The sequence below is a fragment of the Agelaius tricolor genome, unplaced genomic scaffold (assembly GCF_023055355.1).
Source record: "Agelaius tricolor isolate 1412-34295 unplaced genomic scaffold, bAgeTri1.0.p SCAF_18, whole genome shotgun sequence".
NCBI classification, from domain to species: domain Eukaryota; kingdom Metazoa; phylum Chordata; class Aves; order Passeriformes; family Icteridae; genus Agelaius; species Agelaius tricolor.
In genome coordinates this window covers 7,355,201-7,643,558 of record NW_027269278.1, presented here as the reverse complement: position 1 = coordinate 7,643,558, position 288,358 = coordinate 7,355,201, and the positions used below count along the sequence as shown (strand labels likewise).

At 38.2% G+C, this 288,358-nt stretch overlaps 2 protein-coding genes and 1 long non-coding RNA gene across 5 annotated transcripts; 1 reads left to right on the top strand and 2 right to left on the bottom strand.

Annotated features, from left to right (window-relative positions):
• Positions 1–53,370: 53,370 nt before the first annotated feature.
• On the bottom strand, positions 53,371–190,981 carry GABRB2 (gamma-aminobutyric acid type A receptor subunit beta2). Of its 3 annotated transcripts, XM_071443142.1 has the most exons (12): positions 190,838–190,981; positions 190,564–190,681; positions 189,564–189,796; positions 189,347–189,438; positions 188,458–188,525; positions 143,859–144,079; positions 118,029–118,111; positions 79,921–80,058; positions 78,593–78,745; positions 75,057–75,301; positions 63,098–63,148; positions 53,371–59,490 (listed from the first exon to the last, which is right to left on the bottom strand). In XM_071443142.1, the coding sequence occupies exons 3-12, from the start codon at positions 189,638–189,640 to the stop codon at positions 59,143–59,145; spliced, it is 1,476 nt and encodes a 491-aa protein (XP_071299243.1). In that variant the 5' UTR covers positions 189,641–189,796; positions 190,564–190,681; positions 190,838–190,981; the 3' UTR covers positions 53,371–59,142. The 3 variants fall into 3 exon arrangements, with proteins under 3 accessions (XP_071299243.1, XP_071299246.1, XP_071299244.1); XM_071443145.1 differs by lacking the exon at positions 63,098–63,148 and having other exon boundaries at positions 190,838–190,979; XM_071443143.1 differs by lacking the exon at positions 190,838–190,981 and having other exon boundaries at positions 190,564–190,826.
• Positions 107,810–118,018, bottom strand: LOC139597634 (uncharacterized). Its single transcript, XR_011681662.1, has 2 exons — positions 108,736–118,018; positions 107,810–108,318 (listed from the first exon to the last, which is right to left on the bottom strand). It is a non-coding gene; the product is annotated as an uncharacterized lncRNA (long non-coding RNA).
• Positions 190,982–232,159: 41,178 nt separating the features above from the next.
• Positions 232,160–253,953, top strand: GABRA6 (gamma-aminobutyric acid type A receptor subunit alpha6). Its single transcript, XM_071443141.1, has 10 exons — positions 232,160–232,870; positions 232,981–233,099; positions 233,342–233,409; positions 234,764–234,984; positions 235,084–235,166; positions 235,763–235,906; positions 236,326–236,478; positions 239,636–239,895; positions 248,528–248,788; positions 253,733–253,953. Exons 1-10 carry the CDS (start codon positions 232,833–232,835, stop codon positions 253,781–253,783), a joined length of 1,398 nt encoding a protein of 465 aa, XP_071299242.1. The 5' UTR covers positions 232,160–232,832; the 3' UTR covers positions 253,784–253,953.
• Positions 253,954–288,358: the final 34,405 nt, after the last annotated feature.

The following is a 288,358-nucleotide window of genomic DNA, read 5'->3' as shown; positions in this document are numbered from 1 at the left end:
AATAAACAGAATAAATATGAATTAAACATAGGCTTTTCTTGTGTTGGACCAAATAGGCTGTATCTGGTGAATGGGGTAGCAGACCTGTCCGCTGGACATTCCAGCACAACACTGTTGTTATGTCCTCATAAAATCATGTTTATAGTAAATGAACTTGTTAGAGATACAGTCAGTGATATTTTCTCAGTTTATTTCATTTCTTATTTATACTAATTTATAACATATATAACCCATTCATAACATACTTCCTTTTAATATTGTTTATAAAAAAAATAAGGAGATAAAATGCATTCTCTACATTATTCCCATCTATCAGCATGCCCCCAATTCCCTTCATCTCAACTGTGAACACTGTTGTAATGATAAAACAATAAGGGAGCATCTGGCTGGGTTTTTTGAAGCAAATAGCAAACTAGGTTTAGCTGAGGACTTCTAAGGTGCTATCAGAAGGTGGAGGGTGCACTGCTGTCCTCATGTATGAGTGCACTGAATTCTCACTGTAGGAGAAATTTCCAATCACAGAAATCCCAAGCAGCTCAGGCTGATTACAATTTGTTTGTTGTGCTTGACACCACAGGATAAATGAAAAGCTTTTTGGAAGGATACCCATTCCCCCTGGCACAGCATTCATTTAATGATGCTCCCAGTTATCTTTACAGCAAAGATCCTGGCTTATTATGAGCTATCACCGAGCTTGTGGTGCCATGGCTCTCACAAGAAATGGACAAAATTGATACAGACTGCATCAAAACCATGCTGTGTAAATTAGCTGTGTGGGGAGTTGCACAAAAGTGCATGTTAGGGATGGAGCTGGGGACACTCAGCCTGTTCTGTAGAGCACACATCAGTATGCAGGCACACGGTGAAAGAGGAATGTGGGCTTCACACAGATGTGTCCATGGCAACTGACAGGCTATTCCACTTGTCTCCAAAGATGTTTCCAGCTCAAAGGACTCCATTGAAACTCACAGATAAATCCACACTCAGAAAGGATACCAGCCAAAAGTCTTTGTTAAACTTATATTCTGTTTTGACAGGGGCATGGGACTTCTTTGTTTCACAAGCCAATTACCAGTCCATTTTTATGGCAGAAAAAAAAAACAGTGGCAAGGTTTTCTATGAACAACATATAAAAATTCAAAAATTTAAGACTATTGTAAAATGATATTAAATTTAGATCATTCTGTACCCATACACACACTGAGTTATGACAGAAGGTTAAATGTCATCTCTGAACACCAAGAATCAAAGTAATAAACAAGGAAATGTTGGAACCCTTGACCGGGGCACAGAAACAAAAAGACCTCAGAGCATTGCTGGTCTTTCCCTGCCTGAAATAGCTGCAAAGTTACAATGCCCTTGAAACAGGTTTCCCAGAAGTGATGAGAAAAGCTGAAAGAACACTGAGGAATAGCATGCTATGAAAAACCTGTGATCATTAGATGACAAGGAAATTAAGCAGTTCAAGACAGCATGAGGGATAAATCACACTTTGATTTTTTGATTAATATATTGCACAGATCCATTGCATGGATCACAATATTAAAGGAAGCACAACATCCACTTCTAAAGCAGAACATCTATTTCAAATTTCTACCAAGCATGTGCCACATCATGCAGTATTTAGTCTTTAAAAAAAGGCCTTTTAATTTTTGCCCCAGCATAGCAAATTTTCAGGGCTCTTCTGATTATTTGTGCCATGGAATGACCTGTCTCCTTTCCCAGTTCAACATTGCCTTCATTGAAAAACAAGCAACATATTTCCCATTGAAGGTAGAAATTATTTTTTACTGCCTGGATCTTTCATTATTTGTTTTTATTTTATCAGATTTAATTGTTTTAATTTTAACAGCATAGTTTTTTTTTTTGCCAGTTCTTACCTTTTTAATAAGCTTTCTGACTTCTGAATCACATTTGTTTGCTGATCAATCCCTCCATTCCCTACAGGCTCTCTGCATAATTGTGTTAGGATTTGTTATAAATAGCTGTGGGGGTTTAGGTAATTCTCTGCCTTTTGCCCAGGTCTCTGGCAGAGGGCAGGAGCTTTACTGGGGTGGCCAGCACCCCAAACCCCACTGTCATTTGCAAGTTCTTTATTAATGGCTGATTTGGTCTATTGTAGAATGAATTATTTATGTAATGGACACAAAACTAACAGACATAAGACATAAAGCAAACTAATACTACACAGGAATAAAGAGAGAAGGAAACCACTAGTAGGTAAATGTCTTTGCCCCACTGCTGGCAACACCCAACACATTAACTGGAACAAATCCAAACCATAAATAACAACACGTAGAACCAACAACTTTCATTATTTTACCTAATAACCTTTTGGCTGCAGCAAAATATTACCTCATCTCTCACACCTGTGATCTTCTTCTCTTGAGCAGTCATTCACCCAGCAGGTTTGAAATTATTTCCTGCAAGAAATTCAAAAGTTTGTAAAGACAACTCTGGGAAGCTGTGCAATATTGATTAATAACAACAACCTCAAAAACATCAAGCCTCATTGACACTGAAGAGTTTGAGCTCTTCAGCACAGCTGAATTCTCTGATGAGCTCCTTTAATTTCTCAAAGCTCGCCCTTTTGAAATAAATAAAAAACTGTAATTAGTAATCCACTTGGTTTATTTCTCTATTAATTTGAAATGGACTTAACTCAGGGTCACTCAATCTTGAATAATTTCCTGGGAGCAGCTCTTTCAGTAAGTTATCTCCCACCATTCAGGCTGCAGAATTACACAGCCTGTTCTTGGTTCAGTGCTTAGTAACAAGTCTGTCATCTGGCACAGTCAGAAACTCATGGGACCCAATACTGTCAGTATTTTGTCTCCAAGCTATACAGAGAAAAATTAAGTGCCCCACAGTGAAACAGTTGCATTCAGAATAATCATTTGTTTGTACAAATATTAAATCAGTCCTGAAGTTTTTTAATAACACTATAACAGAGATATGCCTGTGGCATATTTCAGAATTGTATTTTAAAGTAAACCTAAGCTTGAGGGTTCAGTCTTTCAGGCTCAGTCTAAAACTCTGTGCATTTAGTGTCCAAATGGTCATGAATATTCCTCATCACAAAAGACACCAAGCAAAATGTACCTGCAGGATTTCTTTTCTGCTCATTGTTTCTCTAGCTCACTTATGGTTAAATGTTGTGGTCTGGTGTGTACCAGTTGAGGCTTCTGAGTCATAAACTCGAGGCAAAATATTCAGCAGTAATTAGTAATAGACTGTCACTGAAGCAAACCCATGGAATCTCCCATTCACATCAATGATATCTGTTCACTGTCATTTAAAGTCACAGGTCCCCATAATTTACCATAAACTTGTGGGTATACAGCAAAGAAATTGAGAAAACTACATGTCTCTGAACTAATTTCACTATATTTCATCTAGAAAATTACTCTTTTAATGGATAAGAGTCACACAGACTCAAACATACTAACTGTCTGTATTTGATTCCTCTGCAGCAAAATGGTCTCCTAATATTCAGAAAAGGCCCTCATCAGCTTTGGAGGCCTTTTCTGTCATGCACATTCAGCCAGGAATCAGATGTGATGGAATTAATGGATTTCCAAAATTCCTATGGAACTTTTGAAAATTCCATTGAAAAACCCTGATTTAGGCCTCAGCCCTAGTAGTCTGATTTATCTTGATGAGAATACACAGATGATAAGGGTACCAAGCTGAAAAGGGATACAAAATTGTACTGAAAACCTTGATGTTCCCTTAGAGTAACTTCTTAGATAACACTTCTCCATGTGATAGAATTGCTAATGAAAGGATTTCACATTATTAATTTAATGAATATTAAAACTGAGATTTATTTTCATCTAGTTCTCATTACTTTCATGATGAGATATTTGCATGCATATGCATTTGTGTGTAGGATAATGTGCTACACATCATGACTTAAGGACAGATAAAATGGTAGCATGTGTGTTTTCATGCTGCTTGGGGTCAGGTCAAATATGATGGTCTGGATCTATGAGCAGGTTCAACAAGCAATGGAAAATAAACCAAGAATTGCTTAAGAAAAAATGAACTATCAGAAATGTACAGCATATCAGGGTCAGTGAAAGCACTAAGAAAAAGACCTGTGGCAATATGAACAGTTATCCAGTCAAATGACAAGGAGGATAGCTGATTAAGACAGAAAACTTTTTAGTATCTATTATTTTGAATGAGATTTAAAATTATTTCTTACCCACCACTTCAGTCCCTGCAAATCAATACAAAACAGCCTATTGTGTGGCTTGGTGCCTCTGCTTTACTTAGGAGTTAAGCTGCTTTTTAATACCTTTTTTTTTATTATTGGATTGTCAGTGTTATTCAGCTTTGCATAGCCAAGAAGGTTCATTTAAACCTATTTGCATTTAATTGTAAGAACACAAGTAAGTAGAGCTTAACTTTTTCTTAATTAAACTCCAAACAACAAATCACCATTACTATGATACCCTGCAGGGACAGAGATTAGAGATACATACCCAGACCTTAAAATCTGGTTTTGTGCCTGCAATGCAATATTTACAAAACTATCAGAACAGTTTGTGTGTTTGTTAAAAAGGCAAGAATATGTTAACAAACTATGTAAGAGCAAGTACTTTATGCAGTTCCATGTTCTCCTCCCCAGGGAAAAAATCACCTGTCAGGAAGCAGCAGACACGGCCAACAGTTACATTGCCTACATTGCTAATGACACCTGACCTTGAGTTTGTCCTTCCCTGCTCAGGGACCGTCAGCACAGTCTGCCACTCGAGGCTGGGGGTCCTGGTTCCAACCATCCTCTCAGGTCTGCCCAGCTCTGAGGTGTGTGCAGAACAAACTGCCAGCACCAGGTCCTGTCTTGCTGATAGGCAACTCTGGCCATCTGTGATTAGAAACAAATTCAGGACAGGAGCAAAAGGGTTTCAGGTTTATTTCTGCATTGCCTTAGCTTGGAGCGGCTCAAAGGGATGTGTTCTACTTTTCATTATCAGAGGATGGATGGGAATCATAGTCTGAGCATTTCAGTGTGGGTCAATAAAATGAAGAACTATAATTTATATGGGTCCTGCTAAGAGTGGCTGCCAGGCAGTGCAGAGGACCACTGGCTTCCTCATTACACTGCATCTGTTTGGCCATGGACATTCAGGTGCCCAGCCTGAGGTGCCCTGGTTGGTTTCTGGGAATGAAAATAAAATAAATACTAATGAATTGATATAGTTGTATCATCAATATTCCACTGAATAATCATGAGGTGCAACCTAAAGATTTCTGAGCATTTATTAAAGACTGCAGTTCCTTTCTTTTTAATTTTCTTTTAAACCCTGCATCATAGAGGTTCAGGTCACATTTTCAAAGGTTCATAAGCACTGAGATGTCAATGACCTTACTTATTTTTCATTTTTATTTATTTTTGGAAAGTTGATACTTTTAAATAGCTAATAACTTGAGTTTTAAGGCAAAAAAAGACACGTTATGAGTGTCTGATTCAGAATTCACAGGATCATAATTAATCACATTCACTAAAGTGAAGGACTTGACCTGCAAATAATATCTCTGCATGATGGTGTTTGAGAGAGGAAGATGAGGAGAGACAGATAGGTGGACACAGATTCTCTAGCTTGAGCCAATTGCAGAAAGTCAGGAAGCAGAGATGCATGTTTGAGGATTTTCCTGTGAATGTTTCAGTTGTGAACTGTTAACTATTGGAGTCTGCCCCCTCAAATTAGTCTTAATGTTCACTTGAGATTAACAATTCACAAAATAGCAATTCCTGCTAGTGACAATCACACATGAACTTTAAAGCAGATTTTCCCTTTCACTTTTATCTTCTGCACCTCTAGAAATGCTTCTGTGTATTGAATTCAATGCTAATTAAAGAACGTGGAGACCATGATGGTACCTGGGGATAAACTTTTCCTTTGGGAGATCTTTTGCCATTATTTGTGAAGAGTTGAGTTGATTGAAGTCAGCTATCCAAGGTTTTAGTTTATTTTGTTTTCCCTGCATTGTACCTCCCGCATTCAAGAGCTGAGAAGTTTTATCTCTTTAATTGCTGCCTTATTCAGTACAGCTAGCTGTAATCTAAGCTTTTGCTACAACTGCCTTTGGTTTATTACTCCAGCTGATTTGTACGATTCATCATGTTCTTGTTTGCTCTTTCCTCCATTCTAACATTTTCTTTTCCTTTTGCTGGCTTTAGCCCCTCTTACCAGCTGCTTACTTGAACAGTGACCTGCAGTAAACCATTCTGTATTTCTTCTCCCAGTGTAGGTTTTGACTGAAGGCCTGTGTCTACCACATTTGAATTTCAAGTGTGTTATCTTAAGGCATGCTGGGCTATCCAGAAGAGCAAATGGAGTCTCTGTTTAGGAAGATCAGACATTGAGTCACACCTTGTTCAACTTGTGTTACTTGTACTTAAGGGATATTGGCAAACCTGCAAGCCATTTATCATCCATTTATTTAAAACATTTCTGTTTATGAGTTAAGGAGATACTTTTAAGGAACCTTTGATACTTTGCTCCTATGTATAAGATGGTTACAGATGAATGATCTGCTGCAGTACTGACTGTGAACAGAACCTGAATATTGCCCGTGATAATGCTCAAGCCTAAGTCAATGTTGTTATTGCTGAACTAATATTAAATTCTGTTTTGGGTGTGTTTCATATGACTCTTACAAACTTATGTAAATGGTAAAGTTGTTAAGTATGTTAAAAATGTATCACTAATAAAAAAGTTATTATTGCTATTCTATCATTTGCCCTTATGAATCTTATCCTACAGGTCAAGCATTGTTATTAAATTCTATTAATGATTTTGATGTTTGTTGCACTTAGGCATTTTCAAAATTGGACTACTTACCTTGCAAAGGTGGGCAGACTGGGCCAGAGGTATTTTCCTCATGCCATCTTAAAATACGATGAAAACATGAGCGATGAATGCATATATTTATGAAGCTCCAAAACAACACCACTCTTTGAAGTCTGGAAAACATCAGAAGACAGGATTAGAACAAATTATTAGATTATTGAAGCAATCTTTTATTTATAAATGCAGGCTCTCTATTTGTCAATAGGCAATTGCTTCAAAAGAGGTGTTTGATCTCAACTAGGGAAAAATCAAGAATATTGCACTTCTGGAAGAAAAGCAAACATTGTGGGACATAGGAAAACCAAAGTAATCAATTCACTGCATGTGGTACTTGTATCTCAGCTGCAGACTGTGTCTAACTTAACCAATAGGTAGAATGACTGCAGAAAAATCCAGGGAATGCAAGAATAATAAGCAACCTGGAAACATAAGATATAAGTATTGTTTGAAGGAATAGAGTTTGTTTAATATAGGGAGAAGAGGTGAAGAATAAAAATTCATATACACAGCAAGTGCCTGAAAAGAATAAGAAAATAATCTGTTCTTCCTGTCAACACAGATAAGATTAAAAATACCCCAAAGGTCTTTAGCTGGACAGGGAAGACAGCAGGGATTGCTAAGCACTGAAACAGATGGCCCACATGGGCTATGAAATCATCCCCCAGCTAGCCTGTTTGGACTTTTAAAGTACAACTAATGAACAAAAGGACAGTTTTTCTTGGTATTAGGGGAAGCAAAAATAACCCTAAAAGTGACGCTGCTGTAGTATGCTCTGGCAGTAGGACATGAGAGCTCTGTGTGTGTATGGGGGTGTTGTAGCACTCAGAAATATAGGACAGCAGCTTCACACATTTTCCATTGTGACTCTGGAGCTATGTAGTCTCCACCTGGTAGCTCTGAAAAGATCACATAAATTTGTGACCAGAAAGCAAAATACAGATGATTTTTGTTGGTATTTATTTTGAATGGATTAATATTAACAGAAGAGGGCAGCTGGACTGCAGTGACTAAATTGCTATGTTTATGTGTTTTTCTATTTTGCTATCTTTTTTTATTGCCTTAATCCTGTGTGGGGTCATTCAAGATAAATTGATGTAATTCCTCTTTTTTTTTTTTTTAATCGATTCTCTGTTATGATACAGCTAGACAACATAAAAAACCCCAACCCAAAAAAACAAACAAACTCCCCCTCCCCTCCCCGATTGCACTTAAAAAAAACCATTTTCAACAATTTGAACCTGTCAAATACCTGATTAACTTCAGTTTTTAGGGATCAATTCTGCAATGGAACCTTAATGATTACCTTAATGATACATTGATGAGCTACATCATCAATGGAGAACTCAAACATCTCTCTGCAAGAGTGAATTTCCTGGTGCAACTCTCACCCTGATGATTCAGGAAGGACAGACTGCATTTCCATGCCAAAGGTGCAATGGTAATGGTGCCTTAGGTAATACAGGACATTGATGGACATCCTCAGAATAGGCTCATTCATTCTCCTAGGCCTTGTTTTCCAGACATTTCAGGTCTTTTTCATTCAACAAGGATCCTTTATTTCTGCTTTAAATCCCCAACTGCTGCCTTAATGTGAGGTAGTGGGAAATAAAGGCAGAGGGGAAAATGTGGGCAGCTCTCAGGTCCAGTCTCCAAAGGGGTAGGACACAGAAAGGGTAAGGATAGAATGCTTTCTATTTCACATACTCTCACCAGTGGGACAACTTGTTTTCCAGCATCAGATGAAATGTTAAACAGCCTCAAATAATCTGCTTTTCAGACAGGAAAAGAAATGAGACAAAGAGATGTACTTTCTTTCCAGACCTGTAATTCAGGTTGGAGTAAAAGTTGAAAATTCAGCCCCCTCTATTCCCAGGCACTTGCTCACACAGGACTGGACATCCTGACTGGACAGAGGATGTAAAGCTATGTTTCCATAGACTGAGGTGATGTTTGCAATTTTATGTGTCCACAGAAGCAAGAAAGAAGAAGAAATAAGGAGTAGGAAATTCAAGGCCTCAGCAAAGTTCTAGCTTTTTACCTCCTGCATGTTTATTACTTTCAAACCTGATTAAAATGATGTATTATCCAATCTCCATATTTTATTATTTTACCCTACTTACCTTTCACTCAAGTTACTGACCATAATTCCCTGCAGTCATTCTGATAATAAAAGAAGTCTCTTGATATGATTTCCTCCATAGATAATATAATATTCATCAGACCTAGATAACATAAATGATTTATATTGTGAAAGTGAAAGGAAGAAGCCTTCAGTTCTGTTTAAAACTGAAATTTTCAGGTATTTTTAACAGCATCTTATTATATCTTTAATATGCCAACTGACCCATTTTGACTTCAGATCAACAGGCAGAAAATGAGCTTTTGGTGTAACTAAGAAAGAGGTGAAACCAAATTAAAAGTATTATGTAATAATATTGTCTGGTCATAATGCACTTTCTTCATGTAGGTCTGATTTCATGAGGGCAATTTGATTGATATATGAATGGGGAAAAAAGGGTTTCCATAGAGTTGAAACTGCAGAATTAAATCCTGCTTCTGTGGAATTTAATGAGGACAGAATTTAATCTCTCTCCTCACATTTTCAAAATTAACCTCCTAAAAATATTTAAAATATTTAGGCCTGTTTAAATGCTGGATCTAAGTTCACAAAAATCTCCTCACTACCTTGAAAAATGCAACTATTTTAAATTCATGCTATGAATCCATTTTAGAGGGAAAAAAGCATTTACTGGTAGGAAAAGTTTTGGACTTAATATTCTTCCTTAGATTTAACAACATATAGCAAGGTGATAAAACTTATGGAAATAAAGGAGAAAGCAGTGGAGATGTGTGCAGGAAGCGATAATGGAACTCTAACTCTGGAAGGCTTCCTGAAAGTAAATTTAGGGAAAAAAAATCTAGATTGGACTATTTCATCAGATAGTAAGGAAGAATAGGAATAATCTTGGCAGTTCTCTCTTCTGAGCTCTACTTCAAGTGGAAAATTTTCATTTCACGTAAGCCAGAAATGCATGTGGCATCTCATGTTCTTATCTTTCATTGAATGCTTGAAATATTTGAAACTCTGGAAAAGAGAAAAGGGGAGCTTTTTGATCAAGTACCCTGAACAATACCAACATTTCTTAGAAAAAAAAAACAGCCAATGCCAAGAACTGAACAAATTTACAATCTGTGGGCTACATTCTGTGAAAACCCACTGCAATTATTAAAGAAGAAAAATTAAAGATAAATATATGATGTATTAAACATTCACAACTAAATAGGAATTATGATTTAAGTACCTGGAAATCCAGGAAATCAAGACTTATTTGCAGCTACTTTAAGACTTTTTACTAGACTATAAAAGAATACATCCCTTTGATAAATTTCAAATTGTATTTGATAATTTGATACTATTAAACATCTAATCCAGTCAGTACAATAACCAAGGTTTTACCACACATAAAGGAAAGAGAGGGTGGCAAACCTCTTGCTAAGGATCCTAAGGCAGAGAGATTGTATTTTGTAATGAAGATTGTTCACTTGATCTCTAGAGCAAATTTACAAGCAATTTTTTATTGTGCTTCCCATTAGGTGACATTATATCTTGGTCCCTAGACCCCATTGTCTTTAGATATTCTTTTTTATTAAGTGTAGATAGCTAAATTCAGCTTTCTAGTAGACTGGCAAAATAATTAATTTTAATTTTTTGAGCACATGTTAAAGGAGATTTCTTTTTAAATAGACAATTTTGCTATTTTTTAGTTGATTGTCAGAAACATTTTGGAGGCAACAACTTATTTTTTCCAGTTTTGAATAAGTGAAAAAATTGATTCAGGGAAATACTCACTGACTCTTAAATGTTCTTCATAACATGTGAGGGAAGAAAACCTTCAAGTCTGAGTCTGTGCAAGGCTCTGTCCTTTATCAAAGTATCCTTTATCAAAGAACAGCGACTTCTGATGTCCTTAACACAACATTGGGCTACATAATGAGCAGAATGCATGCAAGGATTTTCATTTTAAGAGTAAAGCCTGGCCTGAGATCCTACAACTCCCAAGATCACTCTCTGTTGTTCTCATCACCTCAGAACTCATTCATTGACCAGGCTGAATGAAAAGACTCAATCTATGCATTCAGTTTAAAGAGTGCTGGTTCAGACTCCTAACTCATTCACCATCCAAGGTTACAGACATGGATTCCTGGATTTGCTGTTTTATATATGCAACTCTAATAATTAAAACATTCTTCTTTAAGAAATCACTCACATCACTGGGGGTTTATTATCTTTAACTGTTCACCAAAATGTATAGGAAGAAACATCACATAAAAGGCTGTTGGAGGAACATTCCATTTTCCATGTCAAATAGGTGCAGCAAGGTACTGAGCATGGTGTTTTGTATGAAATGTCTTACAGCATCTTTCCCAACCTCCTCGAGCAACTGCACTTACCACTGGTGTAGTAAAACCTGTAAAACAAAGTGGAAGGAACTGTTATTTTGTACCCATTGGTAAATTACACGACATTTCTGCCAAAAAAGCCTCACAAACTGCCACACCAGCTGGAAATCCTTCAGTTTAGTATAACAAGTGCAACCCTGAAGAGCTTTTATAGATATGACTAATTCAGTTTAGCTTCATTCTAAATTAATGCATTGGGACAGCCAATAGTAAAGCTATTAAAAGAGTGAAATGCTGGTGTAATTGTCAGAATTTCTCCCTTAGCCTGCATTTAGGAAAACAGTTTTAGCTACATGGGTCTCCAGTCAGTAGCAGAGACAGGCATACATTACATTCAAAGTTACATGAGATTTTTGGGGACAGGACTTGAGGAAAACAGTGCTGCCCACTGAACAGCACTATATGCATGCATATGAAATTTATTTTAGTTAACATGACAAAAGGGATGACACTGAAATTAGACAAAGGTGGCCCCCTGTCAGGCAAAAGCCTGTCCAAGCAGATGGGCTCTCCAATACACTTGAAGGTCAAGAGATTCTAAATCACCAAGTGTGTCAGTAACTGTGGTAGTTTATAAATCTCTCTCTGCTGTAGCTACTGGATCTAATCTGTTCATGTCTCAGCAGTTAAAAGATAAGGTCCTGAAAGCAGCTATCCAAGCAAACTGAAAAAGAAACCAGATCCTCTTTTCTGAGGAGAAAAGAAATCTTGTTGGTTCTGTTTGGATCATGATAAATAGGGAAGTTTATTGCCACTGTGGGCTTTCATATAAGCAATCCTGTGAGAATGAATTCTCAAAGACACAGCAGGCTGTGTTGGTTTGCAAGGCCATGTCTGCCAGGGAAGGTGGGAACCTCTCTTAGGGCCCTGGGTTCTCCTCTGGGGCACCCCAGGGGATGGTGAGGGCCCTTTCCAGTGAGGTCAGGGCTTGATAAGGTCCAACATCTGCTCTTAAAAGCAAAGGCTCACCCACAGCAGGAGAAGCATCAGGAGGACAGAAGCTCTGCAGTGGCAGCAAATCCTCTGGGCAGCATCAGGCACCAATCCCACCAATCCCACTCCAGTCCCAAGAGAGAGCGAGGAGCTGAGCCAATCCCTCACCCCCAGCCCAAATCTCTCTGCCCTTTCTAAGAGAAAACTCCTAAGCTAAGAGTAGCCAGCTGCATTCTTCCTCCCATCTTTTGGTCTCTTAAGTACCCATTGTTATCATCTCTTAAGAAACAAATATGAGAAAATTCCCTGAGAGAAAGAAAAGGAAAAATCCTGACCTCCAGCACATGCAGTGGATATTTAATCCCAAATAATGATGTCTTAATATTATAGTACAAATAAACAAACAAAAATGCTATGTTTTGTTGTGCTGATACAAATCTTGCATAACAGTATTAAAATAAGTGACATTAAGTCTATGTAAAAGCCATAAATAAAAACATAATTTAAGGTTTTCATGGAAAAGTTCTCCAGGACTGAGTAGTCAAAGGATATCATAAAAGTCAACTACTTTAAATTGTAGTGGCTGATAAACCCACATTATTCATATACACTTTTAAAAATCCATATCTTCAACTCAATTTCCTTTCTGCATTTACTTATTTTTTATCTCTGTCCCTTGTGTCTTAAAAGACTGCATTTGAGCAAAAGCACCTACAGCCACTAATACTTAAGTCTGTTGCTTTCAGTGAGGTTCTCTTGCCTCAGTCTTTCCTCTTGATTAATCTCTGTTTACTTTCTCTTTACCCACTCTTTCTCTCCTCTGCTTCTTCAAATGTTCTTCCTTTGTTTTGGAAGAAAAAAAAAAGTTCTTAGAATAACTGAAAACAAGCCTGAATTCTCTGATAAATTACCATCATCTAAAATTCAATGAAGAAAATTTTAATCACCTGGAAACACTCTTTCTTACCCTATTAATCAAACCCATTCTTACTCTTGTGTGGTGCAAGAACATAGCAGGAAATGATTTCTGTTTCTTCACTGTCTGAAAGGATGTTCCCCACCATTTCTTCTCTCAACATGCTTCTCTTTTTGTCACAGGGAATCTTTGAATCTACCAAGCTTAACTTGGGCGTGTTAAAGAATGCACACACACTCCCACCCCTTCATCCCCCCAACATGCCAGATGGAAAATAAGGGAGTTGTATTTAATTAAACACTGGAGACAATATGACTCACTCAATCTTCCTAGATGTATACTGACCCTACCAGACCTTATTCCTGATTTCTTTCCTAAATCTAAAGCTACAGTTTGTTTGAGAACCTGCATGTCTGTCACCAGTGTTCTTAATAGCACCCTATTTTGGGATTCCATTTCCTAGCCCTTAGTACTAGCTCTGCTCTCTATTTCTTTGTCAAGAAATACTGGAGGGATTTATGTTTTAGAATAATGAAAGATGCCTCTCTGCATACCCAATATCACTACAAGTCAGAGTAAGGACTGATATTCTTTAAAAGACTCATCCCTGCTGTCAAGTCAGCACAAGTGTGCAGTACAGTGAAGGGTTTCAGCCAATAAAATGTCAGTTTTCTTCAATTTAACAAAATGAAAAGTTATGAGCATTAAATAAATAAATAAAAGAGCTGATGGCAAAACAATATGCATGTTTAGCACTTCTAAGACATGTTTATAAATTCCAGTCACCCAAATGAAAAATATTTTACAGAAAAAACAGAAGTGCGAGGACCAGGCTGACAAGGAGACTATACAGGAGACTATACAGCTGAACAGTAAATGAATTGGAAACTACTGTGGTTTGGACCAAATCTGGTTAAAAACAATAGTAATTCATTAGATCAGCACCACCATCAGATGCACCATATGGTCATGCAGGCACTTGTGCCAGAACAAGTGAGAAAGAAGCATGGGGACAGGGATTAAATGAATGGAAGGATACTGGGATTAACCTTTCAGGGACAATGCTGGCTTTAAATGTTTGCAAAACAGCAGAGTGACTAGATCATGACATTTCAACTCAGAAAAAAAACCAAACAGCTGAGGAGAAATATAAAGAATGACAATACAAAAATTTCATAACTGAGCTCCTACATAAAATTCCTCAAAAATCATGAAGGTGACAAATTCTTACTTCACTTCATTCTTCAGAATGGGTGTGTACCAATTTAAAATTATCTGGCAATCCTATTTGTACAACACAGCAAAATTATTCAGACATTATCTTATGTTCGTTAAAATGTATTAATCCAGCTACTTCGAGTACCAGAAGTTTTTATAGACAATTGCTTTCAGAGCTACTTCAATTGTGTTTCAGAGCTACTTTAAAGGACTTGAAATTTTTTCATTAATTTGGTCACCTCTGTGACTAAAAAGGAAAAAGTAGTTCCAGTTTTTTTCTATAAAATTGACTATTTAAAAAATACTTGCATTTTTTGATCTATGTCTTGTACTTCTATTTTCTCCCTTGTTAGATCATAGTGAATGAAATAACAAATTGGAATGGATAACCAGAAACCCATAACAGATATTATCTGCAAATTTCTTTCAAGTTCAAATACTGACAACTTTCTTTTATCCTTCCTCTACAAGGGGTAGTTTACATTTAAAGTTCCATCCGTGACAAATTCCATGAAACACACAAAGGTGTTTAAGCTTGAACATATTTGTGATGTCTATTAAAATTTGAAACTTGTTCTTTCTTTCATTTATTACAGTGCTTTGTTTAGTCACAGGTCATATTAGCAACACTTTTTGATATCATCCTCATCCTAGAACAGGGCAAAGACAATGTTCCAGTTTTGCCAAGATCATTATGTCTCCAAAAGCTTAAATGAGAAGAACATTTTCAAAATGGAAAGATAGTTTAGAAAGCAGTTCATATGAGCAACCATTATAAAACACTGATTCTCACAGAAGCTGACAATTAATCACAGTTCTAAATTTAGTTCTGAGTCTTGAAATCCATTTTCCTTATAGTGTTCCAGGGACATTTTTGTTCTTGAGGGAAAATAAACTCACAGCCCATTTACAAGCTAGCACATAATCCTGTGGCTCTCAAAGAATATAAAATAAACAGCACTAACTCTCCTTCAGCTCTTTATCTTTCCCACTTCATTAAAAAAAAATTTGCTTCAAGTGAAAATTGTTAATAACTGAGGTTCTTCAGCCTATGAGAAGTTACATAACAACTCGGGGAAATCCATATGGCAAAAGTTTCAAAGTTGAACCACAATTGAATTTGAATCACCAGAGATATCTTTAAATAAAATTAGTGTAGTGAGAGAAAGATTAAGTATTCCAGAGGGCTATTTCTGCTTGGTATGATTCATGCTGGAAAACAGCTCTCTTTGAAACTAATGAGGCCCAGCACAAAGCCAGAGGAATTAGGCACCATCCTGCTGAAGGAAGGCTCTCACTGGCTGATCCTGGTGCACCTGCATGTTTCTGTTACTATACCAACAAAAAAGGAAGTTGAGCCTTATATATAAGGCTCTATTAGCAGGAAGGAGTTTTCATATTATTGCAGAGTGTCTTAGTAAAAAAAAGGTTGTTTTTTTTGATTTGCCTGATAAGTCATTAAAACCTGTGTAGGGATCCAGGGGCAAGTGTTGCATAATACAGAAAAAATGCAAAAGTCAGCATTCAGAAGATCCAGTCGCAGACTGAAGTGTGCAAAGCTATAACAAGAGAATTGGTTGACAGTGAGAACATTCACTTAGGGCAGTGCCACACCTTCACCAGTGTCAGAGCCACTCTCATGCTCTGTGCATCTTAGTCCTAAGCAAGATGCAGACCTGAGCTGCATAAATAAAATCCAGAAAGCAAAAGAGTGAAATGTTGTAAGGTAACTTTTAGTTTCTTGTAAAATACTAAACAGCAGGTTTCAAGCTTGTCTGTGTACAGAGAAAACAACTAACTGAAGTAAGTCAAGGTGTATTTTGTTTCTAAAAAAAAAAGGACAAATTCCAGGGTCACTTACAAAAAGCAAAAAGAAGAATAGGAAAAAAAAAGAGTAGGACTGTTACAAAGAATTAAGTGATAGGATCATATTCTCTTGTCATTTTATGTGAACAATTTTCAGCCTCTCTGAGTTTTTATAAATGAACTATTTTTACTCTCCCTTGAATTGATGTTACACTCTGTTGAAAGGATAATTTGTATTAAAACATACAATCATTTTGTACAGCACTAAGGCCTCCCCACCTCTTAGTTCATGTTTCATATACTTTTACTGGCCCTTCCTCACAAACCTCTTCTTCTGAATTAAACACCCAGATCTTAAAATCTCTCTCAGAAATGCATGAGCATATTCCCTGGCAGCATGACTCACTCCAGTGTCTTAGCCTCATTAGTAAGCAAGGCAGATGTCCAGATTCCAATGCTGTCTGTAGCACATATGTTTTATATAACATCTCATTATTTATATATAAATGTACGGTGCCTTATCCTGGGAATACAGCATCAGTTTTTGGTTGAACATTACTAAGGTTCACACACAAGTGTCTTGTTTATTTTAGTCCACTTCATGTTTTTCTTCTTTAAATTTTGCCATGAATTATGCTTATTTAGGAGAAAGCAACCCTCTTTTGGGATATTTTCCCCTGAATGCATTGCATATTATAAAATGTCAGTGGCAGAATCTCTTATGGTGTAGCAGTTGACAGTCTGCATACTTTAATCAAGATTTAAAGTTTTAATTATACTGCTAGAGGCACTGCATTTACATTTATTTTCTTTAATAAAGACTCTGTGAGAAATTAAAAAAAATAAAAGAGTAAAGGTAGAGTTTCTTGGGAAAAAAGAGGATGTCACTCCTCTGTTTCTTAAACACAGACAAATCTGAAGAGTCTCTATTAAAGAGTCATTGAGTGTTTTAGGTTGGAAAAGACATTCAAGGTCATCAAGCCCAACCTTTAACCCAGCACTAAACCATGTCCCTCAGCTCCACATCTCCAGGCCTTTTAAACACCTCCAGGGATGGGGACTCAGTGACTTCTCTGGCTCCTGTTCCAGTGCTGGACAGCCCTGAGGGTGAAAAAAGATTTCCTCATAGTAGAGAATCATAGAACATCCTGAGCTGAGAGGGATGCACAAGGATCATCAAATACATCTCCTGGTCCTGCACAGGACACCCCAAGAACCCCACCATGTACCTGAGAGGGGTCTCCAAAGGCTCTGTGACCTCTGGCAGACTGGTGCTGTCACCACTGCCCTTGGGAGCCTGCTCCAGTTTCCAGTGAACCACCTACAGTATCCCACTAGGAAACTTCCTCTGGCACCACTTCAGGCCATTTCCTCTTTACCTCTTGTACTATCACTTGTTACCTGGGAGAAGACACCAACAACCACTTTTTTCCCACCATCTTTCAGGGAGCTGTAAGGAACAATAAACCCTCCTGTGATATTCCTTTCTGCCCATGCTGAACACCACCAGTCCCCTCAGCTGTTCCTTGCAGGGCTCTCTAGGCCTTCCCAGATCTGCTGCCCTTCCCTGGACCTGCTCCAGCAGCTCAGGCTCCTTCCTGAATGCAGGCCCAGACCTGGACACAGCACTCGAGGTCCCTCACAGTGCCCAGTGCAGGGGACAGTCCCTGCCCTGGTCCTGCTGCCCTCTATTGCCATTGTCCCTCACAGTGCCCAGTGCAGGGGACAGTCCCTGCCCTGGTCCTGCTGCCCTCTATTGCCATTGTCCCTCACAGTGCCCAGTGCAGGGGACAGTGCCTGCCCCGGTCCTGCTGCCCCTCTATTGCCATTGTCCCTCACAGTGCCCAGTGCAGGGGACAGTCCCTGCCCTGGTCCTGCTGCCCTCTGTTGCCATTGTCCCTCACAGTGCCCAGTGCAGGGGACAGTCCCTGCCCTGGTCCTGCTGCCACTCTATTGCCATTGTCCCTCACAGTGCCCAGTGCAGGAGACAGTCCCTGCCCCGGTCCTGCTGCCCCTCTATTGCCATTGTCCCTCACAGTGCCCAGTGCAGGGGACAGTGCCTGTCCTGGTCCTGCTGCCCCTCTATTGCCATTGTCCCTCACAGTGCCCAGTGCAGGGGACAGTCCCTGGCCTGGTCCTACCCTCTATTGCCATTGTCCCTCACAGTGCCCAGTGCAGGGGACAGTCCCTGGCCTGGTCCTGCTGCCCTCTGTTGCCATTGTCCCTCACAGTGCCCAGTGCAGGGGACAGTCCCTGGCCTGGTCCTGCTGTCCCTCTATTGCCATTGTCCCTCACAGTCCCTGCCCTGGTCCTGCTGCCCCTCTATTGCCATTGTCCCTCACAGTGCCCAGTGCAGGGGACAGTCCCTGCCCTGGTCCTGCCCTCTATTGCCTGTGCAAGGGTGGGCTCCAGCCTGGAGCACTGCAGGGGCTGCTGTGACCCCAGAGCTGTCACTGGGGCTTGTGGAACCTCAGACCACTGCCCTGAGCCCATCCCTCTGTCCTGTCCAGGGCCTTGTGCAGAGCTCTCCTGCCCTTCAGAACATCTACACACCCAGCTCGGGGTCCCCTGCAAACTCTCTGAGGCTGCACTCAAACTTCTACTCTGGACCATTGATAAAGATGTTAAAATGGATCATTGATAACGACGTTTACAGCCCCAATGCTGAGCCACAAGGGACATAATTGTCACCTGCCACCACTCTATGGGTCTGGCCAGCTTGTTTTTTACTTACTGAACAGTGCACCCAACCAAGCCATGAGCAGCCAATGATATAATTTGGGCTTTTTTACACCAGGGAAGAGAAAATGGTATGTTTGGTACTATTATAATGCTTTTGGATACTATAATTGTTCTAACAATAGCAGGTCCTTTAAATAAAATTCTCCTCCCTCCCCATTTCCCTTTTTTCTGTCTTCTGGCATTCAGTACAGGAGTGGGCAGCCCCATGCAGTTGGGAACTGTGCACCTGAACAAATACAGCTGTAAGAACAGCATGTGCCTTGCCCTATTTAAGCTCACCTTGAACAATTGTTAAGGCAGGGGATTTTAGCTTGGGAAATAGAATGTCTTACCAGATACCTGCTTTAGGAAAGAAAGGCACCATTATGAAATATCTGTTGGCCTTTGAAATTGATTAAAGAAAAAAAAGCAGAAGGACCCTGCTGTCATCTATTGAAACAGAATTTCTTCTCAGAAGGACAGCAAAATTTCTCATCAAAATTTGTTTTAGATTTAAATGTTACGCTATCATCACTGAAGTCACTATGTCAGATCTTGTGGAATTGTATTTTTAATATATATATGTATTTCATTAAATAAATTTAATTAATGATCTATTTTTCACAGCCTGTATGTTTGGGGCTGAGTTCATAATTTACCTTATGGTGTTTTTTTTCCCCAAGGATGAGCTCATTAGCCGTGGGGTTCCTGACTTCATTCCAAATCAGGTAGTTCTTTCTCTTCAAATTCTCTTTAATCTTCATTTGGATGCACTGTATTTCTCTCCCTAGTCTCAAAGTACTATTTGTGTAGCTTTGCTGTTAGAAGCTTTTCCTCATTATTTCCACACCACAGGTATCAAAACTGTAACAGTGAGATAAACAATCTATATGGGATGAATAATGGCTGGAAGTTACAAAGAGAAGATAAATTATATCTATAGGACTATTAATGTATGTCACAGTATCAAGATAAGAGATATTTTGATTAAAACTGCATTTAAATACCAGATCAGGTTTCTGCACAGTTGTCTTGTTTGACTGAGCAAATAAATACAGCACATGTAAAATGTTTTAATCACCCCAAACCAGATATTCCAGCTCAGAAAAGGATTTAAATGTCTAATACATAAATTACATGGAATTTGAACTCCCAGATGCAAAGACACAACCTTGAAACTATGGATTACACAGATTCTAGGTAGCATAAAATCAAGAGGGAGTTCAATATAAAAGTTCTTCAGATAAAAAAATCTCTAACTTCTCTAAATGATGACAAATAACTAATTCCTGAAAGAGTTAAGTGTCATGTACCTCACTGCAGATGACTAACCTGCATTTCTCTGCCTCCCCTTCTAAAGAACTTGTGCCAGAAGGTTTTAAAGCACACTGCAGACTCATTTCCTCTTAGAAAAAATTCCCAGAAAGAGTTTTTCTTTTCAAAACGACCAGAAAAGGAGTGAGATTTTCCTTTCCCTTGCTTTTAGACTAAAGCTCACTCTTTGGAACAGTGACCCAGGGTTCATTCTCTTCCTGCCTTTAAAATGCTGTTCAAGCCTATGTAATTGCCAGATAAGAAATTGCACAGAGGTAAAGACAGAGGTGCTTTCAAGCTTCCTATGGAGGCTGTGGCATTTTCCATATAAGAATCAGGCACTGCTTGTTGGGTATTTATGGGAAGGAGAAAGGCTGGGTAGTATTCCCTGACCTGGGAATAACAGAGGGCAACTGGGGAGGTGGATTTCTAGGCTGACCTACAGAATAAAAAGATAAATGTAATTCAAAACATTAAGGAAGACAATTGAAGGAAAAGGGATCTTATTTGATTGTTATCCATCTCTCTTCTTTTACTTTTGGTTCAAATAGAACAAGAAGAATTCCCCATTCCTCATGCTGTGCTGATTCCAGCAGCAAGCGCAGTTTGTGACAGTGCAGTGACAGCTTGTGCAACACCAGATCTACAACTGCTCCTCTCTGGAACACAGGTGTCCTCTTGTGAGATTTTTTTGGCTAGACAGACAGCATGATAATTTTTTGGAGATCATCCACAGCCATTTCATAAAGACAATTGTACATCTTCTCTGCCACTAATTATAGTAATCATCTTACTTAATAACAAGCCAGGAGCTTGCGCCAGAGCAACTAATTTTGCTTTTACTCCCAATTCCCAATTCATGCTACATTGTTCAACCTTGTCTCAATTAAAAATTGTCTGAATGTTTGGTTGGACGTAAAACAGAGGAAGGAACAATATTTCCTTCAAGATGTAGATTGGCTGCCTGACATAGATTGTTAGGCAGTACTGTATTAAAGTGTGCAGCAGAACAAACCACATTTTGAAGTGTTTCTCAGGGAAGTGGAGAACAGTTATTTTACAATACCATGTTTACAAAAAAAATACTCTTTTGGGTTAAAAAGTACCGTTAAAAGCACTGCCTATGTCAGTGACAACATTTAAAGCAGCCCTTAATATTATTTCAGTTTTGAGATGAGAAGGAATAAATAAGTCAGTTGTGCCAGCAATGTAATTCAAGAAAGTGTCAAAAGTTTTATGAATCTCTTTGAAATTAATGCTCAGCATTCTGAGAGCCAAAGAAATGAAACAATGGGATTAAATTGATGATGGATATACTTGGTAAAATCCCTGAAATAATGACATTTTAAAATCAATAGCATTCAGATAATTCTCACACAAATGCCATGACTGATCTGAAATTTAGCTGTGACATTGTAAACTAAAATATATGCAGGAATATGTCAAAAGTTGGAAATTATTTAGAAAAATTTAAATACTGATAATATAAAATATTACATAATTATTGTCTCCTGTTACTTCCTTATGTGATTTTCTGTATTTTTAAGGATAAACATATTTAGTCTGACCTGTAGGCATCATATCCAAAGTCTCCTTATCTTAGTTCTGTTCCGTACTGAATCAATTATAAATATTTTGTAGGTTTAAAATTATTTATACCTATGCAAAAGACACATTTTCAAGTAGTATTGATCATTTTGCCTCTGCATAGACTATGAGAAAAGGCTGAATTCTCTGTAGCCTGCTGGAGCTACATTTCTCTGTTTACTTGGTTAGGAGCTTAAGTTTTGAGCTCAGAAATTATTAGTTAGACATACAGTGAGGGACTGATGTGGCTTAACTCAGCCATCTGAATGCCAGATTAATAAATCTGAACCAGTCACACCCAATCCCTTTCCTAACTGAAGAACAGGCATCTTTAAATGTTTATAATTTGGTCAGATAAATTGCATATCTATCTTTCTCTCTCCCCCAGCCCAACAATTTTCAAATGAAATAATTATTCTTGAAAACTACACATGTGATTACCTTGAAATGATTAAAATTTTCTGTGTCACCATTATGCAGTGCTTTGTTCACAGCTGGGAGGGCAGTGAGAGCAAGAGTTTCTTCAATGATGGTTCAGTATCTCCATATCTTTTCTGTACTCTTCAGGGTTAAAATCATGAACTTACTAGGTTGCAATGGAACTTCAGTTGTCATTCTCTGTTTCTTCAGAGCCTTACTGTCCTTAAGTGTTCTTGAGAGATTAGGACAACCTTGAGAACAAAAGAAAAAGCAGAAGTAATTTATTGCAAGCAGTACAACTGCAGAGGGGTTTATGTTGATAAGGGAATAGCCCTGGAACATGACAAATGCAAATGAGGCAGGCAGTAATGTACTGCATGTTTAAGAACCACTTATATAATAGGTAAATACTGAGGAAACTATTTCATATTGAGCATGGCAGCTTTTGATATATTTAGTGAACACCAAAATGCCATTCTTAGAGATGAATCACTGCTTATCATTCCTCTGTCCCTCAACACATAAATACATTCATACATGTGCATTTGGAAAAATTATTAATAAAACCAAGCAAAATCAATTGAAAAAAACTATATTTTGAGTGTGTCCTTATGAGTTTTAAGTCAGACAACCAGCTCAAATATGCTACAAATTAGTGTAACCACAAGAGGTAATCACAACAGTATAAGTACAGGTATGTAACTTCAAAAACATTCAGAAAAAAAATCCCCATAAATTTTATGAAGTCATAAAATTAAAATGGGAAAACATGAATGTTTAGTAGCATAGGGTTTTGCTTAAGGGAATACAACCTTTTCTTGCTTATGTTCCACTGAAAACATTTCAGAGCTTTCAAGAGTAGCAAGACATTTCATGGAGCTAATGAGCAAAGGGGTTCCATTCCATCCTAACTGGTGCTAAGCAAGCAGGAATTAACACAAAATAATGAATTCAACATTAATTTTTAACCTTTTTACTCAACAATCAGATCTCCTTTTGCCTCCAGCTGACTGTTTCATTGTAGTATGCTGGTCTCTGCCATGTACAATATTTTGATATGCAAGGAAGCAATATTCTCTAAAAAGACTTGAAGCTTCCATTGGTTTGCCTGTTACAAAAATCTGCAGGCTGGAAAATGACTCCCATGGGACACTTTCTTCTTTAAAACTTTTAAATCTAAAATGTTATCCTTTTCCCCTTGTTTATCTGGAGAGCAGAACTGCAGAACATGCTAAGGTACACATTAGTCACTTCTTCAAGTGAGCTAGCTAACAGAATAGGAGACATTCAAATTGTACAAAATGCACAAAAATGCCTTTCAGACATGTTATGAACAAAGATTGATTGTCATCAAAGCCAAATATTCAAAGAAATTTGATCCAAAGTGAAATGTTTTGCTTGACAAAACTGCCACAGAAGAAACATTTGAATTTCTGTGTCTGTCAGTGATAAGTTCACAGTGACACTGAACATCTCATCCACATCAGTTGGCTGGAACTTGTGACACTTTCCCTGAAAAATCAGGAAGGAATTCAACATGAACATTTAGTAGATTTGGAAACAAAGAAATTTTGTATCTGGTCTTCCAACTAAAGATGAATTGCTCCAGATTCTTGTTTGAACTGATGACAGAAGTATTTGTCAAAACAAGAAACAGTTTCCTCCATCTTGCACAGAAAAAAGTTGCACTTCTGTAGCTATTCCACATATTTCTATTTGGAAGTCAGCCTGGTTTATCCTATTTTATCCAAAGAACTGGTATGCTCAAATCCATGGTTAAGTTACTAGCATTTGTCACAAAGTAAGAATGAAATCCTTGATCTTTATAATAGAAAAATCTTTGTTCTACTGGCCAAAGATTTTATTTCTGCTTCCTTACAAGTAAAAAATTTAAAACATTTTCATATTCCTGTCTCTATTATCAAATAATACCAGATCATCTGAATATTTTTTAATTAAAACTGCTTTTTGAAACTGACTTCAGCTTTTCAATCAGAATGAAATCACATATTCTTTAGCTTTCCACTTTGTATTTAACAGAGACTTTTCTTACTTTAGATATTCTAATTATTTTTGCTTAGTGAAGCTAAAGCAGATTTGTACAGTATATAAAGATATTGCTCTCTGCTCTACAGACTTGTACCTCAACAATGAAGATATTTTCTAACAAGGCATCCATCAGAAGTTTAGAGACTTTGCCAAAGAGTTTCTACAAGGTGCTAGTACACAAAGAATTCCAATGCATAAGCTATAAAACTGGGAAGAATTTATTGTTTTCCTCTCCTATTCCCTGGTATAATTCATCTTTACCATACTTATTTCCATATACTAGAATAAAAAATCTTTTCTTTCTCCTTTTCTTAAAATAAGAATATTTTTGTCCACTTTCTGACAGTTTTTGGCTACAATCCACTCACTAACTTGGAAGTAATGACACCCTGGAAACATTTTATGCACTCTCTACTTTTGGTTTTTCCCTGTTTTGATATTTTTTGGATTTTAGCTATGCCACTGCTTGTTTCCTTACCTTGTTTACAGTGCAGTTGAATGTGTGTGGGCTGGATCTGAGGCTTGGGGTACTGGGGGATGTGAAGCCCTCAAAATGACTGCTGAAAATGCAGAAAACTAACTTGGGTATTTAATCCCTCATGTTTCCATACTCTAATTTCTGTGTAAGAAAGTTTATGTTGAACAAACTGTGGCTATTGATATTTGTATTCCCCACACTGTCAGAGCACCCTCACTATCGAGCTCATTACAGAAACTGCCTTAGAATGCCTTCAGTGTGAAAGGTGTTATTATAGTATCAGATTCTACTCTAGTCTGAATTTCAAATTCTTGATTAAAAAAGCATTTTGGGCTAACAGGTTCTCTATTAACATCTCACCTATATACTTTACACTGAATAATTCTAAATGATTTGTTACAACTAGGAAGATTAAGGCTGTTTAAAATAATAGTCTGCTATTACTGCTTCAAATGAGATCTTTATTGCAACAGTGGATTCAATATTATAAAGTACTATAATCTATCAGCTACTGCCAGTGAAAGAAGCTCCTAAACATCTGTGGGGAGTGGGAGCTATAAGGCTGAGATTAGCATCATACACTGGTATCATTAGTTTGCTGAATATACAAGTGAAGAGTAGATCAAGAATTAATTTTGCCATTCATAGCAGAAATAAAACTGGTTACACAAAACTAAACATGCACAGACTGTCTGAGAAGTAAGTATCATGTACAGGTACAAATTCAAGAGATCCTGGTCCTGGCCATATTTTACTTATGGGAACCTAATCAGATGCACTGCCTTAACATATATATGCCCATTAAGGAAACCACAGAGATGGGTTTAAAAGAATTTAATATAAATTCTGGGCATAGAAAGGCATGGCCTTTTTGTGCACTTATGTCCATGATTTAGCACCTCTTGCTGAGGCTAGAAACAGCTCAGAACTGAGGGAAAGGACTCCAGGGCTGGGTGGGACAGCCTCAGGGCTGGGTGGGACAGTGCCAGGGCTGGGTGGGACAGCCTCAGGGCTGCCTTGTGGCCATGTCCTGCCACAGATTGCATCCCACTCATAAAGTGTGGCCCAAGAGACAATCATGGGATCTCAGAAGAGTTTGGGTTGAAGAGCCCTTCAAGGTCATCTAGTTCCAAGTCCCCTACCATGGTCTACAGAAGTTCTCCCTTACTGAGAGCACAAAGTCTTTTATTTCCAGGTAAAGCCAGATTTGCAGTATCTCCCAGGCAGGGTGAGGGTGATGCACCTCACAGAGTCACTTTGTGTAGGTGTAGCTGCCAGAAAATGCCTTGGTTACATTTCTGATCCTCTCTGTAAACAGGAAGGCCCACACCCCCCTGGAGTACAGAAGTAGGAAATCACTGAACCTGCCTCAGGAGGGTTTGCTGCTCAAGCCAGTGAGTAGGCTGAGAGAAAGACAGCTTCAGAAGGGATCTCAGAAATTAGGTCAGACCTAGTTACTACCAGGGTATGCCAATTCCTCCAGTGACTCAACCACTCCTGTAAAATACTTCATCAAAATACATTTTTGACATGCTTACGTACAGGAAAAATTCTTTCTACTATTCATACAGTTGATTTCCAAGTCAAATCAAATCAAAGGGCAATATTTTAAAACAGATACGTGAGTTTTAAAGGAGATTACTTGCCTTCTTAATTAACAGGTGACAGAACCTCAAAGGAAAGAGTTACCAGAGCTGCAGGCTCATGTGTAGGGGTGGCTGGTAGGCAGGAAAGGGCAGCCCTGGGGGTGGCCCGTGGTGGAAAGGCTGTGGAATTGCACCTACACAGCAAAGTGCCAGACACCATAGGAGCAGATCTAGAGAAAGAAAAATCAGACACGGATTTAGCCTTGTAACACAACCTAGTTCAGTAATCTTAGAAAATACTGCAGTTAGCAGGAATGCATCAGAGAGGTTTTCCTCAGGATCTGAAGGAAAACAGCACTGACACCTGAAAATCTGTAACAATTAATGGCAGTTCATAATATTCCAAAATCAACTCTAGCATACCTTGAATTATATTTATAGTTTCAGAAGACTTTTTAAATTAACCCTTTTAAACATTTTACATTATATTTCTCTGGAGAACTGGGAAGATGATTTTTCACTATGCATCTATGGCAAGGAGAACAATTTGCTGCAGGGTTAGCTGAGTAGTGGGAGAAAGAAACTGAGGACAACTTTTTAATAAAAATTATCAAGGAAAGCAATAGCCTTCATTCAAGTAATCATAAAATAATCAATCAGAATTCAGTCAGAAATCAAGTTCTAGTGTTAGAAAGGCTTAAGCTAACTATTCTGTCACGTACATTTCCTCCATGATAAATCTGAAGTTTGAAATCATGGTTTCCCCCTAGTGATACCCAAGTAATCAGAGTATAATGCTTCTTTAAGAAAAGTATAGAGCAAAAAATTTTCAGCATTAAAGAAAGTTAAAAAAAAGAACAACATTTTTTTACAATCTCAGCCTCAGCTCTGATGAACTTGCTCTAAGCACCTCACAGACTTTGAAACAGAGAACACAGCTTAAAAAGAATGACAAATAAGTTGAGTCCTGTTGAGGTTCAAAGTTTTAAAATTAATATCTTTCAATACAAAATGAAACTTTGAAATGTACTTGGGTTTGCCATTCATTCATTGTAATTCTCTCAGCATTATGTTCACTATTCATATTTTCTGTCAGAGATCTTCAATATGATGAATTTATCTATGAATTTGAATCACAAGCAAGGAAACTATGTTCAAACAATAATTCAACCCAATCAGATCTAGTTCATCTCTCATTTTTAAGGGGTAAGGAATTTTTCTCCTCTCCCTGACTCCCCAGGTGCTGCCCACAGTTAAAGTCTCAGTGATTCATGCTCCCCAGGCAGGCACCTTCTCCCCGAGTGCCAAGTGCTGACTGACTCCTGTGCCCTCCCTTGCTCTGAGTTTGCACTGAGTCTTGTTTCTATTTTGGTCTGAAATTCCACTGCAGCCATGTCCTGAAGGAAAAAAGGCCAGATGCTTATTGTGCAGCCCATGCACAAAACACAGCCCAAGACAGGCCCAAAGGAATCAAAGCTGCTGCTCTGAGAAAACAGGGAAGGAACCAGCAGTGAAATGTGGTGATGGAGAGGGAAGGGCTGTGATCTGGAAAGGAGGGAAGACACAAAATGCATAAGCCACCAAAGAGAATATAAAATACTGTGAAGAAAAGAAAACTGGTGGGCTCAGCACACCATAACCTGAAGAGTGATTCTACAAAGGAATCAATAAGCCTGAGAAAGAGAGCCCATGAGTAAATAGTAAAGAAAACAGAGAAAGACAAGCTGAGGTAGAGAAGATATTCCAGAACCAGAATAAGTTGGACAAAACTCATGCAAGGGAAAGCAGGAAAGCCTTTGGCTGTGAGACAAAACTCTTTGGAGTCCACATGGAAGCCAAGATTCCTGACACTTTTGGTTCTGAGCTCTAGCACAGCCATTAGCTGTGCTGCTCCTTCATCACATTTAGTGCTAATGAGCACCTATCAGAGCCATTATTGCTGTCAGTAATTTCAGTTTATTGGTCAAACATCTACTGGGTAAATATAATGGGTTCCATACATCCAATTCTTGTAATATAAAATTAATATATTTTTGTAGTTTTAGTGCAGGTTGTGTGTGTACAATTTGTTATGTTATTTTAGTAAATGTTTTGCTTATGTCCTCAGTGATATAATGGCTAGAAATAAGGGAAAGGCAGCACGTCTGACTACATGCTTTTGAATTGTTGTGTAGGATTGACCAAATCCCTGTTGCTTCATGTTGAAACCTGTTGGAAGGTCTGTGTAAAACTGCAGAAATTGAAGCACTGTATTTAATTCCTTAATAAAACATCATTTTAAAACCACAAGTGAAAAAGACACCTTTACAGCCAGTAGAAATCAATAGAACTCAATATTCTTTCTGATAACCATGGGAATGAGCTACAAAAAAATCTGTCAAAAATTTCCTGCATGTCCAGTGAGCCCTCTAAGCTAAGCCTACAGCAAATGAAATTACTTTGCTGTGGACCACAGCTCCTGCATAGAGCATGCAGAAGCACACATGGGTAACTTGGGAGAGACCCAAATTTTAGAATGCAATCAAGAGTCAAGGTTCCCATGACTGGCCTTGCAGTCTTTGCCATTCTTACTTGCTTTTGTGATACCATTTTACATTTCATGTCAGAGAGACAAGGCTGAAATCCCCCTGTACTGACAGGCAGCCCAGTACCACATTTCCCAAAGGTAAATGAGATGGGTAAATGCCTGCACTGGAACTAAACTCAGAGGTTGATGGTGAAACAATATGAATGCAAGAAATTGGATATGATCTATTTCAGGTAATCAGTCCTTCAAATCCAGATCATGCTGATTTTTATCAGTTCTATCACTTTGAGTAATTTCTAATGTGTTAAAACTTCAAAACCATCCTACTCTGTGTTTCATCCTAATCTGTTTTAGTCCTGTGGCCCACATATGTGATGAAGGCCTTTGTTGTATTTTCCCTTTGCTGTGCAGCTGTGGAGGGCAGTGGCAGAGAGGCTTTGGTGGGTGTCTGGCATCCAGCCAGGGTCAATCCACTGCAGGAACAAAACTATTGCCAGTTATTGCCATTGATCTGATTGGAGAGAACTGGGGGAAGCCAAAGAGCTGAAGATTACACTGTGCAGAAGGAAGCAGGGCAGGAGTTGTATTGCCACAGACAGTGGAAATTTCAGAATATTCCCATTGTATATTATACAACAAACTATAGCACTCTCAAAGCTTTTCCTGACAAAGGGAAGAGGGCAGAAGAGGAAGAAAAGACCAAAACTACTTTTGTAGTTACTGTTTGGATGCTCACTTAGGCTGTAGGGAACCTGCATTGTGGTTTTCAATCTTCTGTATTGAGAGCAGGAACTTTGAAGATATTTTTCCTTTCACAGGCACACAAAGACTGCGGGTAAGAAAATTCTTTGTTTTACTCAGAATCAGTCTCTTGGCTGAACAGAAATTACCCTCAGGACATGAAAATGGCTCTTTGTAAAGATAAGAAAGAAGTGTACTCCAGTAGAATGTTTCAGTTTTCATAAACTTTTCCTTATTGAAAAAATGTATAATCAGAAAATTCCTACTTACCTCTAGGAAAAAATCTTTTTTGCAAGCTTTGTCACTATAATTAAATTATTTGTTTCCTGAGATAAATCTCTTCAAGAAACTAGCACTGTATTTGCATTTCCATTAAATACTCTGTTTTCATGTTATCTTGAAAACACACTGCTTATATTAACAGCATTTACTTTTTCTGCTGTTTGTTTTGAAGGCATAAGATTTTCTTGGTACAGATTGCTATGAAACTTTTAGTAAGTAATTCAAATGTTTGGTTATTAAATGAAACTGTTTCTCACTTCAATTTAGAATTCAATTAGAATTTGTTCATTTCTCTGGTTCAGTGTTTGGAATCAATTTGCTCTGTGCTGACACACTGTTTATTTTAATGCTCAACCCTAAAAAAAAAAGGTTTTTGCAACCATAAATCTATAAAATAAAATGTTTAGGAATATAACCTGTGTTTCAAAGTTTGCCTTCTTCCAAACATGAATGCAAAATTCACACTTCTCAGGATCAAACACAAGCAGTCCAGCTGACAAGGTGTGATATGAAAACTGGCTTACCTTACCACCCACCTCAAGCTAGGATACTTGAAACATTAGTGGAGTAAGAATGCCTAGACATAAAAGCAGAGGTGAAGTTATTCAGGTAAATTTCTACCTTAATTCTTCTACAATGTAAGCACAACACCAAATTGTCAAATTACTAATGAAGACAGCCACGTTCTTTTTCTAGGCATTTTTCTTTAGTCATTCAGCTATTTGCAAGATACTCTACACTTAACAAAATTTCGTTTTGTTGATTTTCAGGAATTGTAGTCTTTGAAAATTCTCAGTTATTTGCTAAATAATATATGTGGCAGAATTTTCTCTCCACTGTACTAATAAAGATTAGAGGGAAATAGAGCTCCTGTGATTAAATTTGCTTGTAAGAGGATAATATATTATAAATCAGCAGCAATCATGGCCTGTTACAATTAAAATACACGAATTAAATGACCACTTTATGACAAAACATTTCAAAACCATGAAAAGTAATCTCATTAAGAAGTATAGACTTAAAAAAAAGAGTAGAGCTGCATATGCCAAAGACTTCACATGATTTTGATTTTAAAGTCAATGTATAAAAGCAGTTACAAAAATGGAATTTTATACCAAGTAATTAAAAAATTTAAAGGGATATGTTGTCATGTATTAACATAATTTGTATTAATTCCTGTTGTCAAATATAAATAAATGTCAATAGTAATTTAAGTCTTTTGCTAATACTTTAACTCAATCCTTGTACCTTAAAAAACTCTTTATTGAAAAAACCCCAAGCCTTAATCAAGTCACACTGGCCTAATTTACAAATACTTAGAAGAAGAGCAGGGAAGGTGTTAATGACTGTAAACTGGTGTGAGCTGACTGCAGGATGTGAGATCACACTGTCACACATCTGAAGATGTGGCCTTTGCTTATTTTCCTTTAGGAACTGTGTGTGATTTACCTTTTTCTGATGAACAGCACACAGGTCTTGGGCTTTCTGCTTGCCAGATGCAATCTAGAATTCTAGAACTGAGTCAGAGACAGTTATTTGGGAGAAAGCCAAAAAGAACAAAGACAAAGCTTCACACAGAAAAGGACATTTCTGTGCATGCATGTGCAGTTAATCAGCTGTTATGGCCACCATGTCTGACAAAAATCTTAAAGCTAAAACATCCCAGGAGACTAAAACTGGATCTGTGGAAACCAGGCAGTGAGGAGAGAGAGGAGGAAGGTGGTGGGAAGTTCATAGGGCTCAGAGTAGAGACTCCCCTCCCCTCCAAAAATGCACTCTACTCCTATCCATAGAACTTTAGTCCTTTCACACCATCTTCATTTCTGTAGACTAAAAAATGCCATGATTTGAAAAGGTTTTGAATGTTTTTGATCAGGTATTTGCTTGTAAAGGAGGACATTCACAATTGCCATATGTACTTTGTACTCTCTTATCCAGACTTCTTAGTCTGGATGTAGAGGACAAGTTCCATACTGTATTTAAATGTAGGGTTACTCAGCTTCAGAAAATAAGTTATTTTTGTGTATTATCTATCATGATTTATAAATTATTTATCATGAGAATTGCTCTTCTTGGCAACAATATCCTTTTATTGGTGTAATAAAATAGCTCAGAGTAAAATAAATCTCTCAGTGCAAAGTACAATCATAAATAGGATAAATATTACTCCCTTTAAATAAACTAGTCCTATATTTCCCTCTCTCCAAATAAATTTTTTTCCTTTAGATTTAAATAAGATATAGTTTTTCTCTACAATATATTCTAACTCTGGGTTCACTTGAATAATTTTTTTCTTTTATGGTCAGTTTCAGTGAGATCTTAGTGCTCTGCAGATCCTCCTGATTTTTCAGGTGAATATTTTAGCAAATGCCAAAAACTCTTTCTGAGGTTTTAGTCACAGCAATAATATCAGCAGCAAATCAGAGATAATCCAGGAAATTCTTGTCAATGATCTGGTCTGCCTTGAAGGTTTGGACAAAGGTGAAATTGTGGTCGGGACAGTGTCATCCTGTCTAATATGTCCAATTAATTTTCTATCTGAATTCTCTTGTCAAGTGCAAAAGTTGTTAGACTGGTCAGACTCAGTTGAAGTCAGTTTAATTTACTTTAGCTTTATCTTGCATGTTTTACACACAGAATCTCAACTGGTGCCTGAATTTAAGAGTTACTTACAGCAACTTGGTGACTTTCTGTTAAAAAGAAATAAACCTCAATGTCAGCCAGTGAAAATTCATGGTATCTCAGTGGGTACTGAATATCTCCAAACCAGATTATGTGCTTTCTCTGAGGGAGAAAAGTGTTACCAATCCAAGATGAAAGAAATGGAAGTCTATGAAGAAAGTGTTCAGTTATTTGAAGACTAACTGCAAACAATAATTCCTGGAAATGGTGTACATTGCTTTATTTAAAGAAATGCCTCCTAATTAAGTATGTTTCCATATTTGTCACTTTTTGCCATTTTAAAACATGAATAATCATAAGTAATCATAAGGGCTTGTTCTGGAAGACACTATATCTTCATTATTGTGAGGAGGACTAAATAAACCTAAATATGCAAGGTAATGCAGACAGTTCCAAGTTAGCATAAATGATAAAATCAAGGCCAGTGTTCTAGAAAACATTCAATGAAAACCAAAACACATTAATGTGCTTGTCAATCAGTGTGAACTAACTAGATGGTCACTTTCTAGAAACTTTCCAGTAAGAATACTTGTGTAAAATTTTGATGCCACATGGCTAAGTCTAAAGCTAAATTTATCATTTAAACTTCAGGAATAATCTTTCTGAGAAATTATGCACAAATGCAGTTACTGATGCCAGAAGATATTGGTATTATTTCTTAAATCCTCAAGATAAAAGCTTCATTCATAAATTATTGTTTGAACAGTTCTTGAATGAATGTGCCTTAAAGTGAATTAATCTGTCACACAAAACCCCACGTGGAATGAACAAGTTAATACCATTTAAAGAACATAGCACTACTTGAAAGCAGAGCCATCCCTCCTAGGTACACATTCCCACTTTTATATTAAAGATTCCTTTTTAAGTGTAATAGAATCAAGAGAAGACTGGGAAGTGAAAGAAGGAAAATGGTTGTGATTCCAAGTGCTACTTGGATTTAGAAAGGAAATTATTTTAAAATTAGGCTGTGACTCTGTAGAAGAACATATGAGCTAAAGCACAGAGTGAAACAAAGGTTTTGCTGGGAAAATCTGTCAATTTGAATAATTAAGTGGTTCCACCTGTTGGAAGAAAAGGACCTGGGAACTGATTTGGCAAACAATAATTTACCCTTAGTGCCTGGGTAAAGAAGATCTGTAATTTCCCCCTAACCTTAACAATGAATGTGGCTCATATAAACAATGAGAAACATACAAAGGATTTTCCTGTTTTCACAGGTCAGTAGAAATTCTTCTTTTTCAATATCTCTTATGCATCATCACTATGGGCAAAATAGTTTTTTCAGACCTGCACTGTTTTCCATGAATTTCAAGGATACCAAGTACCCTGCAGATCTGAGTGAAGGATTTGTACTTTTGAAAGAGGAATACTCTTCATCTTCCTGGCTTATGCAAAACAACAGGGGAATAAGTAAACAAAAAGTATTTACATCTTATGAAAATGTTGTAGTGGTATGCTTCCCAAAACATCTGAGAAAAAGATGGGCATATTTTGGACAAGTCATCAGAGAAAACATGAAGAGATGTTAGCTGCTCAGATATTTGGGTTTGGAAGGTGGTAAGTCTGGTTACTGGTTAATGAAGGAATATAAATGTCATAGATTAGGTCTGAATCCTTAGAGCTTTAGTATTGCACCAGGGCTTCAACAAGCAGGGTTTTTAATGTGAAAAGACTTTATCAGCATCATCCTTTCAGAATCTCATAATTTAAAAGCAAATTTGGTTTCATGGGCTGGATGAAAGGTGATGTTTCCAACTACTGAGGAGGAAACATTGAAGAGTGGGCTTGTGGAAGTTAGGCTTTTCTGAAATAATGGCATTCAGTAAACAGTATTGCTGTTAGAATCCAATAGGGTGGAACAGGTGAATGGAGTGGAATGTTTTTCAAAAATAAGGAAATAGTTGATCCTATGAATATGCAGAACTCAGTCAAATAATTAACTTTTTTCCTGTCTCCCCAGAGACAATCTTCTGGTTAATGCCTGTCACTGCAAAACATTTCTGCAGGTATGTTAACCTGGAATGACAGGATTGCAAGTTACTGCCACTTTCTGAAAGAGGCTCCCTGGGAAGTGAATATCCAATTTCAAGAGGTATCAGCCAGCTGAAACATTTCAGGGTGCTTACAGAGCACTCAGATCTGTTTTGCATACTTACATGGAAAGATCTTCTGCCTGAATGTTGTTTCCACCGGCCTAAATTTTGGTGAGGATCCCCAAGCATCTGTGTAGCTGCCCTCTTCTGGAATTCTGCCTCATATTTTCAACCTGACCCCACAAGGAGGTGCTGAAATTCATTAACTTGAAAATTAACACAAAGTACATGTTGGAGCAGTGCAATGTGATTATTGTTTGCTTTGTTGCAACTGGCAATGTAACACATCATTTTGGAATGACCAGATATCCTGCAAACTGTATAAGAAAGGCCTCTTACCACTCAGATGTGAGTCCTGAACAAAATATACCAAGTACTTCAGGGTAGCTTTGTTTTGTTGCTGTGTTTTGCTTTGTTTTGCTTTTAATTTTTAATCAAAGCATCTTCTAGATAGAAATCAAGCAGTAATTATGGGCCAATTATATAAATAAAGTTCCATTAAATAACAAAAGCAAAAAAGAAAACATAAATTACTTTAAGGCAAATCTGTCAGTCTTTTACTGCAGGGTGCACACTTTAGCACCATGTTTGATTCTGCATTAATGCTTACAATTTTTGTTCCCAGGAGACAGAAGTTTCCCTACTCGAAGCAAAACAGTAACTAAATCAGTATTCTGTAACATATCAAACACAAAAGATACTAATGTTTAAGGGGAAAGGAAGACTTTGAAAAAGAGGGGGGTAAAAATCAATTCGACCCTTCTGGCTGGGTTTTTGTCCTCCAGCCAATGTCCATTTTTTAATACCCAGTTAAAGGCTTCCCACTGCTGTTCTTGCCTGGACCACCTGTTCCTATCATGCACTCAAATCAGCAGGGTTTGGCACTGCATTGGACAGTTCACAAAAATGCAGTTCAACAGCAGGCATTTAGGGTGACCAGCCTAGATCCCATGAGCTGAGTGCTGTTTCACTTCCATGAAAACCTAAAGGTTATAATTAGGAAGAATAAATTTGGTTGTAGGTCAAGCTGGTGTAAGTGAAGGAAAAGAGACTTTGAATAAAGGCCTCAAGGACATTTGTAGCAACAGTGCTACAGTGAAGGGAAAAAGGGACAATGAAGAGTAAGGAATGTAGGCCATAATTTCTGGGGTTAAAGGGATGCAAATGATGTTGAATAAAGAGAAGGGAGAGGAAACTTGTCTATTGATAGATTAGAATAGGAAGAGCAGGGGATAAATCATCTCACATAAAGAGGAAAATGAGTGGTGTATAGAGGAACAGAGATGAGAAGAGAAGGTGGAGTGGTAGATGGCTTGGAGATTCAACAGGCAGGTTAGTTAGGTAAATAATTGTTGGCTGCCAGTCTTAAAAGATCTCTGAAATTTAAATTTTAATTCAACCTTCATATCCAGACTCTCAAAAAACTTTTTATCCATAGTTATATATTCACATCTGGAAGAAAAAAGCCCTGAAACACAGTTATAAGTCTCTTCTTTTATCTCATAGGAAACTTTTCTAGCTGCAAAGCTGGAGCTTTCTGGTTCCTTTAACTTCCTCTCATTGCTACAGACTCTGCCTCACAGCTGACATGCCATGGAATTAAGGTACTATTGCCATTCCAGGAGGTGAGGAGGAAAAGGAACTCCTCCTCCTTCTGGAATGAAGAGCTTTTCATTCACTCCCATTACAGTAGCAGCCTCAGGCCTCAATCCTTGGACTTTTTGAGGAGAAAACACTTTATTCCAGCTCTTGGCACTGCGGTGTTCTTAGACACTCAGATAATCCATGGGGGTGTTATCCCACACACAACACCACACCGAGGGAGAATCCCAAACCTTTAAGTAAACAGCACTAGATCTCAAACATGTTATCCACTAAGTCTGAAATTATTTTTACATACTTCCACAAGTTGAAGCTGAATGACCCTGACCAGGTCTGTCCCCAGTGCATATTTCCTGGTAAAATGAGAGGCTTGCTTGGATAGAGGCTGCTTTCTCTGCAAAGAACATGATACTTTGCAAAGAGCTTGAAGAGGGGTTGAGAGACAGGTTAAAAAGTCAAAGTCAAAGGTTTCTTTGTATGAAGTTCAGGAAGGTAGAAAAAATATTAATGATGGACTAGAATAAAAGGTTTTATGAGCAATCTTGTACCTGGTGAGGCTGATGCAGATCCAGAGCCAACAGTCTAATAATCTCCTTGCTCATTCACTCCACTCTCTGCTTGGAGCCTTACAATTATGGGTAAATAGTAGGTTCATTACAGCTGGGTATACAAAGAACTGGCTCAGATCCACGGTCCTCAGTGTTTTCATAATGTACTTAATGTTTTCTCCATACACTTTAAAAGCTTTTGCAGCTCAAACATTTTCTTATCCATAGTTTTCTGCAATGCAGAAGATAAGAGTTAAAAATTTGATATTTTAAGACAGTTAAACCCAGTCTTTTTATCCTAAACAAAGCAGAAACTTGTCAGAAAACATTTAAGGAGACTAGTACAACATGAATGCAAAGTATTGCAGTAATATAATTCCTGCTTCAAATACACACCTTCCTCTGGGATTCTGCCCATGTCAATACCACCATATTTTCTTTTTTAAGATTTTGATATGCATGTGAAGTGGTGTTAAGACACACTGCTGAATTTAAGAAAAATTATTGAAAATCTTATTTGACTGAGGCCCAGCTGTCACACAGTTTTTTATTTTGCCCCACCACAGAGAAGTTGGGACTTCTGCCCCTGTCTTTCCCTTGGTTCACAGCTTTCCACTAATTCTGAACATGTGCAATTTCCTACCCTTTTTGACATCATCAAGCTGGCAAGTGTCTCATCCAATTTGCTGGCGCAAACCAAGGTGCTGGCATGGCTTTCTTGAATGGTAAATATCATCACTGAGTGTGTAACAGCTGAGAATTGTGCCTCTAGCATCTGCCCACATGCTGCAGGATTATCTGGCCTATCCACAATCTATCTGCTAGCAGGAGAATAAATTAAAACCAACAAACAAACCCCAAAGAAACAAAAAACCAATACAGATACAAACCCAAGTATTCAACTCTAACTGAAGCTGTCTCTCTTGAACAAATACAGAAATATGACATCTGCTTCAAAAAGTAAAGTTAACAATGAGATCACTTTAGCTGCCCACACAGTGCCTCCTGCAAAGCAGCAAACATGATACAGACACAGAGGAAGAAATTCTGTCAAATTCCATGTGGTTACTGTTGCTTGGGAAACCACTTCCTTGGTAACTACAATGCATTCTCAGCACGACTCAGTATCAATTTCTTTCTGGCTCTGAGACACAAACCTGCAGTATAGTGTGAAGTGAGGACCAGAAAAACAACAAGCCAATAACAAGAAAACCAACCTGAAGAAAAAAGGAAAGAACGAGCAGAAGATTTCTTGTTGTTGTTGTTTCAAATGTGCCTAAATGAAAAATAACATAATCAGAAATCTATCTGGAAGTTGGTTTTAATATTTTTTGGAGGAGAAATCATTGATATGTGTCAGAAAGTGTGTCTTGAATCATAAGTGTGAGGTTGGAGACAGGTTCTTGTGTGGGTCTGGAGAATTGGCACTGAGCCTGAAGGTTGGCTGTCACTGTGTTTTCTCTGCTCCAGCTTGTCAGGACATTTGTTGCTGAATCCACACTGTAGAATGCAGTTTAGGGAAAGATCTGTTAAGAATAACTCACTAGTATTTTAAACATAATTTCTGAAGAAAATTGTTGTAAAAAGAAGACATAAACCTTAGAATCCTATCCCATATTGCTCCAGGAGAGTGGCTCAGTGAAAGTGCTGCTAAGCCACTGACAGTTTCCTTCCTGCTGGAACACAGGGATCTTTCCTTTAGAAGTATTGATTTGAGCTCTCTGCATAGAATGCAAAATTTGGAGTTTTCAATGTTTCACACCAAAATCTTGTCTTCTGCTTACCTGGACCTCCAACTTCTCTTTGGCAACAGGCATGTAAGCAGCTAAGCACAGTTTTTGTTCATGGACTACATAAAGGAAATTTAGTTTTTATATGAAACAAATAGAAGAAATGCTGTAGTTATAGCACCAGAAATTTGGGGTTTCTTTTCAGTTTATCTTTTTCTGGGCTTTCTATCAGAATCATTATTTTGTTGTTCCAGTACAGAACATGTGTTCACTGGATGTTTCTTTTCACATAGCTGGAGATTATTAGGGTGGCAAAAAGGAGGCACCATGAGCTCTCTGCTTCTTCCATTTGTATTAAGTAACTTAGCACAGAGTGACTCTAAAAAAGCATGAAAAATAAATAAGGATACTAGAGAAATCATTTAAGTCACCCTCATTCTCAGTGCAATGAACTACTCCTTTTATGTATGTCTATTTAAATATATAGATTTCTATCTGTACATAGACATACACTTGCCTTTTCAAGGACAGTAATAAATAAGTTTTCTACTTTTTTTGCAGACAAAAAATTAACTGGTTGAAGCTATTTTGTTCTTACAGAGGGAGCATCAGCAAAAAACATTAATAGTGTCATTTTAACACCTTTAGCTCAAGCATGCCTTCCACCCACACTCCAAATGGCAGAGGATATACGTAAAACACATCTCTTCCAGGAATTCAGGAACTTCTTGAGTCAATGCAAACACTGGTGCTAAACTGCAATAATATATGTACTCAGCCCATTTCCTGGTGCAGTTGCCTGGATTAAATAGAGGGACAAATCAAGGAATCTGAAATTTAGAAGAGTTTATAATTTGTTCTCTGAAAATACAGGAATTTGTATATGTGCTCTGGAGTATGTGGCTGTGGGGAGAGGGCAGGAGGAGATCCCTGGAATACTAGAAAAGGTGTGATGGAGAGCTGGGATAGATCTGGGTAACAACAATGGAAAGGGCACTCTCTCTTTTGGTGCTGACTACCCAGGTCAGCACTAGTTTCTCTCCAAGAATAGTGTCTTATTTCAGAAAAACAAATTAGGGGGTTCAGAGGACTTGAATTGATATTATATTGTGTTACTATGCTCAGGTAGTTGAAATACTTCTTCAGCATATGTTTACAGTGCTTTGAGATGAAAAACAACAGTGGGAAATGCCAAGTCTTCCACATTGCTGAGATAGCACTTAAAATGTTTTGGCAGAACTCCTTCCCCTCCCTGTGAAATTTAATTACTCCATCCAAAAGCACCAAGTAGCCATTAGGATCAACATTATTTGGACACTGATGCCATGAAAGCTCTAAACTTGAATGTGAAGTTGTAGGTCTCATGGTGCACAATAACTGTCTCCAAACTATTCCTGGAAGAATAGCAGGAAGTTATATACATGTAAAAACAAGTCAGACAAAACAATTCCAACAAAACTCAAAGCCAAACGCACAAAGTGATTTGGGATAAGTCAGGTTTTCTGTTTGTTCTGGTGGTTTTAAAAGAAGTTTTCAACAGTTACATAATCCAGAAATGCATATGTAATACTTCATTCTTCTGCTGTCATAATTGCTGTACTATAAATTAAATACTGCAGTCATACTACTTCCTTAGTTTAGAGGAAAGAAAAATTCTTGAGTATATCATGTTTACATGTGAAAGTTTACCACTGTGATTTCATATCCAAATTTGTATCTTGTAGAACAATTACATATTATTCAGACCATAATGTATTATTAATGTATATGCTTTCCTAAGTAAAAACCTTGCTTCTGTGCCTAGAGTCTATTGAATATTTTACCATTGATGTCACAATCAAAAAAAATTAAGGCAAACATTAAACACATGTGAGAATGGGCATCCAGTGCATAGGATGTCAGGCTTGCACTTTGTGGCCTGTTTCAGTAAGCACCATGAAAAACCAATAAAACCCAGGGGGAGTCAGGCATTTCACATTATCAGTTCCTAACTCAATAAAGTGGGCTACTAGAAAATCAGGGTTCCAGGCTTTGCTGAGCCATTGTCCCTCAGGGTCAGTGTGTGGGATCCATGGGCTGTGAGATGTGGAACAAAATCTGATTCATGCCCTGTGCTGAGGTGATTGCATCTGTCAATTTGCAGTGATTTGGAAAACCACGTTTAGAGAAGTATTTTATCCTACCTTCTCTACGTAGCTTCTAATTCTAATTATAATTGTAGCTTCTTCCATTCTGCTGTTTGACCAAAAAAATAATGTTCTGCAGACTGCAAAAATTCATGTAAGATAAACCAAATCAAGACAGTGTCTTTGAAGTCTCTATGCATTGACATTTAAGTAATACTTTAGACAAAGAAAAGGTTGGGGGAAAAAAGAAGCCTGATTTCTAAAAAGACTTTTTTTATTATCTCATAGGATCAGAGTCTCTCTCTGTCACTATGCCTTTAATTAGATAAATACTGCTGCTTCTCACATATTGTTGGCTTGATTCAAGGAAAAGACATCTAGCTTTGTAAAAGTCAGAGTTTGTAGATTTGATTTCTCAGAGGATTCAGTTATGTCTACAGTCTATGGGATTGAACTGAGATAAATATTCTTGCCTTTCAGGCATTCATTTGCAGGCACATCAGGTTTTCAGTGAATTTTTAAAGTATGTTTGCCATACATCTGAAGGAGGAATTCTTTTTACATGGAATGAGTAACAAACTTCCTTTTATCTCTTGCCATGGTGCAGATCAAGGTACTAACTTGTTACCTCACTGTGTGAGAGATACTGGATCGTTTGTGATGCAGTACAGTGTGATTAAACCTATTTCAGGTATGGTTTCATTACACAATTTTGTCAGTTTTTGTCTGTGAAGTGTTCCAAAGCAGTCTCAGAAAGCTTTATGGTTCTTCAGTATTAGAATACATGGATAAATTTTCAGAAGAACTGTTTTCAATATATGAGGCTCCTGTAAACAATTTTTGCACAGACAAACAATTAAGAAGTGTTATTCAGAGAAAACCTGCTGGAATATCAGAGACTTGTACTCAAACCAAGGATTTACACAAAACAGGAACAAATATCCATCTTTCTTGTACCTTTGGTTGAAGTCCTAATCACTGGGATATTGGTATTCTGTGCCATTTCTCAGACTTCTTTAAATATGCATCAAACTAATGAAGGCTGATTTGGAACATCACCCATGACGTTAATGAATCAGGAAGAGCAACATCTCAAACCTTGGGCTCCCAGCAGCCAGTCCAGGGCTGCTCTCTGATGTCTTCACAAACTTAATTTGCATGGTCTTAATTTGTTTCAGTTCAGAATAAAGAATAATGTTAATGTAAATGTCAAACCCCTCTAATTTTAACAGAGCTTCCAATTCTCAGGCAGGCTTCCCTACCATTTCTGAAGGCTTTTCCTGACAAGGACTCACATTGTCATAGACGAAATCCAAACACAGTCCCATGAAATACAGCTCTCCTCCAGTATAAACCAGTACAAATGAGCAATTTGTCTGAACTCTGGTTAAACCTTTCCCTGGGGCTGCAGGGAGCCCAAGCACAAGCAGCTCCAGGCAAGGATTGATTTGCAGAGGAGCACACTGCCCCGTTTAGGCCAAACCAAGACCCTGTGTTTCCAAACATCCCTCTAAACCCCAGGCAAGCAGCACAGGTGGCACCTTAAGAAAAGTACCCGGGAAAGTTCAGAGAACACCGGTGGGAGCAGCTGTTACAGTGGTAAAGCAGGGAAGCTCCAAGGAAATGTTCAGACTCTTAACAAGACTCATTATTTCCAGTCCATGGCCTCAGCTCTTCTGACACTTCCCTTCACCCCCACACCACACCTCTTCTCTCATATCTCCCCAGTAAAATGGATTTTTGTATTTCAGCAACTGCCTCTTAATTCCCTTTGGGTTTCTTCCCACTTACAAGCGTATGTTTTATCTCCCTCATTGGATAAGTTTAAGGGGAGGAAAATGTAGTTGCTGTCATGTCCTCTTCCCTTGTGCTTCTCATCCACCACTCTATTCATTACCATAACCCCCATGACTGTTAGTAAGTAGAAGTATCCAGGGTTTCTGCTGCCACTCACTGAAGAGCAACTGAACTGGTGTCACTTTTAGCAGACAAGTTTCCAAAAAATAGTGGCAAGAGATTAGCTTAAAGCATTAAAAAAAAAAAAATAAGGTTTCTCCCTTAATGAATAAAAATTGACACCCCAGCTGGCAGAACACCCCCTGGACTGAGCCACCTGACCATTTCAGCCTCCTCTCTCCTAATCACCAGCATATTCATGTGACCACAGCCTCAAAGATCATTCCAGTGCATATTTGTGTCTCACAATTTCATATCCAGAGGGGTTCAGACCATCACAAATGATCAAATAATTTTCTAAAGCAAATACTTTAAAGCTATTGAAAATAAGGATGCAGCTAAAATGTTGTGTCTAGCATAAGCTTATTTGCTTTTTGTTCTCAGCTTGGTAAATAATAGTGCTCCTATAACTGACATTGTTTGATACTTCTGTTAACAATTCTAATACAACCAAATATGAATGTACAGCCAACAGTCAGAGATCTTCTCATTATTCAGGTAAAGAGAGAAAAGAAAGGGAGATACAACGGAGATCTATAAAATTGTGAGTATTATGAGAAAGCTTACCAGCAATATTTACTCTTTGTTGTAACAAAATGACTAGGATACAAATTCAAACCAAAATTAGAAGCAATTTCACACAAACTGAACTATGGAGATTATTACTGATACATGGCATTGACCCAGTTTATATGGATTCAAAAAGTACATTTATGAATTTATGGAATGAAAATTGGGAAAAGTACAGCTTTTCCTTTACTATCCTTAAAAAGTGGCAACTCTGTGGCAATATATTGACAGACAAGAGACCTGAGAGGTAGCCAAGACAGCAGTTATTAAGATGGAGGACAGCAGCTGCCTGAAAAATCAAGTAAAAATTGATTCTTTTATGCAGCTTCTGCCAAAACAAGAGCAAACCACAAAGCAATGTGTTGCTTGCATGAAAAAACTGTCTTGACATTTAAAGCCTAAATCCCCAGAAAATGCACAGTGCTTAAGGATCTGATTCACACTTCTACAGATAAGTAGGCTTTTGTTTCATGTAATGGAACTAAATTCTTGAACTCAAGAGTTTTTCCTTAAATGTAGCTTATTTCTTCAAATAATATAAATTGTTCCAGAGACTTCCTTTTCTTAACATTGGGATGACATTCAATTCAGATTTTCACAAAATTGAGTAAAGAGACAGTCTAGTCAAAAATAAGAATTTTTTCTCAGTTATTCCTCTTATGCCACAGTAATGTGACACTGTAAATACAAAACATACCCATAACTTTAGGAAGTACTTATATGAACAATGGGCTTAATTATGTTGCTTGTATTGAACTTGAAGTAATCCCAGTTGCACTGAATTTTCTATACCTTTATCAATGAAATGAAAAAGAGAAATGGAGCAAAATGAACAATTTGATTTTGGAGCAATAGTTCATGAGTAGACCACTCCTTTTTTTTTCCTTTTTTGTGTTTTGTTGTTCTCGTTTTTTGGGTTTTTTTTAAAGAGGACTTTTTAACCACTGTGTGTTGTTTAAAGACAGGCATCATTTGCCAAGAGAGACTTTCCCCTTTAGCTGTTGCCTCAAGCCTTGCTAGTCCTGCCCAACATACAAGTGGTGTCACAGCTGCAAGGTCACACCACAGACCTGCCCTCAGCTGATTGTCCCCAGGTCTCCCAGGCCACCTTCTGCAAAGCTGATGCTTTCCCGTGGTAGGAAATGAATACTCCCAGCAAAAGTGTGAATATGAACCCAAAATTAATATTCTCATTTGCTTTTACAGTACTGAAAAAGGGACTATTTTAAATACCTTCTGTGGAATCATCAGATTGAGTCAAGAAATTCTGGTGTTTCCAAGTCTGACAAGACTTCTAATTAGATTGTTGAACTATTTTCCTATCCAGGAGTAGCCCAAACAAGAACAAAAACCAGTAAGTAATTGCAGTCTACATTAACCTTTACCATTCAAAAGCTAACCCATGAACACTCTGGTTCTTCATTAAAATCAGTTTTAAAAACCTTTTTTTATTATTTACAAACCTCCAGGTTATGCATGAACTTTTGTGAGGTCCCACTGATCAAGTAGAGCTTATTAGCTTCCAGACTCCACACAGCCTACAAGGTTCAAATTTTAAAGCCTCAAAACCTTTTGCCCCAGACTCCTGACATTTTCACTAACTTCATTTGAAATGGTGATATGTATGCACATTTCTTTGACCCTCACTTGTGTACATCTTCTCCCCAAAATACTCTAAAGTCAAAAGAAAGTTGCAAACAGCACTGCATAAACAGTTTTTTAAAATGCAAGCACAGAAAGGGCAAGTTTAGCAAATTGTCTGAGCAAGAAAAGTATTTGTTAGGGAATATGCCTTAGTGTGTACTTTAGTACTACTTTAACTTCTCACATGAACAAACCTTATTTAGCCCTCACATTTTGAAAATGTGGTTTAATTTTAATTGAATGCAACTCTTCCTGTGCATTGCTGGTAACAAATGCAACTAATTTAAACCTATTTTAAAAATCAGGAGACAGGACACATGATGTAAAAAGATCAGGATAACCATTCTGAGTTTGAAATTTTAAATTAAAACATTGGGATATATGAGGTTCTCTCTTTTGAATAGTGAAACAGCAGGAGCATTCAGAAACAGTGAGGGGTCCTTCCCCTGGATTCCTTAAGTAACTCTACAATTCTCTTCTGTTTTAAAAAGAGAGATTATTACTTACTTAAGAAGGACTCCAAGAGAAGGAGAGGTAAGAGCAGGGACAGCTTGGTATTTAGTACTGCAAAAACTACCACTGTACCATAGCCCAAAATTCAACAAAATATAATACATGAAGCCAAGACACCTGGAGGAAGAGAACTTCCACCACCCATCTCTGCCTGTCCATACTAGTTTGAAAACAAACCACTGGAAGATTACTAGTCAGAACTACAGCTTAATAAGAAAAATGAAATAAAGGCTGAAAACACTGGCTTAAACTGACAGAGTCAGTATACAACCTGACGTTGTGGTGGCCAGGGTGGTGGTGACAGTCCAATTAAATGGTGGCTGCAGTCCTGTTGGAATGATGAGTGTGGTTCTGTTGAAGCTGTGAGCCTGTGGAAGGGCCTGGTGTCACATCCACATTCTCTGGAAAAATCTCTTAGCCCAGGATTTTTCTCCTGGGAAGCTGAGAAGCCTCAGAGAAAAGGGAAAAAGTACTATCTCATTGGCTTCTCCTGTGTTTTGCTCATCTGGAATGTGTTTGGAGATTGTTTACCCACAGGTGATTGTTTCATTGGTTTCTGGTGTGAATTGTTTTGACTCATTGGCCAATCAGGGCCAAGCTGTGTCAGGGCTCTGGAAAGAGTCAGGAGATTTCATTATTATCTTTTCAACATTCTGTAAGTATCCTTTCTGTATTCTTTAGTATGGTTTTAGTACAGTATTCTTTAATATAATATAGTATAATAAAATAATAAATTAGCCTTCGGAAAACATGGATTCATCATTCCTTCCTTCGTCTGGGGGCAATGCAAATACAATAGCCTGGTCTTCCTCTGAGGGTCCAGTGGTGGTTACTGAGCTCTTGTCCTCCGGGAACCCAGCAGGTAAAGGCTGCCTGTGGTGCTCCAAACCTCAGATTGTATCCAGGCAGGAATGCTTGGCTCCTCCCCCTGGGAGGAGCATCTCCCAGCGGGATGATGGAACTCTGTGAGAGATGCAGTGAGGCTTGATGGCCCATTGGTGCCCCTGGACCCCAGAGGGAGTTATCAGGCATGAGATAAGGAGCACTGCCCCGTCTGTTTTAACAACTTATGAAGATGGTGACAGAGCACATTCTTGTGGTTACATCTTACACTGTAACCTGAGACACTGTCCAAGAGTGGGAATGAAGTTCATGGCCCAGAAGAGTTCATTATCACAGCACATCAGTTCCATGCTTTTCAGGGCCAGTGGATGCCATGCCATTTTCTCAGGACAAAAATGAATTGAAGTGAATTGAACAGAAGAGAATCCTTCAGTTAGAAGGGACCTACAGCAATCATCTAGGCCAACTTCTTAGACTGTGTGCAACCACTCAGGGCCAAGGAGATATTTTTGCCCTAAAAGGAATAAAATTGTTAGTCATCATTTTTGACCATCGTAAGGTGATTTAGAAAACATCAAACCAAAAAATTTTCAAATTTTCTTGCCTCTTTTCTACCCTATGTTCATTTATAAATTTCTACGGAGTGGAATATATTATCAACTATTTAACTGGCAAGAAGCCATATCAATTAATACCATAAATGTCTTATTGTATATTTTTTTAATTATAAATAAATTTTATGGCAGAATTCCTGTGGACATCTTGTAGATAATGATTTATAGTACATAGTGTCCTGAAGGCATTTTAAGAGTTATTCTGCTCCCTTTCTCCCCTCTAAGAGGGTGAAAATTTAACATGGAATCAGAGAGTTATATTTGATTTTAAAAATGTTGTTAAAAACAGGGTGGAATTTGAAGGATTCTTATTCTCATAAAAAAAAGGCAAAAAAGCTTTTAAAATTGTCTCATAGGGCACATTTGAAAAGTATACAAGTAAACTGCCATTATCTATATGTTAGGATAACTTGTGCTTTAGTGTCTTTTCTGTCTATTTGCTGTGCAAACTGCTTAGGAGCAGAGGAAACCATAAGCTCCAGGAGCCAATCTGCCACTGTTGTCTGTTTATGTAGTCTGATAGAATTTACATGGGCTGGCAGAAAATTTGCCCTTTGCATGCTTTGTCTCTAGGGGAATTTGGAAGTATGTCCAAGTTTTATAAAATAATGATGATCACAAAATACACCAAGCACAAATAACAGATTTTCTAAGGCCTTTTCTAAGCAAATTAAGTCTGTGGACAAACAGAAAATAACAGATAATTCCTTAAAAGAAAAGGAAAACCAACCCATTTATGCATCAAAGTTAAAGTGGGTCACTCTGCAACATAAAGCACATTTTTAGTGGATATAAATTTAGCAGCTCTCTGCAGCATTATGCATGACAGCTGTCTTGTGATATTTCAAGTATAGAACAGGTCCCTGGAGACACCATGTAATTTATAATGGACTAACCATAATGAACCATAGCAGCCAGAAAGGAGCTGGTTCCAATGAAATAAGGAATGCTGGTTTACTTGTCTTACAGGAGCGTCATGTTGAAGATCTCACTTATCTGGGATCAGACAGGAGCAGTGGGGAGGTCAGTTTATTGGTCACTAGAAAGGAAAAAAACCAAAACAGAAAATCTCCTGTTTGTCTGGAGTAAGAACTTAAAATAAAGAAAACAAATACAAAGGATCACAATACACTTTTCCAGCAGACTAATAACTAGCAACCCTTTTCTCCAAGTGCACAGCAAATGCCTTTCTGCTGTTTGTGCTGGCAGAGCTTTATCATAATTGGTGCAGTAACAAAATCCAGGGATACCTGCAGGGCCAAGGGCTCTGCCTTCCTCAGCTGTGCTGCACATTAATTAGGCCCCAGCTGTCTACAAAGACACTCTTTATTTGTGATGTATCTGTTACTCCATTTTTTCACAGGGTCCTTGCAGGTAGGCTGAGGGTGTCTATTTGTTCTGTTCATGGCTACCAGGGACTGATACCCAACAACCTGCACAGAGTGTGGGACATGGTAAACAGATTAAAGGAGCTCTTTTCCAAAACATAAGGGGATATTTAGCGTGTCCATTCAGTGCAGTGATCTGTAGACCTTGTAATTAATGAAAATTTAGTTTTTCAAGGCCTGGAAATTTCATTTCTATATCCTAACTTCTTACAAGACTTTGATGACATGAGAAATTATTAAAGATATTATTAACGTGATGAGAGTTTCACTTAAAATTCTCCCATTCTGTCACTTTTTCCTTCAAAATAACAGTAACAAAGTGCTCTAGTTACATAACACTTTGCAATTATCAATTAATGATATAATTAAGGCACAGGTATAACAATACTACTGATGTGATAGTTAACATCTAATTCAACTGCAGTGGAGGTAAAGCAGAGAAGAAGGGGGATGCCACATGGGAGGCAAACCTGAGGCAAGTCCCAGTCTGACAGCAGGCTTGCTGCCTATCAAACAAATGTTTCTGGAAATCCCAGAAGTCCTTTCCAAATTCACATTATGCAAAAGCTTTGGTAATCCTAATTTAATTCCTCATAGCAAAGTGTCAATTCCTGCACACAATTGTCATCCTGTTCCAGAGCTGGGTCTCAAACATAGAATCCTGCAAGAGGCATTCAGTGTCTGCTAAAGAATGATGCAGGGGCATTACAGTTTGACTTCTTCTATTTTCCAATGTCCATATCATTCTGTTTCATTAGAATGAAAATAAGTCTCTTTAATTCTTGCAGAAATGAGCAAAGCCAACTCTCTTTTCAGCAGTGTACAGATTTTGCATAAATTGTTGTTTCTATTTCAACAATACGCGTGAGTGCTTGCAATATCTAGGCAAAGCATTTTCAATTACAGGGCAACAGATTTGACTGGTTATCTCAGTTCTTAAAGGAGAAAGTTCTTCCCTCCCCTCCTCCACTGATACAATGGCTAAAATATTTCTCAGAGTGTGCACAATCATGGAATGGGTGCTTAACACGTTTGGAAATCCTTTGGGCAGAGTAAAGGGAGCAGGATTTCGTATTTGCTCTCAAGTATTGTCAAATGCAAAATACACATCTAGGGAAAATGTAAGGACTTGGATGCTGGACATGCTTTCCTTTCATCAACACCAGGAGCGATTATCTCATATCACTTTCCTGGAAGCAGTCTTAAATGGGCAAACCCAGGTGATGGATGGCTGGGCTGCAGTTAGAAGACAGGGAACCACGTTCTGCCAGAGGAGCAGGCAGTATTTACTCTAAAATCTTACAGCACAAGTGAGGAAACAGCCTTTACTTTCCATCTGCCTTTCCTTCCCATTTTTATGTTTGTTCCTTTTGTCTGGACCCCATAGAAAAATTTGCCCCTGCCTCTTTTTCTCATCCTTAACTAGTTTGAATGTCAAACCTTCTCAGTAATCACATTGCTTTGGGTAGTAATGAAGGCAAATAAATAATGCTTAACCTTTCTTAAAGAGATCTAGAGACCCTTCCAAAACCAATTAAGGCTTATTTTTTTGCTGGAATTAGCCAAAGTCATCACACTAAATTTCCAAACTTGTCTAAGAAAAAAGCCATTAAAATTAAGGCTGGCAAAGGAGAGAGAAAAATTTTGTCCTTCCTACAGTCTTAAAACCTTCTAATTTTAAAGTGTGTTATGAGTGGGAGAAAAAAGAAGAACATAAATAAGGTGATGCATGTTGCACTTCATGGCTGCTTGAGAGAATGGGAGGGAATTTGCTGGTTTTCACCACACTGTTTTTTTTTTTGGTCTTTTTTCTGTTTGTTTGTTTGTTTGTTTTGGTGGTGTTTTTTTTTCTTTTCTTTTTGTTGTTGTTGATGTTGTTTTGGGGTTTTTCCCCCTTTTTTTCTGTCCAGCAATTTTTTTCTGTCTATTTGGCACATATTTCCAATTCAGATATCTTTTGAATGATGACTAACAGCAGCAATAAAAAAGCCTTGATTTTTCATAACCTAAAACACAGAAGCACATAAAAAGCAATCCAATTTGTCTGCGAATCTTGCAGATAAATCTTGCTGTCCTGACATGTAGGTTTTGATCTGTTTATTATCCACATTGCTTCTCCTGTCAATGTCTTCTCACCTGAAGAAACAATTTCTTGGCATGACATGGAAGTGGGAATATCACCCTCAGCAATGGAACTGCACTGGCCCTACCATGGCCACAGCAGCTTTTGTGCTGTGGGTTTATCACCCACCTCTTGCCCTTTTTGCTGCTGTCCAAGAGGGTATGACAGGACTTCATCCCCTGTCTCCTGCAGGACACTGCACTCCTGTGCTTCCTGGGATGTCTCTTCACAGCACCTTCTCAAGCATCAATGCCACGAAATTTCAACAAAGGGCTGAAGATTAAAGACTGCCATGATCAGTGAGACCCTTCAGAAAAGGGAACGTTTAACAAGGACATCTCAAAGGTCACAGTCCAGTTTCATGTGGGCTTAGAAAGCAGCAGATTTCAAATGTATCAACCAAGCTGAGAAATCTGAGTACATGTGACCATAAATACTCACAGTTACACAGAGCTCTACTCAAGTTCCATCTCAAAACAAAGCAGCACCAAAATCAAAAATGTGAAGTTTACATGATTTAGTTTTTAAAGCGTTTTAAAAGGAACTTAAGATAGCTGTATTTCCTTGGCTATATTTTTTTCCAAAAAAGAGAAAACTTAAAAAAAAGTGGTCTCAGCTGGAAGTTTGCCTCTAGCCATTAGAGTGCCAAAATGAATGCAGTGTGTCAGCTGTGACAATCTGTCAGAAAGAGAGAAAAAAAAATACTTTTGCTCCAAGAATAAGAGGTGTTCAAAAGTTTTGCCCTTACACTGAAACAAGCACTCCCCCTCTCCCCAAAAACCTGGCCCAGAGCCTCAGCCCAGGGAAGCACATCTCCTTTTATACAATCAATTTTCATCACCTGAACAGACAACCCACATTTCTTGACATAGCCATCATTTTTTTAAAAAACATATCCCTTGATTAGACTCATATGAACACCGTAATAAATGAGTCATTCCAGATATCCCTCAAGAACAACAAGCATTATGGATTAATAATGTCATACTGGTCATTAATTTTGATAACCACAGAATTTATGTCAGTGAACATACTTGCTATGTAGTTATAATGTTGCATTTATTTATATGCAGCAGTTACAATGTGTTAGATGCCAGTTCCCATTATTTCACTGTTTCACAGCCGTTCAGTATTTGACAGATGCATAATTTCATTCTTTAAAATACTCATTTTTCTTTTATAAGTTAAGAACTGTGATGTTAGATAATTTCTCTCATGTTTTGTTAATTTTAGATTATCAAGATATATTCAACAGTGCAATTTACCCATAAGAAGTCACTGTTAAGGTTTCTAATTTGCAATCCAATAAATTGAATGAAGGAGAGGCTATGTCATGAAGTGTTAAAACTCAGAGTAAAGGAAATAAATTATTCAAAAACCCTATAGTACTAGCCTTATTTTTGTGCCAGTTGATTTGATATAACTCCCGTTAGGATGGGATAACATCAAATGCATTTATAAACCCAGACAAGTGAAATAGACATTTTTGATTTGGAAATGATACTCACCAATTAATATAAATATTTATAGTCTCTGAAATCATGAACCAGTCTCAAAGTATAAATACTTGCTTCCTATCTTGTAATAATCCTGAAAATAAGGGGCAAGAGTATATCACAAGAGTTGTAATAAAACAAATGTGCTGACATTTCAGTCTTTTTTCAGAACTCATCTCTCCTTTTCAGAAGCTTCAGAGGAAGATGTGGTATTTTAAACAGTGAGAGAAGGAAGTCTTATTTGAGCTTTCCTTAACAGTCTGGAATACTTTACTTCTCATGTTCTGTGTCTCCTGACACAGAGTCAGCATCCTGCACCCAGCAGCTCCTCACCTCAGTACCATCTCTAAGGCTCAAGGCTTCCCATCTTCACTCTCTGCAGAGCTGAGCCTTTCATCCACAGAAAAGACAGAACAGATCAATCATTAAAGCAGTGCTGTTGTGGGGCTGGTACAGAGAATAGCCAGGTGGACAACTTCAAAAGGAATTACCAACTGCTGTCTGCAATTCCAGACAAAGATGAGAATTTGGCAGTTTTAGCCTTTGGCAGCCTTTTGTCTGATGGCCATTTGTTCCCTTTTCTGGTGCTCCATCTGCTCCCCCTGAAGAGAATCAACTGCAGGAATGTGCAGCTACAGCTACCAATGAACACCCTGTAGTATCCCCCTTGTAGTAATGCTTGGGGTTTGGAAACACAGCTATGGACTTCCTTTTATTAGAGCTGGGACAGCAGACAAGAAGAAAATCCAATAGCCACAAACTGCTCACCCAGCACAGCCACCAAACAGGTGTAAGTCTGCAGTATATCTAAGGCTCAAGATTCCACTAAGACAGAAAGAAGCAGCAAAACCAGACCTGGATTAGTGGACATTTTACTTCTTTGGAGCACAATGAGAGACCCAGATTCTAATCTCTGTCCTCTCATGAGCCTCTCATGACCATGCCTGGCTGCTCTCTCCTCTGCTCATCTTGAATTGTGCTTCAACTGAACCACTCAAACAGGAAAATCTAAATCCACCATCCTGAAAAGGACAAAAATTTGTCATCCAGAATCTCTCCTGTTAGACCCTAAGTAGGAAGAGGAAGGAATGAAACTTGGGACTGCCATATCTGAAGTCCACAAATTCAGAGTTAAGACCATTCACTGTAAAAGGAAATATCATCCTCCTGCAAACAAACCCTTGAATATTTCTGTAAGGGGGACACAGCAACTCACCATCAGCAACAGCTGCACAAGAGTTGAGGTGGTGCTGAACCTCTGGGATTTCTCAGCTGTTCCCCCTGCTCGGAGCCTTTCCTTCCTGACCAGCACCAGGCTTCTCACTGCACATTGCTTACACTCCCCAGTCCCCCAAGGGCTGCACAGGCAAATTAACACCATGATATGGTTCCCCCTTCCCATCCTACACCTACATTTCAGGTGCCTCAACACCCAACTTCTGAGTCCCTTTCTGGCCCAAACTCAGAGTTATTCACTTCAGATTAGAACTGAAATCTGCAGCTTTGAGAAAAGAGCCTGCTCAACATAACACAACTACATGTACATATTTTAGGTTTTCTTTATTTATATTTTTAAATTCAAGAATTACACACTAGCCAACATTATTATATATTTACATGCTGAAACTGGCTGCAATAATTTTAAATTCAAGAAAATATCTCTTATGTGCTACTCATTTACAATCATCATTTTACTACCTCATAAATCCCAGAGGTTAGCAGTCCTTTTGAGAAAGACATGAAGATCTGATGCAATGATATCCACTAGTATTTTGCATTTTCTAGCCATTGGAAAATGTGCATTATGTGCATATAAGAAAGGCTACAAGGTCATTAGTAAGGCTGATGATTACTACATTATGAAATAAATAGTACTAAGTAAAAGATAACTCAGAACTGTGCAAAGACAGTACTAACAGAACCATTTAAACACCCATGCCAATAAAAACGTGATAGAAGTCAAATCATAGGCAGTTTGTCAGAATTAATCATGTTTCAAATGTTCTTTTTGTCTTCAACTGAAAGTAACAGGACAGACCATGAACCATACAGCCTGGTGAGTATCTGCCAAATGACAGGAACAGTGAAAACATACAAAATGCTATCAAATTGGAATAGATGACCTCATGTCTGAAAAACATTAAAAAAATACAACCCTTAGTATGAAAGTAGAGGTGAGATTTTTCATCATTTAAGTTTCATTTTTTTGTCAAAGCACTTACAAAGAAAATAATTTTATATTTATGAAATGCTAGTGTTGCATATTCTTGTAGAGATTATCTATTTCAATTTTATATAATGGATATTTAAATTCTTAGTATTTTTACAAAGTAGAATAGGGCAGTCTTTTTGATCAACAACATTCCATTTGCTTCTTAAAAATTTAGACAAAGTTCCTAGTGCATTTTACTAAGCTTTACCTTTGGTGTTAAGCAGTGACTTTTTAGATTTCCCTTTTAAACAATTTCTGGAGTGAAGATTCTTTGGCTTTGGGGGACTATGCTATCTAACGACAGTCAAACATCCTGTGGTTTTTTGTTTTTTTCTTAAAGAAAAATATAAGCCTACTATTAAATACCATAAGAGACAGATTTCAGAATCAGACAGATGCAATATGCAGGCTTCTGTAATGAAATCGCCGACAGCTGAGTTCTCACTTACCTGGACACCTTCACCTCTCCACTCACTGGAGCAACATCAAGGTGCCTTTTGGTAGGTGAAAACCAGGCCCTGTTAGTTTTGGCTAGTCTGAGTACTGAGTGTGGCCTGAACCTTTTAACCACACAAAAGAATCAGCTGTGCCAGCAGGAACGTTGCCACGGTGGCTATTTTACACTACAGCACTTCCTGTACTATTTTATATCTGGAGTCCAAATCTGTTTATGCAAAAGGGTGTTTAAATTACTCTGCTAGAGCACTGCAATTATTGTACTTAGTAAAAAAAAGTCACTAAACAAATACTGTATCTATTGACTGCTCATTTACAGCTTATTTAATTATTTACATAATTTTAGGACACATTAACCTAAACCATAAGTAGAATTAGCTTTTTGCCTTACCATAAAGTACAAATTAGAAGTTAAAAATGTTTAAGAAATCTGATAATATTTACACACGTTCAGCTTAAGTTATGGTTGCTCACATCGTATGTTCTATGTACACATAGCAAAATGTTTTGATCACTACTGATATAGTATTGTACCCTGGCCATCCCACCCTAGATTATTTTCTAGAAATAGTTACTATTTTTGCCTTTTTTTTTTTTAATTGGTTCCCTAAGGAATTTGTTGGTTTTGAAAACTTACTAGTGGACAATGCTGTTATAAAAAGAGAGAGAAGAAATAGGCAAGCAATGTGAGGACTAGTCTAATTCCAGATGCAAGGAGGTACAGTACTATCATCATGTCAAACGGTGCAATACTCCATACGAATCATAAGCATTGATCTGCTGATATAGAAATGCCCAGTTACCCTGTAGAGTTAGTTGTTTGGTTTTTTTTTTCTAAATACATTACTCTTTTTTTTTTCTCAAAAATATATTCATACACTGGTTGATGATAGAAACAAAACTATTATTAGCTTATTCCTTTAACACACCAACATGTGAATGTGTGTGCATATATATATATATATACTCAGCACGTGTATATATACACACATATGTCCATACAGACATTTGGGGGTACGTCCATATGCACATACAGTTGGAAAATGTTTCACATCTGTTCACTTATGTTTAGCACTGTGTTATAGGATTGGAACACAGTCTAATATTTATAGTGAAAATATATTGAGGCTCAATTTTAATGCACGTTTTTCTGAAATAAATAGGATATTTTCCCCAGGTATAAGACCACCACTTATTTTCTCAATGCATTGTGCTTTTGTACCTTACAGATTTTATGTCTTTTTTTTTTTTTATTTGAATGTAAGAACTCTCTGAAGACCTCTGCCACATGCTGTTATCTAGGACTCTTGTTTTCCTCCTGGGAATGAGAAAAGAAATGGTCACAATGTCATTGCTTGAGTCTTTCTTCCCAGTCATTGAACTGCGATAGGATAGAAACATAACATTCCTTATGCAAACACAGAAATATGTTGCATGAATTTTCAGTTCTGAAAATGTGTATCATACTTACTAGCAGTCATGTACAGTATATATTTACAGATTGATCTCAAAGATTTCATTAAAACTGTGCCATGTTATAGTCATAATTCCCCCATGAATTTCGCAAAGATGAAAAACACCTTAATTGCTGGCTATTATGTCTAATAGAACAATAAAATGTGCAACTATAATTATATTACAAGTTTTTATCTAAATTATTAACTTTGCTATTTTGTTTATTGAAACCAACAACAATTAACACGATTAAAAAGATCTAGAATATTTCTTTTCGGTCAATTCTAAAGTAAAAGCAAATTTATTCTAGTTTACCTGGAGGGTAGCACACATAGCAAACCCCATGTCTCATGTCTGTTGGCATCATTTCCCACTTTCACTCAAGTATCTCAGGAGTAAGTGCTTACCTGGGGCTCGAGTTATGCTTTTTCCTTGATAGTGCCTCACCAGCCATCTCACCCCCATCTTTTTATATCACAGTGTTAAGCCTTAGTACAAAATGGTAGAATCTTTCTCTTTCACTAATTTTATACATCACATTAATAGCCAGAAGAACATAGTAAAAGCAAAAGTGCTCTTTCCCCACAGATAATTTATCTTTCCTAGTGACACCTGAGCAGAAACCAAACATTTTCTTTCACTCTCTGAATAGCAATATCAGAGAGTATTATGGCTTGTACTGTAGCTTCAGAAAAGTGAATGTGCAGTTCCAGGATTCGATCTCTGTGATTTTTGTAATAGCTGAAGCAGTTACCAATGCAGAGAGTCAACATATTCCCTGTAAGGTTTTATATTTGATGTGTATCAACCGCAGAAAGGCTGCGAGCTCCCTGCAGTCACACTCTGCTTCTATGAAACAATAAAAGGAGCTGTCAGCAATTTCTGAAATGAAAGAAAAGCTTGTACAGAAGAATACCATAAGACTGCTTTCATTTAGGATAATTAATATAATTTTCAAAGAACAGACTTTGAGGAGAAATATTGGATTTTGATATGCTCCATTTCTTAAAATTGGGAAAAAAATAATCCAACGTGACTCATACCTATCAGCTGAAATCCCAAGTGCATCTACAAAGGTTATTGCGTTATGCATGAAATGCAGTCACAAATTTACTATGTGAACAAAGACCATAATTTTCACTTGGAAAGTTAATCACATCAGGGAAACCTATCTCTACATATTGCAGAGTCTGAGCCTGGAGGCAGTGTGTGAATGTACACAACTTCCTGGCAGGTAGGGTGTATTGCAAATCCCATCCCAGGCTCTGAAACTATACTTTCTTATTTGAACCAGAAATAAGCATATGAAGTGCTCAAAAAAAAAAAGAATATTTGCCTATTAGTTCTCAGAACTATTCTCTTCCTATTAGTTTCATTTACTATCAAATGGGGGAGGAGGAAGGGGAATCAAAAATAAAACCACAGAAACTTGTAAGAAAATTACTCTTTTGAAGAACAAAAAAATTAAAAAATATATTTTATGAAAAATATTCTAAAGAGTTTTTTTTAGTACCCTGAAAAAAACATTTATACTCTCTAGTCTCTTTCAAAAATTTGTACACAGATGAGAGGTAGTATGGATGCAACAGATGTGGCTTTTGCTTCTTGAAAGATTGTGTCAAACAATATTGGGGATCTCATCTAGTAAAAGCCATCAAGAATTTTTACTTGTTATACAGATCTTATGATTGCTGTTTTCATTACAGTTCCATAGTGGAATAAGTGACAAAAATTTTTTGTCTAATTTTTTTTTCCTACTATATATTTTACTATTTTGTAAAAATAAAGCTCAATGGAATGAAAAAAATCTCAACCTTTTAATTCAAGAAGCTTCCCAAAGAAAACCAGAAATTTTCTAGTTTTTCAATGGAAATCACCCTAAAGCAGGAAACATTCAACAGTGTACTTAAACTCTTAAAGTGATTGCTATGAATTTCTTTCCTTTAGAACAGTGCATTAAGAAAAACAAAAAGTGAAATGTTATTGCCTAATCCAGACTAAGAAAACACCCTGTCAGTACCTCTTGTACAGAAATATGCTCAGATCCTAACTGCTGAAAGAGGTACAGAACCTTTAACCAACAGCAGGAAGCATAATGCTGGAAAGATGAAAACCTGGAAGGAATCACACAACTCCACACTATTTCAGTGGAGACTATTTCAGATTAAGGTGTGTACAACTGAGAACATTCACCTGCACTGTGTGTGTATATACATATATATATATATATACACACACACACATTTATGTATATGTAGCCCCCTGTCTCCCTGCCCCTGCACTTTGTAATTGCTCTCTCACTCTCCCTGCCCTGGAGAAAGGCAGGGCACCACTGGCTTCCTTCAGCCATCTACAGAATTACTATTTGGGCAATCGATTTTGGCACTTTGGACAGATTCCCTTTCCTCAACACAACCCAGCAGCATCTACCCATTCAGTGCTGTTGCATTTTTATACTGTCCCCACATTTCTCTATTGATCCCAAACACAGTCACTATGACTGAGCATAGGTTCTCTCTTTAAAATACAAACAAACTAGTGCTTCTTGCTTCAGCTTCTGTGCAAACACCCAACCCCAATACCATCAGTCAAAGGTTCAGCTCTTTCAATAAATAAAAGGAAATACCTGAATATGGTTGGGAAACCTCTGACCATCATCATCTTGGAAAGATGACAGGCACTACTTGTTTTCAAGTTTACACATTTAAAAAGTAAAGTGTATGTGTTTCATAAGCATGATAACTTAGTACACTCTCTTAAGTGTATATGCATGCCTTGGATATGCACTTTCCCTAGAATGGCATGTAGTGCTGTTGAAATTAAAACTTGTTTCTCAAATGCTGCTCTATAATTTGTACCACTAAACTCAAATGGCCATTGGGAAAAAAAAAGAAAAAAAAAAAGAGTGAGGGACAATGAGACAAAAGTGATTTTCAAAACGCAATTTGCCTTTACACTCAAAATGCACTTATATTTTGATAAGGGGATATGTCCATACTGCAACGTAACATATGTATGGTTTAGCAGATACAACCAAAACATTATAAAAACAGACCATAGAGTGGGCCAGCAACTAAGGTGTTTTAAAATAACTTTTTGTCCTGAATAGAATTTTTCCAAGTCCCACTTTTGGCTGTACAACTGATTCGAAGAGAAAATCCAGTTCTTTCTTCCTGCGTGGCTTTGTTTCTTAGTTCACATAGTAAAGCCAATAGACGATGTTGAAGAAGGAAAAAACCACGGGGAAGAAGATGCGGGACCATCGATCTATGGCATTGACATCAGTCAAGTCAGGGATGGTGATTTTCAGCTGCGACGCGCGCCTCCGTAGCCGGCTCTTCTTCTGTGCCACGTGCCGCTCCAGCGCGTTGCGGCCGAAGCTGTGCCGGGGCAGGCCGGCCTTGCGGTACTGGATGCTCGAGGTGTCGTAGGCCAGCATTGTGCTCCTAGGGTCCCCAAGCCCCATCACAGCCTCAGAGGCAGCCATCTCGTTTTTAATTTCCAGCGTGCTCAACAAGATGTTTTCGTGTGGGTCCATCTGTAAGAAAAACAAGGCGGGGGATTTAGCAGGAGGGAAAGGAAGCCCGGTCAGCTGCAAAATGAAGCCATGCTGGTAAGGGCGTATCTAGCATTGCTAATTGATTGGATGTCAGCCTGAAAGACTCTAAGCATAGCTGTGATTATATTTATTATTATTTATTTGTGACCTCAAGGAGAAATAGGGCCAGTATTTTATAATGCAATAAATGGCATTTCCCTGGACCCAATGCTCAGCAAGCACAAGCAATACCTGGGAACAGAGAACACACTCAGCTCCTGAAAGTGGCATTCTGTCACTGAGGAGGATATCTGGGGCAAATATTGAAATTTTCAGGGGTTTTGGAAGGAAATCCAATGGGAAAAGATCTGCTTTGTTTTGGTTCTTCTTCTTTCAAATGAAAGCTTTGGCTCTGACACAAACTTCCATTATTCACGAGGTCTCTCTGCCTCTATGAATGAGGTACAAAGCACTGCACAAGAGAATGCACATTTTAGGTCCCCATATTCCAAACAGGAATGCTGATTACTTGGGGAAAGGCAATGGCATGGTCTAGCTATAGACCATGTGGAAACTCCATACCCCAGTACTAATAAATTTCTTCAATACAATGCATGCTGTAATAGCATGCTGCTGTAATAGCAGAGATCTGCAATTTCAAGCAAGGGAAAACATATGCAGAATGTAATCACATCAAATGTACATTGAACAGTTGTTTCAATGGGTAGATTTAGCTGCTATGCATTTTTTAAAGCAATTCAGTGAAAAAAAAATAATAAAGCAATATTGTAGAGAAACCCCTCAGACAATCAAGAGGATTTCAAAGATAAGGAACTAACTTCCACTCTTAGGCAATCTGGAGAAGATCTGGAGTGTGGAAGTAGATTCTAAAAAGAATCCATTTATAGAAACAAATAAAAGTTACTTAGGCAAGTTCTAATTCTTCTCAGCCTTTTCTTTAAGAATGTATTTTGAATTGTGTGATAACAGATTATAATTAACTAAAAGTTCTTAAAAACAATAATAGCTAAAGAGAAGCTAATTAATTACATTGAATTAGTGATGGTAGTGCAGATACACTCCAGGCCAAGTAAGAGAAAAAAACTGTTCCAGAGCTCCTTTAAGAATAACTCAGTCACATTATTCATTTATCATGTACAAAATATATTCTGTAATTATTACTCAAAGTGCAAAAACTGTGACCTTTGTGAATTTCTAAACAATAACAGGGTATTAGTATATTCTGTAATATTTAGAAACTACCTCTCAGCAGCATGTACCAGCCTGCACTGCTCATTGCAGGCTGATTAACCATTATTAAACCCCCTATATAATATTTACCATGGCAAGATGAGAGAACTGGGTTCAACCAGTTGCTTTTTGGTAGCACCCTCTGCCCAGTGTTCTGAACTGAGAAGTCAGACACTCACAGAGGTACTTTGGACCTACTGAAACACTGTCATTTGAGTGATTACATCTGTTCAAGTGATGCACAAAACCTAGTGTTGCTGAGATGACAGATTTCCCTCTCTCTATCTTCCCCCCCTCCAATCTGTGTGAGTTTGCACCCCTCTAGTTTAATTATAAATCAAATGTCATGACTCAATGTGAAACAGACAAAATCTTTCTTTTCTGTTAGCTTTTCATAAGAGCCACATGATATTTATGAAATTCATAGTGTGGGAAATCAATCTTTACTTGAAAAGCACGGGAAAAATGTGAAAGTTGAGCTGGAATTCAAGAGAAATTCCTTTAAGAGCTCAGTAGCATGATATTGAACATAGTGAGGGAGCAGTGCTTCTATCCAGGAAGGCCATCAAATCAGTTCCTACCAGCATTGGACAGGTAATAGTAGTATTCTACTATTGTAATTGCAACAAAAGCAAATATCTGCAAGAGCAAATCAATCTATGAAACTTCTCAAGATGGATTTAAAACATCATTTTCTAATGAGTGTATTTATTTGGAAAATTCTTTTCTGATTTTTGGGGTAAAACAAAAGGGGACTCATTTTTGTTATTAGATCTCAGACCAATCATAAGACTCTCAGGGTCCTAAAAATAAAACAATTAATTGCAGGTACTTGGCATTCATTGATCCCAAAATGTCTAAAATCAGAAGAGGTAAGTTTACTACATGAGGGGTGCAAAGTCATTTGGAAACTACATTTTCTGTATTTTCATATAACCTCAAGAAAAGAAGTTTTAGTTCCAGTGACATCAGGGGAAGTTGGATATAACATCCACTAATGTAATGGGTTTACCCTTTAGCCCAGAGCCTGGGTTATTTTCACCTCAATGTTGTGCATTCTAGGATACTATTTTTGAAAATATTTTAGTGCCAACAATTTTTTTCACATCTTAAATCTTCTTAGGATGAGTCTACTTTAAGCATTTTATCCTTTTGATCTGCAATGATATTAGAAATTTGAGTGCTCTTTACATATTTGCATACATTCTATGCAGCACACATGCAAGAAAGGCTATTTTAGTCTGCTAGAGTTAGACACAAACATGTTTTAGCAGCATGATATCACTCCAGTCAACTTTTTTTCTTAATGCAGCAAAATGCTGCAGATGTCTATAATCTTGGAAGCAGTTAGTAAGATTAGTGATGCTGGGCAGAAAAAACATTAAGCAATATTCTAAACTATCTTCTAGGGAAAAATGTCGTCTTCTGTACATATCACACTCATATCAGAGTTGAAGCACAGCATTTTTCAATATTCCAAGACTTTTTCAGAAGAAATATTGCAAAATACAGTAAATATTAGAGATGGGCGAACCTTCAAGTGTTACAATAGCCAGGAAAACACCACAAAGTTCAGCTGTTTCTTGAGCACTAATGCATCTGGAATAATGAACTGACCATAAGAATAAATGCATTTTCTCAAGATATTTTGAAAGGGGAAGGGAAGGGAAGGGAAGGGAAGGGAAGGGAAGGGAAGGGAAGGGAAGGGAAGGGAAGGGAAGGGAAGGGAAGGGAAGGGAAGGGAAGGGAAGGGAAGGGAAGGGAAGGGAAGGGAAGGGAAGGGAAGGGAAGGGAAGGGAAGGGAAGGGAAGGGAAGGGAAGGGAAGGGAAGGGGCCTCTTCAACCTTTGTCAAAAGGTTCCCCATCAAATTAGAGAGAGCTGGGACTGTTTTTTCCACCAAGCAGATTCGCCCAGCTCTAACTAAAACATGCTTTTGTAAGGAAGTGACGCCTGAGATAGAATGACAGTGATCTACATTTACTGTAAACAGCACCACCCATTCAAAAGGATCCCAAAGCGCTTTACAAGCATTAGAAAGAAGAACCACTTCACTTCCCAGTGAAGCACAATCACCTCTGAGGTGAAATGTGGTGACTGACAGTGCAGAACAACACACTTTATTTTAGTCGAGGAAATGGAGAATGTTGTAGCCAATTAAAACTATGGGGTGGGTGAGTGGTGGTGGGGAATGTTGGGTAAGCAGAACAGTTACATAAATTGATATTTGCCCAGGGGCTTGGGGTTGAGATGACCACGCTATAAAAAAGTGCCATGGGATCTTTAATGACCATAACCGGTCAAGACCTGAATTTTACGTCTCTGAGGATAAAAACATTAGAAAACAATGAAAGATACCTTTGTTGAATACATTTCTGGACAATGATATGTGCCAATTATTCTTCTGTCCTGTAAGTTAATAAAATCAAGACCAGTTTCCTTAGAGATGAGGCAGCTGTTATCTTTCATTTAAAATTAAAGCACTGTAGTATAATAGTAGGACAAGTAATTAAAATATATAGGGACCTCTAAGCCAACAATTAGCATAGGTACATTCTGGCTTCAGAGGTGCTATTACTGCCTTGCTGTGCTCCTCAAGGTAACATAATGTTGTGATGTAAATGTATTTTTTCCAACTGGTCATTTGACCAAGGAAGATATGATGATATGAAAACAATTATTAAAATTATTCTGGGGGGAAAGTAAGTGTAAAAGTGGTTTCAAAAGGAGGTGGAGGAAGGTTAAAAAGATCTCTTGGTGCTGAAGGATTGTTCAACCATAGAACTAGACTCTTTATGGTGAACAGGAGAGTTCAAACTTAATGGAGAAATTCCCAGGACGAGAAAGGAAGGGAGGATGAAGATGAAGAAAAAGCAGCAGCAAGTACTATGGAAATAAAAGGTGAAGGCAGAAGTGGAGGAGAAATGACCAGAGCTAAGCAACCATGCAAGACACTGGGGTTTTTATAAATCAATCTTAAATGTGAACGACAAAAGAGATGATGCAAATGATTCATTTATAGGTCCAGGTCAAACTGAAGAAAAGCTGACTCTGGAGCCTTGAAAGCGGCCATGAATTTTTTTGATGGTTTTAAACAAAGGGAATGTAGAGGAAAGCATAGAATTGTTACCATTATATATTCTTCCTATTACCTAGAACTCCAAAATGATGGCTTTCTTGAGGAATTCATCTTACAATAATACATTAGCAACAGTTAAATACAAGAAAATTACAACTCCCACACACATTCATTAGGAATCCTCCAAGGATGACCAGATCTCTGAAATTATTAACTTTCAGTAAATCAGTTCCTTGGTGATTAGGGTCTGCTGCTCTGTCAAACACAGCTTTATTGTACAAGAGAAATTTATACTGATGAATTGAAAAGATACAACATTGATATTTCTCCCTTCTAATACACTGTTCATTTTCACCTGTAACCTTCAGCTACAGGCAGGAACTGTATTTTATGGTAGAGTGACTCAGAAACTGTGTATAAAATAGACAGTAGGGATGGAATTCCTGATAGAAAAACTCTTGGAAACAACACAGTTTCAAATTGAAAACTTACTTTTTGTTAAGTAGAGCTGCCATTAGATTAAAACAAAATCTGGTGAACTAAACCATGGAGTCTAAACTGGTACCCAGTCTATTATAAAGATTAAAACCTGAGATATAGATGTTATATGCCCTGTGAAGTGACATTCCTAAGAAATGAAGACAGAAATAAAGATCCCTTTCTCAATGAAGACTTAGGTGACATATCTAGACATATAATTGATTTTTGTTATAGACGAAAACCTTACTATCACAGTTTCCCACCTCTTAAAAGCTGAGGTTTGCTTGGAAAACCAGTAACATTCCATTCCTAACTAGTCACAGGGGCTCTAGCAAGATCAGATGAAAGTATGCTGTGCACTTTACCTGTAATTGGGATCTTCCACCTCATCAGCAAGGTTTGACTTATGGAATGGGAAGCACTGAGCTCTGGGGACAGCCCTGACTACATAGGCAATGTGTGGAGATAGACAGCTCTGTGCAAGCTGCTGCTGGGTTCACTCTGGATGAAAAAACAATTAATGATTTTCAATAGGCACCTGCCTAAAGCTACAGTGGTATTTTTGACATGATAAGCCAGTCTGCTGAGATAAAGCTATAGAAATTTATAAGACACAAATGCCTAATATTTCAAAATACCCATATGTGAAACAATATCTTTAAAAATGCAACAAACACTGCATTTCCACTGTCTGTACAAAACTCAGTTTACTGCCAGTATTGCAGTTACTGTATATGAAACCAGGCTAGCATGCATTGTTATACACCTAAAATTTGGGTCAGGCTGTGAAGAGTGCAATTAGGGGACAGTAATGGGGAAGTCTTATAGTTTCAGGTTGTTTCACATGGTTTCAGATCAGAAATTTCAGAGAAACTCTGCAAATTTTATAGAAGGATTTTCTTCAGGTTCTTGACCTTTCAAAGACTAAAAGTCTGAGCTCACCCTGACCCTGCAAGAAACCTGTAAGAGTTAAATAAAAAAAACGGAGGTGAGGAAAAAATACAAGATCTGAACATGGAGCTTTAACATTGCTCTAAATAATTGTAAATCAATTTCTAGACATCCATTTTTATCTTCTGATATATGTTACTTCTTGATAATTACCTTTAGTAACCCATCAATAACTTAGTTGCAAGTATTGCAGGATTCTGGAGAAATGGTTGAAAATATAACTTCCTGTTAGTATGCATTACTTAAACATGGCATTCTGTACTTAAGGCACTGAAGAATGAGTGCCCAGATGAAATGTGAGAGGCTAAAGCATCTTTGCTTTGATGACATTTGAAAAAGCCCATGAAATATGAACTTGTTCAAACCTCTGCACAGAATCCAATAAGCTTGAAGTTTCTATCAAAGTCTTCTCAAATACAATTTTCAGCAACAATTTTTTTACTACTGAGACATTTAGGAGGAAGCAGAGGAAGGTGATCTGGGACAGAAGATTTCTGGGGTAGCAATTAACAACAGTTAAATCCTACTGTTTCACAAAAACCAAGATGTTGGGCAGTCCAGATTTTTAGTAATACTACTCTGATTAAGTTATTGTTATTTCTTTTTTAAAATATCATCCCCTTTAAGACCATACAATTAATTTTCTTGAAGATAATATAAATGAAGAACACATCAGCAAGAACCTGCATCTTAAACCGCTCACTTCCATCTGTGACAAAATCAAATTTTCATCAAGCCTTTATAGCAATCATAAGTCTCCCATTATGGTGTCTTACAAAATACAATTTAGCAGATACATCTAGCATCAAAAATCTACTACAGGAACAGAGCAAAACTGGTTATATAAAAAAGTGTTGTGAAAGATATTAAAAAAAAGCATGGAACACACAATTATCACCACAACTTTCAAAATTTCTAGGGTATAATTTGGATATAGTTATGGTTTTGAAATATGAACTAGATGGTAAAAATAAGATTGTTAAGTTGCTCCTGTAGAACAGCATCTGTAAAATATACTAAAGATGTTATTTTTCTTGTTTGAAGCCAAATATAATGTGCAAAGAACTGCACAGCACATCCTTGTCATGAGAGTGGGTGGGCTGAACAGCAGTCTACCAGTTCCACCCGTCTGACCATGATATACTCACTTGTCAACAGATTCAGCCTTGTGGTTTTGGGGAACACATAATTCTTGGGCCCAGGCCAAAGACAAACATGTTCAGAGACAGCAAGAGGTCCAAGGATAAAACTCTGAAGAGAAACTGCAACTAATTCAACAACAACAACAAAACTAAAAGAAAGTTCCTGAGATCTTTCTATGGAAAAATCACTGAGAAGATTTTGTTACAAAGAAAAGAAAGATGAATTTCTAACATTTTATAACAATTGTCCAAATTTAAAAAGATCCAGAAAAATATTTCATACGATCAGCTCAGTGCTGATGTAGAAGCCTGAAACAGAGACAGTTCCACAGCTGTAGATACTGCAAGGCTCAGAGGACTCGTCCTGACAATATTAAAATGAAAAGTCTTCTGCTTTAAAATTATAAAAAAAACCCCACCAAATCTGACTAAATTAAAATGTGTTGTGTTTCAGGAAATCAATTCACCAGATTTCCCTAGCCAGACTCACCTTCTGGACTGCAGGTACATAGATTTCTTCTACTTCACTGTACATAATTTGTCTTTTTTTGTGTCTTATTTCTTCACAACTTGATCTAATGACCTAAACTGCACTAAGGGATTCTTTTATGAACTAAAAATTGTGTTCTGCTCAGGGTCACAGGCTGTAGATGCAGTACAAAAGCCAAGAGGAGAATGTGCTTTAAACAAGTGTACAGGCACTGGTCTTACATTAATTAAATATGGCATTCAAAGGAGTGCAACTGGGGAAAAAAGCCTCACACAGTTGACTTGACCTTTATTCAGATGTCATGTGGAATACCAGCACAGATCGTGGAACATCACCTTCTGACTGCTTCTGCAAAGTGCTGTGAGCTAAAACTGGAACCTCCTCAAATTTCACTCCTATCCAAGCTCTGGTTTGATAAAACATGAAGAGGCTGGTCAGACACCCTGTGCATTGCTGACTGTTTCACATGCAACTTGTTCCCTGAGATTGCATGAATGGAAACTTAGGAGAAAGGGTAAGCTTTTATAATCCATGCCTACTTTGTTACATGTCCTTCAATAAATTGCTGTGGAAGGAATACCTTCTGATCCTGGATCAACAATCAGTCCTTGTGCAGCTTCACCTGTACTGCAAACAAAAGGAAAACTCTCCTTGGAGAGAAAGAAAGAGGGTGAATTCTTTCACTGACATCTGGACAGTGGCAGCATTAGCTCCTGCAATATAGAGCAGTAAGGATTTGAGACTGAAATTTTAAGAGCTTCCTGTTGCCTTAGTGTTTTAATATCCTGTTCAGTTTATTAACCAAGTCTGTGCATATAACCAGTTTAAAAATCCTCTTTTTACCAAAAGCTTTTACATCTTGTAATGTTATATATGCTTACTCATGTTTTATATTAGAAGTACCTCCAGTCCATAGGGTATAAAGTGCCATTCCATGTAATAAGTACTGACTGGTTTTAGGTACCTTTGCAATAGTTTCTTCTCCCTGAAGATGCATTATATGATTTCTTCAGATAGAAATGAACAAATAATTGCTATGAACTGAAAAGGCCAGTGGCAAGCCAGCAGTAAATCAGTGGGGAAATAAAAGCATTAGCCAAGCCTAATTGTTTTGCAGCATTGCTTTGGAGCAAGGTCTATTATCTCAGGCCTACAGCCCTGCTAATGCATCTTCACACCACAGCCTGAAAACTGAGGAGAGTGACCTTGCCTGATTGCAGTGCACTGAAAGCCATCACAAGCTGCAAAAAGCCACAGGTACACATCAGAGCATTCCCTTTGGCTCAGGTTAACACACTCCTTCATCTAATTCACCCTTCCTTTTCTAGAGACATCTATGAATATGACAGATTAAAAAAAAATACAAGGCTCTCCCAGTTATTCTCTAGTAAAGCGGTGAAAAGTTTGGAAGCTGTCATGGGAAATGTCAGGTAGCAGCACACCAGCCCCTGAACTGACTGTGCCATTTCCAAGTGTGCTGCTGGAACAGAGGGCATTTCTGGCACAATGGACTAGAAAGCTCTCAGTGTCCCTGCTCCAAGAGCCCCCATACATCAGACAGTGAATCTGAAAGCAGGCATCTGGGGAAGGAGGATGTTGTGGGAGCCCCATTTCCTTGCTAGATTACAAACTGCCACTCCATCCTTAGCCTACCAGTGTAGTTGAAATAATTAGATGTAATCACTTGTGAACAGGTGACTGCATGCTCTTATTTCTCTCAAAGCTCTGATACTGCAATGGAGTTCCCTTAGAGTGAAAGATCTGAGGAAAACTACTTAACTAGTCCAGCTAAACTCGGTCAGACTCCTTTCCTTAGTCAAAAAGCTGTAGGGAAAAAAATAGCAGCTGAGACAACTTGAAGGGGAAGAAAGTTAGCAAGTGTTTCTGAGGGCAGGTTAAGTTTCTATTTGTCATTGGCTTGCCATCTCACCTCCTTTAGCAGCCCTGTGCTAATCCAGATATAACAACAGGGGGCCAGGAGGGCAATGAATTATTTGTTTAAACCTTCTTACCTTCCTAAGCCCTTCATTAACTTTTTGAGAAGACTTCTATTGTATTCAAATCTATTAAGATGTGTTTAAACTCATTGTCATATTGACATTCCATGTTCTTGGTACCCAAATTTTGGATGGAAAAATGCCAGTAGTCTGACAGCTTCCCTTGTTCATGATTTGCACTATGAGCAGCAATGCACTGGCCCTTTCAGGTGTGCTGACTTTTTATTACCTTATGTAATAGAAAGAGGTCTGAGTAAAGAATTACTCATTGTTTTAAAAATACACTCAGTATATTTAAAAAGGAACCTTATCTAAACATGCAGAGGTTAGCAATGTCACTTCACATTTATTTACAGAAAATGACTGAATAAATCTGCATAAACAGTTTTACAAAGCATTGCATAATACGCTGACATTTTTCCCCTCTTTCCCAGAGGGAAATTGCTGTGTTACTGCTCACAAGAACCAAGTATGAGTGCAAAATTAAAGGTAGTTTTATTTATGTGACTTATGTTATCATGTACTTCAGGTATATTGCCTGTGCATTGGAGCATTCTCTGTGCTTTAAGCTAAGTTGGAAGCATGTAGACTTTAATCATTACTGCAACTGCATGCAATCCAAAACCACATTTAGTGATGTATTTACATGTATTTTACATTATGCAAAATGTAATGCTGCTTCTGTGAAGTGGCAAATCAAATTATTTGAAAGAACATAGCTAAGAAATCTATATAAGGACTGTTAATTTGTTAACTCATAAACCTAGATGATTGAACTATACAGAAAAAAATTAAATAATATAGAAATAACTTAAACACTACCTGAATGACATCTCAGTAAGAATTAGAAGGACTAGAAATGGAAGAAAGGTGCACTAAACCATTATGTGGTAATGCCTCTGTAAGGTTTGATATCTGAGTTGAAAAAAGGAAGTACCATATCCTGTTTGTGGGTAATGCACTAGTGAGGCAACAATAGGATATTGAAGAGACTGACCAGGACCTCCTTAAAGAGCCAGATCTGTAGCTCTTCCTTTGATGAGAGTCTTCCTGTAGGAAGTGCTCCCAATACTCACAAGAAGTATCTCTGCTGCCTCTGATGCTGAGGAAGAGGATGGCACAGGGCTGCTTTTCCATGGGAATCACTCTTGTCAAACATCCAGATGGCAAGAAGCACTTCTTTACAGAGGAAGAACAGTCAGCCTTTCATTTACCATGGTCTTTAAAGTGACAGTCCTGGTTTTACCACTCTAATGAAGGTTTTCTGATCTATCCAGAATAACAAATATAGTTTTAATTGATATTGAAAAGCATTTTCACCCTACTTACGTCTCAAGAGTAGTCAATTCATGTACATAGTAGTTTGGATCAAATGAGTCAGATGAGCAACTGCAGAAAAAACAGCAGTAGAATCCAATAGACAAATTGACAATTGGTCAGCTGGCTGACAGGAAATTTAGTAACACAGGAAAACACACGGAAAATATAGAACTTGGCAGGTGATCAGAGAGCAAATGTCTAGAAGATATATCAGACTCATCACAATGGTCAGCATCAGCAAGCCCATCTAAATAGAGTTCCAAGATGGAAACATCCAAGATAAAATTATTAGAAGCAACAAATTAAGAGTACATTTAAAAATTAACCAAAAAAGCCTTAGCTCCTAGATGCTGGAAAAAATTTAAGGGGAATAAATCAGCTCTGAGAGAGCACCAAGAAACTAATTATCTGAGCTCTCATAACAGAAATGAAACTTATTAAAATGGATGGGGGTCTGCCTAAGAAATCATTTTCAGCTGTACCAGGCTCTACACTGGAACTGTGCTTTGGTGAATCACCTTATTGGAGACAAAGCCAAACTTCACAGGGAGAAAACCCGAAAAATTTTATGACAGTGGCTTGTTTCCCCTCCCCTAGCCCCCTTCTATCCCAAAAGGAAACAAGAAAAAAAAACCTGCAATGAAAAGAAAAACCAGGGTCACAGAGGCTTCTAGACCAAATCTTTCTAGACCATTTGTATGAGGAGATTTGATTTATGGATTTCAGTAAAGCCTTTGGTACATTATCTTAAAATAGAAGGAATAACATGTCCCAGATGCATGTACATAGGAAGACAGGTGAATGATATTGGGAAGTCAGAGGCTGGAATTTGGCCCTGTATTTTAATGTATCTTAATCATCTTGAAGAAACACAGACAATATTGGCATAAAGATTCATGAAATGCAAAGGATCAAAAGGACACTGATGACCATCAACATTCTTAAACACAAAAGTTCACAGAATAAAAAGACAACAATGGCTTAGAGTATATAAACCATACTTTATGACATGCTAGGTCCTCAAGCAGTCATAGGACACTCCCAGTGTACCTATCCTTATGTACACTTGTAGTATTTTGTCAATCAGAAGAGACTAAGAAACTTGAGACTACCAAGGCAAGAAAGGCATTTCAAGACATAAGATGGAAAACCTGAAAAGAGATGTGAGGAAATTATGTGAATGCTATCTCAAATAAATGAAGGATGCCTAAAGAAAGAAAAAAACCAGTGGTTTACCTACAAGCAACAACAGATTGTTTAAAGAAAGTACAACTAGTCTTGACAAGGCAAAAGATGATGGGTTATACTAAAGGAACAAACTGCTAAATGCAGCCTGAGAAGTTTCAAGAGTAAAATGATGATACAGCCATTTTTATCTGAACTCACTGCAAAGAAAATCAAGCAAGTCCCATATGATTTAACAAGTGTGTGGCAATGTATCTGCTGGTAACTGAGTCTGAATCTGCCTTGAGTTTTATGTTTTTTAAATTTCTACATGATTTTATTACTCAGATTTCAGTATCCAAGAAGCAAATCAAATACAGGCCCAATTCCTTCCCTATCTCTCCATTACCACAAACAGGATCAACAATCTTTGAAAATGGAATATATCCTCTGTGATGATTCAGACTAGATATATGGAAGAACTTTTTAAAATAAGAGTGATGAAACAGCAGAAGAGGTTGCCCAGAGAGGTGGTGGATGCCCCATCCCTGGAAACAGGGATCCAAGGTCACATTGGATGGTGCCCTGAGCAACCTGATCTAGCTGAAGATGGCTCTGCTCATTAAAATGAGGTTGGAGTGACCTTTAAAGGTCCCTTCTGACTCAAACTATTCCATGATTTTAAAAAAAAAGACAGAAGAAACCCCAAACTACCAGATTTTGTATATGAAAAGAATATGATGCGAAATTTAAAGAGAGATGTGGCCACACTTTCATCTGGAATAACCCTGGGGAAGCTCTGCAGCCAGCCTGATGAAGTTCACTCAAATGGAAAAAACAAGGACACCTGAGTCACCCAATCTCCAAGAGATTACAATGGATTCAGCAGATACCACAGCCATGGGAAAAAAAACTTCCCTTGCACGCTGTGTTGTAGGCTCCCTGGTATCTTTGGGATAACACCAAACAAAAATAGAGAGATTACCAGTGCCTGTATCCACCCTGCATCTGTCCATGGAAGAGAATTCAACAGCATAAAGGGAGCACGAATTAACTTCTCCTTTGATTTTGCAAGCAGAGTTGTGGATCAGAGGACTGATCAGCACTTCTCCTCTCACCACATTCTGTTGATTGAAAGTTTTATGAGATTGTTACTAAATAAGAGTGTTGGAATTGCAAGAAAACCATTACAGATTTTCTGGTCTCTAAAGTATAAGCAGAGATGCTGCACTACAAACAGCACTCCAATAACTATTTATCCACCTCTTTTACAGTGTCAATGCTGAATGCAGCAACAGTTTTGTGTAGAAGTTTTCATCCTTATATTTTGAGGTTTATTCCTCATGGCATCAATCTTCTCTTGTATAGTATCTGATTCTTATGAATTCATAATATTGCACAAAGTGATTCAAGAGCAATCTAGTAGTATCACAAAAGAACACTCATACCTTGTAAAATCAGTCTTTCCCTATTGGAGCCTAGTTAAAGATGGAGTGTGTGATCCCATTTCTAAAACATGTTGATTTTTATGAAAAAACTGTTTCTGAACTAATTTCAGCAGTTCAGACCCCTTTTTGATTCTTACAAATGAAAATAATTACATAATATTTGTCTCCTTTTAATAGATAAAATATTCAGGTCCATTAAATATTAATATGTTTTCTCGCTGCTGGTCAAACAACAAGAGCAGCTGTCAGCTCCTTTCCTTCTCCCCAGAGCAGTCTGTGCAGCAGGACAGGTTCTCTGATCCTCTCCTATTTGATTCCCTGCCTATTGCTTAAAGGACTGCAGACCTGATTACCAGATCAGAGTGGATCTGGGTACCAGAGCAGAACTGACAGAGACTGTTCACCATGCTGGCCCAGAACGGTAACTGAAAGGCTCACTATGAAAAAAGTAAAATCATGTAAAATTGTTCCTTGTGTTCCACAGCATACCCTGTGTCAATCCTGTAAGCTGGCAGAGTTCTTCAACAGTTATTGAAATTAATTTACTCTGCCTAGTGAATTGGATTAACACACCAGCTATGCTTTCAAATTCTGCTTCATGATCAGCAATTTGCCACTGGGTTTGGCTATTCTGTTACACAGCTGAAAGGTCTGTTGTATGAACAAGAATGTTGAGAACACCACAAGGGAAGCAAAGTGCACAGAAATATACCTCAGCTATTGGTGGCACTCTGACACCTATGGATCTTAAATTTCCATTGATGCTAGAGGAAAGACTTCAGGTAAATGCAAGTCTAATCTTGCAAAATTGCTTACAGGGTAGTTTATAGCACCTTAAAAGTGAAATTTAATTTTAAAAAAGGAAAAAAAAAACCCCTAACAGCTTAAATAAAATCTCACAGATTTTTTCATTGCTGAAAAATCAGAAATAGAAATAAAAACATGTTACAGTGTCTTCATGAACTTTATAATGCTAAAAGATGATATATGTAACATAACATCAAAATTAAACCCATCATTATGAGTATGCCTTCATTCATTGTAATATTTTCTCTCCAAGCAAAAAGAAAAAAAAATAGGTGAGCTATGAACCATGGTGATATAACTCTCCTTAAAAGACTATAAGCTATAATCTAAAAAAGTATTTTGTGCTATCAATATGTGATGGATTTTTGGAATAAAAAGTTCTTCTGTCTGCAGACCCACTATGTGTGTAGAGGTTCTGAACAAACATTAGAAATTTCACTATTAGAGCTGTATGAAACTTAAGTTTCCAATTGACAAATAATCCCTTGGTTTTTTCTAAGACAGATTTTTTTTTTTTAAGATTTTGCCTTCAGTTTTTTTTCTCCTTGGTCATGATGAATTACAACTCACTGAGCTTCCCCTGACAAAAAAAAAAAAATCCCACAACCCTCTCACTCCTCCAAAAAGCCCCCAAACCCCCAAAGATAATTCAACCTTATTTAACTTTCCAACTTCACATGTGTGTAAAAGTTTATACAGTTTAGACTGAGAATATTTTTGCATTCAGCACAGATTTGCCACTGTGTGAAATTCATTCCAAAATGGTCAAAGTGATAAATTACAAGTGCTTTATGATAAGTGCCCCATTTTCATTAAGCATAATGGATACTTTTCCCAGAAGTGTGTATCTTGGCAAATACCTTTTCTGCCTCAATTCTCCATCCCCAGGGGGCTACTTTTAGATTCAAAATTAAGTACACAGCACATTGATGGTTTATTTCTGAGAAGTTCCTCATTTAGTCAATAGTATTCTGGCCCATTAGACATGGAAAATATGCAAACTTCTCAAACTTTAAACACTTCTGTGGCAAATATTTCTTATCCAGCTCATCTGAAAGATTTATGAAAGCAAGTTAAATTTAGATTTTAGTTCCAATGTTCCATACAGCTCTTACTAGAATATACAGCCATCATTTTGGATTTATTCCTTTGGAAACAGGTTGTACATATTCAAGTCTACATTCTGACTAAGAAAACACCTCTCAGTAAAACTTCACTGACTGCATGCTTTAGAAACAAGGCATTCAGCTTCCCAGGCTGGAGGGCAGCATTCATTGCTGAGGTGCCTAAGCACACTGCTCTGCAGAGCTAAGACAAGGTCATCATAATTCCACTCCACTCATTTTCTACAAGAAATTACATTTTAAAGCACTGTCTGACAGAAGTGAGAGCCTGTCTTCCTGGGAAAATGCTAAAAATGTATCCCCATTACAGTTTACCTTATTGACATCCATTCTCAACTTCTCATTGTTGGCACTGGCAGCTTTTTCTGCTGCTTTCTTTTGGCGCTGAGGTCCCCTGCCAAAGAAGATGTAGTTGACCAATGCATACTCCAGCAGAGCCATGAAAACGAAGACAAAACATCCCATAAGGTACATATCAATGGCTTTCACATATGGAATTTTGGGAAGAGTCTCTCGAAGATGGGTGTTAATTGTTGTCATTGTGAGCACAGTTGTGATTCCTGGAAAAAAGAATTGAGAAGTCTAGTGATTGAAATAATTGTAACTTATTTTCTAGAATAATAATTTCTACTATTCAAATGCTGGAGTTGAAAAATGCTTTTTTTCCCCTGGTGGACAAAAGATATCTCTAACCTTTGTCCATATTAATAGAATCCTAGAAAGGTTTGGGTTGGAAGGGCTCTTCAAAACCATCTAGTACCATGGGCAGGGATCCTTCCACTAGACCAGGTTGCTCACAACCCCATCCACCCTGGCCTTGAATGTTTCCAGGGACAGGGATGCCCCAGCTCCAGGCAACTGATCCCCTGTCTCACTACACTCACAGAGAAGAATTTCTTCCTAAGATCTAAACTAAATCCTCAGTCCTCAGCTGTCAGTTTAAAGACATTCCCCTTTGTGCCAAGTTCCTCTCCAGCTCTCTTGGAGCACTTTTAGGCTCTCAAAGGTGCCCTAAGGTCTCCCTGGAGCCTTCTCTGCTCCAGGCTGAACAATTCCAACTCCCTGTCTTCATGGAGAGTGGTGCTCTAGTCACACAATTATCTTTGTGACATTTCTCCAGCCTTTTAATGCTCCTCTGGATGGCATCTCTTCCCTCCAGTATGTGGGGAACACCACACAGCTCAGGAACTTGCCAAGGGCACCCTCAATCCCACTGTCCATGTTGCTGACCAAGATGTTAGAGCAGCACAATCCCAACACAGACCCCTGAGGACACTTGTCACTCATCTCCACTTGGACATCAAACTGTTGACTGCAACTATTTGAGTGCAACCATCCAGCCAATTCCTTATCCACTGAGTGGTCCATCCAACAAATCCATGACTCTTCAGCTTAGAGACAAGGATCTCCAGCATAATAGTGCCAGATGCTTTGCACAAGTCCAGGGTAGATGACAGCAGTTGCTCTTCCCTCATCCCACCAGGGCTGGGACCCTGCTGTAGATGGTCACAAACTCTGTCAGGCCCAACTTGCCCTTAGTGAAGCCAGGTTGGCTCTCATCCATCACCTCCCTGGTTTCCATGTGCCTTAGCACAGTTGTCAGGAGGATCTGCTCCATGACCTTGACAGGCACCAACGTGAGACTGACAGTTCTGTAGTTCCCCAAGTCTTTTTTTTTCCCCCTCTTAAAAATTAGGGCCTTTGCTTCCACTTTTTTAGTCAGTGAAACTTCACCAGACTGCCATGGCTTCTCAAATATGATGTACAGAGTTTCAGCCAATTTCCCAGCTCCCTCAGGCCCTGTGGATGCATCTCATCAGGTCCCATGGACTTTGTGCTTGGGATCCCCACGTTCCTTAGATGGTCTCCAACAAGTTCTCTTAAGCAGGTGGTTCTTCATTCTCCCAGTGCCAGCCTTTGCCTTCTGCAGCTTGGCAATGTGTCTGGAGCACATGTCCATGAGAGCAAGGCATTAAAAAGGTGTTCAGCACCTCAGTCTTCTTCAGATCCTGGCTATCCAGGCCTCCTGTTTCCTTTCAGAGAGGACTCCCATTTTCCCTCATCACCTTTTAGCACTGATGTACCTATACAGAAGCTTTTCTTGTTGCCTTTGATGTCCCTGGACAGATTTAGTTCTGTCTCAGGGTTTTAGCTTACCTAACCTGATCCCTGGCTGCTCAGATTTTTTTCATTTGCATTTTTTTTCATTTGCATTTTTCACAGGCTACCTGACCTTGCCACCACCCTCTGTAGGTTTCCTTTTGTGCCTGAATTTTTTCAGGGACATTTTGTTCAGTCCTTATCTTGGACTTGGATTTTTTGCATAGCATAAAAAACATTACACCTGTAATAAATTGAGCTCAGTCAAGCAACCAGTAGTTGGATTCCATAAGTGTCTTTTTAACCAGATAAACTGCAACTTTCTGTAATGAGTCTCAGTTGAAAATTACAGGCTAAAATTGCTTTATCTTGCTTTCCTCCACATTTTCAGGATGTCTGCAGTCTGATATTCTTAAGGCAAAATGCTACACAGAAAGGTCTGGTAAAACTCAGATGTATTCTATAACATTAAAATGTCGAATTTTCAATGGCATCTTTTATGGGGTTTTACTTATTTTAGCTATACAAGAACTGTACTGGCAGGAATCAGTCTGATTTTGACAAAACTTGGCAATGGATATACTTATTTTTGGAACATGGTCCTTATGATGAGGGGCACAGAATAAACAGATACACATAGGCCTAGTGATGAGACAGACAAATACTCTAGAGATTAATTAGGGAAACAGTTTTGCTTTGGAACCTAAGGTAGCAGTAGGGAAAAAATAATCAGACTCGTGCAATAATTTAGGTTGGAAAAGACCTTTAAGTTAATTGAATGCAATTTTTAACTCAGAACTGCCACATCCACCACTAAACCATGTTCCCCAGGCACCAAGTCTTCAAATCTTTTAAATCCCTTCATGGATGGTAACTCCACCACTTCCCAAAACAGCCTCTGCCAAGGCTAGAAATCTTTTTGGTGAAGAAATTTCTCCTAGGATCTAATCTAAACCTCCCCTGGCATAACTCGAGCCCATTTCCTCTTGTTCTTTCACTTGGCAGAAGACACCAACCCTCAGCTGGCTGCACCTCTCTGCCAGGGAGTTTTAGGGGGCAAGAAGGTCCCCCCTGAGCCTCCTTTTCTCCAGGCTGAGCTCCCCCAGCTGCTCCTCATCAGTCCTGTGCTCCAGGACATCTAAACTAAATCCTCAGTCCTCAGCTGTCAGTTTAAAGATATTCCCCTTTGTGCCAAGTTCCTCTCCAGCTCTCTTGGAGCACTTCCCCAGCTCTGTTGCCCTTCTCTGGACACATCCCAGCCCCTCAATGTGTGTCCTGTCTCCAGGAGCCAGGAACTGGATTTGAGGCACAGCCTCCTCCCTCAACATAAGGACAAGTGAACTATGCAAACCTAGTAAAACTTTATTTAATTCCTGAAAGGAAAAGCAATTTATAATCCATAACACAATGCTGAACGTGTGTTCTGGACTGCTATGGGCAAAAGCAAACTAAGTGCATTCTTTTCAGAGAAAAAACAAGCAGCAAAAGAACAACAGAATATGTTGAGCTAATTTTGATTACAATGATTATAAAGTTGGCTGATTCAGACATGAAATCACTTTAATTTTTATATAAATTCTGATGTTTTAAATGCTGAATAATATTCAAATAACACAAAGCTTAACAAGCCACACATAAAAAGATCTAACACATATATTTTTTATTTGCAAATCATGCACTATCCACTCAGCCAGAAGCTAGAAAAACCATTCAGCTAATGCACACTGCATGAGATGTGTAAAAATGCCTACCTAAAGCAACTCTTGCAGCTGAAGCATCATAATTAATCCAGAAGGAAACCCAGGACAGGATAGTGATCAGAATAGAAGGCATGTAGGTCTGCAGAATGAAGTAACCAATGTTTCTCTTAAGTTTAAAGCTGAGAGACAGCCTTGGGTAGGCACCTAAAAGAGAATATTTGGTATGGCCATAATTTATTTGTATAATGCCTGAAAACATTTTCTTTTCTGTCATTTTTGTTTTATTTTTTCATTTGACGTAGAGTACACTCAGAGCTGAAAGATCCAGGATATTCAGCGGCAGAATTTCTAGCAAGAATTGGGATTAAATAATCTTTTATGCTGAGGGTACAAACATGCTCTAGTTGCTTATCTGCTGGTAATCATAACATTCAACAATCAACAGCCAAAATACAAATCAGAGCAACAAAGCACAGAAATTCCTCTTCCCTGACAAACTCTCATATGCCAGCTTCAGTGCAGCCCTGATCCTAAACGTCTCTCCAAGAAACGCAACACTCCTCTCTTGTCACTGGACATCAGAAATATTGTAGTGCTTGAAACATTTGTTAATATGAGTGCCTAGAAATCATTCTTCAAGTCCCATTTCTCCTTGATTTTGAAGAATTTTCAATGTACAATCATTCTATAGTCCCTCCAAAGGTGATTTCCACCCATATCTGAACAGTGAGTTTTGAAGATTTTTTTTTTAACACACTTAATGGGTTTCTCAAATAGGTAGAAAGCACCTCCTAGTAACAGCCCAATTCAACTCTTGCCTCCCTTGAACAATTTAATGTCATTGAAATATGTTAGGGTTTTTTTAATTATTATTATTTTTATTTCATGAAATGCAATCTGATTTTCTCCTCCTTCTCAGAAAGCATCTTTTCAGCCTTCAGAATGTCATGCACTTGCTAGAATAGGCTAAACTGGAAATCCTGAAACAAGCATTTTAAAGATTTTATATTGAAGACAAAGTAATTAGTCTAATACATCCCGAACATGGCAAAAGAAACATCTAAAAATATGGAGAAAAAGGTTCCTAAATTTCCTACATGTTGGGGAACAGAGGTGTACAAGTGGCTTCATCAGTTTTCATGGGTAAACAAAAAATACAGCTCATTTGCTGAGCCTTAACATGACAGATTACACATGTTAATGAGTGGTGCCTTATACACTATGGAAGCTGTAATAAAAACCTCTGCTTTCCAAATTCACAGCTGCTGCTCTATTTTATTCATGTTTCTAAAAGTTTTGCTCCTCAACAGCACACTAAGAATTAATCCAGTTTTAAAAGTCTTTAAAAGAATTCCCCTTTTAAGTTCCCCTCCACAAACCTGTAGAGAAAACAACATTCTTGGTGATAAGCTTGTAGTCCACAATGGAGAACTGTGGCAGCTCGATTTTTGTCACTCCTGTGACTGCATTATCACCCCCACGCCAGTAAAACTCAATGTCATCTGTTGTATAGCCATCTATAAAAACAGGAATAAACAAGTGAGATACAAATCTCTTCTGACATCATGGGGAACAGTTCATTTACTCAAAACATATGAAATCTATTTCTAAAATTGAGCCATTTATAAACATACAGATGCAGGTCATTCCAAACATAACTTCAAAAGGCAATCCTAGGTACATTTTAATATTTGTTGGCTTTTGTATTTTTTTAAAAGATATATTACATGAATGTATTAACAAAACAGACCTTTAAAACTAAATTAAGACTACACATATCCCATCTCTAGAGAGCAACTGTACATCAGCTTAAGGTAGAGACCTCCAGGATTTACATTCCAGCTGATGGCCAAATGCTTCAGCTCTACCCTCCTCCAGGAATTTGTGGTTCAGCTTCTCCCTGGATTCTCACAGCCTTAACACGAAGCAAACATTGACAACATCTTAGGAGAGAGGAATCTTTGGAAACTCCCACCCCAAAGTTCAAACTGAAGATTCCAAACTCTGCAGCTCTGGGTGGCTTTGGGGAGAACTGAGCAGAATTCCCTACTGCTGAAGGGTCTTACATTGGGCAAATGATAACCTGAGACAGATCCAGAATGACAGGACTTATTAATTAATAAGGAGAATTTCAGGAAGTCTCTTGAAGCTTTCATTAAAATACTTCTCTTTCCAAAAAGGATAAATTATCCCATTCATTTCAGAGTGTGGAGAAGGAGAGCAAAGAATATTACAGTCATCTGCACATGAATGCTCTTGTGTGCTGCAAAGTACCCAAAGATAATTGGATATAAGTCTAATATCTGCAAAACATCTGCCAAAAGAGAGAATGGGCCTATTCATGTCTCTAGTGGATGTTTTACAGTAAAGTCCAATTACCTGCAGCTATAATAAACTCCTTCTGCAGGTATCTGGGACTCAAAACAACTCTACTTACAAGTTAAAATTATTTAAAGATCAACCAATTTAAAGTAGTAATAAGCAGTCTAGAAAAAAAACCTGTAGCTCTTGACAAGAAAAAACAAGAATTAATAGAGTCAGTTCAATATTTCTAAATTACCAAACACCACATGTTGGTAAAGCAGAAAGGAAAGCATACTAAACCCAGAAATGTTCCAAGTAATCTTTGCAAGAATATGAGTTTAGCACAGAACACTATTTGATTTAGACTGTAAACAACTGTTGGTTTACTATATATTAAATTGTATGTAGCTCAGCTGCCAGCAGAGAGCATCTGATTGATTGCTTTTCCCTCAGTCATTTATATATCATCATCAGCACAATTTACTTCACGTTCAGAAAGTTCAATTTCTCATTTCTGTCATGCATCACACACTGGCAGTCACCCAAATCAATACATTGTCCTGGTAATATGGCACCAATCCTGAGAGAAGCAAAATATTCTCAACTCCCATTAACAGGGACAGGGAGTTTATCATCCTGTATGCATTGAGGGATGACAGATGATGAAGCACTGTAGAGGAAAAACAAACAACTAATACAACATAAAATAAAACCCCCTTCACATAGAAACTATAAAAGCACCAATTTTTTTCCAGCCTATTCAAGACAAGTCAAAAATAGGAAATTCTTCTAATACAAACAACCTAAAACAAAAGCTGTAACATTACTGACTGAAAACAAAAATATTTAGACACAAGACAATTATCAGAAACACCATACAATGGAAGAAAAGAAGCAGATTTTTCTGAAAAGCTCAGGATTTATCAGGATTCACTGTCTCACAATGCTGCAGTTTATACATGACAGCCAGGAGATATTTTACATCTACACCTCTCCAGCGTGCACTGTGCAGGAATTCAATGCTCCACACTACTGACACGATGGCAGCACCTGGAGATTGAACATAAGGCAGCTGTTGATTTTTTTTTTGGGGTGGGGGGAGAGGGAAATGACAAACATGCAAAACAGTGAAAATGTGCCTTAAAAAAGGGGAGGATTGTGAGGCCATGCCCTAGCCTCTCTCTGTTGTGAACCATCAGCAATTTGTGTGAGCTGGGGCAGTGCATGCACACATCCTGCATCACCTCTGAGCTCAGGAGAGCCACCTCAGCCCTGACCAGGAGCCACAGGAGACAAAAGCATCCTGTTGGCAACTCTGAATGCCAATCCCAGCTGCTGAAGCTTATCCAAATAACTGCTGCTCTACTTACAACCTGGATCTGTGAGTCTGAGCATTGAGACCATGCAGTTATGATGAAGCACTGCTCAGCTACTCCACATTTTTGCAGAGTGGGTCTGGAGACTGGTGAAAGCTGGGAGCACCCCCCCACTTTGATCACCTGAGGTATTTGTCTTCTGCTCACCAATAAACAACATATGAGAACTCAGTTTACAGCAGATTCTGGACTTAAACACTATTTAAAAGCAACCATTTACAAGGTGAACAGCCTATACCTGGTGGAGAACAACAGAGCTGCATTATACACATGGCATTTTTGGGGAAAAAATTCAAATGTACATAACTATATACAAAAACCTATGGCCTCATAGGTAGGCAATGAGTAACAAGCTACTTAATTTCTCCTGCTGCTATAAAATGGATTTTCTTTGCCTAGCCACTCACAATATTGTACCTTCCCAAAATAAAAGGAGAGAACCCATGTATGATATCTATACCCAAGAGAAAGTTTTGAATACAACTATATAAAACATTGTTAGCTAGCAACCATAATACATTAATTTATATAAATGTAGGTCATAGAAGAACTTGACATTTACAGGCCCTGTAAAATGAGAGGAATGCTGCAAAGAAATATTAAATTCAGTGATTAATCCTGTTTGTAAAATAGACTGTAGAATACCTTTAATGGCAATATCTATGTATTTAATTTAGTTTTAAACATAGAACCACTACTCCCTCCTTTTTCAATATTTTCTTCAGCAGTTTTACATTTACACAGCAAAATTACTTATAAAATCCTAAGTAACATTCAAAGCATATTTTGAAAATTAGAAGCCTTTCAGATCTCTCAAACTTGTTTCACTGTACCACTTCAGCCTTCACTTATTCATTCAAAAACATAGCCAGAAAGAGAAAGTTAGAAGTGTTTCCTTGAATTTGCAGAGATGTTTAAAGCTGAGGAGAACATAAGGCATGAGGTGCTGAAACCAGTGGGGTGATATAAGGGTGAGTAGGAAAACCAGAGTTTGTGTGCCAGAGCAACTGGAAAAATGCATATCACACTTGTTTCTTTCTCTTCTTTCTCATCCCCTCTAAACTCTGTCTTTCTGCATAAAACATTAAAATTCTTCTTACATTCCACTTCAAAGGCTTTTTCCCCTAAGGCTCTGAGGATTTGGATACAAAGAGGATGTACAGTTTTCTGACTGCAGTGAAATTCAAGTGATTTTTAGATTAAATTGGCAACATTCTCAAAAAACAATCATCTTCAAGTTGTACAAATGGCTCCTTACTGGGCAGAGTAGGGTAGGTCAAAGAAAGGGACAGAAATGTGATGCTGTAATTACTATATACAGCTATTTAAAGAAAATTCCTTTTGATGAACAAGTGAAATAATAAAATTGATTCCAGGCCTTAGAGTGGAATTCCCATTATATTAGCAGAATCAATTTAATTTTTATGTAGGTACTTCAAGCTTTCAAGCTGATTTTTACAGGAAGCCTATAACTTACAGAATAGGTATCCTGGTGGGACTCCTTAACTTTTTTTTTTTTCCCTAATGCTTTCACTAAAAATTGTTCATACTTTAGAGCACGTCCTGCAAAATGCTTTCATAAATATATTTCCACTGCTACAATATTTCTAGGAAAGGAAAGAGATCAGAATCAGATAGAGAGAATTGTATCCATGCAATAATATCCAAAAACCTTTTATCTCCTGGAACACAACAATTTCACACAATCTTTTTGCTTCTACAAGTTCAGTTCCTCCCACCAGTATGAATGATCTGAAAAGTTGTTGGGTTCAGCACTGTGGAGATGCTGCAAGCCTTGGAGCTCCTCAGCCAGCAGGGACAAGAGCACGTGGAGCAGCAGTGCTTGGTGACAGCAAGGTCCTGGTGGCTGAGTGGCACAGGGAGGGTGCCCCAGCACCAGAGCCAAGCTCCCTCTGGGGCTCCAGGGAGAGATGGGCACTCTCTGGGTGGGTTGGAGCTCAGATCTTTCCCACTTGCTGCACACAAGGATGCTCTTCATCTTTTTCCTTCTGATTCCCATCATACTTTTGTCCTGCAGACCAAGTGCCACGTTAATGCATTAAATATATCCCAGAACACCATAAAGTACAACACATCTGGCTCAGTTTTATTTATTTAAATGGCTAAAATCCAGGGATTTCCATCAATTAGAAATTAGGTATCTGATTTCTGTAGGCAAACAAACAGCTTTAGATAATGTTTTATACAGTACACAGAAACATCCTAACCCCCATTTCTGCCACAGTTTGTATTCCCTAACCCACTCACTTCATTTAGCAGATGACCTTTCCTGAGGATAAGGTTGACAGCATTATGTCAGCACATTGATTAAGTGTGGATCATCTTGAAGGTTATTTCAGTGTAGCATGGGTGACATTAAGCACATATGTGAGGAAAACATGGGTGGCAACAGTTGTCAGTATAAAGTTAGAGCTAAACATATTTCTCACATTCACTACGATAAAAATTATGAAGAAAAAACCCCTTAATCTTTGAATTTAAAAAACCAGATTAGTATACATTAGACTTCTGCAGTCAAGTTTATTATTTCCTTATTACACATACCACAGAAAAAAAGGAGTTCTGGAACACACAAGTGACTACGTGAGACACGACAAATCTGTCCCAGACATACAAGATGGTGGGAAGCTTAGTTTCATTTGCAATTAAAAGTAGACTATGGTAGAAAACTCTGAAACTCAATATTAAGAAACCCAATATAATGAACTATTTTTTTAAATCTCAATTTTATTGTCAGTGACACAGAGAAGCCAAGAAATTTACTTTCACTTCTTGCAATGGTAGAGCTTCAAAGATGCAGTAGGAAACTGCAATATGCAACCATGAAGATGATACCAATCATTGCTGAGGAAAGCAACATTCAGGCAGAAATAAATTTCTATTGAAATGTGAACTGATGTAAATAGGATAAAAATGAATACATGAATACTTAAGTGATCTATTTCAACGCCATTAAATCACAAAATGAACAGAACTCAAGTGAAAACAACCATTGAGAAAAGACAAGTGCAATCAGGTATAAGCAGGAAATAGGCTTTTTTTTCCCCAGAATGATCAACAAAGTGAAAATATAAATTATTTCCTATGTTTAAAGACTGAAGATTTTACTACATAATTCATAGCTATTTGCTTCCACATTTAAATAAATGAAAAAAGTCAAAGTTAAATAAAAAATAATAAATAAATACCTTCAATATCTCACAGACATCAGAAATTGCTTACAGGAAAACAAATGTTGTTTACCCTGGTTCACAGGATTTAATCTCAATCAGAGACAGAACACAAGTCCCAGAAAGCTGAACTGGGAGATCTACATGGAAGAGAAAACTTGGAATGCCCAGAGACCACTCAAGGTCTGCTTGAGCCTTCTGCCACACCCAAAGCCTCCAGTTTAAAGAGCAAGGTAGTGAGGTGCAAATACCTCAATGAACATGGCTAAAAATGTTCAACTGAACAAGTCAGTAAATGGATGGTGCTTCTCATATATCAACTGGATCATTTTGAAAAGTCCACACAATTTGCATTGGCAATCTCATCAGCCCCACAATCAAATATGAAAACTCTATTGGTTATTAAATGAGGGATATGTTTTAGTAATTATTCAAATAGGAAGGACTGTGTTCTTTTTGCATCATATTAACGAGCCAACATGGGTGCAGAGGGAACAATTTTTGGTACTTTGATGCATATATACACACACACACAATTTTCAATAGTATTCTGAAAAGATATTTTTGAAGATTGATGGAAATGTCTTAACCCTCAACTCTCTATGTAAAACTAAATACTGTTTCTGCTCCTTGAAAATAATTATCAGCAACTGTCTTCTACTTTTGAAAGGCCATATTTCAGGAACAGAACTTTTATAGTAAAATGCACATCCATAGTGAGTGGGTGTAATGACAAATTATTTTCTCCTTCAGTAAGGACAAGGATCATGTAGGGAAACCAAATACTTATATTTGCACCCTACCATGAATTTCATCACTGCAGCCTGTATTTCATGATTTGAGCTGGTTCCTATACTTTTATCTCATTTGACTACATGAACTAATTTATGCATAGGAAAATTGCTGTCCAAAGCAATTATATGTAATCTGTAAGTTATGAAGGTCATTGAATATTGTTCTCTCTTAGACAAACAAATCTCACAACTTGCTTATTTCAGAGAAGACTTAATAAAAAGACTGTGTATGCTGTTTGCCCTCTTATCTGATTTAAGAAGTGGTTTTTTGAAACTGGAAATAGAAATGAGGGGTATATCCAAACAAATGAATCAGCAAAGCATCATCTCCACAAGCTCAATTTTTAATACCTTAGATATGTAAGACCAAATGTTCTAAGTTTCCTGCAACCCACTACCAGCCTACATTTTGAATGCTGATCTACATTTAAAAAAGAGAGGAAAAATGAACAACATCTGGCAACCCTAACCTTATTTATAAAATTGCATTAATACTCCACTCTGCTTAATTATTCCATAGCTGTATTAAAAATACAAGGCCACAAGGAGAAAAATGCAATTTGTAGAAGAAAGCCCTTCTGTTTGTGGCTCTGCCATTTTTTCAATTTAGAAAAATATTTATTCATTATGATATGCTAGCTTGCAATGAAGTGTGAGGTAATATTCTGAAATATTATTCCATCTTTGCCTGAAGGAGATTACAGTATCTAAAACACCTCTACTTTTAGATAAAATCTGGTTGTGAAGGTTTAGGAACTTTGGTCTCATAGACTGTCCAGCAGGAACATGCTAAAATGTGTTATTGCTAAGAGTGAAATGTTCATTAGAACATAAAAGCCCCCACAGATTTTTACACATGTAGAATAATGATTGGGTTTGGACACTTACCTGAACCTGCAGAAATTAATTTTCTTTTAGTAATGAGCAAGCTATAATTAATGCTCCTTCTAAAGTCATCCACATGTATAGATTTGGGAACTTTCTCTTTCCTATAAGTCTTCTGTCATCTACAAGTTTTTCAAGGATAATTACATCTACCTTTGATGTGGAGAACTATTTATACAGTACCATGTGAATGAAGTTTATAGGAACTTTAATTATAGACCATGATATTGTTAGAACTACATCATTATTTTCTAAAAATTGCAATAGTCCTGTAACATTTCTGTGTCCTTCACACAGCTTGGTTGGTATCAGAAACCCCATCGCTGCCTCCTCAGAATATTTCAGTGGGAGCTGTGTGCCTCAAGGCTCAGAGGACTTTCCTGCAAGAAATTCTCTTGTGACACCTCTATCAGGAAAGACAGCACAGGTTTGTTGGCAGTATCCCAACTGCTTTCCTGGGATGCTGAAAGAGGCCAGAAAAAATTCTTTTGACACCCATCCCTCCAGCTTTTAGAAATGGAACACAGAGAACAGTTATTTGGTGGGTCACAAGATGCTAATGGTTGTGGATGGGTATGCACAAGGTAGCAGGGATTGCAAGTGTTTTAACAGGAGATGGGGACAAGGCCAAAGGAGAATGAAAGCTGCTTGAGCTCTCTGCATCTCTCTGGCACAGGAGACTAACCCTGAGAGCCTCAAACACACATTCAGCAGCTACTTCTGTAAATCCAGGGCAGATGCAACCTCACCCCACATTTTTTTTTCACTAGAAAAGTCCTCTTGCCCTAGTCAAGTTTAAAGTTTTGGCTCTTATGTACCAGAAAGCTGCATTAAATTCTGCTCTATAGGTAATATACTCTTTTACTCAGTATCTGGTATCCTCCTCTGATCTCCATTGATGTACCATACTAGGTTTCATGAATACATTTTAGAAGTTTATAAGTTCACAGAATTGTCTGTAACTTTTCTAACACTCACTTTTCTTCTGAGCTGCAACTCCAGGCATTGCTCAAGGCTATGCCTAGCTCATGAAGTAGATGTGACTGAGACAAGATAATGCCAAGCCTTAAAGGGACTTTTCCTTGCAAGCACATTTTAACACCCTGTTGACTTTTATTCTGTTTTCCTCTAGCTCTAGTATTGTAACTGTGTCAATATGCAAATATGTATTACATAAGGTTGCCTCTTGGGCTGAAAAAGCAGGATATCTGCATATAAATGTTCATTAAGAAGAATCCAGTACAACATTTTAACGTACATAAAAGGAAATCAGCCTCAAATACAAAAGTTAAAGAACTACAACTTTTTGCTGAGAGCCCCATGTGGACTGCACCTCTCTCGTGCCTTTGAAATAAATACCCTTCTTCAGAAAAAACGAATAGGAAAAACACATGAATAATACAATAATGTATAATAAACCATGCAGCAATGGAATATGTTATAAGTAGTGCTTCATAGTCACTATACATTCCTGACACAACTGCACAGAATCATTCTTGGAGGAGTTATGAGTCAAAGTCACCTCGAAGCTACAAAAAAAAAAACAAAACACCAATGTGACTATTTACAGATAAATCTACAGTATTCCATACCTGTGCCTGTTCTTTATTTAAACTGCCTTTTCCCTTAAACAGTGACATTAATTTCTAGCTTATCCTTACAACTCAAGGGTTATGTGTGCATCACACATGCCCTTATCTACATCCATATTCTTATTTCCTAACTTTGTCTTTCCTTTGGAAGTGTTATCCTGTGTGTGCCTGTGGGCTTTATGAATCAGAAAAGTTGCTACTTGTAGGGAACACATTGCTTCAGAGCAGAAGCAAGAAACTGAAAGTACAGTGAGCTCTGCTACCATAAATATGAAAATTGGATTCCTCCTCTGCTCTGCAGCATCCTCAGTGCCCAGGAAGCTGTCAGGGCTCAGGAACACCCCTGAGACAGGTATCTAACAGCCACCTTGTAAACACTGTTATCAAACCATTGTCCTATCTGTGGTGCTCCCAATTTTGCATCATTAAATTACTGCAGCACCCTGTTTATGTTACAAGTATGTGTATGCTGCAGTAATTATAAGGAAATTTTTTATTATTATGATTGCATAAAGCAACTATTTGTCCAAAGCTTAAAATGAAAGGCCTCTTGTGTGGCAAAGAAAAAATGTGAAACAAAACATCTTTGGAAGGCATGGAGTTGAAGATAATGATCTCTGTCATTTGAGCTTTATCATGTCATTCTGTCATGAGTTAGGAGTGGGAACACTGCAAAACTGACCTGTCCCAAGTGGCTTTAAACTGCCCCTGTGACTTGAACACCTCAGGGAGCTGTCAGACAAATGGAAGGTATGCAAACGCAATGTTGTCCTGGGCACAAGATCTCTAATAACATCCAATTTGTGTGTAGAGTGGTGAAGCTAAGAAATCCTTTCATTTCCTTCCCCGTACCAATCATAAATACAGAAAGACAGACTGAGTCTGATTCTTGCTTTTTAAAGTATCAAGAGCTATTGAAACACAAAAGCGTTGCCAAGTCAACAGGGAAAACATAGGGCACTTTGTCTTCAAGGAAACCAAAAACCTTCCAGGTCTACAAGCTCATAATAATGCAGTGCTGCTTCAAAATTGTCAGTACAGGTACATGCCAAGGACAAACCTGAAAGGGATGAAGTGGAGCAGCTCTCCCTGGAGGCTCATTAGACTCTTCCTTTGGGTGGCACTGCCTGGCCATGGGTAACAGTAAATACTCATGAGCACCATAAACAGAAATGCACGTGACCATAAAGAATGGGTCATCCCCACCAGAGCACCCAAATTCCTGTGGTCACATGGTGAGTACCAGAAACCCAGCAAGAGGAGGATGGGAGAGAAGGAGCAGCTCTCTGAGAGGATGCCCCACATTCAGTTGTGGTGGTTCAAACAACCTCTACACCTCCTCAGGCACACCTGAACTCTCCATGCAGTTTACTGTGCACATGGCTGAGATCACCAACCAAAAACCTTCCAATATTATATTAAAAAATACATCAACATCTATAGAACACTTATAGGACTTAATAATATCAAATACTAAGTTTACTTCCAAGGTTTATTTGTTTTGATTTTGGATGAAATTGAACATATATAAGGCAGTCTGCCAGCTTAATTACAATAAAAACCAAAAAAAAACCTGTGCTGCACTTTTGTCCTCTTCACTAACCCAAATGTATTCATGACCTGCCCATTACAGCTACTTGATGCACCATTAAATATAGCAAATAGCTCTATATTGTTAACATTTTCTGTGGGATCACTGCACTTGGAAGAAGGTTGGTAGCTGAAGATGTGGAACTAATATAATACCAACAGTTAAAGAGGCTGACACACTAGCAAACAATCAATTTAAAAGAGTAGAAAACATTAAAAACTATTTTTCTGAAAATGTTTAAAAATATGCCATATTTCCTTCTAAATATCCAGATTTTAAAATGTATAACCACTCTAAATAGCATAATTACACAGCTTAATCCATAAAGCTATGAATATAAACAAACATAACTTTAATATCAAGTATATCAAGAAAAATCCCATACAAACAACAATGGATACTAGGAAAAAAGTAAAACAGGAAGTCATTATCAAATGTATAATTATTGTGCATGATAATGGCAACATTCCCATGGATTTACATCAGAGCTGCATCTGCATGTCCAGCAATGACACCTTCTTTGAAAAGAATTTTCCCTGACTTTGTTGAGAATAATCTTTTAAGTGAGCAAAAATACAGAAGCTGCACTTCCATCATCTGTGCTCTGCAGAATTACTGAATGTCAATATTTCAGAATGATTTGTAATTCAGAAACCTCAGAATGTTGGTTTGATGAAAGGAAATGATGCAGGGACAGTGGCTCAGATGGGGTTGATTACCCATAGATTCTTGAGGGTTTACACCTGTTGAAGATCTACCAACAAATGTTTTTCATACAGAAAGGTGATCAGAAATATTGTTGGGCTCATCCTTCGTGGGTATTTTCAGCTATTTTTACCATCACTACAACACTAGGCTGCATTAGAGACTCGTTCATACAAACAACAGGGTGATCAAGGGAAAAACCATTCTAGTTTGGAAAGGTTAGGTGTGTTTCAGAACTGAAATGATAGGAATGCACAAGGCAAATAAAATGTGGAAAAGGCAAAAACCTATTGCAACAAAACAAAGGCCCTTCTTAAAAAGGAAAATTATTCAGAACACCTTAGGAAAATCCAAGGGAAACCATTTTGCTTTCATCCTGTCTTTACTTCAGCTTTGGTAGACGAAGTGTTTATGTTTCTCTTTTTACCTACATTCAACCATATATTTATGCTATGTGCAAATTAATACATAATCTTATGAAGAGCTCACTTGTCTAAAGCATAGAGAAATCCAGTTTTTAGTAGCAGACTTCTGTCTCACAAGAATAATCTTTCAGCTTAGTTTCTTTTGCAGTCTTTGTACTGCAGTAATTTCTTTTTAAATTAGTTCTCAGCATGGACGAAGGTGGGCTATTTTTTTTTTTTTTTGCAATTCTACCTGTACATTCCCTAGAGACAATTCTCTAAAACAGTTTTTAGCCAAACAAAATCCCTTGAGAAAACTAAGGGAAACCAAGAAGGAGTTTTGCCTGATGAAGATTTCATGGATCTTAGCTACCAAAATAAATAAATTTTAAATCACTTCCCAAGTTCTCATTACATGTATGAGGGGTTAAGGAGTATGCCAGCTACAAATTAGATGCAGCCATTTAATAGCACAAAGTAGCCTCACACAACAATTTACGGCATACATTGAGGAATGCAAAATCCAATTAAAATTACAGGGGGAGTTTAGCAGGGCAGAATTTAATTAGCAAAGATAAAATTTTGCCAGAAGACTGTAGCTAACACCTGTTCTGAAGTGTAAAGTGACAAGGAATACGTGGTAACAAACATTTGGGTCATAATTCACGTTGGATTGCTAGACAGCTCCTCCAGTGGCATTTAGACCCTTGTTTCCCTCAGACTGGGGAAGTGCTGAGTTCTCAGCTCCCAGTGCTGCTTCTGCAGCCTCTGACTCATCCCAAAATCCTAATCCAGCCCAAGCAGCACTGCTGGAGCACTGAAATGCTGATATATTTTTATTTTTCCTATTTCTGCATGCAGTTTAAATCCCATTTATTTGCATCTTTGCCCTCCCCTCCTTGAAGCTGCAGAGATTCCTGTAGGCAGCCATGGGTGCCCACAGGACACAAGGGTTGTGCCAACAAGACTCAAGGGCTGTGCCCACAGCACGTGGGCAAATGAGCCTGAGGTCATTCCCTTGGTCAAAGAACAAGGTCAAAGTGGCAGGGAGGATTTCAGTGAGTCAAACTGGCTTCCTCACTGGGGTTCACCCACAATGTCCCACCTGGGAGGATAATCCACAGCACCTGCCCAGCCACAAATGCACAATCAAAAAAACTCAGTGCTATCATATTTTCCAAGTTGAATTAATTTAAGATTTTCCTAAAATCCATTATTTACCTTTTGCATGCCCAAAGTAGCAATAAGGACACTTACTTACCTAAATATTTAACACCTCCTGAAATACAGATGACTAATTTTTTAAGTGTTCCCAACAGTAGAAATATTAAAAATTAACTAAAGCTGTGAACTGAATCATCACCATTTTCTGTTACATTCTTCTGCTATTTTTTTACTTGCTTAGGAGGGTGTAAGTATTTGCTTTGATCCACATGCAAAACATCCCTGGAAACATACCCTTCATTTACAATTCTAGCAGGGAGATATTGTCTAATAAGAGCATTTTCTACATCTGGCAAGTTGTTACATTCACTAACATTGAGAATTAAAATCCAAATTAAATTGTACTATCTTTAATGACTACAGTTAATGTTTTTCTCTAGGTTCACTAGCAACTTCATTATCATTAACATCAAGTCACTGGACTACCTCCCTGATGAAAGATGAGGCCACTGATTAAGCTGTTCATTATATCAATCAGCATTATACTTATGAGTTAAAATCCTATCCTATTAGTGATAAAAGGAAAGGAATACATATCACAAACCTAGCATTAATGAACCCTACTGTTAGTAAATCCACATGTAGCTACAGTGCAGGACAAATAAAGCATCAAGATTAAAGCTTTGAGCTTTGACAATTACGTAAATAATGAGAGAGAAAATAATTTTTAAAACCTCGAAGTAAAGAGTGTTTCAAAAAAATTCATTTTTGACTCGAGGCTGCCCTTTGAATATCAGAAATATGAAGCACCATTACTGTAATTCTCACATAAGAATTTCAATTCAATATAGAAAATAAAAATTTCAATTAATTTTACTGATAGCAAAACAAAGCCTTGTGATTTGGGAAATTGTGAATTAAATCTATATATTACTGCATCTCCAAGTGCTACATCTTAGGGTAGATGAAATAAAAGCAATTACTGGTAATCCTGAACAGAAAAAAGAATGTTTCAGAAGTCCATCTCACCAAGCCATCCAAAGCAATAGAAATTACTGTATGTTCTGAAGGGGTTTTATTAAATATATTCAGCTTTAACAAATCTGATTTATTTTGAAAACATATTTGTTTTTGTAAAGTTGCTTTTACACTGGCAAGAAAGCCTCCAGGGCATGATATGTGCTGTGTGATTGCTATTTGTTTGTGCACTGTGGATTTCCTCCCAACCCACTTCTCACCTGGAGCATTTGGTTACCCTAACTCAGCTCTCCGTCAGCAAGTGACTTTAATTATCTGCTGAAAAGTGGCTGCAAGCTGTTGATTGAAGAAATGCCTCAATTCCTGTGTGTGCACCTAGCATCAATTATAACCTGCACCTATAAAATCAGGTATTTTAACACTTCCTACAGCAGCACTGCTTTTAAATCTCAGCAATACGTAGGAATCAACAATTTTAAGAGACTAAAACATTACTTAAGATTGCTTAAAGGGGGTTTTGGTTCTAAAAACTGAATTGCTCTAACTCTGGCTGAGAAAAGGCACACTGAATAAACAATTGCAGCAGAGGCTTGGATCTCCAGTTTCCATTATAGCCCTGTCTCCCAGCAGAGATGATTTAATTGCTGTTATGCTGATTATTATTGCTATTTTTTTCACTGTGCTCTCATTCTGCACCACTGGGCTGTGACAGTAAAACAGGACCAAGTTTACTGTTAGGTTACTGTTAGTTACAGACCTGGGGAACTTCAGGATGTGCAATACCCCTCCCTGTTCTGGGAGTGACTAGAAGACAGGTAGGTGCCAAGAAAGAAACATCTTCCTGCTGCTTAAGCTGGGACTCACAGAGTCCTTTACTCCTTTCACTGTGCAGTGGATGAAGGATCTCTACAGATTGATACAGGCAGAACCAGAGAAATCCTTTTATTTTATTGTATTTTAAAACAAAAAGTAATTTCAAGGGGAAAGGAACACACTCTAACTTCCCTCTCGCTTATATTCAATAACCGTGAAATGAAAATTCCTGGAAAATTCTCACCCATCTAATTCATCTTTCTTATTAAAATTAGCAATGTGTTACATGCTTTCTGGCTTTGTTGAAGTAGGTTGGTGTTGACACTACCTGACAGTGAACTTTCTATGCTTTTAACTACACCTAGCAAGAACAGCAAAATAATAAAACAATCTGTCAGCAGTTCACTTTGGCTGCTCAATAGTTTAAACAGCAAATAACTGTTTCTGTGGGAGCACAAAGGAACTTTTGAGTCACTTACAGGCAGAGATCACTCTTGATTTAGATACAGGGCTCTACTTTATAATGGAGCTTTTGAAGACAGACATTCCACCTCTTCTATTGATTTTCTGTACATGAGCTCGAATAACTAAACCCAAGATTTCTGCATTCATACATCTATCATTCACCTAGTACTTAAAACAGGGAACTGATGCTTTAGAAAAAACAAAAATGCTACCTCATGTTAGTTTGTATGCATATATCTGTATTTATATACATGGCATATTTTTAACACAGACCAATTTAAAGGATTTAGACTTGATCTATACAGTTGTTTTTTTACCCACTGAGTGTTTGCAAATTCATCCTATTTCTTTAAGGATATACTGAACTACAGGAATATACTGAAAAATTTGCAATCACTGAGAAATCAGAAGTCCATAACCTCAGATTCCTACCCCTGTCCTAATGATGTACTTGAAAAAAAAAAAATCACTAATTCAGTTCATAGAAAAGAATAATAATTCCAATTGTTTCTTTTCTGTCTAGGAATAACCACTAAAATGGATTAGCTGTTACTGAAGATTGGAGAAATCCCACCTGATTGGCATTTAGATACCTTTAATCAATATGCAAGGGTGAGAAGTCACTTTAACATTTTATTTTTTCACATAATATTGTTTCTTCTTCATCCTAATAATGAATTGCCTTAATAAAAAAAGGCTGAAAACTGAAATGGGGCAAGGCAGCAGTAAGAAAATTGAAAAATGCGCAAGGAATATGCTTAAATACATGACTTTGCCTTTATTCATCACATATTTATCAAACCCATCAGATTTAATCAATAAAAGCTGGGTTGATTCATGGTTTTCCAGTGCTGATAAGTACTCTATTACTATAGGCTCTACCTTGGAGACTTAACATATGTGGCTTTCACACAGTGAAGGCAGCCAGATCAAATTTAGCCTCTTTCCAAAATCAGATTTAAGTGTCACTGATCTCAAGAAAATCTGTTCCACACATTCCACATCAATTTTAGATTTTACTTTGTAAAAAAAGCAGGTAATAGCATAATCTCATCATTTAAATTTGTAACCCCATGTCAAACAGAAAGCCTCACACAGCCTCATATCTCTAAATCTTCAGCCCTCAATTGTTCTGACCTCTCACCTGTGCTGTCAGGATTTACACTACAGGAGAAGGAAAAAAACCAAATAAAAACCCCCAAAAATCCCAACAATCCACTCCCAAATCCATCCTGCAAACCAGATGAAAACTCTGGCTGCTTGCAGAGATGAGAACAGAACTGCAGCATCCAAACCAGCGTGACCTTGTTGTGCAAGTTTTCCTAAAATCTCTGACCTGAGGGCTTCTCATTGAAATATTCCAGATCCTCGTGTCTCCTTGAGCTCTGCTGCTATTAATAACATGGGCAGCAGGGCTTATTCTGATCTGGTTTGGGTTTTTTTGTGGCTTTTTGAGTTCTTCAAAGGAACGTCTGTTCCTTGTGACAAACATTTATTCTCATACTTGATATTCTACAGTTTTATAAGAAAAGACAAAGAATTCTCTGTCCTTGTTGGAGATCGATTGAGACACAAAAGCAGGAAGTTTTTTCCTCATTGCAATCTCATTATTATGTGCAAATGCCCTCAATATTCAAAGTGTTTAATTTTAATCAGTCAACTTCCTATACAGTAAAAAATAAAAGGCACTACCTGGATGTTTCAGATAAAAGAAGGCTGGTTTGAGTGTTCCTGAAAATTACATTCTCTTAACTAGATAAATTCCAAGTACTTCTCTGTTTTGTAAGAGAAAAGAAAAAAAATCCAAATTCAAAGAAATAGAAAAAACCCAGGAATTCATGCATATGTTACATAAATGCAATCAGGTGGAGTGCATTTAATCCCCTGGATTTCAATATACCTGCTCTATTTTTCAAATTTTGTTGGTTTTCAAAATCTCTCGATTACCTGAAATAATTTGCTTTTCTTAAAAATACATACATAAATAAATATTGGATTTCTTTTCAAAATGTTATGTGTGAGTACTGATATGATAAATATTTTTTTTAATAAATGCAGCAAAAATATAATATAATCTGTTAATTGTGTTCAAGCAGGCCAGACGGCATATAGCTTGTAATCTTTGGGGAGCAACAAATCAGATACACTGCCTAATGCTATCAATTTCTGCTTGGAATCTGTAAGAAAGGCAAAAAAAAATTGGAAAATTAATGTGTAACAGTCTATAGTATTATCTTATTATGGAGTTTGCACTAATGGGGCCAATCTGTGCACGGTGTGCTTTCTCCTGGGGAGTCATTAGGTGCCTGAATCAAAAAACATGTGGAATAGAAAAAGCTTTACAAAACCAGCTTTAAATAAAGAGGTAATTACATGCAAAGGGCATAATGTTGACAGCAATTATTGCTGCTAACCTGGAAATACAATTTACTTAAGCAGTTCTCTCACAGTACTACTGTTTCCTATGAGAAGCCATATTATATTTCACTTCTCTTACTATGGGCAGCTTCTTCCTAATGTTCTGTGCTCCTCACCATCATTCTAGATTACAACAGCTTCAACAGCTACAACAGCCAGAGAAACATTAAGACAGCACACAAAGAAACTATAGCACAGAGAAATGTCACCACAGGTCACAGAGTGACCAAATCAGTACTAAGTGTGGAAACAAAAATCTGTTTCCCAGTCTGGTGCTTTTCCACAGCAGCTGCTCACCCTTAGTGGGACACAAAAATGAGCTTTCTTTAAGAGATATACATTTTTGTCAATCTAATAACAACAATCAGTGACTTGACTTATAAAAAGAAATGCACCTTGTTCTAGACCCCAGAGCAGCACTCCATAAATGGGAATTTTCATCAGGTGGAGCCTCCAGGGCCTGGTGCCAGTGTGCACTACTTGGAAGTGGGTTACACACCTGAGATATTGAACATTTCCTGCTCCTTTTTCTTGTAACAATTGTACTCACATATCCATTAGCATTCAGTCACCAGTTTTCTCTACAGACACAAATATAGCCAAAGAAATACCATTCATATGAGTCTGGCATGATGTCACCAGGCTGGCTTTTCATCCCTGAGCCACACAGGAGGGAGCTGCAGAGGCTCTGCTCAACATTTAGGAAGCAGTGTTGAGTGATGGGCTGTGCTTAGATACCCTGGAAATTGAAAAAAATATCAAGGGAAAAGTGCACACAATGTCAGAGACACTAAGCCTTGCTTCTGACATTATGGTATTAGCTCCTCTAGCCCAGATGACTGATCATTCCAAAGATTACTTTGGAATTAAGAAATTTGCTCTGAGAGAATCTAGAGATATAAATACTTATAACACATAAGAGGTTTTTTTCCCTGCGATAAAAGAAGATGACTGAAGACAGAGTCCTTCAAATCATGATTATACCTAACCTGAAACCATTCTCATTTTGAATGAATGACCATGATTAAAGCCTCTTAGGATTCAAATATATTTATTTAAAAAGACAGGTACTCATGGGCAAGCACTAAGACCCATGATCAATTGGGTTTAGATTACAGAGTTGCTGCCTGGATATAAAATGTACATTCCATAGACACAGAATATGAGGATTCGAGGAAATTTCCAGTTTCACCAGCAGAATAAGCAAGATAGAATATATATTAAATGTTCATAGTGCAAAAGGAGAAAATGAACATACTGAGAATTCTGAGGATTTTTAACAGTGCAATTCAGGCCAGAGAGAGATTTAGCATCTCCAAATTCACAATCCTAATCTTGAGACTCAGACTAGAACCTGGACTCCATATGCAGAAACTGGAAAGAATTAACCTGCAGAGGGGTATATCCCCTTGTAAGTCAGGTTTGATGACCTGATTTTGGGGGATGTACAACTTGCCATTGGCAATCCAGGTAGACCAAACAGTTTATTTAGCTAGATCATTGTCCTTAGGTGAGCTAAACACTAACTCATCCAACAAATGCTACTCTAAGGTTGTTTTTTTATTTCCCTTAGCATTTAGAAGCACTCAGCAGAATCACAGAACACAAGGACATTCTCCTGAACTGAGGGATGGAATTGCTTTTAATATTGGTCTCATATTATAGGGAAAAAAAAAATTATGCAGACACAGCCAAGCCACAGTCATAAAACAAATATCTTCAATTTGCCTGTGAAGTGAGCCATTTTTATATCTGCTGAACATTAATAGTCTCAAGAATGGTAAAGCATCACAGATACATGTAGTGTGCTGCTGGCACATACCTGAACAACATTAAAAGGATTAATATCCTCCAACATCTTTCTTCTCTAAATGAAGAACAAAACATGGGGGCCCTAAAGCCCAACAGTAGATCCCTCTAGTTGAAATCTGTTCCCTTAATTCACTGTGCTGTACACTTGCATTATGACACAGCCCACAGTGAGGCAATCACATGGCATTTTACCCACACAACTCTCCCTACCACACATAACAAGCCAACAGAGACTTATTGTTCTCTCAGATACAGAAATTATTTCAACAGCTAAAAGCAAGTGTGTACATGGGTATCTTTTGTGGCAAGCCTGTGCTTTCCTGTTACAGAATCTACAAAACTGGGCAGTGATTTCTCTCACACAATCATGAGAGAGAGAGAGAGAGAGAAAAGGAAGAATATGTGAAAGAGGGATAATATTCATCTGCTTACATCTTTCAGGGTACCAGAAAATCACTCAGAACAAATGTGAATACGTATGTGGTAATAACTTTCATCCTTATTTCAAAGGACTGCTCTTCCACAGCAACATATTAGACAGGAATTTCCTCAGTCCTCCTGTAAGCTACCTAAATTAATTATTAAATTAAAAACCTAGCTTTGAAAGGTGGCAGGGATCTATTTAGACAGCTGTCCGGGCAGCCAGAACGCAGCGTGCCCGATCATTGGGAGAGCCGAGCGCCCACTGTCAGAGCAGGAGAGCGAGGGCAGCCTCCCCTGCTGGGCACTGAGCTTTGCTGGGGGGACAGGGACAGGGCTGTCCTCTCCCAGGAGCACCGGGCTGCCAGGGACAGCCCATCCCTCCACACTGCCCTGCACCTGGCCCCAGAGCCTGCCAGGAGATGCCTCCTCACCCCACACACAACGAGCAGCAGCTGCAAAGGGCCCAAAGGGCTGGCACACATGGAGGGAAAAATGGGAGAAAGACTGCTGCTCTCTGTCACAGGATTTGTAAGTATGTGATTAATATTAATGTTATTTGTAAGGATCACCACTGACATAAAGGGTATGAGAAAATATTTTAACTGTGTCACAGGTGGGATTTTGACAAAATCAGATAGTTCATTAGTGATACATTAAAGGTCATCACATGAAAAATTGTGTCCATGAAAAAATATTTCAGTTAAAAACCCTTCCATAACACAAAAAAAAAAAAAAAAAAAAAAAAAAAAAAAAAAAAAAAAAAAAAATTCAACTAAGGATCAATATGAATTCTGGAACCACACTGCAACTCAATATTTCTTTCTTCATTTCTATGAAACCAAGTGGCACAGTAATAGAACCCATGGTTTATAAGCTGCAGCACATTGAAATAATTCAGGATTTTTCTTCAGCATTATAGACAGAGCTTTTTCAATTCCAGTTCCACTGGAAAAGACCTTCACTTGATTATTCCCAGATGAAATTATGGGAATTATTATTATTTCTGCCAGAGCTTTCTCAGAACAAAGTTTTGGTTTTCACCTGTATTTCTATCAGATCTTTTTCCTGGGCACACATGCTAATGCCCAGAGCAGAACAGAAGTCAGCAGCAGCACAGACTTCCATAGCATGCTGCCAGTCTTCAGCATGCTTCAGACTAGGTGCATCATTTCTCTTTTTCATAAACATATAGAAAAAAAAAAAGCATTTTGGTTCTGACACTAAGATTTTTCTGAATAAACTTGTTCTTTGCATTGTTCTACAAGATGGCAACTTTCATTATCCTAATAAATTAACAAGAAAAGACATCTCTGTTGCAATCATGTTACATAAACATCTCACCGATAGAGATATATCATTAGATTATATTTTAAGCTCCCATATGTCACTAGAATTCATGCTGAAGCCACCTTACAATGCAATCTTTATGACAGATTTCTGTGGATTAACCAGCTTCCAGTTTTCTCTGACATTTTGTTAAAACTTTAATACTCTAAGCACTGTCCTTTGACATGCTTTCTGCCACTACTTTTGCCAAGCACAAGCATATGCTACAACACAGCAAAGGCTGCTCTTTGACTTACGTCTTCCACAGGAAAAATATTTTGCACTGACACTGCATATTGTTTTAAAAGTATTTAGCTGGTTAATATGTTATTTTATACATGTGGGACTTTGCTTCCACATGTTTTGTGACTTTTATTACAATCTGTTTAGATAGAGCATGTTAATATTATGAAACTGACTGACTCTTTAAACATGCCATCACTGCCTTGCCCTATCATAGCAGAAACCTGCCGAGGTTAATCACAGGAAAGAACTTCTTAACTAAGGAGCAGGACAGAATACAACACCAATAAAATGATGATGATAGAAGACAGAAAACAGGCTCTGTCCCCCTTGTGGCACAGAGCATAGGTCACAGATTTCACAAGTATGCTGTCAGGGGAGTTCCCTGGTATATCCATATTGGAATAAAATGTATTGTTCTCCCTTCCTACAGAAGGCTGAAATTTTTTTCTTGAAAATTCTTAGGTTAATAAAGATGACTTCCAGATTTGAAGCTACAGATAATGAGAAGTTGCGGGGCACGAAGTATCTAAAACTAGATTTCTGTTTCATTCCTACATATTCATCTGAAAATTCCTGGAAATACTTGCTGCAATAGGTGATCTTCAAATGATGCAGCATGCCATGCCCTCCCTTGCTGAGTCAGCTCTGGAAAGAAAAGCGGAAGAACATCATCATCACTTCTTCACAGTGGCCTCCTTTTAGGCATTAGGACTAGCTAGAAATAATACCTGATACCCAAAAGCATGATTCCTATTAAGCAGAAATATCTGAGGAAACTTAAAAAGAAGGTGAACACCCCTCCTTAATTTGCAGAACATTGGAAGAAAAGCAAAGTTAACAGAAATGCATTAGTTCTTCAACAGCATTCCAGAATAGCGCCAATTCCAAGAACACCTAAAAGCCAGGAATAATGACAAACTGAAATTGCTCAAAGCCCAGCAATGCCACTGGAAGTTCCTGAGCACATTTTAAATAATATTGCACATTCTTATGGGCTTTTTTTTTCACTGTTATAAGCAAAAGAAATAGACACAGTACTGATGCAGGGTACTGTGCATTTTCCCTCTCAAAAACCCCAAAAAACCCAACCACCAAAACCTCTAGTACTCATTCTCTTTTAAATTATTTTCATAGCACAGAAATTACACACACAAGGTAATAGAGAGGATAACTACTTCCCATTGTTATTCTAGAGGAGAACATGAGACAAATTTACAAAGTCACAGCCTTTTGTATAGCTCAACCTGTCCTGTGCCTGCAAATATTGAAAGATAAACACATCTATGCATACTCAAATACTACTCAGTATGTACAGCAGTATACTTGTTATTTGCTGATGCTTGTATGCACCTGAAGAGGGAGTGCACCCCATCACAAGGAGAAAGTGTAGACAACCTACTAGAAAATGAATCAAAACAACCTTTATGATCTTGATTATACTCAGAGACACTCATTCCAGCTCTGCTTCAGACTGCTAGGAGGAAAATGCAAATACAGTCTTTGAGTAAGACATGTTGAGTTCCTCACCTGTTTATCAAGCCTTAGTTTTGGGTTTTAATTAACTGTGTATACAATGGTAATTTAATGCTGGTGTATCTATCATCATATCCATAACTCATGCAAAATCTATTTATCAGCAAGGTTAGGGGCAACTGTACCTCCACAGATCCTGTCAAATGGTTTTCTGCTTGTCTTGAGAGCTCTCCTGGTGTGGATCACAATGAGTGAAAGTCCATCCCTGCATCTCACTGTGGTTATCTTTTTACTTCCCATTCCTACCACCTCCACTTTGAACTTTCACTGCTGATATTTCAGATCTTCACTTCTTGTCCTAACCAACATGATAGAGAACAGATTATCCTCTTCCACTGCAGGATATTTTGTACATTACAAGACACACTTCTCTTCCTTAAATTCCCCTTTACCAAACAACTCTTATCCTCTAAGTCATGTTTTCTAGGACTTGGGTTAACTTTCTTGCTATGCCTTGCATATTCTCTAATGGATACAAATCTTCCTTGAGGTGCAGCCCTTAGAAGGACATAGCCTGACCACCAGGTATTGCCACTACAGGACCAAACAGAAAAATTCAGTTACTGTACAAACAGCACTTCCACTTATAGACCCTGATGTCAGCCTTACTATTGCTGCCAAGCAATCAGTGTCACATCACAATCCATGATATCTCCCCAAGGTTGGGCTTTTTTATTTTGTTTTGATTCCCACACCCCTGCCCTGGGCTGCCATTTGAACCTTGTTATTTCACCATTCTGAGATGCCAGTATTAGATGTAAAATTGGGAATTTGATTTTTTTTCAGGCCACCTCTCTAGTGAGAACCATGAAAACCTAACTCTATCCTTTCAAGCTGCACAAATGTTTTGAAAGTTCCATAATCTTCAGATCATTAAATGAAAATAGTGAAGAGGGACTTGATAAAAAATTGTTTCTTTCCTGAAAACCCAATAATCATATTCATGTTATTTTCCAAATGTGGTTTTCTCTAATCTGTTTCCTCACCTTGTTTATAATAATGTCGTTCGATACAACATCAGGAGCCTTACTAATGTCAAAATATAGGACATCTACTGCCTCCAGCAAACAACTCTGCTGTTCAGAAATCATCCAGGCACCACCACATGGGATCCACTCATGAATAGGAGTGTTAGGTTCAAAATGGAAAAAACAGTCACAAAAGAGATATTTGCATTGGCAGGGGGGAGATATAGACACCTGACCATTTTTTCAGACTAGAGGTTTAAAAATACTAATTGGACAAAATTCTGTTGCTCATTTGAAATCATTAACATTTCCAGCTCTTACTGTGACTGCCCAGAGGTGATTTTTCTCTGGAGACTGAGCCTCTAACAGTGCCATTGTACTGGCAGCAGTCTCAAGGGCTCCTCAGCTGGCACAGAGGGCAAGGTCTCACCGTGCTGCCAGCTTTGCAAACACTCTGGTGAATGCTTTATTAAAGAAGGTTTAGAAAGGAGAGCAATCCCTTATTGATGATTGAAACACAAGAACTCAGAAAGCAAATCTCAGGATTAGCACGGAACCATCAGTGGCGAGGTGCAGTTATGGGGACACTGCCCACAAAGTGGCAGAGCAGACACAGCAACTGCACTGACTCTTGACATGTGTGCCACAGCCCAGGGCAGACTCTGAAAGGCAGGAAGGAAAAACCTAGAAATAACATTTCTGAGGGAGGTATGTTACTACTCCACTTAACAGAGCAGGGAGGCAAAGACATAGATGCACTTACTGCTAGAAAGGCAAGTGATGAGAGAAAACAGAAAAAGGCAATGAAAATCAAAAATCCAACCAGCACAGAACTGCTTTCATAGCCATAAAGGTTACTTGCCAATTTTCTGTGGGATGACATCCTTTCAGGAAAATACTCAAGAAAGAATTTCTGGTCTGGTCATAAGTATGGGCATACTCCACAGGACATTTAATGTTATGACACAAATCACAAGGAATTCAAGTAATCAGCATGTCTTGAAATAACATGGGAACATGAAAGGAGTCAACTTGGTTTATAACAAATGGATAACATCTGCAAAGCTGGTCCTGGGCTCCTATCCTGACATTGTGGGATTACCAAATTGTTGGGCTGAATGTGGACTTTGTGGAGCTTTGAAAAAATTCTGATAATTTAGGGATAGGTGGAATTTTAAAGATATGTGCAAGACTTTTTTTCATTGCTCAAGAGGCCTGTGATAACCTTACCTTCTTTTATATATGAGAAAGAAAGTGGTCGTCAGTGTTCCCCCTCTTTCATGCACTAAACATTAATAAGCAAGGATGGATTCTCAGAAATTTTTACATTTCACTCTAACAACCTGAAAACTCAAATCAACATCAAGCACACAGCAAGTGAACTGGCTCAGTTCCTTTTTAGGAAGATCAGAGCTCTTCATGTTCAGAAAAGAGAATACTGAGATAGGCACCAACTCCAACAGACCACCTTTCCTCTCTTAAAATACCCTGAAAGTTACAGAACTTTTTTATACTTTACTATCATCATTTTTCAGAGATACCTGCATACAGACAGGTAAAAAATAGATATGGAATGAATAACCTGTCCCCTAGATGAAATATTCAACCATTAGCAAGATTTATGGAAGTACAAGCATGTGCATTCCATAAGCCAGCATGTCTACCCTTAGAAAACAAATTGCTGGGAAATATATCTGATCATACACTTCCCAAGGCCTTTTTGAACTAGTTTCAACAACCTAAAATGCAAAAATACGTAATTTAGCTGCAGATACACAATAAATAACACCCAATAATTTCCTCATCAAAAGCTGTTATAACTAAAGAGAACTTCTATTTAAATGCGTTTAATTAAATTGTAACATTTATTCTGAAAACCAGACCTATTTTAAAAATTAGTACTTATGGTCAGCCACTGGTATACTGATAGGTTGAGAACTGTCAATCAAGAAGGATTTCACACTGTGTACACTGAGACACTGATGCCAAATTTAGGAAACAGTCACAGGACACAGAATCTCCTTGAGACAACACAAAGCACCAAACCCTGCCCTGTCCAGATGGCAACTGGAGCAGACTGACCTCACACCTTGGCCATCTATGAGCAGCCACCAAGAAAAGACTGGGCAAATCTTTGTCTGAACAGTAAAAATCTCATTAAGCCACTCTGCCACAAGGGTGACAGCAGAATGCTTCCATGGCTAAACCTCCATACACTGATGACATGTTCCCAAAAATCTGGAATACAAACCCATGTATTAAATGTGTGTGTGCTGATACTCTGGGTATCAGCACACACCAACAGTAACAGGTTTTATGAGAAACCAGCAGCACTCAGCTCAAAAGAGGGAAGACACACTTCAGACTGCATGTTCCAGTTCCAACAACGATGACTTGAGATGGGAACATCTCTTATGCAAACCTCTTTAAAGGGTGAAAGCTTTTGGTTAACATTTATTTGATCAGATTTTAGTGAGATAAGGACTCTCAATCTCTTTTAGCTATGTTGACCAGAAAACTACATTGACATCAGCTGTTCCCACACATCTACAGGAAATAGCAGTGGCTTATTGAGAGATCTGCCTTCTGCAGACAGCTGCAATGCAGTGGACAAAATCTAAGAGAACCAAAGGGCTGAAAATAGTCCAGGTTAAAGTACACAGAGCTCCACATCAGCTCATCTGCCCTTCTTTGATTCTGTAAGAACAGATGTACACTATCTGCTAATTATCTTCCTCTATGCAACAGACTCCGATATTTTGCTCAGATATTTTTATAGCATACTTTGATATTTTTATCATGATTGGAAAAACAATTTAGATAAGGAAAGATCTAACTAAAAGGCTTGCCTAGTCATCATTCTCATAATTATTTAGGGCTTACATTCATCCTTCCTATGGAAGCAGTTTGCAATCTATTCTGAACAGCTCACTAGGGATGATAGTGCTTGAGCTGAGAGCTGAGCTTCTTCGAAGGTCAGACACTCATGGAATAACCATTATGCAAAAGCAAATCAGGAAATTTGGATATATATTTGCAATAACAAGGTATTGCCTCCTTTTTTACAAACTGAGTGAATTTTTGGCTGGTCAAGAGGCCTCATGTGTTGACTTATGAACGTGTGGAACCAACACTGCTGTATTTTCAGTCCCAGCTGGAGTCTCCCTAGTGAGCTGTGTTCTACCTTCTGGCTAAAATACTTGCCACAATGATCCAAATCCCTGAAGGTAAAGATGACTTTAAAAAGCCCCAAAAAAGGAAAAAAAAAAAGAAAGAAAGGAAAAAAACCCCAACAAAACAAAAAAACCCCCACAAAAACAAAGAGCTGCTCTAGGTTGCCTTGTGTTTAAGGAAAACATGTTGCATTCCAAACCACAGTATTTTCCCTGTAAGAGAAAGAAAAAGCACAAAATGTCATTGTTTCTATCATCCTACTCACCTCTAGAGCAGCCATATTAACATCTCAGTACTCATTCACAATAACACTTTTCTAGTCCAAGAAAAAAGAAACTCAAAGAAGTAGTCAGAGGAGCTGGACTTGGTGGGAGGTACTGGCTACTGCTCAAGCAGGAAAGATGTGCTCCAGCCCTTTCAAAAAAAAAGCTCATCTTCCAACAGCAGATTTCATGCCCAGAAAAAAAGTGCAGCTTTAATCAGCCTAGAGAGCTCCCTGTAAAAGCAAGTCATTCTGAGATATCAAGTATGAAAACAGGTTACAATGCTTGTTCATATGTGGCCATTACAACTAAGAAAATCATCCTTAAATGATAATTACATCACTGCTTTTGCCATTTAATGTCTGGCAAAATTATGGCCATACCATATGTAACAGGCATATTGACCTAATTTATCAAATATCTTTTCTTAAATTCCTTAAAATCAAAAGCAATTTGGCATCCAGCCATAGAACAAAGTGTCCCTGAGTAGAGCTTCAAGGCCAAATATGAGCTAGCACATATGTAAATATGTGCAAATAGGAACTCACTGTTCAGTTACAAAGACCTATCTTCAAAAAAAGGTGACTGAAAGTCTCTTCATGGATGACTCAGCAGCACAAGTTGACAGGAATGTGCACAGTAGAAATGCTACTTATATTTGCACCACTTTCAAGAATCCCTACTCCAAAATTTTTTTTAAAGTATATTTTTATATGTATAAATAGAAAAATTAGCTGGCAGACATTCAGACCTCACAGTCATCTTCTCTCAGCAGATTTCAAATATTTTCCATGTTTTGCTGTGTCCATAATTGCATTACACTCATAAAGAAACACACAGATATCAAAGTTAAAACCACCATTTTATTTTTTAAAGAAAGTTAACATATTTAGTAAGCACCTTGTACTTTTATAATGCAAGCAAGTTACCCACACCTATATAATCAATTCTACAGTAGTATCAGCAGTACATAAAGGGTCATTGAAAGGGGAAAAGGGGAAAATGGGAAAATGAGAAAGATAAAGAGGAAAAGAGAAGGAGATCAAAGGGGCAAAAGACAAACAAAAGAAAAGATAGCTATGCTGTACATAGCACACTGTAGGGTAAAATGCCAATTTTGGACATAGTGAGATGCCAGCTTTTCTGCCATCATAGCAAAATGTAAAACCCAGTTCTTGAGAACCATCTTCCCAAAAATGAATAAAAATAGAGAGAAGTAAAAGATAGTTCTTCTTGGGCAGCAAGACAACAACTTTGACAAGAAGTTAGGTTGATTTTGCAGGAGAAAATGTCACACATTTACCTATAATGCTGTGGAACCTGCAGGACTGGAAGAAAGTTGTTCTTGAAACCTGAAAGGAAAGCAATAATCTAACTAGTACATGTGCACAGTACACCACTACCTACCTGTGCTACAGCAACATAAACAACTTACAGAATAAAGGCATTATTACACTTGCAGCACTTTGGTGCACACCTGCTCCCCTGAACATTCCTGTTAGCTGTCTGGGGAGAATGAGAAGTTCCTTGGCATGGATACCGTCACTATGATAATAATTCTAACAGGATAGGAGTCACTAATGTTACTCTTTATGTCTGCAAAGAAAAGAAAATAGAGAGGGACCATAGGTAAAATGAAAACTGTTCTGCTCTTTGTCCCTTTACAGAATTTTCCCCAGACTGTGTGTCAGGAACAGGTTACAGGCTTCCAGACACAAAAAGCCCCCACAGGAATAAAATCATAATTCACAAGCAAAAATGTAACTTACCAGCATTTCAGCATCACTCAGGTTGTCTGTGTAACATTCTGGTGCAGATCATTGTCCCAGAAGTCAGCTGTTGAAGGGATGATTGTTCCACCAACAAACTGCTGGTTCCTTGGAGTGCCCTGATGGGCTCCCACAGACACAGGTGCCTGCTGTGCTTTTATGGAAGTTGTTCCCACAGCAGCCCACAAGAGGTGTGTTTGGCTTGAATAATGCTGGGTCTGATACTGGACAAATGGTCACTTGTAATGTATGCTGACTGCGAATTGACTGTTTAAGGAAACAGCTAAAAGTGGTGTTTTTACTGGGAAACTAATGTGTAAGTTTATGCAGAATTCACCAAATACTCAAATAATCAACTTTGACACATCAATAAAGTGCCTGGATTCAGCAGAGTACTTGATTCCATCCATTGCAGACTCCTCCCGTTAACAAGGTGTTGTTCCCATCATGTCAGAGTGGAAAGGTGTGTTCCTACACATACAGCCAAACACTGACTCCCACATTGTTTTTTCTGTTTTGTTACCATGTTTTTATATAAGATTATTGGCTGGGCTCAGATAACATCTTGAATTCTGGCTGCAGTGACACATCAGTCACCAGATGAGACAAGCTTGTCTGAGAGAAAATGCACACAGTGGATTGCTCTGCAGCTGAGGAGAACAAGTATGACATACCACAAGTTCAAAATCTCTGCATTTCCAATACATTCCTGCAAAACTGACTAATTATATCTGTGTTCCATACCCAATAAAGACAACTTTTATGTTGTACAGTCATAGAATACAGAGAATTGCCTTTTAAATGCACGTAACAACAAAAATGTTACTGAGCCAAACACCATAATGAAAATTCTGAGATCATTATCCAGGGAAAAGAACCCTTATTTTGAGAGTTTTTAAACCATAGCAAGCATTGACAGACACACTATATAATGGGAATAGTACCTGTGTACCTGAACAAAGAGATATGGAGCAGATTATACCACACCAGATTGTACATGAAAGAAAAATTGCATTGTTAACTCTTTGTTAAATTACAGAGCTACTTGCACAGCATAGTGATTTATTCAGAGCATTCTCATGGTATTGTCATTCTGTTCCATGAGTCAGGAACTTTTTCACAATGCAGGTCACGCAGCTCTGAGGTTCTATTTCAGACCAGTAATGGTAAATACTTATTCCTGATTCTGTAAGGCAGATGTAGGATCCCAGGACAGGATAAATCAGATAGAAAACTTCAATTAAAATTCTTCATTGCTATGGTCAGGCACTGGAACAGGTTGTCTGGGGAGGTTTTTCAATCTCTGTCCTTGCAGGTTTTCTAGACCAGACTGGACAAAGCCCTGAGTAACTTGGTCTGACCACAGAGCTGACCCTTTTTAAATAGATTTGACTGAGGACCTCCTGAGGTCCCTTTCATCCTGATTTATTCCTGAAGTACAACCTGAAATGTAAGTACATATTAATCTACTTAGTGACTTCTCTTTTCTCACATAAAAAGCTACTTTAAAAAACACACCTTAATTATTACATAAGAAAAAGGACAAAAATAAACCCCAACTCTTTTATAAATACAACATAAATGATAAAGACTATAATCTTTATTTCTCTAAACCACTTAGACATTATTTTCTTTATAAATGTTCATTCACAAAACGTGTTTCAGGCTACTTAGAGTAATAACAGTATTATTCATGTTTTGTTTTTGCTCAGAAAAAATGCATATCGTGAGAAAGTTTATCTAAGAATTAGAGTATTTCATACGTAAAAGATACCTTGCATTTCCATCCAAATAATTTTGGAGAGTGTGTCAAAACCACATTGGATATTCTGAGTGGCACAGGTATCAAACATTTCTAAAACTGGAACAGTTTCCCTGTGTGGACCTGCACACCAATGCAATTGGTGAACTATTTGATCAGCCTGACTAGCAGTACCAAATAACATGAGCAACTGAAAACAAAATTAACTTGTCTCACAAAGCTCTCATCATTAGCAAGGTGTGATCAAGAGATGAAAAAGTTGTAATTTTTAACTTTGCCAAAGCTGCTTCTAATTCAATTTCTTCTCTGTTATTCCACCAAAGTAAAATAATGTTCCCTAGACTTGTCTGCTTGGAAGGTCAAACCTTCCTCCACTCAAATCTAATGTCATAATCAAAACTGAAGATGATCTTATTACTCACTCTGGCTTCTACTTGCTGAAACAAAACCAATTAAATTGTTTTCCTGTTCAGTGACCAATGATGCAATATTCTGCATTTGAGCATCAGTAAGAAAAAGTAAAGAAAACTTGGAGTTTGGAAAAAACCAAAACTAAATCACGCAACCAAAAAAATTACAACCCTGCAGGAGAATACAGCTATTTCTTTAACAAGAGCTAGTGAGGAAGGTTAAGCTCATATTTGAGAGATGAATCTTGAATTCCTATTCTAGAAACTTAGGACAAATGGACAAGTATCAGTGGCCCAAATGCAGAGCACTCTCACCAATCTGGTGATCTGGCTTGCTCCTCAAGCAGTAAACTGAATTCTGGTCAGAGCAGGAACCTAATGAGCCTCATCTCACCCCAGCCCAGCTGTGCTGCCCAAGGGGACACAGAGGACCCTTTGCCAGGGTGGGTAAGAGTTGATCCCATTTTGGTTGTTGTTGCTTTGTAAACAGGCCAAAATTCCTAATCAAATTTCATCTGAATCCACAGTTCTGCAGTGACTCAAATATTCATTTTCATTCTTCCCCCACTTCAGTAATTCAGCATGAGCTGAAGAGCAGTAGCAAGAGCACTGGCATTACTGTTGGAGTTGCTGCTAGCAGTGACCAAGGGCAAACAGAGATCAGACTGACAACAGACTCCAGTGCCCTCCTGCCCCTAGATGTTTTGAAAGCTAATCTGAAAAAATTGAATTCATTCTTTAATGTAATTGATGAACAAAAGACAATTGTAATTATATATAGGGAAAAAGCTCTCTCTCTTAGCAAGTAAAATGGCTGTAGAAACATTTCACTTTTCACAGGTATGTGATCACTGTGTGATAGTCAAAATTTGCATTGTCTTCTAATTTTTTCCCAAACCTTAGCAATTATATTTGATACTTTCTGAATATGAACTTTTTAAAAAGGGCCATTTATCAATAATCCCTTGATAAATGTAGGGTTATTTGTAATAAGGAAAAATTTACTATTGTTCAAATTGAATATAAAAGACAAAATGCATTACAAATTTTAAAATTGTTCTCATTTTGTTTCTCTCTTTTTGATTATATATGTTCTCCATATTCAACTATTGAATGAGATGACAAAAAAAAAAAAGGCACTCAAAATTATTAATTTCTCTGTGGAAATCTGTGTTGCTGGTATGGCCTGGGACTGAAAGGCACAGATTAGATATTTGTATACTGCATTCCCTTTTAGATTTAACTCCAGGTAGCTTGAAAGCATTAAGAGTCTGTTTCAGAGCTCCTGCAGAATTCTTTCTTCATTTGCAAACAGTACATCACCTTGTTAGTGCTATGAGAACTCCCAGGAAGCAGAGACTGCTGCAAAGATGTACTGAGATGTAATGAAAAAAGGAAGATACTTCCCTCTTGCCTACCTTAGGGTAATAAATCTCGGGTGTTATTTGAGCTCCAGCTGAAAGCCCAACCCCCAGCTGGGTGTGGGGGTGTGTGTTATCAAACCCTACAAACACTGGTTCCCTTGCACACAGCCCACCCTGATCATATGCACTGCTGGTGAGTCTGAATTTCCTTCCCCTCTTCAGGCGACACACAAGAATCATCTACTGCTGGGGATTATTTTAGCTCTTCCTGAATCATCCTATCTCCACACTGAAGAGGAGTCAAGGATTTCCTGTTCATTTTCAGTGTGCATTACACCACTGAAATTATACCTTTTCTCTCCTCAGCATGCTTGAGATGAAATTACTGAGGACAAATAAAGAACAAAGTACCTGTCCCAAGGAAGCCACACCGGAAGCTGATGGTGCCAAAATGGCAACAGACATGGATGGAATTCATCACTGTTTGTGAAACAGCACATCTCTGCTCCACACACTGTGCTGTACAGCTTGGATTGGCAGAGAATCCAGATTAGGAAATCTGAATATGGAGATGATGAACAAGATGAAAATAGGGGCACCTTGATAAGACCACCTTCTGCTGATAGAGGAATACCCTCTCTGCAAGGGCCATGATGCAAAACAGTCTCAGCTGAAGAGACAAAGGAGATGGAATACACATTAACTCAGATAAAAGAAAAAAAAATTAACAACTTTTAAAATGGTAGCTGTCAGTGTTCCAAGAGTCATGTGTTTAGCTCTCCATTTGCTGTGCAGTTGTTGGAAGCCATGTGTTGCCATGGTATCCAGCTGTGCTGAGCACCCCACTGCCGGGGACCGCAGCTCCTTGCCTGGCATCCAACACATTGGCCTCTAACCCAGAAAAGCCCTGCCTGGGCAGCACCTGGAGTCCCACCGTTTGTCCCGTGTGACCTGATTACAGCTTTGATCGATGGCCAGAGCAGCCATCTGCAAAGTACTCAAAGCTCCAGCTAAAGGCTGCTTTGATTTCTTTTCAGCGCCTTAAAAGTACTCATAAAGTCACCTTGAGCACACAAAGATGACTTCTCTTTCTCTTGTTGATGAGATTTCACAGATGATCTGATTAGGAAGTGTTTGGGACCGGGCTGCACTGCCACGGGCAGGAATGACACTTTTTGACTCTGTTTCTGGCTTTTTCCACATCCTCTTACTGAATGCTGTGTGTTACCTTTTAACCTAGTGTGCTTCTCTGGTGGTTTTGTCGTGAAGTAGAACAAAAAATTCTAATGGTTTCTGCTCCAAACACCTCAGGCTTTCACATAAATGAAATGTCCTGAAAACAATTATTTCTCATTCATCAGCAAAAATTCCCCTGCCTGTCTGTGAGTGCTTTTCCCTGGTCAGTACAGCCACATGGGGAGCTCGCTGTCTGCCAAGGGCTTGGATGTGCTGCTTCAATGCCACACACCATGGAAAGTGTTTCTGAGGAGAAACTCAGTGCATTCTTGTTTGTTCCACAGCAACAAAGAAATGAAAAAAAAAAACCCAAAACCCGCTGTCAAAAGGCAGATTCTGAATTTTACTCAGCATACCATAAATATAGGCAGGCCTAACTCATTATGAAACAAGATAAGAAGGAATTGAATAAATTTTTGTCTTTATGTGGCACCACATAATTGAAACCGACAAAGGTCCAGATGTACCACATGAATCTTGAATAATTGTGTTTAAGAATAGTCAAAAGAATCACAATAATTTCTGTTAGGCTGAGGATGTGCAATATGATATTTTATTAGTTTATAGGAATATGAAGTATTCATCAAATTGTCTTGTACTTCTTATTGCCTTTGAGCTCTCACTAGTCTTATGAATGATTAGCTGAGACATTCCTCTCAACAGTTACAATTCCAGGGAGGCAGGAAACAGCAGAGAAATAAAATCATGCTCATGAATCATCAGAAACTCAGCAATACCAACTGCAGTGGCCGAGGTAGGGTGCAGAACAGACAGGTATTTACTGAGTCAAGTAAATATTCAACTAAAAAAGAAAAAAACTGTTTCCTGCAAGTTGGGAAACTAAAAAATGAATATTTAGGAAAATTGGTTTCCCTCTGGTATTATAACCCTGCTGTTCAGTATGTTGGAGAAGAACAAAAGAAAGGGAGAAGTAGAATAGCTCAGAGTAGGCCCCCTTGGACATGACAGCCCACAGGTTCAGAAGCATCTTAGCAAAATGGAATATTCAACAAGCTTCTGCTTTTAAAGGAACTCAGAGTGTAACTAGCTATACATGGAAAAAAACAGGATTTCATTCCTCACAACTGGTACTTTTTAAACTAATGGGGAATAGATCTCTCCTACACTTTTCAGCATTTCACTAAGACTGCCCTTAAAAATGCTGTCTCTTGAATCTTAATAGATGATATCACCCCCTCTATATCATGTTTTATATTTTATATACAACCCCTTTGCACAATAATTTCTAATTTGACAATTAATCTATATTGATGCAAATCCAGATTAACAAAAACTTGATATTGGCCACAAATGTCAGTAAACACTGTGACATGAAGGAAAAAAAAGTTCAGGTACTTTAAAAAGGCATTCTACTCTGGCATCAGTAAGAGGATGAGGGGAGGAAAGGAAGAAGGAAGCAGAGAAAGAATGGAAGGACTTTAGAGACAGTAACATGTATTGAAACAGAATAAAAATATCATTACAACTCAAATGACCTGACTTGACAATAACTTCTTTTTTAAACAATGCATAGCTGAACTGGATTTCATAGAAATATTTTTATAAGACTAACTAAGAAAAGACAACTAGTAAAGGTATGTAAAAGATGTGCAGGAAATTGTACTGCACTGAAAGGTCATGCTTAATACAGAGAATGACTGTAAGCAAAGCTCTTCCTTCTTGACATTAATATTCCTTAGTATTTGTGTGTTGATGAAATCTCTAATGAAACAAAATCAGCAGGCATTGTCAGGAACAAGGATGATCAGAACAAATATAACAAGAACTGGATAACCTTGAGGACTGTAGCAACATTAAGAACACTGATTTATGTGAACAGTGTTATGAAATGCCAAGTCATGTGCTCTTAGCATTATGCAAAAAAATTCTTCAAAAAGCCAGCAAGAACCTGCTGCTGGAAAATGAGTGAGGAAGGGAAAGACCTTACTGTACTTTTTGTTCCAGAAAAGACTCTCACCTGTGATATGCAGTAGTGAAGAAAGGCAGAGGTGGCTTTTTGAAGAAAGGCAGGAGTAATGCCATAGCGTAATACAAATTTCACCTGGGACACTGTTCATGGTGCTAGTTATTCCTAATGAAGAACTAATGCCAGTTCTGCATTTCTCTTCACATACTCCTGCATGAGAATGCTAAAAAAGACTGGAATAATCAGTTTAATGAAATGAAGTCTATGAGAAACTGCATGTGTTCTCATTAAATGTGTTATGAAGGTCCCAGTAGGGCCAGAGAAGACACTGAATTAAAAAAAAAATGTAGGTCCAAGCAAAGAATATTAATTTCATGCCTTCATAGGCATGAAAAGACCTGGGGTAGGAATTCATAGAATATCTAACCACTACAAGAAAGAAATGGTGAAACAGCCATCTAAGAGGATCAGAAGGGCAAGAAACCAACCTTCTTCAGGCATGCAGCTAAAGCACTTTTTAGCAGTGATTATGACTTCAGCACCTGCATTTAATAACTTGGAAAGTCACTTTCAATCTTATTCATCCTGCCCATCTACCTACCTGCACTTTTGCCTTAAGTGATTCATGAGGAGTAGACACAGGTTTTCAGCAGGACAAAATGGTGTTTATGAAGACCAATCATTTTCTGAAGCAGTCTGACAGTGCTTCAAAACACAGTTCAAGTGTTACTTTATCCCCATTCTTTAGTGGACTTTATTATTGCCATGACAGACAGGCTGGCTACACTTAGTATCCTGATTTAAATCCATTTTACCTTTGTGATGCTGCAACAGAGCTCACAAATCCCCAAATGACCTCTGCTCCAGGCATCCCAGCTTCTATGGTAAATTCAACTTCTACCCTCTCTGTGATATGATGCGCATTAAGTTTTCATACTGAGTGGAACAACAACTTTGAGCACTCGATAACTCAGTTTTTAGGATTGTTTCTAGAAAGGTAAGTGATCTGCATCAAACCTCTACATCAGATAAAAGGGAAATTTCAATTGACAAGTCCCACATTCTAAGTCTGAATGAGAACAAGTGCTCTCATTGAAAAGCAGAGACACAACTTAATTTTCTTCTTTGCCCAAGGACTGACCTGACAGGTATTTCCTGGGAATATTTTCCAGAGCAGGTTGTGAAAGGATGAGAGGAGGGATATCTACTTTGTGAATCCCAATATAAGACTTAGTCATCTCAGCAATGCAGAGAGATGGCAAGCCCTTGCTGGCCATTTAAACAATGCTGTAAACAGAGAGAAAGCATCTCCTTTGACTCTCCAGCTTCCCACCTTACATACACAACTGGAAAATAGAAAAATACCAGGTCTTTGCTACAAGAACAATTAAAAGACACTGTCACAGCAAAAATTTTCTCAATAAAAATCTCTCTAAGCCTGAATTATGCCAAGAGTTTTCTCACACATTATAATCAACCTAATATATATACACTACCTATATACTGGTTGCATAATAGCAGGCTTCAGGTATGAGATCCTGAATCAAATGCTATCAATGGAAATTGTACACAGAACTACAAAGAACCTCAAACAAACTGGATTTTATCCACTCTCAGTGCCAAGTCCACCACTGTATTTGCTGCTTGTGAATATCAGTACACAGACTTCTAAAGATAGTCTCAACTCTCCTTACTTATGCATGGAAATTATTTCAGGCAACAGTGTCACAAGAATTTTAGCATATCTGTAAATTCCAATAAGATGAATGAAATTTAGACATAAATGTAAAACATATTCTTAAATGCTTTCTCAAACAGAAGTTCAGCTGTAATGAGTTCTTACCAGACTGTAGCAGAAATCAAACACAGAAATCCCACATATTTCATAATACAGAACTTATTTTAAAAATACACATACTTGTATGCTGTATATTAAAATGTTACATTAATCTTGAAAGTTTTACATAATCTTAATTAAAGTGTTAAATAACATACTTACAATATTGTCATTATAAAAGTGATCATGAATCTTTTTCAGAGAAAAGAGATTCTACTTGACAAGTTTTATCTACATAAGTTCAATAGACACCAGCCATTAAATCAGTATATATAAACAGACTGTTTACATGCTTTGAAAGTTGAACTAGAGCACAGTGGTTAGGAAAAAACCCACAAAACACCTATTTCAAGGACAATTTTAACCTCTTGCCTTCACTTATAAATGGAAACAAGCTGCCACACAGTTCAGCAGTAAAGGAGGATAAAGAACTGATAATAATCCTTGTGCTCCTCACATGAACTCCAACAAGGCATTTGAATGAGACTTTTAAAGCTGTAAATTATCTATAAAAACACAGAATAACTTTTGCTAATCCTTGTGCCACAAATTACTAATCCATCTGGAAAGCTATTTTTTTGCTTGTGTTTACAAGGATCTAAGCATCATCAGACAGAAAGACAACTGGGTTAGTAGCATGTAAAAAAAAACCTCAAAAAAACCCTGAATACAAAACATGAAAAAACCAGAACTCAACAGAAATAAAAACTCCAAAGCAGTTGAGCAGAGAATAAGTAGGATTTGCAGAAGTACTTACAGCTCTCAATCTCCAGCGTGCAGTTCTGCTCATCCAGCGGATATCTCCGCAGGTCCATCATACAAGCAGCTGTTGTTGTAATTCTGGGAAGGAAGGAAGGAAGGAGAAAAGTTTGTTAATGTGCCTTGCTCCAATCTTTCCACCATCACACTGTGCTCAAAGAAGAATCTGGATTTGTGCATAGCTGATGCTCAGCCTGGTTTTGCCTGGGTGCCAGGTCTGCTGCTGGCCGGTAACCAGCGCTGTCCCAGCCAGGCTCTCCCAGCACAGCTCCCCTCAGCACAGGAGTTTTCTGCTGGGTGCTAAGCACAGCTGACCGGCCAGAGCACCTGGGGAACCTGTTTCCACACCATGAGAAAAATGAGCAGCCATTTGTACAAGCTTTCTTCAAGCTGAAAGGCTGATCAAATGAACGAGCTCCAAATGTAAAATCCAACATGCTGATCTCCACAATGGGACCCAAGGTGGAGTAGATGGAGTGCCTGCAGCACATGCAGACAGTAAGACATTAAAGGATCAATGTCTTTCCCAGGTATTAATGGGAGATTGGGTGACCAACACCTCTCTTCTCAAAATCCTGTATCATATATGAGGTTTACTACTGGCCTTTCATAGTAGATATTTGCAATGTTCAATATGAGTTGAAAAACTTGTTGGATATTCTTTGTTCTGGTAAAAAGACTTCAGAGAACTCTTTCATTTGACAGATTTTATTCTTTCTCCTTGAATACCTAAGAAAGTGCTCATTAGTGGCAGAAAATTAGAGGTGCCTGGTCAAAATTCACTCAAAATTGACTGTAGCAATCATTCCTGCAAGACAGAAATTAAGAATCTTCATAAGTATGCTTACTGTCCTTTGCTATTGGTTTCTTGGAGAAAAGGAAGATCTTTTGGCACCATGTCCTTTTTTCATTCCATGTAGGCGTACTCATAGAATACACCTACATGGAAAATATAATGGTTTTAATCAGTGTGTCTTACCAGAGATGCTTCACAACAAAGTTTTTTGGAGTGGGACAAAAGCACGGGGAGAAAGGCTCCTTTGGTGCTCTCAGTGAAAGCCTTCCAGCTTTTAACAAAATCAGACTGCTGAGGAATACATGTGAGTTGATAGAAAATGCAAATGGAGCAAGCAGCAGCACATATTGGTAAAAAACCTCTTGGCAGTTAATAGTTGGTTCCTCATTTTTAAATTTAAAGAAAAATCAAAGAAATCACCCTGTTCCAGTATCAATGTAAGACTGATTATTTTGGGGCAAACTTCAAGAAAGGTATTGTGAGACCAGAAAATAATTACAGGTCATGTTTTCTTGTTGGGTTATGTTTGGGTTTTTTGTGGGGAGGTTTGTTTTGATTTCCTCAGTACTTCCATACTGATCTGTATATTATAGCCAGGATTTTACAAGAGCTTCAGTAGCTCACAGAGGAAAAGGCAGAGCACAGGCTTATAGCCAAGGTTTAAATGCACAAAAAAGTTATGGTAAAAGCTAACCTGGTAAAGTTTCTCAGAGCTTTCTCTGCACTGAACACTTCATTCCAGGGTCTACCAGAGCCAAGGGTTCCACACAGAGACAACCCCCAGACCATGCCACCCTCTGCAGAGTGTCTGTACCCACTGCTGGAACGGAGAACTCACAGCTCTCACACATTGCCAGAGGAGTTTTGGTGCAAAAACCAAGAGGGGCCAAAGGCTGCAGACAGCTGGGATAAAAGCTCTGTAGGGAACATCAGGAAATCTTTAAATGACACCATGCCCTGCACCTCACTAGAAAGTAAAGGGAAAAAAGTGGCATGGTAAGGAAAATGATTTGTAGAGCAGGGATTTAATCAAATCAAAACAGAAGTTTTGAATAATGTATTAAATTCAACTTGCTTGTTCCTTCCTATCCATAATGCAAATCCATTGAAATAAAATCAGTAGTCTGTCCTTTCCTCTCCTCTTACCTCCCTTGTATTTTTAGCCTGGCTTCCCACATTAATAGTGAAGTAGAAAAAGTTCTCTTTCATCTTCATAATTAATTAAACAGCAAAACTACCTTTGGACAATTCTTAGTGGTTCACAATTAATGGTGATTAGCTAAATCAATTCACCAAAGCAACAGAGTGCAAGAATTACCACCTTGGAATACTTTGAAAGGCAAGAGACATGACCCACACCTTTTCAGACAGAAGAAGAAACAGAAGTTCATTTTAGAAGTTGGGAAGACTTGAAACAGGCCCAAAGCCTCTCCCCCAGAACAGAGCTACTTCAATTTTCACAGCAGGATTAAAAATATTTTTATACAGCTTGTACTAGTGCAAAAAATGTAACATTGTGTTTTGCATAATGTAACCTTGAGAACAAACAGTGGAAAAGTGAAAGCTTTTAAAAAAACAACACAGTGACTCAAGGCATTGCAGTCATTGGGGATGATACACAATAGCAGGACTCAGAGAGGCACCGCATGAAATGAAACACATCACAGAACTGTCTCTCTCATACACTCATCTTTTCATCTGTTGCTAAAGAAAGAGAAACCTTGTGATATTTTATGATTCCTAACAATGGAAATGAGTTTTCATCTTCCTCTTTTATGAACTTTATTTTGAATGTAGACTGATTATGAGGCACAAAAAAAAAAAAAAGCAAACCCTGAAGCACCACTAAACTGACTAAATAAAGTATTGTGAAGTAGACCTAGAGAAAACTTCTTGTGTTAAAACAAGCACAGCTACACTGCAAAAAATCTGCACCACAACTGACTTGCAGGGAAAGTAAAGTTTGCTGTCAATAATTCAAAATAATTCAGATAAACTCTGAGAAAGATGAAAATCTGCTCACTTTGGAAGGTTTTGGATTCAAATAAGAGTCAGAAATTCTCACTACTTCTTTAAGAGGCAAAATGTGAAGGCCATAAAGAACTTTTTTTAAACACTTGCAAACTTAAAGTGAGGCAGAAAATAATACCCCTATTATAATGCTATCCCAGAAGTGCCAGTAGGTCTTATTTTGCAGTTCTATGCAGGGAACAGTTTTTCAAAATCCTATACATTTTGCTTTTCTGACAAGTTCAAATATGATTTGAAATCCAAAATAGCAACTTAAACAGTTCTGACATCACTAGTGGGGGAAAAAGAGCACTGGAAGACAGGAGAGCAATGCTAATGCCATGTGGAGATGGACAGAATCCAATTCCCTCTTGGAGCTGCAATGGCTTTGCAAAGCTGTGGAGAATAAAGCAGTAACAGAAACTTAAGTCTGGCCTGGAAGCAGCCCTGCCCTGTAATCACAGGCTCACAGACACACAGCAGTGATGAGCAAGAGGGTGACAAGATCAGTACAAGAACCCTGTCACACCCTCCTCTCCTGTTCTAGCTCTAACAGACCATGGACTCAAAGAGCTGAAGCCCAGGAGGAAAACACAAGAACTAATTCTTGCTCTAAATGTATGCACATATATCCTGTTGAAAGCAGAGTGAAATTCTGCTTCAGCTCTGTGTACCTGCAAGCTGAGTGCCGACCATTAACAGCACCAGGAGCAGCTCACAGGGACAACAGACTCAATCTCTTGATTGAGAACTTTATAAGAATTCTCTGTGTGTGGTGAAAGAGTCAGGAACTCTCTAAATTAGTTACTGAAATAATTTACTGCAGGTAAAGCCACTGTTCACCTTTGCTTCTTGGAAAAAGTCCCCATGCGTGACAGTTGGAAATACCTGTGACAGCAGCAGCCAGCAGAGCCAATTTAAAATACCTGGAAATTCTGGGAACAAAACATCAGGAGGATCAATCTCTCTCCTGGATGATAACATTGGATTTAAACATATGTCAAGGTTGATAGGCATACTAACAGATCTACTTTTAAATAAAACAAATTTATTGCTAATTAGAGAGTTCACAGAATTTTTCTCCTGTTTATTCACAGAAAAGAAAAGCCTCCCTTGTGTGATCATAGGTAAAGATTTGGCTGTAGGAAATGCCAAACAATAGTTCCTAAAAATTCAACATTAAATCTAAACATTCAGCTACTGAATTTTTCAGCTATAAATCAGCTATAGACTTTCAACTGTAAACAGCATATAGAGTCTCAGTCTAGTTTTATAGGAAAAGAACAGTTTTTTTATTAATGTTGATGTCTGTATTTGAGATGAAACAATATACACACGCTACCCAGAATCTGTAACATGCTCTCCTCCAACACTACTCCTCAACATTTCCTAAGTATTCCAACCTAAGTGCCAAGAGCTCACTTTTCTTACTCCATCTGGAAGTAATGACATGTAGATATTTCCCCCTTGATTCTGTAGTGTGCAATCCTTAGACAGTAAGGTGTTCTCTGACAGCACTAAGTATATTTGTCAAAGCTGAAAGGCAGAACCATAATACAAGTTAAGAATATGAAGGATATTATACTAAAGCATTATCTAAATGTAATACAAGAGAGGGAAAACTTTTGCAGCTGATAAAGCACAGGGAGTCAGAATTCACACAGAAACTTTGACCTCATTAAGTTGTGTTGTTGCTGAGATTATTGGCAAAAGAAGCATATGGGATTTTTAAAGGAAACTAAAATCTATATGCCTCAGATCTTTCTTGGGAAGATGTTCTGCATTTCTCTGCTCAAGTACAGCCTATTGTGCCATCTGCATGTTAGAAGGGAAGAGTCCTGGAAAACCAGGGCTCTTATTTCATGGTAAAAGAATTCCGTCACAGAAGAATCAGAATTTTGCTGCAGGGTTCCTTTTTATCTCCTGCTATATATGTAGCTCTATAAATTGTTCCTTAAGTGAGATAGCATTTCCTACTATCCTGTCACTGTGTCCAAAATTCAGCCATAGCACCATTGTAATTATATCCTTGCAAAAAGCATACATCACAAAGCAGTAAAATCTTCTGCTACAATAACCTCAGCTTTAGACTGAATTCATTCAAACCTTTCTCTGAAGTAATAGGTTCTTCTCCAGAAAATAATACCTACATAAAATGGCAGAAAAGCTCAGAGGAGCACTTCATAATTTTAATATTTTATCACTGAGAAATGTATCCTTGTCTTTCAGCATTCACTTCACTTCTCCCTTTCAAAAGAAATAAATAAAAGGGAGTATGCTAAAGTACTACAGGACTTACAGAAAATGAAACAATATGAGCATGATCAGTAGCATGAAACAAGCAACCTTGGAATAAAGAGTTACTACATCTCCATTATCCAGAGTTTGTAGCCCTTTTGCTTTACTAACCATCACTGAAAACATCAAAGTCTTATTTTCAAATATTTCACAAAAAGATATTTCTTATTCTGGTTGGGAAAATTACATGCCTACTTCACTCAATGTCAGCATTGAAATAAAAAGTGCATTATTTCACTTTCTATCTCAAAAAGTTATATTGTTACCATCCAAGTCACACTGCATAAAATAAATCTTATATACAAAACATTTTTAAACCAGTTGTTCTGATATTACACCACATCAAATACAGACTCTGAAACTAGGGAAGAGAGCTAGAACTTTTCAAGGGGACACATGAATTTAGTGGGTTTTTAATCAGTTCTCACCACCTAAAATAACGTGCTTATCTCTAACAAGTACATTGCACTGTAAATGTACCCTAAATTAACAATTTTTACTGCTGACACAACCTGCACCTCCCTCTGTTAGTGAGGAGCTTGTGCTCTGGATAATGAGCTCACACAGAAACTGCAGCCACTTGGTTGTGTTTGTAACCCCTGGTTTCTGTGTATTTGATTTATCAGATGTATTTGATGCATCAGATTCCAGGAAACTGACTGGAAAGTGTTTTCACTGTTCTGGAGGAAAAAAGTTGACATTAGTTTTTAACTCAAGTAGAAAGTCAAAACAATATTCAGTAAGAAGTTTTATGATTGCAGCTTATTTAGTACATTTTACAGAAATAGTAAGGTAAGAGCCCAAAACTCCCATTCCTCTGGCTTTTGTGAGTCAGACACTCATTTCCCACAGGAAAATGTCAACAGAAATCATAAATGCAAGTGGAGTCTTAATAAGCAGAATCACTCCCAGATCCAAAAAGGTTAAAAAAAAAAAAAGCTGTTAAAATAAACAATACAACTGCTGTCAACAAACCTATCATTTTATCCCAAGTGGTTTTAGGTTTTGCTTTTTATTGCAAAAAAACTACCATTATTTGGCTGCAAAAATGTAATAAGTATAATTGGACTGGATTATTCTTTTTTCCCCACAGCTCTGATGTCAGCAGATCACACACACTGCACACGGAGACCATTGGCCAGTTTTTAAAACTGTGTTTAATGCATGCCCTTAGGAGTGTCTGCATAGCAGCACCAGGGGCCTATTTCCAGATATTGGAGTGGTACAACTGACATAATACATAACGACCTGGAACATCACACAGAATTAAAAGAGGCACTGTAAAATTACAGAGGAGCCCTTGGGGAAAGCTCTGAATGGTTCTTTTGCAGCAACTGTTATGTCCATAGAGTAGTGATCACTGAATAGTGCCAGTTTCTCACTTAGGAATGAAAGCATTTTTCACTAGAACAGGGAGAATTTTAGTGGGTCAACAGCACTCCAGGTAGTTAGATACCAAAAAAAAAACCTAACAAAAAGCCAGAAAACATACGTATAATAAAATTTAGTTTTGATACTGGTGTTAATGTTAAGGCTGCACCATACAGGCAGTACTTCATAAGTACAGGACTGCAAGAGCTGTGGATCCAAGTGTCCAAGCACACTAAAGGCATTGACACCTCACAAAACTGCAGAGGAGCAGGATGAAGACATTTTTAAGGCAGAATGAATACTTTCAGTGTCAGAACCTCCATTAGGATTCAAATCTTTTAGTCCAATGTGGCTAATTACAGACGACTTTCAACTACTTTTCTCACTTTTACTCCTCATCACCTGCTTGCCATGATCTACAGAAAGGTCTACTCTGCACTCCTAAGTGGGGGGGAGGCAGTAGTAGAAAACAACAAAAGGATGAGCAACTCTGCTGCTAATTGCTTTTGAATTGCCTCATTTTGCTTCAAGTGATGCTTTTGTTTCCAGAAGATTTGTTTTGGTTGTATCAAGGATATCACATCATTTATTCTGCAGAATATACTCTTAATTAATATTTTCAGAAATATGTATTGTTTATCAATTAAAGGTTCAGTGCCTATATTTAATCCTGCAAATTACCTAAGCAGATGTCCATGTATACCAAATCCTGCACAGAGTAAATAAGATCTGACAAACATGGATAGTACAAATACAGACAGTGGGTATTCCAGAACAACATTTTGAATTTATAGAAGAGAAATCACTCCCTTAAAATGACTACCAGAATTGTTAAAGAGGGCTACAACTTATTCAATTAGTATTAAATTATTACCTATAAAGCACAGATGAAAGAGACATATTGCATATATCACCTCTATGGGCACACTAAGAATTAACTCCTAGGGAAATAAAGCTACAGATCCTCACCCTTCACAGTGTGTCCAGAGTGTCAGTGGGACAATTGTCAGTTATTAATTATCCTGCCCAGTTATCAGCTGGATCTGAGGCTGTTGAAGGTGTCTTGAACAAATCACCCATTTTCACTGTAGTTATATATCTCAGCTCAACAACTACTTCTATGTGAACAGTACTTAATTGAGGAAATGAATTAAGATTTAGGAGATATTTTTAGGCCTAATTCACAGCAAATAAGTTTCAAATTACAAATTTCTATTATCATCAAATGAGTTTAGGTAAGGCTCCTGTAGAGAGGGGAAAAGAAAAAGACAAGAAAAATACCTACAGATGATTTTAATATAAAATGCTGTAATGGGGAGTTGGGAAATGAAGATCCTCCTTATTCATATAAAGGCTTTAGGATAGGTCTGACATGAGCAAAATATAAACAAGCTTATTCTGTTCATTTTATTATTAACATTGCTATTTTTCCTGCTCAGGCTAATCTGCAAGTGGAGATCTGTGGGGAAAATCCATTTTGCAGCTATTTCTGATCCTACTTCCTTTTTTCTCTCTTCTGACAGATAGGTCTACTGACATGCCCAAGCCAGTACAATTCTTTTTTATATTGACAATGAAAAAATAAATTACTTAGAATTGCCTTCTATCACATTCCAGATGTCATATCTGGCCTCAGCACTCTCCTCATTTGTTTTGCTAGGCTTGTATTGCCCATTTCATATCTGATCCATTTGGAACACCAAATACTCTTATTGCTTTAATGTATTATTAAAGCAGCAGGAATATTATTTTGAGAATGGGAGGCCATGTCCTTCTTGAACATTCCAAAATCTGTACCTACATCAATTCAACTCAGCTTTAGCTAAGAGTTTATTGGATGTGTGAGAGAAGCATAACAATGAGTCAAACCTAATGACTAAAATTAACAAGGCATCTAAGTTAACTCCAGCCATCCTTCTGGAATCCAATTCCCAAGGGCTTCATCTCCTCCTGTGCCAAAATTAGGATGCTCAGGCACAACCTTTCTCTTCCTCATCCTAATTTCAGAACATTCATATCTTTGTTCCAAACAGAAACAGGAAAACCACCCAAAACACTTCTGTGCATATCAGCTGCATCATACTGGCAAGAGCTGAAAGCTTGATAAGCTATGTAACACACTGAATGCTGGAAATCTAAATAGAAAATCTGGATAGGGAATATTCAGTTGGTCCTGTCCTGTTTATAAAATAAAACCTTTGAAAATTCTCAGTAAGTAGATCTCAGTTGCCAGAACTCTAATCCATACACTGCAAAAAAAAACCCCAAACACACACACACACAGAGTTTCCTCTTCATGACCATATTTTCCTGCAAAAAATGCTTTTAAATAAATTAAATCTGTATTCCCTTAAGACAAACTTCAGAAATCTTACCAAGGTCCCTTCTTTTCCATTCTAAAGCTTGCTAGATCCATCGGTTTCTGCAGTCAAAGTTATTTGCATTTATGATCAATAACGCCATTAGATTTGGGAGATCCGTGACTCTGACCTGCCAAACAGCCCGGGATGATGCTGTTCACAAGCCCATTTGCAGAGAGGGTGTGACCTGAGGCAGATTAGAATCACTTGAACTCAGAATCTCTGACACCCTCAGTCTCAAAGAGAGTCTGAGTTCAACAGATTCTAATCAGAGTTTAATCAGGTCTTGGCTTCCCATAGACTTATGCAGACAGTGGGGATCCCTTTCAACATTCTGTGCAGCCAGAGCTGCATTTTAATGCTTCACACTGCACTGGAAGTTGAATCAATACATGGGCTACATATGAAGGATTTCTCTGTGGTGTGTACTTTTATAATTTAATTTAGAAAATATGTCCCCCATTGCTTTTTCTGTTACCTTGTCTATACATGAACCTTCTTTTCTCCAAGAAACAATTTAAAACTAGTTCACATTTGAGGTAGATGAAAAGTCAGATGGAAAATGTCAGTCCTACCCAACACAGCAAACATACACCTGATGAGAAATTAAATATTTATCTCAGATATGTCAGATTTGTCTGGGCCCCATTCCTCCAATTCAGGGAATTTTTAAAGTGATTATTTTGCTGTAGAAAGTGCACCTTTTTCTTTCTTTCTTTCTTTTTTTTTTTTTTAAACCAATCCCTAAAATTACTCCTATGCTTTACTTAAAAGTCTTTTATACATCAACAATAGGACAACACATGCTGCAACTCAGTAAATCAAATTGAGAGCCTTGGGAAGCATTTACTTGATTAAATGCACAGGTGTTTTGAGGTAACTGCAAACACTGGCATGGAGCAAAAGCACCAGTGGCACAGCAGGTTGAGCACAGAGCCATCCCTGAGGCACAGCACAGGGGTTGGTGGCTGCTGTGTCCCCTCCACTCATCCTCAGCACTCCTGAGCCAGGCATGTGAGCAATGACCAACCCCAGCCATCAGCCCAACCCACAGAAGCACAGAACCACGGCTATGTCAGCACTGCTGTCACTTACACCATGCTGAAAAGTCACCACTGCCCACCTGGCAAGACCTTTCAACTTTTATAGTGTACAAGGATAACGCCAGCACAGTAACAAAACCAGCACTCCCTCCACGAGGCAGAGCGCTCATGGCAAATTGCTGAAAGAGATTTTTAAAAATAACTGCTCAGCAGCAAAATCTTAGCAGGGATGGGGAGTTCAAGTTGGTGCTGCCTGCAATATGAGGTCAGAAGGAGAGGACACTGTAACAAAACAGACACACTGTCATGGGCAAGCAGGAGACAAACATGGGATGATACATGAAAATTACTTGTGCCATGTTTTAAATGGGTAAGACAATTCTCTTTAAGCCAGTTCAGCATTTTCCTCATTTCCCAATACGCCTTCTCAAGCCTGAAGTTAAATACTGTGTTAGGAGAAACATCCATCTATTTGGGTTTTGCTGGGTTCATTCAGGGTTTTTTAATTGTCACACCATATCACTATTTTTACTTTCAGATATTTCAAGCATTGGCCAGAATTTATCACTTCTGTCATGCATTATCCATGTTCATTTAACCTAATGCTAGAGCCAGTGACTGCAAAATCTCTCTCAGGTGGTAAAATCTCATTTCTAACCATAGACCAGAAATTTAGTGAACAATTTCAGCAGTTTAAAAACTCTCCTGTTAAGGCTAAATGTTTTTCTCCTGCTGCCCCTCCAAGCTGACAAAAGAGAAGAGTAACCACCTGAACATCAGTACTGAACTACAGAAATCATTCTTAGGAATTTAGATGGGAGTCTGTTCATATTGTGATCCACATTTAATGGAGACAAAGAAACTGAGGCAATAACCAGCTTGCTAAAAATGGCTCCACTTTTCAGCATTTTCAACAATTACCATCTCAAATTTTTAATGCTGAAAGTATTACGAGTTTGATTGTGGTGCAGTGGATCTGCCTTAGCTTTCCATTTACTCCAAGGCTTCTTCTACCAACAGATTCAAACGTGACCGCAGTGCCTTACAAGGGTGTTAATAATTTCTCTGTTCTTGGAATAGCAGAGACACTCCTAGATCCACAATACCAGCACTTGACTCAGAGACCAAACTGCATATTCTGCAAAGCATTTTCTGTGTTAGGTAACAAAAACCATGCTCTGGGTCAAGCCTCCAACTCTATATGGAGGAAAACTCTTCAGGTTCATTCTACTTTTTTTTAGGTCACTTCTTCATTCCCATTTCTGTTTATATCTTGGAAACCTTGACACATGCCAGACACAGCCCTGAGTCCCCTCTCTCAGCATCATTTCTTTGTGTCACTCCCAAAGGCTCAGCATCCCCCAGCCCCTGCATGCAGCTTCAGGTAGAGGGGAATTCAACCCTGAATGGCCGGAAACACCAAACATGTACTTGCTAAGGAGACACCTGTGTCACAACTCATTGCTAGAAAAAAAAACTGTAGATTTTAAAAAGTAATTATAAACTTTCTTTAATTGCACCTGCAGCACAGGATCTTTTCTAAACAAAATAATACAAAAAAACCCCCCAGAAACAAAACAACAAAAAAAGACCAAACCAAACGGCCCTAGCATTTGCAAACAATGATCAGGTACATAGCAGTGATACTTAAAAAAAAGCAAGCCTTTAAATTATTAGTAAAATATATAAGATGTGTGACTTCTTTGGAGAACAAGCCCAGAAAATGTTTGAATACAGAAATGCCAATACTATGGTGTGAAAGAAGCAATAATAGAAAATCTGAGGAGCAGAATGGCCATGAAAGACAGATGAAATCAAAGAAGAAATAAAATTTTAAGGAATTTTCTTCATTAGTTGTGCCTAAATTACTCCTGTTGTTTCTTGCAAGCCATAAAAACAAATAAATGCATGAGTAGAAAAGCAAAACAATAAAGCAGTAAAAGTATTTCTTTTTTACCTGTCACACACAAATTAGGCTCAAATTCTAGAAATTAAAAAAGAAATGCTTTTAGTGAAAATTCAACATCTGGAAATCCTCACTTAAGTTCTGGCAAGTTCACCAGCTGAAGAGCCTGAGAATCTCTTGAACACGTAAGAAAGGACTTCCAGTTACCCACATAAAGCTGGCACTGCAAATGTCACATGTTGTTAGCAGGAATGAAGATGAAAATTCAGTGCTCCTGGCTCTAATTTGCTCCAAGGTTTCAGGCAAAGCTTGGCACAGGTGTGCTTTAAAGAAGAAAGTGCACGTGCAAATTCTGCCTCTTAGCAACAAGATGTGATCACAGTATTGGGTTTAAAAGGCAGGTGATGAATCACAAATCCTGCTAAATAATGAGATGGCAATACACCCTCTTTGCACAGTGTAAATGCCACCAGAGGAGGAGATATCACACAGCTAAGCCACTACCATCTGCACAATTAATACATGCTCTAAGCAGTGAGGGAGTAGGAGGAAAAGCATCATCACTTATGACTATGTAGTCATTAGCCAAGGTCCTCATCTTCATTAGACAAATAAATTAAAATTCACATTTACTGAAGCTGTCACAGTGGCTCCAAAACAATGCTCTAAAAATGGTCTCACTGGATTTGGATGAAAATGATGCCTTTTGAAAGGGTAGTTGGTAAGCAAAAGCATGACATCAAATCCACTGACAATCCAGTGCTATTAGTCTAAGGCAACCCTCCTCTCTCCCTCACTCTTTCACAATAAGGAGAAAGAAAAATAGAGCCCATGCGAAATTTTAGTGAAAAACAATAACTCAGGATAATAAAGGTCTGCAATTCAATGAAAAACTGACTACAAAACCACACTGCTTTTTCAAATGTTTCCAAAAGTTTTAGAGCTTGGAGAGATTTGACATTAGAAAATTGCTAAATAGAAAGCATGGCTGAGCACAGTGATGAGGTGGAATAGTAAAATTTATCCTCTCTCTTTCTGGCTTTGCTAATGCATTTTCAAAACAATAAGAAAAAAGCAGGAAAACTTGGTCAGTGCTAAGACTATATTTGATGAATTAAAATTTCGGGGGCAGGGGAGGGGTAGGGGTGCTATTTTCATTACTACTCAATATTGAAAATAACACAAAAGTTATGCTCAAGCAGAGCAGGGGAATGGTTTCACTAACACTCATCCTTTGTACCAACATTGAGAGGGACTTGTTTAACTAAATGGAAACTCTCCCATGTTCCTGGGCAGAAAACATCATCACTAAAACTTTTTCCTTAGATCAATCCCCTGATGCAGAGCTGACACCCTGTTCTCCTAACTGGCATCACACCTTCAGAACAGAGGATAATAGAGTGTCACACTAGGCCTGAACTGTCACTGTCTTTTAAAAAGCACTTTGAACATCATGTTTTCCAGGGCTAGTAAGAGGTGCTGAACAACAAAGAACTGTGAGGAATAAAACTTTTCACTTTTCATCCCTGTCTAAACTAACAAGCAAAATGAATCCTGATACCCTGCTCATTTCTCTCAACTAAAACAGAATTTTAAAAGTCTTGAAGTATAAGGATACTTTATTTCTATAAATAGGGGGTTAGTTTAGGGGTTGTGCCAAGGCCATAATATTACATTTGCTGCATTCTCACTCTACGTTGCAGGAGTGTGAGATTCAGGATTCTAGGAGTGATATTCAGCCCAGCAGTTTATCAGTTTGGCCATCACACATCTCACATCACACAATCTGCTGAGCCAATACTTGACAAAGCAAAACAAAATCCTGTTTTTACAACGTATTGCACCAACAAATATAACTTAATAAAAAGGTCATACAAGTGCAAAAAACTGCTTCACCAATGTTTTTTTTTCTTTCATATGGATAAGTAATAATTATCTCTGCCTATCTGAAGTTTGAGTATTTCATCTACTAGTCATGAATTTTCTAATTGCTTTATATTGATGTAATATCCATACCTTCCTCTGAACAAATTACTACTGAAGTTCTGTAATATCTGTAATGGCAGGTAATATTTAATAGTTAACATTTAATATTTATTTTCATTCTTGACATTAAACAATAACTACTCTCCATGCTCTTTTACTTGTCCTCAGTTTTGTGGGGTAGTGTTCCCCACTGTTAACAATTTCAGTGCCTTGGTTCAGTCTTACCCCTATTTCTAAAACCAGGACACAGCCAATTTTCTTAGCAATCCCATAAATCATAAATATAGATTGTACTGAAATTAAAGCCATATTGAAATAAAATGGAAAGATGAATCCTAATGAAAATTAAATGAGGTGAACCAGGGAAGATGTGACCAGATAAGAGAGCTGGGATGGGAATCTATCTCCTTCAATACCAGAAAAATATCTTCAGTACTCATGGAAACAAAATACTAATACAGAAAAAGAACCCCAAAAAGTGCAAATAAACAAAACTAAAGAAACTACCAAAACACTTACCATAATACCCCAGTATCAGATTCTGAGATATCCCTACACATAATCTTCCTTACAAGGCTTTCCTTAAGTGTTCAGTTATAAAAAAAGAAAGAGCACCATGATACAAGCTTTGGGTCTGTCCAGTTAAATCAGAGGAGCAGAAAAGAGATGATGACTGGAGGCCTGACTTAAATGGCAAAGTGCAGCTGCAGTTGATTTGCATGAGTGGGACCCCACCTGCAGCATCGGGGTAACCTCCAGAACCACCTGTGCAGGGAAAGGTTTCCTCCTAATCCTTGTCTACAAACATCTCTATACCCTCAATCAGATTTCAATTTCTTCTAAGATTGTAACTTACATTTCTCAGGTTTTTATTTAACTATTTCTTTAAAAAAATCATAATTCTGAATACTGCAGTATATGCACTTGGAAATTACTCTAGGACCCTTTGAAGCCGGGCTAAGTTTTTTTGTATTTGTATTATTACAGACATATATAACTGCAAAATAAAAATACCTTCCTGAACAACAGCATTCAACATTTGATCCATATCCTTCAGTTTTAATAATGGGCAAAAAATTTACTTGAAATGATAGTGTGAGTGCTTTATAACATAAAATCAGCTTGCATTAGAAGATGAAGACAGAAGGCTATGAAAAAGTAATCTTGAATGTATTTTCAGTACCTCTTGCCTCAAAAAGAAACAAAGCACTCTGGTTGAGAGAAGGGGTGGATGTTTCTTTAACACATGGCAGTGTCCTTAGAAAATTCTTTTTCAGATAAATATTGCAGCTCTTGAATGCATTTCTGGAAGGCATAGCAAAGTTACATGGAAATGACTAATGGCATATCTTTCCTATAGCTACTCTACCACCTCTTTAAAAATCCAACAGCAACAAAAGTCATCTCCTCTCTGCTGCATGTGTCATTTCTGCAGCAACACTAATGCTGTGAAACAATATTCAAAGGCATTTCAGGATAACCATTATGGAATATTTGTACATTCCAACCGTTGGTGCTTTGGGACCCCCCTGGAGAAGCAGCCCACAGATTGGTGTTTAAAGATGCACAGTGTTTTACTCTCAGTTGTTTGCAAGAATAAGATACACCCTGGGATGGAACTATGAAATAAGCTCCTGTTGTGTGTAATGAAAAACAGAAGGAGAGAGGGGTGAATATTCAGTATTTGCCTCCTTGCCTTTGTCTTGTTTTCCATCTCATGCACTGATGGTCATCTCTGCTTTTTACAGGGAGAACCAAAGGGAAAAGCCATGAGCCTTCTTCTAGAGAGTGAATGATACAGTGAGAACACAGGTGATGATATCACCCTGGAAGGATAGAGCTTATCAGCAAGGTAAATTATCAGCAGGTAAATTATCACAATAATTTACCTCCTCAGCTGAACACAAACTAATGGCCTGCAGTCATCTAAGCTCTTTCCAAGTAGTTTTTCATTGCCTGAAATTTGTAATATTTCAGTAAAAATATCTATGAGGTAGACTGTAACAAGCTTTATGATTACAGTAAATTAATGTTTCTTGGTTTCTCACATCAGCAGTATTCCAAATTTTGTTGTGAGTGTTTCTTCCTATGCGGTATCAGTCATATTGCCTTGTTAAGGTACAAGAGTATTATTTTAAGGCACACATCTTGGTTTTAAGTTAAAAAACTCCAAAGCTACAAAGATGTATTGCTGATAGCTAATTTTTGCTGGCATTTCTACCAGTTACAAACACTGTTAAAACCTGTAGAACAAAGAAAGTTCACCATTGCAAAGAAGAAAAAGAGAGCACAGAATTTGTGGATGTCAACATTGTGATAAAGAACATTTTCCTTCTTATTCCAATATTTCTGATGGTTACCCAGGTATCTCCAAATGGGAATAGGTTCTGGATTGACAGAAACAGCACTCTGAAGTAGGTTAGAAAGTTATGATCCCTGAGAGAGAAGCCAGCCAGATAATGCTGGAGCACTTGCTCCTGACCCTACTCTGTTCCAGTTTGATTAATGCAAATTAAACTGAGATCTCAAAGTGTTTCCCCAACAGCTACATACCCCTGTGTTTCTCCATTCTGACACTGAAGAGGATGCACCACAACATTCTTCAATATATACTGAATAAATTTTCCATTATCACTTTAAATAGGAAAAAAGCAGGATGCAACACCTTCTACAGTAAAGATATCTCAGTCTTGCAGGGATTGTTAAGGTCTATCACTATATTTTTTATGTGAAAACAAATGTTAACTTTATAATCCCCAGTGGCTTTACAACCCTGCAAAGGGCTTTGGGAAAAGGATATTTTTCCACATTAAAAGGTCTTATGCTTTCATATGCCTTTCACTTTTCAAGATAAATTTTTGGAGCAAATATTTTAAAATGTCAGAGTTTTAATAAACAGTCCTGAGACAGCTCCCTGTCAGTGAATGAAAACAAACCCATAAGCTGTAAGTACTTTTTTGGACAACACACATGAGGACCAGGGGGCCATTGTGCAGCAGAAAAATTATTGTATATTTGCCATAGTGGAAAGGGATTGGGATGACTGACACAAGTGCAGGGCTCAATTCAGGGCCCCTCCCTGCAAGGAAGAGGGGCCACAGAGGCATTGGAGCAAGGCCAGAGAAGGGCAGTGGAGCTGGGACTGGGTTTGGAGCAGCACCTGAGGGACCTGGGGGCTCAGCCTGGAGAGAAGGAGCCTCAGGGGAGACCTTCTCCCTCTCCACAGCTCCCTGGCAGGAGGATGTGGCCAGGTGAGGGTCACTCTCTCCTACCAAGCAACAAGCAAAGGGCAAGAGTAACAGCCCAGGCTGAACTAGGAGAGGTGTAGAGTGAGCATTAGCAAAAATTTCTTTACTGTAAGGGCTGTTAAACATGGTAACAGGCTGCCCTAAAGGGGTGGAGTTGCCATTCCTCAAGGGATTTCTAAGATGTGTAGATGTGTCAGCAGCAGCCACCACAAAAAAAAAAAAAAGGTAAACCATTGAAGGATGTCACATGTATTCAATATTCTGTAATTGCTGTGGTTTTTTTAAAAAGTGCTCTCAAAAATGACCCACTGCACCACATGAAGGCAGAGCAAACAGTGACCTCTCAACTCAGAAGCTGAGCAGGATAAGGCACTCTGGCCAACCCTCCCTGGGAAATGCTGAATGTGGACTTAGAGCCATATGTGAGAACCATTCAGGGTCCTGAACATTTGCTTGTTTCTGAGCAAGTGCCAGGAAAGATCACATCCAGAGAACACCAACCCTGGGGACCCTTCCCTGTACTGATGGCACCACCTTGCAACACCCTCTGTGCTGGCCCAGCCATGCTGGGGGAGCAGCCCCCAGGCCAGGGCAGTGGGGCACTGCTGAGGTCCTGCTTGTTCTGACACAAGGAACATGGCTCATGGAGCTCTCTCCTTGAGATGTGATCTCACAGCCTCCTCCTGGCCCTGAGACGTTCTTGCCATCTGCTCGTACAGATGGCACATTCATGTACGTTTTAAAAAAGGGTTTTCCAAACGTTTTCTATTCTCTCTCTTCTCAGATAGTTCTAGACTAGCAGATGCACTAAATGTTCTAGGAATGACTATTCAGAAAAAGAAAAAAAAAATATGATCTTACACAAGTAATTTAGAGGAGGAAAAAATTCTAGTCACTGAGCAGCAAGTAGAAATATCTGCATTATCATCTAAAAATCACTGATAGACACAGCTCTAAATGCTCTTCTGCAGAGGCTTACACACATCCTGAGTCTGGAGAACATACCTGGAAGCACAAACCCCCAGAATTTCTTATAATTTATCCTAGTTTCTTTCCTGCTAAGCAGGACTGAAAACTGTTCAAGGAAGAGCTCTCTTCAATTACTTTGCACAAGAAATTTGAATTTTCAGAGAAATAAAGAAATGGATCCAGGAGATGCAAGAAAAGAGACCCCAACAAACCCCTTACACCTGAGGAGTTTAGGTAATCCTTATCTCTCAGAAAACATTTTACCAATGTTTAAAGTTGAGTAACAAAGTAGGATAAAACAATGGGTGAAGAAATCAGTAATTATCTTCCCAGAAAATGCATTAAAACATAAAGGAAACGTGTCCTGGGTGAAAAAAATTACCCAAACTAGATATTTAACTAGAATAAAAACTAAATCCAAGTACTTACACCTTCAGATAAGACATTTGGTAGGGGAAAAAAACCCCATATTCTTCCATTCAATAAATAGTATTCTACAATGACTTACATTAAAATGTCAAAGAAAAGCTTCATCTCTAAAATCACAACAATTTGAAAGTGATTATGTGTGACCCACAAGAGGTATTATTAGTTCTACAGTGTCCTATATACACACAAGGACCCCAACCCTGTTCCTACTTCTGAGATCCATCAATATGTGCAAGTAGAATTTATACATATACAAATATAATGTATTTGTTTATGAAATATATATCATATATGTAAGCATGTGTTTGTATACACACATTTAGCATCTATCAAGCTGAGTATTGATCAGACAATTCTGAGATTTTTATGTGTGTCCTTCCAACTGGAAAATCTCCCTTCTCAGGGTCACCAACTATTCACTCAAATATGATCAAAGACATTGCAGAAGAGAAATGATAGATTGCTGTAATTCTAAATTATATAAATTATTATATTTTAATTTAAGACTAAATGTTTGATGACCTCTATTTGTTTTTTGGAATATGCAATACCCTTGGAGCAACTTAAACTATTTCATGGTTCTGTAACTGATGGAGTTTCTCTTACTAATAAAGACTAAATGCCACAGTCTGTCTGTTAGGCAATAAAACTCTGAATTCTTTTCACTTCATTGCAATGTAATAATTTTGGATAATAGGGCTTTTAATGGAAAGGATTCCTGTGACTTAAAGCTTTTTTTTTATTAAGCTTAATTGAATTAATTGTTCACATACTAATGACTTAACAGCTACTTCATAAAAAAATAAAAGCAAAAGACCCTTCTGAATACTTATCCCATACTTAAAATCTAATAAAGGGACTGAAATAGAAAGATATCTTTGTTTTCTTTCAGATAGGAGAGATATTTAAAACACAACTATTCTCCCTCCTGCTGAGAAGGAATGGTGAAAAGATGCCATTCCAAATCCTACAGAAAAATGCATAATAATCTATGAGTCTTTAATTGAAAAGAGATATTTATGAGAGTCAATGATGTCCCTTTTTTTCCCTCCCCAGAAATTGCATCTTTCCTAAAACTGGCTCATTTTGTGAATGGGCTGCTATGTAGGGAAAGTGGAACAATGGGATTCTGAGAAAATAAAGCAGATTTGTATCCATAACCCGGCCATCCCAAGGTGCACATGAGGGCTGGCATTTTATAATTCTTCATAATAATGCTTGGCACTTGTGTAGTGTTTTATGGGATCAAAGCACTTTACAAACTAATTAATTAATCTTCACAACACCCCTGTGAGAAGGTAGGTTTTAGTGCTCAATTCACCAAATGGAACAACTGAGCAGAGAAGCTGGATCATTTGTTTCATGCCCAAATCTTCAGTTCACAGATACAGTGTTAATAGAAATAGCAGTAGTTGCATTTCTCCGCTTTATTCCTTGGAACTTACAAAAGAACTATTTGCATGAGAAAGGAAAATAGCATCTGGGCACACCTTGGGCCAGAGCTGATACCTTGTTTATTTAAAACAACAATTAATTCACTTACGAGACACACTGGAATTTAAGTTCCTTTCCTTATGCTGGATCTATATTTTTGCAAGAAAAGAGCCATTATCAGACATGTCCTGCCCCAGGATTTCCAAATAATCAGATTGGGGTGGTAATGATTCCTTGTTAATGCAGAAATTCTTTGTACTTGAAATTCTACATAATTGTACAGTATTCCATTTTTTTCAAGTCTTTGCAACAGCTACATGACTTCAGTTTGAAATGATGTTTTACTACATTTGCATTTATTTCTCCAAGTTCCCAAAAATTTCTTGCTTTGACCACCTGCATACAAGATTTAAGGGCTCTCACACATGTCTGTGTACACTAACAGCCTTGAAAACCTGGACACAGAAATGGAATTAACCTCTTTTCTTGTGCAAGAGTAAACAACTGCATGCCAGACTGTGAATTAGCTTTGGCAAGTGTTGGCAAATGAAAAGTCAGTAATTGCATCTATAGGTGTGAGCACCAGCACAAAAAATTACCCACTTAACACAATGAAAATGCTTTTTCTCAGACTGATATTCTCATGTTCAAACAAGTCATATAAAAACTACTTTTCACCTCCTTTTTGCAATGCCTGTTTATCCAAAATTAACAAAACTTGTACTTTTAATTGGAGAACAGAAAGCTACTGACACTTCAGACATCCTAATAAAAATACACATAATATTCACTTATTTATTTTAACAAACAGCAACACTACTCTGAGATACTGTTGGTGCTATTGATGCTAGAGGGTACCTCATTATAATGTTTATTTCCTCTTCTCCTCTGAGGCTGGACATGGCCCCAGTTGGTGTGAAGGGCTGCACAGCCAAGAGAGGCAAAAATGTGATGGAAGCAGAAACACCTGCCCCCTCGACAGGCATCATGATCAAGAGCAGAGCATCCAAAATAATATATTCTCCCCAAAAAAGAAGTCCAGGTTCTTCTTATCTCTTCTGAAATCCCCAAAGTGAAAAGATTTTGAGAAAATTTTTTGTTTAACATGAATGTGCGTTAAAAGTCCTAAACACCTTCTGTCCAGCTTCTGGAAACATCATATTGCAGCAAAAAGACAAGACAGGTCTGCTGCTTTCTTGCAAAAGATATTTTGGAATAACAAGGGTATTTGAAATATTGCAGGCAGTGCAAAGACTCAATTTTAATTCACAGAATCACAAAATTTTAAGGGGTTAGAATGGATCTTAATAACCATCCAGTCCTAAAACCCTGCCATGAGCAGGGACAGCTCCCACCTGGCTCTTGAGCCCCCTCACACCTGGTCTTGAGCACCTCCAGAGTTCCAGCTAGTACAAATTATTTTATTATTTGAAAACTGAAAAATGGATCTGTACCTCCAAATTATGCTTAGCATTTAATTAAAGTTAGGGACTATCAGAGAAAGAAAACCCCAAAAAGCAAAACAAAAACCCTAACCCCCCAAAAAGACAAACACACCCAAAAAACAAACAAAACCAAATGAGAACAAAAAGAAAAGAGTAGCAAAATAAAGATCAAATGCTTTACTGAAGGGTAGCTGGTGTGAACACTTCACCTCTCAAAGAACGTGGTCTGAGAACTAAAGACATTTGCAAAGTAATTGCTTTTAAAATTGTCCATGGGATTCCACAGACAATGAGCAGCCTTTGAGGAGTTAAACTCCTGAACAAGTCTCATAATGCAACAAAAATGCCCAATGCTGTCTTACCAGAGAAAAATATGGCAGAATATATTTTATTTGAAGAAGTGAAAATTTTCAAGTAGCTGAAACTGAGTGAGCAGACAGCAGAAGGCACAGCTGAGACAACACAAAACAGAGTCATCCAGGACTGTTTAGGATTTTGTGACTCAATGCTGGTAGCAGGAAATGGAGAACAAAGCAAGTCCATCATACACATAATTCTCTCATTTGTGGGAGATTACTGTGTTCCATCAGTCAAACAGGAATTACTGCTGGCTGAGTTGGAGACTCATAGTTGGTAATGCATTAGATGAACCTTGGCAAGTAAAACTGCTGGACTTTCAAAGGGGAAAAGTCTTTAATTTCTAAAAAATTCTCCTCTGTTCTGCTTCCTTTTATTTTCCTTCTGGCTAAAAAGGACAGAACATTGTTTGTATCAGGTGTTCTGTATATATGACATTTTTCTGTAAAAAACACCCACAAACTTCATTTACAGAAAGCATAAAAACATCCTACTGAAGAGATACAAAAGCATACAATGCTCTTGGTCAAATAACTATCAGTTCTCTACCCACTGTCACAGAGCTCTCTGGTGAGGAATATTGGGAGAAGTGTATGCAAGGGTCAATATCTCTGTAAATAGCCTGGTAACAAAACATCTTGGTCTTCAGCCACTTCTTCAACTATTTTTAATCCTTGTATTCTAAACTAAATTTCCCCCTTACTCTGACACATGGCATCACAAGACTCTACAAGCAAAGAGGCAAGTTCCAGAGAGACACCATAACATGGTTACTCAAAAAGCAGTAATTCTAAATTGGCAAGTTTTATTCAACCTATACTGTTTGCTATCCTAGATTTGAATGCCTAAATTTACTGTTCTAAATGTTGTCAAATCACTAATATCCTCTTGCAAGTCATCTTAATTTCCAACATGGTAATTTTCCCTGTAATGACTCTTCATTTAAGACTACATGTTTACAATTTTCTACCATTTAGGTGATTTAAGTATATCATCTACTGCATGTCCTGGTCTTGGCAGCAGTGAATAATTTTCTTGACAGATGGAATATGAAAAAAATATTAAATAAAACATTTTCCCAAAACATAAATAGCTGGCAGTTATCCCTCAGAAATAAAAGTCCTTCTTAACCTAAAAGCAACCAGCAAGTCATGTTCTCTGTAAAAACAAGGTCAAGAATTTAGATATGCCCTTAACTCATGCCCTATGGCAGTGGAGAAGGCAAGCTATGAGGACAACATACCAGCCATTTAGATGTCTCCATCCATTATTAGCCATTTATTATTAGCCATTTCTCTTTTTTTCTCCCCACTTTCAGCAGCAGCATAATCCAGGTGCTCAGAAAATTTCCCCTTAGTCCTTCCTGAAATTCACCTTCCCAACATCAAATCTAATCAGATATGGCATGCACACCATGTATGGGCTCTGCTCACAAAAGCAAAGAGAACAACGTTAAGGGATCACTGCTTGCTGTAGGAAATAGAAATTCAACTGCAGGGACACAAAGAAAGGGATGGTTACATTGGTACTGATAAAATCACTTGCTGTTCAATGGATTTGGTTACAGCAATCAAGGTAAATGCAACCAAATTCACAGCAACATTTATTCATGTGTCTATGTTATGATGGTTATAAGTAGATGTATAGGGAGGTGAAACATTTCAGGCTGATACTTAAAGGGATCTCACCTCAGAAAAATGAATCCCACAGTAAGAATATGTGACTGCAAGTACAAGCTAAAGTAAATTAATGCAGCAACAACAGTAGATTTTCAGAATAAATAGTGATAAGGGGTTTTAGATATGTGAGAAATACAACTCCCTAAGCAGGCATTTTTAAGATGTGGAAATTACTAATAAGCAAGAATTAAATGTCCAGTTATGTGGACATTTGAAATAACAATAAATCCGAGTTGAATTTAGATTAAATAGATAAAGCTACTTAAAGCTATAAAATGAAAACCTTCATATTAGAATGAGATCATTGATTGCCACTTGATCCAGGGAAGGCAAAAAGCAGAATATGGGCAGTCACATAACCCTGGTGTATTTCCACTGGTGCATTTTCCCCATGCAGCCCAGGGGGTTTTAGCCACAAAGACTTTGAGCCCTAGTGGGCTGAGTATGAGGAGCAGGAATCAATTCTACATTTCACAAGGCATGTCTGGGGTTCATTAAGAATCAGACCTGTAAGAAGCAGTTCTCTTCCCATGTCCTCTGTTAAGTCCCTGCTATGTTCCACAGTCCCCAGCCCAGAACAACAAGAACCAGCAGTGCCCTTCACCTCTGTGCTGCCCAAGGACAGAGCTGCCACAGCACTGAGGCAGCTGCAGTCCCCAGCCTTGGGTGACACTCACCCTGCCCCTCGGTACAGTTCACAGCCAGCATTCACCCTGTGCCAGCTCACAGGGCAAACAGCACTCGGGAAATGCACCACGTAGAGCCTTAAAAGAGATTTAAGAACTGATAATCTCAAATGTGAGACTGCTAGGTATGCCAGAAAATTATTTCCTAAAGTCAATTTTTTTGTACCTAGGAAAAAAAGCTGTCTAAATACCTTTAACTCTGGGCCATGCACAAGTCCTACAATAGAAAAAAAAGTCCACTTTAGAATTATTCTAAAACCATTTTGGATAACATGTTGGGATTGCAAGTATTGAGGAAAATAACTCTGGGAAATAAAGGCTCAAAGCATTAATAATGATTCCCCTAATTACATTAAACAGCTTTAAGTGAAGAATAGATACCATTTCACTTTACTGCATCTCATAAGAGATGTTAAAACTGATTTTCTATTTATGCTGAATGAAAAGGAGGAAAGGTTTCACCCAAAACAATCAAGCAGTATCAAGACTGGTGCAGCTTAAAGAAAAGAAACAAACAAAACCCTCAAAACCTTAAACAAAGTATATTTCATGAAAGGTTTTGAGGGTTTTAAGAAACAAACGAGCATCAAAAGAAACTCCCAGAAAACAAAACTTTTTTTTACTTGATTCTTCTGTGGACAATTTTTTGTGAGCTCTACTTACTGTTTACCAACCTTTAAAAAAACCAGAAATTATTACAGATGCTTAAGCACTCAGAATAAAAAATGGCACAAATAGCAAAAAAAGCTAGCATTATTGAAGACATTAAATCTGATATTTATTCCTAATTTATTCTAGAAGAAAATAATAAAGATTATGATTTCAGAATCTTAAATTGAAAACAAACCATTGTTATGCTGGCTCTCACTCCATTAATATAAATGTGTTATGTAGCTGGTTTATATTTCACTTTAAACTACAGCTGCATTTCAAGGAACCAAGTCTCTGTTGGTTCATTGAACAATCAACTCCAGACTTGCTCACAGCCACAGTGCCAGAGCCTGAACTGCTCCCACAGAAAACACAACTGGACACAGCCAACTTTGGTAAACACAATCCCCAGCTCTGCAGCTTTTCCTGTTGTTAACCCAGGCAATGCTTTCCTGCTGTTTTGGTACCTACCCACACAGCACTGGCAGTCACCTTTTTCAGTTGTATTGTTAAATCCATTTCTCAGCAATAATTTATCCTGCTGACATCACTAAACAGACAATTTCCCAAGTTTTCAGAGCTTCTTAAGAGTGAAGCCCTTGTGTTGATTTTCCCAGTCATCCCTCTCCATACAGTCACACAGAACAACAGGCTGTAAAACATTTCAAGCCATACCACATCTCAGTGAAAATCAGAAAACTGATACATCTGGGTAGCATTCAAACCAATCTAATATTCAATCAAAAATATTTTTAAAGCATATCAGTTCAACTATCAGTTCAGCTGTCATATACATTTTCTGTTTTCTCTAATCCTCACTTTGTATTTCATATTTCAATTTCTTTGAAGAAGCAGTTCTAAACTAGGCTTTCAATCTAGAATGAGTATTTCAAATAATATTTACAGTCTTATTTGTTCTTAATACAAGTCTCTGAACTGTACTAAAAATAGTTTATCTCAAAAATTTGTATAAAAATCCTTAGATTTGCAATACAAGCTTAGAATGCTTTTTTTTTTCTGGAATATCATCAGTTATATAGAATACAGAAATAAAAAGCATTAAAAAACAAACAAAAAAGAACAAGGAAAGGTTTTTATTTTTAGTTTTTAATCATGGTTTTAAATTAAGAGGCAGAAGAGTTAGAAATGTTCATACTGACCTGAGCCCATAAAGGACGGTTCCATCTGGATGCAGACGAATCATTCTGTTCTTCACAGTAACACCATGAACAAATGACTTCTTGTCATTCAGGAAATAGGTATCAGGCACCCAGAGCTGATCAGCTACTCTGTTGTCCAGGGTAAGGTTTAGAGGTATTACATTATAGGACAGCCTCTTGTCCCTCCACGCTTGCTGGAAGTACATTGTCAAGGTATAGTCCTGGGAGCAGAAAAAACAAACAGAAAACGTGTGCATTGAAACACACATATGCAAAAAAACATCAATGCAAATACATATGTATTCATTGTTACTGTTCCTAAAGGCAAACATTTCTGTTCAGAATTTCCATGAGTAGATTTATTTACTTTTACGGTACTGAGCAACTTGTATGTGCTTAATAACAGCAGTGAGAACACAAAGAAGATAGGGCACTTAAATTTAATGAATGACTTGAAAGTTATTACTTCAATATTTAAAAATAAAATTTAAAAAATTGTAGACATTTAACAGCCTGTAGCACTTTACAAGCCTGGGAGTTCTAGGAAATAGGAACATTCAAAGATCCAAATTTAACTTCAGGGTCTCCACTGTATTCAATAGAGCTCTGGATCAAGTCTTCTGTCTCTTGCAGTCACCACCCAAAGACTTCCCTAAATTAAAATTTCTTCCAAGTCTGTTAACTTTTCCCTGGGCACTGAAACCAATGGGAATTTTTGAAGGTTCCTAAGCTAAATACTTTGTCTTAATTTTACAGATTAAGTAACTCTGGTTACTTCAGGGGGACAATTCAGAGAGCACAATTAGCATCTCAGTAATTATTCACAGTATTATGAGACTTGTACTGTCTTGATGCAGACCACCACTGTACAGTGCTTCAGAGATGTTTTGACCTCTTGATTTTTAAAGAATAATGCATTTACAAAGGTTATACCTTGGTCAAAATTGTTATCCAGATGCAGAATAATCATTATATTTAGCCAGTGCTAAAAAAACCTCTACAAATAGTACAAAAAATATATTGAGAGCAACCCTGTGGAGAAAGACTCACATAAATGGCAATATCAGTTCTTATTCCCTGCTTTATATTGTAAAGGAGAGTCCACTATTTAAAGCATTTTTATTACAGTTGGAAAAGAAAAATTTATCTTCCTGCTGAACTACTTCAAAAGCATATGCCACAAGTGCATTTTACAAGCATTCTCATTTAGAAGGATATTTGACATGTGAACACTATCTAGAATGTCTCAGATAATACAAAAATAAATTTTTCTTATTCTGCAGTTTCCCAGACTGAACACCCCAGTAGGAAATCACTGAAATTGGGTTGCTGTAATGATTCTCTTTACAATGTACAATACCCACCCTTGAACTAGGGAGGGTCTGTGAGAACTGTGGCTATTTCAGCAGAATTCCATAAGCAATGACACAGAACCCTGGAACTAAGTGACCCTGCCTCTTCTGCAGAACAGTGTGCACTCAGAACAATCAGTATAAACTATTTTTTACAGAAATGTGCATTTCAGTGGAGGAAAGACTTATTGTTTTTTTCTCATCCCTCTCCAGAAGAGGCCATGTACATGGGCTTGAAAATGTCTCTTCAATTTTCAGTGAAGCAGGGGGAAATACATGTTCTGTTGTGAATAGTTGCTGCATTTCCTCCTTCCCAACACAAAGCACAGATGGTATCACTGCTGTCCCTCCAGTCTGCACTGGTGCCAGGCCAATCCCCTTCCCTTGCAGCACCCCTGGCCATGCCTGCAACCCCAGCACCTTTAGCCAGGTGCCACAACAGCCACTCTGCAGGGACCAAAGCAGGCAAACACCAAATAAGCCTTTCCAGTTATATATAAATACCAAATATATTCACCTGGTGCTGTTCTACAATCTGATCAGTTTTAATGATCTGAAATCTCCTCCCACCTCCCCAGGGTCAGGATGAAATTCTGCTTGCAAGTGTTCCACCTACATCTAAAAGAATTTTACTGTTATGCTTCATCACTGTTCTGCAGGATTTGATTCATAACCAGCAATCAGAAAATCTCCATTGGAAAATTTATTAGTCCTCATTATACTAATATATCACATCATCAAGTAATGATCTGCAGCAATTGATTCTCTATTATCCTTGGAAAGCTGCATTTTATTCCTATTCCAGGGAATAGCCTACATGTATTAATATATTGCATAAATGCATAGAACATGCTTTCCTTTTTACACCTCAGTAAAAGAGGAAAAGAAGAGGAGGAAAAACCCTAAACATACATGGTTCATTGCATAGAAGTGAATTACATAAAACTGTAAATTTGGAGCACTGGCATAGCTGAAAGAAAAGCCAAGTCACCAGGCTGGAGTTTAAAATCAAACACACTGTGTTCCAGAAAGAGCTGGTGTTCTGACTAAAAATTATTTGTCATCTGTTGGCCCTAGTTTTCAGACGTGACTGGAGTTTCTGATGGTCAAAACAGAACTCCTTTGAAATTATTATAAAACTCTCACAAGCTTTTGAATTCAGGTTTTTATTTTTAATGATAATTTTAAAAGACCCCAAAGATGTTCCAAGCTACATATTTCAAAGTGAAATTGATAAGATAGAAAAAAAGCAAAACCTGTAACATAAACTGTGATCTATTCCTTAGAAAGGAGAGAGGCATCTGTTTTCAAAATCCCAAATGAAAAAGTAATTCAAAAAAGATGTGCTGGTAGAAAATGTCCCTAAAGTATCCCAAGACCCTTTACATGTTGACATTAAGAACACTCTCATCTAGACCAGAAAAAAGTCTGTTAAACTCACATGAAATATGGGCATTCCCCTCTATTCTAGGGATAAATATCAAAACAAACATGTAAATATCTTGTCTCTAGGAAGAGAGGCACACAAAAGAAGTAGAGGAATAGAAGGAAAGGATGATTTTATTTTGTTAAGGTTTAGCATCCTTTTAAATTCAAAAGATGAGACTGTCAGAACCAGTATAAGTTAGAGGAAACAGGAGCAAATTCATTTTCACAGCCTTGCACAAGGAACTAATTCTAACGAGCTGAGAGAACTGCAAGCCCAAAGCTCCTGATGATGGGGTCAGTGTAAAGCAGGGCACAGACACCAACTGCAAAGGCACTGACTGCAGCACAGCCACACTGACACTTCTCCCATAGAAATAAAGAGGTTCCTCAGCTGCCCTGGACATGAAAAACTGTATAAAACTCTACTAGTGTTGACCAAGTTGCAAGAAAAAACTAGACTATAAAGAAGCAAACATATCTTCTGTAAATATTATCAATTTTGTAAGTTTCATTATTTTTAATGATTTCATTATTATGCCATCGTTTGCCTCGATTTAAATTTAATAAAGTTTTTTTGTTCTGTCCAGAGCAAAAATAAGGCATCAGAAAATGGATCATTACCCCTATTCTATTGTGATCAAAGAAAAGATATCTCCTTTTTTCCTCACCTCACCCTTTCCACTTTCCCTCTTCTTTATTTCATACAATGAACAAAAGAGCAGCAAATATAAGACAAAGTTAATGTTTATGCATATTTTTCCATATGAATACAAAAGTATCAAACAGTTTCATTAGTATTAGCATATTCATGAGTAACTTTTATTCTGCACATCAACTCTGTGCAGTGGTTGCCTGCAAACATTTTAGCTGCTGGAAGTGTTAATACACTGAGGATTTAAACTTCTATTTAGATAAGTAGGAGAATAAATAGAATAAATAGAATATTACAGACAGACATGGTGTCAGTGAATGGCCATCAACTTCAATTATGTAACAGAAGATACCAGACAGGAAAGCATCAAATCTGAATACTGGCATTCTCATTTATGTTCTGACATTTCATTCATGCTCTCAAATATATGTTTAAGCAAAAAAAAAAAAAAAAAAAAAAAAAAAAAACAAGAGAAAAATCAGTTTGGGCCTATTATTAGTTTAAAAAGAGTAGAACACAGGCCTTGGCTAAACCTACCCATGGGCCAATAACTGACATATTGCTGATCCTCTTTTTATTTTGGAAAAAGGATCAAGGCAAAAAAGGGAATAGAGGTCATGAATATTCACAATGACAGTGGGTGTCTAATGCAAAAGACTCTACCAGATGTAAATTTTTTCAAAGCATAATAATAAGGTCCAATGTGAGAAAACACATTTAAAATATAGCTCCTTCTTCTGCATTACACAAATCAGGACTGATTCACACTGCAGCTTAAAACTGTAACCAACACTTGTATTAACAGGGCTAGAAAACAGCTACTGAAACACTGGAAGCAAAAAAGGCAGGAAACTTCAGAGGAGAAAAAAATAAGCAGAAGAAATATACAATATCTAATGTATATAATAAACATTCTGTATATTGTAAACCCAGTATAAGACAGTGAAGTTGAAGAAACTATTAATCACTGCTCTGCAGTAATGAATGGAAAACTCCTTTGTGGTTTGGCTTAAGTCCACTCCTCATCACATTCCTGGATATTACTAACTTGTAAAAATGCTTTACTACATTTCCATATATGGCTGTTTTAAAACAAAATAATTCCCTTCTGAAGATGCTTGAAGCTGAAGATTTTGCACGAGCACTATATTTATTTAATATGTACATTTCAAAAACTGTTGATAACATTTAAAACTGCTGATTGACAATCCTTTCAATCCTCTCTTTATTTAAAACCAACCACTACAATGTTTGATTCAAAATTATCTCTCAGTCTCTCATTGAGAAAAAAATAATATAAAAAGTCTGCTTAATGCTGGAGACACCACAAAATACACAAAGTGACATATAAAAGTAGAAAGAATGGTTGAAGGAATGGATGATACCAAAGAAATGCCAAAATAGTCATATGCCCTTTCAAAATAAGTATTTTTCACATTCTGTAAATCTTCAAAATAAAAAAAAAATTCCGCAAAACATATAAAAAAGCCACAAACAATGACATCAGGAACCTTACACAGAACTCAAGTTGAATTCCCTCTATCAAATCTGACTTGCCAAGCTGGCTTAAAATCTGTGAAACATTTGTAATTAACTGAGTCTCCTAAAACTTACTAGGGAAATTTTCCTTGATGGGAATTACATCTTCACAAGTTTATGATCTTTCCAAAAAGAAGATCCAAACACCAAGCTTACCATTTATTTTGCTGCAACTCTCCTGGAATTATTCATCAGCAATTCTCATTTGTCAACTGAGCAAAGCAGCCGAGATGGGCTGTTTATCTTCCACCACAGCTCTCAGAAAAACCATGTTACAGAACCAAGCAAGAGACTTGGCTCTGAAAGCCAAATGAGTGTCAGCAGAGCTTGACTCCTTAGCAGCAAAGTTTTGACCCTGATATATGAAATCTGAAATAAGAGACTGTAGGATTTCAGCACCAAGAGCATGAATCTGAGTCTCCTGAGGGTAGCCAGTATTTATAATATTTGTGTTATATTTATGTTTTTCCATGGTGATTTAGATAATGGCGCAGCCTCACAGTACAATGGATTTCATGCACTGAAGTTAAATGTAGCAGTTCTGGCTGATAAGCTTCCTGTAACCTTAATTAGTTTAGCAAGACTCTGTGACACTTGATTTTAATTTCTGACAGGTCACCAGACTGAATCACGACACTGCAGCGCTCCTGAGGCAGCAATCTGCACATCACTGAAACCCCTGAGCTTCTGCCACAGCTCTTCCAGCTCTCTCTGCTTTGCTGTCTCTGGATAATAAGAGGAAGATTGATTAAAGTGAACCTGGAGTGGAAAATGTAATCTAACTGCTGCTGGGTTGAGACAGTCATGTGTCTGAGATCCTGAGATTGTTCTCCTCTAAAGGATCTCATCACCCTGATCCAGCACTGCAGGATTCTCAGATGAATAAAGCAAATTCCGAGTACAATGAATAAATGCAACTACTCTCACTTAAAAGAAGTTATGAAAACAGCAGTTTTCTGCCTCAGACAAAATTATTATTTAGTTGTGTCTTTGAAGTAAAATAAAATATTTTAGGCTACAAGAAACATCAAAAAGATTATTTATATTTGAATTTCAAAGTTTTCTTTACTTGTGTATCTCAAGTTATTTCCCAGAGCTCACAGGTCATTCCCTATGTTATTATACAATTCCACAGATCTTCAGAAAGGTAAATACCTTCAACAGAAATCATATTTCTATTGTTTGCTATTATAGCCTATTATATAATTGCCTTGCAAAATGGTAGAGAATTTGTTGAAAATACTAAAGAACAAAAAAAAAAAAAAAAAAAATCATTAAGTAGAGTGGAAATAAACCTGTGGTTAAGAAGAACTGGAGATCCAGCTGAAAGGTTGGTGTGAGCAGATGGTGGCCTAAGATATTGTTTTGCAGAAGAGACTCAAAACTGAAAAAATAGAAACAACGACCAGAGCCCTGAATGTCTGATACTTTGGGGAGGACAGAGGGGGCAGAGGGAGGAATTCCAGGGTAAGAATATGGCTGTTGATAGATGAACTCTGGCTTAAATCTGAGAATTCAAGTTTTACCTAGATGCAGAACTAAACTGGCATAACATTTGAATAAGTGCTCTTTTTCCTTATGCTTTACAGATTCCCAAGTTCCTTCACAAACCAAGCCTTAAGAACTCCTTCAGAGAACGAAAGAATGGCAAGTTAATGCTGCTCCAGATCATTGCAATTAACTTCTGAAAAACGCACTAAATGAGTACTAAAACTATGAGGCGTTAATCTAAAGCAGATAATACTTATTTTTAAGGTAAATATTTCACAATATTTTTCAAGGAGACTTATGAAAATGAATAAATATTCCCAGAATCGATTTATTTTTAAGCATAGCCTAGCTTCCTTCAATCAAGGAGCTGTCATTGCAGAGGGGCACGGAGACTCCAATGACAAAAGTGCCATTACTATTCCTGTTATTACACTACACAGCCCATGTGCCTTTCCACATCTAAAAGGTTGTGTAACTAATCTCTAAATTTTCAGTCACGGGCTTAATACTGAAACAAGCCACAGTTAGCTCAATTAAAAGTGGAAATTTAGTTTCAATATTCAAAATTTAAGGGAAATAGCTATCGAAAACTTCAATATCTGAGCTTTGGACTGAAGTTTATGCTTAGTGGTGTTGAGAAATGCAGTGTTCTAACAAAAATATTTCTCTTGTGTGCTTTCATTTAATTGAGCTGCCTAAGGATGCAGTTCTTGAAAAGGAAAATTATATGAATATTTTATTGCATCATTTTTATAAGCAAAGGAATTTACTTTGCTATGTTTAGTTCGCTTTAAAACAGATGAATTTTCCAGTATTTCCTTTCAGGTAAAAAGCCAGCTGCCTCCTCACTCAGCAATGGAGAAGTTTCTACAAGAAACAGACACACTCAAGACAGCATATATACATATATTCTTCATTTTCCTAGATCTGTTCAAAGTAATTTTTCTGTTCTGGTAATACTGTTACCCTTGGCTTTCCAACCTACATCATATTACCTCTGTGTCACAGAGTACCTGAACAATTTCAGTGGCTTTCAGCTAAGCTTTCTGGCCTTTGATATTTTCCTTATAAGAACTCTTTCACAAGTGAGAACACTATTAATTTTGCTTTGCTTGTGATGCAATAACTGTCAGATTGAGACATAGAAAATCTTATCAGTCTACATGAAGATTGCCTTTTGATTAAGAGGGCCAAAGCCAACATCCCAGATAGCCTTACTGTAAGATAAACATTTCTGTAGAAAAGAAGGAGCACATATGAATATTAATCAGTGCTGAGTCAATATTAGCAGTCCTGGCATTATGCAGTTATTAAACATCACCTTCATTTTAATGATAAAAATTAAAGAGAGAGCAGAGGAGCTCAGACAAAAGTATCGAGTCAGATTTTTAGGAGGCATCAGAGTGAAATTCCTTATCAAGATGGACAGTCCTGTAACTTTTACAAAATTTAACTGAAATTATGGGTAATCAACAGTTAATAAAGCCCTGTTATATTAGCACTGGGAAGGTGGACAAAGTCAGGGTACTTTTCCCAGTGTTGCCCTAAACAAAGAGTTGGATATATAGATAAATTAGTAATTAATGAAGTAATTGCTTTCCATGGTGATCCTTGACACTAAACACAGTCAGATTTTCTGTTCTGACTTAAAGCATCCTTTAGCAAGATACAGACTCAGCTATTACAGTTTTTTCAAAGCAATTATGATTATCTTATATTTGTAATGCCTGTAAAACTAGATCAAGGATATTTTTCATAAAAATAATAATTTAAAGCCAGATCACTTCAAAAAGCAATGTTTACACAGATTAAGCAACAATCACAGAGCAAACTGATGTAAGAGAGAGGCAGTGAGTGAGAGAGCATGAGTTGAAGGAAAATATTTATAAAATAATCCAAAACATTTTGGATAGTTCATTGCAGAATTACAAAAACAATGGGATACATAATATTCCCTTGAATAACGTGCAGTTTAACTGAAACACAATTAGACTAATGTATTTCTTTAGCTTATTATGGTCTCTAAAAGCTGCTGATACTTCACACAAATTTACAGGACAAAACCAGCCAGATCTGTGCATGACATTTCCTGAGTTGAGTTTTGCTTTATTTTTCTTTTAAAAGACTCAGAGTCCTTCTCCCTCTGTCTGTATGCATGCATTTTCTCACATACTATACTACTAACCATCATAGATTTTTATGCTGATTTTCTTGGCATTTTTTTTGTGTTACTTTATTTTGGCTTTTTTCTTTTTCTTCTGAATTTTTGTCAAACACATGCGCTTTGGAACCAGAACCAGAGCTGTTTCTGGGCAAGGGTGACCTGGCAGTTTTCTCATGCCATTCCCCAGTCCCATGAGGAGCACCAGCAGCAGCTCCCTCCTGTTGAACACTGTCACATTCCACACCACTTCATCCTCTGCCCTGCTGACTCCCAGCTCTCTAAAACGGTTCATTAATCCAGCAGTAACAAACTGACACCTTGAAGGGAGCAAAGCGCCCTGGAGAGCACAAATCTCCCCAGAAACATCCCCAGAAGTGTTTCTGTATCTTGGTGCAATATGCCAGAGGCTGCACTGCAAACTGATGTGTGTGCTCCCTGTTTGCACATCAATCTTGTGGGAATACACAAACCACCCTGATTCAGCCCCTCCTCAGCCAATAATCTCGTGCATACTGCAACTCTGTGCACAGATTTAATGAAATATGAGCAGTGAAGAGCAGGAAAATGAAAAAAAAAAACCCAAAAAAACAATAGTGTCATGTCACCTAGACCTTTTCCTGTATTTTAAAGCTTTCCTCCCTGAAGCCCACAATGTGACAGGCTGTTTCCTCTCAAAAATGTCAGGCACTGCAGAGAACTGCCAGCACTGAAGTAAAAAAGACAACTTATAATAATACATATCACTTCTTTCAGCGATGACAAGCCTGTGGAAGCTGGTACAAGGTCCAATTTGCATGACAGCACAACACTTCAGCAAAGAGAATACACAGTAGAGACACTGCAAGAGAATAAATGATGTATTCAGATGAAAGAAAAATTATTATTATTATGCTCTAGGAAAAAAAAGCTGAAAAAAAAACACAGATGGAAAAATTTCTCCATCTCTAATAGTAATTAATTATACTCTAAATTGTTCCTGGCTCAGCAAAGCCAAAACCTATGGGAATATCTCACAGCAAAAATTTCATTACAAGTGCCTCTGACACAAAAGTGTATTTTCCTCCAGTTCATCCTCACACGCAAAGCAAGATCTGCTGTGAGGTCAGACCAAGTTGCTCAGGGCTTTCAAGCCTCTTGGAAAGGGATTAGAACAAAACTTTAATACCAATGAAACTGCTACTTGCATTTAGAAAGAAGCTCCCTGTCCATCAAAGAGGAAAAATCAGGATGGTCACCCTAATCTAGCAGTGACTGAAACTTAATTTCAGTTTGATTCAAAATCACCATTGTCTGATTTTTAGAGCCACTGCACACTACCACTTTTATCTGTTCTGTTTAGTGTATTATTATTCCAGTCTTTTTGTGTCATTTTCTCAGCAATTGCCTCCACACTTTAATCTCACTACTATTTGAGACACTTAGAAATCAACAGGATTCTGTTACCACTGAGGTTTTGAATGCAGCCATTGTTCACTATTTCCTATATTCTTCAACTGGCACCAACAATTCCTCATGAAAATATTCCCTGTCCTTATACAGTACATAATTTTTGTCTTTTTTTGTTCTTTCTCTCCTAATCTTCAAGGTTTCCATCTCTGCCAAAGAACTTTCTATGCAATTAAATAATTTATTCCCACTTTCAACACTGTTAATAGATATTTTGTAAACAATCCTGATTATATTTCATCAGACTGAAGCTATCTTTTCATCAAGACCTAATAATGTCTCTATACTTGTCCTGTCAGTTCAGAAATACACTCCAAGAATTAAAAATAAAAAAAATAATTTGGTATCCTTTACTACCAAATGGGTTTATTTATTTGTGTCTCATTAAATACCTCATCTCAACCTTCAAAATTTGTCACCTCCTTTGTGGTTCACTATTTCTTCCAGGGTTCAAGTCAGCCTTGTATTTCAGTGACTGAGTGGATGTAACTGTTTTTACAGCTGAAAAGATCAAGAAGACCCAAGAGAACCTTTTCTCAAGGAATGAAAGATATATGGAAATGGAAATGGCATGGAAAGTATTTCTTACTTGGCATTAATACAAAGCCTACCTATTTTAACAAAATAAGGATAATTAAGGATTCCATACTTTTTTCTTCTTTTTTTTTCCCCCTGGTCAGACTGCTTGTTGGGGAAATGGCAATAAAAATAACACTGGTTCCATGCTTTTTAGCCCTTCTAGCAAATACCCATATAAGTGCATCAGGAAATTATTCAGGAAACACAGATCACATTTTAAACCAAGCTGCTTCATTATAATTGTACTTTAAATGTATTTGACTTGGCAGACGCATGGATGGGTTTTAAGCAATTTTAAGATCTTGCACAGAGCAAACTTTCAACTTGCACAGCACTTCCCTCCAGCTCCTCTTACTGGAAGGTATTTACACAACCTGCTGGGACTCAGCTTGACATCATTCCTTCCATCTGGACATCCAAACCAGCAGTCTGGATACAATATTTCCTGCCTTCTCTCTACTTCACACACTTGACTCTCATTGAAATTTCTGGAAAATGAGAATCAGAGTTCTATGAATACTTCAGAACCCCTTGAGAAAGGGTTTTGCTTTTTCTTCGCAGCTGAAGGAACACTACACCAGTGTTCCCAAAAGCAGTAGTCATTTTTCCCACAGGTAAAAGAATGCATTTGGTTCCTTTTTTGACATGCAGAAAATTGGATTATCATTCTCACATCTTCATATATTCAAAAATAAATAAAAATTAACCAAGTCAATGAGCTCAGTTTTAAAGAACTCCAAGGACGTATTCCAACTTACAACCTGTCAATTCTTCCATTAAAAACTCTCAAAAATTTGATAAAGATATGGAAACCAACTAATCCATGGATCAGAAAAACACTAAATTTGCAGGAGAAACTAATCATCAAACATTCCCTAAAGCTTACACAAAACATGCTTTCATTCATAAGATGACCTGGCAAAAGAGTTTCAATCCTTTTTTATGACAGAACCATTATTTCCCTTTCCCTCCAATGGTCAGAAGATAGCAAACCTATTTTGCAGTCCTATTATAAGGAATTTGGAGAGAAATTAAAATAAAAAATAAATCAAACATACAAAGACACAAAAATAATCAAAAAAGCTCTGTTATGACTCCACTGAGATTGTCCTGAAAACAACGACTCATCTCCTGGCAGCTTCATCAGTCCTGATGAATTTCCAACACTGGATTTTCTACCTTAACAATAAAGATTTTGTTAAACATATTATTCATAATAGGTTCAAAAATACAATAATTGAAATGCTTTGCTTTTTCTCCCAAATTATTAGACCATAGTAAATAAGTGCAGAGCCACAGCAATAAGAGCAGGGCTTTAGCAGGTGCTAGACAAGCAAAACCTCCAGTAGCTCATACATTTGCAGCCATGACCTCATGTGCTGGATGCAGTATTTGTGCCTGAGCACATTCCCTATTAGCTGGGAAGCAGCACACATGGGTTTGAACCCTACTGGCTAGCAGCTGGTTAATCCATGCATGAAATGCACTTAGACAGCAGTTCACTGGTTTGATTGATGACACATCTATTCTCCTAAGATAACAGCATGCTTCCTGTCTCAAGAGTCATGAAACCGTTTACAACATATTCTCATGTTGCTACACACTGCCTGAAATTTAGGATTTTTTTTTAAAGAAACTCTTCTTGGAGATGCATTCACTATCATGTCCAAAAGAAGTAGAAGCTCTATAAATTTTTCACATTAGGAATGATTTTGTTTTATTTTAAAAAGTTAATTCCTCAGTAATGCACTTGTCAGAAAACTGTCTCCTATGAAACAGCCTATTCTCTTTGTCTTCCTCATTTTCCTCCCTCCCATTAAGTAAGCAAGAAAAAAAGTAAGCCCTAACACCCCAGCATTACACCTTAAACTTTTTTTACCTAGTGGGCTTTGCTTATCAACACTCTATTCTTGAATTCTGATCACCATTCTTTCCCAGAAAGTCACAAGGAAAATGAGGAAGCATTCAGATCCACATTTATAAGCAAACACAACAGAACCCAAATTTGATACCAGCACCATGGATAAGAAACCCTTTGTTTTTACAAGCAGGGCTTGGGATTTTTTAATGGTCTTGTTTCTAGCTAACCCATAATCAATCACTAGGAAGCTTGAAACCTTCTTTGCTGTGAAATAATTAGAAAAGAAAGGAAACACAGCTCAATAATTTTTAAAAAAGTAAATTGCTAAGTACTGCCCTATATGCTCTGCCCTGTTCTTAAGGATAGATATCTGCATAATTATTTTGAGACAAGAGTTCCATACCAAGGGTATTTAAATTAAAGGTATAAATTTCTCAGAAACTTTGTTTGGCAAATGAGACTGGTATATGGGAATTTTACCCACAATTCCTTCTGTTGTTTGTAGTGCTTTCCTGAAATAATTGTTATATCTCCGTTCATTATAATAAGTAACATACAGAGTAGATTAGGTAAGGCTTGCAGATCTGAAAAAAAGCAATCATGCTAGTGAAAAGTTCTGGTGTTATATTCTTGCAACAATATTCTTTCTTCCCAAAGGTCTAAAAATCAATTTAAGTAAGAAGAGAGGATATATAGACATGAATTAAATCAACACAATGACTAACAACTGTGAGCATGGATAAAACTTTTTTGTTTTGACTTAAAATATAAAAAAACATTATGAGAATAAACCATGTTTTCAAACACCAATTTGAATCACAAACACATAAAGGATTTTGAAAATCCTATTGACTAGATCTTCCTGTTATAAACAGCTATTTATGTTTTCTCATGGCTCTGTTATCCCAGTACCTAAGCCAATCCTAAAGTTAAGCAAAAATCTTGAAACAAACAGCAGCTATTCATTCCAAACAGCATTTCAAAACCAGCACTTACATACTCCTCCCAAAAATGTCGATTGATTCTCCTCAAAGTAGCTCATTTATTGTCATCATTTGCATTTAACTTGAAGTTCTGATTTAGATTAATGCAAGTTTTTTACTGTTTGTTTTTGTTGTGTCACTTGATGCAATATTTCTTCATTACCTGTAGCAAGGTCTCCTCCTGAACACTGCAGGATGCTGCAGATGCCTGGAGTACGTTGTATTAGCAGTGATTTCACTACTGAAAATACTACCCAGACTTCATGGTCTTATTTAGAAAACTGGTGCACAATTTGGCAGGTTTTTGATTTGTTTGGTGGTGGTTTTTGGTTCTTTTTTCCCCTTAGTGGGTGTGAAGAGGGAAGAACAGGGAATATAAGCAAGTACTTCTGATCTTTTGAGGTCCTTCCCAACCTGGGCTGTTCCATGAGCGCTTTGAGACAAGCACACCCTAAATTAATTGCTTCATTTCTTGTATTAGACAACTTGTGATTAATGTCACCAAATATTACAATTAAGTACTCCTCTCAAATTATCTCCTCATCTCTGCAGTGTTCAAAAAGTCAAGCTAGACCTCAGCTGGCCTACGGCATAACATGATTATCTACAGCAGCTCACAATTAACCAATTACACTTGGAATGCAGCGCTCTCACACACAATTATTTAGGAACTCACTGAAACATGAATTTAGTGCCTGCTTGTTTCAGCTATTCAGCAAGGAATATTTACAGCTGGAGATGCTCTCTGAGCCCGGGAGAATTAAAGACTCTTTAGATTAAATAGGAAAAAATACCCAAAATTAATTATAGCAAAATCTGCACAAACATAAATAGCACCTTTATAATAATAAAGCATCTAATAATAGCGCCACCTATAAAATAAAAGCACCTTTCCTAAGGACAATATTAAGTGCTTAAAACTAAGCATAGCATTTGGGGTTTTACAACGGAGCTCTTTAATCACAACAATACTGTGAAGGATATTAAAAAAAAAACAAAACAAACAAACAAAAACAAACAAACAAAAAAAAAACAAACCCAAAAACAAAAAACAAAAAAACCCTGGAACCAAACAAGACAAACCAAATAAATTCTCAGGCAAAACCAGATCTCTTTCAGTTTCATGCAGGATCAGAGATTTTAGGCAAGAAGGTTCACACGTCTGCTAATCCTGCACCTAGTGAAATAATGGATTCACTTCAGAATACGGCTTTGGAAAAAAACAAGCCAATCAGAACTCCCATGGAATTTTGATGCAGACAGCAACAATTCTGAGCTTCTCAGAACAGGAGATAAATGTGAGCCACTTAAAAATGGATTCTTCATTAGATTCTGTTTGATTCTTAGGTTTTATCTTGATTCTTACTTCTCTAGATAAGGGTGCAAGAAAAGCCCTTTTGTACTTAATTTAATTTGCCTTTTATTTACATTGCTATCATACTTTGTAAAAAATGTACCCATTAATCAGTTAAATAAACAGTAAATACATTTTTTTATTCCCTAGTCTAAGTTTATTCTAAATCCTTACCTGAGTGTGATTCCTTTGAGTCAAATGGAAATAAAAATCAAAACACTACATGGCCCTGAACTAATTTTTCATAGCAAGAAAAAAAAATTCTCTCTGCACTCTGCTATATAAAAATGTATAATTTTAAATAAGTCTTTGGATGATTTCATCAAAAATGTAGCCCTCTATATCACAGACCTCAACTTTTATGATCACATCACGTATTTAAAATTTCACCTCCTCTTCTACCCAGATGAAGTTACAACAAAACAGACAGAAGTACTAAATTACTGAGTATCATTCTTAAGGACATCATGACCCTTTAGTACCACAACAGATGGGTTTTCATGACTTGAGAACATGACAATACAACAACTGCAGTGAGTGGCCTGGGAAAAGCTGCTATTCATAAGTTACTTTTTAATTTCTATGTTCAAGAACAGCCCAATCTCACAGGAAATTCCTAGTTAATAAGTTAATAGGGGAACCTCAGTCTATTCATTACTTCATGCTTATTTGCAGCACAATAATAATTTTTAACATTCATCTTAGTTCAGTATAATTAACCATGTTGCTTAGAATTAAACAGAAAACAAAAAAGAAGGGGTAAAAGAGGATCCAGATTCCAACCACTGGATAATTTACACAATATCCACACGTATTATCTATTATTAACATTAAAAATCACATTGTAAAACCTGAATATTGAAATCCAATATTTTTGGCTGCCAGCCAAGCATAGAAAACAGACAGGCTAATACTTAAGAAAACAAATTTTTATTCATTTACCTTCTGTTGGAAATGAACTGTGTAGTGAATTTTTTACAAGATGAAAATTGTAATTGCTTGTATAATAAAGCTGAAAATTAAGGAGAAACAGATGGAAGACTAAAAGGTTTTTTTTGTAAGTGATAAGAGGATGATTCATAAGTATTTGACATAAGTTAAAATTACTTATGGAACAAATGTTTATGGAAAATGTTCTGCTTAGGACAATGTGCCATCATACAATCAGCAGTGAATTATTCCAATTGCCATCCCTAATCAAAAAGAGAAAAGGAAATAAACTAAGAAAGAAGAAAGAATCGAAACTTGTTATTTTCTCCTGAACTTCAGTGACTTGTGTCTTACAGTTCTACCTCAAGAACAGAGGGCACTATCAGAAGCATTGCAGGTCACAGTAATTCTATTAATTTGCAGTTTTGAGATCACTTTATAAAGTCACTAAGTAGTAATTAACTTCCTAGGGTCAGCTCAACAGAATGTGAGAAAAAATAGGTGGCATGTAAGTGCATGAGACTCGTGGTGAAGTTACCACACCTTGTTGCAACAACACTATTTTTAAATCTTCATCTACTACTTGTAAACAAAAATTGACAGGAAAAATCTTACCCACATTTACATGGGTGCGTACAACTTGAAATATAATAAGTGAATATTTTCACATATATCTAAATACTTAAAGTAGCAGATTAAAAATACACACATTCATTTCTTTTCATTGTTTTCCTAATGCTCCACCATGAAAAATGTAGCTACCATCCAGATGATGGTTTTGTTCAGGGTAAATGGGCCAACACTTGGATTATGCAGTCAAGAGTTCTCTTTGACATTGATGATTTCCAGGCAGTGCAGCACCAGCCTTGCTGTAGGAGCAGAGCAGAACAAGACACAGGTGGGTTGTTGTGGTCTTCAGCAGCAGAGCAGGTGCCTGTCCATTCTGGTGTCAGCAGTAATCATGCTGAAACCCACATCCAAATCCACAGGTCAAATCCAAATTGTATCTGCAGCCAATAATGCTGGAAAGTACATCTTAATTAATCCATGAATCTTTAGGTTTAAAATATACAGCTGAGTGCTGCTGTCTCTTCACAGCACTTCCTCCTCCAGGTCACTTGCTCAGTCACTCACAGATATATTGCTAGGCAATATAGGTATTTATAATATAATTTAATCATGTCACATGTGGAAGGGTTCTTCGAGAATTTTAATAAAATCGATAACTTGCAATATTTTATTAACAGTTAATAGGGCTTAGGGACTGATGTTTGGATGCTTCTATGCATTCATTTTAATTAGTTGTTCTTATTTTTATTTTTTTTTGCAATGATCCATTTGCCTACATAATTTCTTTTTTTCTGTCTTCCCATAAAATGGGATTTCAATGAATAGATCTTACTCTAACTGAACAGGTTATTGAAACCTAGATCATAATATCCACATATTGCACATTACATATGCAAAATTGGTATGAGAAAATGGAGGAAATTTTCCAGACTACAGCACAGAATACAAAGTCTGGAACAGCCAAATAATCTTAAACAGTAAGTTTCAAAATGTCAGTTAAAGCAACTAAAACCCTCACCCTGTTCTATGTCTGATGAAGAAGAACCAAACATCACACCTAAAAGCAAGAGGTGCCACTGCTACACATGAACAACAAGCCTAAACATGGACATAATAAAGATTTAAGAAATCACTTTTGTACCTCCAATTCACAGACTGCTTCCAATCTTTCACTGGTGGATTTTTCTGCATCTACTGCAGACTTAGCACCTCCTGTTCTGCATGGCTATTCTCTAAAGATATAATTTTGTTATGTCAAGCAAAGTTATCTGCAACTAGCTAAGGGCACCCCACATCTGGGAAAAACTTGATAGTGACAGTACATTAGCAATATTAGCTCCACAAAAATAAACCACATATTTGCACATTCAAGGAAGAAAAATTGCAACGAGGCAAATACAGGAATAGATGAGCACAAATTGTGGGTTTTGAGAATATAGGTCATTCTACAGAGATCTCCAGATACGAATATCATTTCAGCCATAGAACAGGCTAAGTTTATTCTCTTTTTTTTTTTTTAGATTTCTGAGTCTAGTAGATGATTTTGCACCAATCACTTTAAGTTTGGCAAAAAAGAAAAATAAACAGGCAAGAAAATTACTGCAGAATGTGGAAGGCTGGTATCATAACCCCTGGCATAACTCAGGATCTGATGCAGTGAGGGGTGACATCTGTGCCAAAAGCCTGGCTGTTACCAAGGCTGAAGTCCAAAAAAAAACCAAAACAGAAAAGGACCAACAGAACCAGAGAACCCTGTATCATGATGCAGCTTTCAAAAAGGAGAAGGTTAGCTATGTGGCTTTCTAATTAAAGCTTTAAGATCCCACACACACTCCTCTAAAATCATCATAAATATTTCCCTTCTTCATTTGTTAATACCTTAGGAAAATCTTAACACAAGCGTATCCCAAAAAGGGAAAAAGCAGATCAACAGAAATTAGCTGCATGAACTACCATAAACTTGGTCTTCTGTATAGAAGGAAACATACCTGGAAATTTCTTTGTGCAATATGTGTTACTTAAGAGATAGTGTCAATGAAATAGTGCATTGTTAGAGGATAATGGTCTCCTGCTGCTATTAAATGCCAAGGCACAGCTAAGCCACTTGCAAAGCAAGGGACATTATTCCAATGATAATATTCTAGTACAAGTGGCATTTCTACTACACTGAATAGGGTACATTGATTCAATCATTTGATCTGATACCTGCTACTGTGACAGAGCAACAGTTGCTCAAAAGTGCTGCTCTAAAATTGCAGATTTTGAACTGACCACCTACAGAACCTGCAGCGTTTGCACCATTTAATCCCAGCACATAAACATCAGCCAAGCCTTAAATAACACTAGATTTATATTTTTATGGCCATTTGGTGCATAGAGAAACTAAGACTTGCCCAACCTTATAGTACAGCTTAGCAGAACAACTAGAAACAAAATGGAGAAATATTTAATCTTACAAGAGAGGTACACCTTCCCACTGGGGTTTGCAACCATTTGCTAGCACATAAATACTTGGATGTACTTTATACCAGCAGCATAAAGAGTTTGCATCCTTTCACCTTCCAAATGAGGTATTGATGCCAAAATGAGAGCATGGAGACATCATATTTCCAGGATTTCACATATCTAAACAGAGGAGATTGCTCTTGCCTTCAAGTTATTGTTTATTACTCCTGCACAAGATGGACCTCAAAGCATTCCTAACTCAGATTTCTTCAGTCTCAGAAGCATGACTTGAAAAATGTTTGGTTTTTGAATTTTTACACTATGATGAACTCCTTGAAAAGGTCCTGCAACCCTTCTTCACCTGAGGGCAAATCAAATGACTGGAGTGAGGCTTCACCGGTCCATGAAGCAGCTGTACCTTCAGAAACGTTTTCCAATTTCTTTAGGTGGATGGAGATTCTGGGATGGCCTGAGGGGAAGCCTAGTGCCAAAGAAGACAGAACTGTGGAGGCAGGGCTTGTTGGTGATTGCCTTGGTGCCGCCTGCCCATGGATCTTAGCAAGCAGCAGCAGGTACAAAGAGCCACTGCAGGCAGTGCCAGCTCATCAAGAGCCACCCTAAAACACACAGAGCACGGGCAAGCAGGGAGAGCAACAGCTGCATGGTGGTGTTGGAGACAGAAGCACTTATTCCGTATTTAAAGGTAGTTCAAAAGACTCTTCATAAGAAAATAGAAACCCATCAGGCATTCCAGAGCCACAGAGAACAAGACCTCAGTGACAGCAGAGGCTCTTGACTCTCTTTGACTCTCAGACATTTCTAGCACAGATGTCTGCTAGTAAGGAAGGTCTGCCCAGTGCTGCTGCCACTGTGGCTCCTGGCACACAAACGAGGGGCAGCAGCAGCTCTGCTGACCCACACAGTGACCTGTGGGCTGCCAGGGCAGCTGGGCCAAGAGCCTCAGCAGCGTCACACCACCAGGAGCTGGGAGCTGAAGAACCTGAGCCTTGCTGTGCACCAGTTCACAGCCCAGTATTTCAGTTCTGAATAAGCACCTCCAGGTTTCAGAAAGAGCTGCCAACTGGCTGCTTTTCTTCCCTAACAGCTGGTGAGCTGGTTTCCCAACACAAACTTGACAGAGTGGATAAGCACCACAGCGCAATGCAAACGCAACCATGATTGGTTGTGTAAAAACATAACTGAAAAGCAATTTACTAATTAAAGCGAGGATTCCCCTGTGGTCCAGCTGAATAGAGAAAAAATTAAACTTGACTATAACTCAGACACCAGGCGCTTGAGAACAAAGGCACAAAAGCTTTGTTTCACATTTTAACCACTGAAAATATCTTGAAATTTGGGAGCTTAAATCACATGCATATTCACAGCAATACACATTTACAGACAGTCATGGGAAGGAAAAACAAGACTGTTCTAATGATAATCGTGTTCACATAAGCAACTAGTAGAGGAGTGCTACGTTACAAACTTCATGATTTTTATAAGCTTGCTTCCAATAATTCAATTTTTTCGGTACAATTGTCATTCAGCTTTCTCTAATGAACTACCACAGATCTCATGTTTAGAATTACATGTTACTGTATAGCTTCAATTCTTCCTATTAGGAACTTCGAGCACTACTATATTGCACAGAACTCTACTGCATTATTTTTGTCTTCCAGTTTGTATTTGAATTATGAGTAATTTCTCAAGGAACTTACACAATAAGTGAAAGCACCAAACATGTCACAAGTAAAATCATGCATATTAATCAGTTATTCAGAGGCAACTTATGCCATCAGCACCCATCCAGTTCAGACCAGGAAGTGGTGCTGTGAAGGCAACGTGACATAAAATCTTGAAATGGTCCTCTCAAGGAACTCCAAAGCATACAGTCTTGATAATTTTTAAGTTTTCTTTCATTTTTTTAATCTGGGAGAGCAGATTAGACCCAGGGCATTTTTATCCTCTTCTCTTTTATGCAGACCTCATTTTATGGTCTAATGTTCATCTGGTGATTTGGTCATTAAACCTCAGTTATGTTCCTCTGCCTTCTTCAAACTTCTTCTGTGATCAGGAAAAAAACCAGTTAAGGCAATCTGTAAGTTCAATATATTTCCCTGCTAGCAGAAGTATATTAAGTACATTATATTACTTGGAAATGCTAGAATTTGCTAGAATTTGACCAGAAATCTAACCATACTTAAATTTATCTCAGCAGACACCAAAATACCACTAATGCTCTAGAGGCAGACTAAAATTGCACGTGCTGCATGTTTGTGGTTTTGCTTGTCTCGATAAAGGATGGTTATTTCCTTTTTTATACTCCCTGTGGCATAAGGTAATGTGGCAGCTAAAGTAAACAACACCAGACAGACTTAAAAATTGATCCCACAGTTCATTCTGTGTGTTCCTAAGGGCTTCTCATTCATAGCACTCAAAGAGTAAAAGCATAATTTACCTTATGTGAGGTCAAGTTAATTATTTCACATTAAAGCCCCAGTGACCAATCTGTAAAACAGCTGGTAGCATCTATTTTCAATTGCAAAACCATTGTCTATCTATCTTTTTTGTTTCCAGAACATTACATGCCATTTTTCTTGGTAATTTTTGCCTCATTAAAAGCTGACCTGACTGTCTTCAGATAATACTGCATTACTAATGTCAGAGCTAAATAGAGTCTATTATGGGCAAAAAGAACCTCCTATGGTTCTTACTAAACCATTTCAGATGGTTCAGAGCATCATCTAGCCATAAAATATGCTTATTCTTTCAGGTCTGTCTCATTTTTAAAAAAATTCATTGTGCATATAACACCAAAACAGATGGAAACCTTTGCTGATACTAAATACACAAATACTGAGAGCCAAAGAAAACTCTCTTTCAGAGATGTATATTTATGTTATTGCTGCATGACTACACTTAGACATGACTATGTGGCAAAGTTTACCAAAATTATTTTCTCACTCATATTTCTATGGATAAGAAGAGAGCTCTGATGAGAACAGAACTTACTCATTTTTCTAAAAATGCAATGTAACACCTTTCTTTCATTTTTCTGTCTCACGTACTTCAAAAACTCTAAAGCACTTCTGAAAATAATAACTTAAAACCTGCCACTGCTTCAGAAATGTTGAAGTGATATTACTGGTGTACTACAGAAAGAAATCCCATAATAGTAGCAATATGTAACAGGCACAAAGGGTGCAAAGACAATGCCAAGTTTTAATTTCAAAATGTGGTGATATATATTAATGAGGTACTGTGAAAAACTCCAAGAGAAAAACTTGGGGATTACCACATATCAAAGGGGAAAAAAAAAAAGGTCAGAAAAGGTTATATGAAAAGAAATTGGTGACCACATATATGTAGTCATAAATAAGCTCCTATAATCCTAAACTCAATGCCAATGAACTCATTAGTCTGAAACAGAGCAGGACAATGAACAGAAAAGACCCTTAAACACAGGTGCTGCCGTACCACCAACCCAAATGCCTTCCCCCTGCTAAAATTAAACCATTGACATTTCTCCCTTTTCTCACCATTCTGGATCATTCCCCCACAATAAAGATGTGTTTTTCAGAGTACATAAAACTATTCAGATTCCTTCTGCTTCAAATTAGGTGTGAAATTAATGTACAGCAAATACATTGATAATTTGGCCACTGAGCATCTAAAGGGGTGGATAGGGAAGTGTCCTCTAGTATTCTCAGTAATTCATAAAATGTAATTTACTGTTGTAATATGCTTAAAAGCGGTCTTTGAAAGAAAATTATCTCTTGAGCAATGCAAAATTCTGAAGCATTTACAGAAAAATAGTGATCAAAAAATCTTTTACGGGTTAAAGTAACAATCTTTCAGTTAATGTCTCCTCTAACAGAAGCCTTGCAGGGCAATGCAAATCTCTAAATAACATGTTTTTGTTCTTCCCAAAACCAGATGCTCACATGAATTCTCCCTTGAAGCTGACTGACTCTCCAATCAACTGATTTTTACCCTAGTTAACATAACTGCAAATGCTCTCAGAAATAAGTCAATTGAAAAACAAATGAAAAAACCCAAAAACCAGAACCAAACCCCAAGCCCCTTAAAATGGTGCTCAAGCAGCTCTTGAGGTCCAGACTTGTCGATCTTGGCCATTCCTGTGTGCTGCTTTGGCTCGACAGGACATTTGTGTTTCTGAATCTTCTGCCCTATAAGTAAGACCTCCTAAAAGGCACTTTGTAGCATTTATTACATAAATTACTCTTCTTTAAAAAAAAAAATTAAGAAAATCCTGAATGGAATAGATTTTCCCAACTGTGATTATTTCTGCCATAGAACATTCTCAGGGATGCAGGTAAGGTTACAAAGTTCCTCACCTCGTTGAATTAGTGAAGAAGGGAGGATTATGCAGAAAGGAGGGAAACAAAAACAAAGAAAAGCCAGCATCTTTACTGCTACTGAGGTGAAAAATTAATTTACTTTTATCTGAGGCTTTGGATTTGTAACTACTGCTAATTCAATGCTTTTTAATACTTCTGAAAGCATGGAAGAAGCACATTGATTCCACTAAAATTTCTAATCTCAATGTTCCTCCAGACAAGCAGCAGCTTTGTCTGCCTGAAGATTTATCATGAGACAATAAAGAATATTACAGTGAGAAGAATGTAAATAGTTGCAAAAAATGTATCCCTTTCTCCTCAAATATGGACAGACCAGAGCTAAAACTGACCAACTACCCAGCTTTGGGCTAGGCAAAATTGCAGGATCTCTGAAAAATTAACTATTTTCTTTCTCCATAATAATTCTTCATCCCTTAACCGAAAGGATCCATTAAATATCTTCTTTGTTCTTGTTCAAGCTGCCTTTTTTTGTTTCACACCTCCTGAAGTGTGTGGACCTATACAGGTCCACTCATTTCCATTGAGCCACTGGGAGCCTTAGAGCAAGGTGTCTTGCATTCCTTACCTCCTACCTTCTAGCAATGTAATGGCTCTTGGCATCCCTGCTGCTTTCACTAATGACTGTATAGGAATCTTTCAGTGTCTACTTAAACCCCTCAGTGTTACAGGTTAAATTGTGATGTATGATAATAGCTCTGAAAAGAAATCTGCTGGTAATTAATGGCTTTATCCATACAATTACAGAGTCATGCCTTTTCCCAAAGTCCACTTGCCTCAGGTTCTTAGTGTGACAGCAGTAACTGCACAAATGTTACTGTGCCAATGTTATTGCCTGTGGATAGTGCTCTAAAACTCTCATTGCAAATTAAAGCCCCAGTAAGCTTGGACTGGGCCAAACACATAACAAGAGAATGGTCTATGCCTCAAAATGTCCATGGCATATCACACCATTCAACTGTTCCAAATTTTCAAAGCTGCATCCTCACAGACTTGGACCTCAAAAACCAGAAATGCTGTGCTTTTCAATTATACATAGCTCTTTCCACCTGAGTCATCAGTTTTGTCTGACTCCCCACAGGCACCTGCTTGGCCTCCTCTTGTCGTGGTGCTCAGTTAAGTACCTATATGTACCTTCTAAAATAGGTCTGACTCCCTCATCCAAATCACTCTCTAAACCAGCCTCCTTGGTGTCATTTTGCACTTTTCAGCACTGGCCAGATAACTTCTTTCTGACTGTAGTGCTTCTGAATTAAAATGCAAATTCATCAACAGGAACATGTGCTATTATATGTACATCAGAATGCTCCAGAAATTACTGTTTCCCTCCGTAGAAAGTAGAGGTATCTTACATTTTAAAATCAACATCTTGTCTTTTGTCTCAACATGCATTTTATGCAACAAGGTTCAGAATATAGCAGGTAGATGAGAATAACACACTTCAAAAGAACAAACCTTCAAACTCGGTGTGGTTCTGACACAAATACCTGTGTCACCACTCACCTGCTTCTAAGGATGTTGCAAACTTGAAAAGACATGCTCGTGAAACCACAGCTCTCATTTCCCATCAGAAAATCCTCAACCATCTCTCTACTAAAAGGTACGAGAAGTCACGAGTAAGAGATGGGGAATATTCCAGAAAGTGAATTCCCTGCAAACAGGAGGCAGCAGCTGCCAGGTCACAACCCCACAGAGGGGTGGGGGAGCAAAGGCAGGTGACCTTCAGAAGGGGAGCATGCCAGAGGCTCAAAGCAAAATCCAACTACCTCTCTTTTTACAAAGGTTAGCTAAGGGTTAGCAAGAACAAATGAAAAACCTGAACCTTGGTTTAGAGCACTTAAATCCTCCTATATACCTCCCAATTTATAAACTAAACACGTGACCGGAGAGGAAAAGGTGGAACTGCCCAAAAAAGGGAACATATGCACATTCAACACTGAAAAAAAATCCTCATCTCCAAAATGTCCAGATAAAATAAAATATGGGGACAGAAAGGTAACACAGGTGATATGGCCAGTAAGATCAGTTATTAATTCATAGAGACTACAGACAAAACAGATCTCTCCCCTTACTCTCATCACATCATGAATCAGTTATACATTGCTCACAGCAACAAAATGATGTCACTAATTCGAGTTTATTTTGTTAAACTTCATTCACTTCTTTAGCTCTTGGTTCACTTGACTTCCTGTCATAAAAATTAAAAGTAGAATTAAGAAACAAAGCACTTTTCTGACTACTAAACATCAGCTAAGAAAAACTGACAACATGAAAGCTAATGGCTCCTGCTCTGAAATGTGTATTTCACAGTTTTCAGACTCCAATGTTTTCATTCTTATCTCAACTGAAAACATTTCCACTGAGATATTATGCAAATGAAGTGTGGAAATAAAGACAAAATTTTCTACCATGAGGTCTATTTATGGAATGGAACCAGTCCACACTGATGCTGAGGAGGGGATTAAGGCATGCAGCTGTAGTCTAGAGGAACCATCCATCACTAAGAGCCTGCTGGTTTTATATGACTCACTTCACTTGTAATTTTTTTTTTAACTTTAAATCCAAAGTCAATTACCAAGATACTGAAGCTTTCTTGAGCCACACTTTTCATATAATTAAGGTCTTCTGAAACGACAGTGATTTTTAATTGCATTGCAAACACAAGTTTGGAGTGTGTGCCCAAAAGCAGAGGTGACAATTTCTAATATAGTACACTCTTCTGTCTTTCATCATTACTTTCAATCTCCAATTCAGACCTGAGAGATAAGAAGTAATTCCTGGGAAGCCCAATCAGCTCCAGCACATGCCATGAGGATGCTACTCAGCTCTTGGTCCCTGAAAACAGCCCCACAGAGCTCAAAGCACAGACTGATGATAACTAGTCTGTTCTCAGTAAAAGTGACAACTTCATCAGGAGTATAGATCTGGAATTATGTGACAACTCTAAAGTGCCAGAAGAGGTTTGGAGTGCAAGGATTTTTCTGGAGATTTTTTATATATGTTATACTGAGGTTTTCACAATACATAAGACAAATATTTCCTTTACAGAATAACAGAATAGTCTGGATTAGAAGGGACCCACAAGGATCACCCAAGTCCAACTCCTGACCCTGCACATGACATCTCAAGGGTCACAATGTGTATTCAAGAGGGTTGTCCAAACTCCCCTTGAGCTCTGTCAGCCTGGTGCTGTGACCCCCTCCGTGGCAGCTGTTCAGTGCCCAGCCACCCTCTGGGTCAAGAGCCTTTTCCTCTTTTCCAGGCTGCACCTGCCCTGACACAGCCTCAGACCATCCCTCAGGTCCTGGCACTGCTCACCTGTGCTTTCCCTCACGAGCAAGTTGCAGATTGCTTCAGCCCTGTGTGGACTTCAATGGAAATTGGCTGCAGTCTGCCAGCACATCACTTGTCAGCTGCACATGGCCTTGAACAACAAGCAGGCCATTAGCTGGTTACTAATTTTAGCTTGTTCTATGCGTTCCCTCCTTTTTCTTCTTTCTTTATTTTCTGTTACAAAAATTACTAAATTTTTCAAGAGGCTTCTTTATAATAATTTAGGAATGCATAAAGAATGAGCTGTGTTTTAGGCAAGCAGAGCACAGCCCTACTGCTGACTTATTTCCTGCATTGCTTTCTATAGAGTACAAAACATGCTTACACAAATGTGCAAAGCTATGCCAGCTTTTTTACATTGCAGTTAACTGAGATAATCAGCTGGCAGAAAATATTCAGAGAAACACATTTCTCAGCTCAATGAAAATGTTATGCATTATAAATGTGTTAGACAGGAATGAGGCATACATCTTGTACCTTGAAAAGAGAATTTGATGCTTACTTCTGAAAAATGCCTAGCCATAAATAAAACTCTACATAAAATAAGGTACTCCCAATGTAAGGACAGCTACAGCGCACAGTTCCAAGTTAAATTTTCTATTTCCAATTTTCTTATCCATGTTCCTGCACACATTCTTTCTCCATCAGAATGTAATGACTCTAAAGGCTGCTTATAGTGTATGCGTGTATGATTCAAGTGCCCTCAAACCCAAAGTGGAATTGTTTTAAAAGTGCATCTGTATTTTCTATTCGGAGGATAAGACTGAGATAAGAGCAATGTACTTTTCAATATACTTCAAGAAGAGCAGGTAAGATTCGGCTGCAGGCAACTACATTCATTTCACACATATTCATTTCCATTTTTAAAAGTACATTAACTGTAGACAATCTGCTAAAAATAACATGGCATTGTACAGCTGTAGAATATTGATAACAAAACAATGACATATTGGTCAAACTACTTTTATATGTCCATTATTAGTCAGCTGAATTCCTCATTCAGATCACCATTTTTTATACAACCTAATACACTTACCCATATAATAAAGTCCTCCCAGACCCATAACACATCTTCAAGGCCACTCAAACTTGCCCTCTATCAGCATGAGAATAACCTCAGTCTGCACTAAAGTCTATGCCACAGGACTTAAAATAGTGAGAGTTCTATGAAAATATAAATAAAAGCTCTCTCCTCTTTGGAGAACCAGCACACAGACATCAAAGGCACATTATTCTTTATTACAAGTGTCTCTCAAGATGTGTTGCTCCCCTGTGACAAAGTCTGTTGCAATCACACTTTTAATAACAAGATCAATGAATTTACCTTGGCCATAGAATAATGGCATGTGGAAAGCTGCTGAAGCTGAAAATTATGTTCTCCCAGCAACTTGAAGGATAAATTAAATCACTGAACAACAATAAAAAAGCATGACTTTAAGATAATCCTACAGATCTAAGGCTCAACCACTGTCTATCCTTAACTTGTACCATTTAAAAGCAATAACTTAACTGTCATTTGCTGACCTAGATACTTGGCTTGCACTCCAGATGTTCTCACATTCCTTGGTGCTGGATTTGTTTTCTTTCTGGCAGTATGAATGGGTACTCCATTAAAATCCTCAAAGCACTGGATAGTCACAGTAATACAGAAGTGTTTTTCACATTCATTCCTAATGCTCTTATCTTCCTTTTTTTTTTCTTGCACTGTTTTCCTTCAGCAATAGCGGTTCGGAAGGTGTTGGGGAGAAATTCAAAAGCAGCTGTTTAAAAAAAGGGGCTAACACTGTCACTACTTTTTAGTTAACAAAACATGCATTACATTAGTGATTCCCTCTGTGCTAAAGACAGCCAAGCACCAGGACAAAAGTTCATCATTAGCCATTTAATGTCAACTAGTCCTCTCATCTAATTTGCCTTTCAAGCTCAAGTATTCAAAGCAGAAATATGGCTAAAGGAAACTCAGGTTCAGCTCCAAAAACCCAAGGAATTTTATTTTTTTTACAGAACTGAGAGGAACCCTGCAACAGTGTCCAGATGATCCAACAGATGAGGCACTAAAATTGCCCTCAGATTATTTTATCAGCCCAGAGAATTGCGTGCTGTATTCCAGATATTTTTCCTTCTCCAAGCACACTGACATTCTATTAAGGAGCATTTAGGAAGATGCAAGAGGAAAAGGGATAGCATGAACAGCATGCAGTTGATAAAAATAAAAACAAACTTTATCTACATGGAAAAGATAGAAGGGTGCATTAGAAGGGTCATAAATGGAAATGGCAGTATTTATCTGGAGCTGGTACTCAGTGATATTTTAGAGTGGTTACTTCCAAACATACAAATGTTCTAGCTCAAATACTCCTGTATATATGTCACTAGTAAGTGATGACTTTTTAAATGCAGTCACTGCAGAAACTATTTCAAATCTTTTAAAATAACCAAGTTGAAGTTTATGGATAAACACACATAAAGCTAAAGGTCTTATATCCTATCTGAAGACTGTTACAGCTCTTGAATTGATATCTGAACCAAAATAAGTTTTAACCAAAAAAAGGGGCACATGCAGCCAAAATTAATAGCTCCCAGAGAAAGCTGCTGACAGCAGATTCCTAAAGAAGACATTTCATAAGTCAAACTTCCTCTACCACAGCATGATGAGGAAAGGTTTCCCATGATTACAAACACTAAAAGTACCTCCAGAAAAATACTTGGGTTAAAAAATAAAATAAAAACCACCAAACTAACAAGCAAAAAATCCCCAAACAAACAAACAACCCTGAAGGAAAACCCAAAACAAAAACTACACACAAATTAAAAAAGCACCAAAAGTAAGAAAACTAAAACTTCCTCCCAGTTCTTAACTATGAATCTCTTTCTACTATTGCCATACCTTAATTCAGAAAAGAAAGACTATGGGTAAGATGGACCCAAAAATCAGAAAAAAATTCACACAGAAATAAAGAACTGCAAAGTAACAACAGCAATGGAGCACCAGCCAAAGAGATAATCCTGAGGATTTTGCGTGTCACTGTCAGGCAGATGAATTCCTGGGAGAACTGCAGCCCACAGTTCTGGTTTGCAATGTAATGACAGCATAACCTTTCTCAGTAGAAGAGAGGAATACTGAACAGTTACCTACAAAATTTGAGTGATAGTAACTAAAGGAATGCTACTTTTAAATGACTGCCCTCACATGAACAGCTTTGCAGGTCTGAACAGTGAGAAAAGTTGGATTATGATTAATCATTCCAAGCAGAAATACTAGTTATTTTATTTTGCCTGTGTCCACCTAAAGGACTATTTTTATAAAATCAGTGATTTTGGAAAACTGGCACTGCTGATATGCGGGAACATTTGGATTAGCTGAGTTCCACCTCTTGACTTAAAACCTCCCCCTGTCTGCTACTGTGGTTCACCTTCAGAGAAATCATTGCCCTTTTCCTAAGCTGAAAAAAAGGGGAAGTGAAAATCTCAGAGAAAGGTGAATAATTACTGCTCTCTCAAAATTAGGTCTTAAAAAATATTTTGAAAGCACTTCCACGATTGGGTGCTATAAACAGAAGAGAGGCACAATCACCAGTATTACAAAACCTCTTCGCTGTAGCTCATTGATAATCCTGTCTTTGTTTAAAAGGGTATTTCCTTATGAAATTATTTTCAATTTTGCCAAGTTTTGCTCACTTAAAAAATAAGTGACTAATATGATATTTTATTTTCTCTAGATGTATTAATGCAGATGGCTTCAGGAACCAGACTGCTGTTGAGTTATATTTAGAAAACATGAGGGCAAATAGCCCAACACAGCAATTCTTTTCAGCTGAAGACTTCGTTTGAGACAGAAGCAATGTGGCAACTATTCTGACCTTCCTGATTACGATTATTTCCTTCATAATCTATGTAAATTCCAGCTGTGAATTAGTAATCAATAATTTTAAAAGAAAAAGGGGCTGAAGGATGGGAAAATTTTCTAAGGTTGCTAATAAAGCATGTTTTAAGGTTTGCAACTGTGAAACTGAAGCCTTATTGATAATGTAACCGTTTGTGCAAAATCCTGTGTCAGTGGTGCACAGAGGTGATAGAGGGAACAGAACCATTGCTCCATTGCATATAAAAATATACAAGTCGCATTTTGGAAGCCCAGGCACATAGGACAGAGAAAATTAGAGAAAAATCTGCTTTTAGACACACTTAAAAATTAATCTTTTGGGGAATCTTTCAGATAGCTTGGGAGCTGGATTATTAGTTGTCACTTGAGACAAAAATTGCAGTTCAATCTCCTTCAAGCAAGAGTTCTTTGTCATTTTTTTACAAAGGAGTCATTACCACAGCTTGGTGGCTGCTACTGCAAAATAAAAAGGAACTGCAGCTTTTCATAACCCATAGTTTGGAAACTCTCATTGAGACAAGAGAAAGCCCACAATACTATCAAGCAAAAGTTAAAAGCTGACATTAACTTTTACAAAAATTGAATTAAGTCTTAAATTAAGCAATTGTTCCACTGATAATACGTGATATAGTTATACAAATAATTTTTCTTCCACTGCTGTTCATATATTACCAGTGATTCCATATGCAATTGGATTGTTTTTCTGTTCTTTAAGACATTTGTGTCATTGGGCCAGCAAGACAAAGCTCTCACTCCCAAATCAACACCTTCCTCCTTTTTTCCCCAGAAGAAACTGGTTGAAGTTTTACTGACCTCTCAAGAACTAATGTTTCACCTTGCAGTTCCAAGGTTCTATGTGGTACAAATTGACTAATTTTGAAAATTTTTAGTTTTGATGCAAATAAAATCATGCAGGAGCGCTTGCCTGCAATGGCGTCAGTGACATGTTCCTGTATTTATAGGAACTTCAGGCCATCACAAAAGCAGTAAATAACAAAGGTTAAAACTTCCCATGCCAACCAGATTAAATGATAACTGCATTTTTTTTCCTCAGAGAAAGACTCTTTTTCCATATTTCCACTTGGCCTCCAGTGTACCTGGACATGTTTAATTCAGCACAGTCAATTATTTAAAACACCAGTTATACCTAGCTTTACAAATTGCTATACTCCTCTATGTTCTAAATGTAACACTCTGCAGCAAGGTAAACTTTCTAAAAATAATACTAAGCATATTTTAAAAAGTCTATGGAATCTGATGACTATAATCAAAACAGTTCTTAAATTTGCAACTCAGGAATTGTGAATTTTTAATACATTAATTACTTCATATTTGCTACTCATGAGTCAGCTTTGATCTGCTAAAATAGCATGCAAAAGGCATTCTTTCCCCTCTCAAGATTTTTATTTCTGCATTATAAACAAAATACTTTTGTTAGTATTTAAAAATGACATTAAGATGACACAGCAAAGTAGTGTGGGTGAGAATGTGTGGGAAGCTGATCAGAAGCACAATGAACTTCTTGGATGCTCAGAGAACAGCGGATCCCTCCAGGGAAATTTGGAAAAAACATTCTGCATAGAAACAACTCTGCCTATATATCACATTTTATCTTTTTCTCCTAAGGTTCTTTATCACTTGGAATATTTGCTGGGAAACAGATTTTCTGTCTTGATGGTTGTCTAGTCTGCTACGTACAACTCCAGACATCCTCCTGTTTGTGACATTGCCATTGGTGACAAGAGACAACTCCCCCCACATCCACCTCCACTCTGTGGTCGGGGGATCCAAAGGACACAGCTCAGCAGAACTCTTCCAAGCCTAGCCCCAAACATAGGCTTCTGTCTTCTGGGTGTGTGTCCTCACCAAACCAGGATGTGAGGGCACAACAGCCACAACTCCCATTTTGGGCTGTCATTGCTGCTGCAGCCAGAGCCAGCATCCAGGGGCAGGGCCAGGTCGATGAAGGCTGGTGGTCAGACATGTACACACTACAACTCCACTGGGTTTGCTTGTAAACATGCTCACACTGATGCTCAAACACAGCATCCTTTTACTCCATCAGCCAGAATGAAACAGAGCCAGGTGTGTGGGCCCTGGGATCTCTCACACTCACATGCAAAGGGAAGAGGCAGACACAGGCACTGCAGAGCCAGGCCAAACTGGCAGAAATTAACAAACAACAAACAAGAACAAGACCAAGCAGTGGAGGAACAGATCAGCTATGACCAGGAAAGCTTTGCACTCCAGTTAAAGTGCAAATAAAGAACTCCGTGACTGCATTTCGACTTATATGAGTTACTCATCAAGAACACATGTATAGACATCCTTTGTTTTCAAAAAGTTTAACTCAAGAGGTAATTTAAGTTACATAAAATATTTCCCCAATAAAACAACTGAGACAATGATTAAAACAAGCCCTTTACATATCCAAAAGCAGCAATTTTGATTGAAATCTCATATTCTCAATCTTTACTAAATAATTGCTGCCTTCATCAATAAACAAAACTGTTATCCAGGCAGCATATTACTGGGACATAGGTATCTATCCTAAACTCCCATATGCTATATCAAAAGTTCATACACCTTTGCATTAACAAAAAAATCAATGCAATTAAAAAAATTAATCAAAACTTAATTCAACACTTTAGACTTTGCACTACCATCTAGCTTAGCCAAGATGATTCTATATAGTAAACAAGGTGACACCTGTGAGGGGGAGAAATGACGTATCTGACTCCATTGATATTAGAAGGCTAATTAATTACTTCATTATACTATATTATTCTGTATTACATCTAAACTGAACCTGCCAAGCACTCAACTCCACTCAACTGCCCTCATGACTGTCAGCCCACATTCCCAACACACACACACACCTGGATCCAATTGGTCAGTGAATCACAGCACTCACACCGCAATCCAATCACCAATTCCCTTCAGGTGAACAATCTTCCACAATGCATTCCACTTGTGAACAAGAGGAGCAGCAAATGAGATTAAGAATTGTGTTCTCTTTCTCTGAGGTTCAGAGAATATGAATCCCAGAATTGCCTTGGGAAGTTGTGCCTTGCTTTTCTCTGTGAAGAGAAATGCGGCTACAATTCTATGATTTTAAAATGTACATTTTTATTCATTTAACTGAAAGTGGAAAAATGATGCCAGAAAGATTTTGATGTCAAGTGATGTCTCCCATTTAACACGAGGCAAAGTTTGGCCCTGGTAGGAACCACATGAACCTCCTAATGCTGCCTCAGAAATGCATTTGGTTACAGCACAAACTCAAGACCAAGAGTAAAAAAAGTGTACTCTTCCTATGACTGGACTAACTGGGCTTTAAATATCCTTAAATCAAAACTGCCAGCAAGGTTTAATGACTTTCCAGCCAATTAAAACCACCAGTAACATCTCACTTCAGAAGAGCGCCTATTATTGCACAGCAACATTTTTGGAGACTATTACCCAGTCCCATTTACACTTCGTGGCTGAGGCATTATAAGAATCAGCTTGTATTGCATTTCAAGTCACTGAAATGCCCACAAATCTGTGAAACCCATGCAGAAATAGCCTCTGTGGAAAAATCAGCATCTCATTTTAAGACTTCAAAACAAGGCTCACGTGGGACCTGAGCTCACAAAAGCATTCTGCAGAGCCTATGCACAGAGGTGGGTACTTTTAACAGCAGATTTGAATGCAGCAGGCTAACTACAATTATTATAGATTTCTCTGTAACTGGTCACTTGTGTCACATAATAGTAGATTAATGAAAAACTGTATTTATTTCCAGGCATTTACACTAACAGGAATGATTATAGTTAAGGATCCCCTGGAATTTCCATTACAAATCTATTTTTTCAGGATTTATATGTCAGCTATAATAATATATTTTTTAGCTGAAACTCAATATGAAAGGTCTCAGCTATGCATTATTCAGGAAATGTTCCCACACCTTTGAAAAGGCTTCCTACAAAATTAGGAAAAGATAGTAATTTTACCTCATTTTCCTATTTATTGTGGTTGTTGAACATTTTATTTTCAGCAACCTAAGGCAGCATTTGCTACAAGATACAAATTGTAGCATTGTTAATTCTGGATGGACTTCCTACAAGTATCTCACAACACAAAAGGTCAGTGAAAAAGAGCAACTGGACAGTAAAACAGATTGAACAGTCACATAAGCTTAAGGAAGACTGCAGGCTGATTAAAATGATTCTTTGGTCATTTCTGGACCTACATGATTGAATAATGGAATTAGTAGAAAAAATGCTCCTTTTCATGTGTAAAAGAAATTCATAATTGTTTAATCTTATTTCCTTCTTCCCTGTGTATTATCTAAAAGAATAAATAATTTCCTAATAAGGAATTATGAAACAGTTACACTCCTAAATTATTTAATTTATGAATTCAATCTACTGAACCTTCCAACTACTTTTGTTCACTTAAACATTATGCCTCCTTTGGTGCACATCTCGTCAAACATGGATTAACACTCTTATTCTGACACACCTGAGAGAGCCAGCAGAGCCTATTGGGTCACCAGTCCTTTGCAGAGGGAAAAAAACCCCACAATGCTTTACAAGTTCTTTGGAACTGCAGGGCTATTAACTCAAAAACACACTTATAAAAGAAACAAATAATGATTAGACAGTGGACCATAACAATTTCTGGGCTATTGGGTGATAACTGTTATGCAAATGACAACATATTCACCCTTACTGACCAAAAAGAATTAACACTGTTTCACTACTTTCACTGTGGTTGCAGTAATGTGCCTCCTTTTTTTTTAACAATATTCAGTTTTAAAGGTCTATACAGAAAATTTTAAAATTGGAAATCTTTAAAATTTCCAATTCCAATTATTAAAAAACAATTCAAACTTCCATGGAAAAAAATTAAATCAATTTACAATAGAAATTAGGATCAGATTTTCCAAAGGCTTCTGCATCCATGGCAGTGAATGGTTTTCAAAAACACTTTACTATCTTTTCCAGTACTTAATTACTACATTTTAATAGTTGGTTCTCACTGAGAAATAGATGCCTTCAATTCCTTGAAAGCAATAGGAACTTCTGGCTACTTCAGAAGCTGTATATAATGCGAGAAGTAGAATGAGAAACTGACTTCTGAAATCTAAAACACAAGTCACCATTCTGAGCCATCCCAAATATATGAGTATCCACATGCATTTCTGGAAGACCTTCTCATCTCAGTTGGGCTTAGCATGACCTTTACTTAACTCCACACCTAATAACAACTTCTCTCCAAGGGTTGTATCTAAAAATAAACAACACTTACAGCATTTTGCACATTAGGGCCTTTTGCCCAAACCAGCTGTTCAAGGAAATTGTGGTGACTAATCTCTGAAAAATATTGCTTTTGCCCTGTTCTTCTAATGTTTACGTTTTTACAAAGGAGTTTCTCACATGCTTTTATGTAAATAATGATTGGTTTTTCATTCCTTTCTGGAGGAGGAGAAATTTGATAAACTGATAGTTTGACAAGTGTTGTTAAAGAAGTAGCAATTTCATCCTCCAATCCAGAGTCATTTTTAGAATTCTATATATATATATCAAATCCTGTTGCAATCTTAATACAAAGCTCCCATACCTTCTCGGTGATTTCTCATGGGCATCTCCTTGCAGCACTGACTCCTTCTTCTTCCTCACACCCCAGCCAACAAACCCCAACTCCCGCCTCACACACCCTATTATGGCACTCATCCTCATTGGACACAGCTGTGGCCTGTCAAGGGCAGGCCTGTTCCTCATCTTTGGTCATTAGTACAGCTGCCACTCCTCAGGGGTGAGATTACCTTCTGCACTATCTTTATTTCCTTACATTCTATCAATTCCCCCTTTTCTTTTAATGACCAAGTTGCAGCATCTCTAGAAGATATGTTCAAGTAAATTGATACTATAATATATTCACATATCTCACTTAGGACTAACAGTTATGCAAATGTTCAGGCAATACGTCACAGTAAGAACATACATTTCTAAGTTCTGATTTAGTTTTGCTTTTCACAGTCCAGAACATCAACCTAAGACTTTTCATAAACGAATGTTGTGTTTACTATCTTTTATTTTCCTACATTCTATCTGCCCACAGAGGTTGACAAATAAACTGTCTTCTTTTTACCTTCAAAGTTTCCGCGTGCGTGTCATTCATTCTGTCCTATTACAACATGAAATTTACAAGTTTCTGCCATTTTGATGATTTAGCTTTCCCATTTCACAAAGATCTGCAGTGCACATCTACCCAGGAAGGAGCTGCTCCAGGTAAGCAGGCATGTTGTTCCTAATGAAGCCCATTCAGACAGGTTATAGTATTTAAATCTTATGCAAATATAGACAAAACCATTGTGCTTAGGTAATGTCCAATGTAACAGAAAGTCATGGCTACTCTGGTTCAAAACCATTTCCAGTGACAGAAAAGGCAAAGGATGTGTTGTCAGCCTTTCATGGGTTAATTTATGACATGCAAGACCTGTTTTTCTGGTCCCCTGACACCTGAACTCCCCCACTCCCAAGCACCCCGGGCCAACAATCCATCTGGAGCAGAGGTTCCTACAGCCAGGCTGCTCTGCAGCAAGACATGCAACACATGGCCATGCAAAGAGACAGTCACAAGCAGTAATAAGGACACCCAATTGTGAAGGAAAATTCTGGGGTTTAATCCCTTGTTGGTTAATAGAAATGCCTGTTCATGAAAGAAGAAACAGTCCAGAGAGCAGACACTGGAACAAGGACTTTCACTTCAAATTGCTGAATTTTTTGAGTAAGGCTTTCATCAGGGTAATTTAACATACTGCTCCTGTCAAAGGCCAAGCTTTCTGTAATTTTCTTCCACTTGTTCAAAATTTATAAAGTTCAGTTTGTCTTTCAGCACAATCACAAAGAATCAGTGGTTTGTATACAGGAAAAATCAGTGAAAAGACTCAGAAGTGACACATTTACTATAACAGCACACCCATGAGCTGCAAAATGCATCTCTCAGAAGGGTTGCTTGTCTCCCCATGCAGTTAAATTATTACTTGAAAACTAATAAGTAAATCCCTCTGCCAGTATTCACAGAATAAAAATTAATAGGCCTTAACTTTGATGGAGATATGCAAAAAGAAGCTCAAGATAGACAGAAATAGCACAGGCCCCCTGTTCTTTTAAGTTTGGGGACAGGGGAAGAGGTCACACTCCCAATGCTTTATCTGACCTGTGATAAACTACATTGAATATGATCTACATCTTCTATATTCAGTTGCATATATGTCAATTTCCTGAATATTAAATGCTGTCTTATTTAGAACAGAACTTGTAGTTTTTATTGGGAATTAATTACACCCTTATTTGAAAAACTCATACAAAAACGTCACGTGCAGTTTGTGTGATTCCAAGTCTTGGGAGGATCTTTGCATTGTTCAATTAATTTGAAAATACTTAGCCAGAAAATTTGCATGCAAAGATTTTTGTCGGGAAAAGCTGTGAAGTGAGAGCACTGCTACTTCTCTGGCCTTCAGTCAGGCAAGACTGAAACTGTAAATATGCCCCTATGTCACTATTCCTCCAGGGCTTGTGCTGTCCTGGCTGCTATTCATCCACTGTACACAGCATCTCTGTCAAGAAATGGGAGCAGGGTGGGAATCCCTGTAGAAGCACAGTTAGGGTAATTACAGTAAAGCACAAAGGATGATTCTGTCCTGGTTTTCTTTTTGCAAACCCACAATTGACAATATTTGTTAATGGCTACAATTCACATATAATTATACACAGGTACAGACAGATTGCATTCTCTCATAGTAGCAAAGTTTTCAGTTTTAATAACTCCAGACGTCTGACTATTTCTGAAGTTATCATCTCTAAAGACAAATAAGATGCCATCTTCCATGTCTTAAAAGGGTACTCAAAAAAATGACCTTATGGATGAGCACCATCCTTTGAAATGAGGGGACTTAACCTTGCTTACTTAATTCTTACAAGCACTATCTGAGAACTACAGCATTAACCACTGGAAGTCTACTAGGAATCTGGATTACTTCTGGAAAAAAAAAATTTACTATACAAGACTGTTCTTCAACATGATTGAATACTAAAGGTTCTATTATAAACCTTGCAGAGGGTTGCATGATGTATGAGGATAAAAAAGGGAGGGAGGAATAATAAGGATTTAGTCATGATGCACTGACAGACTTTGGAGTCACTAAGGAGCACAAATACAACCACTGGAACAGCTTAAACTTGTAACAAGTTTGTAGAGTACAACATAAAAATCTTTTATTCTACTCCCCAGCTCATCTATAAAGATTTTATGTGATTTTCAATAGAGGAGTTATGAAATAAAGCAGCCTATAGCAGGAGCTAACAAGTGCACTTCATGTTCATTCCCACGCATTAGCACCAAGACACTGCCCATAAAATACATTAAAGATAAATTTATCTTTCCTTCTGTGGCAAGAGCCAAAACACTTCAATGTTTATAGATCAAGGCTTTCTTAAAGGAAAAAACAAAAACAACAAAAAAACCACCCCAGAATACAATAATTATTAATTCAGTAGTACAAATCATCTCCAAGGCAATCTCTTTAAATTTCTAACAACCATGCCCTGGTCTGCAGAAGGGAGCGATCACTTTGAAAAATCACCACCACCAACCAAACAGGAAGATTTTTCTACTTAATCAAGTCTTGCAACACTGTAGCACCCTGAAAGTGCAATCCAATTAACAAACCATTTATACTGACCTTAAAGAAAAATGGGAATTAGTCACCCTTCTAGAGATGTATAACATAGATACACATAATATATATAAATATACATAATAATTTATTACTTGTGAACTATCTTGTAAAAGTAGCTACAAACTTGCTATATTCCTCCATATATGTTCTAGATGAATCTTTTCATGCTCTGGCTACATATATGCTAGCAAAACTAGCATGAAATCCACATATAGAGTATCAATAGGAAGACTAATTTTGGTCCTCAAGAATAAATATTTTATTTGGACATAGGAGCTCTTATTTATTTTCACACACCTTTAAACTGAGAAAGGGAAATGTCTGAATTAGAGACGCGTAGTAACAAAAAATGGAAATCCATACTAATGTAATTTAGTTCAGTTCAAAAATGTCCTGCAATGTTATTCCAGACAGTAACTGAAGGAAAAGGTGAAACAAGGTTTTCAGTAAAAAGTTCTCACTTCTAAGATGTACCTCACCTGCTCTGCATTCACAGAAGTCTCTGTAGACACATTTCAGTATGAGTCAGTAATGCATAAGCACAATAATTTGACAAGAGCCAAATTCAAACTGTCTGCTGAGAAACGCTATTTTATGTGAAGAAACACATTCATTTATGACACAGAGAAACTAATAAAACCCACTGTCTCTGGCAGCAGAAGTATTTAACAAGGCAGCACCTTCTCAATATTCCAATATTTCATTTTCAATGCATTTTCAGCACTGTTTTTTCCTTTTTCTCTCTATAGAGTATGTGCAGCAACATAAACAACTAGGAAGAATTAAAAATAGAAAATATTGCTGACAGAAACCATTTTCATTACCATTTTCCTCATCTCTTTCTACACCAGTGTATATAGGACATTTTTTCCTCTTTTCACTTTTCTCTATCAGGACTTTTCCATGAAGTTTTGGGGTTTGGAACAGCTCCACCCTATTTTCTTACCACTTAATCCCTATTTGTTTTTGTATCACAAGCCATCTATTCCCTTTACACACATAAAGATAATTGCTGCTACTTGAGAGGCAACAACACAGGCCCTGTTGTTTTCATTATCTAAACCTGTTTAATAATCTAAACCCTGAGCTTTGTTAATGTCCCCTACTGAGAATACCTCAAGAAAAAGGAGAGATTTTATGTAAACCAGTAGTGGGCTTCCATTATCAAGAGCAACTCAAAATCTGAGGTCTACCAGCAAATTACAGCTATGCCTGCACATTTCTGAGAATATTCTGATCTATAAGAATTATACTTATTGTTTTGTGCAACTTTGGCATAACTCAAATACAGAAGCGAAATATAATATTAGAAAAAATGAAAAGCTTTTTTTTAGAGCTTTGAAGCTATTAGGCTCTGCTATGTAAAACTTGGCACACACTAAGAAATAAACCTTTCCCTAATAGATGGTAACAGCTCCTTTGTTTCTCCAACTCCCACTTGATGGAAGGATTATGCTCTCAATCAACAGTAATGGCCCCACTAAGACAAACCAATATATCATCTCTAACTCCACACACAGCACTGACTCCATGTGCCAAAACCTGCACACTAGGCAAGCAAACACTGGGAATTAAATAAACACTTCAGGGTCCTCTCTGCAGACCCCAATGACCCACAGTGTCAATAGTTGTATTTAATTATACTCATATCTAGACAAGAAAAAGAGACAATGGCGATACTGGACCATACAGCCACCCCAGGACACATATACAGCCCAATACCTCAACAAGCATAAATTTCCTGAGTCAAATCTGCAGCTACAGAATATTTCTCTCTCTTTTCAAGACATTCTGTACTAGAATCCCAGAATAGCCACAGACCAAGGGGGGGGAAAAAAAGGAAGGAAATGTTGACCTATTTAATAGGGAATAAGCCAAGACATTGAAAACTAACACATGACCAACATTATCCATAGAAATCCTCATGTCTTATCCAGATAGATCAAATGCAGAACATGTTACACAGAATCTTCAGGGATGTCTAGGGAAGAAAATTTATATCTCTACTTTTTAATGAGCCTGTAACAATTTTTCAAAGAGTTTATAAGGGAATAGTTGGGAGAAAAAGGGAGAAAATTAGAATGGGGAATAGTCTTCATTGCTACATTTTCAAGGCGTCTATTCCAAAAATTAACTGAGAGGAAAATGTGGAAATGTGAATATTGCATTAGACTCACTGCACTGTAGCTAATCTTACATAACATCAAATTCATTAGCCCAGGAAAACCATGTAAGTTGCCTTCACAGATCTCCATCTTTGTTCTCCATTGTTACCTGAATAAGAGAATCCCTAAGAAAATCTATAGTATAACTACAATAAAGGATACACTCAACAATACTGCAGGACTTGGCAGAATTAGCCATAACCATTCCTGGATCACATAAAATGCCTGCTGTAGATGTTTCCTTTGCAGAATACAAAGGAATTAGTCCAAATAGTCATGCTATTTGTTGATAACCACGAACACTTGAAGTTCTCACTTTTCTCATGTGCATTCAGTGTGTTCCTCAGAGCTGGAACAAATTGTTTTCACAAGTACCAGTACTTTGAAATCATTTCTGCAAACTCAGACAAACACTAGTTCACGTTTCTGACTGCCCAAGGTAAACAGCTTACAGTTTCAGCTCTGTTGCATAAAAGAAATAATTCTAAGGCACTTGTAAAGCCTAATACACTCTGAGTCTGAGTTCTTTATGAGCAAGTGCTCATCACCTCTTTAAGAATTCAAAGTCAACAATTATACTCTTGAACATCCTTAATGTACTTTCTATCAAAGCAAGTCTAAATTATCCTGTTCAACAAAGTGCAAACTTCATGATTTACTCCATGACACTGGAGTGACATAAACACTTTCCCTGCAGGATGCACAAGTTTACATGGTAGTTGCAATATATCCAGACTGAGAAAGAAATGCAATATTAAAATAAATAAACATTAAAATTAATAGAAGTTATCTCAAGCTGAAGAACTATGACTATTTAGCCTGTCTCCCAAGGCATAAGTTTGATCCCAATAGTCAGTACATGAGTCCAGGCAATGATCTGCCTTTATCTAAAGTCAGTAGTGTTTGCCACGACTACAAACAAAGCTACAACAAGGCAATGCTTAGAAAAAAACAGGTCCATAAATCCAAAAGGTGCTTTCTGTGCCTCTTGTTATCTCAGCTGGCATTCCATGGTATTCCTCCTGGTTTCTACTCCAAATTCTGGTGAATGTGCAAGTAAAAAAGCCAAGGCCTTGCATACTAAGGATTTTGTTCTTTCCTTGTACGCCTCTCTCCTCATTCATTTCAGGTTACATTCAGGGTATATTGGGACTTGCTATGTTGTACAGATCATTGTAAAATCAAGTGTTACGTTTTGCAATTAAGCAGATTATAATCTTGGTTTGGTATCTCTTTTGAAACTCTAAGTGAAAAAAAGAAAAATTATGTAACATGATTGCCTGGGTATAAGAAATTGGTGGCTTCCTGGAGTAAAATAAACCCAGAGCTTAAATGCTTTAGGCAAATTAGTAGGACAAAACTGTAGATACAGTTCCTCCTCTGAGTTCTGCAGATAGTCTGAAAAGACTTTTCAGAAAGGTCAAACATTTCATTATAGAAACACAATAAACTGACTACAGAATACTAAAAATAATACTGCCTTAGATAGTTAGGCTGTAAGTGTATTCTGATATGCTATCACCTTTAACTGGAGACCAAATGTCTAGAAACCATTTAAAGAAACAAAGAGAAGAATCAGAAGATTTTCAACAATTTTTTTCACATTAACTTTCCAGTTCTGAAGGGATGGGAGAGTATAACAGTGACCTGGTAGATTGCAGCCCCACCAAAGAACCCCCATCCTTCCCTCACTGCTCAGGGCTGGCTAAGAAATAAATCTGTGTCCCCTTTTCTCCTACCTACAGTTCTCTTAATGAAAAACAAGTGGTTTAAAATACAATGTACTTTTCTTCCTCTGCACTTAAAGCTCCTGAAGGTAGAACACCAGATAACAAGTTTAGTGATACAAAGTTTGGGAGCCCCTTTTAGCCACCTAGAAATTTCCCAGAAGTAATGTTTCAGAAGGTGAGATTATTCAGGTCTCCTGGTGTCTTGAAAAAGACCAGCATCAAGCACTCAGTCACCAACACCTCCCTGTCCCACAGTAAAATCACCTGTAACGTTACCCTCAAATTAGGCCAAGGGCTTTATTCTACATTATGAAAAAACTCCTGTACATCACTCAAGTCATTCAGTTTCAGAACAAATGTTTGCCAATTCATCCAGTGCAACATCTCTGAGAACCCAAGCATGACGCTGAGGAACTAAATATTTTAGTAGTACAATGTTATTAAAACAACTGATAACTTCCCAAGCGTTATTTTCAAATGCATGGTTACAGCTACAGCAAGAGCCCTAAAATCACACCTGTGATTTTAAAGATGTTTACTTGAAATCTCTTCAAGAATAATGGAAATTTTGCTTCAAACAACAAACTTGAATTCACAAATACTTGACAAAATCACATTTATTTTGCATCACTTTTGTATCATGTGCTACTATGTTTTAGTGTCTTTTGTTTTTCTTTATAAGCCCCTATAAATGCTAGGCCAAATTCCATGTGCTTAACCAACTGGCATGCAAATTAAGATAAAAAGTTGAAAACTTGACCCCAAACTTTCCAAATAATAAAAATGAATGTCAGTAAAGTTTCATCTAAGTAAAAACCAGTTTTTTCTAAAGTATGAATCAGACTTGTCCAATTATCTCCACACATCATTAGTCTCCCAAGGGATGTAAGTGAAACACAGAAAGCAACATGTCAAATTACTACGTTCTGAACAAGTTCAGTATTTGAGGACAGTCAGTTCTAAATAAGAGAGACAAACATCTTAGGAAAATTAAACTCCTAAAATCATCGACTCTTTCATCACCATCCAAAAAAATATCAGGCTAGGGGGAAAAACAGGTAAATTTTGAACACGCGCAGAAGCAAAACCCTATTTTTTTGTTTTTAATCGGAAGTGCACGGCTCAGAGGCCCCGGCAATCTAAACTGATTATTATTTTTGATTATTATTTTGTTTTCAGCCAGGCACACAAGGAGGGCACCGGGCCGGGGCTGAGCTCCAGGCGCGGCGGCTGCGCGGGGCAAGGCTGCGGTGCGCGCGCGCGGCCGGCAGGGGGCGCCGTTGCTCGCTGGAAGGCGCTGAGGGCGGGCGCGCCCCCGGAGCTGCCGCAGGAGCGGCCCCGCGCTCCCCGCTCCGAGCCGCCGCTCCCCGCCCGGGATTCGCCGCTTCGCGGCCCGGGATCCGCTGCCGTCAGCGGGGGAAGGCCGCCCCCGACCCCCCAGCAGCCGGTGTGCCCCGCCCCGGCGCCTCCCCGGGGCAGGAGGCCGCGCCGGGTCCCCTCACGCCCCGTTCCGCCTCGGCAGGGGCGGGGGAAGCGGCAGCCACCCCCTCGGAGAACAAGCAGCCCCGAACCCCAAGTACTCACCATGTTGACTTCCGAGACCATATCTATACTGGCAATGTCTATGTTCATGCCAACAGCCACTGGGGGACCTGCAAACCAACAAGATGGTCCGCAATGTGATCTCGAAGAACTTAACTCGTTCTTAGCGGAGTTAGCAGGGCGAACGCGCAGCGCACAGAGAAAACGACGTTTAAACACAACCAGAAAGTCGGGAGGGAGGCATGAAGTGCTCCCCCCCCCCCCCGTTTGCCCTCCCCAGCGGGGTCCCAGCGCGGCCGCGGGCCCGGGCCGAGGCGGTGCTTTATGTAACAGCGCACACGTGCGGCACCGCCGCGCCCGCTCCGCGCCCGCTCAGCCCCGCGGCCCGGGCACAGCGAGCACCGAGCCCCGCCGAGGGATGGGGGGAACGAGGTGCGCGTGTGGGAAAGGGCCACCCACAGAGAACAGAACACGTCCGAAATAAACAAACTAGTTGGGAGTAGGAGCGCGCAGGGGGTTAAATGACATTTTTGTATCAGTTAACGGCACGTCTTGTACTCGAAAATAGTAGCTGTGATCACAGGCACGTTAGGCTGAAAGGAGCAAATGTTGGGTGAACTTAAGAGAGATTTGCATCTCGATAAAACCAGTTAAACAAGGGTTCAATTACAGGTTGGTAAAGTGTCATCACACACACACACACAATGAGGGACCGATTAGGAATATACAAGTGATTTAAGTGATCGCATTAAGAGCATCCTTTGCTAAGAAAATTGAGAAACAATGGGCTTAACTTTGGATCAGCTACAGGAAATGGCAATACACACACCCCCCAAAGCAACAGCACCCACAAGACGTTTGAAACCGCCCCCATACACAACGCACCCAGCCCGGATATGCAACCTCTCTTATGCAAAAGCAGTCAAATTACCTCCAAAATCTGGCCTCAAGCGAATATCATAGCCCTTCAGCAGTCTATCCACGGTCTCTTTCACCAGTGACATATTACTAGGGTCATTGACACTAAAGAAAAAGAAAGAATAATACTGTATTATTTCTGATTTCTCAGCCCCCAGCTGTACATTTCTCTAAGCAGCAGCATGCACTGCAATTCAAAGTAAAGGAAAAGAGATACCTTAATCACTTACCTCTGTGCACACACCGCAGCTATTATTAAAGGGAATGTCCAAATCCCAAAGTAACCCTTTTTCCGGACTCTCAGCATCCCTTTAGCTTTTGATATGATTTAGGGTTTCAGTGAAGAGAAGAAGAGATCCAACTTATTCTGGCCAGTGCAGTAATTCTAATGTGAAGCGCATGCGCACGGCGTACCACAACATCAAAAGGAGCAGTGGTTGCTGCTGGAGATGGAGCAAATTTCCTTGAAAAAAAAAATTAAAGGGGAAGAAGGAAATGCATTATTTAAAAAAGAAAAAAAAAAGTAATCCACAGGAGGATCCAGTATATTTTTGTTGTCCTTTTTGTTATTATAGAATATAAATCACAGCAAGAAGAGAAGTTTTAGGAGTTGCAAGGTACAGCGGCTTTGCAACCTAGTTTAAGCGTTGGGGGGGCTGGACGGTCTCGGATTAGGCACAGGGAGAATAGTTAAAAAGGAGAATGCACTGCGTACGTATGGGGGCAGGTGGGGGGAGAGAGGGGGCAGCTTAACTTTTTAGTCCCTGGAAGGAACCGCCTGAAGCGAGGAGAGGTGCGGGCAAAGGAGCCGGCGCTGGCAACGGGGGCGGGCGGTGGGGGAGGAGGGAGATGAGCGCCTACAACATTTCTCACGGAGGAAAAAAAAATGATGACGAATAGTTTCTTGTAAGAGGGGATTAGGCTGTTTCTTTCCTTACTGTGATACCAGGCGCTATTCCCGGAGCACAGGCGCTGGGAACTGAGGGGGTCGCCGGCTCCCGCTGGTCACTGGCTGGTGCCCGAGGGGCAGCACGGAGCCTCCGCGACCCCGCTGCCCCCCGGCGTATTTTCCCTACATCGACCGATGTTTAACCCAGGGATGCGAGTTCTTCAGGTAGAGCGGAACCTGGCCCCGGAGCTGGGGGAGGGGGGCCAAGGGGAAGAAAAACACCACCCTGAAAGGCTTTCGGTGACCATCCAGAGCCCACGGAGGTGCATAAGCCCACTTACCTTAGCGGGTAAAATACCCAGGCTCTTCAAATGCAGCGTGTGATCCAATTAATGCCTCGGAAGAAACCGGAGACGAGCGGAAAGCTGATCTGGGGATGCTTTGAGTGACATTTAAATCCTGAGCAGAAAACGAGATAGAAAGGAGAGAGAGAGAGAAGGGAAAAAACAAACCCATGAAAAAACAACAAATACCAGAGTTAAATTATTCCTCTCAAATCTGCTTTGTGCCCGTCGCTCCTTTTACACCACCTCCTCCTCCTCCTCACGCACATACCCGCTCGGCCCCGCGGATCTGTGCTGCTTCACCGAGCGGATCTGGGCGTGCACACGTCCTCGGTCGGCCCGGGCGGCGCGGGGAAGGGATTGGGAACACTTTGGGCGTCAATTAACAAAAGAAATATTTAACTCGCTGCGGGAGAGTGAAGGAGCGAAAAAAAAAAAAAAAAAGGAAAAAAAAAAAAAGAGGAGGAAAAGGAAAAAAAAAAAAGAAAAAACGGCGGGTGGTGGGGGAGGGACAAGGGTGAAGGTGTTGCTCAGAGATCGAGGCGGGCTAGAGAGCCGCTCGCTCCCCGGCACGGCGCGGTCCCCGGCGCGGGCTGAGGCGCTCCGGAGCTCCTGCCCTGCCCTGCCCTGCCCCGTCGCCCCCGGACCGGCCACCGCCTCCTGCTCCCCGGGAAAGCCGCGATTCGCCTCGCACGGCCGGGCCGGCCCCAGCCCACATCCAGGCGCACCCTGGCCGGGAGCAGGGGTCAGGAGGGGTGCGGGGCCGGGGGGAGGCTCGGGGAGAAGAGGCGGCGGCTCCCCGGGAAGGGCGAGGGGAGGAAGGGCTGAGGCGGGGGCGGACGGCGAGGCGGTGGGATGAAGCCTCACCTAGGGAAGCAGCGGGGTGGAGAGGGGGGAGCTGCCCCCGAGAGACAGCAGAGCTGCCAAAAAAAAAAAAAATAAATAAACAGCCAAACCATGAAGCAGGCGGCAGCCCCGAAAAGCAGGCAGCCATTTAATAGAGAGCGACAGCTACCCCGGCCGGAGCGCTCGGGAGCGGGGAAGCCCCGCAGCATCCACCTGCCGCTGGAGCGGGGCCAGGGCGGCCCCGGCCTCCCCCTTGGCCCGGCCCGGGCTGCCAGCGGCACCCTGGCACCGCTCCCGGGGGGACAAACCGGGTCCCTGTCCCTCCCTCACACCGCCACGCTGTGCCTTGCGGCTCAAGTAAGGAGCTGCTCGGGTTTTCCTCCCAGAAACACAATAGCCGTCCTTTAGGGGGCTGGGGGCAATTCGTCATGTCGGTTTCTCTACCTTTTCCCATTTGTAAGAATCGGAATTGCACAGAGTGAGAAAACACACTTTTCCTGCTGAAACAGACAAGATTGTGTGGGTGATAAATTTCTCATTTATGTATTCAATAGAAAAAAAAACCCCAAACAACTAAGTTAAAGAACGTTTAAGCCTTTTTAAAATCAAAACAGCCACGGCCCCCACCCCATTTTTCAGCTTTTCGTTCCGTGGCTGGTTTTACAGAGCCACTCTCCCTGCTCACCAGCGGAGGTTTCTGTTCCCACACAGCCAGGCTGTTTCACTGCCAAACCTCTTGAAGTATAGCCCTGAAAGGAAGATGGTGGATATGCTGTGCAGTGAATCATTTGACTTTAGATGTATAATAGGCACTTTTTTTTTTTTTCTTTCTGCAATCTGCAAAAAGGAGGTCTCAAGATAAAGCGCTTTAATCCTGCACTGTGAAATTCACCTGCAAGTGCTAACTTGGGAGCACATCTGACACTCCTGAGCTGTTTCTGAGTCTCTGCTGTTAATTGCCATTACACCACAGAAATGTGTCATTTGCCACACCTGAATATGACCAGGTATCAAGATGAACCTGATGCTGAAGGTTGGTAATTCTTGTCAAAAGACAAGAACTTTTGATTTTCATATTAAAAAGAATTCTAGCAACGCCAAAATATCTCTGATCTGGTGTATGCACTGATAGTCAGAGAACACTTGTTCCAGGCCCAGAGCACCCCTGTGCAATGTGTAGTGAAACATACTGTCAGTCTGGCTGTCCTAGCAAAAAGCAATTGAACATATCTCAAGCAAATTCAATACATGTGGATATCACGGTGCATTATGTGTGGAAAATTAATGTATATCCTTGGGTTTTGGAAATAGAAAGGTTCCATTGAGCCATGTTTGGGCTGATCTGCATAACTCACTATTTTTGCTAGCTGTAAATACACCACTATCTAAATGCGTCTGTAGCAGTACCATTGTCTTAGCAACCCTGCAGGCTCTGTGTGCCCAGACAAGCCTGTGGGGTAGGGCTTTCATCATTACTTATCGACAGTGTGCAAACTCATACAACACTTTTCCTTTTACAAATGTGTTCATGCTTTGCTATACACTTTTGACAACACCATTTGGACTATGGGGTTGTGGTCTATCTCTGCCAGTTAAAATTTCTTATCACCTTCAAAATCTCCCATTTATTTTAAGCAACTTGTCAAATAAATTGTTTCCCTCTTGTTCTCACTTGTGTCTATGTGTTTGATTGAAAAGTGGAGGAAATAACTGGTGTGAACACCAGTATTGGCAAAATGCAGAACTGTTCATGTGGTATGTTTAAGGATTGCTAAGATTTTGGGTGTCTTACAATGGGCAAACAACCTGGTTCCCAGCTGGGTGCTTCTGGTTCTAAAAATATCTCAATTAGACTACAAGTACTGTAATCTCACAGAGAAGCCAGCAAAGATGGTCCTATTTTAAATGGCAACTGCAGAGTATTTTGATTCTTTGCTTTCAAGATGGAAAAAAAATACCCCTAAAAACTGAAATACTCTGAACTAATGGCGCACAGTCCTTGGTGAGCAGCGTGTGATACTATGCAAAAAATGGGCAATAAAGTAGCATCATACTTATTCATCTTGTCAACCCTTGGCTACAGCATTATTTTCCTGTCACCACAAGTAATATCCCACTCCATGTACTAAGAACTCTAAAAGGTTTTCAAATGGGTTGCTGTAAATGTGTTCGTTATGCAAAATAAACTCCCAGATGGAGTAAGAGTTTCATGATAGATTCAGTCACTCAAGTCAGTAGAGACAGAAGAGATGCTGATTGATATACCCCAAGAACAGTAGTCCTGTATCACAAATGGTGTGACTAACAAGCACAAAATCCCACTTAAAAAAATTTATTTTCACTGCACCTCAACAGGCTTTTGTGTTCTGTCAAAGTCCTGAATTTTCTAGCATTTGGATAAGATGCAGCAGTATCAGAAATATGCAGGTGAAAGTTGTTTCCATGTATCAGATAACAATTGTCTAATTAACAGAAGAATGTTAATAAACTATTTTGATTATTTCAATTTCCAAATCCTATAAAGATATAAATTCATGTGAAAGACAACACAATATTGTCAACCATTGTAGACATTTCCTGAACAAGGTTTCAATATACTTTATTTAGGTGTCTTTACTTTCACTGTAGGTCTTCAGATCTAGTGTGTCACCATACACCATCCCATTGGCAATCAGCATGTCAGCATAAAGATACCTGTTACATCACAAACACAGAAAAAAAAATATTCATGCAAGTGTCTGGATTCTGCTTTTCATGGGCAATGGAATTCACTTTTTCATAGCCCAAATTTTCTGGGATTCACATCAGCTTCAACTACTGTTTATCTAAAAGAATCCAAACCAATAAATTTATTGGCAAAAGCAATTTTGTAAGACTTTCCAGTTATTCTGCTCTTGGCCCTGAAAAATATGAATTTCTCAGTATTGTACAGAAAATCTCCAATAAGTTGCTCAGGAAACAAGTAACTCTTGATACAAGCATGACTGTCACTTAACTGTAAAAGAGCAAATGGGAGGGGCAAATAATAATCTCGGTCTGCATAATTCTGTCAGACTTTAGATTTTGGAGCACCTGTGTTTTCATTCTGTAACTCACTACATGCATGTCCACAGGGTTAAAGATACTATAGGTAAGACCTTACCCCAGTTCTTGACCCAGGCAGTATTTTATGAGTCAAGGATCTGCTATATCTTTAAACAAAAATCTTTTGTGTAGTTTGAGGATCAGAAGAACTTAAGTATATATTGAAGAAAGTCTTTTAATGTGAAATTTAATTACAGATTAAAAAAAAAAAGGCAAGTAAAAGGTTGTACAAAACATCCCCAAGTGTTTTGATTGCAGACAGTTGGAAGCAACTCAGTGGGGACTGGAAAAATACAAAGTATCAGGCACTGAGAATTAGGATGGATTGAGACCTGAAGTCCTCTTATCAAATCATGAAATCACCACAAAAAACTGACCTATTTTGTTCAAGGTGGTGGAATAAATTAGTTTAACAGCTATATAGACAGCAATTTTTTAATTCCTTGATTTTAGCTAAGAAATGTCTGCACCATCTATATTCTTTGATGGGAAGGCAGGGCAAGGCAGAATGAGTGATTGCATAGGGTAAGGATAGCAAAATGCTTAAAAGACAGCAAAAATGTGCACCAAGATTATGTCCCTCTGTGTCTAAATCTCTTTCATGATGTTTGTGTAAGATTCAGCTGAAAGCAGATTGCAGAAACCTGTTATGTTTCATGGAATCAATACTTGCTTTACCTGGGATCTGCCTCTGTTTCCAGATGCTAAAAGGTAGAAATTTCACTGAGAGATGTTTCTGTTCAGCAGCCATCACCAAGTCTGAATAAACCAGTTGTGTTGAGTTGAGAGTGTTTTTAAAGAGCTGCATTATCCTCTACAGAAAGAGTATTGTTGCCTAAGGGGAGAGCATGGAGATGGGCTGGGGGCCAGTGAAGATGGCAAGGCACCTGTGCAACTCAGGCCTAGAGGACATTATCATAATCCTGAGAAAATTCAGAATGCCAGGACAGGAAAAAAAACCCACTCAAACCAATCACAAAACTTACTGTGGAATAATCTCTTTGAAGAAGCTATACACAGCAAAACCCCCTAGGAATACTGTCAGTATTTACCACTTGGCATTCAAGGATCTCTCTTTAAAATATTTCAGTGTTCCTGTGGAGAGTTCTCTTTCATTCTCTCCACCCATCCCATTTTGTGCTCAGTCTTGGTAGTTTACAAACAGCTGTGATCTGGAAGAGATCTCATCCATGCCAATTTGTACAATATCACCATGCTGGGTTCACAGGTGAGGTAGAGGAAGCACACACCGGCTCAGCACCCAAGACAATCCCCACTGAAACTAATGGCAAAATCCACATTCAGGTCAGGAACAGCAACATCAAGGCCCATCATACAAAGCATTGCGTTAAAAAAGCTATAAGACACCCAACAGACATGATTATTCAATCTTTTTACCAACCTGGTCTCTACCACATTTACAGGAAAATTAAAAATACTTTCTAATTTTTATCTAATGAATTACTAGATGGAAATGAAAACATCCTCAGGTTGTTATATTTTTTTGAGGCTACAGCTTTCAAACTAGAGGGTGTCTTGGATCCTCTAAGGTCCTTGGTCTTTCAAACTAGATGTCTTATTAGAGAGGTCAAAGGCACAGGTATGCTGAGTCCTCCAGCAGTGACAGGGGGCTCACACAGGGTGTGAAGCCTTGATGAATTTGATTTGTATGACCTCCCCTCTGATGCCTAGGGACATTTTGTATTGATTCCACACAAGCCAACCATGAGGTCACTTCAACAGCTCCTATTGATTGCTTTGCCAGAGTGGGCAGTTCAGGGAAATCTTAAACAGGCTGACAAAATTGTCTTCAGAGCCACTTGGAAAAGCTGTGAATGAACCAGTCAGAATAAGAATCTGTCACTGGAAGCAGCTCTGGGTAGTCATACTAATCAAGGTATTAACTTTGTAAATTTATTCTCATATGTGGCAAAAGCAGCTGAGTAATACCCATACTTGATGTTGTTACACAGCAAATTCAAAGCACTGCTTTGCATTTTATCTCTCACCATGGCAACTTTGGACATTTCTTGCCAGTGTAAATCAGGAGCAACTCTACAGGCTTTACACCATTACAAAAACCCCCAAATCCACTCACCCACACCCACCAAAAAACAATCTAAAAATAGACTTAAGGGAAAGACCTTCTCTGCAGAGTAACATAATTACACCTCTTTATTTATATATTTACCCTAATTTTGGTGACACACGTCTGTTTAGCTCACTATGAACAATTAAGTATGCTTTATGCAAATTTCACAACAAATCTCCATAATCCTAACTCTATACATGAATTACTTGCATATTCATTCTGCCTCAGAGTTCAAGCTCAAAAACAGCTGGACTGTTCTTTCAAATACCTTTTCATTTCTCCAGTTATACTTTATAAATACAGATCATTTGCATCACCATAAGGCATCAAGAATCACTTGAACATATTAAGAACTTATGAGTTAAACACTTTCTTGTCTAGTTTCTTAAATTTTAAGTCCAGTTTTAATTTTTTTTCTGTTTTGAGCTTGACCATCTTCTTCCCAGTATAAAGTTTTATAAGGTTTCCCTATTATAAGGTTTCATTTAAGTCAGAGATCCAGTTGACACCATCACAACTTTCTGTTGGGGCTATGGGCAAGAGTTCTCTTTTCTGTGCTGATGGATGTTGCCGTCATTCATTTGCAATTTTTTGGAAATTGGTTTTCACAGAGATTAGAACAACCTCTAACAAAGTTTGTTAGGGCAACTATCATCCCAAAAACATCACAGCATAATTTGGAAAGACAATTTTGAAAGTAACAGACAATTGCATCTTGCAAGAGCTAGGTCTGAAGCATAGAAGAGGCTATTCTTGACTTTGCCTTAAGTAACTTACTGAAATAATTCCTGTAAGTAAGAATGATTGACCTGCTACAGAAAAAATATAATTCAATTTGACATGTTTTGTGAGACCAAACTAAGTGGTACTTTGCAACACTGGAATTCAAGAGACAAATTATTTTAAAATGAGAAGGCTATAGCAGTTCAAAAAACAATGAAGTAAAAAGAATAGAAAACTAAAATCCATAGGAAGCAGCCTGGACACCATGCTGTTAGAAAGTCAGGGGAAAGCTCTGAAAACTGCTATACTAAATCCACAAAAATGCAATGAACAGAGTAGGTTTATATTTAAAGTTGGCCTTGAAGCCACTTTTTATCAATGAAACTCAGATTATGGCAGTGAGTAAGATTCCTAACAAGGGCTGCCTAGGAGGCTATAATTCCAATCTGATTGCCAAAAATAAGAACTAAATACAGTAAACCCCAAATTTTGGAAGCTTAGCAGAATGCATGTGGGATGTCAGTACCCCCAGAGAACTTTTAGTGAGACAATCATTTTACTTTGCTCTTTATATCTAAAGTGAATATGAGGAACCCATATACAGCCCTGCAGTAGAAAGCAGCTTTTGAGGCATTCCCAAAGATACAGATATCAAAAAGTCTGCAAGATGTGGGTATAATGAGAAGACTGAAGCAGTGCATTGCCTCTGCATTTTGTACCTTTCAAAATACACATCTCCACTACTGTATCCTTGGAGGGCTTCTTGTGGAATTATATTTAGCCTGGGTATCAGGAGCTCAGCTCTAGCAGCATGAGGCTCAGCATGCACTAATTAGTCAGGCTCCTCAGAAAGCTCTTGCAGGCCACGCTCAGCCCTGCAAGGCTGCAGGCACTGCTGGCATTTGAAACCCACACCAGCCCAAACAGCTCATTTGGTCTTCTGCTAACTGCACTAGAGAAGAGCCTGCAAAAAGATGCATTTTACCCTTGAGTGCAGGTGTCAATGTGCTTGAAAACAAGACACCAGGCAGCTGGGCATGAACATGTACATTTATTCCATGTTATGTCATATCTTAATTACACCTTCTCTATTTATGCACATAGAGATACCATACACCTATATCATGTCTTCTGGCTTTTTCTTTGCTTTACTTAGCTGGAAGTTGTATGTTATGCACAAAACAACAGCTTAATGAATAACAAAAGCATGTTATTTAATTCTCATGGGGGAGACCAGCAATTACTGTATACTGACTGTTCAAGGGTGTTATTTTTATAAACAAGAAAGAAACTAAATGAGCATAGAATTCATCATTAGGAAATCATCTCTTATTCAATTAATACACATTCAAGAGAGCCCCATATGCATGTGCTCTAGTCAGTGAAGTACTGCAGGAAAATAGGAAGAGATCTCCCAGGGTGCAGCACACCCTGCTTTCTCTACCATATGCCCTCTAAATATGTTCCTCTGTGTCACTACACTCACAAGGCAACTTGCTGATTGTTGGCAGATTGATTCTGATACATTAAAAACATACAATTCCTAAAGAATAGGTTTTTCCCTTATCAAAAAAAAAAAAACCCACAAAAAACAACAAGCAAACAAACCTGCCAAACCAACAAAGAGAAACACCCTTATGAAAGTGATCAGTGAATTCTGGCAACAGGTAAATACTTGCAAAAGCTGGAATAATCTACTCTTTCCAAATTATGGTCTCAACAAGATCCTGAAAAACAGAGCTTGAACAACTTGAGAGACTCCATGGTGCATGAAACATATCAGGAATATTTATTGATTTATTGATTGAGTTATTATAATAAAAACGTTTTTATAAAGAAAGTATGACATATACAGGGTAACCATAAACTTGTTTGACATTAGCCTAAATGTGGATAAAAGAAATTAGTGAATTTTCAAGAAGAAAATGCTAGAGGAAGGCTAAGGAGTTCAAATAATAAGCTGCTTGTAAAACATATTTTAAATAATATATGAAAATTCACATTTATGGTCTTAACTTTCAGCGCTGTTCCATAAAGTTGTACAACAAATTGAATAGGAAACTTTGTTCTTAAAAAGAGACTTTTAAAGGTCCTCCAAATAGTCATAGAATAAGGAACCACTAATTAAGAGGAGATGGGAATATAAAGGATAATGGAAGAATAATTGAGTTATATTAAATTCAAGTTATATTAATACATTTTAAGATGTGTATGTGCCTCTGTGTTATAAAAAAAGAATAAAGATGAACAAGGAGGAATTAAGGCTGGAAGAAAATAAAAGTGGTAATAAAACAGCATCTACAGGTGGTAACTGAGATTAGAAATGCAAGAGTTGAAATATTAGCAATCACTTTTAGAAACTCTTTGAGAATTGAAGAGGTCACAGTTGATTAGAAACCAGTGATTTGTTTCAGTACTTTGAACAGCTTTCTTAAAATTATTTAAAATAGCTGCACATCTGCAAGTTCTACATATCTTTATTGTGGGCTTGAAAAACACAAAATTCAGCTTCTGTGTTGTCTGCTTGATTCCTAAAGTTAAAATGAGTAGGAATGCTTTTCCCAACAAGTCAGGAACCTGAATTTCTAACCCCACAGCCTGAGAACTGGCTGGATTTGGGGATACTAAAATGCTCTAGTGCTTAGCATCCCTTTGCCCAGCCATGAGTCCCAGAATATTTCATCCTGTTCTATCTGAACTTTTGCAGTCGCTGACATCCTAATTACAAACTGTGCTGGAAAGGAGTTTTAAAACCCGTTCTATAAAGCAGCAAATTCCATTGAGTCCAATGGGCAGAAACAATATTTAAAGTGTGTATAGATTTAGTTATTCAAGAAACAGACTTGGAAATAGATACAGTCATAAGACCACACATTATGCAATATAATAGATTTTTTTTCAATATCAAACAAATAATTCTTAATACAGAACCTTTTTACAAATGGCTGTTTCAAAATATGAGCAGAAAAAAGTCCATCTGCAAATAAGATAAATCAGGGACACAGTGAGTATTCACTGGGTAGATATGATTTATTTCCACTGTGCTCCAGAGAATCCATCAAAATCTATCACATACAATGTAGAAAAGATGGGATCTATGTTAAGAAGGTTTTAGTATTTAGAAGGCTCAATATAAATCTTTCTGCAAAGTAAAGCAAAAGCTAAACAATGTATATTATGGTAAAGGGAGTCTAAGGAGGATTCTGGTTACAACTTGACAGTGACTCCTGCCAGAATATCATGACTCTTAGAAATTAATCATGTCCATTTTGAGAAATTCAACCATGTCATAAAAATCTCAGAGGAACAGAGCTGTCTTATTTTATATTCATAACAAATCACATAATGTGCAACACATTTTATTTATCTTGACTTCAATTTTAAACAAACAAGGCCTTAGTTCTAAAATAACACATAATAACAAACTATTCAGTGACCACTGATAGCATCAGCAATATAGGGCATTGCTGAAGAGTTACTTTTATTTTCCATGTTTGAAGAGTAGCTGTCTGTTGTTTAGAAAAACACACAATTGGACTTTTGAATCTGAGGCTTCTGTTGTGCATCTATAAATAAATCTGCTGAATACTACATGGCTTTCATTAAGTTTCCACCTATAATTATTGTGTTGTACCTCTCTGTCCTTGGCACCAGTGAGTCCCTGGCCTTAAGACTCGTCTGTTCTTCATACTCAAAGTCTCCAAAGCAACAAAAATTCTTATTCAAGCATTTTAAGAAAGTTGCCACCTTTGACTACAGGAAAAAATGTAAAATATGTCTCATTATACTGTTCAAAGAGATTGGTATTTAAAGTAATTTTTTCGAATAAAAAATTCCAAGCTGTTTGCACACTCAAAATTGCATTCCAGTTATTCCATGATAACAGTAACTCTTGGTATCTAATTTTTTCTTCCTCAAATTTTTGTTCCATTTTATCTATGCAGATATTTCTCTGGCTATTCACATTTAAAGATCTTTTTGAGACCATTTTGAAAATGCAGCCGCTAATGAGAGGGATGATTAAGAGGCCTTGTAGTTTGCTATTAGCATATGGAAAAGTGAAACAGTTTCCATCTGCATACCTATTTTTATCTTTCTGTTTCTCCTCCTGCCCTTAAAGTAGAACTATTACATTAGGTAATCTGACTTGTTAAGGCATTGGAAGAGCAATCCAAAGTGAGAAGCATCCTGTGACTGCTGGTGGAACTGCCCAGAGAAGCAGTGGCCCTTCTGCACATTATCATCTTTGTGCAGCACAGCTGTCTCAACTGACAACTTTGATTTTAAATAAGGGGGGGTTTGGTCAAATTCTTTGACTGTATTTCAACATTTCACACAAATAAAGATGTGTACAAAGATGTCGCATATTAAGCTACGTTAACTGCCATGTGTTGTATGCTAAGGATATTCTCCAAGTTCATAATTTAACTTTTGGATTAGAGCCTATCACAAATAAAATGTATTTGAAAATTGCTTGTGAATATTCAATGCAGTACATCAGGCCTAATCTCCAGCCTGCAAGGTTAAATCTGCTAACAGTTTCTTATTAAGCACCAGACAAAAAAGTAAACAAACCCATCTTTAATTAGACCTTCAAACTTCCCCCTTCCCCCTTTTTTTTTTTTCTTAGTTACAAAGTCTAACCAATGCTTAGAGAGCTAACAGATTGAGGAGTGGTAACAATCTAAAATCTCAAATGGAAGTAATACTGGATTCAACTTAAAGACATTAATTATTCTTCAACACTGCAAAATGACAATCATTTCCAAAACAACATGCATACTAACCCCCCAAACTTGATCACATTCTGAAGTACTGCCTTTGGATTTCTTGTGTTCAGGTTGATCCCAGAAAAAAGTCGCTTTCTCTCCCTTACGCATTGTCTCTTTATTAGAAGGGCACAAAGGGTCCAAGCTCTGACACATCATCTGCAGATGGCATCTTGCAGTGAATATGCATCAATGGACTGAAAGAATGTCTGAATTCCCTTTCTACTGCTTGACCATTCCTGAGTCAGGCAAAACCATCCTCAAACCTCACCTCAGCGCCCACCTCTGGAGCAGCTGCAGTCAGGAGAGCTATAAGAACTTGGAAGTTTGAATTGTGTAGCCTTCCTACATCCTACAAGAAAATGCCTGTTCATTACTGTAAGCTAGGAGTTTCAAATTAAAATATCTAATGATGTTACTTTAGCACAAGTGGTTTTATGACTTTTAAGCCACTATAGATTGTTGCTAGTCTGCTAAGCAAAGAGGGACAGGCAGGTATCCTTTTTCCATTCTGTAAGCAAGTTTCTGCATTTATTTCAATAGATTGAAATAATATATTCAGAAAGTACTTACACAATTTGAATCAAATATTTTTTTAACATCAAGCTAGCAGTCAAACATGTGTGCTTTCATGGAAATTAAAAAACCCCCACAAAACAACAAAAACCTAAAAATAAACCCCCCACACAACAGCCTGACCAATGTTGCTTGCCTGGGACCATGAAAAATAGTAACAAGAACAAACAATATGAAAGGCAAAGCTACTTTTAGAGAGCTAGATTTTTCTTACATTGCTAATAGAATACTCTGTCCAGAACAGTATCTATAACACAGACACAAGAAACTGAACTCAGGCTTCAGGGTGGCATACAGAAAGGTACTAAATGAGTAGCAAGCAGCTTCTGAACTATTTCAGCACCTGCAATATTATCTAGTTAGTAAAATACAGGAAATAACTTGCCTAATTTCAGTTAAAAGGGAGATAAAACCATGTTTCATAGCAGCATCTTCATAGATAAGGAGAAGCATTTCCCTTTGGATTTACCTCTTTCCCCTTGAAAAAAAAAATTGCTTCATGAAGCCAGTCACTATTTATTGCATTCTAACAATGTCTATTATCAAATAAGGGCTGCAAGGAGCAGCCCTGCCCTTTCTTACAGAAATCCAGACAGGAAAAGATTTAGTTTCACAGATACTACAGGCCTGTACACAGCCTAAACACAATCAAACATTGATAGACAATCACTGACTTGAGGGTGTTGTTTTTGTTTTGGTTTGAGGGTTTTTGTTGTTATTGGGTTTTCTACCCACCAGCAGCTGTAACAGCTGCTCTGCATCTTCCAGTTCATCACAGTGGGGTTTCCTAGGATGCAGATATGAACTGATGCAAGTACAATCAGGCTGAGAATTTTACAGCTCTCTTGATGGAGAGATGATGACTGAAGTCAGGCACAGCCTGCCAGGCACCACTATTGCTAAGTCAGCTCATTCTTGCTAACTGGTGAGGTGTTACAGGAGACAATTTCCACTCTAACTGCATATTCAGAACACCGTCTATTAAGTGCTGTTGTATCCTCACTGTTTCACACACAGCCATGGGGACTTGTTGCTTCAAGCAGCACCTAATACCCTGTGAAATCACTTGGTACACAAGGATGCTTTTTCAGAACTGCCTGACACTGCAGGTCTTTTTTTGGGACATGTGTTTTAGTACCTCCCAAATTTTTAACACTTGACATGCCCAAGTAAATCTTTGGGATGTGGATAAGGTACAGACAAAGGGAAATAATTAAACTATATTTAGATATGCAAGTTAAAAAAACCTTCCTCATATCCAAATCTCATTAATTTCAAAATTAGTTGAGAACCCCAAATCTTTACAAAGTGAGTTGGCACAGAATGCAGATTGGGCAGTTCAATCCAGACTTGCCCAATCCTGTGCACAAGAGGACACAACTGGGGGGCATGAGAGAACCTTGGAAACAGAGAACAACAGCAACAAAATGGTAAGGAGAAAAGCTGAAGCAAGAGAGCAAGAAGCAGCAGAGAAGGCAAATGTAGAGACTTCCCAGAGGGCCAGAATGCAATGGAACAGGCACAGATTCACCGGGCAGAAAACCAGGCAGCAGCAGTTGCTGCCTTAATGCAGTGCTGAGTTTTCCTGGCAGATGATACCTGATGGTGCTTCTCTGTGTCAGAATCTGATCTTAAACACTTCATTATCCATTGGAGAAAGCACTAATCAACATTCCAGGCCCTTGAGATTCCATTAAAGAATTCTGCATAGGCATCAGGACTTTATAGAATTGGAGATATATAAAGGAAATACTGCAAACCAAGTAAAGGTAAATATTTGTTTAGTTTAAGATGGAGTAGATCTTAAGGGGGAGGAAAAAATAAAAATTACGTTTTACAGCTCTTACAATAAAGGAAACAGTTGGATGGTTGGTATGAAGCTAATGAAATGAATTTGTATAATATTGAATAAAGATTCCATGAGAAAGAAAGACTGAATGAAACAACCTGAACCTTTATATATGAGGCAAACTTTCTGAAGAGAGGAGTAAAAAAATCATCAATAAAGCATTACATAATGCCAGTAATTGAGATGCTAAATGTGTTAGGTTACAATGAAAGGTGCAACCAAAAGTATGTATTCCATTGCCATGAATTCTATTCTACTCTCACTGCATCACTCACAGAGTTACATCATCCCATTGGGAGATGCCTCACCCAAGGGAGAATTCAAATATTCCAACCTGGATGTAATCTGAGACCTGGAACACCATGAGAGCCCCACCACTGGATTCAGAGGACAGGAGTTCAATAACCACCACTGGACCTCCAGAGAAGGAGCAGATTTTACTACAGGATCACAGCTTCAACAGAACCACTTCCATCACTCCAACAGGACTGCAGCCACCATTTCATTGTGCTGCCACCACCACCCTGACCAACAGGGTGTCAGTTCTTGTCTTAGGTTGCAGTGTAAGATATAACCAAAAGTATGAATTCTATCACCCTCTTCATAAGCTGTTATGAAAGATAAATTGGAAATTCTCCTGGATGAGGAACAAACACATATATAATTGGTATTATTGCTGCTGGTGGTCACCAGAATTCAAATCCCTTTAAATTTAAATTTTAAATCTATTTAAATTAGAATACAGATGGAAATTCATCATTTGTTTCAGAGAGTCAAGAACCTCAGAATTTTATTTGTAAATGCATATTTCATGCTCTAAGAAAGCCAGGAAGGTTCATCCCTGAAAAGGCCTACAGAACAGATCTTGAACACCAAGCCAGAATGGATGGGCTCAGCAACACGGCAGGAGAATTTCCTTGTGGCAGATGGACCAACAGTGTTATTGTGCAGCCAGAGCAGTAAAATGTTGTTATGTTTTCAAGCACTGCAACTGAACCTATGCTGGACTTTGCTGGTCTTTTCGTAACTAACTATCCCAACCAGTTTCTTTCAGCATGAACAAACAGGCAGCACTCCCCATCTTCAGTGCTTACAAAGGGTCATTTCCCTTCAAATAAGAAATCCAGTGGTTGGCAAAAAGATTGAAAATTCAAAGGTTGCTAAAAACCAGAATATGAAAAGCTCCAAGTTAAGGATAGTGCTAGAAAGAGGCAACTTCATTTCAGGGATCAGGTGATGGTAGAAATAGGATTAATAAAAAAAAATGAAGATAGCAAGTAATAGAAATTAAAAGTTATGCAGCACAGATAGAGATACTGCCCTTAGCCCAGCATATCTTAAAGATATTTAAGCACATTCTTAATTTTCAAGTTTGGTTTTAGGATTAATTCTACAAAGAACTTTTAATAAGTTCAATTCTTCATGTTTCAATAGGAAATATAATCATCTCAATCCACTCTGTCTCAGTTTGATTTTAGGATTCTCTCCCAGAAAGTCAGACAGCTAAGATTAAGTTAATTCTGTCATTTTTAATTAATCATAAATTTTGGAGGATTTTTTTAATAAAAGAGAAAAAAATAGCCACAGTATAAATACAGTAACAAGTTATATAATTCATAGTATAATAATTAGAGATACAATTTTAAAAAGTAAAACCATAATGCTTTATATGAAAAATATACAAACAACAACAGCAACAAAGCACAAACAAAAAACCCCCAAAGAGTACTAAAGGAGAGGAATCAGAGGCAATCTCCTGTCTGCTAGCATTAACTTTCTAATAAATCATGGAAAGCTGGAGTAACTCCAGAAGATTAGAAGAGAGGCAATGTTGTGTCCATACTAAAAATGCCAAAAGGGATGAATCAGGTAACCACAGGCCAGATGCCCAACTTCTGCTCTTGGCAACATAAAGGAAAACTGCTGCAACTGTTTGATAAATTATAGAAAAATATTCAACTCACAGCTTAATTATTTTAGAGGAAATTGGTCTGGACTAAAAGCTTGATTTTATTCTTTCAAAAGATTACAAACTTTGTTGATGAAGGTAATCATGTGCATGTAATAAACTTAATTTTTGCAAGGCATCAAAAACAAGCAGAATTTAATATTGTGCTCCATCCATGCAGAAAAAGATATCTGATTGCTCTGGAGGCTTAGCCCTTACATTCCTGGGACTTTCTGCTTTAAAAGACTGAGTGATAGTAGCTGCAGCTGGGCTGAGACTGGAGCAGCCCTGCAGATCCCTGTGTCTGGCTGCCTATGCTTAAAGTCTGACTGCCCAGCTGGTGAGGAAAGTTGTGAGAAATACAACAGAATTGACTTCAGATTCATTTTTTCACACAACAAATAATAGCTTAAGAAGTTACACAGAAAATTATTTGATCAGAATACTTCTGATCCAGAGATCTGTTTTGAGTATTTTTGACCACCTTGAAACAGGAAATGTGAGAAGACTTCTGTGGCCACCACTGAAAACTCCAAAAGGGGAATTCTGAACCCTGCTCCAATGTATGCATTTGAAGAAAAGTTGACTTATTTTGTGCTGTCCTGTCCAAGGCAAAATAGAGCAAATGACTTAGAGGGTAGACAAACCAAGTGTCTGTCCAGCTGCTGGTCTTGAAACAGGCTGGGAGCTGGTTTGCTTCTTGTATTTCAGTACTCACTTATAATGAGAGACACATCAAGTACCAACAAATTCCTTCACAGGGCAATGAGCAATGGAAACCAATGGTTAAATGCTACAGCCAGATAAACATTAGCTGGAAATAAGACACAGTTTTCAGTGAGATGGTTCACAGCATAGGATAAATCAGGCTGGAAGATACCTCAGTGGTCATTTAGCACAATCTTCTGCTAGAAACCAGATCAGCTCTGATCACTCAGGGTTTATCCAGTCTGGTTTGAAAACTTAAAAGTTGGAGACTGAAAGAGCTCCTTGGCAACCTGTTCTACTGCTATTTGCTGCTATCAGGGCTGAGCATAGAGGTCAAGACATACTAGAGCTAGACATTGTTTTCTGAATTGAAAAAATGTCTACAATTCTGAGAATACTGCAGTCATTCAAGGATACAACTGAAATGCTACAAAGAAAGGAGCAGCTGAAAAAGATAATAAACTATCTCTGAATGGTACAGCAGTTTAACTTTAAACCCATTCTTTACTCCTAATACAACCATACATAACATCCAAGAATAATTTGGGCCAGTAACTCCTTGCAATGTGATATCAACTCTTCACTAAAACCAGGTTTCTGTAGGCAATGATGGTCAAGTAACATCAGATACTGAAAGCACAGGGGAACTACATTATCAACCATGACTTTCTAAAGATATTCTCAAGACAATGACTTTATGCTATACACGTTGCTTTTTTCAAAAGTAGCTGAGAAAACTGGACATAAGGAGGCCTTAGTCACCAACAGATTTTTGGTTGAAAACAAAAGATGTATTCCTGAGTTGTTAAAAAAAATGTATGTAAAGCCTAATCAGGATATTGAATGCATCACTGCAGACTATCACTATTTATCAACTCATCAACGGGAGCAGGACAGGCTATTAAACAATTCTTAAGAATTCCAATATCAGATCTTATGATATAAAAAAGGGGAAGCCTATAAGCAGCTCAATGGATGTGAATTTCTATTCTCTGACAATATAAAGTAAAAGATTATATTTGGTAACAGATCTAACAAACTATTTATTGTTTCAGTATGGGGTTCTGAGTTTGTTGCTGTGGGGGAGGTTGGGAGGTTTTTTTTCTCCTTCCTCTCAGACATACTGTGCATGTTCCACAGTAGAAACAGCCAGGAAGAACAAGAAAAACCAAGGCACATTCCCCAAAACACTATAGTTTCTACAAAGAGGAAATTTGCAATCCATTACTCATTCTAGTCAAACTTCCAAGGCATTGCAGATGTACTGCTTCATGTGGCTTGCTTCAAAATAAAAGAATCTTAAATTGTGAATCATTTAGTGCTACTTACTTGTGCAACCTATGAGATGTCTGGCACTTGAAACTGCCCACGACTTTAATAATCAATTGGAGGATGCAGCCAATCACGTTGTCCCCCATGACAGTTTCCAAGGTAACCACCAAAGATACTGACATGGGCTGCATGCAGTGCAGAAATGCACAAAAACACTGCTACATCGCCACTTTTTCAATACTTTGGAATGTATATGATAAAATGCTAAAAATCCCCTAAATTAGTATTGACAAAACCAGTAGCAAAAAGGCCAAAGCAGAATTAAAAGACAGTGATGACAAATTCCTGTCTGCAGTGATTCAGGAGGATTACAGAGACTTCTTGAAGCTCTGTTTTTCATCAGCTACGGTATGGACCCCTCCCTTCCCTGGTCAGTCACAGAAAACGAGAGCTGCAGCTCATTAACACAATTAGGACACCTTCTCTGTTTTGTTCCTGTAAATACTTTGCTTAATTGATATTTGTTTGTGATCTGCCTTCATCATGAGACAGTATGACACATTGTTTTTTACATAGATATGTGCTAGAACTTTTAGCTCTCAGCCCCCAAGAAAACCCCTCCAGACAAAAAAAAGATCAATAGTACTTTCCTATAAAGGAGTCATCAAATTATTCATTAGAAAAGCTTTCCTCTCACCCCTTCTTCCTCAGTCCATCTGTCAATCAAAGCACAATATGCAGGGGAAAAAAATTGTTGGTATTTTTGTTTGGTTTTTCCCCCCCTTCACGTTCACACCAGAATTTCAGGCCCTAGTTTCTTTTAATTAAAATATCTCCAAAAAATCATGGTCTGGGCAAAATGAATCTTGGAGCCAAATTGAGCTTCTGTTACTTAAAGGCTTAAAATTGGGATTTAGCAACACATGGGTTCTGTGAAAATAGAATCGAGCATTGGGACTTTTTCAATAGCTATTATTAAGAATAAATAACTGACACGTGGGACATGAATGTTTTCCTGAGAAGCACCCTGGCACAGCTTCTCTAATTCTGAACCTTTCCTGATCAGAGATTGTCAGTCACATTTCTTGGTGCAAAGCCACATTGTGGATAGACATCACTTTCCCCAGAATCTAATGCAATCCTGAGGCTTGAGTTTTCTTGTGAATTCATCAAAACCCAAACCTTTGATCTCCAGAAAAAAATTCTTCTGCATCAGGAAAAGGATGCTTGGCCTTATCCAAGAAAGCCTCAAAACCAAAGCAATCACCCCCACCATCCAAGGGTCCCTTAATGATGTTTGTATCCCCAGTTGTCTGTTCTGTTTATGCTGGATATTAAGTTCTGCACCTTTAGGACTGGTTCCCAGAGCAAGGGTCTAATATTATTCATTTTTTATGCTTATGAATACTTTGTTGTTAAATAAACAAATTTTTTCCACTTTTCCCCAAGGAAATCTTTTCCTGAACCAGCTGGGGGAGTGCTGCTTGAATCTGCTTTCTAGAGGGTCCCCTTTGGAAGTTTCCTCCCAAATTTGCCCTAAACCAGGACACCCACACCCAAAAAACCAAAGCAGAAAACCAAATCCAGACACAAACATACACAACAGACTCCAGTCACTGGACTATTTCTCTCTAGTCTGTATATCATGAAGGCAATTTCTTCATGAAGATATTCAATTGTCTTTTGTTTATAAAGTGCAGAATGACACAAGCTCACAGATTCATCTAAGTAGCTTGAAATGTGTTAGAAACTAAAATGATTTGAGTAATTTTAGCCAAACTGGTTAGGTTATTAAATTTAAAAACTGTGCAATAATTACTAAATAATTTAAAATGCAATAGTATTTTTCAATTACGGGAAAATTTAATACTAGCACTCTCTAAGATAACCAAATATCTAAGCATGAGAGTAGATCTGGTGCTGGCAAATCAAGTCTTAATTTTAATTACATGTACATCCTATTAAATCTTGCTGTAAGATAAAATGATTTCAGAACATAACCCTAATTCATTTATATTCTACAAGCCTTGTGAAAAAAGCAGCACAGCGAAATCAACTTCCTGTGTTGTTTAATAAACAGCTTTGTAAATAAAAGAAAGGCCAAAGTTTGAAAGCAAGGTGTAGGCAATGAGACTGCAATAATCCTTGTTTGCACATGCAGACAGGATAACAACATCCTCAGCCATCTGTCAGCAGAAATACCAGCTTTTATTCTTCAGCTCTGAAAATAGAATTTTAAAACTGTACCCTGAAACTTCATAGACTACAATAAAAAGTAAGATTTATTTTTATTGTCCTCACACTATGCAGTAGTAAACAATAACAACATTTCTTGGAAATATAAAGATGCAATGCTCCTAGCTTGCCCATTTGCTTTACATTTCCCCATCTATTCTGTCTGCATTGGGTGGGAAAAAGAATGTGTTTATTAAAAATTTGTATGAGAACAGATTGACCCAAATGTCTGTTACAAAAATAGATTATATTAGCTAGAATGAAGTGTGTTTCTTCCATGAAATCAGCAACAGCCTTATGAAAATGTCAGCTCTTATATATACATTCTGATGCAGGATAAGTAAAACTCTTTTTCAACTCTGAAAATAAATACATTAGCAATACTTTGCTTTGTGCTATGAGCATGCAATATAACTTGCCTAGAAATACTGTTGCTGCAATCAGTTTCCTTCAATGCTGAGTTTTATTCATCACTTTTGGTAGACTACCAAAATAAATCAGTTTCAGACAGTCCTTTAAAGTCACTAACACTTAAAATCAGCAGATGGGCATTTGCCATGATCAGTGGTGATCCCTGGTAGACCAGTCTAGAGCTCCTTGTGTCTGCTCAAATCATCCCCAGCATGAAAGCACAGCAGCTTATTCTTGTAGATTTGGGATATTGTATAGTTTCACTGTAGATTCCAAAGAATAGGATTTCAAAGGACAGGACAAGTCCCTTGCCCTAAAAACCTCTGCAGTGCTTCCAGTTCATCCTGCGTGTTCGAAGGAAGCCAGGACTCCCTGCCTACCAGACACCATTTGAGTGTGTGAAGACATTACACCTGCAATGGGCTGCAACCTGTCCTATCAAAGATTGTCCAAATTGCTGGATTCCACCCTTTTTTAATAACCATTTCTCATCTAGATTTTTAGTTAAATGCATTAGTAATTTTAGTCAGGCACAGAGGGGAGAGCAATACCTACTTTAGTCTCAATAAGTTACAGCTATTTATCCAGGGTTTTCTAACAATTAGCTAACACAAGAGCTGGGAGATCTGGGTTAGATAAAACTCATTGTAGAGTTGGGTGTCAATTTATTAATAATGATCATGTTTCACAGTGGCACAGAATCATTTGCAAATGGTCAATCGATTCATGCTAAAAAAAATACAGCAGAGAAAGAACCAACACAAATAAAACAGGAACCTCTTTGGGGCCTAAGCATCCAAGAGCAGCTGACAAGAGTTGATAAGGTCACTTACTCTCACTGTGTGTCATCCATAAACTTCCCCTCAGTAGACCCTTCTCCCCACTGCTTGCAATTGCTAAAACATTTACAACTCTATATTTACGTGCAAATGACCAATTCATTATTATTTCTTCTAGCAAAATATTTTGCAGGCCATGACTATTTAACCACCTTCTGTTTTATACACATTTATGAAGGAGAAATGCTACTTAAAAACTACTAATGCTGCTGCTTTATGTGTTCCTCCTTTACACCTTTCAGTTAATTTACCAACATCACAGGAGTTACCTCTTATTTCTTTCATTTCCTGAATAGATTATCTCAAAACCTATTGGGAAGCATCCAAATATTCACCAGGTGGAGTCACCTGCTGTTAAATTTATGTGCTACCTTTTCATTAATCATCTTGCATACAGCATTTTCTTATTGAAATGCAGGTATCAACCTGTTCTGTGTTTTATATGAAATTATACCTTTAGACACCCTTAATGATTGATATTAAGGAAAACTCCCTAGCCTGAAAGCTCAAATTTAAGTATTAATGTTAAGGCTCTAAGTTTCTGGGTTTTATATGAACTGATTCATTATAAGACTAGGTGTTAAAAATGAGTAAGTAGAATTGGCCTGAGACCATACCAGCATCCCCACTAACCTTATATACATTTTTAAGAGTGAAGATTTGTATTTATTATGAAGCCAGGCATACAGTGCACAAAGATTTACCATTATATGATGCATCTGGAACTCTCTTCCATGCATTCAGTTGACTAATAGTAAGAAAAACAAATGGTAGCACCAATTGAGACTAGAAAGAAAAACCTGTCCACTCTTCCCTTCTGTGTTGGGGCATGCCATCATAACAGACAACTGTACATGAAGATGGCTTTTCAATTTTATTGTCCATATGAGTAATCTGTTAAATAAATCCATAGAATTATTTGGATACTTGTTTTAGAATAAAAACAGTGTGGGCTTTACTCATCCCTAGTCCCTACTAGTGTGTAAGCTTAAAAGTAGAAAAGCTTAATATATATATTTAAAAGGAAAAAAGCAAACACCAAACACAAATTTATGTCTCTCATTCTGTAGGAGTTTGTTACTTAGCAGATTATTCCATTCCTACAAGAAAATAGCTATACTTCCTTAGATTTATCATTATTTAACTTTAGAAAATATTAGAATTGGTATTCAGCCAGCAACATTTAATAGACCAATTTCTGAAAGAAAAAAAGAAATGAGAAAAAGGAAAGCTGATGAAAGCACTGCAGTTGCGGTTACATTTCTTACCAAATTAATTATGTTAGTGAAAAGCAATATGCACAGATGTTTCTACCAGGCCATCCTGACTAAATGTCACAAATAATTTTAATATCCCCATTGAACAACCCTCTCTAAGGTTGGAATTCTTGCTAATTTGAGGACTAGCCTTAAAAATGTGATTTTCTTCCAGTAGCAGAAAACAGAAGTCTGCCTATAGCTTTAACAGATTTTCAACTAAAGTTGTGTGCCTAAAGATGCCTAAAGATGTAGAAGATACATATGGGATTTATAGAAGTGACTAAGTGAAATTCAGTGGGAAGTAGATACTGCTGTCTAAATTTCCTTTAAATAATTCTGTTAAACATCTGACTGTATCGTCAAAGCACCTAAATAGATCTTTCTTTAGTAAATGCTTCTCTTCATCTTCAGCATTGCTGGACAACGTGCTCAGCTGTTAAAGAGATTTTCTTTTTGCTTAGCAGTCACACCAACTTTGACATGTTAAGAGGCAATGGGTTATTTAGAAACATTATTTCAAGTAACTAAAAAGTAGAGTGTCTTGGAACCCAGAAGTCATATTCCATTGAAGTCTCTCATATTCAAAACCAGAACACTGCCAATTTTTTCTACATAGCCTTAATTGTACAAAATAAAGTCTTCATTTAGTTTCACTGCTTTCAAAATAAAATGTCTTTCCAATGATTTGGTTACACTTATTTTATCATCATTTTTTGGGGGTCATGTCCAAATGATGTCCCTAGGGGGAGAAAAAATAAGAAGAAAGGAAGAGGTGATGGTATCATAGATATCATAGACACATATCTGAGAGAGCAATTGACTTCTGGGTTCCTTAATTTAGATTCAATTTACAAACCAACAGGAAAGTTATTTTGTCATCATTGGACCTGGGTAATTTGAGAGAATTCATACCAAGGCATCTTTGTCATCAGACTCTGCCCTGGAGAGGATGGGACATGGAGGACAACAGCTTCTGCCTCCCTCCTGCTACAGGGGCCAGGTGCCCATCCCTCCCCTCTTGATTCCCTCTGCAAAGTCTTCTTCAGGTCATAAAGTCACACTTAAAGTAGGAAAAAGGCCATGTGCCCCATCAGAAAAAATTAATGCAACAGAAGAAATTATTTTCCAGCTGTGTCTTCCACCTTGTGTTCCATGACTGAGATGACAGCAATTATATGGGACTTTTTATCTCCAGCTGTGGAAATCCTCAGAACTGGGACAAAACCAGCTAAACAGCACCCACCTGTACATGGTCACTCAGAGTCAACACTTCCAACTCAAATGATGTGAAGAAAATCAAGTGTGCTTACCCAGAAGGACTTGAAAGACAAGTGAAAGATATGAGCTGTAATTAACAAGCCTACTAATTTTGAAAGTCACCTGTCCAAGTCTTGATAAAAGAGATCATATTTGCTATCAGGAGTTGAAGTTAACAGTGAAAGGCAGCAAAAAACTGTTGAGAACTCAGTGCAGTGGTTCTTAAGTGACTTCTTAAAAAAATTAAAAAGATGTTTTGGTTTTCCAAAGGAAGATTATTAAAACACGCACCCTTTGAGTACTCTAGTTATCACATATGGCTTTCCCTTCCAAGGGTTTTCTTATTCCCACTTGAATGAAGGGAAAGAAGCAATTTCTAAGGCTCTCTGAAAACCCAAGGCAAAGTGTTAAGTATTTAAAGTTAGGTTCTGACCCCATACATTCACCAGAAAAGCCTCACTTATTCCACTCATCTTTCTCCACAGATATTCTGGCAGCCATGAATGAAATTTTTCCTTCCAAATAAGTTGCTGCCCATCATCTGACAAAAGAATAACTCTACAGATCTAAAGACGTTTGCAGATTTTGCCCACTGATTTTACTACAGCTTATAGCCCCATATGTGATGAAGTTTTGTTGTTATTGGTGAACTTGTGCTGTCAAATTTTTTCACAATCAGGAAAAAGATATGTGCTTTAAAATTGGAGTAATGAGAATGTTTTAAATAAGCAATGTTAAAACAACACCTTGTGCTCCAGAGTACTGGAAAAGTCACCACATATTCAGATTCCATGACCCTATCCGGGGATCCAAACAGTGGTTATTTATTTCAAATTATCTTGTGGTGATATAATGGCAGCTAGAGTTTAGTAAACCTCTGCATGATGACACTTTGAGCATCTGACTGACACGTTCCATTCTGGTTATGCCATAGAGAAAGTGACCTTTGGAACTGGACATTCTGAGCTACCACAAGCTGCAGTAGGGAAGGATGGCAATGCATCAACAGTTGATTGGTACAAGAATTGGAATTGTAGTATGGTAGTTCTGGAACACTAGAATTATTTTTTTTTTTAACATTCAAGGTCATAAATAAAATGGCAGGAAAACTGTGTATGAAACAGCTTAACCTACTTGCATACAAAAAGTAAAAAAAAATAGACCAGTAGGGGAAGCCTTACCTTACTTTTACTAAGCAAAAGATTTAGAGGCTTTGAAATGATTAGGAGAATCTTTAGCAAAAGATTATAAAGTTGAGAATTCCAATTTAATTACTGTAGGGGTAGTTTTCCCTTCAATTATGTTTTAGCTTTAATTTGGACACTTCAAAGCAGAAGACAATTTTGTGAATTCTGTTGATTATATTATTGAACTCCAAAATAAAACCACTACTAACATCCAATGCTTGCTCACTTACCCAAGTGAGTTCCCTCACAGTGGGATAGTCATTGTTTCAGAAATGAGGGGCAGAAAGATTTGTAAGGAGAATTTGCTTAAGTTGCAAAGGCTCCTGAATTCTCAGTCTTCTCACGCAATGGAGGTCTTCTTTAAATAAGGAAGAGATATTCTGAATTATCAGGTCTCCTTCTGCCCCATTAACACAGTTTTAGAATTTAAAAATCTCTCTCATTTGTCTCAAGAATTAATTTTTAGTATCTAAACTGCATTTTCTGACAAAACTGACAAATTTATCACTTACAAGAACTAAAATGATCATCAGTTTGCAGTATTGAAACTGAGAAAAATTAATTACCTTGAATACACACAGGTATATTCAGCTGTACTGAACATAACACCTGAGTGTGCTGAAAGAAATGACTGTCCTTATAGAGAATGAAGCACATCTAACAGATCTAATTGTACACATCAAACATTAAAGTTATATCAAAAAGGCCAAATATTTTTCTTTCAGTCCACCTGCAAACTTCTTTTTAGTTTCAGTTAAAGTCTTATGCACCTTCAGAACTATTCCAAAGGATCTGATTTTCTTCTTCAATTACCTCTGGCATTATTCAGGAAATTTAGGTAATATATGCCCTAATAGTCATCCAAATAACTGACAAGATTAGAGGAAAACAAAGATACATTAAACATCCCCACTCCAATGCTTTTGGTAGAGTTGTACTGAAAAAGACAAGGTGGGTCCTAAAGGGACTCCACAGATTGAAAGTTAAATCATTATCATGTATCTCTGCTGTAGATCAACTAATGATTTTACTGAACTGCACTTAAGCTTAATCTTTAATGTTTCATTAAACTGGACCATTTATTTGTGCTATGATTCTGGAAAAAATTTAAAGTCTCATTTCTTATTGGAAAAAAATGGTAATAATGGAAAATTAACAATAAGATTTATCAGAAGACAAAGTATGAGGAAAACTCACTAGAAACATTTTTTTAGACTATTAAAACACTGCCTGCAAGGTAATCACAAAATTGAGACTTCTCTTGGTGCATGAAATTACAATTTTTTAGGAATTATGCAAAGATTCAGATTTAGATAGGGCCAGTTTTGCAGAGTAGGAGAAAATTACTACACTTGCCTGTAGTATACACATTTAAATTAAGACAATCTGCATTTCAGTTGGTTATATAATATCCAACTTAGCTGATTGTTAAAATAAACTGAAAAACTCAGCACAGGGCAGTGAAAGACCAATGTAACTTTCTTCATATCTTAAACATCCTGATACCATTGTTACTGACTTTGGATCAAAATGAACAAATCATGATATAATGAATGCACATCAAAACTTGATTTTGATAATAATTCAGCGTAGTTCAGATAGAAGAAAGCACATAAATACCAGCCTGATCTTCATCTTGGAAGAAGTAACAAAATTTTCAGACTGCTAATATAAAAAAAAAAAAAAATCAGGATCAGTACTCCTAATGAGCAAAAGTTACATAATGATGTTCAGATAAAAGTAAAAATAAGCTGAGAAGTTCAAGCAAGAGCTGAGTAGATGGCTGGCTGGATTCACATGCAGCTGTGTACAGAGTTTTTTTCTCAGATAAAATATTTCAGTAAAATATGGCACAGAGTAAAGGCTGGGCACAAAGATATTCTTCTTGGATAGTTCTCTACACTCAGTCAAACTGGGATTCTGTTGTACCACAAAAAAGCCAACCTCAAAACCAGCAGCTTTCCTATCAGGAATTTCTAGTGCTTCTAAAACAGCTGATCACCAATCATCATGCAAATCTCAACCAATGAGCTAAAGATGTCAAACCCCACTTTCCTCTCTACCTACAAAATAGAAAGTCAGCAGATTGTGGATAATAAACTAAAGAATACAACCAAACTTGGCAAATGAAAGTATATAGTGGACTTAAAATGTAAAGTAACTTTGATAAGGGTATAGAAAATAATAAACATTTTATTAGGACAATTTTGAAGCACTAATGCCTCTCATTTAGGGAATTGATGAGTGAAATTACACAATATTTGCTGCTGCAATCATAACCAAACTGTTAAACTTTAAAGACCCCTATTGCAATAAATTTTTTGTGAAATATTAAATAAGGGCACATTAGGACTAAACCAATTAATTAATGCTATGAAGCAAAACCAATTAATAAAAATCAGTGATGCATCAACTGTTAAAATCAATAGATTTCATGATGAATGTTCCTCTTCCTAAGATTGTGCCTATATATTATAGGGCAAAGGAAGCTGAAAACAGGATTTTTTCAATAATTTGAACTAAACCAATATGGTCTTTATGCAAATGATGCTAACTGGCTGTAGCAGACATTTGATGCGCTGCAGAACACGGAGGTTGGTTCATCTGCGTGCCGAGGCAGAGGCTGGTGAGCCCCCGCCGGTGCCGCACCGTGCAGGGCTGCCTCCAGCAGATGGAGACAGGCAAACAACCGAGATGGGCGCAGCCAGCAGCTGCTGGGCAGCTCCGGACAGCTGACACCAGGGACCTGCGGCTGCCAGATGGAAATAAACGTGTTTTCTTCTATTGCTCTTCTTGCCAAGAACACTTTCTCTCCATCAGGTACCTCACTAGGAATATTTCTGGAACTGCACTGTGGCCTAAAGGAGGCCGGCTCATTGCTACTCTGTCATTGATATGCCTCACTCCTCTCCTTTCCCATTTCCCTCTGGAATTTCACATTCTCTGCTAAACTCCGCCACACAGCCTGTTACTGTTTCCTGTTCCCTGTGTGAAATGCTGGTTGTGTGTGCTCTTTGTGCAGGTTGGCAGCATCTGCACGTGCAAGGCAGATCAGAGAGGGTGGGAGGAATCCCAGAACAGCTGGAGTTGGGAGGGGTCCAGAAGGATCATCAGCTCCAACTCTCAAGTGAATGGCCCAAACAGGGACGGAACCCTCAACCTTCATGTTAGCAGCACCACACTCTGACCATCTGAAAAGTTCCATTTCATACACAGAGTTTTTCTGATGAGAGGATGAACTTGTGGTGCAGGACAGAAAGACTAAACCCTAACCAAACCTTTCCTCCCATTTCTAGATATGTTTTTTCTTATACAGGGAGAACATTTTTCTTTACTTTCTGGTAAACAGTATTAAGGCACTGATATAAAACATGAAAAACACAAAAAAAGCAAGACCAGAAATTCCAGCTAGATAAACAGAAATAAAACTTCATGGGAAGATTGGTCAAACAATGGAACAGACTAGTCAAAAATGTTCTGCAAGTCTATCCTTGGAAACACTCAAAGATGAGGTAGATTTCAGCATAAGCAAATTGATTTGACACTGAAGCTAGATCCAACCTTTGAGCAGGGGGCTAGAACAGATGACCTCCAGCAGTTCCTTTCAACTGAAATTATTGTAGGGTTTTATGAAAGCATATGGCTCCTTTTCTTATCTCAGATATACCAAACAAGAAGATAACAATATCATTATAACAATACCAGGTAAAGGTGAGGAATTACGAGGTTTTTTAAAAATATTTTTTAGGACAATATTTTCCTAGGGCAGAACTGTTCGCACAACTAGTATTTTTATCTGTTGATAAAAAGCTGCTTGTCAGACAATGACAACTGGGATTATTTAGTAGTCTTTGGTTGCTGAAACTGACAGACATTCAACAACACTCCCACAGAATGAATTTTTGACTGAAATTTAGCTGTTCAATCTGCCATTGGTTTAGAAAATACATTCTTGAGGAAAGCTGGCAATTCCCATGAGGCATTTGATTAATAGTTTTCAAAGCTGCAGTAGATAAGCATTACCACATCAATGAGGGCTGTCATGCAGAAACACCACAAGAGCCAACTGTAGCAGCACTGCAGAAACTCAGATTATCATGGACTTCTGCAAGCTACATCATTGAACTCAGAAAGGCAGACACATAAGAGAAAAGAAGTAAAAGGAAAGCAGTATCATAATTACCTTTGACTGAGAAAACACAAGGAGTTTTTGCAATGGATTCTGACATTTAGATTTATGAAAGATAACAAAATCTTGAAACACAGATGTTTCCTGCAAAACTTTGACTTTAACCACAGATCAGGAAAATTCTCTTGGAAGGCTGCAATAATGGGAGGCCAGTTAATAAGACATGGCAGGAGTTCAGAGCTGCTGTTGTAAGGACAGAGTCCTTAGAGCAGGTTTAGATCAGGTTCCCCTCTTTAGGGGACAATGTGCCTGCTGAGGGCCTGGGTCAGCAAAGCTTCCAAAGCCTACAGGTGCTCCTCATAGGAAGGAGTCCAAGATTGTCTGCAGCTGAGACAGAACTTGAGAGTTCTCTCAGAGTATTTATTTCAATAAAAAGTCATGAGTAAGAAATTTTATTATCATCATAATTTTTCCAACTGGCTATTGCTACAACTTATCCTTCATCACTAGTGTAGACTTTTATAGAAATTTTTACATGAAAATAAATTTTAGGAAGAGCTGGGCCATTAACAGACTCCCATATCCTCTTGTCAGCTGTAGTTTTATCATGAAACAAGATTTACCTATATTAGTTCTTTCTCCTGAATCAATCTTCTTGCACTCTTGTGAACTTAAACACATGTTCTTGCAGGTTCACACTCAGTAATATTAAAATTGGAATAGGATACCCAAACAATTACACCACTAAAAACGTCAGAATTTGGGGTAGATAAGCTAAACCAGAAGCAGTTGAGGCTTCAAAATGTAAAATGATGAGCCTGCAGAGAGGCACTACATTTAGTGGGATACAAAGGAGGATGCAACTCACTGGACACAATAAAAGGAGGCAAAAGTCAATCTAAAATTACTGCTGCTGTATTTTTCAGGCACTACTTTTAAAGCAAATGCTACCTGGGAAAAAGTTTAGAGCATGGTGATGGACAACTCTATTCACATAAATTTTGAGTAAAAACTGCATAAAAAATAAGCCCAGCAATGTACAAGTAAAGGAATGGCAATCTGGCAAAAATTAATTAGGCAGGAGCTGTTTTTTATCCAACCCAGGTCTCCCATACCTTGTTGTCCTCTCATTGCAGGGGTTCCATGCTGTTGTCTCCTATCACAAAAGTTCCAAACCTTCTTGATGTTTCCTGTGGGCAGCTCCTCAGAGCACTGACTCTTTCCTCTTCACAAAGCAGCCACTGACTCCAGTTCCCCTCTCACCCACCCACCCCCACTCTTTTATAGCATCTTCTGCTCATTGCTTACAGCTGTGGCCTGGTAAAGTCAGGCCTGCTCCTAATCTTTGATAATTGGCCCAGCTGCAACTCCTTAGGGGTGAGATGACTTTCTACACTATCTTCATTTTCTTATATTCTATCCCCCTACAATACATGTAGAGGAAACACAGCATTGCCACTTCATCAGTTCAGAAATTATGCGCAATAGTTTTCATCCACTGACCACCACTTGCACCCCTAGATCTCAAGGCATTTCAAAATAGACCCAGTATCCTTCTTCCCATCCACTCAAGCACTCAGACTTTAGAAAGCTGAATTTATGTTAAGAACTTAAGGCCACCGTGACCCAATACACTGATTAAACTGGGAGGAACAGCATCTGTATCTAATTTTCTACAACTGTAGCATTTGCATAGGGAAATCACATGAAAGATTCAATTAGGTATACCATTACTGTTGTGAAGAAAGGGCTGACATGTCAACATTAAAATAATATAAGCATTTGAATTTTTTTTTTTAATGCTATAAATACTTTTGTGAGAAATGGAGAAAACGTAGCTATGCAAGTTGGGGAAAATAAATTGTAAGGATATATTAGAGTAAAGGAGAAAAAAATAAATCAGTATCTTCACAGAAGCCAGCATCCAAAAAGGAGGACACTGATCCAGAAATAATTATACTGGGAAATAGGATAAAGAAGATAAAAATAGCTGTCATTAAACGGTTATTTTTCTTCCAGTTGTCCTATAATATAATGGGTTTTGTCCACTGCCTAAACTATTTTGTCTCTTATATACTACATGTATTAGCACATATATGAAAAAATGCTGTGGCTGAATAAGATTGTATGTTTATATGGTTATATAGAAAAACATATTACCTACTATATACAAGGAGTGATAAACACAATACTGAACAAATAGTGGAGGAAATAGAAACCATTTACGTGAAGCAAATATGGACTTTCAGATGGATTTAATTTTAAATTGATGGGCTTTTTCCCTATGATCAAGTTTGAATGAAGCTATGGAAAGTAAAATTATCAGCAGCAAAGCAGAAGGAGAGGAATGGGAACAGAGGGGCACAGTCCCATGAAACCACAGGTTTGATAGTGATCATTGTAATAAATCTGCTAAACCATAGCCTTGCTTGATTGGAAAATCCAGTGTCCATGCTTATGCTGCACCCACTCCCTGTGCAAATTAGACCTGTACAGTCTGGAAGAAAGCCCATGTGGAGTTTCTGGTTGTTGTTAGCAGTCATAGCCACTACATTGCCCTTGCTGTGGGGGCACAGCTCAGCTGCTGCCTTGGGCTGTCCTTGCTCGAGGCTCTGAGGTGGAGCCCAGCTCTCTCAGGGCTCTGTGCCCAAGGTCTGAGCCCTGCACAGGGCAGTTCACTGCCCTCCCTTCATGGTGCTCAGCAAAACCAGCAATTCTGCATCACATCTCTCCTTCCTTAGGCCTATCAATAACAATGTTCTGGATGAAATCTCATGTTCCAAATCAGATTTCCTAAGCTTTGTCTGCATTTCTTTATTTGCAGGGGTCCTGATGATGATAGCAGAAGATGGAGAATTCACCAAGTCGTATGAACAGGTTAGGTTATATCGTGCATATGTGAAGAACTATCAAAGATCCACTTCAATCCACTCTTGACATTGTGTTTATTTATCTTTCTATTTAAAGACTAAAAGGATCATTTTTCATTAAAGTAAAAGCATCAGCAACCTGATAAGCCTCTAAGTATTATATCTGTTGTAATAAAATTAAATATACTCTGGAGTATATTTAATTCTTTTACCATATATCATGTCAAAGAACATCTGGCAAATATTTGAAGCAAATAATTTATCTATTTTCTTTCTCTCTCTGTGTCTTTCATTTCAGCCACTGCCAGATCCCCTTTCTAGTAAAGGCTATAAATACCTAGAAAGCACTTATTCTAATTAGTATTTCTATATTTTATAACCAGTGTCAAGTTACTGATTCCAAGATGCTCATCCAAGAAATACAATTTTATCCACTGTAAAAATAGTAGTAAATAGCATATACAATACCACAAACTTCCAAAGATAGGAAAAAAACTACAGGAAGTTTCAATTTTGAAGGCTATTGTAAAAGAGGGGCAGATGATTCAAAATTCTTAAGAACTGGAGGACTACTAATCAGCACATGATTAAAATTTTGATAGATTATATGGGTTTATGAAATTCAACAAAAAATATTTTACATGAAATATGTGGAAAAGACATGATCAATACAACAATCTTTTTTGATTCCTGTAATTTTCTATATAAATAAATCTGCATGAAATTTTTGAAATAAACCCACAACTTTAATTATCTTTTTATTCAGGATTGCATTGGAATAAGGCACATACTATATTTATTGAAATTAAACTACATTTTCTTGGTTTGTTGTGCTTGGGTTTTTTCCCCTGCAGCTCACACTGTAATTTTGGTTGGGTTGTTTTTTAAACATTTCCACATAAACAATGCTCACTTTTTAAGATAAGAGCAGAAACAAAAATAGATACTTCCTTGAACTGCATTGCATTTGGCTTTATCTGAAGCTTTCAATCCATATGTCAATTGGCTGAGATATTGGGTGAGCTCCCATTTAGAGTGAGGCACGTTATCATTTATGGCTTCAACATCTTCATGAGGCACCTTTGCCTATTACAGCAAAACTGAGCTACAAAAACTGCAGAGAAACCAGCACACCTTCCACAGCCCTCCTGACCTGCACTGCTCATTGACAGAAATAAAATCAAGTGATTCAATTTTGGGCTGTCTTTGCCTCTTTTACTATTAAATAAAATATGCCAATATTTTTTGGCACCAACATCTAACCTGCCTTGGTTTAATCTTGTTTCTTGGATATTTTTTGAACTTTTCTGGGTTTAATCTGTTTTATTCACAGAAGCTCAGTTTCCCTCACCCTTCTGTGTTTAAACTGGTTTGTAATAGGCATTTAGGGACAATCTTTACAGATGTGCACAGCAAAGTCACAAATCTGTGGTGTTCTCTAAGGGACCTAACAACTTCTGTTGGAAAACAAATAAATGCAGCACCTTGCATATAGATATATAGTGATTTACTTGCAACACAAGAAGGAGCAGAAATTTTTTGCAGTATGAGAAATTAATATTTTAGCACATCTGTTTGATAGTCTAGAATATTTTCAGACAAGTAAGCAAAAAAATTGACTGTAAAGTACCTCAGGAGATTTACAAAGGCTACATTTTCCAAGATGTTTGGTGAGTTAATATTTCACAGCACCATATCTTTGATGATGCTAGGACTGGTGTAAAATAAAAAGCCCATTCAATATTATGATTAATATGCATGTTGGGCGAGTACTAAGGTAGAGAGAAAGGAAAAGTTACTAACTCCACAGGGAAAATGTGTGACAAATGTAATTTGTATTGGTATTAATAGAAAATGTATTGTTGTTGTATTTACTGACATTAAAACAGGAAATTTCAGAATAAATTTTTTTTGTATATTTTTTTTACTAATACAGAGCAGTACATGTGCATCTTGCTGCTTTCTATAATGCAAACATCTAATCTTTTCTAATAACTTCAAGCAACTGTTGGGAATGAACCTAATTAAGAGACACTTAAGTGGCTTATCTCTATCCAAACAGTCAACAAGAGGGAAAGATTCAGATGTCAGAAGGGGTGGTTTATGCAAGCATCCAAATACTCTCCAACATGCAAGGCAAAAGAAATTTCAATGTTGGGAAATGAAGGAAAATAAGGAGAAACCTTTAAGGATTACCAAGTAATCCACAAGTAATACTTTCAGAAATCTTGCTCCTTCCCCCTCCCCTCATTTTTTCCCCTGAGATGGCAAAGAAGCAGGGGAAAGCCTTATGGTTATAAACACAGGAAAATTATTTGCCACACTAAAAGGGACAATTAAATTTTTTTATTTCAAATACTTATCTTAACATATTTTGTATAAATGGTGCTCTACAGTATGCAAGATTTAAAAGCTGGTCTAACTTGTGACTGCCAAACAACTTACAAGAGGCTCTTGCTTTCTGTTCGAGTACCCAGCTAATGGCACATTCCTAAATGCAGAGAAATACAAGTGCATGACTTTGGAACTCATGCATTTAAATTATGTATTTCAATTATATAACCGTTTTTGAGAGAATATATAAAACAGAGACAAATATAGATGAATTAATTTTGCTCAAGTGCTTAGGTGAGTATCTACAGGGAAGTGACATAAATCCAATCTCTGATCACAGGCAAGGAGTGGGAGCTGGAAGGGATGATAGTGGTAACCAATGTATTCCTCAGTCACTCCAGAGTGAAATATTGATATGTTTAGTATAATAAATTATATATTTAAGGCATTCTGGACCTAACATCTTATTCAGAGCCCCTGCAATAAAGTAACACTTCTACATTAGCTTATTAGCTAACATGCAACCCAAAAATCAGTGACTATGAGATTCCAAGAGAAAAATATGGATTCACTAGACATGAAAAAAGTCATCCAGGCAATGTAGGGGCTTAAGTGACTCTGAGTAAGAGACAAATAAGCTCAACACATACACTTTTTTTTAAAGTCTTGTGTAAAAGCAAACAAACAAAACCACCTGAAGATGAAATCAGAAGTTAATTTTTTACCTTCCTTTCAGTTTAAAATAAGTTGAAGAGTTTTAATCATCTTTTTGGAAGAAAAAATCATGTAGAAAAATATCTATATCTCAGGAGTAAATCTACATGTAAAACTAACATGAAAACAAATTAAATTTAACCCTAAGTCTGTACAATTACACAAACCTCATTAGGCAATAGTTGGCAAAGTCTTATTAAACACACATCTGAAAGTTGGTTTGTTCCTTTAGGCTACTTTCTAAATGTGGGCTCCTAAAGGCATGTGCTCAAGGAAAAAATACCAACCAGCACATTACAATCCCTTAAATAATTTGTCTAATTTATGTATCTTGTGCAGCCATGCACATATTTAACCAGACTGCTTTATCTTTACATTAAAGATATCAAATGTGTCTATGCTCTGTCTGTACATCCTTGGCAGTCCACCACCTCCCTGGCTGAATAGAAACCCATTTAACTCCTACCACACAACTAACAGAAAGCCAGCATAGACTTGCTAGGATTCTTTTCACTGTGCATTTGGACTCAGCATTGTCTCTAGGCAATGTAAAAAAAAAGGACTGACTTACAAAAATTGGTGTTCACTGAATCTTCAAACGTGAAGGATGCCAGGCTGGAGACCATCTCTCCCTCATCACAGAGTTCCTGTTGAGTGAAAAGAAAGCATGGCCACCATTACTACAATGATATAACCACAGGCATTACTATTAGTTAACACTGTTGAATTCACTAAGCTCCAACCAAGTCAGGTGCAGTGAGACTACAGTCCCCAGCACCTCCCAGCCCAGGTGCTGCTGCTAAAGAAGGATTTCCTTCTCATTTGGAGCTTGGACCTTACACCTGTCCCAGACACTTCTCCAAACAATCAGAGAATCAATGTGGCCTGGGTTGACAGTGACACAGGGAGAACTTGCTTCTGCTAGATTAGGACTTGGACACTTGCCAATACAGCCAAGACAAGAAAGTTTATGCAAGATTCAGAAAAAACAGAGAATGTGAAGTAGAACCTGTCTCTCCCCTACTATAAATGTTTATCCTCAAATAAAGGATTCCTGAAAAATTAATATTAAGCCTCATTCTTTAGTTGTGAATAGCTCTGTAAAAATTACTTAAATTGAAATAATAATGGATAGTTACTACCAAGTACAATTAACACAACCTAGGGAATCAGATTTTTGCTTTCTGCATTGCATGAAGGTACAATAGAACACCCTCTTTTAGGAATTGGGAATCTGACTACATAAATGAGATGATCTGGAGAGCCAAGAAGGCTTCAAACAGTTCAGGGACAGAATGATCACTCTACCATCAGCTCTGCTGTTGGTGATGGTGCTCAAAAAACAGATGACTAAGACACATAGAGGCCCATGATGCCACAGTAGTATTGCTGTCACTCCCTGATTCCTTCCCTCTGCAGCTCAGGACAGGAAACAGTGGCTGCCCTCTTGTCTGTTAATACTGAGATGTGACTGGAATGGCACGTGGCAAAAATGCCAGCAAAAGAAAAGGTCCTTCTGATGCCTCAAAGAATCTATAAATGAAACAACACACATTTTTGAGAGTATATTGGTATAGGAGGTAATATAAAGGCCCCAGGAGCAGATATGGAAAATGTCCACAAAAGCCCACCCCTCCATAGGGTGAACACTGTTTTACAAGTTTAGTAAATTAGCATAATTGACAAAAATTACCAATTAGGAGCACCAGTAGTGATGCAATTCCCCCCAGTTCAGCCCCTTCTAAATCCTCTCCCCTTAGATGGGACTAAACTTTGTTGTTGAAAATGTGTTTAAAAGAGCTGTTTTTCAACCTTGGTTTCTAAGGAGAACCAAGATACATAGGGGTCTTGGAATGTGTTTTGCTTTCTGCCTAGCAGGGCAGGGAATAGTACTGGGAGAACTAGCTATGAATGTAATAACAGGCACAGAGCTCCAAAGAGATGTGTAAAGAATACACAGAATACATAAAAGAAAAAAACCAAAAATCATTAGGCATCACTTCAAGCTCTGGGGCAGAGGAGGGCTGCACAGTTTGTTCTAATGTGGTTCCTGCCAGGTTTGTTTTGTAGTGTTTCACCTCTGTACAGCAAGGAAGGAGCCCAAGGCCTTCAGTTTGGTTTAGGCTGTTTGAAGATGCCTCAGTAGGAATCTAGACAGAACCCTCAGCTTTCACAGAATGATTCATGGATACATCACATTTCCCAGAAACATTCAGTTCCTGTGAGGACAGAAATACTCAGAAAACCAAGAAACCACACAATACTTGTATTGATTTGTACACACAGTGTCAGCCAGCTCCAGCTGTACTTTGAAATGCCATTTTTGTATCTGCATGGTAGGTGGAACAAGGACTAACAACTGAACAGCAGTCTGTCCCATATCCTTCAAAAATACTTAATGAAGAATTTGTTTCATTTTCTGACCAGAAGATCTGCCAAAAGCAAGCTTCTTTCCATTACTGAAGTGTGTATGCTAGACTGCACACTAAATAATGCCTAAGAACCAGCCTGAGATTTGAAGTGTTATGGTTTCTGTCTGTTTGGACCTCTGACTTCCCCAGACATAAAAGCAAACTCAAATATGCAAATAGGCTCAAATGTTTCAGCATTTAATATGAAAAATAAGAATGCATGTCTGCATATATCTTTGCAGGTGCATAAATTTGTTTTTCCTAATTACAAAATTTTTCACAGTCATGGAGCTTTGTACAGGACAAGAATAAATAGGACAGCAGCACCTTTACCTCAGTGTGTTCCCTCAGCTCTGAGAGCTGCTCTGTCCTGTGCCAGCTCCTGGTGTTACAAGGGACCAGGAAGGCCATTTGTGAGCAGATGACTCATCCACACTTGGAATTGTCTGTGGCAGAGTGGGGTGAGCAGCACAGGTAACAATATGTGCATCCATTCTCTCTGAAGGCTTTGGAAGGCAGAGGAAACATTTGAAAGGGTAAACAGAGTAAACATTGGCCTCTGACAGCAAGATGAGCATCAAGGAATACCAATCTGGCAGGCATTCCATTTACACAGAATTGTACAATCTAAAAACTATTTGCCTTATATCTCTGCTGTATATTCCCTGTAAAAATAATTAATTCACTGGGAAATAAAGCTTGTAAAAAGAAAAGTCAACAGACCTTGAAATGCAAGCTTTTCCCAAAAAGCAAAGACAGTTTTAAAATAAAGTTTCCCTATGACCCTTGAGTTAATTTATAATCACATCCACAGCATAAAATTTTATTTCTTCTTACATAGGTATGTAGATGCTGAACAAATATAAACAGGGGATGCATTTCTCTGTCAGGGGCTGAACAGATAGCAGGTATCAGATTAAATGCAACTATGAGAGAAGCAATTGCAATCTTGTAAGCCTTTGTGCCAAATTTGTCATATTTTAACTTCCTAGTTGCCACAGAAACTCCAGCCAGACTATTTTCATTTCAAAATGCCTCAATTTCAAGAAGAAAACAAACACATTTCTCAAGAAGTTTTCAGCTGTTGCAAAAGATCTAATTTTCAGTAACAGTATTCCCAAATGAATCAGAAATCTCATTTTTCATCTCAGTGCTAATGACACCCTACAAGGTGATAAAATTAGCAGCTGGAAAGTGTAATCTTGCCACCACACTTCTCAATTTGCCATTCACTTTTTTCAAGCCTGTTGTTCGGCTCATGCCATTTTCTCAACAAATTTCCAAATTGTTTGTTTAATTAAAAGCCCAAAGCATATGTTGCTGACAAGCCTTTTATAACATTTTCATTATTCTCATGAGAGCTTTGTCTACCAAGAAACATCTCTTCCTGTCTCCATGATCACTATTCCTTTTTAAAGTGTGCTTGGTTCACTTATAAAATTCTAATTTCAACTGATTTTCTCAGATATGCTTATTTTCAAACTGGTTTGATAATCAGTCTCATACAATTTGCTGGTTTGATCTTCTCTGATAGAGAAATTTGTACAACTGATACTGTGAACATTTCATAAACAGAAAACAAACACAAGAGTACTCAAGTTTTTGGTGCAGAGAATTTCAGAACTGCTGAGAAGGGGAATGTATCTGTTTCACTCTTAAAAGTTTCAAATCCACACAAAGAAAACATTAACAGAAATTTCAAGGTAAATTAGATCCAACAATCTGTCCAAAGCTTCTTTCAGCTCCTGAAACCATCTAGCTCTGTGACAATAAAGCCCCTTCTACTGCCTTTACCAAGCAAAGGCTGCTTTATCATTTTAGAAGGTAGGCTGGAATATTTTGAGTGGCTTAAAGTTTTTTTTAATGCCTTTGACTCTAACTGCAAATTTCTTATGAAGAATATTATCACTATTTTCTTGCAGGGGAATCCCATACTGAAATGATACAATTTATTCAAAGGATGCAGCCCACTGCCCAAGTTTCCTGCTTTGCCATCAGAGATCCTTCCTGCCATGCAAGAATTGCTGGGATAGACCCAGAGGTGAGATAATAACAGACAATGAGGGGAGTCCAGAGAACATCCCAGCCTGGGATGTATCCCAACTGGTCCAAAATGCAAATGTTAAACTCCCTATCCAAAATGCAAATGTTAAACTCCCCCAATTTCCAGGTAAAGGGAAAAAATTCTCTGTCTGGCTCACATCCCAATCTACTCCTAGTGAAAGAGACAAATAGTTTGTGTGTTTGCACAATAGGAGTCTAATTTGGAACAGGGTGCTATTGAACAAAAGATAATTGACAATTATGCAATTAGCAGAAAATGTGGTTTACCTAATTCACAATAAAACAAGTGAAGTAAAAGAAGGAAGGAGTGGTTGGTGGCCCCATGTAGCACTGGCCTTTTAATACCCAGGAGATGCTTATTAAAAGAAGCTGCAAAAATAAACCTTTTAAAAGAAGACAAATTGGATATGTTCTATTCAGCTGGGGGATGCTGATGGGACACAGCATACGCTTAATTTTATCAAGTTAACTCTTCTTGCACGTTTTGTGAAGGAAATTTGAATACTCCTGCTAATATTTTGCCAAGACTTTTTTCCCTTTATTGAAAAAAGAACAGGCCATTATGCCAAGAGGAGATGCAAGGTAAAACACAGAACATAAAACCCTTAGAAGTAAATAAAGTGATCCAATGGGTCCAGAAAAATAAAAGAAAATAAATAAGGAGCCCTAAACTTTCAAGTGTATTTACATATTTAATATTAATGTGAGCATATTTACAAAGATGAATATTAATGATGTTTACATGCTTAGTACAGTTTTAATATTCTGAGAAGAGGGATGCACACAAATAACTCAAACATGTCTCAGATTTAACATATGTGAAAAATGGGCTAAAGTTTCAAATGGTAGATTTTAATCAAGACCAGAGAGAACATAACCCCAGAAGGTTCTGATTTGTTGAATTTCCTTTCCTTCTTTTCCCTGTTCCACTTAGTATTTCACACAAACCTTTGATTTTTCATAGATGGAATAGTATTGTCCATGAATAAATTAATGCAAATAAATGGCTCTGAATATTAACAAAAATCCTGAGCTACACAGCCCATGGTGAGCTCACAGAATTCACATTGGTGTATTCAGAGAGCATTTCCAGGGACTCTCAGGAGCTCATTTTCCCAGCTGTTCAAAGGCAGACCTGGAGCTCGGGCAGAATGCAGAGCCCACCTTTGTGGATTATGTCACATTACTGCCCATGGCAAAAGGGAAAGGGACTTAGTGACAGAGGATATCTTGTATTTTTAATTACATCACTGAATTATCTTGGTTTTGTAGTATCACACAGTCTCTCTTAAACACAAAACTTGAGCACAGAACCCCAGTGTCGGTCTTAATCTAGTTTTACTCCTGAATAAATACATGATTTTCCTAGTTTCATGTGAATACATTTTCCCATTTCTTGATAATTAAAATATTTTCTTAGGAGCTGAGAAAATGAGGTTTATGCAAGAAAATATTATGAAAAAAATTAATTTATTTTGATGTATTTATTAGTCCCTCTGTATTACCATATAAAGAAAATGAACCCAATTCCTTTGTTTACAGAGTAGCTAAATGACATACATTCCCATCATTCTTACATCATTCACGGTTTTCATCATTCACTGTTTTCTTGAGAAGCAATAAAGCCACAAAAAAAGCTGGAGCAGTGTGAATTTTTTTCCTTTAGGGCAGACTACATTACTACACTCTTACTGAAGGAAGGGACAGTAATGATCCAGTCAGTACTTATCAGGACAAAATTAGTAATGATATATAATCCCAGTGGTTTAGAAGTAAGGAGTTCCAGTTCTAACAAAAGTCCTGGTAATGCCTTGGTTTAAGGTCTGAGCGAAATCTGTGCATGTAACCCTCCAAAACAGCTTAGTATTAACAAAAACAAACAAACAAAAAAGAAAACAAACAAGCAAATCTAGAAATCTGAACCAGAACCAACTTTTAGTGTCTAATGTCCAGATATCAGCGTTTAGATACTGGACATCTCTGTACAATTCTGAAGAATTGATCATCAGGAAAACTGTTGAGAAAGGTTAAAATCCCCAACAAATTGCAAACTGTTGGGTCCCCCCCCCCCCCCTTCCCAAAGTTCTAATGATGTGGAAGCTGCATAATAATCTCCCTGTGAACCATAAACATAATAAAAGCTGAGGCCATTTCTAACATAATCTCTATCAGCAAGATGCCAGCGCTTTTCCAGATTTCCTAACGGGTCCCTGCTAATTCCATGCCAAAACTAGCAGTGGATTTCTTCCTTTTAATCTCCCCTAATGCCTTATTCGATTATTGTCACTGCTCTCCGGCCGCGCACCGTCCCTTCAAACCCTAATTCCCCCCGTGGAGCGGTCAGATGAGGCTGAACGGCGGCGGCGAAGCCGAGGGACGAGCACGGCCGCGGGCACAGCCCGGCCCGGGAGCGCGGGGCCGGGGCTGAGGAACCGGGCAGAGCCAGCCGGGCCCTGCCAGAGCCTCACCGGGGCTGAGGAACCGGGCTGAGCCCGCCGGGCCCTGCCAGAGCCTCACCGGGGCTGAGGAACCGGGCAGAGCCAGCCGGGCCCGGCCAGAGCTTCACCCGGGGCTGAGCCAGCCGGGCTGTGCCAGAGCCTCACCCGGGCCCGGGGGAACGATGAGCGCCGACACCGGCTCCAGCTGACGGGTCTGAGGGCACTGGAGCGTCCCCGCACACACCTGCGGCATGGCTCTGCTGCTCGCCTGGGCGTGTGTGGCTGTGAGGTGAGTGAGCCCCCACCACCACGCCGACCCCGAGGGCTCCCCGCAGCCCCGGGCTCTGCCGTCCCTCCCTGCTCCCCCCGGGGCTGACGGGGACTCGCCTCTGCCCGCAGCGTGGGGACGGCGCTGGGGGACCAGGGCGACGGGGCGGACCTGTACTCGGAAAACATCACTCGCATCCTCGACAAGTTGTTGGACGGCTACGACAACAGGCTCCGACCGGGATTTGGAGGTAGCGGGGAAGCCTCGTCCCCTCGGGGAGCCGGCGGGTGGGGAAGGGCGAGCAGCGTCCCGGCTGCCCGGGCAGGAGCGGCTCGTCCCGCACCCGCGGCAGGAGGGAGGCGGTGGAGCCCCAAAAGCGGCGGCGAACAGCAAAGTTTGCCGTGCCCCGCAGCCCCCGCGCTTGCGGGGCGGCTCTGCTGCCCTCAAACAAGGGGTCCCGCTCCTCTCCCAGCCCCTCTCCGTGTCCCGCAGGCGCCGTGACAGAAGTCAAGACGGACATCTACGTGACCAGCTTCGGGCCGGTGTCCGACGTGGAGATGGTAAGGGCCCCGCTCGGCGCCCCTGCTCTGTTTTCCCGGGATTCATTACGGTGGCATCTGAGTTGACCGTCATTAAAGCAGATTACGAGGCTTAATCTCTTTGACAATCTCTAGGGCCCAGCAGAGCAGTTTGGCCAGAGCTGCATACAGCTATTTCCCGGCCGCTCCAGCCGGGGCTGGGCACACACAGCCTCAAGCGAGGGCACGGCCGCAGGTAAAAGATGCCTCTTGAACCCTGAGAAGATGGTGAGCGCCGTGTCCCAGCACAACTCTGCAGAACGCTGCCTGCTGGAAGGACACCGAATGAGCAGCTGCAGGGGAATGGTGCCACTGCTGACACAGCTGCCCCTGTGCTGGGTCGTGCTGGGTGCCCCCAAACTCGGGCAGCCACAGACTTGGGTGCACTCAGTCTGGGTAGACAGAGGTTCAGACTTGGGTGCACTCAGGTTATGTAGACAGAGGTTCAGACTTGGGTGCACTCAGGTTATGTAGACAGAGGTTCAGACTTGGGTGAACTCTGACTATGCATCAGTAGCCCCCAGGAGCACATTAAGTCATGGAAGTGAGGATGGCATTGCTGTTCTCTTTCTAGACAGTGACTTGGGCTGCTATTTTTGCCCTTGTACACCCCTTTAACACCAGCTCACCTGAGCCTGCAATCCAGCCCAACTGCGGGCTCTGAGTAACACCAAAGTTTTTCCACTGCTCTTCATCAGTCAAAGAGAAGGCATAATTTTGCATTCTTACAAAATTTGCCCCTGGCCAGGTTTAGCTCTGTTTCCTAAGCAACTTCTGCAGATACCTCTTTTCTGAAGAGTTGTGAAAATATTAGTAAGAATTCTTGGAAAAAAGTCCCAGTGATTAATATTAACTTGACACCATAATCCTACTGTGATGTGACTCAGATCAGTCCTCACTTTCTCACTTTGTGAATATCCAAAGGAAGCTGCAGAAGAGTCACCAAGCGTGTCTTTTTGTTTCTGGCAATTAAACATTGATAGCTTGGTCTTGCACTTTGAAAGGTAGACATTTGTATTTGCTTAGACCTCAGTCACTTTGAATTAAATTAATAGCTATGAGAGTACCATGAGGGTTAGGTTTTTTTTCCTTACTCATGTCCAATTATCTGTTCAATGATTCATTTGTAACTATTCTTTAAATAATAAGAAAATAGGATACATTTTCAGGGATGACTTTTTTAGTAACTACTTAATGATAATAGGATTGAGTGTTTAAGCAGTAAATGAAATGCCATTGACACGTGTGTTAAATTGTCTCATGGAGTTACTGTCCCCACAGCCATTTGGGCCTGCTGACCCCCACACAGATGTCAACCCCTATTTATTTCCCACAGGAATACACAATGGATGTCTTCTTTCGTCAGACATGGACTGATGAGAGGCTGAAGTTTAGTGGGCCAACTGAAATTTTGAGACTGAACAATTTAATGGTCAGTAAAATTTGGACACCAGACACGTTTTTTAGAAATGGAAAAAAATCAATTGCTCACAATATGACAACTCCTAACAAACTTTTCAGAATTATGCAGAATGGAACTATTCTTTACACTATGAGGTGAGAGCTTGCCCTGCTTTTGGTTGACCTGTATTTTTGATTCTATCAGCATTTTCCTACATACCATATTTTTTCATTATCTGCAACTGTGTGTTCTAGACTAACCATTAATGCTGACTGTCCTATGAGGTTGGTGAATTTCCCAATGGATGGACATGCTTGTCCACTGAAATTTGGAAGCTGTAAGTTTTTCTGTATCTTTCCGTTTTAAAGTAACACATTTGGTCAGAAGATCCTAAGATATTACTTAGTGACATAGCTGAAATTTTAAGTTGTATTTTTATACTAGAATTTTACTTTTTTGTCTGAGACTCAGACCATTCATATGGACATTGATTTATCCACTGAAGGGTGACTGCTGAAGCATGTTTTGTTGTTTATTATTCTTACACTTCTAGTAGTCAAAGTTGGTCCCTCAACAAATATTAAAACCTCTGCTACATTTACTATATTACTTATAATTTTGAAAATATGTGGTAATCAATTTTGAAATATTGTGGTAATATAATTTTGAAAATATTTAGTTGAGCTGTGGTAATCAATATGTTTGTTTTTTAACAAATTAAGAAGTGACAGCTAGTTCCTCTCAGGTCCCACCACAGCCATTCTCTTATTGTTGCTTTTTTTAAATTTTGTCATTTATAAGGTTAGGAACTTCCTGCAGTAGGATGCATGTTTCTGTGGGCATTTGAGCTACAAAAGGGATTATTCTATATATTTTTTCAATTGCTTATAAAGTACATAATTAGTAATGGTCATTTTCCCCTCTGTTACTCAGATGCTTATCCAAAAAGTGAAATAATTTATACTTGGAAAAAAGGACCATTGCATTCAGTAGAAGTACCACAGGAGTCTTCCAGTCTTCTCCAGTATGACCTCATAGGACAAACTGTATCTAGTGAAACAATTAAATCTAACACAGGTAAGATGGAGCCATGTAGAAACTACTGGTTTGGAACATCTTGATAATAAATTACATGGTTTTTTTCATATAGAATGAATTGATTTATCTTTTGCCATTTTAAAAAGTAAAACCCTTGGACAGATTCTAACCATTGTCTCTTAAAAGACAGCTTTTCAATACAGTCCCATCAAACACAAAAAATTTTCATGATATTCTTAAGAATTCCCACTAACTCTCCAGCCCAGTAAAAACAGTGCATAAAATGAATATTATTCTACTTTGTTTCCATAAGGTCACTTTACCTTTTTTTAAGCAGCTTATTTTTATTATGCACTAAGAGGTCTGTGATTTCACCGGAACATATTATGTTGGGTTTAAGCCAATAATGTTCACTCACATGTTGCCAGAATAATGCTGACATACTTGTCTCTTAACAGGTGAATATGTAATCATGACAGTTTATTTCCACTTGCAAAGGAAGATGGGCTACTTCATGATACAGATTTACACTCCTTGCATTATGACAGTCATTCTTTCTCAGGTGTCTTTCTGGATTAACAAGGAGTCTGTTCCAGCCAGGACAGTTTTTGGTATGCTGTGTTAAGGTCTTTGAGCTCAGCATCACATCTACCATTCATTCATTCATTCCTTTCATTACTTGTTTGTTTTAGGGGAATATTCACTCCAGCTGCTCTATTTCCATCTGCAAAGGAAAATAGGCTACTATCTCATTCAGACATACATTCCATGCATCATGACTGTCGTCTTGTCTCAAGTTGTGTTTTGGATTAACAAAGAATCTGTTCCAGCAAGAACTGTGGCTGGTATTTGTGTTTTTCCTTTTGTCTTTCATTTCATTCACTGTATTGAATCTGTTCTATCAATCAGATAGTGCAAGCCAGGGGGGATTAGGAAAGGCAGCTAGTAGGTTCAGTCAGCAAAAGTAAATACTAAAGGGAAATGATAGTCAATTTACCTATGGGGTAAAAAATTCTTGACTCAGAATGCTTGGGTAGCCAGACTTGTTTGTGACAATTTTCAATTGTATTCCACTGTGTATTTTTGTATGCAGAAAGGGACAATTTCAAAGTAAATGCCATTTTTTCAAGAGGATTTTTTTCCTATGGATTTATTGTCTCATGAAACCAATATGAGTTAAAGCTATAAAAGGAAAAAAAATCACATGGAATGGAGTTATTATCTGACAGAAGGTACCCCATCTGACACTCACTCTGGAGTGCTCTCTTCCCCTTGGTTACGAAGGTATCCAAACAACTAACAAGGGCTTTAGATGGATAAAGATCAGTGAGATGAATAATGTCCCTAGCACAGGTTGAAGTTATAACGACAGAGATGTATCCATATTGCATGGCAGGGCCTTTTTCTTTCTTTCCAAGGGTTTGAATTAATGCTCTCAAAGCTTTGAGTCTCCTGGTTCATACCTATCTGAGGTTTATACTCCAGATATGATGCTACCTGATTTGGCTTCATGTTGCATCTCTGGATTGTAGAGTTACATCCTCTATGTTTGGAGTAAAACATACTTGCAACATAGTGGGCATGGAAGGTAACTACATTCTTGAAGAGATGTGCAAGTAGTTCTGTAGCTGGTTTGGTAATAATTATATAAATACCCCAAACACTGGAATAACAGCTCCTAGGTGTTGTACTGAAGGGTAATGTGGACGTGAGAAAACCTTTTATGAAAAGACTACAATTAACTCCTTTCTGTATTGTGGAAAAGAGTGATAGCATTTTAAAAGAATATTTCAATCCTTATTCCATTTGTATTTCTCCCAGGGCACAGTCTGAATTTGTAGTCCAGACTTGTTCAATATCCCATGGATTCTGAATACCTTAATCTAAGGAAAAGAGTGCAAATTTCTTATGAGCAAAAAAAACTACTGGTCTTTTTCACCGAAGAAGAAAATTTTAAAATGCATCATATTGCAAATACTTGAATTGTAAATTTTCACTTGTACTTGTAAGTCTGAAAGCTAAGTTTGAGAGAAGAGATATTAATAGTAGAAGAATAATGATGTGCCTAAACCAGTTTTTCAGCACAAAATAATTCAAGGACTTTGTTTACCTCCAAAATGGATGCCAGCTATCAGATTTCAGTGTTTGCATTATGTAACATATTCTTCAAGACTTACCAAGAAGTGTTCAAAATGTAAAGACAAGGGTAAACAATCAGCAGTTGCACAGTTTACCAACTGTAATTTGGTATTCAGTTTGATGAAGTAGCTTTCCACAGTGCAGAGCATTTCATCAATATTCACTCCACATGGAGAGAATTCTTATCTATATCTGTAAAAGAATAGGAGACCTATTCCTAAGTTAAATTCCTGCTGCAGTAAGTTTTTATTCAGACACAGAATATGTCTATTTTATTACTAACTAGCACATGGACAGATTCTAATCTAATCACACATCTTTTCAAAAAGTTCATTCTGGACCTTTGAAATTAAAATGCATCTCAGCATAGTTGTATTCATATAATAAAATGAGTCTGGCAGATTTGGGAGAAGTAGGAATCCTACATATTTCTATACCATCTCCTATTTGTATTTCATTAAAATGTGGGAAGTAATGACATTGGGATGTAGTTAACCTCAGACAGCTGGCAAGCCACATCATGTGAAAGAGTTGCAGAGAAACTCTGAAAATAATGTCACCCTTTCTGGATGCTGCAATATGCTATGACACTGCATCCTTTCCTCTGAGCATCACTCATAGCCTACTGCTTCATCGACTCAACATGACCATCACAATATGACATTAAAACATCTTTCACTTTGCCACCTACCCTTTCCCAACTGCAGAAAATAGAAGAGGATATTCTCCACCTTACTGTCTTTAAATACCCACAGTTTTTACATTCTAGCAGGCATAATTATAAGTAAATATGAGTCACAGAGGCTTGTATGTAAATGATTGAGTTTGTTCTTGCATTTTTTGCTTGTATCAGGCAGCAGTAGGAAGTAAGTATATTTCCTACATTATTAATGCTGTACACTCCAACACAGAAAGAATAAATTCATGAATTCATGTGAAGAACACCATGGGGCCCATGAGCTACATGACCAGATTTTCTCTGTGAAAATAGATAAGCAGCTCTAGAGAAGTAGCTTTTCTGTCTTTCCCTATCTGTAGCTAGGGGAGCTTTCAAATCAAGATACTCTTAGTGAATCTTAAAAAATGTATCCAGTGATTAAAGACAACAGCTCAGGGGACCAAAGCATTATTACTTCAAATGTTTGGATCAGGCTCTGACTGTTTTTCATGTAGAATTTGACTGATGTAGTGAGGGTTCTGTAAACCATGTGTTGTACTACAACAGGAGAAAGAGAGGATCACTGTTGGGGAATGACAATATGTGAATCCAGGTTTCTGCCAAACATTATACTTACTAACCCACCAGGAAAAACCTCCTTCAAATTTTGAGCCTGGATTTTGTTATGGCCATATTTATCCAATTCTAAGAAGCTGTCCCCTCTAGAATATGTTGTTATCTTTCAGCCTTCTCAATGCATTTAGGAAGTTTTCCCAGACCTTTTAGATGCTGAATCCAGTACACATGAGTTATTAAAGGATACAAAATACTTAGGAGTCTTGTTGGGATGTAGGATGACAGCTAAAATCAAAAAGGGTGCTGTGCTTTGGTTTTTCCATATATGTAAATTTAAGAGTGTCAGGGCTGAAGCCAAGTTCTAATGCCCCCCATTTCTTTCTCCTGTTTCCAAGGAATCACCACAGTCCTCACCATGACCACCCTGAGCATCAGCGCTCGCCACTCTCTGCCCAAGGTGTCCTACGCCACCGCCATGGACTGGTTCATCGCCGTGTGCTTTGCCTTTGTCTTCTCTGCACTCATTGAGTTTGCAGCTGTCAACTACTTCACCAATCTCCAGGCTCAGAGAGCAATGAGGAAGGCAGCCAGGGCAGCAGCACTGGCAGCAGCACTATCAGCAGCAACTGTACCGGCAGAGGACGAGATTGTCTCGGTAATTGCTTGCTTTTCTGATAATAAGCATCATATAGGAACAGGCAGCTGAAGTACTGAATGCAAAACAATATTAAAGTGATCTTAACCTGAAGCAGATGATGTAAGCAGATTGTGTATATTTATCAAAGACATTGTTCTGATTCCAGAAACTGAAAATACTTCATTTATTTGTAGTGTTTATTTAAATTTGCAATATGATTTTCTAGGGTGATGTTTATTTGGCTAGGTATTTAAGGAAAGCCATTAGACTATTATCCATGGTACTTCTCCTGAGCAATGCTGTAGGCAGTGTGGTCAGGCAGCTGTTGTTCCCAGCAAGTCTGCAGAATCTGTGGGACAGTGTACAATGGAATGAACATGTGCATTGGCCAGATGATTATGGAATCACTGTAGTGCAAGGGTACAGACCATAAGTGAGCCATTTGGAAGATGGGTAATTAGCCTATACATAAACTTGGCATCTCTTACTGAAATCTGTGTTGGTAGAAGCTTTGGGGGGAAAAAAACATAAATGAAGGATAGATTTTGGTACACGTGAAAGAGAGGAAGTCTTTCTAGTATCAAAATCTGTGCCAGAATTGCTTGCAAATTTCACTCTGTAAATCTCATGCTAAATTGTGAATGCTGTCTCACAGCATATGTTCAACTATTTATCATTGTGGCCTTCCTGTTTCAAAACCAGTTTTACTACCACCATGATTTCCATTTTTAGAGAAATCACAATCTGAATGACATTTTGCCAAACCTCTGAATCTGTAATTGAATAAGGGAGTCAGTCTGAGCGGTGCCCATACCAAGTCAACACCCTACCCACCACAGAGTAATTTTTCCACATTTGCTGATAAATAGCAGTTAAAGTTACAAAATTTAAGTACTTTCAAACTATTAAAATCAAAGTCGATAAGTTTTGCTGACTCTTTTTTGGAGGACAAGCTATCAGAAAAGAAAAATCAAAAAGTTTACCTGGTTTTATATAGCATGAAGAAAATATTGATAGCTGCTACATCTTGAAGAGGAACACCAGCTTGGACCTGTCCTTCACACACTTCCTTATTCAAGTTGGAGTTAACCATAAGGAGGTTTTCTAGAAAGGAAAAAACAAAACAGAAGTACTACTTTTGTTTTCCCTGAAAGGTCCCTACTGAGCAATACAAAAACAATTAGGCTGACTGCACGTGCTGCTGGTGCATTCACAGCCACTGTGGCCACCCCCTCACATTCCCAGTCTCAGGAAAACAACTGATCCAAAAATAACCTCTTGCTTCTGCCCAGATAAGCTAAGATAGGGCTCCTCCAGATTTACATGATCTGTGAATCACAGCAGACCAAGGTAGGCACCAGACATAAAATTTCTGTTGAAAAAAAAGAATAAAAGATAAATAAGTTAAAAGGCTCAAATTTCTTATCAAGGTCTTCAGCCTTAAACAAGCAAAGAGCAAACTGAAGACCCTCCTTCCTGTTTTGTAAATATTCCCTTGTTAGGTTTTCCAAGTAAAAATCAACAAAAGAAAAAAGAAAACATCTAGGAATAAAATACACATCCAGGAATCACCCTGCAACAATCTGCTCAAGAAAACTATTTACATCTAGCTGACAGCATACAGATTTGTAGGAGTAGTAAATCCCATAACATTTAGGCCCCAAAGTAAACTCAGTCTCTTAAGCAGCCCACAAAATTCCACAGACCTGGTCTTGCTCAAAGCAAGACAGCCATTTTCAGGCCCTGTACATCCACCATGTTCTTCTCCCAGGATCAGTTGTTTATGAGAACTGCAATAACAGAAAGAGCAAACTCAGTGAGATCATAAAAATAAAGGGTACTTACAACTGAAGGCAAGATGATGTAGTCAAAAAGGTTTCTAGAAGAATTAGCTATTGGATTTAAAACATTCCCTTCCAGAAGGGCATTCTGGGAAAAAGTGATTATGGGATAAGAGATTTTAAGAAGCTTTTCTTTTTTCATTCCTTTTTTTTTCCCTTTGGTAGAGATAAGGGGGAAGGAACTTTTTGTATGTTGGCACATCCATAGATATACTGCAGTCAGTGATATAATTTCATATGAGACAGACCTGAAGTGTTTAATTTGAATGCTAACAGTGTATTTAATACAGGCTGATTGCATGTGTATAACCATTTCCTCTGGACTGTCATTCTTCCTGAGCCTTGTGCTTCTATAACTGCATTACTGATCCTAGGGCAGATATTTTTAAGGCACACATTTTAAGTTTCCTGCTAGAGTGAGGGCCCAAAGTCAAGATAAACATATCTACAGAATATATATATATATATATATATATATATATATATATAATTTCAAATTAAATGCTTTTTGAAAAAAAAAAAACCAAAAAAATAAAATACTAAGCAGCCTTCTTTTCCATCTAGTTAACTTTATTTAAAATTTTGCCTTATTCAAATAGACTAAAGTCTCTCACACAGGTTTTTATAATGTAGAGAAAAAACCTCTACACTCAGAAAAGAAATCTGTCAGAAGACCAAATTCTGCTCTAGTGTAGAATGAAAGTAGGAGAAAATGCTGCAGCCACTGAACTGTGGTGGGGTCAGTAAGAGAGATGAGGCTGTGCCCGTGTGCTCAGCAGGCCTGGGCTGGCTCCAGGAAAGCCTCTCTATTTACCTCAGTTAACTGAGAGCAGGGTTTGGCTTGCTCTCTTCATCAGCTGCAGGCAATCCCTGTGTGAAATACAAAACTCTGGGTGTTCCTCTGCAGAACACGAGGGCAGCAAGCTGAGCCTTCATCTGGACTCTGACACAAACCTGTTCTTACTCATACTGTGGCCAAGCTGGCTTTAGCATGTCAAAACCAAACATCTTATACATATATACATATACATATAAAACCATTATGCCTTTTAGCTTTTAAATCCATTTCAAATTGATCTCTTCTATATCAGTTGCATTGTTTCCTCTTGATGGCTTTCTTTTCCCTGGGAGATCCCAGTGCTGGAAGTTGCAGGGGAGGGGAATTGGTGATACTGTGAGGAGCACACCATTTGCAGAAATGCTCTGTGGGATGGTCAGGGAATAACCCCGTGGATCAAAAGACATGCTTTCCATGTGAGAGGCTACATGTAAAAGACAACAGATTACCACCCTGTAACAGCTTGCTCACAGCTGTGTTCTAAAAGTCCTCATGTTTTAACAGAAATCAGCACAGAGCAGTGCAACACCTCTGGGAGAGCTTCTTTCTCCCTCCAGCCTTGTTTCAAAACAACACAGCTTGGGCAGGAGAGGATTCTGTTTCCCTTTAACCTGGCCAGTGCAGAACAGCTGTCACTGGTATAGAGGATTTAGTTTCCTACAATTATGTCAGAATATACTGAGTTTGTTTAATGAATATCCTGGTGTAACAGAGTACTTCTGTCTGGATCAACAACCCCCCTTTAGTATCACCCTAAAACAGCTATATGCTTTAAGGTCTTCACTGACAACATTGAGACATAATCCCAGCAAATTTTTTGCAGGAGGGTAGTGAGAACAAAATAAAGTAAATATAATTATAGGAAAAAAAACATATGGACAGACACTGATAGATTTAAGAGCCAAATGTGGCTTTGAAAATTTAAATCTGTTAAATGTAAAAACATATTTTGACAGCAGAGAGGCTCTGTGCCAATTATATGTTTTTTCTGGCATGCTAGAAATAAATGTTATGAAGAAACTCTACCATAGCTCATTCCCTTTGAAAAGAGAATGACCAGGGTTCCAGTCTCTGCTCTCCTTACTGCATATCTGGTTTATATGACAGCAATTTTAATACAATGGGCACTGGGTATTTTTCAGTTATGCTTCCTGCCTATATAGATCTTTAGATTTTTCCATGCAAAATAAAATAGCTTTAAAGTAATAGGTAACAGCCTCTCTCCTTATTCACCTTCACTTGATGTTTAGGCTATATTCTGAGAGAAGTGAATTTCATTTCCTGGAGGTTAAGAAAGATTTTGAACATGGTTTTCCCCTGCTCCAAGTGAGCAATTTAACCTAAGTGATTTAACCCTTTTACTAGGGTAAAAAATGATGAAAACAAGTCTGCATGTTTTTCCTCAGTGTTTCTAGCAAAGGTAATTTAAAATTCCTTAAGAGATGCCTGAAGCTAGAGCTGTTAATGACTTCTAAACTATACTCAGCTTTTGATTATGCAGGACACTGTTTATTGCTATTTACACATTATTTGCAATATACTTTTTTTTAATCAGATCCCACAGATGAGGCACTCAAAGTGTCCAAATTAGGGTTTACAGTGAATCTGTGCAGTGAGATGGACACTGAAACTGCACAGGACTCTGTTGAAGGAGGTTCCTTAGTACATGGCCAAAAGATGATGTTGCATAGTGCAGTGAACTTTCCTGCTGGAAGTTACTGCATGTAGATTGCTCAGTAGCCAAGGAGAGGCTTTGCAGATCACCCTGGTGGATGTAGGGGCTAAACCATGGTTAACTCCCCCTTTGGGAGATAAGTCACTAGCATGCTGTTATGTCTGTACTGGTTGAAATTTCTCAAACTGTATCCACTAATGAGCAGAGGCAAAAAATGTTATATGTTTAATTAGGCATTCTGCCTTTTACAGACACTGAGCTCTGCTTCTAGGTCGGTTTGTGTGTGGGTTTTGATATAAGGAAAGTTCAGTGTCTTTAATCAAATAAATTATGAAGAAATGAAGAAATACCATATTCTTTTTATCTAAACTTCTAGAGTTTATTGTCATGAACCGCTTTTTACTGAATTGCTAGCAGGAAAAAGAGATGGGAGTAAAAGAGAGATAAGGAAGGACATACAGATATTTGTTTTTTAAAGTTAGCCAGTATCTGGGTTGCATATATAAGAGACTGATGTTACTGTTAGATCATAAACTAAACTGATAGTGAGAATATGCATTTGCAGTGCAAAGCAACAGAGAAGAGAATTCTACAAATATGAATTACAGAAATCTCTTGAGGGAAAGAAACATAAGAACAAAGTGCATTCATAAATCACAGTTAGCATGCACCAAACGAATCAGAGAGAGCAGACAAAGAATTTTATTTACTCCAAGGTTATGTGGGATGTGTTTTTTTAGATCTGGAAGGCAAGAAATTTGGTGAAAGCCTCCTGAGATATTCTGAGTATAATCAACTTCTGGTGATATTGAGGAGTGTTGTGAGAGAGCTGAGCTTTATAGAGGGGATGAGAGTGCTGTGTGAGCTTTCCAGGGGATGAGACAGCTTGGCTGCAAAGCTCAGTGAGAAGGCAGACTGTGCCTTACAGGCCATCTCCATACCAGTGCACTGTGGTGGTGTCACATTCAACAATGGACTGGCAATCTGCTCTGTGTCACTGCCTGCTCAGACAGAGCTGCAAGTTTAATTGCCTGATGGGACTAACATTCCACATGAGTGCAAGAGTACCTCTGAATCAAGGTTCAGTAACTCCAGAAAATCCATTATTTCCTTACGACACAGTGTGCTGTGCCTCAGGCTTCTTGTTCTTGCTGCTTGTAAAACAGTCCTTACTTGAGTGATTGGCTCTGGGAGCTATGCAAAATAGGCTATTCATTTCCATTTTCTCTGTTTTGTTAACATTTCATGATGTTATTGTATGTAATCGTTGTCAAAAGGAGAAGTTAAATCTAGATACAGTAGACAAATTACTGTAGCTGCTGCTCAGAACAACTGTAATAAGGAATTATATTCTTATCCTCAGTCCTCCTCACTGCCTCCTGTTCTTGGTTTAGCAGTGAATTCCCCCAGTTCTGGGGCAGCAGTCTGGTCTGCAAAAAACTCCCATACTGAGAGACATCCTCATTACACAGCTAAGATAAATTTTGGCTTAGAATTCTATATCCTGAGTAGGGATTTAGAAGAAAATAGATTTGACCCTGAGCTTGCTGTTATGGGGACACAGGACTGTTAAAGACAGTGAAAAGAACTGTTCAGGGTGTTTTCTTGAGAAGAAATCACATTGAGATAATCCTCCTACTTTAGCAATCTCCCTTCTATAGGAATGAGATTTAATAAATATAAATAAAATAATGACCAGGATTACACCTTTCCAAGTGCTTATTCAAATGATCACAAAGATTTTCCTACCTCCACATTCTAAATATGTTCAGTACTAAACACCCAATAACCATACACTACATCTGTTCTACTTACTATTAACTCCATCACCTCAGCACTGTAATTCCTGATTCATGCTTGAATAATCCAGAGTAGAATTTGACCTGCCTTGTACCAGAATATTGTAGATTAAAAGGACTAAGATTCACCTTAACACTTGTATTTTTAGCAACCACACAGTCTCCACAAAAGGTCAAGTTATTCCCCAGAAATTGAAAAACAAGATGGAGAAAATGAGATGCCTGACAGTTTGTACAGTTCTGTTAAAGCAGGGCATGCAGGCAAATGGAACAGAAGTGGAGTGAAAGCAGGAAGGCAGGCTCAGCCAGCCAGTCTGTTCATAGAGGGGGATTATTATTATTATGATTAGTGCAAGTGGACATGGATAACCCTCTTTCTGTTTCTGTGACACATCTGTAGCTCATCCTCCATTTAAATCTGTCTGCTGCTTGCTGTGTTACTGCAAAACACAAAACGAAACATCTGTGTTCCAGATAGGCACAGAGCAGGAATGCTTTTTAATACCCATTCACAACATGACACCAACCATATCATGTATAGAGGGCAATTTGGAAGTGGTGATTGGTTGTAGGGGAAGGAAAGGGGCAAAAGGTAAGGGAAATATATACAGAAAAAGTACCTTTTTCCTTTTGAAGTAAGGAAAACTTCAACTCTTCACCTTTTGTTTAGACTCAAATCAGCTGTGAGAAATCCATCTCTCCCTAATTTTAGTTGGATACCAGTCCATTCATTCATGACCAAAACTTGGCATCCTGTTGTGGAAATGTCAATTGTTCTGATTCTCTGACAGTTACGATGACTTCGGGAAGGATAATTCCTGTTACAACTATTCCAAGTCACCCAGGAGACACCAGCTGTGCTAGGTTAGTCTGTTATCTAGAAATTGTGGCCCAAGTACAAGAGTGGAAAATGTATTTCAGAAAATGCTTCCTTTCCTTTTAGTGACTCAGTCATTTATCTGATTGACTAAAATCTGTTCCCATGCTTAGAAATCCTGCAAGATAAATCCCAAAAATGCTGACAGCAGGCTACATTTATGTGAATGGTTGTCATTAAATCACTCCCAATGAATGGCTTTGGAAATTGCCTATCTAATAGCATTTTTCTACCTTAAAATCATTCCAATGTTAGTCTCCCATTTCACTGTAGATGTATGTGCTGTTATTTTGGGAGTTATTTACATTGTCCAAGACTTCCCTCATCTGCTTCAGTCATTTGGTCATCTCGTTCTGCCGACCAGAAAATCTTTGTATTCAAATCCAAGAACATCTGTGTACATTGTGTGATTTTTCTGCACAAGATTTTTCCTCAATAATCAGGGAAATGAGTTTTATGGACAAAGTTTTAGGCTTAAGCTCCATATTAACAGAACACTACAGTACTTCATCTCAAAACAAACAAAGTCACTCACATCATGCCTCTGTATTTTCTCAGCCATCAGATGAATCTTAGAGCTGCTGCCATGCATCCACAAATGGCCATCCTGGGGTATGGCAGGAGCAGCAAGGTTTTTTACTATTTCCTCCTATTTGACATTACTGTGAAAGTGAGCAATTGATATCCATTAGAGCAGGCTTGGAACCTGGGGTGGGCCTATTCCTAATCATTTCTGGAAGGAAGAACTCCATCACTTCTACTCTTGTGAAAGTAAAATAATGGCAATGTGGTCCCAAATAAAACATGTACAAAATTAATATACATGCTAGCCTAGTAAGCTCTCCATGTCCCTGAGTTCTGGCTGAATTTTCAGAAGAGTTTTAATACAGCTTTCTGAAGAGTAATTGGACCTGGCTGCAAATGCTGCACAAAATATGGGAGTAATTTGGTTTCATTTCACCATAAATGAAAATAAAAATAGTCCCATTACAGCTGAGTATATTTGTCTTCAGTTGTATGCGTGGAAGTGCTGTGGGAATTATGAGATATATTTAAAAATGAAACTTTATCCTGGAAAAAACAAGGACAATTCAGCATTCATGTCTTCAGCAGCTGTAAAGTTAGTCAATTGCCTTTGGTGCAGCAGTTTTCTAGCTCTTACATGACTCCATTCAGCGTTTACTAAACTCATCAATGGGTTCAGCCAGGAAGATTGCACCTGAGCCAGCCCATATTGTTGCTTGGTTTAATCTTGATCCATATCTGCACACACTTCAGTCATACCAACCTGCTGCAATTTGGATACACCATTACCTTCTTTCCCATTTAGCTCCATCTTCTCTTTTTCTCTCTTGGAGCTTCCACTTATCACAATGTTAACAATGTGAAAAGCACATATTCTTTCATGGCTTTACAAGAAAGCTTTAGGCCATAAAAATATAAATCCTTCTGTATAGATGCATTATTTTTATGATTTTCTGATATTGCACTATAGCAGAGAAGCAACAGTAAAATCAGAAAGTTAAGTTAAAAGGTGGAAAGAAATGTAAAGATCACAAAACCTGAGACTCTGTATCCAAATATCACCTTTTTTTTCCCCTCTTCTTTTTTCTTTCCCAGCATTCTGACTCCAACTCTAACCTGAAGAAGAGAGTGAACTCCATAGCATCTCAGGCAGAGCAGTCTCCTGAGCCCAGCATAATATCAAATACAGCATCCCAGTGTCAACCTCTGCCTGTTCCTCCACCAGCCCCACCACAGCCACCAGCTATTGGAGGTGCAAGTAAAATAGACCAGTATTCCAGGATCCTCTTTCCAGTGGCGTTTGCAGGATTCAACCTGGTGTACTGGGTTGTTTATCTTTCAAAAGACACTATGGAAGTGAGTAGTAAATTTTCTGAATACTCAACTATGATATGCAATATGTTTACTTGGCCAGAATTATTTCAATTGTTCATTTACTGTTGCAACTCAGTTCATCAGCCCTTACTGAGTAACACTAGAATGTTTTATCAAAAAAATCAGCTGTAGCACTCAGTACAATGCAGAAAGGCTGTTTGAAGAGGGAAAATGTAAACACTTCTCTCTAACACATGCTGCACTGAGCAGAAAATGCTCTCTAAGACAGCACAGGATGATATTCTCAGCAAACAAACTGATCTTAAATCCTCTATTTCTTAACCTGTTGAAAGGAATGCTAGAAATGTCTGTTGAAGCCATGAAGTGAAAGAGATAAGAACTTTAATATCCTGAGGTTTTCTCAGGGAGCTAGTACCATAAGGTTCCCCAAAAAGTTTCTTGTATAGTACAAATGATTAATAACTGCAGTATAAAGTTTGTGAATCAAGAGTCCCTAGTTTTGTACATTTCAATACATTTTTCCTGGTTTTTTTTATATATATATCATACGACAGGTTTTTTTATTTATGCAAATAAACCTGAAAAATCTTTTCTTAAGTTTCTTTGAATCAGGCAGAGAGTGATTACACCTTTAGATATCTATGAGGTCCAGAAAAGACATGTGCCCTGCAAATTGAGCATGTCTAGAATAATCAGTCAGTAATCAGTCATTAAACTTTAACTCTTTAATGCTTTAAATCTCTATTTTTTCCCCTTTTTACCTAAATAAAGTTAATAGTGTCCTACTTCCTTGGTAAAAAATATATTCATTTGCCTCGTTGCTATAGAGTTTTGGATCTCACTGTACATTGCAGTCAATTTGATTGGTACATTTAGTTTATTTAGGACAGCTAGGAGATAATGATGGTATTTAGATAGCACCAAATGCACAAAGTCCCTACATCAATAGAAACAGAGGCTGGAAATCTGGTATGAGTGGGGATCAGGCTGTACCTTTATTTCCTAGATCAAGGGTAAAGCAGGCTGAGGGAAATCCTGTGGGCAGCCAGGAGATGTTGCAGTTCAAAGAACCAAGGCAGTGCTGATCAGCTGGTTGGTGGCACCTCACCTCTGCTGAGGGCTGCTGCTCTAGCAGACTCTAATTTCTGCTACCAATATGATCTGAAAACGCTGTCTCTCAGGGATGGGGTGTGCTGCCAAGCAGCTTCTGTGGAACTGTGAGGGCAGGAAGGTAGGAGACACTGTCTCTCACAAATATTCCTGCAGATGTCTCTCAAGAGGTCACAGCTGCCAGCTCCTGGCCACTCCAACCCTGCCCAGTGCTAAATTTAGCATTTGTGCCAGAGTTACTGATCCTGCTGTTAAAATATTGACTATGTGTGCAAATGACTTATCTCAGAGAAGGGATTGGAAAAGCTCATGTCTGATCATGACAACTTCTCTATTTAGAGGCCAGCTCCTCAGCTTGCCAAGACTCCAGTGATTAAACCATTCACATTCTGGATCTGGAAATATTTGGAACATACTTGCCATTTCCCCTGGTGGTGATGAAATATTTACACTAAACCTCGTATATTAATAATAACATTAGAGCCAGGCTTTTAAAATACTTACAAAATCTAGGACTAAGGGCTGACTATAAATATTTTTAAATGCTACTGTGCAAGCTCACAAACATGCTCAGAGGCTGAGAAATGATGTTCTGTAGTAGCATTACAGAATAACAGAAATCCAGCAGCAAGACTTAGAAAAGAGAAGAGTACTGACAGCTAGAGTGTTTTGAATTATGAAGAATATAAACAATTGTGTAAATTTTGACCAAGCTCTTCTTAAGTTACATTTCTGCATTTGTGCACTCAGTTATAATTAAAAATAATTGTGTTATACACTGCTAGGTTTCTAATTCAAACGTTATCACCAGTTGTTACTTTCAACAACCAGGATTCTTTTTGCTTTAAAAATATATTAAAAATATGTAAGCTTTTAATTCCAAAGAGAGAAGATAGAAAAGTTGGGTGAACAAAGCATGGAATGCTTCAAGGGCAGTTAAACTTAATCTTTGGCTCCCTCAGGCCCAACAGATTTAATGTTGTTACTATATAATTCAGCTTATTCAATTTAAAAAGTGCATTTTGTGCATTATTTCAGGTATATTAGCTTTTTTAAGTTACTTTTTTGAGTTCATAGGACTTTTGTTTAAAAAACAAAAGGAGGAAAAAAATCTAATTAATTTATTGAAATAGACCAATTTCCAGTACACCAGTTCTTGCACTGCAACTTTCTAGGATTTTTATTAGTGCAGTTTGGAGCACAGAAGATCATTCACCAATTCATGTGCTCCAACCAAGCAGGTACCTCCTGTCTTTGGAGGTACACAGAGAATGAATCAGGCATTTCGTGGCCCTGTTTGTAAAAGCAGGTTATTAGCACTGGAATCAAAGGTGATTTTCACCTGCTATCATTATTTTCTGGCCAGGCTCTTCCTTTGGCTTTGAAGGAGGAGCAAGCAGAGTTTTTTATTTCATGTTGTGGATTCAGAGCCTTGGCTGGAAGGAGCAGCCTTGTTAGTGTAATGACACAGAGCTGCATGAAATGAGGAGCTCTTTTCTGAGCTGTTTGGTACAAGTTCAATACACCACTAAGCAATTTTCTTTGGCTTAGATAATGTGTTACAGAAATGAAAAAGCCATTTTTATGTGCAGTATCTCATAAGATTTGTGAGAACTTTGGGGACTGACAACTTCTGAAAGTGCTCCTTGGATAACTTTTTCTTCCCCTGCCATTAATAATTTTCTCTTCAAGTTAAATATCTTTTCTCTTACTATATATGTAAACTAAGAGTATGTAAATTACCCAGACATTTTTTGATTTGGAAGTTTGTATAAAGAAGAAGGTGTTTTTAATAAAATGTACACCTTTAAACATTTGAATGTTATCATCATAGACTGGTTTGGGTTGGAGGGGAGCTTGAAGATCACAGAATTCCACACCCCTTCCATGGCAGGGATACTTTCCACTAGACCAGGTTGCTCCAAGTTCAATACAATCAGATCCTGGACACTTCCAGGGATAAAGCATCAACAGCTTCTCTGAGTAACCTGTGCCAGGGCCTCATCACCCTCACAGGGAGAGCATCCAGGATTGGACAGACACCAAAGGTACCTTAGACTGAACTCTGTATTTATACTTCCACACATCCTGCACCAAGTCAAGCTTTGCAAACCAGGAAGCTCAGTAGCAAACTTTCATTACAAGATGAATATTTTCTATGTTTTAAATCAAAACCAGCACCATTCTCTGAAGGAAAAAAGAAATGAGAAAAAAAAAAATCCAGCTTAAAATTAAGTAATTCACCTGAATGCTTTTTTCACATGGATGGGGATAACATTCATCTTCTGGTCTTAATATTTAAATAAAGGGTTCAATTCTCTATTGGAACAAGTGGGAAAACATTATTATTCAACAGCAGTCATCCACTGTGCAACTTGATACATAAGATATTTCAGTGTAAATGGGTTTGCACTGGGGAGTAGGAAGAGCATTGCAGAGCATCAATTGTACTGGTCAAAACAAAGAAATTAAACTAGCAAACTTCTCTGTCTGGATCTGGTTAGATTGTGTATTGGTAGAACCTAATAGAACAAAAGGACTACAAAATGTACAAAATAACTGATGCTACTTTCAGAGCACAGAAAATTCTGTAAGATAGCTGTAAGATAAGCCCCCTTTTCTCTCAAAAGGTTTTACAAGTTAATGCTACAGATGCTAACTATAGTGATATCACTGTGCTATTTATACTATGAAAAAAATAAAGCATCAGAGTTACTCTAAGAGGACTTACTCCCTCTCTATGTAAGGTGAATTAAATTAGGTGGAAGGTTTGAGGATGTAGCATCCCCATGATTTATACATGGGGGGTGGAACAGGCACATTTCTATGGTCCATATTCTTCTGTAGGGTACAGTAATATCTGCCATCCACAAAAAGCTCTACACAGTAATGAAAAAGACACATTTGTCTAAATTAGACAAATAGAAAGGTTCTTGAAAGAAGATCAAACCTTTCTGACAAATGAGGAAAAAGGTATTCTAGCTTTTTATTTTGTCATACAGCATATTTTGGCTTTGTTTTCTGTTGTAAAGCTTCCTTAGTCCTTGAGCTGAATACTAATTTATGACAGTGACCTTGGTGGGTGAATTGCACACTTAATTTATTTTAAAATTTGCTTGATTTAGAGTGCAAAGAGTCCCCTTTTAAAGAGCTGCAAGTACTACCTTTGCCACATAACTCACAATGCATATGCCACTGCCACATCATCTTGTGCACCTTACTTCCAAATTCACCTATCTTAATTTTTATATGTAACATTATATTACAGTTTCTCGTGTAAGAAAACATCGAATAATGGAGTGAATCAAGCTAGATAAGGAGATGATGCTAAAATTTTGATGATAAATCCAGAAAAAGAAGCAGAGGCAGCTTTTATGTTTGGGAGCACAGAAAGATACAAAGTCACTGAATGGACCAAAGTTGCTGAGTCCTGGATATTATTTGGATGCAGAGAACATAGCAGGATGGCAGGAGAAGAGTTACATAATAAGTCCAAGATGCTAATGATGTCAGGTGGGATAAAAAAGAGAAAGAAGCAAGAGCAGGAAAAGTATTTAGCTTCAGTACATTGGTATTACAAAGCTTTTAGTGCATATCATTGCATCATTTTTCAGTTTAAACACTGGAAAGAAAAGTAAAGGTTAAGAGGAACAGTCAGTGTCATACATACTAAACAACTGAGCTTTGATGATCCAGGTAATGAGCATCAAATTCTAAGAGGATTCTCCTTGTAGTGCAGTTCTATTTTGAGTCTGCTGAGAGAGTCAGAAATCCCATGGGTTTGTGGGTTAACTCAGTTGTTGTTAACAGTGGTTAACAACTCACAGCTTAAACCTCTCTCAACTTTTCTTCCAGTTTTTTGAACCTTCAGCAATGCATTTTCGAAATGACCCTCAGTCCAACTGAAGAACAGCTCAAGATTTCAAGGAAATCACTCAAGGTCACAGAGCATTGAAGAGACTTCAAAGGATTTGTCTTTCCACAGGTGATCTCAGTTTTCAGTCAGGGAATATTTTTATTGGACATTACCTGGATGCAAACTCTGGACAAATCAAGAGCTGCAAACTTCTTAGGGATCTAATTAATATTTTCTTAATATTTTGTGCAATGATTCTACTACAGAAGTTCTTGTCAAATTATTTGTTTAATTGTCAAAGGAAAGAATGTTCATTTCTTCTAAAACATTTGTAAACAATTGAATGTTAAATTTATATGAAACATCAATAAAAGGGTTTGGGGTTTTTTAATAGAATAAGGATTGCTAAACTCAGTTGACTCTGAAATGGTAGAACTTGGCATAATTGCAGTGAAAATCTAGGAGTTGTACTGATTTCCAGCATTTGAAATTGACCCAAAACAATGTTGGATGGAAATCCTATGAAAAGGAGCTGTAGTTCTATCCTGTTTTAACCTTTTCATATAAAAGATAAGGGATTAGTTCTTAATTATTTTTAATTTAATTTTCATCTTTGAGATGACACTTAAAAAGAATGAGATACAAGGACAAAAAGGAAATATAAGCTATTTTTTGTGTGCTTTAGCTGTTTGGATACCACAGTGTAACTTTCTTTGTTGAAAGTCACCATTAAAGTACAACCAGACTAATAACAAACAATTTCTTGGCAGGATCTAGAAATGGAGGACTGGAATTTCAGGGAGTTTTCAAGGTCTAAAGCTGAATAGACAGAAAGATGCAGCTACCAGTGAGGCTGAACGCAAGCCTCCAGCTCCAGGGAACTTCCTGGAAGCAGGTCTTGATTAACTAGTTAAGGAACAGCTTTTTGTCAGCTGATTAACTAGTTAAGGAACAGCTTTTGGTCAGCATGGAGCAAACTCCCTAGAAATGTTTTCTAGAGCCAAAGAACTGCCAGCACATTCAGAGTTTAAAGGTAATAATATTTTGTCACTCTCAACACAAACAGTTAACAGAATTCCTTCATTCACCCTTCATCTCCATGACCCTTCCCAGGAATGTACACATGCCTAATCAAACCAAACCCAAGACCAAATTATTGCAGTGTAATGGACATTGGGAGGAGACTGAAGTACACAACGAAGTTTAATATGAAGCAAAATAAAAATTAAGGATTCCATCCTATATTGAAATTTTAGTACGATAAAATTAAGAGAAACATGAAATAATGCACAGATTCAGAATATTCAGGGTCAATTGCTTTGTCTACACAAACATCTTAATTCCTGTGAGGAAATACCTACAAGCTGACTAATTGATTCCAGTAAGTCACCAACTCTTTTATTGGTACTGTGACCATTTTAACTCTTTGAAGGCCTTGCTCCAGCTGTTTTCCTCCTCCTGTTTCTAGAGCTTTTACTAGGGTGGTGGCTGGAGTGGTCATGGGAAATCCTTTTTGCACACCCTGTTCTCTAACTCTGAAGGGCTTAAATGGAACAATTTTAGGATTTTCCACAATAATAAATATTGTTTGTACAGAAATGTCACATTTGCTATTTGCTTTTTTCTGACTGGCTGCAGGCTGGCACTTGGATGTATTTGTAAGTGCATGGAATTCTATCTACATTTTCCTTTCAAACTGAAGTGGTAAAAAATTTTCCTATTTTCAGCCTTTTTATACTGTTGTAAGAAAAAAATTAAACTATGGATACTGGGCAAATATTTTATAATTTGTAAATGCATCTCATTTTGAAAAAAGGAAATTATGCAGTAGGGACCCAGAAGTTATTTTTTTAAATAACTATACTCACTCTTGCTTCACTGACTAATATCTATTTTGAGTACATTAATATCTGTAAGAGTTTCCAGAGGATTTTAAAACTGGTTTATGCACAATATGAAAATTTTTAAAAGCTATGGTAAAACATGTGACACTAAAGGAGCTAAATTTTGTATCTGGTCTTTGCTTAATAGAATTCTGAATACTAATTTTACAGCAGATGCAGAGAGTTACTAAATAGTGACTATTTCCTTGAAATGTAGTATTTCAATGTATAAAATGGTGGTAACTTCCCAATTAGGAAGCTGTATCATCATCTTAAAATTGTTTTAGTAGCTCTTGGTATTTAAAAATGCATTTCAACATCAGCACAAAGACTGCTTATCTTTTTTCTCCAAAGAGCTTTTTTTGTGGATATGACAGAAAAGGGTGGGCTCTCAGCTTTTTGAATGGTAGGAAGGGAATGTGTATTTTTCCTGTTACATACTTTGTAGAGACACAGGTGTAATCAATAATGTTAATAATGTCAAGTTATATCTTAGAATAAATGCAATTTCTTAAAATTAATGTCACTTCTTAACAATCCTGGTTATGGTCAAACACTAATCAACCAAACAAGACAGTAAAAGAGCAGAGAAATAGAAAAAGGTTATATACATATATGTATATATTTCTGTATGCATATATACATATGTATTTCTGTAGAAAATATAAATAATAAATAAATTACACCATAATAAAGAATATATATTTCTTTCTGTATCACAAATTGAAAGTAAATTGAGGGATATGGGTTTTTCCAGTATTTTTGACTGTACTGCAATAGGAAGAGCAGAAGCTAAAGTTGCTCTAAGATGGGAATTCCTTTGTGTGGAACTGGGCACTGTGGGAAGGAGATGTGCAATTACATTGAGCTGTTGCACTCTGATGCACATTCTTCACCACCAATTTCCCTTTCTGTGGATCTTGGTTTAAAGGATGCTCTGGTGTCAGCCCACACAAAGTGACCAGATGTAGTTTACATTCAGTTTTAGCATGTTTTGCTTGATCAGAAGTGCAAGAAAAAGCATAACTATGAACAAAAATACAGAATTATTTCATAGTAAATTAGAACCTGTGATAATATGTAAATCTTTATTATTCTTCATCTGGGCTCTACCCCTCCTCCCCCATTTTTTTTCATAATTTCTAAGCCAAATGAGAACTCAGCAGTTTTAAGACATAGAAATTATGCAATGGCCCTCTAGAGCAGCCTTGAGATCATCCACTCCTGTTCAAAGGGTAGTCCTCCCCAGCAGCTAAAACAGGAGCTGCATAAACCCCAGAAGTGTGAAGAAAATGTCCTGATAAAGGGAACTGTCCAGTGTTTTGATATTTTGATGCTACCTGTCAGGTAACAAACCCAAGGCCTTTCTCTCATATGCAAATAAAATTCAGAGGTGACTTTGTCATTGCTTAGTTCATTACATTCTTGGTTCTCTTCCAGTTCATGACAAGAGCACCATTCCTCATCTGCCTTCTCTAATGAATTCATTCTTGCAGGATTTTCCTCTAATTGGTAATCAATCAAGGCCTTTCAACTCTCTGCATAAATGATGTCTGTCACCTGGCTTTATGGAGAAATCTGTGAAGGAAAAAGTCCTTATCCACAGTCAGAATGGGTAGGGATTGAGAAGTCAACAGTTGAGTTCTGCATCACTGCCTCAGTGAAATCATCCCTCAGCCAGTGCTGGAGTGGTGCTTGTGCACACAGAATGAAGCTCTGCAGCTCATTTCCAGGCAGCACTTGGGTACAGCCCACAGCAGCTCAGAAAAGTGTATTGGAAGTAGAAATTGGTGACAGAGCACAAATGAGACTCAGCCATGCTTTGAGATAAGAGTCATAAACCAGAAAGTTTTACCAAGAGAAATGAAGGAATCCAAAGAAACCAAAGCATCTCCACAATTGTCAAGTAGGAAAGAAATTCCATACTTAATGAGAGTCCTTGAAGAACAAACAAACAAACAAACAAAAAAACAAATAAACAAATTCTTACTCCTATCCAAAACCAAATTATATATGATCTTCCAGTCGTGGTTAGGGAAAACCCCATACCCATGTATTTAATGCAGTTCTACAAAAGCAGGACAATACCAGGCATCGAGGAATGCCATAAACCATGAGACATGCACCTGTACTAAAGCACTCTGCAGCACACTTGGCTGGTTCTCAAAGGAGTCATTAGTTCATGAAAACAGGATCTGGCCTCAGTTATGACTACACTATTTTAACCTCCATAAATAAGAGTAATTTCTAATAGTTTAAAAGTATTAAATTCTTTACATGCCTTAAGGAGCCAATAAACCTCCTCCAGGCCATATATAGCTTCATATTTAAGTATTAAAGCAAAGATTTTTCTCCCCACCTCATACCTCCTTTGTTTATAATAACAAATGTTTTTAAATGCTGTATTAAAAATGCCCATTATGTACTTTTTATAAATAGTGAAAACAAAAAAAACCAAGCCATTGTTTATGCCCCCTATGAAGCCAGCATGAGGAGATTATAACAGTGAACAATGGACAAAAACTCATAGGTGCAGGAAGTTAAAAGTCAGAACCACCACAGAAACAGGGAGTCTTTATAAGAAGCTCTATATGGAATGGACCTATTTGTACTTCTCTTCTGCAGATTTTATAGCAGAAATTCACTTTTTATGTTTGAGATCTGCTCATTATAGAGTAGTCACAGGAGTATTATTGTGTGCTTGAAATAAATTAAAACCACCAGGTAAATGTGCTCCACTCAGGACCAATAAAGAACAAACAAAGCTAAGTGATCTTATAATTCCAGCTGCACTACAAGGTAAGATCCACATGACTCTGAAAGCCTGCCTTTATTTTAAGATTGGAAAATAATTTATTCACTCACAAGGTATCATTCCTTTGTGGGCTGATTGTGGAGTCACCAATTTTATAAGTGAACACCTCAATGTTCTGAAATCATCAGGAAAATATCCAGGTCAGTGATGTGCAAGCTAAGACTTTTTCTCCCTGCAAGTTCCATTTGAAGGTGCAGCAATCTCAAAACATCTCCCATGATACCCTTGCAAGGAAAAAATAGTTTCTGGAGTTGCTAATGGGAAAAGAGTCACTGAAAGCTGTTCTGATTTTAGTACTAAAAGGAGAAGGCAAAACTGGACTTTGTATTTCTACATTTCTGCAAAGCAGAGTTTGCTCATTGAGATTAGTCAAATAAATGTCCTTTGTGATGGTCTCCAAAAAGGAACACTGACAATTACAGACAAATTAAAACTTACATTTGCCATCTGAGCTATATTCCTTATTGGCCACACTAACATGTCCTCAAAGGCTGAGAAGATGGAAATGTGTTGGCTTAATTGCAGAGAAAACAAGGAGCAAAGAGCCATTTTTTTATGGTGTTGAAGGACAGGGAGCCTTCTAATTCCTTCACATCACTGGAGCAGCAGAAATGAAATAACACTTGGACCTGAGTGCAGTGCAAGCACGTGCTGCCAAGTGTTCTTGCACTGACATGGCATTGTCCATGGAAGCCAAGGTGTCACATGAAAAATTAGCATCAACAAAGGTAAGCAGAAAGCACTCAAGTCAGCACAACTCTGCTTGACATTGCTCTCAAAGAAAAACATTTCATTCTAAAGACAGTAAAAAATTTCCTCGGAAATTATCAGGGCACAGCTTTCCTCTGTCAGCTCTCATTTTGTTCTGCATTCTTTTCTAGGCAGTTTAATGAAAACTGGAGAGGTTAGGTCAGTCTGTGGTGGCCAGGAGTGACACCACAAATGTGTCACTTAAGCCATTTTTAATACAAATGCAGGTCCTTCTGTCTAGGAGGAATTCTGAGTAATCTTTTTATTTCTATGAAGTCACATGAAAAACCTGTTTGGATCTGCATAACAGGACTGCACCAAGGCTGCTGGATGGATTCTCCAGTAGGGGAAAGAAAAAAAAAAGGGCTGAGGATCAAACACACAGGAGAAGTTCTTGAACTAGAGAGCTTAAATTAGAACTGGACAGAGAAAAGAGCCTGCCTTCCCTCCTTGGGAGATTTTGATGAGCACAGTTTAAATCAGAGTATTCATGTAAGTTGTGATTCTATTAAAATCAAAACATTGGTTATCAGACCTGTTTCTTTTCTTCATTTTAATGCTTCTGGCTAAAATTTTTTCAGTTTGGGTCCAAAGTGTATCACCATCCCCACCACAGCTTCCCTAAAGATGCTGGATGATCTTTCACTAAAAAAAAAAAATACTGAAAGCATTCTCTAGTGAACAAAAATTTTGTTTGTTGAAGAGAACAATTTTCCATTCAAAAACAATATCACCAGAAATTCATCAGAACTTAGTTACCTATAATTTGTCCCAGAGGCAAGAGAGTTGGGAAAGTAAAAAAGTGACATTCAAGGAAGTTACTTCTTTCCTAATGATGGTACAGGGATCACTTCATAGCAGAATTAATGATAAAATGCAGAACACACACCCAGAACACTATTCCTGGGATGGCATGTCTTTCACTATGAAGAAATTCAGAGGGTTGTAACTCCTTTAATTTGAGACAGCAATTCTTGCTGCAAATTTAAAGGTGAAACAAAGAAAATTGGCAGGACTCTCAACACCCAATGCCATCCCCACACAGCAGAGCTGTATAAAAATGTAAAAGTGCATGTAAAAATGCAGTAAAATGCATATAAAAAATGCAGTGGGATCTGGAGGAAGAGCCCACATGGACCAAGAGGAATGTGGCAGCCTCCCCAGACTTTTCCAAGATGCAGAGACAAAATACAGTCAAGGGTGTCAAGAGACTTTCAAAGGGCCACAAACTGAATGAACAAAGCAGCACAAATGTGCCAGCAATGAAATCTGCTCAATCTGTGGGTAAGAGGAGGAGGTGAGGACAGGCATGCACAACAGTGAGGAGTGATGACCTAATTCCAGAGAATGGTTAGAGCCTGATTTAGGCAGCCAAAGGTCTTCTGTTCCAGACACTCCCTGACAGGGACCCAATGCCTCTTTATTGGTGATGAGCTGCTGCTAGCTGGGACAAGCTGGGACTCTGATTCTCTCCTAACTGTGAAATCAAGCAGCCTCAGCTATTTCAGTCATCAAACTAGCTGGCTGAGTCTGCCAAAAAAGGGTTTTTTGTCTTAGAAGGTGTCCAGGAATGTTCCAGTTCTGTGAAACTGACTGGTTCACAGATTCCTTGCTTGCTGAAGTTCACAGCAGTTTTTGATTTTGTTTGTTTGTTTTCCACTTCATTCCAATAAAAATGATGGAAAGAACAGCAAACCCCATTGTAGCCCATTGAGGTGTATGGGACAGGCATTGCTGTGGCTTCTATAACAAGGCTGTCCCATCACCCACTGTCATCCCCTCAAGGCCATGGCAGTCAGTCTCAGCATTTCTTCCTCATTTCTGCCAGTGTGGTTCCCACAATCTCAGTCTCATTATCTAAAGCAGCACTCAAGAATTTCCTTCCAAAATATGAAGATGTTCATAATGCCAAAACCCCAAACTTGCTTTCTACAACTACTTAATCTCTTTTTTTCACATTATATTCTTTGTACATGTGGCTGAGTAATACAAATCATTGCTTTCTGACATTTTTGTCAACTGCTGAATACATTATTCATGAATGTTTATTTATTACTTCTGAATCAGCTCTAGAAATAGTGAAATAATATCCACTAAGTAGTTTTAGTGTGCCTTTTATTTTTATAAACCAAATAATTTGGGAGTGTATTGTTTTTTAATCCAATGTGCTACGTTCATTTTAAGGGCAGTGTACTCTGGTTAGATTTTCATAAATGCCTTCCCACAAGGAGCTGGAAAAGCACATCTCCTGATAGCTATTTAAAAGACAGAAAGAAAATATTCCAAAATATGATGCCAGCTATGTAGCTATGGGCAGACAAGTGATCACCCTAAATCCCATGGTCCTTTTTGGGTACACAATTCAGTTAAATAATTATGTTATTCTAAATGCTGTGTTTTTGCAAAAACATGAAGGTACATATACTGGGACAGGCTAAATTAAGAAAAAATTGAGATAGTAAACATTTCATTACCTTACCACTAATTTAATGCCAATTCACACCCAAGGCTATTAACATGGTTTTAATAGCCCACATTTGTCACATAAACAGTGGTTTATGCCCACCTTAGAGTGAAAGGTTTAGGAAAAGACAGATATCTCTGTCTTTATTTAAATACAGCATTACTTTCCATGAGCAAAGCAATATAAGACTTTATGTTTTTATGACATATACAATAGGGAAAAAAAATTAGCATCATATATTTAATCTCTATCAAAATTTAACTGCTAAAACTTGAATTATCTGCTGCTACAAACTGTAGGAAATAGCACCTCTGATACTGCCAGCGAGCTTTTCTTCATTAGCACCACACCCCCTCAGTTTTCATGTCCTTCCAGTCCTTTAAGCAAGTTCTAAATAGGAGAGAGGCAACTTAAAAGAGTGGAGATATTTCAAGTTTTCATGAAAAAGGCCATGGCCACTTACAAATCCCCAAATTCCAAACAAGTGCCTGTCCAATGCACAGCTCTTTACAGAAAGGAAACCCTCTGTGCAAGTCCCTTCATGATTGCATCCAAATACAGATATTTATAGTAAATCAAAATTAATTCAGTGTTACAAAACCTTGTACTAGACTCCCATCAAATTGATGCTGTCACTTTGGCTTAAATGTATTTTACAAATGACTCAAAGCTACTTTTTCATAATAGTTTCTTCAAGAGTTCATTTCTACCTTTCCCTATTAAAGGTTTTGATTGAAAGGCTTATGAGGTGCCTTTAATTTATTGAATTTTGTGTAACTTGTAGACACACTTAAGTTCATCTGGTGTTTCAGTGAATGCAATTAAGTGCCCATAATGCTGGTTTATGAAAAGAAATGCCAGGGTTTGCTGGAAACCAGACAGTATTTCAGGTCAATACCTTATTGAGTTGCTGCACTTAAGTAATAGGATAATGCAAGAGTTGAATGTATGTGCCAGTGAACGCACAGATTAATTAATCTCACAACAAAGTAATTACTCAGAAAACGTAGAATTTAAATGTCTCCAGTCAGAACAATGTAACAGACAAATATGCTGAGAGGCCTCTAAACATCTTGTCATGCAGCAGATGGATTAACAATTGCAATTAAACTCTCCAGTCCTATTTCTCTAAATGGTATCTATGTAAAAAGTGCAGACTAATCTGTGGTCAACAGGAAGAGGAAAAGAGAGCTGGGAGGTGCTTTTCAAAACTGAGAAAAAATCTGAATGCCCAAAATCTTTTACTGAAAAAAAAAACCCCTACCTAAATTCTTACAGATTGTCAGAAACATATCTGTAAATTTTAAACATACCAGGGCTATCTCATTCTAATGCTGTAGTTGTATGTTATGTAATGCAGGATATAAAAATGCATTCAAGTGCATCATGAAGCACTGATGAGTCAAAAGTTCAGCACTAAGTCAGCATCTGATTTTCAGTCTAGTTCAGCTCCCAGTCTGCTATCAAATCAGATTGAGATAATCTGGGACTAAATAACACCCATTAACTTATGACCAGTATTTTCTCTCTGGAAATATTTAGAGAAATTTTAAAATGGAGTTGTCATTTTTCTACTGCTAAGAGCAAAGTGGTTCACTTCAGAAAGTGCCTTGGGTACCTCTCTGGCTGTAAATGCCACTTTGAGGAAGGTCTGAGCAAACATTTCCTTAAAGTGTCGTTTACATCTTGTTTCTATCTACTTGGCATCCATTTTGCACATTTGTTAACCCAGCTGCTTGATCCTTTAGATGTATTTGTCATTGTAGGGAGAGCAGTTTTGTGTCTCATCTATACCTGCTGACCTACCTGCTATCAGCTCTTCAGGCTGGGTTTATTATCCTAGTTAAAATATGAGAACCATGACAGCTTAAACCTGCAGCTCATTACTAAGCAGAAACAGTTCTAGCAAGCCTCATTTAATAACAAAAAGAAAGTTTATTTTCCTTCTAAATCTGTTAAATTGCTATATTGCCTTTGTGGTGATACTTTCTAACTGTAGATATATGTATAGTCAAGTCACTTGAATTGTGAAGCTTTTTGGACACATATTTTCCATGCTTCTGTTTAAGTACACCTACAACATCCCTCCAGTGCAAATAAACTGGCAAAAAATTAATTTCCTGCAGCCATTATTATTATTACCTTCTGTTTCTTCACCTTTAAGCATAACTGACAAGTGGCACACTTCACCCCCAGTTTGGGGGCATAAGGACAGTAAAAATAGAGTATTTTCACAGTAATTTCTCAAGTTTGGCTGGAGTATAAGGCCAAGAAGAGGCAGAAAATGCGGGAGGATGAGGGCATCATTGCATACACAAAATGAAAACAAAGAAACAAATCCAACAAAATTCAAAACCACCAAACCCAAATAGGTCAAATTCATGGAAATCTGATCACTGGCATTAGAGAATAACCACTTATTTTGCCATCTCATGTAATACTTCTTTAGGGTGAAATTCCCTACCACTGCAGGAATGGCACAGGCAATGAACTCTATGATAATCCTAAACTAACCCTGAAGACCCCCTTGGCAGCATTGTTCTGCTATTTGGAATGAGAAAAAATAAAAGAAGGTACAAAATACAGAATATATATATATATATATACAATCAGCCCATATTCAAAATTTCCAAGCCAAAGAAATGCTATTTGGGAAAATAATTCTCAAGCAATTCAGGTTACTAACTAAACTTTACAGGTTTTTGTGAAGGGAACAGTGTTCCTGCTTTAGGCTTGTTGGTCTTACATTTCCATCTCATTACTTCCTTGCAAATTGTGCAAAATTTGCAGTTGCCTACTAGCAGCCAAAAGCTGGTATCAAAGCTCTGCTTTAATTAACAGAAAACTGTACACAGGGCTCAGGGGCTTCACTCATTTTCCTAAACAGAGAAATTGACAGAGGTACTTGTTAATATGAGAAGATAATTATGGAAGCTCATATATAAACATACCTTTCACAGAAATTTTCACTTGGTGGCCTTATTAAAAGTGCTCAGTACTACTGCTAGCAAAGACAGGCAAAGCCTGAGGGTTGAGTGGAGAGCATCTCTCTGCTGGCTCCATTCAGCACTTCTGAGACTTTACCACTGAGTTTTTCAAGGGTTAGAAGAAGCAAATTTAATTTGTATGCTGATAAATAAATTTTTACATTTAATGTAACATATCCCACTTTCATGGTGACCTTAAAATAAGGGAATTTCCATAAGCTTCAGCAATGTCAAGTTCCCCTCATTGATTTTCATGGAGCATGAGAGCTCCATGTGGAAGTTTGGAAGATACTGGCTCTATAACTCACAGTCTTGATTCCAAAAGCACAAAAGAGAATTGTGAGAGTTTTCAAACCTAAATTCTGCATGCCACTGAATTCCTTTTAATTATAATCTCTCATCATCTGATTTACTTCCACCTGATGCAGCTTTCATTATGTAATTTTAAAAATCTGCATTTGTATTAAACATTTTTAAGATGAGACTATTAATGTGAATTTAATGTTCCATGCAAGATTGTGTATTAAATGTATGTATTAAATATAACAGTAATTTGAACATATTGTAATGACAGGCAGCACCAAATGCAGCAGCTACTGGTCATAGGAGTTCACCTCCAGTTGTGAATTATTTACTATAACAAAATAAAACATAATTGTTTGCTTTGCAATTCAGATTCTACTGGCTGCTTGTTTCAAAAGAAAAGGGAAGTGTTCTCTGATTTTTGGTTTCTACCTTTTTAATGGTTGTAGTCCTGGTGTGGATTTGCATACCCCCCCCCTGCTTCCCCCCAAGCCAATAAACTAATGTTTGTTCTATGCTTCTTGATTAAAATAAGAAAAAAACCACATTGTGCTGATGAACATCTGTTCAAGACAGTTAAATGCAGATTCATGTTTATTGTTTAATTTGCTGGGTGGGCTTAACATCACTGAATTCTCTGCCCATGGGAATTCTACACCTATTGATATTCAAATAGGCCTGCATTGTTCACCCCTCACCCAGTCTGCACATCCAAATATTGACAATTTTCTTCTGCCACTGCCACACCTGTAGCTGCAATGAATAAGAATAAGCAACAACTGTCCTTTGGAAAAAAGGCATTGATTATGTCTATAAATAGGGTGAAGAAATTCAAATTAGAATCCGTGTTGGAAACAAGGGGCTTTCTGAACATAAAACTTGAAAGATTTGGGTCCAAAGTCCAAAGCCAGACAATTTTCACTAATGTTTTTAAAGAATGCTTAAAATTAGAGCCATCATTTTAAAAAGTCCACATTATTTTGGTCTTGTCCAATTTTACAACATAATTATTTTTAGTAATAGATTTTTTTTCAGAAGACTTTTCTAGATAAACTACCTAATTTTACATCATTCCTGTGAGGTGAATACCAATGTGGTCGAGGTTTTGTCTGGCTTTTTATTTGTGGGTTTTTTGGGGTTCTTTAGGTTTTTTTAGCTGATGAGCAAACAAAGATGGCAGGGTCACCACTTCAACATGACAGTCAGTATCCTATGCACTGGAAAATGCTAATTCTTAATAATTTAAGGTTGTGTATACATCTCAGATGACATAAGACATTCAAAATTACAGATCTCAATGCAATTTTCAAGGTCTGGTGAGTCAAGACAGAAAAGAAATGAGAATTCATCACTTCCCTCCTCTGTGGCACATTTTATATTTTCACAATAACCATACAAGGAACTCCAAGGGTTGTACCATTGCAAAATAAAACATTCTGCAGAAAAGTGAAGTCCACCTGCTCCTCTTTTAGCTGGAATATTTCAACCCTTTTTTGTGTATTCAGCAAAAACTGAATTCTGGTTTTAAGGAGGCAAAGGACAGCACTCACCTATGCAATGGGTGGATTTGCTCCAAGATTTACAGAAGTGAAGAGCTAACACACAATTTCCTCAGCCACAGTCCAGACTCAGGTGTAGCAGTGAGGACCCAATTTTCATCCCAAAGAACACCAATTAGACAGTGAAGTTTCCAGTAAATGCACTAAACAGGACTGAGGACATTTCAATTTCTTTGCTGATGCAGTCAAAATTCTCACATATGACCTTGAGAAGTTTATGATTTCTCTGGAATTTACATCTGGGAAATCCTCACAGTAATGGTTTCTGTCTCCCCTACATAGACTGTAAACTCTTCAAATCAGGGTCTGTGCCTTCTTATGTTTATTTCACCAAAAATTCCCAATTAGCACCAGCCCATCATTGCTCTCTGAGTTTCCACAATATATAAATAAACTAAGAATTATTTGAGTATTCTAAATCATGCAAGTCAATGTCAGGAGACATTTTATCTTGTTAAAGAGAATGTCAGGAGCCTCTTCATCCCACTTATTCTGCAATTGGTGAACATTCATCCACCTCACTGTGGGTAGAAACACCTCTCACTTTCAGAAGATATGATATTTTTATGCACACACTTATATGCAGCTGTTATTAAGAATGCAGTCACATCATTTTTTATTCTAATAGTGGGAGTACATAATCAGTTCAAGTGCTTCACTAGTAAGGAGAATTCAAGACAAATTATAAGTCATAGATAATTACTATTAATAGAAAATATGCCTCAAGGAGAATGGAGTTATTAGATAAACATCATTGCAGTGCTTAGTAGCTTGGGAGTGGATAAAAAGAAAGGAGAATGACTTGCTCTGGGATTCCTTCACCCTGTAATAGTTGAAAGGATATTTTTTTAGAATCCTTTCAGTTCCTAGTCACATAAATGCAGATTTCCTTCAGGAGGCGTGAGGAGCTCCAGAAGTGCCATCCTGGAGCAGTGCAGCATTTGGTACCTGCTGTGGGAGATGTCCCAGCTCCCCAGCCAGAGCCAAGGCTCTCTGACACTCCTGCCCCAAGGGTCACAGCAGCACAGATAGAAACAGGAATCACCTATCAAAACCAAGGTTTCATGTACATGACCTGGCTGCTTTAGTTTGAATTTCAGAAACAGGAATCACCTATCAAAACCAAGGTTTCATCTACATGACCTGGCTGCTTTAGTTTGAATTTCCATAGAGGTGACACATTGTGCTGCTTTTTGCCCTGTACTGGATGAAATGTTTCCAAGTTTGCTCCTCTTCTCTTTTTCTGAAATCTCTTATAAATTTTTTGTCCCTCCTTTTCTCCCCACCCCAAAAGCTGGACAGAGTGTCTAAGTGGGGCAGTTTAACAGCAGGGAGAGGATCCCTGTGGAATATTGCCCTGCACAGGGCTGCTGGAGGCTGAGAAGGAGCTCTTAGGCAGCAGGAACATCAGAGCTGACATTAACACTGTGCTCGGTGTTTTGTGAGTGAAAAACAGTCTCCATGGGAGTTCCAGGAATCCCAACCCACATCTCTGCCTGTCTGAGCCTCTGACACATTCCATGTGACTTCCCAGACACATTCTCAGCTTCTTTATCAGCACAGCACCACAGACCCAGACCTCCCCCGTTGGACTGAGCAGCAGAGCCCAGCTTGGCACGCTTTGATCCCCCCCTGTGTAAAGATGTCTCGGGACATCTGTGAACTCAAGTGGGAGGCAATGCTGGCCCTCTCCTGCCAGCTGGCTGAGGGGCAGCAGGGATGGCAGCTATGAAACATCTGCTCCTCCACCTGCAAGAGCCATGGTGGCAAAGCTGCCTCCTGACCAGTGGGGGAAGAGACAAATGTATATTTTCTAATTATGCAATTGCACTCTCCTGCTTATTTTCCACTTGGGAAAGCAGAGAAAATTGGCACAACTAGAAGTTTTGCTTACTAAAGCACACATGGGATCAGCATCACATACCAGAAACAATAGTAAAACAATTCTCAACCTCTAATCAAAGTAATGACCAGAGTTATGACATCAAGTAATTTGATGCACAGAAACTCAGCAGTGGTGTAATAGCAAAGAAATGACACGAGGAAGTATTTGAAGCCAAAGGCTAGATTTCATTGTACATATAATTGTTTCCTTTATAAGTCACAGCATTCAGAATTTGTCATTGAGACACTTGAGAGAAGAGCTAGTTCATGAATCCAGGAATCTAGGGAACTTCATTTATTCATGTGCCAGAGCAGCCCTGTGGCCATCACTGGCCACAAACACACCTGGGTGGAGATTTCAGTGTCCTGCACAGCTCAGCAACACTGCAAGGTACACAAACAGGTACTCAGAGTAGAACCTGTAACAGCTGGTTTTGGCACTCACAGCATAAATATTCTCCACCAAAATACAGTGTATTTAGAACCCCTTATTGCAGTTTTGGATTGTAAAATACTTCATACAAATATAAAGTAGAAAGGTGTGACAACAAAGACTTAGGCAGCTTCAGCAAACCTTCTGAGTTTTCATACTGCTTTCAGACTCACTGAGTGCCATCCTAAAATCCTCAGTTGGTCATTCCTAGAAGGTATCATATGGAATACAGTGCTGTATCACACAGTAATAATTACCTAAATTTCCCCCTTTAAATAAATATTTTTAAAACAGGTTCTCAAGTAAAGGAAAACTTTAGGATGAAATCTTGGGCAAACAAAACACAAAAGGAAAGCAAATAACTTTCTGCCAGCATCCTGGTGATGGGTGGCAGGCCAGAATGAGAATGTGAACATTGTGAGCAATGTGAACATGTACAGAAAGTGGAAGGATCCCTGTTAAGAAAAGTGAGGTGGGAATCGTTAGATAAGGATTTAATATTTCTGAATGACCCCCCCATTTAAATCAGGGGATGTCCAGTCCAATCCATCTTTGGAGCTGTGCCTGCCAGAAGCTCTCAGGTTTTCCAGCTCTCACTGTTGATGTTTGGAGCTGTGTTGCCAAGGGAGGAGAGCTGACAATGAAGTGCTGTCATTAAAACCATAGAGCTAAACTCCTCTTTCAGGAAACAAGCACCAATATAACATAAAAATAGTTACAGATATTCAGGATTGTTTTGCTGTTGCTTTATGTATGTTTGGTTGGCTTTCTTAAAGATGGGAGTATCTCTTCCAAATCTGATGTTTGAAAAGTACCCTCATAAGGCTGGCTAAAATTAGAGTGAATAGAACTAGAATAAACACAATTTCATATTAGTTTTCATCTGCTATTATTTTCAGCTCTCCATTTAACTGTGAATGATCATGAACAAAATTTATTTCTCTTACTAATGATACAGTCCTCTTACTCTTTCATGTGGGATCACTCAGATTGAAACACACTAATGAGGCTTTCAGAGCTGAGCTCACATTTCCCATTTTCTTTGAGCATTGCTTCAGAAAGCAGATTTGCTATTCGTGGAAGTAGAGAAGATGAAGAAGCTTTAAAAATGAACCCAGGGTGGGTCCAGGGCATGATCCCCAGGATGCACCAAGCAAGGATGTGGGGGTGAGATGCCAGAGGAGGCAGAGTGAGCAACCTGCACCCTACAACATTGCAGCAGTACCCAATGTTCTGCTTTTCAAAGGTGCTCACTGAGTGCTGACCCATTGATTCATACAGAATCAGGGATGATGGGCCATGCAGGTCCAGGCTGCACCAGAATAATTCAGTGTAAACCCCACACTTCCAACAGGCTGGGGAGCACAGAGACACCAGGAATGGGTAAGAAAGAATCTCCAGGAGTTCATTTGTATCAGCAATAGCAAAGCACTCTTGCTCAAACTCAGAATAAAACCAAAACCCAGAACACTCACACAGATACATTTTTATTCCATAATTGGTTTTTGCTCAAGACAAAATAAAAGTTCAAATAATGACATCTTCTTTCAGTGGTATCCATAGGACAGCAGCAGTAGATTTATTAATAACAAGCAAGCTATACCTGAATGTTTTAGGTTGGGAAGCTTTTTCTACTCTTATTTGTATACTGGAAATACACTCAAAAACCTAGAATAGAGTGGTCAGAAATCAAAAAACCTACAGAAACAGTAAAATAAAACAAAAGAGAATCAGAAACTTACACAGAAAAAGATTTAGAAGAATGCAGTTCTATAAAAGGGCAAAAATAAAAACCTGTGAATATTAACAGGAAGGCAGGAAGAAAAAAATGAATACTAAACATCATTTCAAACCCTTGAGAAGGTGATTTCAAAGGAAACAGGGAGATAAATGGATGACAACATGCATATTAATGAGCCCAAAGCAATTCTCAATTACAGTTCATTATCATTAACCATTTGAAAAGTAAAAAGCAGATAAACAACTCAGTCTGCTCCAGCAGGAGTTGAAAATTGCCTGGCAAGAGATGCTTCCCTCTCAGGAATTGTAAGTTAAGGCAAAGAGTGTTTCTCTGGATGTAACCCTAAGGATTCCACTCAGATAATAAAAAAAGACCTGGGGAAAGGGGAATTGAGTTGCATTATCCAGCACACTACCCACAACATTCTGAACCCTCTGGTAAATGCATCCTCCCGTGCTGGCCTGCAATAAGCAGCTGGTCTGAGCACCAAGTGCAACTCCCCTGACCTTTCCACCTTCATTTAACCTTTCCATCTCTCACCCAGCCCAGCTCACTCTGAAGTAATGCCCTGTCAGCAGCTTCCAGGGGCTGTTGATTGTTTTCCTGGTGCTCACCACTGCAGGAGCCTTCCCTGAGGATTGCTGACTAAATATAATTCCCATGCAACTGCACACATGCTGGGGATCTATTCACAGCACACACATTACAGGTTCAATGTCAAAAATTTCCTGCCTTGTAACTATAAAATGAATCACCTGCCTTGCTCAGATAAAGTTTTGGAAGGGACAAGGATATCAGAAGGGGGCAGGATTTAGAAACTAAATGAGTGAAGAGACTGGTAGAGAAACTTTGGGAGCCAAGGACTCCTGTTACTTGCTGTAAAGAGTAAAGTGTGCTCTGTTTGTCAAACTGAAGTTTTAGAAACTCTTTCTCTTCTCAGGGCCTGTGACTGGCTGCTCTGGCAAGCCTAAACCATCACAATCTCCTTGGAATGTCTAGAGTTGGATAATTTGCAGAAACCTGGAAGGATTTTGGTGGCCTGCTGGAGCTGGAAATGAAGGAAGGGAGCTCAGCAGCTCCTCAGCTTCACCATCTACCAATACAAACAGGTTTTGGTAGTCTGGCATCAAGCACTTCATTCACAGAGCAGATGAGGCACCTAAAGGAAGATTCTAGAGCACCTTCCTACAGCATAGCCATGGGTTTGGCACCAGTGCAGGGATGCCCAGAGTGCTGCCTTGGGCTCAGCCATCAGGAGGGCTGGACTGAGCCTCCCCAAGGGCCCTGCCCTCCCTGAGAGCCTGGCAAGGCCCTGGGCCTGGAGGGTGCTCTGGGTGTCCCTGTGTGGCACAGGGGATCCAGCTCCACCTCCCCAGCTGCAGCGCCCACAAGGGGATGGGCCCTTCTGCCATGGCACCAGCAGCAGCTCCCAGCCAAAACTTCATTCATAATCTAATTTACCAACATATTTCATCCATATTCTAAACCGATTTCATCTGTATTAATAATTTATTCTTTCTATGCCAAAGCTTCATAAATAAACAATTTATAAGCTTTTTTCCTACCAGACTTTTGACCACACAGAGATAGGAGTCTGATGAGTGACAATTTCTGTTTCCATCAGAACAGATGTATTTATGCCCTAACTGTTCCTATAAAAGTCTGTGACAAGAAAACAGTGGGTAAGAACTTGGCAAAGAAAGAGAAGCCTTGCAGTAATTTGGTGTGAAAACCAGAGGGGATCAATGCAGTACTTATTTTCATTCTTTTACTTACTAAATCTTATTTACAAACCTATAACTTTTGAAAAATTCTATGCATTCTTGATATTTTTCCTCTTTTGATGTTACAAAGTCTTTTGCTTTCATAGCTCCATTGTAGACAAAATAGAAGGCCATTTTCCTAGCCTCTAAATTTTGTAAGATTTTCATAATTGGAGCTTGAAAGAAATTCATATCCTGCCACTGGGTCCTCAGTACAATAATTACAATGATTCCCTTGATGTGAGAAACATTCATTTTAACTTTGTAAAGTAAGTTGCTTTAAACTTTTATTGCCATCATGCATCTAGTATAGAGAGAATAAAACATTTGTTGAACACTAGACCATTACAATTTCTAGGAACATTTTATTTCTTAATCAAAAGCTGAGAGTTTGTGCAAACCATCAGAAATAGAAATTGTTTGGGTTTGTTTAATGGTGCTGTCTGATAAAGTAACCAAAGAATTTTTTCCAAAGATCCATTTCTTTCAACATTGCAATGTAGTTCTTGTTCTTTGTGGTGAAATCAGGCAATAATTTGGGTCTGTACAATACACACTTCATAATGCTTTTCTTACCAAAGCTGGTATTATTGTCCAGTCCTAGTCAGAATTTCAGAACAAGTGCTAAGACTTGGAACAAAGGAGCAAATCTGTCCTTTTGAAACCTTTTCACTAATGAAGTCAGCAGCTTTGATGCCCAGTTCTACACAAATACTTCCAACACTTCTAAAAGAGAATGATCTAAATTTCCAACTACTTAATAGAGTAAGCAGAAAACTGTATGCATGTAGTTGTTCAATATTTGCATTTGATCACTCAAATTTAGGAATTGTAACCTGATATTTTGAAAGCATTTGAGTATTTCTTGAAAGAATTTTTTTAAACTAATTACACAGCAGCTTCTGTGTAGTACATAAACCTGATTTTGTTTTACTTTTTAATTTGATGTTGGAATACTGTGGTATGCTTTCCCATAGGAATAATTATTTCCCAAAGCAATTGAAATGTATGTGGTCAGCACAGGGTTTGGGAAAACAGAGCAGAAATGATTAATCAGGATAAAGAACCTGAACTGTAACACTTGTCCATTTGTGCAGACATCTTTCAAACACTTAAACCAGAGTTAACCTGTTATAAACTCTTGGATGAGAAGGGCTCTAATGACATTTCTTTTAGCAATTAACAGTACCTCTTCTGAATTCAAATGTGTTTAACCAGGCAGGGCTAAGGTAGAAATCAAGGAACAGAGAAGCACAGAGTTACAAAACCTATTCAAATAAAATACTAAAGTACCTCCCTATGCACCAAGTCCACCATGTTCAGGTAGCAATTGATAAAAAATGGTTTAAATTACTTTCTGAAGCAGAAATTTCTATATGGAATCAGGAATTATCACCATTTTTTTATTTGGTCTTTAAGCAACTTTCCACTTCACTTACAGGAGACCTACACAAATTCACCCAACTCACTGGCATCTCACAAAATTATGAGGTTTCCTTTACTCTTCATTGCAGCAGTGTGGTTGTCATGGCTTCTGGCCAAAGGGGTGGTGTGGAGAAATCACACAGCTCTTTACCAAAGCCTCTAGAGAATCCTCAATAACAGCTACTGTTCTCCTATACCTAAAGTCACTATCATATGTGGCATTAAGAAAAAAAAAAAGGAGAAAAAAACCATCTATAATTTATTTCATATTCAATTCTTTTCCCTGCAGCTTTGATTAACAAAGTTCACTATTGAGGGCATTTTCTGCTTTATTGCTCAATATTACAACCACACTGTATTTTTTCATTTCAGAAGACATTTCAATGTAACATTTACTATTGAAAATGTCTTGATGACTATCAAGCCAACAACAGTTTCACCATTAATTTCAATAGGAATCAGCCTTCAAATTCATATTAAGAGATATATTTTGCTGATGTGACAGTAAGCAATGTGATTAGGGGGGTATATTACCCACTGATCATTTCAATGCATAGCTATTGCAATAAAACATTGGGTTTAACTAAAAGCTTTGATGTCATCAGCATCCATGAAAATGGAGCATAAAAAATGTGTGAATGGGAGACCTCTCCAATCTGGAAGTTAATTTGCATGACATTATGACCTTGTTTGCATAGCAGAATATTAAAATATTCCTTTTAGCAAACACTGGCATTTTGAATACCCAGGAAATGCCATGCTGAGATCTTAATAGGTTATTAGTTATATTTCAGCTTCCCCAGATTTCTTCCAGATGGGTGTAATAAAAGGAAAGAAATCCTTATTGTGAGAGAAAGGGTAGGATTTTTTTCCCTTTAAACACCCAGAATGATGTTAACATATATTAAGGGACCAGTATTAATCTATTGTCAGTCCTCCTTGTTAATATTGCACTGTATTTTATAACAATACACGTTTTCATTTTCTGTAAGAATGTCTGTTGTTCAGGATAAAATTATTTCCTTTATAAAAAGCTGAATTTTTCTTATTATTATATTTGTTAATGAATGAACAGAAGGAAGTAAGGCAGGAATACATCCATCAGCACAAAATCTTCAGCACTCAAGTAAGCAATAATGCCTTATTACCCTCAAAGACAACTGAAAGGAAAAAATAACCTTGGCTCACAGCCCTGGCCCTCAGTTACCACTTTGGGCTGCCCTGCCCAGCTGCTGAGTTGAGAGCAGGCCCGGGGCTGCTCCAGGGAGAGCAGGGAAAGAGGAGCCTTGCACAAGAACAAGCTGAGCTGCTCCCAGTGGTGGCAGCAGCTGCCAGCATTCCCAAATGGATCCCTTCAGCCTGTCCCACCCCGCCTCTGATGGGGACAGACTTGACTTCAACAGGAAAGCCAAGAGAGAGACAGGAGATGTACAATCACATTTAGTGTTTGAGGCAAATGGCATTTTTATGTACAAAAGTCTTTGTTATTAATGGAATCTAAGCTTCAGAAATATTTTCAGAAAGTATCATAAATCTCATCAATCTCTCACTTCTGTACAATAATGTCTCTGCACATGCATATAGAACTTGTACTTGGGAACTCATCAGAAGATTCAGGATGAAAGATATTTTTCCTAAATGCTGAGCTTCCAGACTAGCTCTTTGGAAAGAATTCATTCAAAACATACTGAGAAGGGAAAAAAAAAAAAAAAGTACTATGCCCAGGTAAAGCATTCCAAACTGCCTCAAAAAGAGACATAAATATCTCAGAAGCAGGCAGAAGATTATCTAATGGCAGTCCACAGCTAGACTCCTATTTTCATACAGCGCTATCTGCTCCTTCAAAAAGAACCCAAGAACAGCTCTTGTTTTCTGGAAAATAGTACTTAAATAACAGTCTGTTCTTTTCAAGAGTTTAGAGGTGTAGAATATTCCAACCGATGGCCAAAATGTTCTTGTTTTTCTATTTATTTTTTGCTTCTATTCTCTCCAGTATGTTAGCATGTTGCTGCTAATGAAAGTGTAACAAACCATTGTATGATTCTGTGGTTAGCAGAACGTCAAGATCAGAGATAAGTGGAATCAAAAACCAGGTGGGTCATTGCCAATCTTTGGATTGGAGGGGAATGCAGAGTCCCTGGCAGGGACAGCCCAGGCCCAAGGGCAGGCTTAGCCCAACCCCTTTTGAGAAGGATTCACACATGGCTCAGACATGCAGGACACCAAGGGAGCACAGAGTCTCTGACATCAGACCTCTATGTCCAATTTATATGCAATGAGATTTTCCAGATACACAGTCATTTCATCTGCAAAACAAATATTAGCTGAATTCAGGGAAGGGGGGAGCATTTCACTCAGAAATGCAGAGGACAGAAATTGGAGGGGAAATCTAAAGCTCTTCTCAGAAATCTTTAGAGCTTCAGAGGTTCTGACAATGGGAGGACAGGGGCCCCAGCCATTGCCAGGCTGCTGACAGAGCTGCAGGGCCATGCACCAGTCTCTCTGTTTCCCTTGTACTTATTTTCCCTTTATTTTTCTGCTGTGTTGTTCTTTCCCTGTGCTTGTTGCCTTTGCTGCTTTCTAGACTGTTTGGACAGTGTCCAGCTGCCAAGTGTCAAACCCATTTGACTGTGAGATCTCCCCTTCCCTGGGGAAGGACAGAGCCTAGGCTAATATGGGCTGGTCCTCTGACCTTGATGTTAGAGAGACCATCTTGTGCTAATTGTCTGGAAAAAAATTTTAAAAAGTATTTTTAAGTGACTTCAAGACTGACAATGCCACAGAATCCTCATGTCCATGTAGGACATGGAGCTGTTGTTCAAAGGCAAACCTTCTTATATTCTTTATGGGCATAGAGATAAGTTCTGAAATGTTTGAAGAAAATGATTGCCTGCAGCATGTGCCAGCAGGTCTGAGTTTCTGTAACAAATGTGATAAATGCAAAGCCCAGCTCTTCCCAGCACACAGGCACTGCCTTTGAGGACTGCTGGGTGCACAGCAGGAGTGAGCCAGTGCTGGGGAGCCCTGGCTGGGTCTGGGCAGAGCAGGGGGAGTCACAGCAAACTCAAAGCCCTGCTCGTTCCCCATCATCTCAGGAGTCACAGCAAACTCAAAGCCCTGCTCTTTCCCCATCATCTCAGGAGTCACAGCAAACTCAAAGCCCTGCTCGTTCCCCATCATCTCAGGAGTCACAGCAAACTCAAAGCCCTGCTCTTTCCCCATCATCTCAGGAGAGATGGAGACTCCATCTCTCCATCTGCATTGTGCCTGCTGTGTGCAGCACAAGGGACTGGGGTAGCTGGAGGGACCCAGGTGTCAGTTCCTGCCATGCTCTGGGGACACTAAACCATGCTCATCTCCCTAAGGGTTTCCTCTGGTGGAGTGTTATTGGGAAAATGCACTCTGTACCATCTGAAATGAAGCAATGAAAGGTCAAAGAAAAGTAAGTGGACTATTTCCCTTAGGAAAAGGGAAAAAACCCCACCCCTTCAATGGAGGTGGCATGCCATGGCTGCTTCAAGGCTGCTGTGCTCTGCAGTTCCAGCTCAGGCTGCTGGATCCAGCCAAGCAAACATCATTCAGCTGCTGCTGTATTTATAGGGGAACTGAAAAGGAGACTGCTAACACACATGCTGCTTCTGACTTCTGCAGCAATATTTGAAAGAAAATAGTCAGACCTTTTTTGTGATTTTTTTAATGGAAGAAGACAGTTGGACTTGAAAAGGAAGGACTAGAGCAAATTTAGCCCCAAGACAATTTGAACAGTGACTACAGAACTTAAAGGTAAACTACAGAAAGGTCACTTAGTAAATTTTCAAGATTTGGGTACTTCATAAAGCCTCTGAGGTTTTGTAGACTACTGACCCAGCTACTTTCAGAGAAAAACACATTCTGATTGAATGCTTGTTGAAAAGATACCTTGAGCAGAATGCAATGTTAGACTCTTTTATCAGTGACCTGAAAATGGAGTCTTGGCTGCTGCTTCCTGCAGTGCTCCTGAAAGCATTATGCCCACTTCACATCAAAATGGGACAAACTGGATGGGCCATAAGGGCAGATAAGGCCTGGAGCAGTTTGTGTTTGGTTAGCAGGTATGATCGGGAATGTTCTACACAGAGCCCAGGAACTTTACAAATAAAACAACTTTTTTTACCTTTTTTTGTTGTTGTTGTTTTTCATTAGAAGATAATAATGAAATACTGACCCCATAAATTCTGCAGAATTACACAAATAATTTGAAAAGTTTTGGCTACATGAATCTGTAAATCAGCAAAATCAGTCACAGACATCTGATTTAACTTCCTGCAGAAATAGATGTAGATTTAACTTCATGCAGAAATATAATTACATGCATTTAGAAGGAGAGATTACCATTTTCTCTCAGAAAAAAAACCCAACCAAAACCTACAGACAATTCTTTCTGTTTTGATGGTTTTCTGCAAACAGCATGTTTGAGACTGTTAGCAATGAAGGAATTTGTTTTTCCTTTAGCAGCAGATGAAGGAGTTGCTTGATAAGAGTTTGTTTTAGAGAACAAAATATGAACATCCTTATTTTTACTGTGCAGATAATTTAGTTCCTTCTGCTGGTCAGTCCAGTCATCCACTTATCCAATCCCATCTATAGGTAATCCTAGATCTTGTCTGGGGTATGTTTGTTACAGCAAGAAGCCAAAGACTTAAGGGTTTTGGCTGAAATAATGATAATTTCAGATTTATTTGCTCTGTAGTACACTACTCAATACCTAATGATGAACCTAATCATCAGTACCTAATGCTACCACTGCCATTTAGAAGTAGATATTAGATATGGGATATCAGCAGTGCTGCTGACAGCTCCCATCACTCCAGTCTTTTCTTTGAGTCAACAAATATGATTTTATCACTGCATGGCATGCCATGTCCATTCAAGGGGTGGGGTTTTTTCCCCTTTTCCTAAGGGGAATAGTCCACTTACTTTTCTTTGACCTTTCATTGCTTCCTTTCAGATGGTACAGAGTGCATTTTCCCAATAACATTCTGCCAGAGGAAACCTTTAGGGAGATGAACTCTACTGCAGCAAGGAATTGTGAATAGAATTGTGAAGTGCTGTGTGGGACCAACGTGAGGTTCTGTACTGAGTCCTGTTGTGACTTAGGACCACTTAACACGGGAAACTCTCCAAATTTGGTTCAGAGGCCTTTGTGGAACAGCCATTTCCCCTCCCTTTGCAGGGTGCCTGGGGGAAGCAGCAGATTCCTCTGAGCTTCAGTCACTCGGCCTGAGCAGGTGCCTCCAATTTCAGACATGAATTCTGCCCATGGTTAGATAACACATCTGAAACCCAGAGGCTCTGCTGCCTTGAGATGGCCATTCCCCCTCCCCCCAGGCTTATATATAGCAAGAATATTTGTGTGTTCTGAATCATTATTTTTCTTTGAAACATCTAAAAATACTATTGCTGGAGGAAGCCAGCCATTTGAACTATGTATATTTAGTCTTCTCCAGCTGCTGGAAATGCTGATAGGATTTGAATTTATCAGAAATTTGGTTTAGGCTGCAGGTTTTTTTCTTAGCAACAGTTGCTATGCAAATTATTCAGAGAGTTTCTGCTGCAATTGATGCTGGATAGAGATTTGGAATATCAGATTCTTAAAAATCTTTGCTGCAAGACACCAAGTTCTTAACCTTTCAATTTGCTGAAATTTGACAGCTATATAAACAGAATCACTTGCCCTTCCTCACTGCTCTTCAGTCATGAAATCTTAATATTTTCTTGATAATACATAGAAAAATTAGTTTCTAATCTTCACAGTATTACACAAGAGAGCAGTCAAACAGAGATGAAATGGTCTTTTCTCTACCCTTTGGTTACCACAGAGGGCTCAGTCCTTTGTAAATGGTAAAACATCATTCCTGCCTAGTGACAGGGAAAAATGGGGAAAAACCAGAACTCCCATCTAGCATTATATCTATTAACATCTTTGTGAAGTTTGGTTCCATTTTGCATTCACTGTACAGAGACATAATTCAAGTCATGACTAGGCTGAATCAACTGTTAAAACAGCACAATGGAAGTAGGAATAAAACTATCCCAAATTTCCAGCACACAATACAAGTCTGTAATAAAGAAATACTGATCATCTTTCTCAGGTCATCTCTTGAAGGTGTTGAATTCCTATTATCTGCTACTATGCACTTATGCAAAAGCATTGAATATAAACCCTCTTGTTCTGCCAAGAGGGCCAGTGGGGGAACTGACCTAATGCCACCACTGCCATTTAGAAGTAGATATTAGATATGAGCTGAGTTCTAATCATATTTCAGTCCAGTTTAAAAGCAAGGATTCAGTGTTTGAGCTTCTGGGTGAGTTAGAGCTATAGTTCAATACTCAGTCAAAACTTGTCTTTCAAAAACCCCATGAAGTTAATACCAGGGCTTTAATTACTCAGAGATTTTGTGTTCAGTCTAGAACAAGAAAATTAACCATTAACATGTTGAGCTCATGGACATAAGCATGTTTCTAGAGCTACATATCTCCACAACCCTGCCTTAACCTAGGAAGAGGATGACTTAAAGAGACTTTTCAGCTCCCTGAGAAATTTTATATGACAAACATTATCCCTTTGCTCATTCTACTTAAATTAGATCATCACCAGTGACCTATTGATACTTCCTGAGCCACGAACACGTGGGAAGGTGTGAGAACTGCAGGCCTGTGGTTATATTTGCATTTTGCCACAACACTGATCAGCTTAGAGGGAACCCCCAGCATTCAGCTGGAATCAGTGCAAGTCCAAGCTGCATCCAGAGGAATGACTCAGGCAAGGAGATGCTAGAGAAAAAAGCTAACCCTGCCAAAGCTAACTAGGAAGTGAAGAGTCAAATTTACAGAGATCTTCAAAAACTGAACTGAAGTTGGGCTGCTCAGAAAATTTCCCCCAAGTTCTAGTTCTGTACCTCTGCTGGATGCATTGATATTGTATAACTGGGAAGTCTGAGCTCAATCTCTATATGCCCTTCTATAATCCCTGATTACTTCTGCAAATGTCACACTGATTAGCCAGATTCTTATTGTCAGAGACTTGTGCATTTCTGTTTTGTGTAAACAATCAATGAGCAAGGAGTCCTCTTCCAAGGGCATGACAGGCAAATACATTATGTAATATCTTACATTAAGCAAGTGGTAAGCATAACACTTGGGATCTTCTAAACTCTCCAGATAAAAATGTGAAACAGAAAAAAAAAAAATTATTGTGAAGAGAAAGCTGTAGATTTTAATTATTGTGTGAAGTAGCATGCAGTGGAATAAAATTGACAGTTTAGTAATTCCTGTCCTCAGTGCCATAAGCCATTGTGGCTCAGCAGATGTGGCACTCACTCAGCCTCCTGTGTCAGCAGGGGAAGATGGGCCTTGGGAGACACAACAATGAGCAGCACAGGAGCCTTTTGTAAAGGTAGCTCAGGGAGAGGGAAGGGGGTAACATCTATTGTAGTAACTTCTTTGTAAGCCATGAGCAATGAATTTACTCACTGAACTGAACTAACAGACAAAATGTTAATAAAAGCTTGCCTTGGGCAACAGCTTTTTTTTAAAGTAGTTCTCTTGCCATCATCTCAGAGCATTACAAAATCTTCCTCTGACTATTCAGCAGCAGGTTTGCTCCTGTGGCAGGAGGGCTGCAGTGCCACCCTTGGGGCGAGCACCCTTTGCTGGCAGGGTTCAGTGCCCCTCGGGGCAGACGTGCTGGGAGAGCAGCTCCATTTCCTCAGCAGCTCCATTTCCTCAGCAGCTCCGACTCCTTCAGGGACAAGGCACAACCAGGTTTGGGCTCGGCACAACTTCCCCCCCTGTGGGGCACTGCTCTGAGCCAGCAGACACAAATTAAACCCTAGAAAGGAGTCTGTGAGGAAATCTAGCTGAGCAGCTCAGATTTAACTCCCTATTTGGTATGGAGTTAAAATGAGGTGAGGAAAACTTCCCTACCATTCCATCTTCAGTCTCAGCCTAGTGCTTACCTGAAGCCATAACATATGGAAGAAGCTCTCACACAGATCAAAAATGAGTATCTTAATACCTGGTTTTGAGCACTGAGTATCACCAGTCAGGTTCCTTTATTCTGCCAATTCCCAATATCAAGGTAGAAGGCTTCCTTCTGTCTCAAGAATTGTCTGTTCTATTATAGCTCTGTCCATGAACATATTTCTGATAATTTGTTTCTCCCAGGAATGAGCACAGTTCTTTGAAGCCTTTTGGTGTGTTTTAGGTACATCATGCTTCACAGTCAGTCACAAAACAGGGCCTTTCACCAATGGGTTCATTGGATGGGTCACCAAGGGAAAAAAAAAAAAAAAAAGAAAAAGAGGAATATCCACTGGCATTGTGTCCCCTTGCACAATAGGGATTAATTGTGCTCTCTGAGTGAAGAGTAAAGAAAATTACTCCCTGTTTCTTGTCTGGGCATAACCATGTTCATTTAAGACAGGTAAAAAGAACAAGCTAAGTTGGGCCATTGAATTTTGAAGTACTGGTCTTATGTATAATATGTATTTTAGGCAATGGAAAATCAATTTTATCTTCAGGATTATTTCTAGAAGCACAATATAAAAATAATGAAAAACCTACAGGTATATGTTTAAAGTTATGATATGGTGTCTGGAAAGATTGAAGATAAGCCCAACTTCACATAAAGGTTTCAGCACAATAGGCTATATTTATTTAAATATTTATTCACTTTTCATTTCTTGTAGGAATTAAAGTGACCTATTATCTTATAACTTATTATAAGTGAACAAGTTAGATAAAATATTATATAGATCATTATCACATAGCAAATTTAGTGTTATTTTAATGACTTTGCTGCTAGACTGTAGGTTACTAAGATTCATAGAGAGATTTGAAAGCTAAAGTTGATTTTCCACCACAAAAGACTCTTATTCCATCCTCCTCTCAACCCATTGCTTAGATACCTCCTATTTTGTCTTTTTACACAGCCTCAGCAACCCCAGCCTAAGAAAACTAATTGCTTTGCTGTTTTTGAAATTGCTGTGAGCATTCCACTGTAGAGAAGCTGCTTTTCTAAAGCAAACATATATGAGTTTCTGAGATAGAAAGGCTTCAATTGACATCAGAGGGCTTTGGAATTGCTTCTTACTGCTCACATACTTTTTAACAAGGCTGAATTCCCTTTGTAGAAATCATTAGTGCAAAATTCTTTAGCAGACCACATTCACTTCAGTCATTTCAGTTGCTGTTTATTCTGAAATGATTTAACATTCCAAGCAAATAAAGGCCTGCTGCAGTAAAAATACAACTTCTTTCTGTGCCTCTCTGTGCCACTGCATGCAATAAATCCAGAGAAGACAGAACAGAATCAGAGCAAAAGTGATTCAGACCACAGCCACTTCTCTGATATGTTCATTACTGACCACTACTGCTTGTTATGCTGATTTTAACTGACAGACTTGTGGAATTTTGCATCTCTCACTTCCTACCTGTTTCTGTAGAAGTCAGATTAATTTATCTGACCTTAATCTCATAGCTCAATAAAATGCCAAAATCCTATGCTAAGGAGTTAAATACATTTTCCAATTAAAAGTTATTATTTTCTATGAATCTGTCTCTGGTGAGAATCCTTTCCTTATGATTTTCAACTCCTTAAGGTAGGTTTGGGACAGTATTATGTCAGACCTTCTCCAGCTTCCACAGTCTATTGAGCCAGCCTGACTGATCTGGTCCTGACAGCTGCTATGAATTGAGTAACAACCAAATCCTTCCCCAAATCTCCCAACAGAGACCCTTCCTGCCAATGGCAGGGCCAGGCAGCCCATCCTGCAAAGCCCAATGGTGCTACCACTCTGAATTTCACAAACTCAAGGCACAGGAATGGAGGGGGGCAATCTCACATCTTTTACCTTTTTACAAGCACATCTTTTGGCAGCCACCAGCTGCTGAATTAAGTACGGACCTGAAGAAAGCTTTCACTTCAGGATAAAATAATAATATATGTGAAAATCTAGAAAGAAACAAAACCATGTAAAACTTCCTTTATATTAGCTTTACTGGATTCCTAACTGAAAAATTCTCAGAGACAAGCACAAGCCCACAGAGCAGTGCATTTAATGATTTCAGTATTTGATAACCTACTACTTAAATGATGAGCCAGACTTGGGGAATAAACCAGAGAAGTTTGGCATGAAGCAAAGAGGGAGCTGAGCACGTCCACTTCCATCAGCATTCCTGCAGCACAAGCTGTGGTTACCTGGAAACAACTCCTGTGGTCCTGCACAGCCCATCCTGGTGCTTAATGCAGCTGTGGGAAACATCAGGGCTGTCCTTTGCAGCTGGAAAAAGGCTGGGGCTGCCAGGGCAGGACCATATCAGATAGAAAACTAAGAGACCCTCAAACAACTTGGGATGGAGGGAAAAAATTCTTCTCTTTACCTTCAGTTTCTTTAAACAAAAAACAGAGGAACTGAAAAAAGGAAATTTGACTCTGCCTGGAAATTTTCAGTCTTCAGTAAAGGTGTGTGTGGGAGACAGAAGAAAATTCCTCTGAACTATTTGTTCAACATTTTAAAATGCAACAGTTCCTGTTATTTCTCTGCTCTTTAAACTGCTTTGTCACAAGAGGCTGTCCTACACTTGATAAATTCCACTTTAATCAGCAGGTGCCTTAATTTATGACTCAGAAGAATAAAAAAAATTGGTTAATCAGTCAAAAATGTATATAATCAAATAAAGAAAAACTCATAGAACCTCTGGGGCACAGTGTCTGGAGGTGATTAATAATTAAAGTTCCCATTTTCAAAGGGAAGTTTTATTCTTAGATGTGACTAATTTTCCAATCCAAGATTCCATTTTCCTTATTGCTTTAATATCTTCTTGGAGTGAGGAGAAATGTTATTCACAAAAAATCATAATTCTCAAATAAAATGAAAATGGAAATGCATTTTAGTACCAACACTTGCTTTCCTGAGGTTAATGTGGAAATAGTTTGTCATTTCCCTCACTTTATGTATTTCAAAGGAGAGGAGGCTGATACTGTACAGGAAGAATATATTCAGAAATAATGAAATTAACTAATAATAAACACTGCAAAAATATATTCTTACTTGTCAAAATGGCCTCCATCTTAAAACAATGCCTATAGCATAATATTTGCCCCAATGCCATTCACAGCTTTCTCTATTCTCTCTCACTCCATACAGAGATGTTTGAGAACTGAGGTGGATGATTAAAGACTGTGCTCCCATTGTAATATAAAATAAAAAAAAAAAATAGGTGAGGTAGAAGATATTTGATACATAGTAAAGAAATCAAGATGCTGCAATATTTTCTCCTGCCTGCAGAACAGATTAGCAGAACTGTGACAAACTATCCCTACCTAAAAAGAATCCACTTAACAGTTTCTAGTGGACCATGGTCAATAGAAATTACTTGTAGTTTTACTATCCAGAACTCTAACGCTTAAAACTCTGTGACTTAATGAAAAGCACAGCATAACCTTCAGCAATAAACCTTTCTCAGAAAGAACTTGTGTGCTCAGACTGCCGAGTGAATTGAAATACCTTCCTATGAGAGAAACAGAACTGCCCCGTGTGGAGTGAGCAGCCCCACCCAGCTCCTGCAGCCCAGCTGTGCCAGAGGCTCTCAGGGCTCCCCAGCCTTCCTTGGAGTCCCACCACCAGAGCCAAGGCAGGAGTGATTTCCTGTGCCCAGCACAGCACATCCCTCACTGGATACTGCTTCATCATCCCTGCTAGAAATGACTTTTGCCTGGAGCTTAGGGCAAGGTTTCTGCAGAGGAAAATCTCTCTTTTGCAGTGTATCAGGCTGCCCCAAACGGCAGCCATTTCACAGGACTTGTTCCTGAAGGAGGATAACCTCCCTACAAGGTCTTTACTCCTCTGCTTTGCCCATCTCCCCCAGCTGAGCTCTGCACCAGCATATTAGCATGCACAGCATCCCCTTCTGAAAAGCAAAACATTTCCAGCAAGGGCACTCTCTGGGAGTTGCTCTGCTAAGTGGCTTTGCCTTCTCCTTAAAATATGCTTAAAAGAAAGCGGATCTCAGCAAAATAGTTCCCTGTTATTCCTCTCCCTGTGCGATGCATTCAGAGCCAGGACATTTTTAGACCCTGAGTGTGCACCCAGCCCCTCTCTCTGGTTCTGGAGAAGCTGCCCCAGGCTGTGGCAGCAGTTCAGAGCAGGCAGCCCCTGCCCCTGGGCTCTGTCAGCAGGGCCAGCCTGGGGAGCAGCTCTGTCACCTCAGGGTCAGGACAGAGGACAGGGGTGACCTGAGGGCTGCACATGGCCCTGGAGTGGCCTTCAGTGCTGCTGGATGCTGCTCTCCACCTGGGGGAAATACCAAGAGGAAATTTATGGGCCCTGCTTAGTCTTTATGTCCTAATTAGCAATCTTCAAGGGCCAAAATCGTTTGCCAGATCCTTTCAGATTTTGCCATACAAAGTAGAGTTTCTGGGTGGGTTCACAACCACTGCTGGCTTTAACATATCAGAAGTTGTTATACTCTTTTCTCACGCCAAGAAGAGACTTCACAATTAGGTTCTGCAGCCAAGGCTTTCTTGTCAAAGATAAATTCAACTGTGACCTGAAGCTATTACTATGAACTTATAATAATTATTTTTATTTTTCAGTAATCATGGCCACAGATCAGAAATTCATACCAGTTTGCTTTCAATTAATAAAAAAAAATATCAAATGAGGCCCAACATTTACTTATATTGCTACATTTATATACATCTCTGGAGATTCAAAAGCCACCTGGATGAGTTCCTCTGTCACCTGCTCTGGGTGACCCTCCTTGCACTGGACAATCCCCAGAGGTCCCTCCCAACCCCAAGGATTCTGTGCACATGCGTCCTGCAGGTCCACATCTACTTCAAAGAGCAGATACTGAACAAGACTATTCTAAATACAATTTTTTTTAATGCACAATGGTACAACAAAATCTCTGATTTAATGTAATGACACAACTGGATTTGAGCTACTAAAATTTCATCCCAGCAGAAATATCCATTTCTTACTTTGTCATAGAGTATGGATTATATTCTGTTAGATCTTAACTACAATTTGAAATATTTAAAATCCTTTACACAATCCCTATGAATTTTATATTTGCCATTTATCTTTGACACTGCACAGAGGAGTTAAGAAATTAAAAATATCTATTACATAAATAGAAACAACACAAGACAATCAAAGACAAAAGATCCAGGTGGATGTTTCAGTTCAGTAAGATACTCAAGTGCCAGCTCCTCTGAATTAACTGGGACTATTTACATACTTTATTATATATTAACTTTATTATATATTATTTATTATATATTTCATATATATAATAAATAGTATCTATATATATAATATTTATTATATATTATACTTTATTATACTATTAACTGGGACTATTTACATACTTCAGGCTGTGTGCTTTGGGCTGAAGGCCAAAGGAGAGAGTGGCTGTGCTGATGATGAGTTTGGAAAGATTTCCCTTTGTGACCCTCTCGTGGCCCCAGCTCAGCCTGGAGTGGCTCTCACAACCCAGAGGGCATCTCCAGCCCGACTGCACAGCTCTGACTCCAACCCAGGACCAAGAAACTCAGGAGCAGAGCCAGGCTCTGCCCCCTCCAGGGGCTGCTTTCTGTCCCAGCCAGCGCAGCTGGAGCTCCAGCAGAGCAGATGGAAACATCCAGGCAAGGTTGGTGTTTGCTACTTCACCCCTCCCAGGTGCTCAGACTTGATTATGCTGAGCACAGAATAGCAATGAGACTGGCAGAGAATAGAATACAAGCTTAATGAAGAATACCTGTTAAAATACTGACTGGTATCTTTTTTAAATTGTTATAAATATAGACAATACAATCTCTGGCAAAGCCCTCAGACCTTCAAATCTATACTTAGCTCATCAAGTGAGCAGGAGTAGAAGCTAAAATGGAAGTGATGGTATGTATTTTAAGAGAGCTAATAAATAATTCATCAGTTTCTAATTATCCTACTCTCTAATCAGAGAATCAAGCAATAAGTATTTTGTACCCAAATTGAACACTTCTACCTGGCCATTGACTAAAATTGGGAAGCACTTAAAGACTTCTGTTTTGGTTTAATTATAGACAGCCCAATTTCAATCTATTTATTATGTCATTTGCATCTCATCCTGAAAAACCCATATGCATTTCAGCATCTTTAATTGTGTGATTAGACCAATGACATTAATATCTGCAAGACTTTTTCTTTTATTTGAATAACATTACTCTGGTATGAGGATAAATCTGAAAATACTTAGTCACACTTTACTGTATTTTAATAATATTCCTCAGCACTCAAATGTAAGGGTTCTTATTTTGCTGACCTGCTTAGACATATTTGCAGGGAAATTGGGTTTTCTGGGCATATGGTAAAATTAATATTAAAAAAACAATAATATCCATCCCCCACAAACAACCAAAAAGCCCATTGCCTAAAGACAAGGTCCAGATCTCCTAAATGCTCTGGCAGTAGATGCCTCCAGCAGGGCTGGGGCTTACCAGCCTCATCTCAGAGATGCTGTTGACAAAACAACTCTAAGTCTTGAAAACCTTCCAACCAATTAGGTCACCAACACAACTGAAACCAAGAGGA

Coding starts and splice junctions, on each gene's coding strand:
- GABRB2 (XM_071443142.1), bottom strand. CDS start 189,640: ATGCTGAGAGTCCGGAAAAAGGGTTACTTTGGGATTTGGACATTCCCT. Junction 144,080..188,457: donor TGGTCTCGGAAGTCAACATG/GTGAGTACTTGG, acceptor TTCTGCTCCCAG/GACTATACCTTGACAATGTA. Junction 59,491..63,097: donor CAGAAATGTATTCAACAAAG/GTATCTTTCATT, acceptor TTTTTCTTACAG/ATGGACCCACACGAAAACAT.
- GABRA6 (XM_071443141.1), top strand. CDS start 232,833: ATGGCTCTGCTGCTCGCCTGGGCGTGTGTGGCTGTGAG. Junction 235,167..235,762: donor TCCACTGAAATTTGGAAGCT/GTAAGTTTTTCT, acceptor TCTGTTACTCAG/ATGCTTATCCAAAAAGTGAA. Junction 239,896..248,527: donor CAGAGGACGAGATTGTCTCG/GTAATTGCTTGC, acceptor TTTCTTTCCCAG/CATTCTGACTCCAACTCTAA.